Here is a 279025-nt window from a genome sequence, read left to right on the forward strand (position 1 = left end):
TTAAAAGTCTGCTTAATAAGAGGGATTTATGGAGCCCTTTCTCTTGGAAAAAAGCTTTTAAGTTGAGTTTCCAGAGTACTTTTCAGGAAGACTGAGGGAGAATCATCAGTCGTTTACATAAAAAAAAAAAAAAAACCTCAACAGAATGACTGGTGAAAATTGGGGCGCTCTAGGGGCCTCAGTGGCTGCACCCCCCAAGTCGTGCTCGGGTCTCCAGAGGGGTTTGATGGCAGTCCAGCACCACATATTATAAACTGAGGACACAACCAGCTCTCACATGGGTTCCAGTACTCACTGATAAAACTTGACATAAGAAAGCACAGGGGTAGCAGGCAGTTATGAGGTTCCAGAAAGAGAAGCGGTTGGCAACAATTTGTCCTGTAAGCTTGGCACCCAAGACCACCCCGGGCCTGTGGCCAGCTGGGACACAAAATCTCCATGTGGGGTTTGGAAAACGAATTATTCTTAAAAGAGCTTCGCAAACCGCAGAACCATCAATACTCAGGTTTCCCAGACCCACGAGAATATAATGATTACACAGGGGGCCATCTCAAAGTTGTTGTGAAGAAGTATGAATATTCGGACTGCGAGAGCCGAGGAACAAGGGTGTGAGGGAGCTGTTCTCACTGCGGGTGATCTCCCAAGGATGGGGTGCACGCAGCCCTGGGGAGCAGGGGGCCGAGCAGGACCCGGCGGGGTGCGCTCGGAGCTAAAACCAAAAGCCAAGGGGAGTGAGACCGAGCATCCCCGGGCCCGCGACGCCCCGCCCGGCCCCGCCAGCAGGGGCGCGCTCGAGCCCCGCGGTTCCGGGCGGGGCGGCGCGGGCCAGGCGGCCCCGCTCTCGCCGCCCCGGGGTGTGGTTCCCGCGGCCGGGTTTAAAACGCTGGCCCGCGGGGCCGGCTCACTCGCGCTCCCGCCGCCGCCACCGCGCCCCGCCATGGAGCGGCCGCCGCTGCCCGCCCTGCTCCTCGGCGCCGCCGGGCTGCTGCTCCTGCTCCTGCCCCTCTCCTCTTCCTCCTCTTCGGACGCCTGCGGCCCCTGCGAGCCGGCCGCCTGCCCGCCCCTGCCCCCGCGGGGCTGCCAGCTGGGCGAGACCCGCGATGCGTGCGGCTGCTGCCCGGTGTGCGCCCGCGGCGAGGGCGAGCCGTGCGGGGGCGGCGGCGCCGGCAGGGGGCACTGCGCGCCGGGCATGGAGTGCGTGAAGAGCCGCAAGAGGCGGAAGGGTAAAGCCGGGGCAGCAGCAGGCGGCCCGGGTGTGAGCGGCGTGTGTGTGTGCAAGAGCCGCTACCCAGTGTGCGGCAGCGACGGCGTCACCTACTCCAGCGGCTGCCAGCTGCGCGCCGCCAGCCTGAGGGCCGAGAGCCGCGGGGAGAAGGCCATCACCCAGGTCAGCAAGGGCACCTGCGAGCAAGGTGGGCACCAGTGCTTTCCCCTTGGATCACGCCCCGCCCCGCCGAGAGAGCCGGGCGCCCCCTCGCGGCGCAGAGCCGGCAGGGCGTCTGCGGCCGGCGCGCCCGGCTGATTCCCGCGGCTCCTCCCTTGGGCGTCCCAGGAGACATGAGCTGGGGGAGTTGGCTGTCGTGGGATGCCGGGACGGAGGGATGGGCGACTCCTCCCCTTCTCTCTCTTTTTTTTTTTGGTGATTTTATTTTGAGAGTTCCGTGCATGCGCCAAGAAAGTGAGGACTCGTGGAGCGAGCGTATATATAGAAGAGATTTCCCCATACCATAGACTCTCCCGTCCCCAAAGCCCACCCAGCTCATACTAACAACTGGCAAATTGATTCACAAAAGCTGCCCCCACGCTTTGGGGAACCCAGAAATACATTTTCGCGTCATTCCTTCTTGGCTTGAGTGTCTAGATAGCGATGAAGGCAAGAGATAGGGGAAAGGAGTTTGACGATGAGGTACAGAATATGGACTTCCAGAGAGAAATTGTCTCATGTTTGATGAACTAGATTGTAAGAATTTTAAAAATTAGATTTCATGGTTTCTTAACGTTAAGGGAAATAATTCACTTACTGGACGTTACAGATTCTCAAACAGTAATTTAAACTAGCTAGTTTTTTGTGGGGGGAAAAGAACCTCTTTAAAGATGTCCTATATATTGTGACGGAGAAACTTATGACCATTTTGTTTTTCTTTCTTCTTCCTTCTTTTCTTTCTTTCTTTTCTTTTTTTTTTTTTTGACTAATCTGTCCCCAGGATGCACTTTTCAGCAGGAATGCCTTTGAGATTATGTTTGGTCGTTTATTTTATTCCAGACAAGTCCAAGCTTGCCATAAATGAACAGAGAAAATAAAGAGAGTCTGGACTTGCAAAATAAAAGGAGGGGGCTTTTAATTCTGATGTCTGAAATAACATTTTCCATAGAAAGCAGTTTCAGGGGAAAGTTAGAAATCCAACCTTGGCAGCCCCATTCCTGGTCCCAGCCAAGGCAGAGAAAGGGAGAGAGGAGGCAGTTCTCCTGAAATGACAGAAGCAGTTGCTCCTTTAATACACCTCAGACTTTCTCCAACTTCCTCAAGCAGTTATTTTGTTAGAGTTTTTCCCAGAAGTCCAAATGGCAAATAGGTCATCTGTCACTGATTAAAAGCTTTAAATAGTGTAACCAACTTACTGTTAACTATTTATATTCAGTTCAGTGCTCAGTCGTGTCCGACTCTTTGCGACCCCATGAACCACAGCACGCCAGGCCTCCTTGTCCATCACCAACTCCCTGAGTACACCCAAACCCATGTCCATTGAGTCGATGATGCCATCCAGCCATCTCATCCTTTGTCGTCCCCTTCTCCTCCTGCCCTCAATCTTTCCCAGCATCAGGGTCTTTTCCAATGAGTCAGCACTTCACATCAGGTGGCCAAAGTATTGGAGTTTCAGCTTCAACATCAGTCCTTCCAATGAACACCCAGGATTGATCTCCTTTAGGATGGACTGGTTGGATCTCCTTGCAGTCCAAGGGACTCTCAAGAGTCTCCTCCAACACCACAGCTCAAAAGCATCAATTCTTTGGTGCTCAACTTTCTTTATAGTCCAACTCTCACATCCATACATGACCACTGGAAAAACCATAGCCTTGACTAGACAGACCTTTGTTGGCAAAGTAATGTCTCTGCTTTTTAATATGCTATCTAGGTTGGTCATAACTTTCCTTCCAAGGCGTAAGCGTCTTTTAATTTCATGGCTGCAGTCACCATCTGCATTGATTTTGGAGCCCAGAGAAAAAAGTCAGCCACTGTTTCCACTGTTTCCCCATCTATCTGCCATGAAGTGATGGGACCGGATGCCATGATCTTAGTTTTCTGAATGTTGAGCTTTAAGCCAACTTTTTCACTCTCCTCTTTCACTTTCATCAAGAGGCTCTTTAGTTCTTCTTCGCTTTCTGCCATAAGGGTGGTGTCATCTGCATATCTGAGGTATCATCACCTTAAACTTAGAAAGACCACAATGCAAGGTAATCCACATGCTCTTCCAACAGAAACAGTCTTTGGATCTAACTTATCAGTCATACCATGAAAAGAGAAATGTGCATAGTTGAAGAATTCATTCCAAATATTGACATTTTTCTTACACATTCCAAGGAGAACTTTTCCCCACAGTCTCCAAGTCAGTGGAATTTGCCTTATCAGAGCAGAAGGTTAGCTTGGAGATTATTTAAATATTATGGTCACTTCTAGCCTGTAGCTAGTTTTATTCATCTTCTCTCATTGCTATTTACATCTCTAAACACTCACACAAGGCAGTTATAAAATATTGAGACTGATAGTCATGTAGAAGTAGTCATGTAACCTCATTATCATGTAAACCCAGATCCTCAGCATCTCTCCAGACTGCAAACGTCATGAGGATACAGACCTAGTTTTCCTGTATGTTTGGGAAAATGTTAAGAGAAATAGCTTCTGAAACTGGAAACCTTGTCATAAATTAGTTTTTCCCCCCAATCTAAATTTAGAGATAAGGAGTCTAGTGCCTGAGACCATTTTATAGAAAAAAAGCTGGGGAGAGCAGAAAAGAATGTGAGGTCCACCAGAGTACATATCCACAGCAGAGATAAATGGGACTAAAGCCAGATCTAATCTATTTCTCCTGACTCCTGAATGTGTTTTGACACATTATAGAGGCAAACCCATCAGAGTGCCTTTAACCTCTCTGCCATTTAGTACTGGGACTTTGCAAAGAATAGAAATGCATTTTCTAGGTTCTTTCAGCCGGGTTCTTCTTCTACCCTCAGAAGAAACTCGAGTTATGCATCCTCAGGTATTGAGATGGAGAGGGCATCACTGTTTGTCTCACTTAACCTGCATTTACTGAGAGCATGTGGTAGGTGTCGGCACTCTTGCTAGATACTGTACAGTTGAGGATGCACAAAAGAAATCTGGTCTTGCTGATTAACAAAGTATCCATATGAGTTACAAAACTGTCACCCAGAGCACTTTCCCTGGAGCCCTGGAGAACCCTGATCTAAAAGGTAGTGACCTAGTAATCTCACCTAAGACTGTCATCATGAATTTAGTGCCATTAGATCTTATTGAGGTCCCTGAAGTCATGAGTAACTAGAAGAAATTTGAAAATTCAGTTTAATAAAAAGTTAATAGAGGGACTTCCCTAGTGGTCCAGTGGCTAAGACTGTGCTCCCAATGCAGAGGGCCTGGGTTCGATCCCTGGTCAGAGAACTAGATCCCACATGCCGCAAATAAGAGTCCACATGCCACAACCAACACTTGGCACAGCCAAATAAATAAATAAAAATAAATTTTTTAAAAAGTTAATAGAGATGCCAAGATGTGTAATAAAATCTCACAGGGAAGAACATCAAGCCTCTTTATTCTGGGTCTTGGTTACTCCTTTTGTGCATAATCCTTTATATCTGAATTACTTGGCAATCTCTTGGTCCTTGTGTCTCATTCTCTCTTCTCCCTCAGAATTAATTTTTTACTTGTAGAATCAGAATTCATTCTTAAGAGTCTTTCCTGCTAGTACCTTTGTTGTATGCTATTATTCCGTCATTAAGTCATGTCCGACTCTTTGTGACCCCATGGACTTCAGCACGCTAGACTGCACTGTCCTTCACCATCTCCTGGAGTTTGCTCAAATTCATGTGCCTTGAGTCAGTGATGCCATCCAATCATCTCATCCTCTGCTGCCTCCTTCTCCTTTTGCCTTCAGTCTTTTCCATCATCGGGGTCTTTTTCCCATGAGTCAGCTCTTTGCCTCAGATGACCAAAGTACTGGAACTTCAGCTTCAGCATCAGTCCTTCCAATGAATATTCAGGGTTGATTTCCTTTAGGATTGACTGATTTGATCTCTTTGCCATCTAAGAGACTCTCAAGAGTCTTCTCCAGCACTACAGTTTGAAAGCATCAATTCTTTGCTGCTCAGCTTTCTTTATGGTCCAACTCTCAGATCTGTACATGACTACTGGAAAAACCACAGTTTTGACTGTATGGACCTATGTTGACAAAGTGATGTCTCTGCTTTTATATACATGCTCTACATTTGTCATAGCTTTCCTTCCAAGGAGTAAGTGTCTTTTAGTTTCATGGCTGCAGTCACCATCTGCAGTGATTTTGGAGCCCTAGAAAATAAAATCTGTCACTGCTTCCACATTTTCCCCATCTATTTGCATGAAGTTATGGGATCAAATGCCATGATCTTAAGCCATGAATTTTATGAATGTTGAGTTTTAAGCCACCTTTTTACTCTCTTCTTTCAACCTCATCAAGAGGCTCTTTAGTTCCTCTTCACTTTATGCCATTAGGGTAGTATCATCTACATAACTCATTTAATGTGTATGATAATCTCTAGTTGCATCCATGTTGCTGCAAATGGCATTATTTTATTCTTTTTTATGGCTAAGTAGTATTCAATTGTATACACGTACCACATCTTCTTTTGAGGCTTCCTAGGTAGCTCGGTGGTAAAGAATCCACCAACCAATGCAGGACAAACTGGTTCAATTCGTGGATCTTCCCCTGGAGGAGGAAATGGCAACCCACTCTAGTATTCTTGCCTGGGAAATCCCATGAACTGAGGAGCCCAGCAGGCTGCAGTCCACGGGGTCACAAAGAGGCAGACATGACTGAGTGACTGCGTATGGACCATATCTCCTTTATCCTTCCATATGTCAATGGACTTTTAGGTTTCTTCATGTCTTGGCTATTGTAAATAGTGCAGCAATGAATATTGAGGTGCATATATCTTTTGAATTATGATTTTCTCTAGATGTTTGCCCAAGAGTGGGATTCCTAGATCAAACGGTAGCTCTATTTTTCATTTTTTGAAGAAATTTCCATACTGTTCTCCATGGTGGCTCTAACAGTTTATATTCCACTAACAGTGTAAGAGGGTTCCCTTTTCTCCACATACTCTCCATCATTTATTTGTCTGTAGACTTTTTGATGATGGTCATTCTGACTGGTGTGAGGTAGTACCTCACTGTCATTTTGATTTACATTTCTCTATTAGCATTGTTGAGCATCATGTGCCTATCGGCCATGTGTATGTATTCTTTGGAGAAATGTCTGTTTAGGTCTTCTGTTCATTTTTCGATTGAGTCATTTTTGTTGTTGTTAAGTTGTATGAGCTGTGTATATGTTTTGGAAATTGAACTCTTGTTAGTTGCACCACTTACAAATATTTTCTCCCATTCCATATGTTGCTTTCAGATTCTTTTAGAGGAAAGTAATCCAAAGAACAAGTTAATGTTTCTTCATGGTTTAGGAATTAGCTATTAAATGGAAGGTGCCTGACCTACTCTTCTACAATTCTTCAGGAAACAAATTAACAGGTTTAGGAATTAAATAGCCATGAGGTACTTTTAGATTACACACAAGTAAGAACTTGCAGTAAAAGCTGTTGAATACTGTAACGTGCTCTTTTGGGAGTCAGGAGAATTCTGTTTCAAAGATTCTTTTTTTATGAAACTGAGAGATAACCTAAGGGAGGAGGGGAAGTGTCTGGGAGATGATGTTATAAGGTTATAAAAGGTCTTTTAAGACGTTTTACATTCTAGACGTATGAGATGGAGTGATTGAGCTGAGAAGGCATTTATTTAATGCTCTTAAATATGCTGTCCCATCTTTCTCTAGAGCTTGCCCTCTGGATTTGTCATAGACTTGCCTTCTAGAAGAAACTGCCTTATAAGGCTCTCTTTTCTGTAGTTTAGTGACAGAACTCCCTTGAATAGAGTCCAAGGCCAGCCAGCCTTCTCTCATTCTAAATTCCTCCCCCAGTGGATAAGATTATGGTGCTTCCTTTACTTTAAGCTACCCCACAAATGATCTCACCTCATCTGTGTTTTTAACTGTAACACAAATAACATCTTGTTTTTAGCCAACTGTTTGGGGGGGGGAAGAGAACCTTGAAATATTGTCAAAATAACTTTTACGCCAGGGAGCATATGAATGTAACCTTTTTTTGTAATTTAGATCCAGGAGTGGCACTGTTAAAAAGCTTTGAGATAGAAGAAGACTTTGGAAGAAGATTTAGGAATATGTAAATGAATGAGCCTGGTTATGTTAGGAAATTTTAAAGTTTTCCCAGTGCGTCCTTTACTCTTTATGAAAGGCAAAGGAGAGTGGGAAAGACTATAGAAATACCCGAGGGAAACTTTGCCAACCCTGATCTGTGTGGCTCTTTCAGGCTGATTTAAGACCACCACCCCACTAGTATCCCATCACCTCCGTGAAGCTTCTGAGAGAAAGTGAGGAGGCCAGGAAAAAGAAAAAAGGTTGATATTAGGTGGGGAGTGTTTATTTATGACTTAAAATTACTGTGTAAAATAGTTGAATTTTGTTTTGTCCCAAGTTGGATTAATGGCAAATGATCTGATGCCTTTGAAAACACTAACTTGGGCTCCCCGGGTGGTCTAGTGGTTGGGAATCCACCTGCCAACGCAGGGGACACAGTTTCAATCCCTGGTCCAGATGCCAAGATCCCACATGCCATGGACAGCTAAGCCTGTGTGCCACAACTACTGAAACCCGCATACCTAGAGCCTGTGCTCTGCAACAGGAGAAGTCACTGCAGTGAGAAGTCCTTGCACTGCAACAAAGAGTAGCCCCTGCTCTCTGCAACTCGAGAAAGCATGCATTACAGCAACAAAGACCCAGTGCAGCCAAAAATAACTTATTAAATAAAGGAACTCAGAATAAATGGACATGGATTTCCAAGGCTTGAGAAATTTCTTCTTTTTCTAAATAGTGCTTTTCAAATATTTAACTTGCTGGGTTTGACTTAACCATCCTGCAGAGGAAAGCAGGGTGAGGTTAATCAGAAATAGCTGAAGCCTAGCAAGAACCCTGCCCTCTCAGTGCCTCCACCAAGCCATGGGTTACAGAGAGAGGAGTCGTGCATGAAATTGCCTGGGTCCAAAAGCAGGTCCAGGTTGCAAAGTTTGTCTGAAAAGTAAGAAAGGTTCAGACCAGGTAAAACAGACCTAGTAACCCGGGGTTGACAAAGCCCCATTCAGATGCTATGAAGTTACTTACAGAAGAGTGTTGGCAAGGCAAGGAGAGCTGACATGTTCAGAGTAGAATTTACCACTATGAAAAAGCAAGCCCCTCAAAAACCTCAGAATAACATTTTATATATATATATATGTGTGTGTGTGTATATATATAAATTAAGATATATATTAATTATATATACTTAAGTTAGTATATATAAATTAAGATATTATTTTATATAAATTGCATAAATGAAGGCACAGTGTATTCTCCCTACTTCACAGAATTATCACAAAGGTCAGATTATAGAATGGACATGAAATCATTCTGTACTACTGTGCAGCACCAAAAAATGTAAAGAACCATTATTGACTAATCTGTAAACTCCTTTGGGCCAGAACTCTACAGAGTGCCTTGTAGGGTGTGATAATGATAACTGGTGTTTGTGTAATGCTTTACTGAGGGTTTCCGTGGATGTTTCCTCGGAAACCACACAATAGCCTTGGAAGGTAAGGGGAGCTATTATCCCAGCTTCCAAATAAGGGAACTGAAGGTCAGCTGTCACACAGCCAGTAACTAGCAGTTCTAGGACATAAATCTAGGTATTCTTCTGCAGCCTTGCCGTTCGCAGTGTGGTATGTAGACCAGTGGCATCGGCTCTCTGCATGTATTGTCCTTCTCTTCTGTAAACCTGAAATTATTTCAAAATTAACATCTTAAAACCAAAGTGATTCACAAAAGTCAAATTCCTGGGTGTGAGAAAGTGTTAGGAATACCTTAATGAATTTATCTTACTTCTCTTTTCCTTTTGATGAGTTAACAAAAGGAATATAAGATACATTCCTGTCTAAACTGCTCTGAAAGAGCTTTTTCAATAGCATAAAAGAGAAATTCTGTATGATAACAGAGTTGATGTCATGGTTTAACTGGCTTTTTGTGGTAGTGTGGTGCAACTTGTAATAAATGTTATATTCAGCGAAAGATGGTATGCCTCCCATGAATGGATGTCTCCGAGGAGACTTTGTACAGGACCCTGAGTGCCCAGACTAGAGATGGCCCTTCCAGGGTCAGATTGGAAATCTAAGAGCAAGTCTCTTCAATGGCAACCAGGAGGCTCTTTCTTAACCACTGGCCTACCAGGGAGGTTCCTCAACCAAGAGGCTCTTAAAGGTCCAGTATGCTAGGGGCAGCTGGCATGAAGATTCTCCCAAGCAGGACCTCTTGGGAAATACCATTTGTGTGTGGTGTTTGGTCATTGGCCAGGCCTTTCTGGTAACTCTGAGTAGGGTATAGGAGAAGATCCCTAAGAAAACTACCAACACGCTCAAGCGTAGACTTTCATCTGAGGTTTCAGCCCCGAGTGCTGACTGAGACCTGCCCCTCCAGCTCAGAATCATCAATATTCCTGGCTGGGATAATAATATGTGCTCCACATCTGAGCAGTAGTTCATCATACATAGGTCTGTATACTCTCTTTAGGGAATTTGCGTTTTTAGGGACTGGAGCATATTTTTTGTCAGTCAAGTGACAACTTGCCGAAGAAGAAAAATCCATGTAGGAGTTTGAGGACTCAATTAAGTATAATCCATTGTGACTTCCTGAGGGGAAAAAAAAGCACTTTAATAGTCTTAACAGGAAGAAATGCAGCTGACTCCAATCACCCTGTTCTTTCATGTTGTTTTTCTTGAGGAGGGGATGACTCTAGCTTTTTTGGAATCTTGTCTTTTTCCCTGAGTGAGAGAAGCTCAAAGACATCTCATTTACATCCGGGCAGATTAGCAGGCCGGCAGTCAAGTGGCTGAATTGAGAAAGCTTCAGATCTAACATCTGTTCAGCAATTTTCTAGCCTGACCCCAAGCATGGGAGAAAAATTTTTATCAAGAAGTAGATCTCCTGGCACCTTCAGAAGGTTTTGAAAGAGACCACACAGAAATGAGGCTTTAGGAATCTGTCAGAACAGCCCAAGCCTGAAGGATGCAAAGCCCACTTCTTCTCCATGGGAGCTTTCAGAACTTTCTGCTCAGGGAACAGAAATCCAAGAGTGAATTTCAATAGCAGCTGCAGCAATTACGCTGCAGCCCTAGCTTCCAAAGGACCCCCCTCAGGAAGCCGTGGAGCCTGTGATCCTGAATGAAGGGCTTGGGTGGCAGCACAGCCCTGAGTGAGAGGAGTCGGAGCGAGGGATGCTTGCAGTGAGGCCGCTTATTAGAGATGCTCAGCCCAGCTGGAGAAGCCGGGCCAGGGCAGAGATCAAGGTGCTGCCTGAGTTTTGACAGGTCAGGACTGGGGAGCCGGAGGCCGCTCTCTGCTCAAGTGTGTCTCAGATCAGAGCTGCAGAGCAGGAGGCAGAAGCTGATCCAGCTTGGCTCTTGCTGCACCACTGAGCCTGTGGTTCATGAGACGATAACTGTCAGGGCCGGGGAGGGCCTGTTCAGGACCCAGTCGTGACGTGGGCAAGTTAGCAGCCCCCTCCTGCAGCCCTGCCTCATCTGAGGCTTCTTTCTTTTCACCTGCTCTGCCTTGCCTGTCATTACAGGCTGCCCTTTTTTCCTGTCTGATGGAGTGCAAAGAAAGGGGGTTTTCTTTCTCCACCTCTTAACCCTTTCTAAGCTACAGAGCCTGGCCAGCAACTTTATAAATGGTGAGCTCTGCTCAGTCTTCACCCTGAACTCCATCCCCAGACCCACGAGCCAGCTGCTGGCTTCTCTCAGAAGACCATGAATAAGCAAACACTTGACATCCACCCCTAGAGGCAGCCAGCTCAGCCCACATCATGTGGGAGATGGCTGTCCCTTCTTGTCTTGACACTCCTTCGGGAGGAAGCTTTCTCAATGTTTTAGGAGCCTAATCCATTCCGTGCATCAGCCCCAAACCTTGTGACCCATCTCAGGTCCAGTCCAGGGTGTGGGAGAGACAAGCAAACCCCCTGATGACCATGGGTTTAACAGATCCCCAAGGTTGACTCAGGTCTGACCCTTGTCTTCAACTCTTGTGACTGTGCTGGTCGCACAGAAGCGAAAACGTGGCTGGTTATTTGTAAGGAAATACAGCAGAGTGGTCAAGAGTGTTGACTTTGGACTCAGACCACCTGAGTCAAAGTCCTCTCTGCCACTTAACTGTGTGACTCTAACCTCCTCAATTCAGAGTTTTCTTACTTTCAAAACAAATATATTAATAACATCTGCCGCTTGGGGTTATTGGGAGCTTAAGTGAGATTCATGAAAAGCCCTGGTACCTGGCATATAGTGCAGTCTCATTAAATGCAGTTTCATTTTAATTTTTATTGGTATTAGCATCATAAACCCTGGTATGAGTTAGTTTATAAGTGCCTTGACTGTAACATGTGATGTCTCACTTTAACCAATCCAGACTATCTTCAAGTGAGATCTGAAACCAGTGTTTAGATCTCTGCAAACAAAAAGACAGGATAATGTTCTCATAAACAAATCCCTGGAAATTTCCATTGAGCTTTTGTTCTTGTTCTTAAAGAATTCCAGGGTAGGGAGTCCAAGTGCAGACAGTCACGTGGGAACCCCCGAGGATGCTGGCCAGAGGGTTCACTTTGTTTTCACAGCATGGAATATTTCCATGTTCCAGCTCAGGTCACACACAGTATTTTCTAATGATATCTTTTATGCATAGAGGGCATTTTGGATTCAGGAGACACTCAAATTCAGTAATTACTGGCCTGTTTCTTCCCTGCACATATAGGAAATGTTGCGTGGTTTTCTTGGTTGATTCATTTTTTAGAAATGGAGGTACTGTCTCCAAAGAGGAGGGTGAACCAGAATCACAGAGATTGGCAGAGGAAAAGTATGATCGGTATCCATTATGTACATATTGGGTGTTATCCTTGACGTTTAGAGACTCATTGCTAGAAATAATAAAATCTTTTGCTTGTGATTCATGTATCTCTGCTTTGGCTTTCACATGTAGCCTTGGCAGGAGCTTATTTTAAAAAATGAAATGTTTAACTATCAATGGGCGTATTTAGCCTTAGGAAGGTACCCACTTAGGTTGGTTCTTTGTATCCATCTGAAAAGTGATAACATCCACCTCCCAGTATAGAGAGGAGAGCACAAGAAGTGAGGGTGTGGAGAAAAGATTTAAGAAGCTGGATAACTTTTCAGATTCCCCAAGCATTAGTAGTTTTGAATAACAAGCTGACAGAACACTGGGACTAATGGCTCTCCATGCACTAGGTATACTGTCACCTTCTACAGTGGTAGTTCTGGACCTTGGCTGGACACCAGATCACCTAGGGAATTTTATAAAATGCTGATGCCTGAGTTCCAATGCCAAGATTCTGGTTTCACTGGTTTTCTTGTTATCTGGGCAGTGAGCCTTTTAAAAGCTTCCCAGGTGATTTTAAGGTCCAGGCTAGGTTCAGAACCAATGTCCTAAAAAGACTTACTGTGTCTTTGAGGGAGCATCGTTTCCTTGGGATAATTATAATAACAAGAGGCCAATTATGCTCAATTTATCCAGCTTCTAGTGTTTTACAGCAGGGATGACTTTTCAGGCTATCTGATACATGGTAGGAAGCGAAAGCCCTAGAAAAAGTGGTCACTGGATACAGCACAAGCAGGCTGATGCTTTGGCAGCTTTTTATCTCCTCGACTATTTCAGTGCCGTAGTCTGAATCTACAGAATGAAAATATTTCTACATCCATCAGTATTGTCGGTAGTAATGAAAGTTTGAGTACCACGGTGCTTTAGGTATTCACCTAAATCTACACAATCCAGTCTTTCAGTTGTGTCACTAGAACCTAAGTTCCATGAGCTCAGTGCTTTTTTAAATCTGTTTTGTTGAATTCTCAGTGGTATTAGACTGCAAAGTCACAGTGGGAGACCAGGAACAAGAAGGTGGAATGTTGTCTTGTTTGACCTCAGCTGGGGCCTCACAGTTTTTGGCATTCTGTGCAGGTCCAAGGATGATCTTATTTGGGCGGTTATAAAGACATTTTAGCAAGTAGGTGGATTTGCACATATGGAACTCACGAATAATGATGATCAACGCTGTTGGGAAGGGTCAGACCAGTGATAAGTGCTAGGGAACTGCCAGGGTTTTTGAAAGCCGAGCACACGTAGGGATTATGCCTCCTTTGCTTAGTTCTGGTGCCTAGAGGTGCTTGTTAAACAGGCGCATAGAAGATTATTCTTGGACTCTTGACCCAGGATAACAAACACATGTGCTCTCCCTGTGTTGACTGTCCCCGTGGCCAGTCTCTAGTTTTGCCCTGCACCCCCTGCAAGCAGGACTCCCATTCCACAGGCACCAATGCGAAGTGCAGATTTTGCTAAATCTTCACAGGGTGGCAGGAAGGCCCTCCCTCTTCTCCCTCCAGCCTTCCCACCAGCTGACCTCCCTCATGCCCTTCCTTCCCTCACGTAGAGCCAGGCTCAGGGTATCATCCCTCACCTCGCCTGCAGCCAGGCCTCTGCTCCCTTGCCAGGTCTATGCTTAGCAGTTAAACTCTGCCCTGGCCAGCTGAGCTCACCCATCACTTAGCTCAGGAAACAAAGGTTGCCTGATCTTCACTGTTATCAGAAGTGGAAAATTACAATGATTTCCCTGTCAGTCATGTCAAGTGCCTGCTTTTTGTAAATGCTGTGCAAAGAGCCATCACAAGGAAATTTGCAGTGAGGAAAAAGATAATGCCCTTTCTCTAAGGAGCCCACAAACCTGTGGTCCAGCTAGTGGTTTGTGAAGTGTGGGAAGGCAGAAGTGGCAGTTTGGCTAAAGCAAAAGAGCTCCTTGTAAATCTGGTCAGTAAGAATGCATAGGAGCAAAGGATACACACACATATATGGACTCATCTCAACTCTTTATCATTGGAAGCATATATTTTCTGTGCAATTCATACTGGAAGGGAAAAGATGTGCAAAGTTACATTTATATTTGTGGCCTAAGAATACATCATAACTACAGACTTTAGAGCTTGTAAATAATATACTAGGCCTAAAGATATAATGTAAAGTTAGTTATTACTTTGCCCAAAGTGACATTCTGGAGAGATGAGTGAATTTTGTTTTCATCTGCTCAGAATTGAAGAATAGAATATTGATCCAACAGAATCTTTAAGATGATGTTTAAATACTTCAATAACACTAAGAAAACATATGCAGTAAATTCACCTTGCCCTGGCAATGTGTAAAAGCAAAGTTTTAAACAAGTGCAATGACCTATTGAAACCAGGAGGATATGTTTTGCAGTTGTTTAGCTTTTTGGACAAACCACAGTGGGTTATAAATTCTAGACTTACATATCCTTGTTAATTAAATTAATTTCAGCTGTGTGTTCTGGGAATGTTAATTCCCAGAATTAAATTTCATTTTCAATAAAGATCTTTTTTGTTATTTAAGAAAAACATTAAATAAAATTGTAGAATTCATTGAAATCATTAATGTTTTTATGCTACCAAGTTCATATTTTATTATATTTTATTCTAGTGTTTTTCTAGGCATATGTTATACCACCATTTTGATAGTATTTTTTACATCTTGTTTTTATTTATAATTATTTTCCATATGTTTAAAATGTTTTATAAATATTTATGATGTTGCATAAGCATTTGAATGAGCCATAATATATTCCAGTTTTCCTCTATCAAAAATAAACTTTAAATTCACATCTTTGAATTTATAGATCTTATTTCTTCTGAACTGTTTCTTTGGAATAGATCCCAAATTAGACTTACTTATTCAAAGGTGTGAAGATTCTTTTAAAATGTTGATATATATTGATGGATTTCAGTTTAAAAATTAGTCTCTCCAAAATAATTTAAACACATTTTCTGAAAACAAAAAGCCAAAAGCAAAACATTTCAGTATGCCGTTGAAATTACTTTTTAATTATCTTCAGATTTGGATTATACTTGTGACCGTCCCTCTCTGATGGCCTAGAGACCATTGAGAGTTGTTCCTTAAGCCCAGTTCCTATTTATGAGATTTGTAATGACTGGCCAAAAACCCAAGGGCCCTAGTTTGCATCCAAGACTTGCAGGCATTGAGAGTAGATCAGATCAGTTAGAACTCTGCTTCCATCACTGAACGGGGGTTTATAAAAAGTCCGTGCAGCCCTGCCAGGGTAGCTTGAAAATGTTGCAGTGGCAGCCATCTATGTGAGACATAAACAGTAAAAAACTGTGAAATTTGGAAGGTTTGTCTTTAGTATTTTTTCACAGAAGAAAAAAAATAGCCTTCACAACTCTGACTACATTCAGTCAAATACACATATAGTTGATTCTTAGCATCTCTTTAAATACAAGTTCTTTGCATACTGAGACCATAGTTTGACCCCTGTTTCGTCTCAGAGTGAGATGCACTGTTACTCTCCACCTCTCCGGGAGGGCCTATGGCCTGCTCCACTTCATAAAACTGGAAAAGGACCTACTTACAACATTTTACTACACGTGTCCTTGGAGCTCTCCTTGGGTTCTTAGAGACTGGCAAAGCCTCGTTTCTTTTTTCCTTAAATCCTTTAATCTCCAGCACATTCAGCAACAATAGTCCTCTGTAAGGCAGTTATTCCAGCTGAGAGAGTAACTAAACAGTATAGAAAATATATTTATAAAATGGAGAGGCTGTGTGTGATTGTTCTGGTGGAATTTTTCCCATATTTGACTGGGAGAGAGGAATACTAACAAGACCTTAACTCAACATAGCACAGTACAGTTTATAAGAATTTTCACATACGTGTACACACATAACACCTTTTTAATCCCCACCAGAACCCTGTGGTCGGTTGTCCTCACATTATATATTAGGCAGCCATGATTCAGTTTGAGTGCCCAAGCAGAGCCTAATTAAGTGGGAATCCAGTGAAGCAAGGGTTTCAGGTGAGCTGTTGTGTTGATGGACACACACGTGTGCCCACATTTAAAGCCACAGGAAGCTAAAATTGAGTTTCAGAGACAGCTAAACGTAAGTAATATTTCATTCCAGTTCTTAATCTGTGAATTTCAGTTTCCGTTCCTAACTCGTGTCTCCTTTAAACTACCTGTATTGCCTGGAGAAGGAAATGGCAACCCGCTCCAGTATTCTTGCCTGGAAAATCTCATGGACAGATGAGCCTGGTGGGCTAGTCTATGGCATGGCAGAGTCATACACAACTTAGCAACTGAACAACAACAACACACAATCAGGCAGATTGTGATTTGGGGAAATAGTTCTTGATGGAAATGTGACATAAAATGGAGAGTGAAGTGACCTAGCAATATGGAATACAGAGTTTTGTAAGAAATTAACATTTGTGTATAGAATAATAATTGCAAATATTCAAACAATAAAGTCCATGGCTAAAGAAAAATAAATAAATAAATAAACTACCTGTATTGCTAATATGCTACGGTTCCACAATTTTCAGTTACTCTGATTATTACTAAAGTATGGAAATGCATATACTTGTGCTCGTTTTGTTAAACCATATATGTGTTTTTGAAGAACACTCTCCAGAGATCCTAAAGCTGTTGCTTTAGTAAATAACTGAAAGTCAAGGTTTGGCAGTAGCATCTGTCTAATATAGCATGATATAATTATTCCCCAAGTGCTTGTGATTAACTTGGTTAATTACAGGTGATCCAGTTCGCAAAGCAAGTACATTGCCTGGATCCATAAGCTTTGCTCAGTGAAATAACCAACCAGTGTGCCATTCAATGTTCTGAAGAAAATGCAAAATAAGTTAGAAAAGGTAACCAGGTAAATCTCTGCTTTCGCATGTTTTCTAAAAAAATAAAACCAATATCACTGAAGAGCATAAGAACAAATTAAATTTCCAATGAGTTGAATAAAATTGAGTCTCAGATTTCATATTTTTTTCTTGTGTCACATGCATTCATGTGCATCTGCTTCATATCTCTGTGGAATGTGACCCACTGAGAGATCCCTAAAACCAACAGAGTGCATCATAAGAACTAGAAGATCTTGACCTCTGACACTGCCCAAAAAAATGGGAAATGGTAGGTGCCTCATGGAAGCGTGACATTTATCTCTCAGACTGAAGAAATTCTTAGGCAGAGGTGAACACTTGTCAGCGATTTTCTGAATCAGTCGTGTAATTGAGTGTGCATTATATTTCAGTTTGTAAATACTTTTAAGTTGTGTGTACCTGATGTGAAAGTGCCATTCTATGCCAATTCCTACAATGCTTAAGGAGATGCTTGGAGTTGGGGGAGGGGGAAAGAAGAATGAAAACTCAAAAGGGCAACAGTTGGTCTATCAATAAGGAATGTGTTCAGCTGCAAGTAACAGAGAACCTGGCTACAGTGGCTGCCTTAGAAGGGGTCTAGTTGCCTGCAGAACAGAGAGTCCAGGTGTAGACAGCTGTTGAGTGGGTTTAACAACTCAACAATAACAGCATGGAGGACCCAGGTTCATTCTTTGTGCTCTGCTGTCCTTCGTGTGTTGGTTTTTGACTTCATGCTTGATGGTCACAAGGAGGCTACAGCACCTCCGATCACTGAGTTCTCATCCAAGGCAGTGGCTGTCATATGTCCCATTTTACCAAATGAGCAAAGGATTCCCATACACTCTTCTCTCAGCAAACGTCTATTTCATTGGCTGAAAATGGGTCACTTGACTACATCTAGCAACAAGAAAGACTGAGAAGGAGGGTGGTGATTAGGGCCTACCTGAAGTGTCTGCCATAGCTGGGCAGCGGTTTTTAGTCTTACACTTCAGAAACAGTTGCTGGAGGCACACTTAAGGGATCACTTCAGTGTTTGAGAGTCCACAGACCCCATCAGATTTCATTGAACAGTAATCAATCACCAATCACTTTTGAGAAGCAGGTGATAAAATAGATCATGACTGGGAAAAAAAAAAAAGAGCTTTCTAGAAAAATGTCATTCCCAAAATTCAGTGGGAAGAGGAAAGAAGTCGTATATGAAAGGTGCCAAAGATCTTCGTAGAGACTGTTTTGAAAGAAATGATATTTCAGTCCTTAAGTCTCTTTAACAGAAATGATGGCTAACAGATTTGTGAGTTTGTGCCTTATTTGCTTTAATATGTGGAACTAACATAATGTTAGTAGGTCAATTAAACTTTAATTATAAATAATAACAAAATTTAAAAAAAGAGGATATGAATATATGGTATTAAGAATGAAAAGAACAGGGTAAAACTTATGAATTTTTATAAAATTATTTAAAAATTTTTAAATAAGAAATTAATCTGAGAAGAAAACAGTGCTGATTATACATTGACTAAATGTGTGATTATATTACTTAACCTCCCAGGCCTGTCCATTTCCTCACCGTGAAGTGGTGCTATCAAGGCCTGTATTCAAGGGTTGGAATCAAGGGAAAGAAATGAAGTAATGGATTTGAAGGCTTTTTGTAAAGCCCTATATGAATGCAAGATAGTATTCCCTTTGATCTCACCAATTACTATAACAACAGCTCTCAAATATGCCCAATTAACTACCTTGTGTACATCTGTGTCAAATGTCTACTTTTTAATAGGCCACCTGGTGTATACCTTCCCTTCAAATCACTACCAGAAAATAGTGCCTGGGAACTGCTTATTTTATAGTGTTAGCCTGAACCAAAGGTAATTAGTAAGGAAATCTGCCACGACAAACTCATACACAGCAAAATATAAGGTACTTCAAAATCACCTTCCATTTGAGCTAGCCTCTCCTTTCCCCACCCTCCATTAGTTGGGTAACCAAGAGTTGGCAGCACTCTCCCATCTAGGAGCTTGTGTTGCATATTGACCTGGAAAGGCATCAGTCCAGATAAAGATGGCAACTTTTATGTTAACCATCAATCACTTTAATGAGTACAAGAAAGCATCCTATCACCCTGCCAAAAGGAACAGGAATTAAGAATGACTCCTTCATCGGTTAAGTATGGGAGTGTTTTCTTTGTGTCAGGTGCTACCCTGGCACTGTGGGCATGGAACATAGGCTCCAGTCTCCAAGAGTTATGATTTAATAGCAGGGTGGTGGCAGCAGCAGAGTTTGTTGATCTCTCTGAATTCAATCCCCTCAGAAAAACAGCCAGGAGAAGGAAGGTTGCCAGGAGCTAGGGGAATGGAAGAATAGGGAGTTGTTGAGTGGCTATAGATACAGTTTCAGTTTTGCAAGATGAAAAGAGTTCTGAGGATCTATTGTACAACAATATGAATATGCCTAACCCTATGAACTATATGCACAAACATTGCTAAGATGGTAAGTTTTATGATGTGTGTTTTACTACTGTTTTTTAAAAGTAAAAATAAAGCCACTAGATAACCAAAATCAAAACCCCCTGGATGACACTTAACCACACAAAAGGTAGCAAGCTAGCCCTGTGAAGTAAGTGGGTTAAAACAAGCCAGCTCTGCTGGAAGACCTGCATGATGTCAGCAGCTTTGTAGAAGGAAGCAGAGGGAAATAATGAGGTGATGACAAGAAAATTCCAGCATAGCCAACAGGTACTCGCTCCTGGAAAGTGTGATGCACCCAGTCCATTAGTTGGTGAGTGCAAGGGAACCGTGGAAGGCCCTGTGGAGCTGGAGCGGTCTGAGCCCCATGAATTCTCACAACCGACCGGCTAGGGCTCCCTTCCAGGACAGGGTCCCTCACCCAGGAGAAATTTCTGGAAATAGAATCAAAACTGAGCAGGAAAGAGACAGTAGAGATGAAGGAAAGACAGAGCCAGTTGGGGAGTGATTTAGGTCCTTGTGCTTGCAAGACAACTCAACAACAATCGGAGAAAAGGAAGAGGTTTAAATACGTTTTCTTGACCAATATATCAAAATGATCTTTGAATTATGGCAGGATATAGAAGGAATAAGGTATGATTTCTATCTTTAAGGTTCCTGGACTATAATAAAGTATAGTCAACCACATTCAAACCTGTGACATAATTTTATTGTCTAAGTAGAATTATTCTCAAGAAGCACCTGGGTCACTTGTCAAGTTATTCTCCTAGGGCTCCCCTCAGCACCAATTACATAAAAATTTTCCAGTGGAGAGGTAAAAGAGAGCTGGAGAGAGAAATATAACAGGAAATCACAAAAAGCAAATTATCTTTATTTTTTGGTTAATTAATTGTTAATTCATTTGGTTATGTCTGTGTGCTATTAAAGATAGAATTAACCACATTAATTAACAATTAATTGCATGCATGCTCAGTCACTCAGTTGTGTCTGATTCTTTGCAACCCCATGGACTCTAGCCAACCAGGCTCCTCTGTCCATGGAATTCTCCAGGCAAGAATACTGGAATGGGTTGCTATGCCCTTCTCCAGGGAAAATTTCCAACCAAGGGATTGAACCCGCGTCTCCTGCGTCTCCTGTACTGGCAGGTAGATTCTTAACCACTGAACCACCTGGGAAGCCCTCCTTTAGGTTACTTGCTTTCAATGCTGCTACCTGAAAAACATGCATCTCCTTGCTTCTGACACTGTTGCTTGTGGTTGAATACTTTTAAAAACAACATCTACTAATTGAGAAGGGTTCGTTTCAAATAATCTAATTTCCATAATTTTGTAATCTCTGGGGTGCTTTGCCTGATGAAGGTCTTATTTATCATCCTTACATTCTCACGGGTCTCAGGGTCTCTATCTGTATAGCATGTATAAGCTTAATGAAGCCTTTCTAGAAACTCTGATGGATCCTCAGTTGGTTTCTGTTTTATCTTCTGAATTTTGTTTAAGCTCTTTTGTCTGGATAACCTGTTGGGTTTTCTCTCAGACTTCTATACCATAGGGTGGTAGTCCTCTGACTCCTTTTTCTCCTGATGCGATAGTGTAAATGCTTCTACATATAGTATCTCATCTCTTTTCCCTACTCTTTTGCCAAACATTTCTAACTGTGAGATCACATAATAGTTGAGTGAGCCATTCACGGGCCACTGATCTTAACCAAAGATATTTTAATAGCACATAAAGTGATAGGGTATATTCCTATATTACTGTAGAATTTGTATGTGATAGGAAGTAGGGTAAAGTGTTTGACCCTGAACTCCAAATAGGAAAAAAAATTTTTTTTGAACAAAAATTTCAAGCTGAATTGAAGGATTAATTGCAAAAAAAGTAAAAGTAATAAAACTATTCTGATAACCCAGAAATCGTAAAGGAAAAGATTGACAGATTTGGCTACGTAAAAGTTTTAAGCTTATGTATTCTTCATTCGGTCATTTTTATTCAGAACCGAATATGTGCTGGGCACTGTTTTAGATGCTGAAGGTACAGCAGTGTGCTAAAAAACCAGCTCACTGCTCTCAATGAGTTTACAGGCTACGTGGCAACCAGTACCACAAATAAATGGGGCTTTTCTGCCGGCTCAGCAGTAAAGAATTTGTCTTCAATCCCTGAGAGGTGGGTTTGATCCCTGGGTCAGAAAGATGGCTTGAAGAAGGAAATGGCAACACACTCCAGTATTCTTGCTTGGGGAATCCCATGGACAGAGGAGGCTGGCAGGCTGCTGTCCTTGGAGTCACAAGAGTTGAACACAGCTTAGCCACTAAACCACCACCACCACCACCACCACAAATAAATGGTGGTGAAAAACAAAAACAAACCTGAAAGACATTTGTAGCATGGAGGAATTATTTGCAAAATATGTAACAAAGAGTAAATATCTGTAATAAACAAGAGTTCATATACAATGATTTAAAAAAAAAACCCAAAGGTGAATAGGCAAAAGTTATAGTGAATTAAAATGAAAACAACTACCAATGGCCAATAGACATGTAAAGAGTTGCCCTGATAAGTTGCTCTATTTCACAAGTAGTCCTGAAAATGCAATTAGAACAACAGTGACATATAGCGTTTCCACCTTCAACTGGGCCTAATTTTTAAAAATTCCTACCTCCCACTGCTGGGAAATGTGTGAAGAAATGAGCACTCTGGTATATTATCACCAAAGACAAGAATCCCTAACAACTTTTTTGAATGTAATCTAGTCTGTGAAAACTAAGCATTCTCACACCCTTTGACCCAGAAAGCCCTTTTCTTGGAACCTATCCCACTGAAACAAAAGCACTAATACATAAGGACATATGTGTAAGAATATTTATTGTATCATAGTTTGTATACAGAAAAAAAATGGAAACATCCTGAATGCTCTTAAAAAACTATACCCATGTTATAGAACATTTTGTAGTTATTGAAAAGAATGAAGTTGTTTTATGTATGTCGACCTAATAAATGGTCATATGATACACTGATTGTTCACTGACAATAGGCAATGTGTCGGCTAAGTATGAAAATTTTAATTAAAAAAATAAACTGAAAAAGTATAGGGATGTATGAACTGTTAACATAGGTTACTGTGTTAGTTGCTCTGTCATGTCCGACTCTTTGTGCCACCATGGACTGTAGCCCACCAGGCTCCTCTGTCCATGGGATTTCCCAGGCAAGGATACTGGAGTGGATTGCCATTTCCTCCTCCAACAGGTTACTGGGGTGTTAGGATTATCATGAGATTAAAGTAGATAATTTACTGCCTCTTTATGTACTGTGTATTGTTTTAATTGTTACAATGAGCATGGACTTCTTTTTTTATCATCTTGAAAAACAATTTAATTTATTCCGTGATGTTTTGGAGAATGGAACTATAATCAGTGGTGGAGATTGCAGGAAGGCTGATTTTAGTTCACCTAAGGGCAAACTTTCTAACAACAATGGTGATGCAGCAATGGATTTGGGAACCTTGGGGGAGGGTCTCTGGAAGTGTTCCTGCAGAGAACCATAAACTGGTAGAGAGCAGACTTTTGTATCCAGTTTGAGGGTTGGATTAAATGACTCAAGATTGCTTCCAACCCCAACAGTTGTTTTGTTTTGTTTTTTTTAATTTTTTTGGTCCATGTTGCACAACATATGGGATATTAGTTCCTCAACAAGGGATTGAACCCATACCCCCAGGAGTGGAAGCTCAGAGACCCCACCATTGGACCACCAGAGAAGTTCCCCCAACCTCAAAAGTTTTATAATAGCTTAGTATTATATAGTGAGATTTATAACCATTTTTGTTAAAGGTCTTTTTATTGAGATATAATTGACATACAACATTATATTAGTTTCTGGTGTACAACATAATGCTTCAGTATTTGTGTATATTGCAAAGTGGCTACCATAATAAATCTAGTTAACATCCATCATCACACATAGTCATAATTTTTTCTTGTGATGAGAACTTTTAAGATCTACTCTTTCAGCAACTTTTAAATATAGTATTATAAATGTAGTCACCAAGCTGTACATTATTACATCCTTGTGACTTATTTATTTTGTAACTAGAAATTTTTGTACCTTTTGTCCGCTTCACCCCACCCCTACCTCTAGTAACCACACTCTGTTCTCTGTATCTATGAGTTCCATTTTTGTTTGTCTTAAATTCTACATGCAAGTGAGATCATGATGGTATTTGTCTTTCTGTCTGACTTATTTCACCTAGAATAATGCCTTCAAGATCCATCCCTGTTGTCACAATGCAAAACTTCCTTTTTACAGCTGAGTATTATTCCTTTGTGGGCTTCTCAGGTGGCACAATCCACCTGCCAATGCAGGAGACACAAGAAACAAGGGTTCGATCCCTGGGTCAGGAAGATCCCCTGGGTCAGGAATAGGAAATGAAAACCCACTCCAGTATTCTTGCCTGGAAAATTCCATGGACAGAGGACCCTGGCAGCTACAATCCATGGGTTCACAAAGAGTTGAAATGACTGAGTGAGCACACGTACAGGATTATTCCATTGTATATATACACCACATCTTCTTTATCCATTCATCCATCAGGGGACTTCAGGTTACTTCCATGTCTTGGCTAGTGTAAATAATGCTGCAGTGAACATAGGAGTGCATATATTTTCAAGTTAGTGTTTTTGCTTCCTTCAGACAAATTCCCAGATGTGGAATTGCTGAATCATATGGTAGTTCTATTTTTAATTTTTTGAGGGACCTTCACACCTTTTTCCATAGTGACTGCACCAATTTACATTGCCACCAGCAGTGCACAAGGGTTCCCTTTTCTCCATGTCCTCACCAACACTTGTTATTTCTTCTTTTTTGATAGTAGCCGTTCTAACAGGTGTGAGGTGTTATTTCATTGTGGTTTTGGTTTGCATGTCCCTGATGATTGGTGATACTGAGCACCTTTTCATGTATCTGTTGGCCATCTGTATGTCTTCTTTGGAAAAAAATGTCTGTTCATATCATCTGCCTATTTTTCAATCAGATTTTGTGGGGTTTTTTTTTTTTTTTTTGCTGTTGAATATGAATTCTTTATATATTTTGGATATTAACCCCTTATGAGATAATATGATTTGCAAATATTTTCTCTCATTTGGTAGGTTACCTTTTCATTTTGTTGATCATTTCCTTTGCTGTGCAAAAGCTTTTTAATTTGAGGTGGTCTCACTTGTTTTTGTTGTCAGATTTGAAAAATCACTGCCAAAATCAATGTCAAGGAGCTTACTCACTATATTTTTTCCAGGAGCTTTATGGTACCAGGTCTTACTTTCAAGTCTTTTATTCATTTTGAGATAATTTGTGTGTGTGGTATAATACGGTGGTCCAGATTCATTCATTTGATGTGGCTCTCCAGTTTTCCCAACACAGCTGTTAAAGAGACTGTTCTGTTCCCATTGTAAATTCTTGGCTCCTTTGTCATAAGTTTAATTAACCATAAGTGTTTGGGCTATTTCTGGGCTCTCTATTCTGTTCCATTGATTTTTGTGTCTGTTTTTATGCCAATACCATACTCTCTTGATTACTACAGCTTTGTAATATAGTTTGAAATCAGGACGCATGATGCCTCCAGCTTTTTTCTTCTTTCTCAAGATTGCTTTGGCTATTCGGGGTCTTTTGTGCTTCTATACAAGTTTTAGGATTTTTTTCTGTTTCTACAAAAAAATACCATTTTGATAAAGATTACATTGAATCTGTAGATTGTTTTGGATAGTATAGACATTTTAACAATATTAATGCTTCCAACTCATAAGCAATAGATACCTTTCTTTTATTTGTATTTTCTTCAGTTCCTTTCATCAGTGTCTTATAGTTTTCAACGTATGGATCTTTCCCCTCCTTGGCTAAATATATTCCTAAGAATTTTATTATTTTCAGTGCTGTTGTAAATGGGACTGCTTTTCTTAATTTCTCTTTCTGATAGTTTATTGTTGGAATATAGAAATGCAACTTATTTTTTTATATTTACTTTGCATTCTATAATTTTACTGAATATGTTTATTAGTTCAAACAGTTTTTGGTAGGGTTTTTAGGTTTTCTCTATGTAACATTATGTCATCTGAAAAAATGGCAGTGTTACTGCTTCCTTTTTAATTTGGATGCTTTTTTTTTTCTTGCCTAATTGCTCTGGCTAAGACTACCAATGCTATGTTGAATACTAATGGCAAGAGAGGGTATCTTTGTCTGGTTCATAATCTTTGAGGAAAAGCTTTTAGCTTTTCACCATTGAGTATGTTAGCTATGGGCTGATCATATGTGGCCTTCATTATGTTAAGGCATGTTCCATGTATAGCCACTTTGTTGAGAGTCTTTATCATAAATGATGCTGAGGAGCATGTACTTTGTGTTCTTTTAAATACCAACAAAATTTTTAAAAAATACTATACCATTATAGCATTGGTGTTCCCTTTGTAACATGATAAAAGCTGCTAAAGTTGTGAAGATATTTTCTTTCCTTTCTATTAATTACTGAAAAACCTAATTAAACTGTAGATTCATAGATCTAGAATGGTTCTCAAGCTATATTTTAGTTCACCATTAACTATCCACTACCCACTTCTCCGTATCATCCCAGTCTATGAGATTTCAAACATGACAGCTCCAAACCATCTGTCCTGGAAGAGTCCTCTTGGACAACAGTTTAAGATCCGTACTGGTCTAGAGGGTGAAATTCCAGAGTGTCCTTTGCAAACCCATATTGTTCTCAGGAAAGTCTTTCTTATTGTGACTGATGTCCTTTGGACTGAAGCTTATGTTTATTTTCTCAACTTTAGATATTAGAGGGAAAAATCAGAAATTATTCTTGGCCCCCAAAGGACCTCCAAGATAATTGCTTCAAACCTCTCATTTGAAAGATGAAAAAACTGAGGACAAGTGGAATATGTACCTGCCTCTGGTGAGAACTGGTACCAAAACTCACTTACCCTACCTGCCAGACCAGTGCACTTTCTATTGGCCTCGTCATAACTTTCTCTCACACACACACCAGCATCACCTAGTTTATTCTACATACAATGCCTTTCAGCTATGGATGCAGGGTCTGATAGATACATACTACTTACAAAACTTCTGAAGCAGAAACTAATTTGTCAATATTGAAGAACCAAAAATGCAAAGCAATTTGCCTTCCTACTCCAGAGTAGGAGTGTTTTGGAGCAAGGATAAAACTCTGAGTTTTTCGGTTTGTGCTGAGGACCTAGAACCTCTACTGCTTCCAGGCTCCATGCTAGAGCTTTGTTTTAAAATCAAGGTCCTCCAGGATTTTTTTTCATACCTATTCAAAGCCCTGACACCATCAGGAAGCTCAGGTTCTTTGCTCAGATTCTGCTTGTGTTTGGGCTAAATGAAAAGCCCTGGTTGGGAATGGATGCTTCCAACACCAAATGGTTTCTGCAGAAAGTCCAAGTATTTCTCCTGGCCTGATAGGAGATTTACACCACACACCAAGAAGGATGTGACTAATACTGAATGTGACTTCAGAGACTCCGCAAGTCGAGACAACTTCTGATAAACATTTAAACAGAGGTCAAGAATGTTTTCCTTTCTGAGGGGAAACTATGCGATCTATGGTGTGAGTGGGAGGGAGTAGAGGGGAATAAATCCAAACATGAGCTTCCTCCTTCCATAATTCTTAAGCATTTTAACAGCAGCCATTTTTAATAGCCTACCAGGCTTTTATACTTAGAACCCATAGCTGGGTGCTTGCCAAAAAAGGAGAGGAATGGGATCTGTGAAGATCAGACAACTCCAAAGTGATTTCCAGGAAAGTTTAGAGCTAAGCGAGGCAATTAGGTCAGTTTTCCCTGGTCCCCACCCAGAGGCCAGGAGTGCTCCAAAAGACATCCTCTTAAGGCACAATGTAAGTACCCTAGTTGGGATGCTCACTTCCTATGCTGACAAAAGGGGGAAGCTCTGTAGAGGAAATTGGCCTTGCCTCTCATAGGAGGAAAGGTGAGGTGGACCAGATGGTACCTCTCAGCGTCCTCAGCCCACCCAGGGAATTCTGGGAATGCTGACCCAGGACAGGGAGGAGAGATTGAAGAGCATGGAGCTAGCATAGATGTCTCCTTCATGGGGGAAAAGAAAGCAGCACGGTTTCTGTGACCCAGAGCACTTTCATTGGTAGTGCTGATCTAATGGCTTGAGCACTTTCATGTCCATGGGTCATTTGGGTGTGTGTTGGCAGGAGGAGATGTGGGTAAAGATTGATATTTTCTCTCCCTAATACTAAATAAAAAGAAGAGTAAACGTCACTCAGCAAGCTCCCTCTAAAGTGGGAGGAAGGGAGTTCAATATTGGGAGAAAAGACATTGATGTTAACTTTGGTGAAAACCTTCCTGTCTCTGAAATCAAGATTCTTTTGAATATGTCAGCTTCGATTATTTCAGCCATTACGCCTGTGGCCAGGAGCACCGAGAACCAACAGAGGTAGAATGCAGTTGTGTCAGTTCCTCTCTGCTGAATTTTAAAGATGTGGAGGACAGATCTCATTTTGAAGTCATGAGAATTCCCGTACTCAATTTTAGACATTTCTTGGTGTTCTGGCAGAGAGAGAACTTTACTTTAAAAAATCTTCAGAAAGCACATTCACTTGTTTATTGGTTTGTTCCTTCATGTAGTCATTTATTCATTCAGGTGCCCCCCAAGCCCTGTGGTGGAAGGGTCATGTCAAAGGGCCATTACTCAGAAAACTGGGAATCATGATCAGGATGAAAGTTCTGGAGTTAAACCTACCATAGACTCCTGGCCCTGCTACTGGTTGATAGGCTCTGTGCAAGTTATTTACCTCTCAGAGCCTCTGATTTCTCACCTGAAAATGGAGCTAATGAACATTGGATTCTTGTGAGAGTTTCCTGAAATAATATGGGAAAGCCTGCTCCATGCCTGGCATATATTAAGCTCAGTAAATGGTGGTAGAGGCAGTATTAGTGGCGATGGTAAGAATAATAGTAGTTTTTATTATTAGTGATTATCAGCATTATTAATGAGACCACTAGCACAAGGAGTGAGAGAGCAAAGCAGAAGTGATAACTTTCAGCAGGGGTCAGATTGTCAGACCGGAGACCTTGGGAAAATTTCATAGAAAATTTGACTTGTGGGCTTTCTTTCCCTTGAGCTCTATTATATTTTTCAATCACATCTTAGTGGAGAAACTGGGAAATTCCTTTCCGTTTGCATTCCATTTTCTATTACATTCCTGAAGACTGACGCTTTGGTGCAGAATTCAACTGAAGACTGCATCCCAGCATTTGCGTTGACCTTAGAGTGCTAAGGTAATTATTCTGTCAATTATTTGACTTTTAAAGTGTGCTTACCTTGAAGAACCTCTGCAAAGGAGAACCATGTTAATGTGTAACATGGAGATAAGCAGGGTGCTGCTCCTTTTTTTCTACCTTTTTCCCCTGGCTGTTCAACTGGAAAACTGAAATGGTTCTATTTGCATCTCATAAAGCCATGTTGAAAGGTGAGGGAGAAAGAGCTTTTACTAATGAAGTACAGCAGAATGTGAATTTTAGCAACACAAAATGCAAGGGATCACCTGCAATTTGTTTTCATTTTAAGAGAAAAAACGGAAATCACGAGACAATGTAATACCTTGATTGAAAAAGTGACAGGAAGACCGCAGAGAGGGTACTCTTGTGCTGAATCAAGTAGCTGTGTACTTCTGTTGTAGATGGAATGAGTGGCCCCTACTTGCATGGAGAGCAAGGTCATTTTTCTAAAAGAGAGGGCATTAGCCATCAGTGCTGGAGGAAGCACGTGAAACAAGAGGAAACGAACAGCTGCAGCCAGAGGCATGGAGTTAGTTGATCCAGGAGGATTGGGTTCCCTGTGGGTGGGGAGCCAGCAATGCCCCAGTGGCAGCTCCCAGGCCAGCAGGGGTGCGATGGTGGAGCTGGTCCTCTCAAGTCCTGACAGTTTTATTGGGAACTTTTCATTGTTAGAGTAACCCCTTCGTCATCATCTAAGTGCATTTCTGAGATGCCTGACTGTGCTCAGGGCTCTGTTAAGCCCAGGATTAGCCAGCCCTCCAGGGACCTGGTCTGTATCACTAGCAGAGGAACTTGGTAGAGTCAAGTTTTTTTAACCCTAAACCCAGAAGTGAATGGGAATGCATATTTATATCACAGGTCCATCAAGGGTTAGAGTGTTCTGTGGGAAGGGAGGGAGAGAAATTGATGAATGAAGGAATGAAGGAATGAAGCTCTGGGGTGGAAAGGTAGGAGATCTATGATGGAGACTGAAAGCATGCACTGGATCTTGTACCACTGTTTCATCAGCTGCAGCACACAGTTGAATGTATTTGGTTGGTCCATATGTTGAGGCAGAGTTTTAGGTTACTAGGTAATCTAGGATGCTGGCTAGGAGCCTGCGTTCTAGAACCAAATTGCCTGGTTTTGAATCCCGGCTCTTCCATGTATAAGCCTCGTGACTTTAGGCAAATCACTCAACTTTCCTGGGCCTCAGTTGTTTCCTCTGTAAGATGAAAGACAGCCCCAACCTCACGGAGTGGTTGAGAAGATTAAATTAGTTGCACATCTGAATGCCCATGGTGAGCAGTCAATGAATAAGCCTAGCTATTGTTGTTAATGCCGCTGATGGGGAGGTGAGGGACATGACTGAGTTGAGAGGGGAAACAGTTAACATGAAATGGGACAACATTAGAGTACGGTGGTTAGACACTATGAAAGTCATTTGGTCCAGCTTGCTCCTTAACCAGGAAAACAAATCCTATCCCACTTTAAAATAACTGTTTTGAAATCATAAATAACAGTGACCATTTATTGAGTGCTCATTGTGTGCCAGAAAGCAGGGAAGCCCTGTGCACGTAACACAGCAATCCCATGAGACCTGGGTACTTATTATTACCCCATTTTGTAGGTGAGAAAACTGAGGCTCAAAATGCTAGATAACTTACCCAACATCACCTAGATCTGTCTGAATCCAGAGATTATGTTCATAACACAGCAGCTCTGTTCCCTTTGCTTTCCATTTTCGATCACATTCCCAAGACTAACGCTTTGGGACAGAATTCAACTGATGGGATTCATCTCAGCATTTGCATTGAACTTGGAGGGTCAGAGTCATTGTTCTGTCAATTATTTGACTTTTTAAAGTAGTCTTTCCTTGGAGAATCTCGGCAAAGGCAAGACTGATTTATTGTGTTCTAAGTTCTCTTTGAAGCAGATATTTAATATCCATAAATACATCCCTCCTTAGGTTTTGCTCTGTATAAATCAGGGCACCATATTTTGAAAAATACTTTCATTCTATCAAACTTGAGTAAATTATTTCCCAGTGCTCTGTTAACTGTTTCAAAGAAATGATAATATCAGATAATAAAAAACTTTCCTTTGGAATCAGTTCATCGTTTGACTGAATTTGATTGCAATTGTGAATAAAATAAAGAATTCATCCCTGGCAACTCAGCCATTGTTCATCCACTCATGAAGGCACTTTAAGCAGGTCTGTTTATTCTTAGAGATCTTTAACTGCTGATGAATGCTTTGTTACCTTGACCTTAAATATGTGATGTGTTTTTGATCTTAGTTCTTCCTTCAGGAGTAACTAAAATCAAGATTTCTCATGGCATCCCTTCAGATGTTAGAAGATATTTGACAGGTAGTTCTCCACCCCAGGCATCTGTTCTTTAAGCTAAACACCCACATCATCTTCTGTGTTGGTTTTCAGACACCACACCAGTCTTTGATGGGTGGCTTCCACTCAACCTCTTGAACAAGACCCAGGGCTGCAGGACTGGCCAGAACAGAACAGAATAGTGCAGAACACACTGTAGTACAGAACACAATGGAGCCATAGGGTCACACAACTGCAGACCCAGACACTGACCTCCAGCCTCCCAGACTCACTGATATCATTCTGGGCCCCATAGTTAAATTATAAAGGCAGGGTGATATGGGGGCTTCCCAGATAGCTCAGTGGCAAAGAATCCACCTGCCAATGCAGGAGACACTGTTCTATTCCTGAGTCAGGAAGATCCCCTAGAGAAGGAAATGGCAACCCACTCCAGTATTCTTGCCTGGAGAATCCCATAGACAGAGGAGCCTGGTGGGTTATGGTCCATAAGGTTGCAAAGAGTCAGATATGACTGAGCATGCATGCAAGTGATAAGCAGGAGCGAACAGAAGGATTTCCCCACACACTTTCTGAGTGGTCCATGGTGGAGGCTGAGTGTCATTGCTATTGTTTGTATTTCAAGTGAGAGTTCCTACTATGTTGGTGTAACAAAGAGATCCTTGGTATTCAAGATTTGTTCCTAAATTCTCTAAATTTGACTGTTCCTAAATTCTCAGGCACAAGTTCTAAAAATGAAGAGCTAGTCCTTCTTTTCATACAAGGGGACATTTGTTGACATGTTTATCACAGGTCCATGTTACAAATAGACAGGGATGCGTGGAAAGGAGATGTTGAAAGGCGGGTACAGAGATCACCAGGCAGCTCCTTTTGATCTCACCCCTACACTGCTCTGCTTTCTGTCCACCCTTTTTCTCAGATGTGAAACTGTTGGGCTTTATTTTCTCCACTTGTCAGAGTCTCTTCAGCTTTTTAACTGCTGTGTTGAATTCTTCTTTTCCTTAAAGGCATTTGATTATTTTTTTAATGTTTTTGCTTCACTGAAGCTTAGTGTGCTTTTTATGGTTTTATAGTTACCTTGCAGAAATCTCATTAGAAAAACACTTTAATATATTACTTGGAAACGAGACTTCTGCCAGTGTTCTAGTTCATTAGTTAGGAAACCTCCCCAAGCTTGGAGGGACGGACATTCCTCTGTGAACTGGGAGGCTCTGATCTCTCCTGCAGGGGCCAGGATTTATTTTAATGCCTTTGAGGGCGAAAGGGAAGAGGTTCGCTAAATCTGGCAAAATAAAAATAACACTGATTAAGAAAACAATGAAACATCCTTGAAAACGAATTGCACTTCAGTTAATATTATTCTGTGGTACCTCCTGAGTCCTTTGAAGACAGTGCTTGTTTTTTTAGAGAATGGGTCTCTTTCTGTGGCAAGAGCCTAGTTAAACAGACTCACACCAGATCACAGATTACATCGAAATGATCCTGATGAGGATAGACTTTTCAAAGCGATATTCATTTTACCATGAATAAATGGATTCAAGTCTTATTTGTGGGTTTTTAATTTTCAACTTTGAATTTGCAAACTATCAAATTCCTTCAAAGCTATGGTGTGCAGAGAAGGCTCTGAGTAATAGGATTGCTTTATTGTTTAAAGAAAGATGCCCTTTAGCAAAGCACTAGGCTTTGAAATGTGATCAGTCAAGGGTTCAACGGGCAGGGATTTCCCCCACATAACACTGTTTCTTGTTGAGTTCCAACCAGATTTAATACCTCTCATACAAAACCGCTCCCCCGAGGGCTTCTAGTGCATTCAAAGTAGATAATGCTATATTGTTTTAACATAGATTATACTAAATAAAGTACAAGTTCCTAAAGCATGGCAATACTTAGGTGCTGGCAACTTTTTTTTTAGGAGCTGTATCTTTTTTCTTTTAATAAGCAGTCTGAAAAAGTGTTTAAAAAAAAAAAAAGAGGGCTCAGTTATTAGAATGAGGGCAGAAAGCAAGTGGTCGTATGAAAGGAGGGCCTCCTTCAATTTCAAGAGATAAAGGGAAAGGAATGGAGCATTTTGGCAAGAGTGATGTTAAGCCCCTGAAGTCAGGCTGGAGAGGAAACTGGAGCATCCTGAACACCGACAGACATAAATGAGAGAAGCCAGTGGTGCTTTTAGACGTGCCTGATTGACAGGCAGAACCCAGACGCTAGTCATGGCTCACTTTCACCTTTTGATACCTTCCCAGGCAGGTAGAAGAGAGGAAGGGAAGGGCAGAGACAATAAAAATGGTTTAGTTTTGGGCTCGAGTTACATTTTCCGAAGAGGAAAGCAGAGCAGGCCATTTGGGCATCTGCATGCTCAGACCAGGACACGATGTGTGAGCCGCTGGCCTGGGCAGGTTACTTGGTCCCCATCACCCCACACTCCCATCCCCTGGCCCCATCCCCGCTCCCCTGTGTTTCCGCACCTCCATGCATTAGGGTCACAGAGGCTCCCAACCAACTTCAAAGCACTGTGCTACGGGGCCAGTAAGATAACACACTTTAGAAAGTTCTCCACAAGTGGGCAGTGACATGGGGGACATTGGAGGCAACGGTTATGACTGTGGTGGTGTATCCAGCCTGACACAAAGCCTTGCCAGTTCCCTTGCAGCTGTGCAAGCTTATAGGGCTGCCCAGGAGGCCCATCCCACTGCCCCTGCAGATCCAGAGACCTGCTAATCCCAGACAGTCTGAGGCTTTCTTCCTGAAGGAAGGGTTCACAATCCTCAGAGAAAAACTCTTCAAGACAAGTTCTCCTCAGTTGAGTCCAGCTCTTTGTGACCCCATGTACTGTAGCCCACCTCTGTCCATGGGATTTCCCAGGCAAGAATTCTAGAGTGGGTTGCCATTTCCTTCTCCAGGGGATCATCCCATAACAGGGATCGATCCTGCATCTCTTGAGTCTCCTCCTGCATTACAGGCAGATTCTTTACCACTGAGCCAACAGGGAAGCACCACATGTTGTATAATTCCATTTTTTTAACTAAAGTGTAGTTGATTTACAATGTTGTGTTAGTTTTAGGTGCGCATCACAGTGATTCCCTTATAGGTTATTATAAAATGTGTAGTTCCCTGTGCTATTCAGTAGGTTCCTATCGGTTATTTATTTTATATATGGCAATGTATAAACGCATGATTCCATTTGTATGGAATATCCAGAATAGGTAAGTCTACAGAGACTGAAAGTAGATTTGTGCTTGCCAAGAAATTGTGGGGATAAGGAATAAACTTGGTGTGGGGTTTCTTTTGGGGATGATGAAAATATTCTAAAATTCTATTGTGACGATGGCTGCATAACCCTGTAAATACACTGAAAATCACTGAATTATACACTTGAAACAGGTGAATTGAATGGTGTGTAAATTACATCTCAATAAAGCTATTTACAAAAAATATGTAGGCACACCTCAGAGATACTGCAAGTTTGTTTCCAGACCACCACAATACAGCAAATATTGCAATTAAAAAAAAAAAAGACAAGTCCTCCTAAGCAGACTCAAGTTTTTGAAACCCATTGTGGACCTGCCTTCCTGAGTACAAGATATCCTCCATGCCAACACAGTCAGGCCTCCATATCCACAGATTTTTGAATTCTCAGATTCCGAGAGCTGCCTGTATTCATTGTATTGTATCATTCCATGTAAGGGACTTGAGCATCTGTGGATTTTGATATCCATAGGACTCCTGGTACCAACCCCCAAACGGATACCGAGGGAGGACCATGTGCACTACAGCAGCGTGGCTCCCTCAGACCTGCCATTTGCCTGAGGCCAGCCCTTTCTGCTGTACTGGGCACCAGGACTATGGGCTGGGAGGATGCCCCAGTGCCTGGTACTGGGGACCCTGCCCACTGAGTGACCACCCAGGAAAAACCAAGGGAGGCTGTCTTACTTTGTGTGTGTTGGAACCCACCAGTGTTGGAATCTGGGGATGCTTAATCTAAGCCTAAATGATCAAGAACCAGGGACAGTGCCAGACAGAAAGCGAACATTCACTGGTCAACACAGATGGAGGAGGGAAATAGACCTGCTGATGTGAGAGCCCCAGCAGGCCTCCTGTAGAACTCGCCTGATTTAATGAGACCTGTATGTACTCAATGGCAGCTTGGGATATAATGTTTGACTAGAAGAGGCTTTCCAAAGGCTGTAGCAGGAGGAACATTCTTTGTAAATTCCAAGCTAGCGTTTCAGACCCCAGATGTATAGATGGGACCGTCAGTAGGACCTAGAGTTGTGTACTGATCGGCATCACTTTTGACTCAAATATACTTGTGCTGCATCTTGTACCCATTCACACACTTCTTCCAGCCAGGTTTCACTGCTGCCATATGCAAATAGACTGAAGGGCCTCATTAACCAGGTGAGCCTTATGTGTTCAGAGCAGAAGAAATAGAACATAGTGTAAAATGAACACATGTAAGGAGAGCCCATATGCAGAAAAATTGGCCTTTTCAGTTAGCAGTTTTATTTCAATAAATTTTTTTTTTCTGGCCACGCAGCCTGGTTTGAGGGATTATACCCCAACTAGGGTTTGAATCCACGCCCTTGGCAGTGAAAGCCCAGAGTCCTAACCAATGGACTGCCAAGGAAGTTCCCTCAATAAATTCTTTAATACATTGTATTGTACCATTTAACATTGATCTTCAAGATCAATCACATTTGTTTTTCAGGAGGAAGTAATCTTAATCTAATAGAAAAATGCACTGAGCCCCTCTCCCCATCCCATCTTCATTGCTTGTTACTCCTGCCCGCAGTTTGTGAGCTGGCTCAAGTGTTCTTAGGCATTCAGAAGAGAAGCATTCTTACGTAAGCTTATGGTGGTTCATTCTGCATAGTGTTGAGAATGATTGTGGTCTCATAGAGGTTCAGTACTGCAGTCAGAGATTGAGAAGCTTCCATCATTATAAATGTGGCCTGGGGCACCCACCTCATTTTAACTAGAGTTTAATGCAGAGGAGTGACTGGGGGCTGACTTTTTCCTCCCATAAACTAATCATTTTAAATGGTGTGCACGTCTTTCTGTCCCCAAAGGGATCCGTTAAATGTGATTTTCAGTGGGAAATGCACTTTTTTCAATTTGTTAGCCATAATGGAAATGCATAGATAAACAGAATCTGTGTGAATATAATAAGCTCATCAGACTTGGGAGGAGGGGACAGAATAGAGGAAACAAAGATAGAAAAAACTCTGTCAAACATGAAATGAGTGTCTCCTTGCTTTTCATTTTTATTTAAGCCAGCCTCCTCTTTATAAAATTAATTTCTTAATAAGACATTATACAGTGTTCTGAGCATTTTGAAGAGACAATGTCTTGCTCTGGGAGGACTTTTAGAAGAAAGAAAACTCACCTAAGATTCCTGCAGGAGATCTAAAGAGAACTCCTGGTGCTGAAGGCTTCTGATGGCCGGCCTCCCGTCTGGGTTTTGTTGTGAGGAACCATAAACAACCTGAAGAGAGAGAGCCCAGTAACTGGAGGTTCCCCTGTGGCCCAACCTCTGGTTCCTCCCTAGCTTCTGCTCACTTACCATCTTTTTCTTCTCTTCCCATGAATATTCATGAAAGAACTGAATATTCATTGGAAGGACTGATGCTGAAGCTGAAGCTCCAATACTTTGGATATCTGATGCAAAGAGCTGACTCATTGGAAAAGACCCTGATGTTGGGAAAGATTGAAGGCAAAAGGATAAGGGGCCGACAGAGGATGAGATGGTTAGCTGGTATCACCCAATGTACATGAACTTGAGAAAACTCCAGGAGACAGTAGAGGACAGGGAAGCCTGGTGTGCTGCAGTCCATGGGGTCACAAAGAGTCAGACACAGCTGGGCAACTGAACAGCAACAATTCTTCTCTTCTGCTCCATCCAGCCTCGCAGATGGCCCAAGAGACCCATAGAAGCCTTAATGCTTGTACACTAATGTGAGTTTTCCTCCTGGACAAGTCAGTGTGTCTCATGGTAACTTTCTGTCCTGAAATAATACAGTAAGTCATCTACATATGAACAAGTTTCACAGTTCCAGAGCGCGCTTATAAATCCAATTTGTTCATAAGTCCAACAAAGTTAGCCTAGGTACCCAACTAACACAATGCGCTATATAGTGCTGTACTGTAATAGGTTTATAATACTTTTCACACAAATAATACATTAAAAAACACAAAAAATAAAACATTTTTAATCTTAACGTACAATACATTGAATAGTACAGTATGACAGCCAGCATACAGGGACTTGTTGGCATCTTTGAAAGTTCACAACTTGAAGATTCTTATGTAGGGGACTTACTGTACAAGGAGAGGATATAACAGTCTCCTTCACCCTGAATCCTGGGAGCACCCCTCGCAGAAGCCACCCACCTTTGACCCTCCAATATGTCTGAGCAAGAGGCTCAGAACACGTCTCTAGTCTTGGCCAGAAAGCCCTCCTTAGAGCTTTGGCTTTTCTCTCATGTCCTTCAGAAGGATCTTGCACCCCAGAGTGGCAATTGAACAGCTTCACAGAATCAGCTTTTAATGTTTAAAAAAAAAAAGTAAAAGCTAAGGAATGACTAAAGAGAAAGCAGCCTCCGGTCATCAGGCAACCTTGAGAGCATTCGTATGTTCTCGAATGAATGTGTCCCTTTCTCCTTGTTTATTTAACACCCAAAGTTTCCTTTCACTTCCTCCCTACCTTCCACTCACTCCATTCCTGGCTTACCTGGCAACGATAATCAACCCTTTGTGTACTATTTCCTCTCTTTTGATATTTTCATTCCTTTTTATGGAAAATGATATAACCGAATCTCGCTATCTGTATGTTCCTCATTTTTGACCCTTCAATCATGTCTTAATGAATAGAAAGTATTTCAGTTTTCTTATTTTTCTCTTCCATCACTGATGTATTAATAGACTCCTCTCATCTGGGCATTAGCTCATTGCTTATCTGAGTCTTCACTGGCTTCTGTTTTGCCTTGATCTTTTGGGCATTGTGTCTACAGGTCTTGGCTCTTGTGGAGAATTAGATAGTGAACTGGTGACAGCAATCCTTTAGAATTTAGCATTTCGAACACTCAGATGTTTTTAAAGACCACTTCTTCTAAAACCTCAACATATCCTCAGATCCATGATTTCCAAACTGGAAATTGCAGGATCTTTTCCTTATGTCTGGTTTGTATGAGATACCCCTCCTTATCCACCCTGAGAATCCTGCAGGAAGAAAAGAGAAACATTTCTGTTTTTAATATAAAAACAAGTAAAACTTTTTTAGGCTTAAGGAGTTTTGGGGAGCATATGACACTCAATGGTGTGTTGAAAGAGACATGGAGTGTTGCAGAAAAGGAATCACTACTGTGAATCTTGAAATAAATAGGTCATTTTAATCTGTTTCATTTTTTTAAAAATTAAGGTTGAAAACATATAAAATCTACCATCTTAACAAATTAAGTGTACATACAGTATTGTTACATATACGCACACTGGTGTACAGATTGCTACAACCCTTTCATCTTGCAGGAATATTGAACAGCAACTCCCCACTTCCCCTCCCCCTAACCCATGGCAACCGCCTTTCTACTTTCTGCTTCTGTGAACATGACTACTTTAGATCCCTCATGTCAGTGAAATCATGCAGCATTTGTCCTTCTGTGACTGGCTTATTTCACTTTAGCGTAGTGTCCTCAAGTTTCTTCCATGTTGTAGTATATGGCAGTTTAATCTATTTCCTAAAATGGAAATACAAGACTCTTAAGGAAAAGAGGTCCCTTATATTTCCTATGGGCTGTTTAAGTTTACAAAGGCTCACAGTTAAAGCTTATGTTTGAAGGATCCTAGGGAGATGTAAGGTGCAGTATTTTTGATATAATGATAAAGTAACATAAAAGATTCTAGGATACCATGGTCAAAGAACAGTTCTTGAAAATACATACTATCATTATTGTAGTCATCTCCTTAGGATTGAGCCATAATGACCAAAGCAGTATAATTCGCTCCATGAGGACTGTATAAATATGAGTGGTTTTGCCCTAACTCTTGAGGAAAGGACTTTATGACAAAAACAAAACAAACAAACAAAAAATCTCCTTCTCTAAAAAGAGATGATGAACAAAGGACAATTCTAGTTGATGGTTCAACTAAAAAGTTCAAAGATGTTGCATTCTAGTTGTTTACTGCTACTCAATAAATTAGTCCAAAACTTGCAGCCTAAATAAAGCAACTATGAATATCAGTTATCTCATACAGTTTCTGTGGGTCAGAAATTTGGAACTGGCTTATCTTGGTGGCCTTTGGCTTGGGGGTCTCTCATGAGGTTGAAGTCAAGATGTCAGTGGGCACTAGTCATCTGAAGGTTTGAGGTTGGAGGATCTATTTCCAGCTTGGCTCACTCGCATGACTGTTGTCATGAGGATTTAGTTCCTCATCACATGGACATCTCCATTGCACTGCTTGAGCATCCTAACAACGTGGCGGCTGACTACCCCCAGAGCAAGTGATCTAAGAAGAAGCAAGAAGGAAGCTGCAGTGCCTTTACTTTAATGACGTAGTCTCAGAATTCACACATTGTCTCTTCCACCACATTCTGTTTGTTAGAAGGGAGTCACTAAGTCTAGCTCACATTCAAGGAGAGCAGGATTCGGCTCCACCTAAAAAGGAAGAATTTGATAAGGGAATGGGAAACTCATGTTGCAGAAGGGATGAACAGGACCCAGACCAGATACTCTAGTGATGCCTGAGAGACAAAGAGGAAGAACATGTGGACATAACTCTCATCTATGGCTGGCATGGGGGCCGAGAGGGAGGGAGGGGAGAACAGGGAACAATTGGCCAGGCAACCAGAAAAGTGATAGAGGTAAAAGCACAAGAGTGGATGTTCCAGGCCAGCCTAGGAGCTTGGCACTCCTGGAAGGGGAGTACTTTTCACCAGTCTCGCTTTGCTGTTGCTGAACTTGAGCAGTGCTATCAGGCCTTCTTCACTAGAGATGCTTCTTCAGCCCAGCAAGGCGCTGGCTCAGAACCCAGACTCAACATGGGAGGAGGGCTGACATCTTGATGCTGTTTACCTCTGGAGTTGCCCCTTTGAACATGTCCATCTGTTGGCATTTTCAGAATTCCCTGCCTTAGGAGTAAGCCCTTTTCTGTTTTCACTATGGAGTTGGATTCCAGAGATAGCCTCTTTGTTTTCTCCAAAGCTTCTTTCTGAAACCCAACTTTTGTTTACTTCCTAAATTGCCTTCCTAACCTCCTAAGACTGAATCGATTTGTCTTGATGGATGAATCAGAGTCTTGAACTCCTCTCTTTGGCTCCAGCTCTCTTGGCAGAGAACACAGGAAGATAGTTTTTGCTTATGTGCATGTGAGAAAAAAGACTTTTTTTCTTTGTTTTTCTGTCTCAGCCACAAGCTGTGGGTGAGCCGGCACCTGGGACCTTGACAAGCCTCCGTGCATGCGTGGGCTGAGGTCATCTGGGGAGGTCTACCCAGGACCGTTTGTCATGTTCCCGAATCCCTGAGCAGACTGCAGTTTGCCAAATCCAAGGCTCATGAGAATTGGGGGAATTACTTTTCTGGAGCCAGCTTTATCTTGTCCATGTTCCATTCATGCAAATTGGACATCCTCCCACAACTAAACTGTGTGCTGCCCTTCTGCTTGGGAAATGCAGCTGTTCATGCTTAATGCTTTTGCTCAGCGCCTTTCTAATCTCTCAGCTTCACACTGTTTAAACAGCGACCAGCTGATTGAGAGCAGATAATGTTTTTTCTGATTATTAATAAAGTACAAGGAGATGAATTCAAACAGTTCTAGTTCCATTTTCTGCCAGCATCCTGGCAGTGATGAGTGAGTAGGCAAATGTTTAACCATCCCCTCCCCATCCCCAAGCCTCATCTATAAAATGAGAATTTGGACAAGATGGATCTTAGGGTCCTCCTACATTTAAGGTCACTGGCTATATGATAATTTAAGAATGAGGAAGTATTCCTCAGGTAGGAGTTATTTACCACAAGAGGAGAATCTCAGTACTGTCTCCTGTGACTATTCTCCTGGAAGGGGCCTGTCTGTCAGCTGGAGCTTTTCCTCTGCATGTGGAATCAGCAATTCTTCTTTCACACTTGGAAACAAACTTTTAAGTTGACCTTTTGTACTTAAAACCTCATATAAATGTTTTTAACATCTTTAGGGGAATGGGGTTTATGCTTTGCTGGATGTTTCTTTTAAATCCATCTTTTCCAATATAATATTATTGCTTGTCAACACAGACTTGCACTTTTGCACTTTTAAATAGTTGCCCCCAACTTCACTCTGGTTTCTCCTACTAAAAGTCTGACCAATGACCCGCAATTTTTAAATCTTATAAATTGACTAATAAGGCAGCATTTTCCTAAAGGGTCAGCCTTTATCTTTGGTCTCCTGGGTTTTATCTAAATTTTAAATGAGATTACTACTTTTGTAGATATTTTTAACATATGATCCACGTTAATGTAATTGTAAAAATATGGCATCAGCAACTCTGGCCATCTTATTGCTCTAGTTGAGTAGCTGGGTCAGGAACATAAGCAGGGCTTCCCTAAACATTGGCCTGTTTGTTCCTTTGAACAGCTGAGGACCAATGTTTGAATAGCCATAGTAATCAAAATCTTTGCCCAATGACATGCCTTTGTACAAATTCTGGCATAAGAGTAGTTAAAGCTAGATAGCCCCACAAAATCCACAACAAAGGAAGCCAATCTCTTGGAGTGCTTCCTAAAATCTTGAATTGGAAGTACAAAATCTGGTGTATATTTAGGTATTGGTTTCAGTTCACTCAGCTACTCGGGCTGTTAATCATCTACTTGGTGCCAGGCACTGGGATACAAAAAAGAACTAGAGAGAAGTTGGCCTGTCCTCACCAGCATTGATCCCACAGTCTAGTGGGGTTCATAGACACAGCCCTGAGAAGATGCTGTGATGAAGGTAAATAGAACCAGAAGATGCTGCATGACTGGCACATAACGCTCAGTCATGTCTGACTTTGCAACCCTACGGACTGTAGCCCACCAGGCTTCTGTGTCCATGGAATTCTCCAGGCAAGAATACTGGAGTGGATTGACATTCCCTTCTCCACAGGGAATCTTCCTGACTCAGGAATTGAACCCGTGTCTCCTGCATTGCAGGCAGATTCTTTACCATTTGAGCTACAGGGAAGTCCTTTACAGAAGATGCTAGGATGAGGGTAGATAGGAGAACCAGGAAGGAGGCCCCCGTTCTAAGTGGGTCTGGGGAGGAGGATAGGAAGAGAAGGGTTAAGGGAGGTTTATCATGCAAAAAGATAACTATACTGAGATCTAAAGGCAAAGATGGGAAAGAATGGGAAATGGGGAGAATTTTCCAGGAAAAGGAATGAAATGCACAAAGGCTTGGGGCCAGGGAGAGCAGGACACATTTGAGGAAGACAGAAGTTCATTAGGGCTAGAGCTCAGAGTTCAGGAGGAATGAGGCAAGAAATGAAGCTGAGAATGTACTCAGGGCCAGATCTTATTTATTCTGGATTTTATACTTTAGATAAATGTATCCCCTTTCTGGCTATTAAATTTTTTCTCAAGGATGTAAATCTGAAACACATCCAATCCCAAAGAGGAAATATTTTCACTAATATGGGAATTGCTTGGTTCTGCCCAGGAATGTTTACTAACTGTTAACATTGACTTTTAAATTTTTCGTAGGATTGCTGTGTATGTAAGGTGCTTTCTAAGAAGATGGCACCTTCTTAATGATTTGAGAAACAAAACATGAGGTGTATTTTCAAATACTGATTTTCACAATAAACATTCATTGAAACCATTAAAATCTAATGAAAAGTCTGGAGTTCCCAGATTGCTTTGTTCTAATAAGGCATGGGTGGGACTCTAAACATGTGATCACAGTAGGGTTAACATCTACCCAGGATTCAGTATGTGTGGTGCTAAGTTGCTTCAGCCATGTCTGATTCTTTGAACTGTAGTCCACCAGGCTCTTCTGTCTGTGGGATTCTCCAGGCAAGAAGACTGAAGTGGGTTGCCATGCTCTGCTCCAGGGGATCATCTCTGACCCAGGGATGGAACCTGTCTCCTGCATCTCTTGCATTGACTGGCAGGTTCTTTACCACTAGCACCACCTGGGAAGCCCCAGCATTCAGTTTAAGGAGGATAATTCTCACCTATCTGGGGTTGCCAGTCCAAACCGCTTACCCAGAACGACTCGGAAAATACCTGTGAAATAGTTTAGGCCAGAATGTGAATGGTGAGCCATGACCTCTGTTTGTGATTCTCATAATTGTGTAATCTTTTCTCCAAAATACATGAATGTTTTTATTCTCTTATTTTTCTTCATGATTTCCTTGGCTTGATACTGAAAACCTCTGCAATCATGTCTTGTCTCCAGTTCTCAAAATTTCTTTTCCTTCTCTTGAAACCCCTCATGCTGCATGCTCAGTCGTGTCCAACTCTTTGTGACCCCCTGGACTCCTCTGTCCATGACATTTCCCAGGCAAGAATTCTGGAGTGGGTTGTCATTTCCTTCTCCAGGGGATCTTCCTATCCCAGGGATCAAACCTGTGACTACTGAGTCTTCTGCATGGGCAGGCAGATTCTTTACCACTGCACCACCTGGAAAGCCTCAGATCCCTCGTCTCTAACAGAACAAAGCAAGATAGACCATTTCACTCATCCTGGGTTATGTAGAGAAGCACCGCAGGAGCCTAGGAAAGCTCTGGGTTTGGACTTGGAAAACACAGATTCGTGTTCCAGACATACCACTTCCAGGCTCTGGACTTAGCACAAAACAGTTAACCTTACTGAACCTCAGTGTCTTTATCTGTAAAATGACTAGCTTAGCTCACAAGACTGTGGGGAAAATCAAAATGAAGTAATGGATATAAAAACTCTGTGGGTTGTAAACCCTAATACCAATATAAAGCTACATTCCACCTCTTTGAGTAGGCTGATCCTTTCCTTGGAATTTCCTCACCAACTCCACCCACTAGCTTTAACTTTGAAAGCCCTTTTCCTCTTCCATGAATTCAGTTCTGACCTACTTGATCAGAATGCTTGTTAAAAAAAAAAAAGTTTATTTATTTGGCTGTGTCGGGTCGTAGGTGCATCATGCGAGATCTTTCGTTGCAGCACAGAGATTCTCTAGTTGTAGCATGCAGGCTCAGTAGTTGCAGCTCATGGGCTTAGTTGCTCCGAGGCACATAGGATCTTGGTTCCCCAACTAGCGTTCGAACCTGCATCCCCTTCTTTGCAAGGTGAATTCTTAACCCCTGGACTACCAGGGAAGTCCCCAAATGCTTTTTATATTTATATCATAGGACTAGTCATACTCCCATATTATAATTGCTTCTGTACTTGTATACTTGTCTATACTTCGTGTTTTATAAATCCGCATCAGATAGGAGCACAACCCCATCATCTTTTTTTTTTTTGACAACCCCATCATCTTTCCATCCCTCGTGTCACCCAGCGCAGCACTAGTTCATGGATCCACTCCATGCTTTCACCTGCTTAGTGCCATGCAATGCCGAAATTTGATTTAGTTAGTATCACTGTGAATCCTTCTCAACTTTTATACCTTTTTCCACAGAGATTTTCCTTCAATGAGTAAATTCATCTAGGCAATAGTAGAAATTAGTGTTCTCATTACAGAAAATGAATATTAATGATGAATAGATGACATTTCTCTTCCTTATTAGGGATTAAACTTCTGGGCAGTCCAGTTTTATAGCTGATGACTGATATGTTACAGAAAGATCCATTCTTTAATCATCTGAGCATGTTATGACATTGAGAAAGCTGTCCAGTGCTGACACTGTGGAGTATTTGTGGATTTGTTATTCCTCATTATTGTTGTGGAGGTTAAAATGCTGCTTACTTATTTTTCGAAAAATTATTCAGAACTGTCTGTGAGTGGGATTAGAGATCATGACCCTCAGTTTCCACAGAGGCCAAGCTCCCATGGGTGTGTGAGTGGAGGCAGGTTACATGACGTCATACTTGTCAACTTATCAAGCTGTCATACTTATCAACATCGTATTCATCCCAGCGGTCTTGTCATATGTTATCTATTTGAGTCTACTTTGACTGTTCTTCTCTTCAAGTGTCAGTTTAACTGATTTCCAAGCTCAGAGACCAGCATCATTTCCCATGGACTGGACAAGTCTGGACTGCTTTCCTGCTCTTCCCCTTGTTCACAAGCAGAGCAGGCATCAGCTCCCTTATGAACCAGCCTCATCTTTCAAGCCCCCACCTTCCTAAAGGGGCCACATGTTTGCTAAAGATGTCCTGAGAATATACCCAAAGGCAAGGACTAAGGAGGCAAAAAGCACAGCTTCTACATCAGTTTCAGGAACCTCAAGAACATTTTCCTCCCCCAAGTTTGTCAAGAATGAGTTTCCTACTTTTATGCATGGCTGCTCTCAAGAGGTGCCAAGTCTGAAATCCCAGCTGCTGTTCTGTGGGGAAATTATTTTTATTGACTTAAAAGAATAAAATTTCCAAGGCTGGAGCTGATGGCTGCTCTAGAAGGAACACCTGTGGAGGGAAAGGATGTTTCAACTGCAGGCCCCTTGGGTTTCCTCACATGCAGTTGCTCCCAGTCCTCATAAAGAAGCAATGTCTTCTCCTTTCAAACCCAATTTACTACTGAATCCATGAAAGCTCCTTTTTTCCCCCCTGCATTATAAAAGGAATTTATAACTCAAGGAAAACAAAACTCAAAAAAAAGAGAGAGAGAGAAAGTACGACTAATTATAGAAAAATAATCACTGTCTGAAAATAAATCAAAATGCCAAAGTAAAGCTGTCTGGTCCTATAAATACCAGTAAGAGGGCTTACAGGTGGTGCTAGTGGTAAAGAACCCAACTGCCAGTGCAGAAGACATAGAATCACAAGTTCAATCCCTGGGTCAGGAAGATCCCTTGATCTTGATCTTGCATGGCAACCCACTCCAGTATTCTTGCCTGGAGAATCCCATGGGCAGAGGAGCCTGGCAGGCTACAGTCCATGGGGTCACACGGAGTCGGATACCACTGAAGCATAACAGCAGCAAAGAGCCTTCTCATGCCCCCAGGGACCCTCCTTCTAGGGTAACTATTTACCCATGCAGTGACACAGCTTTCCTTTACTTGTTTTCCATTTTTCATAGCTCACACCCAGCAGGGTGGTCTCCAGGTCAGCCTCCACCAGATAAGAGCAAGCAAGACTTGCCTCACCAATGAAAATACAAAACCTTTATTCAAATCCCCCAGTTCCTATGGGAGAGGTCCTCGTCCCCCATGATCAGAGGGACATGCCCATTTCGCTGGTTTCCAGAGCTGTGTTTCCGGACACTTCTGAGACTCCTTGAGCAATCCAGCCCTTCCCAGCTCAGATAGTCTACGGCACCCACATCTAGCGCTTTCTGTAATATGAATTTCCCCTCAGCACTCAGAAAGAAGGTCTTGTTATACTTGTTATACACAGCATGTCCACAAAGCGAGTGCACTGTAGCAAATGTCGTCCAAGTACTCGAGACACACCTGAGAAGAACTAGCCCACAATGTGAGAGAAGTGTTCTGCTCCAGTCTGAGCCTGGAGGGCAGTGCTAGAAAAATGCAGAACGTGGGAGGAATAATGGTGAAGCCTACAAAGAAGCTGGGAGGAAATCTGAGAACACTCAGCAAAGCAGAGATAAACAAAGAGTGAGACTTGGGGTAAATAACTTCGAGCTTTCAAGTCTGTGGAGCTCACAGAGGAGTACAGACAATAACCAGAGAGCAGCAGAGAAGGAGGGAAAAAACCCTGAGAAAGAGAAGGGAGGAGCTGTTAGGCACGGCTGATGAGTGTCTGGGGTTGTCGGCCAAGGAGGCAACTGTAACCACAAGCGCTCTAGAGACTGGGGCCTGACGGGCACAGACATCACCAAGTAAAACCAGCCAGGCTCAGTTGGCACTGCACACCCCACACTGTGTCCTGTGGCTGGGGGTGGGTGCGGGGCGGGGGTTGGGGGGTGCCTCCCCTGTGTTTTTTCCAGCTCTGGGCTCTGGCAAAGGCGAGCTGAACATGTCTTAGCAGAGAGGTGACCTGACTCTAAATGGGCAAAGGGTCCAGATTCAGTGAGCTCTTTAGTGAGACTCACAAATGCACGCAGAGCCCCATCTCTGGTCTTGCCATTAAGGGCAGGAGAGGGGCGGGGGCAGGGCTGGGGCTATGAGCCAAAGGCTTTATTTTTAGGGAAATGGAAAAACAGCACAGAAGGAGAACTGCTAAGACTCTGAGAGCAGGCAACTCCAACCTCCTGACAAAGGAGGGGAAGTCAGACATGGCCCACCATCCCCCCAGAGAGCTAATGCGGTAATAGTAACACTAAGGAGCGTTGTTATGGGGTCTCTACATGCTTCACCCCTCACCCCAGTTCCGGGGACTGTCCTCTCTTCTCCTTGAATCTTGGCATCTTCCACTGTCCTAGGCCTCTCCCTAAGAAGACTTGGGAGCACTGTGTCTCCAAATCTCTGCTTCTCTCCTCCTCTCTTACTCTCCACCTTTGTGTCTTCAGCATCTGAGTATCTCCTGTGCTACAGCCATGTTTTAGTTGAGTGGTTTTACCTGGGGAGTGGAAAAAAAATAATTCCAGTGCCAGGCCCCACGCCCAGACTGAGAAACTCTGGGAGTACAGCCCAGGCCTGGGCTTGTCCAGTTAAACATTCCCGGAGGAGCCCAGTGAGCAGCCAGACTTGGCAGCCATGGTGGGATAGGATCCTTCTTACAGGCCAGTTCCTAGGTGGCCGGGGCTTGCCCCTTTGGCTATGTGTCTGGCACCTGTTATTCCTGCAGACGCCCCTCTGTGAGATCTCTTCCAACCTGCGTGACCTCCCAGAGGCTGAACACATCTCCTCTTTTTGATAACTCCTAATCTAAAGGGAGACCCTGTACTGCACTGTCAGTTCCCACAGGCTTCTTCCAGAGCCATCAACCTGGACTGAGGGATTTCCCACCACATAAGTCTCTTCCTTGAACAAAGTGGAGTTGAGGGCTTACCTAGTTATCCGGGAGCTGATGACTTTAGTCTTCTATGGAAGCCAGGCTATCCAGTGGACAAGAAACAGCAGGAGTGGCCCCGTGGTGGTGTCTTCCCAGGGCCTTCTGGGAGCTCAGGCCTTAGCCTTCTTCAGCTTTCTAAATTGTTCTAGGCAGTAGGCTTAGCCAGTCCAACCCTCTTTGAAGTCGAAGGCCACCTGACAGTCCCTCATATCCTTTCCTCCAGGGGCAGAGTTTCAGGAACATCTCTTTCTTTGGATCTGCCCAGACTGCAGCGCTTGTCAGTCAGCTTAGGGCCTGTGGACAGAGACTAAGTTTTGGGAGCAGGTAGCCTCCAGTTTCTGGAAGACTTCCTCTTGCAGCTCGCAGCTCGGTTCAGGAAACACTTCTGATGCTTGACAAGGCCAGGCACTGGGAGGCAGGGAGGCAAAGATGAAGTATCCTGGGGGAGCTCGCTCTCTGGGTTTCTAGAAAGCCCAGATTCAGGTGGCAATAAGTGCCCTCTCTTGGAAGGCACCCACCCAGTTCTGTGCTGACAGAATAGGAAAAACTGACCCAAAATTGTAATATGTTGGATTTAAGGTGAGTCATAGTCCAAATAGGACAGGCCCATGAAATGCAGGGGAAAAAAGTATTTCCAAGGCTCCATTAGCATGAACAAGGTACACTTACATAACTTGGGAGTTTCCGTTCATAAAGGTACTCTGTATGAAGTCAGTTCTTCCTTGTGCTCAAACCAAATAAAAGTGTAGCCCGCTCATTTAACTTGTGCAGACGTCAGTCAGTCCAGTGTCATACAGGCAGTCTAGCTATTTCAGCTTCTGTGGGAGCTCTGCCGAATACGTGAGCTCACCCATGGGCAATGTCGCTGGCACAGCCCCAGGTCAGCTCAGCCACCACATGGTTGCCCGAGTGATCTCTTCACCTTACACATCTGAACTTGGCTTTGAATCCTTCATGGATTTATTTTACCTAATGCAGGACTCGTCCAAGGATAATCTCAGATTGCATGTACCAGAATCATCCGTGCATGGGAATCTTAGCCTGGAGTCAGACCGTTGGTCATTATTCTGTTTGTTTTGTGTTGAGCTCTTCCATGTTAGGGGAAAAGAATAAGAAGATATCATCAAATAAGAGATTGGTTTGCAAGCAACAGATTATAAGAAGCAACTTTCTGTTTATGTTCCATGGTCAGTTCAAACCTGTGATAATTTTGAGACCTTGCAAGATTCAGTCATGGAGAGACATCTGAATACTATGATGTCTACTACAGAAAACATAGACTAGGAAGATTTTCAGCATCAAAGATTGTAGCCACAATGGGGTGTCTCATTAACCCAGAGGTAACTAGCTGTCAGACAGGAAATGCAATTCTCAGGATCTGTGTTTGCCATCACTAGGGTTGTATCATACCGGACAGTCTGCACTCAGATGAACTGCTCCTGCAGGTAAGTGGCAGGTTGCTAAGCAGTGTCCTAGCTGTCTACTCCCCTGCTTTACCTGGGATGGTGTGCGGTGAGAATGGGCCAGGTGTCAGCAGTGAGCAGATGGAATGCCCTCCAGAGAAGCTGTCCAGGGAAGAGCCAGGAAAGCAGTTTTCCTTCTATACCAGGGAACCCACCCAGCCTTCCAGGGCTAAAGTGTCAAGTAGACCATGTTTACCTTGGTACCACTGGTCCCTGTCTGTTTCCTTTCTCTCTGAGGGATTCGTACGTCCTCATTGCCCAGGGTGACGACTCAGATTCAGCTTCTATTCATGGTTTCACAGCCCCTTCTTACAACTTTTAACTCATTCCCTCTTCCACATATCCAGTCAGTTCCTGGCTAGTGTTGGTTCTTCCTGAATAATCTCTCAAGTCTGCCCCTTTCCTCTCTGTTCCCATTAGTTCAGTTCAGTCACTCAGTCGTGTCCAACTCTTTGTGACCCTGTGGACTGCAGCACGCCAGGCCTCCCTGTCCATCACCAACTCCCAGAGTTTACTCAAACCCATGTCCATTGAGTCGGTGATGCCATCCAACCATTTCATCCTCTGTCAACCCCTTCTCCTCCTGCCTTCAATCTTTCCCAGCATCAGGGTCTTTTCAAATCAGTCAGCTCTTCAAATCAGATGGCCAAACTGTTGGAGTTTCAGCTTCAACATCAGTCCTGCCAATGACCACTCAGGACTGATTTCCTTTAGGATGGACTGATTGGATCTCCTTGCAGTCCAAGGGACTCGCAAGAGTCTCCAACACCACGGTGCAAAAGCATCAATTCTTTGGCACTCAGCTTTCTTTATAGTCCAACTCTCACATCCATACTTGACTACTGGAAAAACCATAGCCTTGACTAGATGGACCTTTGTTGGCAAAGTAATGTCTCTGCTTTTTAATATGCTGTCTAGGTTGGTCATAACTTTCCTTCCAAGGAGTAAGCGTCTTTTAATTTCATGGCTGCAGTCACCATCTGCAGTGATTTTGGAGCCCCAAAAAATAAAGTCTGCCACTGTTTCCACTGTTTCTCCATCTATTTTCCATGGGGAAGTGATGGGACCAGATGCCATGATCTTAGTTTTCTGAATGTTGAGCTTTAAGCCAACTTTTTCACTCTCCTCTTTCACTTTCATCAAGAGTCTCTTTAGTTCTTCACTTTCTGCCATAAGGGTGGTATCATCTGCATATCTGAGGTTATTGATATTTCTCCCAACAATCTTGATTCCAGTTTGCACTTAATCCAGCTCAGCGTTTCTCCTGATGTACTCTGCATATAAGTTAAATAAGCAGGATGACAATATACAGCCTTGACAGACTCCTTTTCGTATTGGGAACCAGTCTGTTGTTCCATGTCCAATTCTAACTGTTGCTTCCTGACCTGCATACAGATTTCTCAAGAGGCAGGTCAGGTGTTCTGGTATTCCCATCTCTTGAAGAATTTTCCACAGTTTATTGTGATCCACACTGTCAAAGGCTTTGGCATAGTCAATAAAGCAGAAATAGATGTTTTGCTGGAACTCTCTTGCTTTTTCGATGATCCAGCAGATGTTGGCAATTTGATCTCTGGTTCCTCTGCCTTTTCTAAAACAAGCTTGAACATCTGGAAGTTCACGGTTCACGTACCATCGAAGCGTGGCTTGGAGAATTTTGAGTATTCCTTTGCTAGCATGTGAGATGAGTGCAATTGTGTGGTAGTTTGAGCATTCTTTGGCATTACCTTTCTTAGTGATTGGAATGAAAACTGACCTTTTCCAGTCCTGTGGCCACTGGTGAGTTTTCCAAATTTGCTGGCATATTGAGTGCAGCACGTTCACAGCATCATCTTTTAGGATTTGAAATAGCTCAACTGGAATTCCATCACCTCCACTAGCTTTGTTCATAGTGATGCTTCCTAAGGCCCACTTGACTTCACATTCCAGGATGTCTGGCTCTAGGTGAGTGATCACACCATCGTGATTATCTGGGTCATGAAGATCTTTTTTGTACAGTTCTTCTGTGTATTCTTGCCACCTCTTCTTAATATCTTCTGCTTCTGTTAGGTCCCTAGCATTTCTGTCCTCTATTGAGCCCATCTTTGCATGAAATGTTCCCTTGGTATCTCTAATTTTCTTGAAGAGATCTCTAGTCTTTCCCATTCTATTGTTTTCCTCTATTTCTTTGCACTGATCACTAGGGAAGGCTTTTTTATCTCTCTTTGCTGTTCTTTGGAACTCTGCATTCAGATGCTTATATCTTTCCTTTTCTCCTTTGCTTTTGGCTTCTCTTCTTTTCACAGCTGTTTGTAAAGACTCCTCATACAGTCATTTTGCTTTTTTGCATTTCTTTTTCTTGGGGATGATCTTACTCCCAGTCTGCTGTACAGTGTCACAAACCTCCATCCATAGTTCATCAGGCACTCTGTCTATCAGATATAGTTCCTTAAATCTATTTCTCACTTCCACTGTATAATCATTAGGGATTTGGTTTAGGTCATACCTAAATGGTTTTCCCGGAGAAGGCAATGGCACCCCACTCCAGTACTCTTGCCTGGAAAATCCCATGGATGGAGGAGCCCGGTAGGCTGCCGTCCATGGGGTCGCTAAGAGTCGGACACGACTGAGCGACTTCACTTTCACTTTTCCCTTTCATGCACTGGAGAAGGAAATGGCAACCCACTCCAGTATTCTTGCCTGGAGCATCCCAGGGACGGCGGAGCCTGGTGGGCTGCCGTCTATGGGGTCGCACAGAGTCGGACACGACTGAAGCGACTTAGCAGCAGCAGCAAATGGTTTTCCCTGCTTTCCTCAATTTAAATCTGAATTTGGCAATAAGGAGTTCATGACCTGAGCCATAGTCAGCTCCCAGTCTTGTTTTTGCTGACTGTATAGAGCTTCTCCAACTTTGGCTGCAAAGAATATAATCAATCTGATTTTGGTGTTGACCATCTGGCAATGTCCATGTTTAGAGTCTTCTCTTGTGTTGTTGGAAGAGGGTGTTTGCTATGACCAGTGCGTTCTCTTGGCAGAACTCTATTAGCCTGTTCACATTACTACCACCTTGATTTAAGCTCCTAATCCCTAACCAGTCCCAGTCCTGCTGTCAAGGCCTCTAAAGTCAGCTTCCAAAATGCCACTTGAATCTCATCTCTCTGACATTCAAAGACACACTGGACCCCCAAACCCCGCCCCCTCTGCCTTCCACTGTGCCCAGCACCCAATTCTCAGCTCTTGTACCTCACTCTTCCCCAGCCAGACTGGGATGCTCACTATTCCATCAGCCAGTTTGTGTTTTCCTGCCTGCGCACCTCTGCTCAGGCAGGTCTCTGAAACTGAAAACCTTTCCTTGAGAGGAGGCTGACTTCTGTGCCTGCTCAAATGCCAGCTTCTTTCCCAGCCACTCACCCCCTGCCCAAGTCATGTGTCCCCTCCATTCTCTGAAGAAGTGATTTATATCAGCTTCAGTCATAAGAATTTGTTTTGAAATTAAAGCAGTAACTAATACTGGGGCTTCCCTGGTGGCTCAGCTGGTAAAGAATCCGCCTGCAATGCAGGAGACCTGGGTTCAATCCCTGGGTTAGGAAGATCCCCTGGAGGAGGGCATGGTAACCCACTTTAGTATTCTTGCCTGGAGAATCCCCAGGGACAGAGGAGCCTGACAGGCTACCATCCATGAGGTCACAAAGAGTCGGATGCTACTGAGCAACTAAACACAGCACAGCAATACTTACTGACCTAGCACATGCCAGGTCCTGTGCTAATTGCTGTATCTTGTTTGATCTTTCAGATAATCTAATGACTTAGGTATTATCCCATTTTACAGATGAATAAACTGAGAAATGTCAAATAACTTCTTCAGTGTCACGTTACTCAGAAGTGGTAGAACAGAATTCCTGATTCCGAAGTCCATGCTGCAAGCTCATCACAGTCTATTGCCTCCCTAACATTTTGATCTGTCTGTATGTGTTAAACATCCCCCATCTCACCTCAATACATTGTTGTCTGAAGAAGAGGAATCATTTCTTATATACTCTTACCCCAGCAGTGTTTGAGAGAGCCCATCATGATAAGGGCTTCCCCAGTGGCTCAGCAGTAAAGAATCCACCTGCAGTGCAGGAGACAGAGGAGACATGGGTTCCATCCCTGGGTCGGGTAGACCCCTGGAGAAGGAAATGGCTACTTACTCCAGTATCCTTGCTGGGAAATCCCATGGACAGAGGAACCTGGCGGGCTGCAGTCCATGGGGCTGCAAAGAGTTGGACACGACTGAGCAATTGAACACGAGCATGAGCGTCTTCACTCACACTAAGATGTGAACAACCAACTGGAGCATCTATAACCAGACGGCTTTGCCTTAAACCCAAACCCTGAAATTACATCTGGGCTGTGCTGCTTACCATATAGTACTTTATTCTCCTGCCCTTGCTGCCCTTGCACCCATGAGACTGTGTGCCTGATTCCCCTACCTAGGGTCAGCTGCTGCCTCACCCCACCTTCAAAAGTTCCCGAAATGACTTGCCTTGGCAGATGGCTCTGCCCTTTAATTAGCCATTCAGTTCCTGCTTCCCCTTATTTAATATCAGGAAGTGTCCCTGTGTTTCATCCCTTTCCCCCTCTTGGACATAGTGCCTTCCTACTATTCTTTTCCCATTTTGTACTTTTGTTTGGTGCTTTTCCCTTCAGTGTGTTATCAGAATCCAATCTGGGGATTTTTGCCAAGTTGTCTGAACATTTTATCTCCATATGTGGTATCTCACTTCATTTTTAAACCCTCCTTTTTTGGTATGCAGGCACATACTCTTTCTGAGCTATTTTAGGACCCAGCATCATTAAGAGACAAGATTAGTGTGGTCTGCAAATCTACTATAACTTGGAGAAGTCTTTATACTTGACTCTCTTAGCCACATTAATCAATACTCAGTGAGAGTTATAATGTCAATGATATAACCCTGCATATTGTAGAAGTCCTGTTTTTGATGTAAGGATGACTGATGATCTTTCCCCACAGCAGATCTACCCTTCTCATTGGGACTTGCTTGGCTAACATAGATTTAAATTATTTTGCATCCCTCATCATATGCAAATTCATTGATGAATGGACCACAGCCAAGAAGAAAGAGGAAGTCAAGTGGAAGATTAAAGAAAATCACAATGAATAATCTTCTGCCTGATAAATAGGGAGTGACTACAGCACCACTTTGGTTAGGTAGCTTGGCAATGTGTACACTGGTGTATTTTCAAGATAGTGGCTATCTTCTTAGTTCCATATAACTAGTCATGTTATGTTCTGAGTTTTCTGCTGCCCTTTTTCCACTATATACAATCTTATCTGTCCCTCCTACCGATGAACAGGAAGTATATCTGATTCCAGAGTTTCTGGCTCAGTTATGATTCTGTCCGGAGATTGGCATTTCTCAGCCCTGCTGGGGAAAGCATTAGAGAACAATGATGCACTAAGCTGCATGGCACTAATTCCGAGTCCAACAAGATTTCAGAGAATTAAAAGGGATCTGGAGCTAAGAGAAAAATTTCAAAAGGGAGATGAAATTTCAGCCTTAGAGCTCCAAATAAAGAATAAGATATAGATAATAGATGAGAGGAAGGAGGACATCCCAAATAGGCAAGTGCATCAGCATAAGCAAAGTTTCCAGAAGTAGTAATAAGCATGTAATGAGATAGTGGGCATGAATGCTAGGAGCAGAGAATGAGTTTTGGTGAGAATAGGAAAGAAGGGTGAATTTGTAGGATAAACATGGGAGAGATGATGGAAGAAATGAAGAAGGCAGTGAAGAGGAAAATGTGGTTGAATAGTATATCAACAAAATGGACAAAAATTGACTATTAGAAAGAATTTGACTTTTGACCATTTCCCAGGTTCAATGGAGTACATATGTTTAGCTCCAAAACATGACCTCTCCTAACATCTTCTGCGCAGCTTTTTCAGATTAATAAATTAGTTATCTTGGTAACCACGGATACCTTTATAATTAAAGCTCTATTTTTCTTGATCACTGGGAGAATGAACTTTGTTATGAGTCATGTACATTGCATTTAGGTAGATGAGGTGGTGCACTAGACTGATTTGTGAGGTATGAGAGCTCCCAGAACCAGGCTGTGGGACCTCAAAACTTCATGGATGTTAAAGAGGCCATATGAATGTGCTCTAGGGCACGTTCGTGATGGGTACATTCACTTCCAACCCAAAAGAAAATTCTCATACCTGCCCCAGTTTCTTCTGTACAAATGGGTTAAGTGGCATGTCTAAGGTCTCCTAGCTATAAGCAGTAGACAAGCATCCAGAGCCAAGTGTTCTTTCCCCAAAAGAGCTCTGGGGGGTTTGTTTGTTATTTTAATGATAACGTGGTGAGGGCATCTCAGGTCATGTCTAGGGAGTGTTTTGTGTTCTGTAAGAGACTAGGAAATTGTTCACATATTTCTTTTATAGTATTCCCATGCTTTTTATAGGACAACAAATTTTAACTCTCTCCTCTCTACTACAGCTTTGCATAAGATTGGCTTAAATGAATTACTTGTCAAGTTCAAAGTTAATCTGATTTGAGGATCTTTGCCTCATGACATTTGTGTGTTTTGTGGGAACTGCCCTTCTTTAACTCTTCAGAATCAAATTGAAATATTCCAAATTTAAATCTGTCAACAATTCTTCCTTTTCTGTATCTTTAGTGATTTCTCAGAACATTGCTATTTATAGCAGCAAGTAATCTGTAGTCTGTAGGTCATTTGTCTAGAACTTAATTAAAAGTCTCTAAGTGGATATTTCCCTGGCAGTCCAGTGGTTAAGACTCCAACCTTCCAATGCACAGGGTGTGGGTTCAATCCCTAGTCGGGGAACGAAGATCACACATGTCACATGGCACAGCCAAAAAAAAAAAAGGTGTCTGAGGGAGAGAACGTAGACTTAGGTGGACATTCCCTAGGAGGATCTGACTCTTTCCAGGTACTTTTAAGGTGACACTGACTCATTAAATTGTATTTTACTTTTCTTCCAAACTTAGAACTTTCTTCTTCCTTACCACATTAAGATCTGGCTCTTTCTGTATTTCATTTTCTCTTTCTTCTCCTTCTCCTCTGCCTCCTCCCTTCCTCCCTTCTTTTTCTTCCTCTTTCCCTTCAAGGAATGATTAAAAGGAAGAGACCACCTAAGCTTACCAGGCAAGAATTATAAAAAATAAGGGAGCAATATAATAAATTAAGAGAGCTGAGAAAGATCAAATGAAATGGAGTAAGAACTAATTGAGTTGAGAAAGGTAAGAAAGAAGCATGCAGTACCCTGGTTGGAGGCACTCATCCGAAACAGAAAAGTAGGGAGAGTTGGAAGTGAGGAAAGTCTTGGGATGGATTTTTCCCCACTCCAACCACCAGGCATCACTGCTACAGCTTGGTTGCTGCCTGGAGTTGTCCATGGTGGGGAAGGGGAGGAGAGAGGCAGTGGGCAGTTATTCTGTACAGGATGTCTGCTAGACATATGTTTGAGTGGCTTGAAGTCTTTACTGGAACAAAGACAAGGATAAATAAATAATTGAACCTGAACCTATCCGGGTGTTTGTCCCTATATATTTAAATAGTCTGTGACTCATTTTAAATGGAATCCAAACACAGAGCATGATTTAGATGGCAATTTTATTACCTTTGGCTTGGCCTTGAGGACTGATTTTGAACTTTCTGCCTGAAAATAAGCTCAGCATGAATTAGAAGTTCCTTTATCCTTAAAAACAAATAATTCTGGATCTGCTTTGGCCTTCTTGGGAAAAAAAAGACAACATGGAAAGAAGTTATTTGGTAAAACAGAAGTTATTTGGTAAAGAGTCATTTTGTCAGCTGCTCTCATGAGGTAGGACAGAGCCTTCAGGAAATGAATTGCGTGGTACACATGCAATTCGAGGTAATTCAGGCAGTGAAACTGCTTATCAGTGAAGTATGTGGGATGGTGGTTCTTTAGAGTGGCGGAGGGGTGCAGTGTTGGATCTGCCACCACATCAGCCCCAAATGTTTTCACCATCCTTCACTCCATACAAATCATGTCCACTTGGTGTCTCTGTGGGTCAACATTTGTTCAGGGACGTTTGAAATAACAAGGGTTTTCATAAATGTTGTGCAGGGAACTGGTCCTAATGGTTCCTCCTTTGCCTCTCCACCCCATCAACTCAACAGGAGTCAGTGAGTAACACAGATTTTCATGGTATAGAATTCTTGTAGAATTCTAGGCATAGCCTGATAGCAGAATTGACAAATTCTGGTCTGAATATTGACTCAGCCCATTCACCTGAGGTTGGATATATATTCAAAGAGTTGGGAGAGAGAGGGGGTGGGAACTCACAGCATGATTTGTCCTCATCTGAACACTCTGGGGATGGCTCTTATTCAAAGTATTTCTGGGTAGGGCTTCCCTTGTGGCTCAACTGGTAAAGAATCCTCCAGCAATGCAGGAGACCTAGGTTCGATCCCTGGGTTGGGAAGATACCCTGGAGAAGGAAAGGCTACCCTCTCCAGTATTCTGGCCTAGAGAATTCCATGGACTATATAGTCCATGGGGTCACAAAGAGTTGGACATGACTGAGCGACTTTCACTTTAAGATGTTTTTAAAGAATTTTTGCTCCTCCTGAAATGTTCTGCCTCTTGGAATAAGGAGAGAATTGAAGGGAGATGGATATAATGGATCTAGCGTCCATTCAGTGCTTTAGTTTTAATACAGTTATTTCTAAATCATACCATGGTTGTTGGAACAAGGATAAATGCAATGGAACTGAGTAGAGAGTCCAGAAATAGACTCACATATATATAAGCAATGGATTTACCTCAAAGACACCACTTACAGTAGGAAAAGGATTGTCTTTTCAACTAATGATGCCAAAGCAGTTGGTTGTCTTTTGGGGAGGGGTGATGAACTTTGACCTCTACTTCCTAGCATACACAACAATTAATTCAAGATGGACCAAAACCTAAATGTGAAAGGTAAATCTATGGAGCGTGTAGAAGAAAACAGGAGATGTTTATGGGCTTGCTCTGGGCCAAAAAAAAAAAATCAGAACACAAAAAGCATCAATCATAAAAGAAAAATTTGATACATTGGACTATATTAAAACTAAGGACATCTTAGTTCTAAAATTAGGCTGTCAGAGAATCCATAGCATGTCTTCAACACATGTGACAGAAAATCAGGCTAGAGTCTTCCATGTTGGCTCCAGAAACTGCCTTGGCTAAAATGACCCTGCTCCTTGCTCCATCTATAGAGAAATGGCTGCAAGTTAAAATATGTGGCTTGTTGCAAGGCTAAGGCACTTAAATCTCACAGGAATCTTGCATTCCTCATGTAGTTTTGCTACGTGAGAGGCAGCTTTGTTCCCGGGCCCCTCCAATCTCTGAACACTGGTGCATTCTTCTCAGAACACTCCCTTGAGATCCCCTGAGCGCTGAGGTTGTCCCGCCAAGTCTGCGTGGGAAGGAGGACAGAGCCTCACGGGGCCCTCATGCTTGAGCCAGATCCGCTGTGTGGTGTCCAAGTTCTTTGGGTCCCAGGGCCTAGAGGGAGCCCAAGATGCAGTGAGGCCCAGCCCTGCCCTTTGCGGGGGCCTTGTGTTGGTGAGGACAGACGAGGAAGCGTCAGAAACAAGGCCAGCAGTCCACACAAACGCAGCCCCACTGTGCTCACCATGCCCACGTTTGTCACAGAAAAGCCTAAGACCCTGGCCAAGAGACATGCTTCCTTTCAGATCTAGGCTTTAGAGGGAAGGAAGCAAGAAATATATTTAGAGCTTTCAAAACTATGTTTTGCCTATTCTTACAAAGGGAAAAAATAAAACTACCCTGAGGGATTTTTAAAAAATCAGCTTTCAGTACTTGAGATGAGTGGGAAAACTCTTCCATGCTGTTGTCATTTCCTTTCTGTTTCAAGAAATTAATTGTGGGCTGGAAATAGCCTGTTGCAAGAGGGGAGACTTCATGCCCTTTGAATGCTGATTATGCCAGAAAACTTTCCAGGCCCCAAGGGAAGGTTGTCCCTTTCCCAGGACTCTGATGCAAGATGTCCCTGCAGTTAGATACTTTATTCAGCTCCAAGACCCAACGCAGTGGCGAGCTGAAATTCAGAGGGAATAATTAACTCATTCTTTGAAGAAATGGCCTCGAGCTTTGACTTTGGGCCAGGTTTGGTTCTGGAAGTACTGTACCGTCACCCGGGGATTCCAGGCTCCTTCCCTCTAACATGGACTCTTTCAGGTGCCTGGGGCTGTGCCCTGTGAATGAACAGTGGAGCGCATTTGCAAAAATCTTCTGAGACTTTTTTTTTCTTCCATTACCCAAAGAGTAAAGATTGGTTGTTGCCCCCCTCTCCAAACAGAAATACTAGTATATATAAAAGAAACACATTAAATATTTCAGGAGTTCACTATATTAATTGGAAAGTTGCAGATAAACAAAACAGCTGGTAAATTAAAACTCATTTAAGCATGAATCACAGGAGAAGAAAATTTTATAAGCAATAAATTTTTCTTCCTAATTGTTTTCTGACTGTCAAGATGTATGCATCACCGAAGTATAGCTTAAAATCCTGCTGGTGGCTGGGGAAAGCTAGTCTGATCTTTGAAAGTAACTTCAGATAACCAACAGAGGGGACAGTCTCCCAAACATAATCAAGTAATGCTTACAGATTTCTAGCGGGCTGACGGATATTAAAGACTGTTTAAAAAGACGGTTTGACTTTGTGCCCCCTCCTATAGGTCCTTCCATCGTGACGCCCCCCAAGGACATCTGGAATGTCACTGGTGCCCAGGTGTATTTGAGCTGCGAGGTCATCGGAATCCCCACCCCTGTCCTCATCTGGAACAAGGTCAGTGGCGGAGACTTCAGGAAGACACCCTAGACTGACCAATGAGTAGTTACACTGCACAGCAGAGTAATGGCCTAAAATCCTCAGCCAGTCAAGGCTTTCCCACAGTCTTCCAGACACCGGTCCTGTGTCTTATCAAACGACTTCACTGACCTCCAAAATAGTCCCTGTTGTGCTCTTGTTAGCAGTCCCCAAGCACTGAGCCTTAGGGGCTGAAGGAACTGTGGTGCTGGGCACACATCCCACCCTCTGAGTGCATGTGTATGTGTCTCAGTATAACACAGTGGTTAAGATTGTGAGTTCCTTAGGCGGGCTGGCTGAGTTCTCTCTTAAGTCAGGGTTTCTCGGCATCAGCACTATTGGCATTTTGAGCCAGATAGTTCTTTGTTGTGGGGGCTGCCCTGTGCACTGTAAGTAGTTTTGCAGCGTCCCTGGCTTCTGCCCACTAGATGCCAGGAGCATGTGTGCATTTTCGCATGTGCACACACACACACACACACACACACACTCCACTGTGACAGTTAAAAATGCCTCCTGCTGCTGCTGCTAAGTTGCTTCAGTCATGTCTGACTCTGTGTGACCCCATACATGGCAGCCCACCAGGCTCCCTATCCCTGGGATTTTCCAGGCAAGAACACTGGAGTGGGTTGCCATTTCCTTCTCCAATGCATGAAAGTGAAAAGTAAAAGGGAAGTCGCTCAGTCATGTCCAACTCCTAGTGACCCCATGGACTGCAGCCTACCAGGCTCCTCCATCCATGGGATTTTCCAGGCAAGAGTGCTGGAGTGGGTTGCCATTGCCTTCTCCAGACGTTATCAAATGTTCCCTGAGGAGAAGGTCACCCTAGACCTCAATTTTTCCACTGTGTGATGAACGTGGCTTGGAATTTTTGTAGATTACATAGGAAGTGGCCCAGCTAAATCACTGGCACTCAGGCAAAGTTAGCTACTCTTCCTGAAAATGTTTCCCTTTGAAGAGCGTTATCTTGTAGATGAGTGTTATCTTCACATATGAAGGACAACAAATTCCTTGCAGGCCTGTAGAAGGGAAGAGGAAAGATTGGCCAAATCAGGTGATACTGTGACACTTTGCAGTCATAATGTACATTACTTTGCTTTAGTGCCCTTATACTTTTTGACTTGTTTAAACCTCACAGCAGTCTGTGGAGTATATCACCAAGCGCACGCTGACAAAAGGGAGACCTTGTTTCAGTTGAGAGGCATAGCCAGAAGCCCCTTTTCAGCTGGTTTGCTTCTCCAGCCAGCTCTGAGATGGATGACGTCTGTCCTGATTATTTGATTTGCTTGGTGTCTGAGCAGAGGAGCAACTTCTGGAACTCCAGGAGTGACTGTGGCTCCCATAGTCAGAACTCTTTCTGTTGCAAGTTGTAGAAACGCACTTCACACTAGTTTAGGGAACAACAACAACAAAAACGGGGGTGGGGGAGAGGGATGATTCTAGCCTCAAGGGCATCTGAGTCCAGGTGCCCAGTGGGGTCAGAACTCCAACTCTTGGCTCTTTGTTCTCAGTGTAGGGGATCTGATTTTCTCCTTGTGCTTCAGAAAGACTCCTCCATGCTGTAGGCGATATTGTTGCGGGCAACTCCAAAGACCTCGGAGGAAAGAGGGTGTCCCCTTGCTACTTTGTAAAATGCCCACTGAAGGACTCTGACCCAGGTTGGGTCACCTGCTAACCTCTGGCTCCCCCGTGTGGCCAGAGGGGTGTGGTGCCCTCATGGAGCCTTGTCGGAGCAGAACAAGGGTGACTCCAGAACCTGCCTGGGGTAGGGGTAGGCAGAGATGACAGAAGCTGTACTAGAACTGCCCTTTACAGCTGAAATTTCTTTACACGGAGGGATGAAACTTTACCTCAGTAAACTACTTTTTTAAAGGGAAGGCAGGAGCAGTGAAGAGCATAAACTCAGCTGATGGATGTATTCCTTTTGGCCTTCAGTGAAAGCTGCTGATGCTCCTCATTGCTTATTTGGAGGTTTCTGGTTTGTTCCAGGGGGTGAAGAGGTAAGGAACAACTTTTTCAAAGAATTCTCATAAAGAGCTCTGTGCAGCTCTCTAAGGATCACACAGTGAGAAGCCAGGGCGACCCAGGTGTCATGAAAGATCTTGACAAGACCCAACATCATGACAGATCTTGGTGGAGAGTAATTCAGTCCTTTCTCTACCCATCCTTGCAGCTAACATACCCACATACCCACACAGGGAGTAAATTAGCCTCAGGGATCTTTTCCTTTAAACTTTGAGGTCCTCTGGGATTGATCCCTTGTATCCCTTGAGGGCTTGTCAACTGGAGGAGTTCTGGGGGAGAGTCGGAATGGATGCAGTGGGAGCGAGGAGAAAGAAACAGAAAAAAAAAATTTTCTATAGACCTTCCAAAACAAACAAAAACCCTACTTCCAGGTTCTGCTGATTTTCTTCTGTCTTCATAATGTAATTTGCCACATGCATGACCTAAAGCAATGTTGTTCAAACTATAGACCATGACCCATCAGTGAGTCTTGAATTTAATGTAGAGATCACAACCAGTATTTTCTTTAAGACTAAAAAACAGAACAGAAAATACCTTAGGTAAAGGCACATTTAGTAAAGGTATTTCTTATTTATTTACATTTGGTTACAGTCTTTGTTGCTGCACGCAGGCTTTCTCTAGCTGCAGTGAGTCGGGGGTTACTCTTCGTTGAGATGCACAGGCTTCTTGGGGTAGCTTCTGTTGTCGGGGAGCACAGGTTCTAGGCACACAGGCTTCAGTAGTTGCAGCATGCAGGCTCAGTACTTGTGGCACACGGATTGTAGTTGCTCTGAGGCATATAGGATCTTCCTGGACCGGGGATCCAACCCATGTCCCCTACATTGGCAGGTGGATTCTTATCCACTGTACCACCAGGGAAGTCCTTTAGTAAAGGTATTTCATAAAACTTTTCTTCTGTATATTCCAGATAGCAATGCAAGATGTATTTCTTACTATGGGCCATGTCAGAGCACTTTGAAAGTCACTGACCTAAAGAATTAAACAGGCTGTTTGCTTTCTCCTCCACTCCCCTTGTAACCAAACTGTTAAGAAATACAGATTTATATTTAAGACCACCTGTCAAATCCAATTTAAGCATGGAACTGCTTTTTCGACATAAATGAATCTTAGAATCCTCCCTTGTTAAACTGAGGTTCCAAGAAGGTAGCGTGTCTTTCTTGCTCAAAGATTCTTAGCAGCAGCAGAACTGACAGGATGACTCCTCTCTCTGAGACCCTTCCGGCTACAATGACAGTTCTATGGCAGGCCCAGCCTGGTGAGTGGCCTGTGCTATTCTGACCAGTACTTATTGTGTGACCTTAACAAGTCCCATACGTATATATGTATTTAAAAAAAAAAAAAAAAACTCTTGGGATTGGCATATATACTACTATGTATAAAATGGGCTTCCCTGGTGGCTCAGACAGTGAAGAATCCGCCTGTAGTGCAGACCTGGATTCAATCCCTAGGTTGGGAAGATCCCCTGGAGGAGGGCATGGCAACCCACTCCAGTCTTCTTGCCTGGAGAATCCCCATGGACAGAGGAGCCTGGCGGGCTATAGTCCGTGGGGTTGCAAAGAGTTGGACACGGCTGAGCGACCAAGCACAACACAGCACAGTATGTATGAAATACATAACTAATGAGACCCCACTGTATAGCACGGGGAATTCTACTCAGTGCTCTGCGGTGACCTAAATGGGAAGGAGATATTAAAAGAGGGAACATATGTATACATATAGCTAATTCACTTTGCTGTACAATGAAAAATAACACGACATTGTAAAGCAACTATTGTTGTTCAGTCGCTAAGTTGTGTTTGACTCTTTGTGACCCCATGGACTACAGCACACCAGGCTTCCCTGTCCTCCACTATCTCCTGGAGTTTGCTCAGATGGTACAGCGTCTGACTACAATGCGGGAGACCCAGGTTCGATCCCTGGGTTGGGAAGATCCTCTGGAGAAGGAAATGGTACCCCACTCCAGTACTCTTGCCTGGAAAATCCCATGGACGGAGGAGCCCGGTAGGCTACAGTCCACGAGGTCACAAAGAGTCGGATATGGCTGAGAGACTTCACTTCAACTTCAAATACCCCAATAAAAACTTTTTTATTTAAAAAAAAAAAAAAGAAGAAGCCCCAACCTACAAAGATTATAAGAGCCATATTTTGAAATGGGGAAATGAACTGAAAAAGCTGTATTTACCTTAACCCTGGAAAGTCAGAGGGATGCTTACAGGGAAGGTGAGAGACCATATTCCTTCCAAACATTTAGCTATTTCCAAGATTAAGAGGCTTTCTATTCCATTCTTTTCCTGCCTGAACATTTTTTCAGATTAGGGCTTATGACCTCTAAGAATATTCTTTTGTCAGTTAAAAAAAAAAGTGATTGTTAAAGGAGAAACTATCCAAAGATATTCATAATTTCCTCCCACCTCCTTCCACTCCTTGAAATAACCAATATGAACTTTGTATCTTTCTATACCCCTATTCATGCCCATATGTATACAAACACATATTCCCAGAGTATGAGTTAAAATGGAAATCAAGTTTGCAATTACTCTGAAATTGTTTTTTTCAAGAAATATTTCATGGGCATCCCTCCAGGCCTGCTTCTCAAGGACTACATAATATTCCAACTGTGGGTGTTCCACAATTATTAAACACAATTTCTGTGTTTCCAACTTTTCATCACCTTAAATATTTGAGTATACATATCCTACATGCAACTTTTTTCCCTATAGGATAGATTCCCCCAAAGATACATGACTAGGTCAAAAGATTTATTTTATTCTTAATAGACATTGTCAGAATATTTTCTTTTAAAAAAAATTTTTACCTGATTTTAATAATTATGAAAATGTTAAACATGTTGGAGGCACTGTACCTTTTGAGAGAACTCCTTAGTACCCTCAATACAATAAACATTATTTCTTATCTGCAATGTCTTGTGCATTCTGCTAGTCTCATTGGTTCCTGTCTTCAAGGAATTCTGTATGGTTTCTTTTCTCTGTAATTGAAGTATAGTTGATTTACAATGTTGTGTTAGTTTCTGCTATACAGCAAAGTGATGCAGTTATAGATATATACATTCTTTTTTTTTTTACATTCTTTTCCATTATGGTTTATCATAGGTTACTAAATATTATTATATGTGCTATACAGTAGGACCTTGTTGTTTATCCATTCTGTATGCATTAATAGCTTACATCTGCTAATCCCAATTTCCCACTCCATACCTCCACAAACCCCCTCCCCTCTTTACAACCACAAGTCTGTTCTCTATGTCTGTGAGTCTATTTCTGTTTTGTATTAATAGATAGGTTCATTTGTGCCATATTGGATTCTGCATATAAATGATACCATATGGTATTTGTCTTTCTCTTTCTGATTTACTTCACTTGGTATGATAATCTCTAGATCCATTCATGTTACTGCCGATGGCATTATTTTGTTCTTTTTATGGCTGAGTAGTATTCCACTGTATATAAGTCCACATCTTCTTTATCCATTCATCTGTCAATGGATATTTGTTGTTTCCATGTCTTGGATATTGTGAATAATGCTATGAACATAGGGGTGCCTGTGTCTTATTGGATTATAGTTTTGTTTGGCTATATACCCAGGAGTGGGATTGCTGAATCATAAGTTAAAATTCTAGTTTTCTGAGGAAACTGCATACTGTTTTCCACAATGGCTGCACCAACTAACATTCTCACCAACAATGTAGGAGGGTTCTTTTTTCTCCACATTCTCTCCAGCATTTGTTATTTGTAGAGTTTTTTATGATGGCCACTCTGACTGGTGTGAGGTGATACCTACCATTGTAGTTTTGATTTGCATTTCTCTAATAATTAGTAATTTGAGTATATTTTCATGTGCCTATTACCATTTGTATTTCTTTAGAGAAATGTCTATTTAGGTCTTACCACTTTTCAGTTGAATTGGGTTTTTGTTGTTACGTTGTGTGATCTGTTTGTATGTATTTTAGTGTATGGTGAGAGGGTATATTCTAAATTCATTGATTTACGTGTGGCTATCCAACTTTCCCAATACCCCTTGTTGAGGAGACTGTTTTTCACATTGTGTATTTTTGCCTCCTTTGTCAAATATTAACTAACCGCAAGTGTGTGGGCTTATTTCTGTGCTCTCTATCTATTCCATTGATCCATGTCTGTTTTTGCATCAATATCATGCTGTTTTGATTACTGTAGCTTTGTAGTGTTGTCTGAAGCCTTGGAGGGTTATGCCTCCTGCTTTTTCTTCAAAACTGCTTTGACAATTCTGGGTCTTTTATGGTTCCATATAAATTTGAGGATTACTTGTTCTAGTTCTGTGAAAAATAGGTAATTTTTCTGTGTCATGGGTAATTTGATAGGGATTGCATTCAATCTGTAGATTGCTTTGGGTAGTATGGCCATTTTAACAATATTAATTCCTCCAGTCCAAGAACATGAGTGAGTGAGTGAGTGAGTGAAAATTGTTCAGTCGTGTCCAACTCTTTTCCACTTCATGGACTATATAGCCCATCAGGCTCCTCTGTCCATGGAGTTCTCCAGGCAAGAATCCTGGAGTGGGTAACCATTCCCTTCTCCAGGGGATCTTTCCATGTCCTTGAATCATCTTCAGTTTTCTTTATTAATGTTTTACAGTTCTCAAAATATGTCTTTCACATCCTTGCCCAGGTTAATTTCTAAGTGTTTCATTTTGGGGGATGCAATTTTGAAAGGTTATTTATTTATTTTTTGTTGCATTCCCTCTCAGTATTTCATTGTTAATGTCAAGAAATGTAACTGATTTCTGTATGTTATTCTTTTATCCTGCTGAATTATCAGTGCTAGTAGTTTTATGGAATTGTTAGGGTTTTCTATATACAGAATCATGCTATCTGAATATAATGACAATTTTACCTCTTCCCTTCCACTTGGATTATCTTTTCTTTTTCTTGTCTGATTGTTGTGCTGTCAAATTACTTTCTAAATTCATTGTAGCAGTTCACCCTTCCCCCCAGCAGTGTATGGGTATCATTTCCCTGCATACTCACCAGCACTGAATATTACCCCTTTTTAGTTTTTGTTAATGATGAGTAGAAGTATCATTTCATTATTGCTTTTATTTCCTTGACTACATTGAAAATATTTTCATATTTAGATTTTCTTTTTATATGAATTACCTGTTTGTAGCCTTTACTCATTTTTCCACGGGGTCGATTCTTATTATCATTTTGTGGTTTTTTGCACATTCGGGATAATGACCCTTTGTCATGTATTACAGATTTTTTTCCTGGACAAACATTTTGTCTTTTGTTTACAGTAGCTGTGGAGCTGAAAATAGTAATAGTTATAGATTCTATTTCATCATAAAGTTATGAAACTTCACCAGAAAGTCACAGCAAATATGTCCTAAGCTGCATAAAAGATCCCTGAAATTCAGTGAATGCTTGAAGTTTATCAACCTGTAGGAATCAGACTAATGCATCATTCTGCAGTCACTGGCACTTTTTTTTTAGTTATTGCTTGTTGCAGCTAACATACAACTGGAGAGGGCTGAGATGACTTCCTGGGTCTCCCCCTCCTCTGGTTCTCCCCCTAGTTGAGTCTGTGGTGAGCAGTGACTTCTAGGCATTTTTTTCTGCTGTACAAACCTCCAGTCCATGGCACATATGTAGAACTTTAGTCAGCCCAGCCTGCATCTTTTTCTCAAACTGAAAATGCATTTATCAACAAGTTCCCCTTACACAAGTAATGCAGTAAAGGAGTCTGCTGTATAAAAATTTTCTATGTAAAAATTCTTTGTACTTCTTTCTGTATGTTTTCTACATGGTATAAAACTTTTACAATATGTTAATTAAAATGAGTTTTGTTGAATATAGGTATTCATTTTCCAATCAAGTACTTAAAAGTTTCTTGGTACAGAGTGAGTCATTAATTGGCAGAGAATGCTGTTTACTGAGAGCTACATGAGCTGAGGAGAAACAGCTCAGTTGCCAAGATTCACTATTTGATGCAGTAGTGTTTTTCTGCTTTGGTCACATACAAAACCCTTAAAGAATTCTGATTATCAAGACCAGAGACATATTACTTTAACCACTGAATCATATTAATACTTAAAACCATTATTTCAAACCACTTTTAAGTAACTGCTTCAAAATCTGCACTAGTATAAACCATTTCTGCTTGCTACCTGAGGAAGGGAAGGGAAAAAGAGGCGTACTGAATTTATCTGCCTTGATAAAATTCATTGGGGAAAAATACTAAGATACCTAGTTTTCTCTAATAGTGCCAAAATGGGGACTCTCAGGGGGAAAAAAACAAACAGGTGAAAACCAGCCACTCCAGATCAGTAACGCCTAGGGTTTTGTTTTGTTTTTTTAATAGAGTAGGAGTTAGCCTAGATTCCACATGGTTTGCAGAGTGCCAATCCCACTGTCATGAAGCAGAAAAAATAAAAGGGTGGTTTTGATGCTGAGACAACAGCATAGTAACTGTGTGGTGGCAGTGGGCTCACAAATAAGAGAAGCAACTCTGATGTAAAGTGTCAAAAAAAATTAGATACTATGGTCTAACTAAAGATTTGCTTAATTATAAGAGGAAAGGAAAACTACCTATTTGAGAATGTAAATCCATCTTTCTAATTACAAAGGTTAATAGCAATAAACATCAACCTAACTCTTAAAGATGGCCTTGGATGGAAATAAACATTGCCTTGTGTATTCTTTGATATATATTTTTAAACCTATCATTATCACAAGCCTTAAAATATTTATACTGTGTCTCAACAATTCTGCTTCTAGAAATTTATGCTAAATGTATATATATGGAGAGGTTATGGGCAAGTTTTGTTTTGTGAATCTTTATATAATATTTTCCAAAGTTTATATAATGAACACATATTAATAGTTTGCCTTTTTAAATGAGGGGAGGAAAATAGAAGTATTCACTAGTGGCCTCAAGCCAAGGAAACTGAGTTTTTTCTTCATCTTTCTGAATCTCATCATAACATGCACAGGGATATGCACCAAATTTTGTTGTAAGAGAACAATGACAGCTTGTACTTGACAGGCATTTTTGCTCTCAGGCCTTTTAGTAAATCATTTGATGAACAAACCCTTAGCCCTCCAAACAAAGTAATGGTATTGGCTTTGGACTCGTTATTTTCTATTGATGAGGCTGTTAGAGGAAGAGCTCCAGGAGTTGGGCCGTTACACAAGGTCCCAAAGTATCAAACCTAAGACGGTGACAAGTTTGTCAAAATGGCATATGGCAGACAAGGCCCAACACTGACAAGCAGAATTTACAAGGGTATGAGTGAATGATGGTAGCCAGTGGCAGGAAAGTATGAGTTTATATTCCCCAAGCATGCAAAAAAAAAAAAAAAACACATTAATTTTAAATATACAAGCTTAGAGGAAGGAATAAAAGAGAATGTATATTCCACGTAAGTATTTAGGAGAGAGTAATATGGAAACTGCTAGGTTTAATCCAGTTAGAAATTCTGATGTATACCCTGTGCAATTCTAGAAATACTGGCCACTTCCAAGTTGATGATTCAGTGCAGAGAACTCAGATTGTTCCCCCGCCTCCCCGTTTTTTTTGCAGGTAAAAAGGGGTCACTATGGAGTTCAAAGAACCGAACTCTTGCCTGGCGACCGAGACAACCTGGCCATTCAGACCCGGGGTGGTCCAGAAAAGCATGAAGTTACTGGCTGGGTGCTGGTGAGTACCAAGAGCTGACAAATATTTCACTCTTAGAATTAAGATACAGCAAACCTGGTGAAGGTGCCTAATGTACTGCCAGGCTCAGAGTATTTGCCTGCTCTTCCACATCTCTTTAGAACAGTCTTACCACAGAGCAGCTGTTTCTCTTTCAGAGAAAACTTGAAAAAAAAAAAAAACACCTGGAGTTTTATTAGGATGTTTTGGAAACAACCAAATAAACGAGAACCAATTTTTGCCCCCTAGGAGTTCAAAGCAAAAGGGAACTGAATGACCCAAGCATTATTTTGATCAGTTATTACTTTATTTTACTTGACCTTTGATAGCCATGGACATGCAAGGTTAGTGTCCCTAGTTCTTAGATCACATACCCTACACCAAGGTCTCCCTCAAACAAGGATATGTGCACCTATCCTGTTTTTAACTTATGCACTGTGATCTAAAGTTGTCCATGGCTTTTTCTCATAGTAGGAATCCTCTTGGCAGAGCATTTGATAGCTACATAATTACTTCTAGCACAGGACTAGTACTATTTCTAGCAGTATCTTTGCCATGAACCCCCTGGTCATGTTAGGAAACTTATGAAATGACTTAATTGAGGCCACTGGAAAAAGATAACCACCACAGAGAAACTGAAGATCTTTTCTTTCACAGGTATCTCCTCTTAGTAAGGAAGACGCCGGAGAATATGAGTGCCATGCATCCAATTCCCAAGGACAGGCTTCAGCATCAGCAAAAATTACAGTGGTTGATGCCTTACATGAAATACCAGTGAAAAAAGGTAGGTAATAAATCTCATAAGCATTTAAAAATGACTAGCCACTCCAGTATTCTTGCCTGGAGAATCCCAGGGATGGCGGAGCCTGGTGGGCTGCCGTCTATGGGGTCGCACAGAGTCGGACACGACTGAAGTGACTTAGCAGCAGCAGCAGCAGCAGTGCTTTTGTTTGGGCTTCCCTATGGCTCAGGCAGTAAAAAAATCTGCCTGCAATGTGGGAGACCTGGGTTTGATCCCTGGGTTGCGAAGATCCCCTGGAGAAGGGAATGGCAACCCATTCCAGTATTCTTGCCTGGAGAATCTCATGGACAGAGGAGCCTAGTGGGCTACAGTCCATGGGGTCGCAGAAGAGTCAGATACAACTGAGCAACTAACATTTGTTTCCTTAGTGCTTCTGTCTAGTAAAGCACGGAACCAAGTATAAAAGTGTCAGACAGCTCTTAATGAAATTCTATGATGTTAGGAATCCACAAGGGAATGGCATTAAGTATGCAATCAAAATTTAGAGTGCATGGCTCCAAAAGAACATTCAGTGGTTGATGGAATGCTATTATTATGACTTAGATGCTTTCACTTTATCTTACATGTAAGAGTCAAAACTCAAACCTGATTAGAATGGTTTATATTTCCCATAACTTTCTATCTATCTTCACCACATTTTCCTTGATGTTGTGACTATTAAATTCCCACTTAAAAGGAAATGATTTGTAGACAATTCTGGTCCTTCACTTTGAGCTTTTATAAGAAAAAACCTGAAAGAGTATATTGGCGGGTATTCAATTCTGTTCTGCCTCTATCCACTTCACTGTCAAAACTCTTCCTCTTAAGCACTCATCCTGGCGGGATGAGAGTCATGCTACTTTCCATTTATATAGTTCTGTTAGACTGATGTCTGAACTGGGTTTTTCTTAAGCCAAAAATAACAAAATTTATTGTGAGCATTTGTAAAAACCATTCCACTGTGTGGACCACTCAGCTGTGGTATGAAAGGAAGAAATATGAAGTAAAGCTGTGTTTGGTCAGATTCTTTTCAGCCAAGATGTGTCAAGCCAAGTGATGGAACAAACAGCAGTAGCTCAGAGGCATGTATTTGAGCCTCAGCTCTGCCACTGATTATTCCACTTTCAATTCTGAATAAGAACTGGAAGACAAAGGAAAGTTCCTTAGCCTCTCTCTAGCTTATCTTGCTCATCTATGAAATGTGCTTCTCCCAGTTCTATAATAAGGTCCATCTCTTACAGATGGACCAGTACAACAAAATCACCTTCCACATCTAAAAATCATATACAAGTAGTTCAAATTCAAAGAGCTCTCCCACCATCCACCGTATCAATTTATCCTCACACATTCTTTATTCCCACATTTTAACATCTTCATTTATTTGGAAACACTACACTACCTCAAAATTAGAAAATCAAACCATATCTATACGTGTAACTAATTTTTATCTTTTTTTTTTTTGTTAACAGGTGAAGGTGCTGAGCTGTAAACCTGCAGAATGTATTAGTCTACATAGCTAAAAGTAGTCATGGGTAACTACAGCCCCGTTCTTGCCTAGTAACCAGTTTCTTTTCATCCAGTCCACTAACACTTTAGCTATATTCACTGATTTTACACAGTGAAATACGAAATTAAGATAACACACCAAGACTATCTACAAAAATTTATTGTCTATTTACAGAAGAAAAGCATGCATATCATTAAACAAAACAAATAAAATGTGTTTTCTCACAGCGCAGTACATTTTTGTTTAAAAAAAAATTTTTTTAAGCTGTATCATAGAAACAAGACACAAAAATTTTTAAAAGAGCTAAACACTCATCATTCGAGGTGCAATACTCATGGACATGAGTTCCTGAAACAACAGCTTGCATGCATAAGGCATTCGAACCAAAGAGATCTGGGGGAGGAGAAAAAAGAGGTAATTAGCAAAGCTGTATTGAAGCAACCCCACTTCCCTACCCCAGGAAAAGCCACAGACTTGGTACTAGAGGCGATGAACAAATGAGTGGGTTGCTAACACTCATCCTATCCACCTTGGCCTATGGTGTCTCTTTCTCGTAACAGGCTTTGGTATTTTACCCTTTCTGTCAGACTTAATTTATAGTCACCCTTCTCAATGAAAAGGTTTTAAAAAAAAAAAAAAAAAACTCATTGTTTAAAATTCCTTGTACAAGATCTTATTATTTCCAAAAGATGAACAGCTTAGAGAAATTACCACGCTAAAACTTAACTTAAACTAGTTTTAGAAAACCAGAATTGATATCTTTTTCTTCATTTAAAACCAGGAATCTTATAGAAAAATGCTACCAAAATTGTGAAAACACCAATCTGTTCACCACACTAGATCTGCCTGGATGATTAGGCAAACACGGTTATATCCTAAATAGATAGTAACTGCTAGGAATGTCTGTACATACCTGGGTTTTATTTCGGCAGCCCCTGCATTCATATGTATGGGTCCTGGTGTTAGCAATTGCCATTATTCCACAAAGATTGCAAACATGAACCTGATATGGATCTGATGCCTCAAACAATCTTTCCCTTAAAAACTGGGCTGCTCCATGGGCAATCTGACAGTCTCGTTCCATTTCTCCAAAACGCAAGCCACCATCACTATTATAGGAAAAAACAACAGGCTATTTTGTACTGATTTTCTATTATCAATACCACTTCGACTAATGGCAAGTATAAAAAGTAACATTAGTAAAGAATGAGAACTAGACTCCAATTTTTCTACTCTTGTATTCTGTCAACATGGTTAGGAGGCTGAGAAGTCTACCAACTATTTGATGTGCACTAGAAGGCCCCCAAACAGAGTAAACACATTAGTTTAAGTATAGCTTATACTTCTTCAAATAAAATACAATGACGTACAGAATAAAATTTTGTAAGATTATCATTTAACTTATTAGAATTCATCTGTATGCTAAAAATTTAATAATAAAAGTTAATCTAAATAAAGTAGCTTCTCCATGAATGAGACTCCCAAGCAATCAAACCTGAAACAATAAATGCACATTGGCAAAAGTAATGGAAAGAACAGGTGAATCAGTCACAGGTTTCCCCAGCTTAGTAAGTGAAATGAAATGCATTGTTCTGATGACCAGGCAAGTAGATGGTGATGGCGTCCTTAATATTCTTCTATATAAAAGATAAAGAATGGTTTCATGGAAATATATATATACACACACACACATATATATTAATAAAATACAAATGATCAAAGAGCTTCTAATGATATTACTAAAAAGAAAACACTTGGTCAGCTTTAGAGGATTCTAAGTAACCGACTCATCATTTTGAAAACTGGTAAATGAAAGAATCAAGCATTTATTATGTCTTTTACTACGTGAACTATGTCACCAGGTAACCAGATGATGAAACAAAATTTCTCTCTATGAAAGTATTCCAGCTAATAAATGAAGAAGGAATGATAAAATTAGAATCTCGTCAGTCTGCAATCCCTATTTAATTAAAGGTTTTAGGTAATGAACATTAATGATCATTAATAGCTACTAAAGTCACAAAAGAAAAACAACCAGATATGGAAAGTATACAATTTTGAATACTGCCTTTTAAGTATTACTATTAAAGAAGACAAACCCTTCACCTCATCAAGGCGCTAGATCCAATTAGCTATTTATAAGAAATAGGCACACACAGCCCAGGAATGCAATCAACAAAAATCCAGACTGTGAGAGGGAATTCCCTGGCAGTCCGGTGGTTAGGACTCTGCGCTTTCATTGCTGGTGCCCAGGTTCAACCTCTGGTTGGAGAACTAAGATCCTACAATTCAAAAAATCCAGTCTGTGAGAAACCCTCCCTGACAAACAATTCAACAAATAAAGCGCAAGGAAAAAAAGTTGAAGGGTAACCCATAGATTAAGAAAAAAAACTTGAGACATATCAATCAACTGCAAAGCATGGGCCTTATTTGTATCCTAATTGAAACCAACAAACATTTTTTAAAAGCTATGCAACTGTCAAGGAAATCTGAACACTAGATATTTAATAATATTAAGGAGGTATTGTGATTGCTTTTATAATCTTTTAAAGCAGGAGTTCTGAGAGTGTGGTCTGTGGACTCTTGAGGGTGAAAACTGTATTTATAATACTAATGACACATTTGCTTCTTTCACTGTGTTGACATTTGCACTGACCACTGCAAAAGTAACTGAATAAACTGTTGGCACCTGAACACATCAGGTGGGTAGAACCATACTTTACTAGCAATCATATTCTCCAGTGTATCTGAAGGGTGAGAAAACCAGTTTTATATAAAGAATGTCATTAATGAAGCAGTAAAAAAATTAGTTTTATTCAATTTTGGCCCCTGAGTACACAGTTTTAACAGTCTGATAAAATGAGTTCTCATAAGGCACTTCTGTTATATACTAAAGATGGTGGTCTTGAAGTAAAGTGCTTGCACAATTCTGAAGTAGTCACTTTTATCATGGAATATCTTTTATACTTGAAAAAACAGCTGACACCAATTATGTTAATCTGCCAACATTAGCACCATGTTAATTCATACTTAAGATATTTGGCAGACATTTTTTTCACTCAAGGAAAACAATTTTAAATATCTGTTGTAAATGATTAAAAATCAGAGTTTTCAATCAAAAAGGAGAATTTTAGAAAACCTCTATCCAACACGCTGAGCTTGATAATTTCCAAATACTTAAAAACTTTCTGATGACACGGTGGTGATATTCACAAATGTGAAAAATTTTTTTTGGTATAATGAAACGTGTCAGCATGTAAAAATCTACACAACTCAATGAAAATATTTTCCAAATAGCCAATTATGAGACTATGAAACTACGTAAGTATAAAAGATACACTCAAAGTATAAGACAGGCCAATGGATTTCAATATAAAAGATTCACTTAAGTGGTTGCAGAGTCTACATCACAATTAACCTTTCAGAAAGGATAACTTGTCAGTCTAGTGCAGCATCAAAAAAAAAAAAAAAAACCATAGTCACCTGAAAATTACTAAAATATTCTTCCCTTTCAATCATAAATCTGTGTGAGGTCAGATTTTCCTCACATAGCTGATTATAAAAAATAAAATCCTGCAATGGATTACATGCAGAAGCAAACACAAGAATCAAGAATCTAGCTATCTTCTCACAAACCAGTTTATTAAGAAGATGTGCAAAAAGATAAACCAATGTCACTTATCACTAAATTTATTTCAAAAATATTTTTCACTTAAAATGTTATCTATGTTAATGTATAATGGATTTGTTACTATTATTTTTTAAACCAAGTAATTAATATTTTAAACCTTTCTCAGTTTTAATTTCTAATATGATAAATATCAAAAGATACCAACTCCCACACAAAAGCCTTTTGGGATCCTGGAACCAAGAAATATGAGAACTATTCTTTTATATAAGATCGATATTGCAGCTCTCTTACCGAGATCTACCCTCCATGGGCTGTCTATTAAGAATCTGAATAGGTCCGCGAGCACGAGAATGAATCTTATCATCCACCATATGCTTCAAACGCTGGTAATAAGTGGGGCCAATAAAAATCTGTGATGTGATTTTTCGACCAGTGAATCCATTGTATAAGACCTGAAACAAGCATATTTTGAAGTACAGACTTAATATTATTAAACAAGTTCAAAGAATATATGTACATATACTATACAATTCCATTTCTATACAAATCAAAATAGACTGAAATAATCTATGCTGTAAAAGGAGTAATTACCTTGGGGTGAGGGTGTAAAGGTAGTGACTGGAAGGGGACACAAGAGAGCATCAGGCATAAAAGGATTCTGATAATTTCCTTTTCAAGATCTGGGTGCCAGTCACACCTGTGTTCACTTTGTGAAAATTTATCAACCTGAACATTTATGGTTTATGTATATATTTGAAGTATGTGGTATACTTCAATGAAAGATTTATTTAAGAATGAAATAACACGTGCAAAAAAAGAATATACTTAACAAATTACCAATGTAAAAGCAAACATACCTCATTTCCTCTGAGATGGTAGCCATAATCAGATAAAAGATTAGAAATCTTCTGCACATTAACAGCGTCATTGAACGGAGTAGCATCACCAATTTCACCCTTGTTAGCTGATACCTTTAAAAAGAAAAATAATGTTTAAAAGGTTGCTTCCTTCTGTCTCTCTTTAGAAGTCTATGTTAATACAAATATAGTCAGTTAAAAAAAAAAAAAACCTTTCTAAGAAAGAGAAGATTGGGGTCATGGAATTGGGGTCACCATGGTAAGGAGCATTCCAGCTCACTTCTACTCCTGGCTTCTGGATATCTTTGAATATGTCCTGTTAACACTGTCACTGACTCACCTACTTGGGTGTTGCAAGAACTGAATTGAAACTGTGCAAGAATGCAAAAAAAAGGGAAGATTTTGAACTTAAGATTACAAATTAACTTAATTATCTATGTTATGGAAAGCTGTAACATCATAAGGTTCATTTTATTAGCATCTTACATAAAATGGAACAAACTACCTATTAAGCCTTCAAATAGGAAGCTCTCTGGTGAGACCACATACAAAAAGACTGAGACTCTCAAATATTTCCTATGACTCAAGGAAGATGACATTTTAATCCTTAAAACCAAGCCATCCATGTGTTAAGCTTTAGCTACTCTACCTTAATAAGATCCTTAAAAATAGAAAACCTCCACTGAAAGATGCATGCATAGCTAATATTACAGCTATAAAACCATTAGGTTCACAATAAACTAACCACCACTTACAGAAAAGAACCAATCAAAAGAATAACCATATATACAAAGACTGGATATAGGAAATTTTGCAAGAATTTTTAGTCATAACTTTGCAAATTTTTCCAAAAAGACAGACATAATCAAGCCAATTTAAAAGCAGGAAAGTAAGTATCACACTGGCTTTTTCCACAGTACCCTGGCTCAGAATTAGAGAAACCACCTAACACTTTGGAAGAAACATCAATTTGAGACCTATATCTCTAAAGAAAATCTCTTACCTTCCCTTGAAGACATTCAATCAAGTGACCAATGGTCATACGAGAGGGGATGGCGTGGGGATTTATGATGATATCGGGGGTGATACCTTCACAGGTGAAAGGCATATCCTATAAAGGAATTTTTTAAAAGACACTTTAAAAACTTAAATCTCTTAGCTACAGAACTAGAACTGACTCGCCTTCATCTGAACTTTTCTATGTCCTAAACTCTGTTCAACATAGTATGCATGCAACTAAGTTGCTTCAGTCATGTCTGACTCTTTACGACTCTATGGACTGTAGCCTGCCAGGCTCCTCTGTCCATGGGACTCTCAAGCAAGAATACTAAAGTGGGTTGCCATGTCCTCCTCCGGGGGATCTTCCCAACCCAGGGATCGAACCTGTAGCTCTTATGTCTCCTGTACTGGCAGGCGAGTTCTTTACCACTGGCGCCTGGGAAGCCCTCAACACAGATGTTCACCTACTTGTTCAGCACTACAATTAAAAGTCAAGCCTTTACTGCCTCTGGGCTCTTAAGTTAAAGCACATTTTAATGAAATGATCAATAAAACTGTGATTCAGAGGTGATGAAAGATACCTACCTCCTGTCTATACTGAATACCACAAGTACCCTTTTGACCATGTCGACTAGCAAATTTGTCTCCAATCTGTGGAATTCTAACAGAGCGTACCTGAATTCACATAAAAATAAGTTAGTTAGGTCATTCTGGTTTACTTTCTATAAAAAACAATATGACAAAGCTATACTTACCCTTATTTTACAAAATTTATATCCTTCTTGGTTGAGAGTTACCATAACCTGATCCACAATGCCCGTCTCACTAGTCCTGAGAAAAGTGCTACAGTCTCTCTTTGTATAGCGTCTATTAGTGCCCTCCAATTCATCTTCATTTTCAGGCAAGGTGACTGTTTTGCCTATAATAACATCATCTCCTGATACACGAACTCCAGGAGCTATCAAACCATCATCATCCAGCTTGTCATAAATAGCATGTCTCATACCTGAGAAGAAAGAGACAGAATTCTCTGAAATGGTAATACCATAAAGAAAAGTATTTAAAATGTCACATAATCCCTCTCTCAAAAAGATTAAAAAGCAAATATATATATCAGTTTTAACTAAAGAGAAGTTCATAGGAATATCTAACACATGTTACAGTAACATGCCCTTATTCCAAACATTACAAACGATTCTGAACTTTAAAAAAAAACACTGGACTGAGTATTGGAAAATCAAGATTCTCCATTTGCTAAGTGACTTTGGATAAATGTGTTGCCATCTTTTGCTCCCTGTATTACATGAGAAAGAGTTATCTATGTCCTCTATACAAAATCTCCCACAGAAAACTTCAATCTAAACTGTAACCTTAACTCCACTGAAAATCAGTTCACTACTACACAGAAGCACCCACAGGAAATGGGAATACAAAAACATTTTACTTCATACAATACTATTAGAAGCCAAAACTGTAGCAGATATTCCCCCGGGACATCCCATCCATCCCAAAAGCTGTATACAGCTTCTAAATGTCTGTAAAAATAGTAACTAGAAAATAAATCTGAGTTTTTCAGAAGAAAACAAAGTTGTAGACATTCTCTCATTATTTATCTGCTAAATATATACATATACTGTGGCCAGACAAACACTAGGGTCATATCAGAATGTGAAGAGAGGAGGAAGTTCCCATGCAAATACATAAACTAAGGGACAGGACACGGTACAAGTGAGAATGAGGCTGGGCGTGTCCCATGCAATTACATGGCCTCTCTACTTTTCTAAATGCCTTCCTCAATGCAGGACCTAGCAGAATAGAAGGACTATAGCAAGCCCACTCCAGGTATAAAGACTTCTGGCCAATATATCTATTTCCTTAAATATAAGCTCTAACAATGACAGGTAAACATACTGCCATACTGCAAAAAGGAGGGTGGGAAGACAAAACCCAGAAAAACTAATCAGGATTTAACTTTGAATTCCATAATTTCACTGTCAGTATCACTTACCCTGGCAAGTTTCACGTGTAGGCTTCTCAAAAACTTCTTCCTGATCAAACCCTTTTTTAGATTCCTGTTCTTTGTATGATCGATAGAAAACAGACCTAAAAATACATGGTTCTAAAGTGAACTTTATTTTCCTTTAATAATACAACTTAGAACATACCAATAATTTTTACTTAGTTGATATCTGGTAATTTTAATCATAGCAATTAAACTATGAATCTAGGACAGGAGTTAACTGTATGAAGGGTCAAACTTAAGTCCTAAGAGCTGCTACACAGGTCACCCATGTAACATTTGATCCTTTAACACAGCTTGAACTGTGAGAACAGGAAGACTAAGTCCAACCTTCGACCTAAAATAAGAATCCCTCCCACCTCAGAGATGGTCACCCAGGATCTGCCCCAGTATTTCTAGTGAGAAATTTATGATATTAAGCTATAATGTCCACCTCTGATCTGATATCTTCTGACAACTATACAGAAAAAAATCTATCCTCTCTTCTAAATTCTCAGTTTTTTAACCGATTTTCACATGCCATGGATTTGTGATTAATGTTTGACGATAATCAAACTGAATAACTGAAAATAAGACTGAAAAAGAAAACATACTATAATTTTAACAGTAGTTATTTAAGGGTCTTAAAACTCTTGTTTATCTTTACTTCTTCTTTAGATATTTCTATATCATCTAAATGCAAATATTTATTTGCTTGCAAAAAAAGGTGGGGGGGGGCACTAAAATATTAGTACCTGAAAATACTCAGATACAAGAAGCAATGTCTTTAGTTGTTCAGAACCATCAGTCAGGCTTTCCACTTTCTGAGCAGGACACTGATTTCACCATTTTAACCCCTATACAGGCAACCATACAACAACCTATGTCTGACAGGTATCCACAAAGTTTTATGAATGGAGACAGATTACCTATCTTAACAGAAAAATTTCTCTGGTGTCAGATCAAAATTTCTTCTCACCTGACATTCAAAACCACCAAAAAGTTTGGACACACACAAGTCACACCTTTTTTTTTTTTTTTGGCTGTACCATGTGATACATGGGATCTTAGTTCCCCAACCAGGGGAAACATGCCCCCTGCATTGGAGGCACAGAGTCTTAACCACTGGACTGCCAGGGAAGTTTCCATACCTATTTTTAAAAAACTTTTTTAAAAAATTAAAATATTAGTATTTCCACTATATCTGTATTTTGGAAACTGTTATAAATAGCTGACCTGAAAAAGCCTCGGTCTACAGCTGAACGATTCATGATAACAGAGTCTTCTTGATTATATCCAGTGTATGATGCAATGGCTACAATTGAGTTGATACCTGTAGTATATTCAATAGCAAACATTAAAGCATCACATGAGAAACAAAGAAAAATCACCTCTTTCCTTTAAATCTATCTGATTTAACACAAATGTTTTCACCATGGTAACTGTCAAAGTCTACTCCTCCTGGAAGAGCAATCTGTGAGAAAACTACTCTGATGGTTAAATGTTTAATATAAGCAAATCCTAATAGTAGTCACTCCCAATGTATCTACTTTCTAGTCAGTGATTATATACATGTAACTGCATATTTATAAAATCCCTCCCCCAACCAAGTTTCATGATTCTCACCACAACCCTGAGCCATAAACAAGGCAAGTATTATTATTTGCATTATTAGAAAGATCTAACAAAATAAAACTTATCCATGATCTCAAAGTTAATAAACAACAGAATCAAGTCCCAGCTCTTGTCTCCTGACTTTAAGTTTCACCTGGTACTACCCTGCTCCTCTCTTCGCAGCCCTGCTCTGCTCCTAGATCCTCTCCCTATTATCTTTTCTACCTCAATTTTATTTAGTTGCTACTGCCAAAACTACTTTTGATGAGACCTTAAGACTTAAAATATTAAGTACTGACAAACAAAATTGATAAACCTTTAGCCACACTCATCAAGAAAAAAAGGGTGAGGGCGCATATCAAAAATTAGATACGAAAACAGACAAGCTACAACCAACACCACACAAATACAAGGAGTCAGAAGAGATTACTACAAGCGACTACATGCCAATAAAATGAACAACCTAGAAGAAATGGACAAATTCTTAGAAAAAGACTGAACCGGGGAGAACTAGAAAATATGAACAGACGAATCACAAGTAATAAAATTGAAACTGTGATTTAAAAACTTCCAACAGACAAAAGAGTAGGACCAGATGGCTACAGAGGTGAATTCTATCAAACATTTAGAGAAGAATTAAGACCTATCCTCCTGAAACTATTCCAAAAAGCTGCAGAGGTCAGAACACCCCTAAACTCATTCTACAAGACCACCATGACCCTGATATCAAAACCAGAGAAAGATACCACAAAAAGAGAAAATTACAGGCCATTATGCCTGATGAACACAGACACAAAAACCCTCAACAAAATATTAGCAAACTAAAGAAAAAACAAGAGTTACCACATAATCCAGCAATTCCACTCCTCAGCACATATCCAGAAAAGATGAAAACGCAAATTCAAAAAGATACATACACCCCAAAGTTCATAACTGCACTATTTATAATAGCTAAGGTATGGAAGCAACATAAGTGTCCATCAACATGGTCAAGCTGTATAAAGCAGAGAAAGAACATAAAGAGGCAGGATCCTCAAGGTAGGGGGGAATCTGAAGAGAGATGACAATTTGCAGAAATCCCAGGGTCTTGGGAGATGTGATGTGCTCCTACTGCTATGGAAGCCAGCAGCAGGACTTACGTGACGTTTGTGATACACGGAATGGGCAAGATTTCCCTTGCACATCCTCACGACGTACAGTGCTACCTACGGCCCTCCCTCTCGTCCAGGTGACACAGCCTGTAGGTGCTAAATGGTCTTGGCCCTTGTAGGGCTTTCCTCCTCTGCTGTGACAACCCCTGAGAGCCCACACACGCTATATCTACTACATCCCAGGAAGCAACCCCCTCCATCCTACAACCTTTATCCAAGGTACGCAGGCAAGTCTGAAAGATCAGCTAAATTTAGCTAAAAACAGTAAACTTCTGAATTTTATTTCTAATACTTTCTTCTTAGCTTAAAAGCCCCAAATCAAAAAACAGTGTAGTGAAGAGGAAAGAGAACAAAAAAGGAAAATGGGGGAAAGACCTATTTCTGGTCTTTAAAAAAAAAAGCCAGTTTGCATTCTGGGTTTACAAAATAAGTTGTACAATTTCTGGCAAATAACCTTTCTGATCCTGTCTCCACGTTTGGAAAACAGAGAGGATACAACCACCATTACTAATCAGCCAACATTTGTTTCTCCCTTATTAACTGCTAGGCACAAAGCCATGAGTTTTAAGTGGATGTAACCATTTAATCATCACAAAAGCTTTGAGGCAGTTTGTAGATGAAAAAACATCACAAAGCTTTTATTATGCTTAGAAATAATATGTGTAAAGTACCTTGGACGGTATTTCACAAACTGCTCAAAAAATACCAGTAATTTTTAAAACATTATCTGTTATCTCAAAGACTATCAACATGTGAAATCTAGGATTACAATTCATCTGTCAGTCAGGCTCAAACCCTTTCAGTCACTCTGTCCCCACCCACTTCAAACCTCAGCTCAGCACTAAGGAAGCTCTAAGTACCCTGACCCACTTTAAATCAAGGTGAACTGTCAACAAGGATCTTTGCTCCCAGAAGATACCATCCAAGGTAACAGTACCCTACAGAAATAAGAATCATACTAATCAAAAGATCACTTAAGGTAACCCAATCTGCCCCTTCCCCTTAGAGATCAGAATTTGGTCAATGCAGCTGGCATACTAGGCAGGGACAGAGCTAATTATTTAGCCAGGAGGGTCAGGAGATTGGTTACATCAATAGACGTAGCAAATAACTCAACATACTGTGGACAATGGGAGCCAGGTTTCTCACTGTCAGAGAATGGAGTTCTAAAATAAACACTACAGTGTTGTACTGGGAGATATGGTATAAACTCACGGTTCTTTAGTATACATAGATATAAAAATAGTTAAAAGTGAGAGGCATATATGTATACATATATTTTCCTAGTTCCGTCAGCTGAAAGGACCTAGAAATGATGACATTCTAATACCAAGGAGCAAGCCCAGCACCCAGATTTTGGTTTCCACACACTATTCTTCACTAAAAGAAGAAATGCCCAAGCCCAAGTTTAGGGGAAGAAAAGCACAAGATGAGACACAAGGTAAGGAAGTGCTTAAAGAATGATGAGGACCTAACAAAGTCATCTTGAAGATGCTCTCACTGGAAAATCTGGGACAACTTCAGCATCAAAAAGGAAAGAATGATAAAACTAGAAGATCACCATTTGGCAACACTAACACAGTAAACTAATGACTGAAAGTGAGATAAGAAATGGGATATTTACATCCTCTCAAAGTATCTTCTCACAGAGACTTATTACTTACTTAATAAGATTGCTGCTGGAAGAAATATCAATAACTTCAGATATGCAGATAACACCACCCTTATGGCAGAAAGCGAAAAGGAACTAAAGAGCCTCTTGATGAAAGTGAAAGAGAAGAGTGAAAAAGCTGGCTTAAAACTCAACATTCAGAAAACTAAGATCATGGCATCCAGTCCCATCACTTCATGGCAAATAGATGGGGAAACAATGGAAACACGACAGACTTTTCTTTTTTGGATTCCAAAATCACTGCAGATGGTGACTGCAGCCATGAAATTAAGACACTTGATCCTTGGAAGAAAAGCTATGACCAACCTAGACAGCATATTAAAAAGCAGAGACATTACTTTGCCAACAAGGGCCCGTCTAGTCAAAGTTATGGTTTTTCCAATAGTCATGTATGGATGTGAGAGTTGGACCATAAAGAAAGTTGAGCGCTGAAGAATTGATGCTTTTGAACTGTGGGGTTGGAGAAGACTCTTGAGAGTCCCTTGGGCTGGGAGGAGATCCAATCAGTCCATCCTAAAGGAAATCAGTCCTACACATTCATTAGAAGGACTGATGCTGAAGCTGAAACTCCAATACTTGGGCCACCTGATGCGAAGAACTGACTGCCTGGAAAAGACCCTGATGCTGGAAAAAACTGAAGGCAGGAGAAGGGGACAACAGAGGATGAGATGGTTGGAGAGCGTCACCAACTCAATGGACATGAGTTTGAGCAAGCTCCAGGAGTTTGTGATAGACAGGGAAGCCTGGCATGCTGCAGTCCATGGGGTCGCAGAGTTGGACGTGACTGAGTGACTGAATCAAACTGAGCAAGTACACAATACTTATAATTAATAAAATGTGGAGAAGCCTGACATTCACTACCTTAATTACATGATAAAAGTTAGAATCACTAACAATGGGACATAGAGACAGCATATGCCTCCTGACACGATGCCGTGGGAATGAAGTACTACTTCTGTTAGCCCTGCCAAGAATTCATAACCTGAATATAAATGATGGGAAACAACAGTCAAGTTGAAATTGAGAGACAATGTATAAAGTAACTTGACTGGACTCTTCAAAAATGTGAAGGTCGTAAGAGACAAGGAAAGACCAAAGAACTGTTTCAGACTAAAGAGACAGGCAGAATCCTGGATTAGACCCTAGACCCATAAAGGACATTATGAGGACAACTGGCCAAATCTGAATTGGGGGACTACTGACTAGATGGGGATCAGTGTTGACCCCCTGATGGTGACAGATGTACTGTGAAGAATGTCTTTGATTTTAGAAAATATACACTGAAAAATTAAAGAGTGATGGGGCTTCCATGTCTGCAACTTACTTTCAAATGGTTTAGGAAGAAAAAGAAAAGGAAAGAACACTGTAAGTGTGGTAAAATGTGAACCCGGAGACCTGGATGGAGAGTGTACAGGAGTTCTTGTTAACAGTCTTGCAACTTTTCTGCAAGCTTTAAATTATCTCAAAATAAAGTTTTTAAATAGCTAACAAGATTAAGGCATGAAGCAGTAACAAAACTGAAAGGCATGTGGTCCTAAAAGCCATGCCCTTACCACTTCATAGCAGTGCCAAAGGAACATTCTATTTCAAATTCAATCCTTCACCAATATTTCTTCTCTAGTCATAAAGAAACCATCATCTAAATGTCGAAGAAAACACTGGCACTGCAAACACAGACCAAAGATATAGGCACACTGCAGACAAAGTAACAGATTTTGTTTTTCTAGTTTCTTTTTCTAGACAAGAGTAACCCCTTGTGGAGAACTCTGAAAATAAATCATTCTAAGCAGTGAGAATCTGCTATCAAAATGCTAGATCTCATATTACAGTAAGTGATTTTAAGCCACTATTTACAAGATACACTTTACTAAATAATGTTATCCACAGTCAAAGCCAAAATTCTGCTAATAATATGGTAAGACAACAACTGTGCGGAAGAACCATGCTGTCTCCTTTATAGTCAACGCTCTTATACCCTTCAGACCTCTCTGCACTATTTCAAGAGACTGTCGTCCTGAAATCTCTTCCTGGAAATCTCCGAGTTTTCTCCTTATCAGATCCATCTCAAATCTCTCCTCCTGATTTCTTTTCGCCAAATTCTGGCTGTCTCTGACTTGATTCTCACTCCGAATTCTCCCTGAGCAATTTCACAGTCATCTATAATTATCATTAACATATCAAAAACTTCACAGCTCTTGATTTGACATTTCTTCCAACTATATTTGCAACTCACTGTTGGAAGATCATTCCTGAGATGTTGTGGCAGCAACTCAAAATCAACATGTCAAAAACTGAACTTGTTATCTTACCTCTATAACCTCTTCTTTCAATCTAAGAGAGTGGATGTACGTATAACTGACTCATTGTGCTGTACAGCAGAATTTAACACAATACTGTACATCAACTATACTCCAATAAAAATTAATTTTAAAAATAAAACCTCTTCTTTCTTCTAACATGTTCCCAATATTATTAATAGTCTCTCTCTCTCTCTGCTAGATCACGCAAGCCAAGAACACCAACAATATTTCCAATTCCTTTCTCCCCTCTCTTCATAATTTCACATCCAACCATTAATCAAGTCCGATTAAATGTATTCCAATAGGTGTTTCAACCCCTTACACTTTTTCACTTCTTGGTAAGAACTGTACCAATTCTCACTTAGACCACTGCAAGAACCTCTAAGTTATCTCCCTACTTAATACCATATCTTACTCTAATCTATATTTTAGGTGATAGCCAGAATGACATTCAAAATAAACTTCAAAATTACTTCCTTGTTCAAAAAGGCTAGACATTTTCATTCTCAAAATAAAATTCAACCCGCTGTCTCCGTGTCATGAGATCAAGTATCATTCCCATGCATTTACACTCCAGCCATACTAAACTGACATAAGTACTGACAGTTGTCTTCACGCATCCAGGCCCTAGTTCAAACCATCTCTCAAATTCAATTACCCTCTCATCAACTTTACTCTAGGTCAAAGTGCTACCTCCCCCATGAAATTGGCACTAGACTCCAACAGGAATCAATCATTTCTTTCACTCTGTGCTTCCAAAAGAATCTATATCTCCATCATAACACTTTCCACACATTTACCTTTTTATTTAATTGTGCTCATATTTTCCTGCCACGCTGTAAATTCTATGAGAACAGAGACCGTGTCATATGCATTTTATTAATCCTTCAAAGCACCCACAAAAACGCCTTAACCATGGCAGGATCTTACAAAATGTAGAACAAAACTGAACATACCTGCTGGCAGCTCTCTAAATCGCAGATATTCCATAGACCGTGTAGTCACAAGTGGTTTTTGAGGATAATACAGAACATGGGCCAACGTATCCATACGAACATGAAAGTTGGTGATATAAACCCCCATAGCCTGCTTACCCATAGCAGACTGGTATGTGTTTCTAGGGGACTAAAAGTAGAAATGAAAAGCAGAATCAATGAAAATTTATTTACTTCTAAATAAATAAACAGACTCTACAGGGTACTTCATAAATCAGAAATATGGTTGGTAAAGTTTCTACTTTTTCTGGAATAAGCAATTATGGCTCTTAAGAGTCAACACAAGAATAAGTATATTAAATGCTGTAATCAATAGCCTTTATACCACAAGGCTTTTCTTTCAGAAGAAACTATAGACTAATTTCTAATTTTTATTCTACTTCCCCCAAATTCCTCACAAAGCATAGTTAAAAACTGGTACCAACCTGGTTATGATCAGGAAAAGGAATAATAGAGGCACAGACACCAAGAATCATTGATGGATGAATTTCACAGTGTGTATATGTGGAACAATAAGCTACTTCTTTCTCCTGTAAATCATCTGGGGTCATTGCAAGCATCACTGTTTCTTCTTCAAGAGTATCAATATATTCTACCACCCCACTGGCCACAAGATCCTGCCAACTGAAAAAGAAGAATTCATTTAATTTCCTTACTTCCTGAACTATCTTAGTTAACTAGGCTTCCTACTTAATTAAGAGTATTCCTGTATCTGTATGTACTCATATAGGAAGAGTCCTAAAATACGTATATTATTGTTAACAGTGGGAAAAAAAAAAGTTACTCCACAATACACATAAAGTATGGCTCTGTAACTATTAGTTTGTTTTTATCTGCTCTGATCTAAGAACCTACTTGTGAGGCTAGTGGGTGAGTATATAAAAACAAAGAATAAGGTCTGGAAGAATATATACTCCAATCGGTAACAGTACTTACTTTCGAAAAGGAAGGCGTGAACTGGAGGCTTTTATATATTTTATTACATCTATTTTTTGAATTTTTTTTACAATAAAACTATATACATTCATATATCACTAATAATAAATTGTAAAAGATTCTTTTTATTAAATTTATTATATATTATTCATATTATGTTATATATTACTTCATCACATAGGTTATTTCTTTTTCTTTGGCCACACCACATGGCATGTGGGATTCTAGTTCCCTGACTAGGGATCAAACCTGAGTCCCCTCCGAGCAGTGAAAGCTCTGAGTCCTACGTAGGTCATTTTTTATTAGTAGAGATAGTCTTTACCATGTCACAAAGACTTTTATTCTTAAATAAGACCCTACAAGTCTCTTGAAAGAAAGTGTTAAGGCACTCAGTTGTATCCAACTGTTAACGACCCCTTGGACTGTAGCCTGCCAGGCTCCTCTGTCCATGGAATTCTCCAAGAAAGAATACTGGAGTAGGTAGCCATTCCCTTCTCCAGGGTATCTTCCCAACCCAGGACTGAACCTGGTCTCCTGAATTGCAGGCAGATTCTTTACCATCTGAGCCACCAGGGAAGCCCCAAGTCTCTTACTTAAGAAAAATTAAGAACAACAAATGTAATTGGTTATGAGTACAGAGTTTCTTTTTTTTGGGGGGGGGGGTGGTCAAAGAAAATATTCTGGAATTAGATAGTGCCAATGGTTGTACAATCTTGTGACTATACTAAAAACCACTGAATGACACACTTTAAAATGTTTTATGTCATGTTAACTATATCTCATTTTTTTTCTAACTGCATGTTCTTACCTGTAATTGTTATATTCTCTCTCTTTCAATTGATCAATGTGTCTCTTCTTCAAAAGCAGCTTTTGTTTTTCCACAATTAGAAGTGGTCTACAAATACGGCCTGCGTCTGTATAGATCCGAATCTCCCTCTCTCGAATATCTCTGATCATAGAAACCTACACATAAGAAGACAAAATAGTCTCATGAACTTATATTTTCTCTGTATCATTAAGGCTGAGATAAAATAACATTAATAAATTATCAGATAAAACTAATAGATATTAGTTTATCATTGTTCAATATGCTAAAAACCTAGGTATAATTTAAAATTTTATAGAGGATAAATATTTAGCCTTGATAATTATAGAGCTGAACAACATCTGGTAATGTCATGCAAAATAAAATATGAAGAAAATGTATTTTTGATATCAAAACACTAGTATGCGACAATTTCTTATTTTTGTCTCTAATTACATATACTTCACTGTGTAACCTTTCAATATCCAGCCCTGTGTCACTGCTCCAATCAAGCCTTCCCAGTTGTAAGCCTGACTTCTCATGATAGTCTATCAGCAAATGGTTTACAATCTAGATGTCTAATACAGCAGTCACTAGCCACAGGTCACTACTAAGCACTTGAAATGTGGCCATTCTAAAAGGAGATATGCTGTAAGTATAAACTACTTACTGAATTTGAATGATAAAATTTATCACTAATAATTTTCCATAGATTATATGTTGAAATTGTATTATTTTTGATGTATTAAGCTAAATAAAACACACTTATTTTCATCTATTTCTTTTTTTCTTTTTTTCTGCCACACAACGTGGCTCGTGGGATCTCAGTTCCCCGACCAGGGGCTGAACTCATACCCTCAGCAGTGAAAGCATGTAGTCCTACCACTGGACCGCCAGGAAATACCCTTTTTTTTTTCTTTAATTTTTTTAACATGACTACTAGAAAAATTTAATTGTCTATGTAACTCACATTGCATTTCTACTGGATAGTGCTAGAAAATATATTCCTGGAAAATATCAAAAATATTTTGGAAAAATTTACAATAAAGAGCATAATATTAAAAGTACTACCGAGTTTGACATGCCAATATCAAGAAGTAAACAAACAAAAATTTCCAGTGAATTTTCTAGATCTAATATATAATCTTAAAAGTCAACTAAGAAATGAATTGCTAATGAGTTAGGAAATGGAAAAATAGACTGGTATTTCTACATAAAAGTACTTTCAAAAAGTGAAATCACAACTGGATACTTTCATTAAAGAAAAGATTGCGTAGGGAATTTCCGGTTGGTCTAGGCTTTCACTGCTGGGGTCCAGGTTCAATACCTGGTGGGGGAACTAAGACCCCACAAGCCATGTGACGTAGCCATAGAAAAAAAAAGATTGCGTTTATTTAAAGGAAAAGTTCGGATTATTCAGTTTTAAAACAACAGTAAATCATTAAAGCTTAATCAAAAAACACTAAATTCTCCCAAAATGTAAAGAGTAAAAAGCCAAGAAAAAGAAAATGTCCCACATTCTTAGCCCACTTCCTATCCTTAGAAAAAAATCTGAGATGAAACTATGTGTGTGAGCAAAAACACCATGAACAGTATTCTCAAATGCTTTCCTTGAATCCTTAGAGAATTCCTAATAGAATATAAAGTATTATATTACAATAACAGAATATAGCTCTTTTGTTTTAATGTAAAGACATAAACTGAGCTGTGTCTCCTCAAAGGCCAAACAGAATCTTGTATTCCAAAGGAAACAGGTGTTCTCGAGAAGACTACTGACGGGAAAGCCTAACAGGTCCAACACAAAGCTAAAGTTAGAGATGGCTAAGATGAGAACCTCTGGTTATCAGAAAACATAAAGGGTAAGAAAAAGAAAAAGTACTAGACTCCTAAAAAATACATACAATTCTCCTACTAAGAGGCTCCCAACAACATTCTCCAATAGGAGATTAAACAGTCCAGTTCAAGGACACAGGGCCCATTTATAGTTTCAACAAACACTCACTGTCAGACACTACATATCAGGCATCACACTCAGAGCTGAAAATACAAAGTCATTTAAGACATATTCATTGCCTCTGAGAAGTTAACAGTATAGTGAGAGAAGCAGGCACATAAATCAATAGTTACTATCTGGTATATGCATTCTGTCAGAACTTATTCAAGGAAAATATGCTATATATAGTCACACAGATAGGTCTAAATCAGGGGCTCAGTGAAGAGCCCTATAGACCAAATCTGCCCTCACCTGCCATTTATTTTCAAAAGAAAAAAATACAGTTATACTGATTTGTGTACTGTCTATGGCTACTTTTCACTACAACAGCAGAGCTGAATACACAACAGACACTGTATGGTGAACAAAGACTAAAATATTTACTATCTGGTCCTTTAAAGAAAATGTCTGCCAACCTCTGATCTAAATCAAACTGGGGGGTCAGGTAAAGTATCCTGAAGAAGACAAGAGTTAATACTAGAGTTTTACAGAATTAGTGAGATTTATCTAAAAAAAAAGTAAAAAACACCTTCTCCCTACTATGTTTTTGAGGAGGCATGGGTGACAGGGAGCACAAACATTCCAGTTTGAGGGAAAGGGCTCATGGAAAGGTAAAGAGGCCTGAACAGCATGAAGAACTTAATTTTACCCTAGAGAACACAGCAAACCTCAGCAGAAACAAAAGGCATTAACAAAATTCTCAATCATAAAAAACACAATGCTGGTTCTTGGGCTTTCTCTTATCTCTGCCTGCTGCCCTCAAGTGAAGCAAGCTGCTCCTGACTTCCAGCTCTGAATACCCCTGGCTCAAAACCCAGAGTCTGCCTGCTAGAGGAAGACTTGGAGCAGCCAAACCTTGATTCTCTGCTTTGCTAGGTAGACAGGTGGCCAGCTTAAGTGTGTTAGTTTCTCTCCAAATCCACTTTCCCCTGGAAAGACCGAAAGGTGCAGATGTGGGGAAATCAAAAAGAGCCTGAGCCCAGCCCTCAACGTATTACACTGAAAGCAAAAGCCCTATTTTGGGGAGGAATAAAGTTCATTTGGTATTTTGATGATTAAAAAAAAAAAATCCTATACCCAGAGCACGTCAACATCCACCTAAACATAAAAGAATCTAATAGAGGTGTATCACATTTTAAGAATTAATCTCTGGATTCCAACAAAGGAGGTTATCAGAGATGATCATTCCCTTTTTAAAAGCATTGTCAGCTTCACAAAAAGATTCTCAAAAGAATATACTTTAAAATGTAATCTGAATTCTAAAATATAATTTAATAATAAATTACATGTCAAAACTTTGGATGCATATATCTAAGGCATTAAAGTAAGTAATACCTTATTATTAAATCTAGCTCAAAACATCTAGACTTTTGACAACATACTTTAAAATTCAAAGGACACCAGTTCAAGAAAGATATCAGTGCAAAGAAAACTTTCACTTAGCCTTATGCCTCATTCAGAAATCCCAGAGATCACGTCCTGTTAAATAAATAAAGATTCTTACTTCAGACACAATGATGTCCATCTGACGCCGCAACTTCCGTAGTGTGTTCATAAGTTGTTCAGGATCTTTATGTATTCCAACCCAACAGCCATTAACAAAAATCTTGGTTGCACTAAAATAGAAAACCAAAAGCATTTTGTACTTAGTAACTCTGTAATAAGCTATAACCAAAAATTAACAAGTTTTTTTTTTTTTAATTGCATCTATACACACTCAGCAATAGCTGCAGGAGAAATCTCTTCTAAATTTTCCATACTCCATTCTTCTAAAAATTCCAGAATTGGAGAAGGTTGAGATCCAACTGAAATATAAGCCATCAGGGCTAAATTCTTCACAAGTCCTACAGCATGGCCCTTGGAATAAATAAAGTACACATTACTCATACTGATTTAACATGCCTTTCAAAATTATTTTCCACACTTCCCCTCCAATTTGATTTCAGAATGTATTCTTACTTCCTAAGAACAAAATTATAATATCTTAGTTCCATACTACACTTAGATAATTAAATAAAATTAAAAATTACTTATAAAAGTAATTATGTTCTACATGATAATTCTTGTACTTTTTGTCTTGAACATAAATTCTAATGTATTACCTCTGGGGTCTCAGCAGGACACACCATTCCCCATAATGTATTATGCAATTGTCTGGGTTTTGCTAGTTTGCCATCTCTACCAATGGGAGAATTTAAACGACGCAGGTGAGAAAGAGTAGATGCAAAAGTCAGGCGATTTAATACCTAGAAAACAATAACACATCTTTATAGAGCTTGGGCATTTCTGTTACTCACACTATCATATTTTTGGCAAACATTACAATGAGGCAAAGTCATATTGTCACATATAATCCACTCAGTGTCCAACTGTTTCCATCCTTCCTTTCTCCAATCTGCCCTGGATAATTCTGTTCACTCTTGTAACTTAACTGACCCTTACAGCAAGGATGGCAAATATATGACATACAGTTCTAACATGCCACATAAATGTTTTATGGCCTATCTCCAAACATTTGGATGTTAGTGAGGTTTTTTTTAACTTGTTTTGTTCTCTGCTGTATCCCAGTACCTAGAACAGTACTTGGCAAACATCAGGCACTAAGTGTTATATGCTACCAACTCTCATTCCTTTGACCACAGCAAACATCACTAACCCATCCCAGAACTTTTTCCAGGTTGAGGCGTCTGAACCCAACACAGAGATTCAATATTTAAAGAACACTAAGCAAGGTAATACTGGTGTAAGTACGGAGTTTAGAGAGATATAAAGCAATCAACACAATCTCAATGTACCTAATAACACATCACCTCTTTCCCCACACCTAGAACAATCCATCCTCCTTCCTCTTCCTAAATCTCCTATCATGGTTAATGGTGTCACCCTTCCCTGTATCTCCCAACCTAGAAATCTCATGATATCTTTGTCTCTGACTTCCTTTCATACATCAATAAACATATCCTGTTGACTCCATTTCCCAACTTCCCCAAAAACCTAAACTGTCCATTCCCAATGTCACAGCAAAAAACCAGCTCACCTCTTACCTGTACTACTATCATTAGCTCGTAAGTCCCTGCAATGTCCTCTCCAATCTACTCTGCTCAGTTACCACAATTATTAAAACACAGATACAGGTAAGTTCACATCACTCACCAAATTAAAAAATATTAGACAGTTCCCCACCAGCTAAAGTAGCATGACACTGAAGCTCTTTTCAATGAAGTCCCAAACAACCTTCCCCTACCATAGTCTTCAGAACTTCTGTACTCCATCCACATTGCCAAACACTTCTCACCTCCACAACTCTGACATGCAACTGCCACAGGATGGAATGCACTCCCCATTCTGCTCTGCTTGGTGAAATTCCACCACTTCTATAGAAGACACCTGACCACCTCCAGGAAGAACTGTTCTCTTCTCTCTGTTCTATGGAGTTTTCCATCATTCAACTAATCACAAAGCTTTCCAAACTTCCCAATATTTCTCAAATCTGACTCCACTCTCTACCTCCATAGAACTGTTCTACTGCAGGCTCTAACCATTTCTCACTGAGCCTGTTGGAACAATCTTTCTGCCACCAACTATGCCCTTCTCAAATCTTTTCTTCACAATGACATTTACTGTGAAGCTACCTAAAAAGCAAAAGCGAATGCCCCTCTACGAAGTGTTTCCAAGCTCCCCTCTCCAACCCCACCTTTCTAACTCTCCCATTTTGATTTGAAAACACTAGAATGATCTAGCTCTTCCCACATACACGTGCCCTTTTCTCCCTCTGTCCCTTTGTTCAGGATATTAAGAACTTTTTTCCAGTTTTCCTATGAGCTATTGGTTCTACCCTCCTCCAAGGCTTGGGCTATTTCTCAACTACCCTTCAAGATCCAGCTCACGTGCCACCTCCTAAAGAAAACATTTCTGTTCACACTCTCAGGCAGTGCTATATGCCTTTCTCTAGCACCTCCACAGAGCAAGCATGCATAGCTCTCATTTAATACTCCCTGTACCATGCTGTAATATCTGTTTACATCTGTGAGTACAGACTGTAAGCTATTGAAGATCAGGGATCATGTTTTATTCATTTTTTGCAGCTCCAACGTGTGACAGAGCTCTTGGCACATCTTAAGACCCAGGAGCTGAACTCAATTGGCAGGATGGCATTTATCACAATTCAGCTCAAGGCATAGTGAGATATACAAGGGCAAATGTTTCCTCTAATAGATGGTGAGCTCCTTGAGGGCTGGAATCAACCTGTGAACCCAGCATCACAAACACCAACTAGAGTCAACAAATCCTTACTAAACTAAAAGAAACTAGAAATTTAACTGGGCTATGAGCATCCTTCCATAATTCTTAAGATATTTAGGCTCCCAGGAATCAGGAGGTTAAAGTTGGTGTCTGAATGCCAAATTTATTAGGCGATAGTGGTGTAGGCTTGTTTTTTAAAAAAAAAAAAAAAAGGCAAATGAGGGAGAGATCCCTTCCATAAAGCTAAACACGTACATGGTAAGTTTTAAATCTCATATGAAAAGTAATTACGAAAAATAAATAAAAACACCTGGTGAGACATTTTTGTAAAATGTTTCCCCCATTAATCATTCTGAGAGTACCTACTGCAATCACTGTACATAAAAACAAGGCAACATACAGAAATCAGCGTTAGAAGTATTACATTACACAAAATAATTTATTCCCTGGGTATCAGTTTCTAATATGGAACTTTTAAGACAAAAATTTCATGAACATAGACTGTTCCACCTCCTAAGAACCTATGTGAATTTATTAAATATCTTGATGAGAGTCAAAACTTTAAAATCTCTTACTAGTGCTAACAGCTAACTTAAGAAAATTTTCACTTATGTAATTCAAAAGCCTCCAAGTGCTTTTATATCTGACTAAGAAAAAAAAAGGGAAAACAATTTACATTCAATAAATGAAGATTCTATTAGTTTCGTAATGTTTTCTTATCAAACCTGTAGTCACAGTTGACATCCTTACCTGAGATACTCCAGCTCTGGCTTGATGAGCTTTCTTTTGGTCACCCCAGTTTCCAGTAGCTAAAGAATATTTTAGGCCATCAGATATAATCCTTGTTTTAATTGCCAATTCCAAGTTAAAATCCTTTCCACGATCAATGAACTTCTGGGCATAGATCCGTACTTCTTTAAGCAAATTCTTAAACATTCTGCCCAATAAAATGTTTTAAACATGTCAAGGTCTGTAACATGAATTCTTTAACAAGGACACTGTTGCCCACAAGGAGGGGAAAAGTGGTTAAGATGGGGGGGGTTATTCTTTTTTAGATAAAAAGCACAGATGTACATACAGTACCAAAACATACACAAGCAAAGCAGTAAGGGAAAAATAGTCGAAAGAGGCTCCTTAGTGAGGTGGTAACAAAACAAGGTTGAAAAACACTAATATACAACACAACAAATAACAAAACATGCACAAAACACTGCTAATATTTTTGTGCTAAACTGTCTACTTAATTTTTACAAATAAGTTTTTCCAATTATAGAAGTAGTATATGTTCATTATAGAAAATATAAAAACATATTAAGAACAAAATAAAAATCATGTATAACCTTAATTCTGACACAACCATTGCTTCCTCTCTAGCTTTTGTGTTTTTATAAACTGCAAAGCAGAGCTAATAAAAATTCCAATATCAGCACTCAGGAAATCAATCAATAACTGAGCTTTCTCAACTGCTTTGCAACGGCAGAGACAAATAAAGAAAATGTAAACAAGTGATAAACGTCCTCACAATCTTGAAATTCTCAGATATGAAGCAGAACTAAACTGCACAACTGGCAAAGAATGTGACTAACTTCACATGTACCCATTATGCATGCCAAGATAGTTTTCTAGCACCTCCATGTGCCATAACCAATCTAAAGTGAAATTTATCTACTTTTAACAGTATCATTCCATAATTTCTTACCCTCTAAATAAGAATGCAAGTAGTGGTCCAGCAAGGTCCAATCTTTTGTTTCCATAGTGATCTCTGTCATCTAACTCTCTTCTACCCAAAGCTGCTAGCAGCAACCTATGAACCATGTACCTTTAAAAAAAGAAAAAGAGAAAGCACGTGGTTTTGGCTTTCTTTTTTTTTTTAACATATACTAAAAACATCAATTTTGACATTTTCAGCTTTAAGAAAAACTTCATCTCAACCACATCTTGGCAAAGAACTTAAAACAATGAAATATGACATACCCCAAGAAATAAGCTTTCTTGGTCTCACAAAAATCACTGACGCCAACATGAGGGAGCATTTCTTTCTGTAATACTTCCTTGGCATATTTAATTCTTTTCTCTTTGGTAACACCAGGCTTTGCCCCTCTTGAACCAATGAAATTTAGTGCAACATTCTGTTCTTGGATGACAAAAGCTTCATCGAGTGATGGTTTAACCTATTTGTTAATTAAAATAAAATTATTTTTGAATTCATTATCTTTAACATAAGGCAACTGTCAATTTATAATATGTTAAATATCCCTATGGACACCTAATTAAATATGCAAATATTTTTAGAAATTCAAGGAACCACAAAATCCTAGAACTTAAAAACACCTTACTGATCTAGGGAACTCTGAAAAAAATGATCAGCATGGACAATCATACTTTCCAGAAAAATACAAATAATTCCATTATAACAGAGCACAGTGGGTTTGGGTTTTTTTAAATATTTTAATAAACAATAGCTTAAAAAAAGTTCCTTTCAAATATCTAAAATCAATTTAGAGAAGTTTAACACCCAAACTGGACTTCCCTGGTGGCTCAGATGGTAAAGCGTCTGCCTACAACGTGGGAGACCCGGGTTCAATCCCTGGGTTGGGAAGATCTCCTGGAGAAGGAAACAGCAACCCACTCCAGTATTCTTGCCTGGAAAATCCCATGGACGGAGGAGCCTGTTAGGCTACAGTTCATGGGGTCGCAAAGAGTCAGACATGACTGAGAGCCTTCACTTCACTTTAACACCCAAACTAAGCTCAAATGAATAAATGTGTCATAATGTTGTCAGCTTTGGTTTAAGAGGTTATCCTTTCTTTTAACTATCTAAATTCTTATCTTTAAGTATTAAGGGGAAAAAAAGCGTAACTACTGGCAAAAGCTTAAAGTAAAATCTAAACGGAATCCATTTTGTCATGTAATCATAACAATAAATACTCTAATAACTAAAATATACTTCACTTTCTAACTGTGTGACCAATGTTTAGCCTATATTTTACTTTATTTCTCTGTAGTCTTAAAGACTTTGGATAATTCAGGACAACTTTAAGAATATCAAGTACTCCTTAGACAAGGATGACTGATGAGGAAATGCGTATTTATCTAGATTCAACAAACCTTCCCATAAAAGCAGTAACTTTACAGTGGAGGAAACTAACAGCTGCCGCTGTGAAATTAACATTACCAATGATGGGACAAAATGACATCATGTGACTTCTGATGTGATGCCCTGGGAAGCACATATTATGATCTCTAGATTTGTCCTGCCAAGAAATGGTGTAAATTGAATGTAATCATGAGGAAATATCAGAAAAATTCAAGTTGAAGGATATTCTATAAAATAAATGGCCTACCCGCTCCAAAAACTTCAGTGTTATGAAACAACAGAAAGAGACAGGGGAAGATTAAAAGAGACTAAGCAAACATTAAAAACAATATGTAATAGATGACTGACTGGATTTTGAACCAGGAAAAAAAAATGCTATTAAGGATATTATCAATATCTCTGGCAAAAACTTGAATAAGTTCTCCAGATTAACAGTATGTACTACACCAAAATACCAATTTTAAAAACTGCACTATGATTATGTGAGTAAATATCCTGATTCTTATGAAATATACACTGAAGTATTTAGGAATAAAGGGGCATGATGCCTAAAACTCACTTTCAAATGATCCAGAAAAAAACAATGTATATATATAGATAAAAAGAATCCTAAAACAAATGTGGTAAAGGTAACAGCTGCTAAATACAGGCACAGACTATATAGGAGTTATTTGTAACTTTTCTGTAAGTTTGAAATGTTTTAAAAATAAAAATGTTTTGGTTTTTTTTTAAGATATCAACTCTTCTTTTCCCCTTACTAAACTGCATCAGACTAGTGTGCCTTTATGATTTTCCTTATTACTACTTCTTCCTTACTGCTGTCAGTGAACTCTGACTGCCTCTAGTTTTCAGGTCAATTTCACATAGAACTGTCAGGAAAAGAAGTCAAGGCAGGGCTGAAGGCTTTTGCTATACAGTAAATAGAATGGGGTTTACAACAGCTAAATTGATCTTCAGAGCAGCTTTCTTTTGTGTTTTAGGATTAGCAACAGTGAGTAACTTTAAATCTCTAGAAGAACACTATGAATACATTTTGCTTGCACATTACCATTTCCATCATCTCTGGATCTTCAAAATCATAAATAATATGCTCTAAAATATCTCTGTCAGACACAAAACCTAGTGCTCTAAACACAATAATGATGGGAACTTCTTGCTTGATATACGGTAGGGTTGCCACAATACGTTGACCAATAGCACTCTTTTTTGCACCCTAAGAAAAAAAAAAATCATTAGAATATGAGAATAGAGATTACAGTCATATATAAACATCATAAGAACCTTTTCATATAAATGGCCATTGTAAGTATTTCAAAAAAAGCATGCCTCTCATACTCTAAGGAATGTCCTATGGCTGCTTTTCAAAAACCACTGCAACAGGTTTACTTATTTGACAGACAGGCTGGTCATTCAGACCTGAGAGAATTTCCATTCTCTACTCTATGTTTGCCAAGATTCTCTAGAATACCTCAAGACTGTATCTGGAAACTCTGCCTGCAAAAGAATATAAACACAGGCTACCACTCGTCCTTTCCCCCAACCAAAAAAATTAGGAAGTTTGGAAGAAATAGATGGAAGGGAAGATAAGAGAGACAATAGATAGGCAAATGTGGGAAAAAAGCCAAGAACAGAATGAAAAATAAACTGAGAGTTGGTCAGTGAGGTATCTCTAAATATGAATGATGTTTCAATATTAAAAAACAGTCTCTTTCATATAGGTTTCTCTTTTACAATTTCTCTCTTCAATTGCACACAGAAATGAAATAAGTTACCAGCCTTCACTGGCATACACAAACACCTGGTTTCTCAATTTTAATCAAACTTCTTTCCTTTAGTATCAAACTCTATCTTCTCTTTGCCTCATAATCCTACATTATCATGGTTCATTTAATAACTGTTTCTGTTGTCTTCCTCCTCCTACTTCAGGCCTCCTTCCTTAGAAACCTTATTTCATCTCATGAGTGTTCAGTAACAACTTTTCACAGATGATACCTAAATCTTCATCTTGGTCTTTTTCCTGTACCCACAATCCTCACAACTCCAACTGTCATTCGGTTGTTTCAACAATTATTCCACCTGTTTCATCATAGACCTTTTTCAGAATATGCAAACATTTAAAAAGAATGCCTATACCATGTACTGCTCGCATCACAACATTCTCTCTAAAAATCAATTCTTGGAAGTTCTCTATTTTATCTTGAGCCTCAGGATAGAATAACAGAATCTTTTTTTTTTCATGGCTGCCTATAGGCTATTGATACTCATAACCATAGTGTTTGCACTTCAGGCAGACTGACTAGTCATCTTTTGGGGCACACACACTTAAGGAGCTTAATAAGGTACAGGAAATTCAATGGCTGAGACTACTAATTTCAGTCTGTCTGTCAGCAAGCCTCAAGGCCCAAGGCAAGTAATTACACTCCATTTCCTAATTTGTAAAGTTAAAGAGGTGAGGGAAGGTTTCAGATTGTTATAAAATAGCTACTGTGGGCACTAATAGGCAAAACAGTGAAGCCCTGGGCAATGATTACACAAAGCTTGGTTGATGCAAAGAGTTGTGAGATACCAAGTGTCCCACACTTGGCCAGATTTGACTACAGAGCACGGCAAAAGCATACAAAGTATGGGAATGGGCAGGTGGCTACACCTTTTAGCCACAACTTCCAAGTTGATAGAATCACTGTGAACAATTAAAAAAAGTTAAAAACACTACATAGAGGGAGTTGCCTGCTGGTCCAGTGGTTAGGACTTAGCCCTGTCACTGCGGGGGCCTGGGTTCAATCCCTGGTTAGAGAACTAAGTTCTTGCAAGCCACATCGCACAGTCAGAAAAAGCAAGAGCAAAATACCCTAAAAATAACTACACAGAAATATACATGTATATTGAAATGCCAACAAAATAAAGACCATACACCTCAACTGTTCATTTCATTCCCTTTAAAATGTTATCCTTTTATTTCAAGATTATAAGACAAAGACCTTATATTTTTACTCAGTGATTTTCAACTCTGGCTTTGCATGAGAATATTCCAGGGAATTAAATGGGTCCCCAAGCCCCATTCATCAAATGAAAATTCTGGAAAGAACCATAGGATCTCGAGTCATCCTCCTATTATATCAAACTTTACCACTAAATCTAGATGATTTTCCTTTCTCTGCCTCTGATTAATTCACTTTGCCCATAGCTTCCATGATAATCTCCCTAACATACTGTGTTCCTTATACTTCTGCCCTCCATAATCCAGGCCAACGCTTATCAATTAAGAATCCACATCACAATCACCTGGGGATCTTTCCCAAACACTTGTAGCTGAGCTCCATTCTACCCCAGTCACAAGAAAAAAATATTTTAATTCTTTAAAACACTTACTCTACATGGGATTTTTAACTCGAGGCCCTTAAACCTCTATGTTTAAGTTCTTCTTTTATAAAACATCAAAGAGACATTACACTCTGCAGAAGTGTTTATAAGAGCACAAGACTGGAAACCTAAACAGCCATCAGTAGGGAATGGCTCAATAAATTATACTACATCCATACATGGAGGATCACATCTCAGAAATAATGAAAAACTGCTGATCTAAGTTTGTTTTTAAAAGTTACCAGCAAGGTGCAAACATTGTTTTTGAATTAAGACTATTTCTGAATGGACTCATGAGAAATTATCAAAAGTAGCTGCTTCTGAGGGGAGAGATTTGCAGGTCAAAGGGAGACTACTTTTTATAGAATACTTTTTTTTGTACTTTTCTGAACCACTTTAATGTGCATATATGACTTATATTAAAAATTTTAACAAATAAAAATATACATGAAATTAGTTACAACAAATTTCCAGGGGAATTGCAAAAATTAAATCAAGTGACCTAAGCAACATAGTTGGCACACAGCAAGAGTCAAGAAATGTTATTGTTAGAGTGCATTATCGTAAGTAACATGCCTATGCTGGGTGGCTTCTAAGATGGTGCTCAATGATCCCTGCCTCTGTTACTGCCTTGTGTGGTCCCCCTGGAGAACAGACTGGATGTGCTGAATTGCGCCTAACAAAAAGAACATGGCAAAAACGACAGGATGTTGCTTTTAAGATGAAGGCATGCTACAAAGTCACTTCAGTCGTGTCCGACTCTGTGCGACCCCAGAGACGGCAGCCCACCAGGCTCTCCCGTCCCTGGGATTCTCCAGGCAAGAACACTGGAGTGGGTTGCCATTTCCTTCTCCAATGCATGAAAGTGAAAAGTGAAAGTGAAGACGCTCAGTCGTGTCCAACTCTTAGCGACCCCATGGACCACAGCCTACCAGGCTCCTCCATCCATGGGATTTTCCAGGCAAGAGTACTGGAGTGGGGTGCCATTGCCTTCTCCAGATGAAGGCATAAAAGATGGCAATTTCCATCTTGTTCATATGCTCCATGGCTCTGCTCAATTACTCTGACAAGCAAGCTGCCATGTTGTCAGGGGCTATACAGAGGGGCACCACGTGGCAAGGAACTGAATCTTGCCAACAACCACAAAAACGAGCCTTACAATGACTGTGGCCCAAAAACCTTGATTGCAGCTTTGTGACCAGTGGACCCAGCTAATCCACATCCAGAAACTGCGACATGATAAATGTTGCTACCGGAGTAATTTGTTACACAGCAATAAGTATTAATAAATAAAATGCCTTTCATACAACACTGATAATATGTTTCAGAAAAACTTTTTGACAAAGCATGCAGCCTGGTAACTTACAGAACTAGATGAGAAGGAATAAACCCAAATAATATCATGTAATATTCCATACCTGTCCTCCTCTCGCCAGCATGCTAACCCAGATAGTGCTGGTGGGCCGAGAAGAATTCTCCAGACATGATCTACACTCTCCTGTGTAGGCATATTTGGAATCCTTTTTGGCAAACACATAGACTGTGTTTGTTGCCATTTTCTCTTGAGCAATCAGAACCTACATGGACAATAAAAGTTATAGCCATAAAACACACAAAGTCTTTGAATTAGAAAGAATAGTGAAAGCTGCATCTTAATTTAATCGGACTGTACAAGCTCACTGAAATAACAATTCTTAAACTTTACATACTGCATTTTGCATAAACATTTCAGTTCAGTTCAGTCGCTCAGTCGTGTCTGACTCTTTGCGACCCCATGAACCACAGCACGCCAGGCCTCCCTGTCCAACACCAACTCCCTGAGTCCACCCAAATCCATGACCATTGAGTCTGTGATGCCATCCAACCATCTCATCCTCTGTTGTCCCCTTCTCCTCCTGCCCTCACTCTTTCCCAGCATCAGTGTCTTTTCAAATGAGTCAGCTCTTCGCATCAGGTGGCCAAAGTACTGGGAGTTTCAGCTTCAACATCAGTCCTTCACTGAAACATATTAAGCTCAAACTGACAAAATTTCTAGTGTATATTATATATAGCTAAACCAAGTTTTGGTTTAATATAAATTCAGCTGTCACCTCCCTAATAATTCAACTGCTACTTCCAGATTATTACACAAAAGTTTACTTTTTAATTTCAACTTTCATGAGCTTAATGATCATTTGGTATTTTTTATAAACAATGCTATTATACCTTTTCTGACCCATTAATAATGAAGTAGCCACCAGGATCCAAGGGACATTCATTTAACTCACAAAGATCACGATCAGTTAAGCCATTCAATAGGCAGTAAGTTGAACGCAACATAATTGGAATTTTTCCTATAAAAGTTTTCTGATGCTGCGTCTGAAGTTGTTCTTCACCTTCTTTAATGACTGTTTTTGTTATGTCAACATAAAGTGGAGCAGAGTACCTTTGAAAATAAAAGTAGATCACAAGTTAATAGTAAGGTATTTGCTAAAACTCTCAACTGACCAAAATTTTATTTTATGAATTTTATTTCAAAATCAGCTGCTGGAAAAGAAATAAGGTTTCTTACGTGAGATTTCTTAATCTGGCTTCATTTGGCATCATTGGTGATGGCGCACCATCTCTTTCCCAATGAGTGGGCTTGGACAGGTAAATCTGTTCAAACTTCAGCAAGTATCTTGGCTAAAATGAAACCAAAAACCATGGAAAAAAGTAAATAATTTTTTCCATAAAAGATTTAATGATTCTGTTTTAATCAACAGATCATTTTGAGTAGAAACAGCTCTAGAAAATGCCAAAGTTAATCTACTTTTCTAAAATGGTGACTCTCCAGTCACTATCCATATTCCACAGGCATCAAGTTTTATACTTCATCACTCTCTTAAGGTGGAAGACAAAAAGAGACTGTAAAGACTAAGCACATATCATATGCTCTGGATTCATGTCAAACAACTAAAATGGATTTGCATTAATGATCTGTATAGCTGTTTCATGTGCCCTCTCCTTAGCTGAGGTTAGGTTAACAAAGTTACTGGAAAACAAAGAAAAGATAAATTCATACAATTAGAAACGTGTCCTAAACTAATCAACAGAACATGGGCAAAAGTAAACCTAACTCTTCAATTAAACATACAGAAGGTGTCAGCATCAGTCGCAGGGCAAAATGGAGGCGCTGATTTTGGAACCCTTCCTGTATACTGGTCAAAGCCATCCTTATTCTGGACAATGATGGAGATCAACTTTTTGCAACCTATACCAGCATCAAGAAGCAAAAGGCCTTTGAGAAGAATAGTTTCAACAGGACCCATAGGATTGACAGTGAAGCTGCCCTTTTAGAAAGCCTGAAAGTAGTATACAAAAGCAGTATCAATCTCTATTTCTGTATGATTGGCAGCTCCTATGAAAATGAGCTGAAGTTCATGGCTGTTTTGAACTACCTCTTCAACTAATCAAGCCAGATGCTGAGGGAAAATGTAGAAAAGCGAGCTCTGCTGGTGAACATTCTTCTCGGTTGTAGAAGAAATCATAGATGCAGGGGTGATCCAAGACAGGAATTCCCATATAGTGGTACACCCTGTGGCATTAAGGAGCGGATCAAATATCAAGTGGTGTAGTCAGCCAAAGAAAAGATCCAGCAGTCACTCCGGTGAAGACCACCATTCCTGGCTCTTCACTCCCTCAAAAAATCCAAGAAGAGCTCCTGGGTGACTTCTCATCCAGTCCCCCAGGTGATGCTTGCAGGATCATCTTGGGGTCACAGGGATTAAGACTCCATCTTGTCTGTAGGTGCCTCACCCTCACCCCAACCTGTACACATTTCCCCTTCCTTCTCACTCCTTTTTGTCAGTACTAGAAGGAAAGCTCTGAGCACATCTGACACAGGGCAGGGGAAGCACCCTCTTTCTTCTTTGACTGGATTATGCTCCCACGCTCTCCTAGAGCCTGTATTTTCTCCTCCACTTCTGTGCCCTGTGATGCAACTACACTTCAAAGCAGAAGGAACGTGCTGAGGGTTTTTCTCCTTTTGCCTTTACCCAGCCTTCATCCCAACAGCAAGGGGAGGGAGAGAAGATTCTTTTGTACAGAATAAGTGGGGGTGGGGAGTGGCATTTCAAGTCTCGGTATTTTCTCCTATTTCTTCTTACTGCCCAGACCTCTAGTCTTGGAAAAAATACTGGGAATATAGCAAGGGACAGCATAGAAGCAGTGATTTAAATTTTATTGAAGAGGGCCTACAAAATTCTGTATGTCAAACACAGCTGAATTTTTTTTTTTACCCTGATCCTGGCTTATAGCTTCAAAACTGCTGTGGTCTGTGTTTGTTGTGGGAGTGTCCATCTGTGTCTGATACCTTAGCTCTCCACCTTCACTACCATCAGATCTCCGCCTGACTTGTCCTCTCTGTGCCCTAGAGAAAAGCCAGTCCTGAATTAAAACTCCACTTGAGTCTTGGGAAGAAGAGTTTCTGCTCAGAACTGGAGACAGGGTGGAATTTATGACTTGGACCTCTGGGCTCTCTTAGTCCCCTTCTCTCCTCCACAGGCATTTCACTTCTCTGCCTCGGGTCTGTGAACTCTACTGCTTAATGCTGCCCGCTTCACCTCAACCTAATCCAGGGAGTAGGTCTGGGCACCACCCATCGCTAGGTTGCTAAGAGAGGTGCCTTTCTTCAGAAAACCTTTGGAATTGGAATTTCCCCAGGAAGATGAAGGATGGAACGCTCATTGCTGGGTTTCATTTCTCCCTTTGACCCAAAACTTCCCACAAAAATGTCTCAAGAAACCTTTCTGAGACTTAGCATTCTGCCCCATTCACTAACTGCCAATTCCCATGGGCAGATAACTGGGAATCCTTGAGGGGGCATTTCTGTGTAATAGATGTAAGGAATCAGTATGATAGCCACCTTCTTGTAATACTGTGTGCAAAGACAAATAAAAAAAAAAACAAAACAGAAATGCTAATTACTATTCTACATAGAGGAATGAGAATTTCCAATCATGGCTGACTGTAGCTTATTTCACAGTTAAAAAAAGAAAAGAAAAAAAAGAGAAAGAAAATTTTTCGATTAAATATATATCTGTTACCCAATAAAACAAGATCCAAAAGAACTTTCCAGAGTTGAATGGATACGGAATTTCTCTTAGTCTAAATCAAACCTCAGAAAAGGAAAAGATGGAACTAAACAGATCACTAAAGGAAAATTCTTAATACCCAAGTTTCCCAAGCTGGAGTAGGTAAAGAGCAAGAAGAACTACTGGTGATAATGAAACAAAAGGAATTCAGCCATCCAACTACTCATTTCCACTATCACCTTAGTTTAGGACATTATTATCTGAAACTTAAGCTGTTTCAAAATTTGTATCTGACTCTAGTCTCTTCCCATTCCCAGTAAACACCATTTCCAAAGCAACCTTTTTAAAATAACGCTTTATATACATTTTTTGACAGTCTTTCCACAATTTCCCATGACAGCCAATGACATCCAAGCATGTGACAACCTAGTTCCATCTTATCTTCCACTGTCAAAAAGAGATCAAGTCAAAAACAATATAATGATTATGGTGGTCCCTCCATTCCAACCACAAGCCAAATACATAAAGTATCTTTTGCTGAAATGATTAAATATTTTTTCTCTACTAAGACAAATGCCCTTCATGGTCAGCTTAAGTCCCTTCCATCTTTTGTACTAAGCTCTGATACCAAAGCTTGAGAGATCTCTTCCTTCCATAGTACTTGTTTTAGAACTCTGAATATGCTACATTGCTCTCATTTTGAAAAGACCATATAGAAAAAAAATGCCATAAAAAAAAAAAAAAAAGATTCTACACCCATTTTTCCAACACAGTGCCAGAAGAGTCAATTATTTTTGTTCTCAAGAGCAAAGTCTATGCAGTATCTCCACCCAAAATGAGAATAATACACCAGCCCCTATGAGATAAGCTACGGAAAAGAGGGACTGATCTGGCAGGAAATAATAATCTCTCCCTCTGTCTAATTCTACTTCTTTTCTACCTCATTTTGGTTTTTAGTTTTCCCTGTCCCTCAAGACCGATCAAGCTGCCTCTCTACTCAAAAACTAGGAACATGGAATTCCCTGGTGGCTTAGTGGCTAGGATTCCAGGCTTTCACTGCCATGGCCTGGGTTTGATCCCTGGTTGGGGAAATTGAGATCCCCCGACCCACGCAGCCAATAAATAAATAGTGCTTAAAAAAAAAAAAAAAAACAAACCAGGGTGGGAAGAAGGTTCATGAGAGAGGGGAAATATGTATACCTATGGCTGATTCATGTTGATGTATGGCAGAAACCAACAACATTGTAAAGCAATTATCCTCCAATTAAAAATAAATAAATTAAGAAAAAAAAAACTAGGGACAGTCATTATTTTCGACTACATACACACTTCTTTACAATCATTCACTTAAAACTAGATTCTAAAATGATAGCCCTGCTATGATTTTAACAATGCTGAAAACATGCATGTGTTAAAAAAAATAAGACTACAAACAAATTTAGAAAAATTAAAAGAGCTGATATATTTGTGATTTTCCCTTATCTCTTATATTGATATAATAATGTACTTCATGCAACAAATAAACAAGGGAGAAGTCCTTCACCTACTTTTTCTTTCAATTCCTTACACTTGGAAAGAAAAAAGGAAGATTTTCTGAAGTAATATGACTATTTCTGGCTTGCTTCTCTTAGTAGCTCATCATATCTCTGAGTTTCCTCTTCCTGACTATTAAATACCTACTATCTGAATAAGAATTAACAGTTCTGCATTACTTGCAAAAACGCATCTCTCCATTAGTAAGAATAAATCAGGAGCTGATAGAAACTGTTGTAAGTACACTACAAAAAACACCTCCTTTCTTTTCTAACCTTTAAGCCAGGTGAGAAAAGGATTGAAATTTCAAATCAATACCCTTATTTATGTTACTTTATTAAAATAACCATCTTACCGGTTCCTCAACTTCTCCACTAGCATGCTGAGCTTCAGCTTGTAGGTCTATAGGTGGAGCATCTTCCACAATTCTTTGAACAGACATCTGAATAAACTCATCAAAAGAATCCAGCTGTTGTCTCACCAAACCTTTCTCATCAAAATAGGAACTGGGAAAATATGAGTTTACAATCAGTTACAACTCACTGATGTTTTCTAGCATATTTCCCCATTTTCATTATCATTAAATTCAACAAATATTAATCATAAAATAGAAATCACTCTGTACCCAACACTATATAAAATACTATCATGTATCTAAAAAGGGCATGAGACTAGGAACACTTTCTTTGTAGAACTTGTTAAGTCTGGAGAAATGAGACTTATACTTGTGGGTAAAATTACTAGAACACAATGTAAGAACGATAAGAAAGCCTTAACTTATAAATATCCCTTATAAACTTTATCCAATCTCTTTGAAACATTTCTTGAAACTAAAGAAAATGTATAGTCAAAGAGAAAAACGTCAACATGGATGAGCCATGAGAATATTACGCTAAGAGAAATAAATAAGAGAAAAACAGATAGCACATGATTTCACTCATATGTGGAACCTTAAAAAAAAAAAAAAAACCCAAACCCAAAACAACAGACAAACAAAAGAAAAAAAAACTTATAGAGAACAGATAAGAGGTTACCAGAGAGAGAAGGTGGTTACTGCCTATAAGGTGAAATGAGTGAAGGAGGTCAAATGTATGGTGATGGATGATAACTAGACTGTGGCGGTGATCCCTCTGTCGTATATTCAGATGTTGAACTATAACACTGTACATCTGGAACTTATATAACAAAAAAAAAGCATGGAAAAAAAGATAAAAATAAGAACTTTAATTTTAATAAGAAAGATGATGATGTAAATGACTAAACTATAGCATGTTAAGAATTTCAATTTTAGGTTAAAGATTATCCTATTCTGCATATGTTAAAGGTAAGATGAGGCAAAGTCATTTAAGTGAAAATACTCAGCAAATGACTGATCATTAAAAATGGAGCAAGGCTGAGAGATCAGAGCTAGTGGTATAGACACAGAAATCAAACAGTGAAAGCCCTAATGAAGGACAGAGGCTCAAAAAGAAACAACTTATTATTTGCAAGAAGATTCTTTCCCCTCACCATCACACAGGAAGAGCTGCATAGCTGGACCTAGCTTCTAGCCCCTTTTGCTTATTAACTAGCTCCCTCATCTCACACCAATTTTCTGAGCAACATGCATAGCCCAACAAACCATCAGCTTCCCGTTTCCACATCAGGAGATCATCTCACAGGTTGCTGGCCAGCCTACAAATTGGCTGGCATTGGGTCCCACCCTGATTCAGTCACCCATGGCTACCAATATCTGAAGTTCTCTAAGGCAGAGAACACAGTAACAATCACCCGTATATAAGGTACAGCTTCAAGAATGATGGAGGCAAAGACTTCCTTGGTGGTCCAGGGGCTAACACTCCATGCTCCCAATGCAGGGGGCTAGTTTTGATCCACCGTCAGGGAACTAGGTCCCACATGCCACGACTAAGAGTTCGTGGGCCAAAATTAAAAATTCCCACATGCCACAACTAAGACCTGGTACAGCCAAATAAATAAATAAAAGTAAGTAAATATTTATAGAATGGTGAAAGTAATTTCCTTCAGTAGAGACTGTGAGTTATCAGGAAAGAAATTTCTCACAACCATTTGGGTCAGCCGTTGGTATGTAAGAGACACATGGAAGGCACTAGCTGCAAAGTAAACAACAATGGTTTTTATGAACAATTTACAATGAAAAATCTTTTAAAAAACTAAGGGCAAGTTTCATCCTCCCAGGAAGCTGAACCACAGCTACTTTTCCCCAAATCATCAGAACAGTACCTCATTAGAATGCCACCCTTTAAACACCTAAACTACAGTTCTTATTTATGAACAGTTATTATTTTGAATAGTTGTTATTTATGGTATCTACTACTATGATGGGCTTCCCTGAATTCCCAGATTCAGTCGTAAAGAATCCACCTGCCAATGGAGGAGACATCGGTTCATTCCCTGGGTCAAGAAGATCCTCTGGAGAAGAAATGGCAACCCACTCCAGTATTCTTGCCTGGGAAATCTCACGTACAGAAGGAACCTGGCAGGCTATAGTCCATGGGGCCACAAAAGAGTCGGACACAGTGACTACATAACAACTACCATGACTGATGTACAAGAAGTCATCTTACTAAAGTCACTATGATATTAAGTATTATCACATTCACAATGCCTGGGAAAGATCACTTGACATCAAATAGTGGAAAAACAAAACATCATCTCACAATAGTTAAAGTTCCTATAATCAATTAAAATGTAAAAATCAAACAACATTTTATTCTCTAAGAAACGTTAAATGCAAGGACTTGTCAAATAGTGTATTTAATCCTTCAACAATTTGCCACATAAGTTGAAAACAATTATTTTTTTGGCTAAGATCAAAACATTCTGTCTCCCTGGCGATCACCAAATATAGGCATCCTCCAAACATCTAGCTGGTTCTTGTTTCCTAGTAAAATGTCTCTTGATGTTTAATACTAAAAATCATAGAAGATGTAAATGTCTCAGTGTGAAGTTTATAGTCCACGTTTAATAGGAAAAACAAATACCTACTCACATCCCATAAATTCAATAATTTTTAACAAAACAATCTTCAGCAAAGCTTGTTTTACTTCAAACACAACTAGCAGAATCCATAAGCATGTATTCTTCAAAAGGGAAGAGGCTGAGGCATCGTCATATTACTATATACAAAGCAACTGTCACTTTGGTAAGAGAGCAGAAATGTAGCATTTTACATCCTAACATAGCAAGCTGCTGCTGCTGCTGCTGCTAAGTCGCTTCAGTCGTGTCCGACTCTGTGCGACCCCATAGACAGCAGCCCACCAGGCTCCGCCGTCCCTGGGATTCTCCAGGCAAGAATACTGGAGTGGGTTGCCATTTCCTTCTCCAATGTATGAAAGGGAAAAGTGAAAGTGAAGTCGCTCAGTCATGTCCGACTCTTAGCAAACCCATGGGCTGCAGCCTACCAGGCTCCTCTGTCCATGGGATTTTCCAGGCAAGAGTACTGGAGTGGGGTGCCATTGCCTTCTCCAACATAGCAAGAGGTGACTTTATTACTTAAAAGTTATTTTTCTTACCTGTATGTAAAGCTTCTTGCTTAGTTTTATTAACAGTTTAATTACACTTAGACTTGAATGGGAATGTGGGTTGAAATACAACCTGTTATGACTTTATCCATTTAAAACAGCGAGAAAACCAAGGAATCAAATTAACAGCACCAGTAACGTAACAAACAGGCATCATATGCTTCCTGATATAATGCACTGAGAGCAGAACATCATTGTTATCAAAAGTAATCATCTAACTATGAGCATCAGACAAACCCAAACTGAGGGGCAGTCTAAAAAGTAATTAGCCTGTATTCTTCAAAAATGTCAAGGTCAAAAAAAAAAGTGAGGCCATAGGACGCTTTGGAGAGATAGTGGGTTTTGGAACCAAAAAACAAAAAAAAAAAAGAGGAAGACTAAGGAACTGTCCTAGATTATAGGAGACAAAAGAATAAGTCATGAAAACTAAATGTAATATATGATCTTATGTTGGATCCAGGATCAGAAAATTTTTGTTTTGTTCCAAACAACTTTAGTGGGACACCAGCAAAATCTGGGTAAGGTCTCTAGGTTAAATAAGATTACTGTATTAATTTTCTTGTTTTAATAACTTAGATTATGATTACGTGAAAGAATATTCCTAGGTAAGTCACTAAGTCTCAAATATTTCAGAAAAAAAAGCAGATAGATGAAGAATAAAGCAAAGAAAACATAGCATAAGGTTAACCTTTAGGGAATCTAGGTGAAGTGTATACATGAATTCTTGCATAATTTTTCTATAAATCAAAATACCTTGCAAGTTAAAGTTAGATACTTAAATAATAACAAGCCAGCACTCATGAAGCCTATTCACATAAAATATCTAATTTTCAAGCAAAGAATAAGCAGGAAATCACTGTATGGTTTACAGTGCCTTTTAAAACTTATTCAGTTTGGTCTAAAACATTACCTAATTACAATCCAGCAAGCCTCTTGCCATAAATCTGGGGTGATTTCATCATCATCTTCATCATATTGCATATCTGCAAAAAAAAAAAATCATTCTCACTTGCAATACTACTAGTTCACATCTCATGTCTATCATGTGAGGTAGCAGAAACACATTTATCTATACTAAATTAGAAACAATTGCTTTACCCCATTCCACAAAATCTCAATCATTACTTGAATTGTACTGAAATAATGTATGTATGTATGTACATATACATGAGTCTATGTCACATAGGTATTCTCCCAATTCACAAAGAGGTCTCATTAGAAAGGTTCAGTACAAGTCATAAGAATTTATAACTGTTTCATCCTCTCCAGATAGCTCATGTAACTCTTATTAACAGCTAAATATATTATAATAACTAACAGCAAGCTCACAGTCCTCAGATCCAAAGTCAGAGATTAGGCTAAGAGGGAGGAGTCAGCAAAGGATTACAATAGCTGGGCAATACATTAAGGTGCAGTGTCTATTACAGCAACATTTCATACATGGACAGGGATGACAGCCTATATTTTCCAAAGATGGCCATACTGTATCTTCCATTTTACATGTTCTTTCATAAAGTGATTTTAACACTCCTACCGTCAAGATATAAGGGCGGGAGAGGTTGGTCTATGCTTCTTCCCCTTGAGGGGTTTTCAAAATCTCCCATAACTAAGAGAATACAGTTGAACCAATGTTACACAATTTTAGAAGCTTTAGATCAGGAAAAGAAATGCAATTCCACCTTGTTTGCTGAAATACTTACTTTTGGAGCTGTGATTAAGAAGCCCTACTACTCTAAAGCTGATATACTTAGGTGAGAAAGCCTAAACAGAGAAGCCACTTAGAGATGTTCCAGTTGGCAATCCTAGTCCTTGAATTTCCCTAGGCTAGAGGCCAGATGCACTGAGAGCAGATTGTGAGTAAACACTCCAGATCACAATCCCCAGGTGTCAATCTCCAGCCTTCGTGTCTGCCAACCACTGGCATCAGGCAACAGTCAAGCCATTTCTACTATGCTCTGCCCAATTCCTAGCCCATTTAATTCATGAACGTATTAAATAATTTCTAAGCAGCCAAATTTTGGGGTAGTCATGCAGCAATAATCATGTGTACAATGGGGCATTTGAAAAATCAGTGTGCACTGGTCCTAATAATAGTCTCATCTTTTTTTTTTTCCAAGTGTGGGTTTATTTTTAAATTATGAAGATTTCTACATTATTTCTTATTACATACAATAGAGCAATGCTTAAAGTAAAAACTTTCACATTTAAAGTTATTTTAAAAAGACATTTTAAAAATGTAAACACATAAAAGCCACCAAAAAAGTTGAATATATCTTGCAGTGTAGGTTTATCCTTAAATGTTTACATCTCAAATGCTGTTTAGAAAAAATTTAAAAACTGGATAAAAATCATTTACAATTGACAATGATTAAAATATTCTTGTCTCTGAAAGAGCGTATTAATGGCACATAATGAATTTACTGTCACAGGCACTTAACAGTTTAATGGGTATGTAGTTTTATCAGTATACAAAATGGTCTTAGATGGTCAGTGCAGTTGTTCTGGAGTGATCACTGTATCAGGAAAAGGCCACTTCACCAAAAACAGAACATCGACTTTCAAAAGGTCTTTTCAGTCTCTTTCTTTTCAAACAGTTTTCAGCTCAGGAGAGAAGAACAGCATTTAATTACTGCATCCCTTGCACATGTGATGTATGACAGACTATACTAGGTCATCGACAGGAACTGCAATCTGCAGAATAATACAGCCAGTCCCTTCTCATGCCACCAAAGAGCAGCGCACAGGCTGAGCACGAAACACAAAAGCGTAATTGTTGCAAGCAATCTCACTGTTTCAAACATTTTCTTCAGTTGTTTCACGGGTCCCATTAAAAAGCATGTACTGGCTAATGCAGCAGTATTTCCAAAGGTATAAAACACTGCAAAAAGCTTTATGCCTCCAGGGAGACACAGCAATCCAGTTCCAAGGATGCAGAAGAAGATGCCACTGACAAAGCATATGGCAAACCACTTCAGTCTGTTGTTAAAACTAAGGGACGAGGCATCAAGGACCTGCAGGGTCAGGCCCTGTTCCTCCTTGTCCTGGCCGCTCAGGACCTGCCGAAGCTTCTCCATGAGAAATAGTCTCATCATCTTATGTAAAAGAATATGTGTGCTGTATTTTTTTGTTTTTCTATTCTGACCTATATACACAGTCTGTAAAACTTACGAACTCTGATTCAAAATTTGATGTATAATCCAAAATAAATTATATTAATAAATGCTTCTTGAATCGTCTGGAATTGCTGACTCCTCCATGTGGGAAAAGGGGTAAAAAAAACTAAGGTATCTAAAATGGCTTAGAGATTTCTAGCTTTGATGACACACTAGATGTTATTATCACAGGCACACAGGAGACGCTAATAAAGCTGGAAAAGGAACAATAATAATGAAGTTAATTTTATATTTATTGATCATTTATCCCTTTTAACATTTTCTGTGTCTTCTAGCTTGTGAAAAATGAGAATATATCATCTACTAAAAAATTAAGCTAAGATTTTTTTTTGAATTTTTTCCACAAACAGAAGTTAAGAAAAAGAATACAATGATACTAATAAATTTCTAGATGCAAGATAAAAATGAGACACAAATTTAAACAGTAGACCTTAAGTTTCTGCTTCTATTTTCTCCATGAAGTAAGTGAAGGAACAGAAGAGTGAGGGGCAACCAGGAGGTTGGGAGCTAGAAGAAAATGAACTCTGAAAAAGGAGTTTAGAGAATGGAAGAGGAAGAATTAAAAATAAGCAATGAAAATACACTACTCATGACTAAGATTTCTACACGTAAAAAGAAAAAGAGACATAGTGTCCCTGTTCAGTAAAATACATACCATCAAGAACTGCGTCATCTCGTGGTAAGAGGAAATGTAAATATCACCTTTTAAGATAATTTACTTAGGCATATAACAACATGAAGGAATGCCAAACTAGACCAAACCCTGCCTCCCATCCACACACACATATACAGAAAATATATTCCTTGTCCCCGGTGTATTTCCAGAACCTAGCACAATGTTTGGCACAGCCCGACGCTCAAAAACTATTGAACAAATCCACTAGCTCTGGCCTTAACGTAAATTTGAAAAGGAGCTCTGCTTCAGACGAAATCAAAACAACTGTACCTGCCGTATGGTTCTGCAGGCTACTTTCAATACGGGAAGGGAGTGTCAGGTTCAACCAAGAGAACAAAAGTCCCCCTGACCGAGATCATAAAGGCTATGTTCCCCGCACCCTCCACCTCTCAACACCTCGGATCCGGCCTGAGGATGTGGGGAAAGGACTGGGGACGCGGTGGGGGAGGCTGGGCAGGGGCAGCAAATCCTTCATTCGTCCAACTCCCTACGTTTCCCCCCCCCCGTAAATGTGTCGCCGAGGAGTGCCCTGACTGGTCACTCACCCTCGTCCGCGTCATACATCTTGGCAAACGGTTCCCGAACCCCTCAATCTAGAAATCACACGCAGAAACGCACGTAGCTCCCACCGACCACAGCAAAGCGAGGCGAAGTAATTTCCGTCTCCGGCGTTCCCAGAATACTCCGCGTCCCACACGAAGCCCCGCCCACAAAGGCTCCAATTAAGGTCTGCGCCTGCGCGAAGGGCAAGAGAAAAAAAAAAAAAACGTGGTTTAAGGGTTAGTATTGCACATGCGCGGTTTGTGGGTTGAGATTTCCTGTTCTTGAGCCGGAGGACCGCTGCTTAGTCTCTGAGTTGACTCCTGCCAATGAATCTTTGTTTTCTAGTGTTGTTGCACAAATAATGGCACCGAAAAAAAAAGAAAGAAAGAAGATTTAATAATAAAAGGTTTAATGGTCGCCGTGCTCTATTTTTTTCAGTTCCAAAGATTTAAAAACACGAAGCTTTTAAGAAGGATTTGTGTACATCAACTATGCGTCATATTTTTTACATTGTTTAAGAAATGTGATTTTAATGCTGCTGCACGAATAATGATACCCGAAAAAAGCCAAGAAGATGTATTAATAAAAGGTTTTAATTGTGGCTGTAAGTCTGCGACATTCGATTTTTAATTTTCCAGTTCAAAAGACAAATTCGTAGCTTCTAACAATGTGATTTCTTAACAGCGCCAGGGTGGTGGTGGTGGCCAGGGACAGCGCGTTAAACAAGCCTGAAAGTAGATAAACCCTGACTAACCAGCCTATTCGACCGACCTACGCTAATCTAAGTCCCCGGTACCGCTTTAAGTAGGTTTCTGGGCCACAGAGCCTTCATCGCGAGAACTCACTAGATTAGACGTAGGAGGAGGAGCTTCAGTGCGACGCTGACGAATGACAGCGCTCAGGTACTCCCGGCCTGTCTCGGCTGTTTTACGCTCATCTGGGGCCACAGGGCACGTGCAAAAAGGTGGCTCCGCCCCTTTGCCCACTCCTGCGTTTCTCATGCTGCCCGCGCGCCTAGCTCGCAGGCTTCTCTGCGGCTTCTTGCGGGGACCCACTCCCGCTGTAGCGCGCTACGGCGTCCGGGAGACGCTCCTCGAGAGGAGATGCGCTACCGATTTCTCCTCCCGACACCCAGCGGGCCTGGGACGTGGCCTTCCTCGTGGCGCGACGGCGACTGGGGGTAACCCAGGAGGGGCTGACCTGGAGGAGAGTTTTCTGTTCCCTGAGTACGTCCCGGATTCGGAGTCGGAAGCGCCCCTCCAGGACCAGCTGAGGGAGCTGCAGCAGCGGCAGGAGGAGGAGGAGAGACGGATAGAGCAGCGGCGGGAGGAGAGGCGGCAGCAGAAGTTAGGCGCCGGCCGGCGGGTGCACCGAGTGGTGGGGCACCCGGACCCGACGGTGCCGCCCAGCGGCCGGAACTGTTCTGGCTGCGGTGCGGAGCTGCACTGCCAGGACCCCGGCGTTCCCGGCTACCTGCCCAGCGAGAAGTTTAACAGCGCGGTGGCGGAGGAAGGAGGGCTGGAGCGGACCGTATGCCAGCGCTGCTGGCTGCTGGTGCATCACCGGCGTGCCCTGCGCCTTCAGGTGAGCCAGGAACAGTTCCTGGAGGTGGTGAGCGCCGCGCTGCGGCGGCCCGAGCCAGCTCTTGTACTGTACATGGTGGACCTACTGGATCTGCCCGATGCCCTGCTGCCTCACCTGCCCGCCCTGGTGGGCCCCAAGCAACTGATCGTGCTGGGAAACAAGGTGGACCTGCTGCCCCAGGACACTCCCAACTACCGGCAGCGGCTCCGGGAGCGACTGTGGGACGAATGTATCGGCGCCGGGCTCCTGCCGCCCCGTGGCAACCGAAGACCTCAACATCCCAGTGGGGACCGGCCACAGGACGGGGAGGACAATGCGAATCTTCCATCGAAGTCTAGCACGGTGCTCAGAGACGTGCGGCTCATCAGCGCCAAGACTGGCTATGGAGTTGAGGAGTTGATCTCCGCGCTCCAGCGCTCCTGGCGCTACCGCGGCGACGTCTACTTGGTTGGCGCAACCAACGCTGGCAAGTCCACTCTTTTCAATACGCTTCTGGAGTCCGATTATTGCATCGCCAAGGGCGCTGAAGCTATCGACAGGGCCACCATCTCTGCTTGGCCTGGTGAGCGTCCCCTTCGTTTTCTGAGAAGCGCGACGCGTCCGATCGTGATTCACTCTCCTAGTCATGTATTCTTCCTTAATGTCCATCAGGGGCTGGTGGGACGCTTCCCTTTAAAATTTCTCTACCTATTTTGTCCACATTTCTCTAACGTGGCAGCTTAGTGCTTGCAAATTCAGTATATGTTGTAGTAACTTTTCAATAGAAATAGAAATACTCAATAGAGTATTCCTATGTTCAAGCCACTTTTCTAAGCACTGTAGGTGAACCAGAGGACAAAGCAGTGTTTGCTCTGTTGAAGGTTTCCCTTGTAGCTTTAGTCCTGTGTAAGTTTCTCCAGAAAGTCCTTTTACTTTGTAGAGAAAACCTCCTTCCATCCCTCGGTCTTACTCTTCATATCTTGAGTTTACTCATGAGAATTCTATAGAGATTTAACATGAATAATTCACTGATGCAATATGATGTATGGCTTTGTTGAAAATAAAAGTCAACTTTGTGGCTTTAAGAAACATCTGTAGTAATTGCAGAATGAATCCTTCTGTGACCTGTTTTTATGTAACAGTTGGCAAAATGAACTACTTCATTTGTTCCTTTGAAACCAGTGTTTAACTTTGCTTGGTAAACTGTATTCTCTGTCCTGGACTTTGGGAGACTTATACACAGAAGTGCTTTTTATACCAGTTAGTAGTATGCAGAAGATGGAAAGAGATCAGGCCTAAGATTTGGCATTCAAATCCTAGTTGAGCCTGAGAGCCAGTCTTTGAGCCTATTCCCTTATCTGTAAAGTAAGAATAATTTTGTAGAGGGTTGTCATGAAAGTTAAGAGAAATAATCATAGTACTCAAGACAGTATAGATCCTCTTAAATGTTCATTCCATTTTCCTGTACAATGTTTATAACAGTGTATGTATTTGATATTTCAGGTACTACATTAAACCTTCTGAAGTTTCCTATTTGTAACCCAACTCCTTACAGGATGTTTCAAAGGCAAAAAAGGCTTAAGAGAGATGCAACTGAAGCAGAAGAAGATCTTAGTCAACAAGAACAAAATAAACTGAATCTCTTAAAAAAGCATGGTTATTTAGTAGGTAAGTGTCTTCTATAGGAAAACTAGTGTAACTCTATGCTAAAATTTTTTGTTGAGCATCTTGAAATACAGCTCTCTAGGGCTAGCCAGTTTTTTATGGGAAGAGACACTCCCTCTTTTTAGAACATAGAGACCTTTTAGAGGCAAGGCTGCTGTTTGGAAGTCCAGAATTCATTGCACTGGGAAAATTGAGATGGTAGATACTTGAAGAAATCCAGGAAAGGAAATGTGAATAACCGCCTATCTGGCTATTGTTAGAAGTAGAAGTAGAAGCATTTGCACTAAGATACCAGCCCCCTCCTTGCAGACCATACAAGTTGTTGAACTGTAACAGCTTTAAATTGGATTTCCTTAGTATCTCTTTCCAATCTTTATTTATGTAAAACTGATTTCCAGCACTCTTCCCCTCCACCTAATGTGCACAGCCAGCCACACGCGCGTTTCATCATTACAACAGTCTGACTCCGGCTGCATTTAGAAACAGAGCAAAAATATCATTGTAGTCTCACTTCCTTCCAAACACCATAGTTAGTCTTAGTAACTTGTTTGAAGCAAACATAAAAATTATGAGTCAAAAGCTTTAAAGGAGTGACTACTAACTTCAATATAACTTGTTCTAGGAAGGGTTGGAAGAACATTCTCATATTCAGAACCACAGAAGGATAAAGCTGCCTTTGAATTTGATGCTGATTCATTTGCCTTTGACATGGAAAATGAACCTGTTATGGCTGCAGATAAATCCACCAAACGAGTAGAACTGACCCCAGAAGATGTGAAAGATGCCCACTGGTTTTATGACACCCCTGGAATTACAAAAGAAAATTGTGTATGTACTTCATGTCTTTTAGAAACATTAACTTTCAAGTGCAGGAGTACTGTTTTAATCAGCAGGGGAAAAAAAGGCATCCTTTCATTTTAGACTCAGTTCTGATTCATTCATCGAACTGTTTCCTTGGTGAATCTATATGCCATTTGGTAGGCGTCACTGCTGACAACCTACTTCTATCTTTGTGGTTTTTACCTTAGTTAGAGAAATATTTACAGAATCCTAGATTTTAAGGTTGGAAGAAATCATAAATGTCACTGCAGTCCAGCCATCTGTTCCATACTTGAATTCCCTCTATAACATATTCACCAAGAGGTGCACCCGCCTTGAACTGAAGTAAGGAGGGACTCACACTCAGCTAAAGCAATGTCACCTTATGTCCCAAGGTCACCCATTTGATCTTTGACCTGCTCTTTATATTGAGCTGGGCAGTCTCCCTGTACATACTTTGTACTTATTGTTCCCCAAAGGTGTATGGAATAAATGTAATACCTTGGTCCCTTTGCCAGACATTGAAATGTTTTAAAGTATAATGTCCTCTCTTTCTTACTCTACGCTTTTGTTCTCTGTCATTAATTCATCCTACAAACATGGGGACTGTGCTGACATAATCCAGATGATTTGTCTTCATTTCCTGCAGCTATTCTGAGAATAAGCTATGAACATAGGACACTTTCCAGCATGAGTTCTAATTTGTTTTTTTCTTGAAAAAGTGACACAAAGTACTAAATTTCTTAAGTAGGTGCCCCCTCAGATGAACCTAATTTAGAATAGGATCAACTCATTGTTTGTGTCCAATCTTGACTCCCTTAGCAATTCAGAACTTCACAGAATAAAGAAAAAGCCAAGGAGTACAAGAATTTGGTAACATTTAAATCAAAATCTGACTTTAAAAATTTGAGAAAGTAAAAAAAGTGGCTAAAAATCTTTTGCAAACTTGTTTCTTAAAGAAAAAGGAAATTTAAAAAAATATAGTATCTAGGGAGATTTGAAAGAAAATAATGTAAGGGGGTGACAGGTAGTTTTCTTCAGTATTTGTGTTTGAAAAAGCACATGCAGAAAAGAACTATTTTAACCCTTTTAGCAGAGACCCTAATACTTCCATTTCACAATAGAGTTCCTTGCTTCAGCTTAGGAAACTGGTTCCCACTACTACTGAACATTACTACTGCTTCCTAGTAATGTTCTATCACTTTAACTTTACCCACTCATCTTTAACTTTTAGGCTCAGTTAGGGCAATGACATGACTGAAGCGACTTAGCAGCAGCAGCAGCAGGTCAAGGATAGCAGTTCCTTTAGTCAGGTACACCCTCTTGTCAATTGGTCAAAAAGGCAAGCATTTGCTAACGACTATAGCCAGCAGTGAGACCCTCAAGTTTTTAGATACAAAAGTTCTCTCAGGCAGTTTGATTCTCTGTCAGTTTATTGATATATTTATTTAATGCCTTGAACCAGTGTTTCCCAAACTAAAGCAAGGAACTCTGTTGTAAAATGGAAGTATGAGTGTCTTTGCTAAAAGGGTTAAAGTATTTCTCTCCTGCCAGGGCCTTTAAATGTGCTTTTCAAACACACATATTGAAGAAAACTACTTGCCACCCCCTTATGTATTTTCTTTCAAGTCTCCCTAGATATTACATTTTTTTAAATTTTCTTGTTACTTTTCTTTAAGAAACAAGTTCAAAAAAGCCATTTTTTTTACTTTCTCGAATTTTTTTAGTCAGATTTTGATTTTAGTCTCACCAGAATCTTGTACTTCCTGGCTTTTCTTTTCCATTTTCTCTAGTCTATTTAGGTATCTTCATCCTCAGAAGTCACAGGATCCATACCTTTTTTGTTGTTGTTGAGTATTTGTAGGAAATAAGGAAAGTGAATACTGGAATTTAGAAAAGGTTCTTCAAGCTTTTTACTTGAGCCTAGAATGGGGTTGCTGCTAAGTCGCTTCAGTCGTGTCCGACTCTGTGTGACCCCATAGACGGCAGCAGCCCACCAGGCTCCGCCGTCCCTGGGATTATCCAGGCAAGAAGAATGGGGTGATCACTCTCATTTAATGATTTAATGCATGCATAGCTGCCACGAGGACAAAACATACCACATTACCTTACCGTTACCTGAGAATTGCTGCTCCCTAGAACCCTTGACAAGAGAACATATTTTTCTATTCTGGGATTGAATCATCAATGTGTTCAGATCACACCAAATTTGACAGAATTCAGAGGATGCTGTTGTTTCATATACCTGTATATTGCCATTACTTAAGATTAAGTTGTGAAACAAGAGTAGAGCCAACTATAAATTGATTCCAACTATAAATTGAGCCAACTATAATTGATTGACAGAAAGAAGCTATGAATTTTATGTGCAGCAAATTCTGGAATACATACTTTGATGTATTGTGAAGCCTGGAATATATAATCATAACTTTTTATCTTACAGGTAAAACATGATACGGCATATGTTAATTGAAAGTAATTCTCAAAAAAAATCTGTGCTTTACTTTACAGATTTTAAGTCTTCTAACAGAAAAAGAAGTAAATATTGTATTGCCAACACATTCCATTATTCCAAGAACTTTTATGCTAAAACCAGGAATGGTTCTATTTTTGGGTGCCTTAGGCCGCATAGATTTTCTGAAGGTAAGGAAAGTCTGTACCATTGAAAAATGACTTTATTTTTGGGATTTACTTTAAGCAAGCAGATATTATCAAGACTAGCAAAATGTTGATAACTAGGTCATGACTGTGTGGGGGTTGAAATTGTTTTATGTGTGTGTTTTAAAATGTCTGTAATAGAAATCTGGGATAATGAAATGGTGGGAAAAGGTAATAGGTCTTAAAAAACATTCTCTTCAAAAAACATTTGAATGTCCCATACAGCTTGACATTAAAAAAGATAGTTTTCCTCTCCTGTGGTATTCTTTTCTGTGGAAATCAGAGGTCATACATTTAGGGGCAGAGTTAATATGCATTAAATTAATTCCACACTCTATATCCAATGACATGTATACTTTCATACACGTATTTTTTTGGTTTGGTATTCATTTACATAGCATCATTCAGAGATTTTAGAGCATCTATAGATCTGCTCCCCATTTTTGCCAAAGTGAGCAGAAAAGTGGAAAATGAAAGATGGATATGTCCAACAACACTCAGTGTAACCTGTGGGCCATTGCCTTAGCACACATCTTGGGTTTCTGTTTGTTCATAATTTGTTGAAAATTTGGCCTTACACACTTCAAACCTTACATACATTTTTATAGACCATACAATGTTAACATTTTAAACCAAACTTTATTGTTTAAACCAAACAGGGACAATTAAAGCAGATGGTATTTTCATTTGTTTTTCATAAAAATAGACATTTGTTTAAGTATCCACAAAGTGTATATAAGGTATCATAGGTTTATTTACATGGGTGTTAAGTGCACTGCTTCTGCCATGTTTTTCCTACCTTCCTCTTTTTTTTTTTTGGCCACACCACATAGTATGCAAGACCTTGGTTCCCCGAACAGGGATTGAACCCAGGCCACTGCAATGGAAGCACAGAGCACTAAGGACTGGACTGCCAGGGAATTCCCCACATTTTTTTAAGTGTACCTTGTAATGTGCTGGTTTTCCAAGTTTTCATTTTACAGATAAGTTCTTTCTTCCTTTCTTAAGGGAAATCAGTCAGCTTTGTTTACAGTTGTGGCTTCCAACTTCCTTCCTGTTCACATTACTTCACTGGACAAAGCAGATACTATATATCAGAAGCACGCAGGTCATATGCTACTGAAGGTGAGTCAACATGATTTCATGGTTGAATAGTTAGGTTAATACACACTGGTAGTCCCACAGCCCTGATAAAAAGCTTTCGTTGGACAAAACCATCTTTGTTACACCATCAGCTAGCTCTCCCTGACCTTGTTCACCTTGAGGATTTTGGCTCTAAAGTAAGACAGGCTCTGATAAGAAAAGGGATGTTGGATTGGACTGATCCCAGGATACTTAACGAGCTGGGTTTTCTCTGGGTGACACTGTCCAATATGGTAGCCACATGTGGCTATTTCAATAAGTTAATTAAGATTAAATAAACTTTAAAATTTAGTTCTTTACTTGCACTAGCCACTTTTCAACTGTCCAGTGGTCACATCATTTCAAAAAGTTGCGCTGGATAATGTGAGTGAGAAGATGTTGGATTTTCTCACAACTGGGTGATGCTACTGGCATGTAATAGGTAGAGGCCAGAGATGATGCTAAACATAATGCATGCACAGGACAGCCCCTCACAACAGGGAATTATCTGGTCCACATGTGAATAGTGCTGAGCTTAGAAGCCCTTGTCTGAGTAGAAAAGCTCTCCTCCCAGGTTCTTAATCACAAACACTTAGAGACTATCGTACGTCCTCTCTCCTGCTTACTTGATCCTTCCTTTGACCCGTTAAGCAGTGTGTGAAAATTTCTCTGATCTTTCAAATACAAAACAAAACTTAGTGTCCCACTCCTTCCTCTTCTTTACAATCACGCTGACTCCTGCTCCTCACCTCCCATCCTCTGCAGTCCCTGCTGTGCCCTTTCTGTGCCACTGAAATTGTTCCAAGTTCGCCAGAAACTGAATGGGGCCTGTTTATAGTTCTTTAACCAGACCTGCATACACACTGTTGGCTAGCCTGTAGTGTATGATGGTTAAGGTCACTGCACCAAGGCTGGGTTCAAATCCTACTCTGCTCCACCACTTAGTGAAGCTGTGTGACTTCAGGCAAGTTTCCTTTACCTCTGTCTGTTGTGACCACACCATCAGGTTGTGGAGAGGATCCAGTACCAGGGCACCATTGTCACTGCTGTGTAAGTGTTTGTGGTGATGAGGAGGGGGTTGGGACATAGCTCCTGCAAAAATACCAGGTGCAGCCAATGCAGATGTGATTTACATTAATGAATGCTCATACAACTAAAAATAAGTCAAAACGCACACCTGCCCTTCAACCAGAATAAAACCAACCTGACTTCAGAAGCAAATGCTTCTTTCTCTCTGGACTTCCTAAAAACGCCCGAGTGAAATTAAGACTCCATTGAAATAACTGGCCTAAAGTTTATGCTCCAGACACATGTAGGATTTGAGGGCAGGGCTCCGCCTTCATGCATCTGTGTATTCTTCAGGGTGGACTCACTGATACTTCTCAAAGTGACACTCAGGTTTCTCTCCCCTCATCATATAGTTTCTTGGGCCGCTCTGTGCCTCCTCCTTGCCTTCTGGTTTTCATTCATCTCCCAAGTCAAACAAAGTCAATCCTGCCTCCTAATCATCACTGAGACCAGCCTCACAGTCCAAACTGTAGCCTGCTTTCTGAGATTATGAGGTACTTCCTGGACTCCAGTTTTATTGTCTTCCTCCCACCCCCACCCCACTACAGCTGTAGTTCTCAACCAGGTTGACTCGTACCGCAAGGCAACATTTGGCAAAGCCTGGAGGCAGTTTTGGTTTTCACAACTTAATGGACGCTGAGTAGAGGCTGCTAAAAATTGTGCAATGCACAAGACAGCCTCCCCCAACAAAAAATTATTTGGCTGAAAAGGTCAGTAGTGCTGAGGTTGACAAATCCTGCACTGTACAGGTTTTTCCAAAATATAAAGCAGGTCACAGTATTCTTTTTCATTCTTTTTTCTTTCCTCCTTATAATTCCTTGTTAGTTCCACATTACTGAGAGGTCGAAACTGAAAGCCTCATCACTAATACACACACACACATACAACACACTCTGCACAGTTAAACTATAATTCTCTGAACTCATCATCCTTTTTCCAATTTTTGTGTCTGTATGTTACTCAGAATACCTTTCAACACTGAGTAATTTTAACCTATTTTTCAAAATTCTGCTCTTCATTAATGTTTTACTTGACCAAGCCACATTCATTATTCCCTTCACAACCATAGTACTTAATAGATTGCCTCTCATCACATTTCTTACCTTTAATTTACTTGCTATTTCCACCTTCTGATCTCCTTGGGAGCAGGGACCATAAAGTCTATGTTTGTGTTCTTAGTGATAAACACAGAGAAATCCATTAATAAATAGGTAAACTATTATCCACTTATTTCCAATACATGGAAACACCTGTAAACATAGAGCTGATGTTAACCATTATCCAGGTACCCTTGATTTCTAATGAAGCAGGAATTAACCTATGTGTCCAGACAGGCCTGTAAGACCTAAGGTAGTTGAAGGGATGGTGCCTTAATTGCCCAAAGTTACTGTGTTTAAACCATTATGAAGGGCTCTCAAAACAGTGTAAGCTAGTAAGATTCTGCTGTCTGGAGGTGACCACCAGATGGATGCCATGGGGCCCTTGTCACTGGGATCCATAGGCTTCATCCTGTCACAGAGCTCCTGGGCTTTTCATTTGATCTAGAAGTGACTGAGGGTTTTTTTCAATAGTTTAATGGTTAAAAGGGTTTTATTTTTGATACCTGTACAGTATTATCTTATCAGTGCCTTACTTAATATTAGAGTTATCAGGGGTTTCATTTGAATTTCCAAATAACTTTGTCTCCTCCCAATGGAAGGTACCAATGGGTGGAGAAGAAAGAATGGCAGGATTTCCTCCTCTTGTTGCTGAAGACATCACATTAGATGAAGGACTTGGGGAATCTGAAGCAGTGGCTGACATCAAGTTCTCCTCTGCAGGTAATTTTACATCAAGCACAAGAGTTTAGCATATTTTTATACAGATTTGCCTTAACTGACATAAGCCAAATATTTTAAGAAATACATGCTAGATTATTCATAAGATGCAACCTGCTCTGAAAATGAATCTGTACATTTTCACAAATACATTGTATGCTTTTAAAAAAAATGGAGTGAGACAGCAGTAGCTTCCCTTGGGTCTCCATCTGGAGCTGTGTTTGGTGTTTTTAATAGGATGGTTGCTAACACCGTCTGTGTTTTTTCATGTGCCTACATAGGTTGGGTAGCAGTAACACCGCAGTTTAAGGACACACTGCAACTCCGAGGCTATACACCTCAAGGGACAGTTCTGACAGTCCGGCGCCCTCTCTTGCCACATATAGTTAACATCAAAGGAAAGCGCATCAAGGGAAGTGTGGCGTATAAAACCAAAAGGCCTCCTGCCCTTGTGTACAATCTGCAGAAGAAAAGATAGATACGTGAAGCTGACCTGTTCACATTGAAGATGAACTGTATAGAACGTTCTGTGTGCATCGCACTGCATTTTAATAAATACTGCTATAATAAAACCCCCTCACCCTTTTTAAACTACCAAGGACCATACCTCTTTTTAGTGAATTGTTTGTAAACACGTTATTTTTTTTAGTAGGGTACATACATGTGTGTATCTGTGATTCAAACATACCTAAAAAAGAGTTCTGCTACATTGTTTTCTCCCACTAGTACTTGTTATTGAGACCAGATGGCACTTCTCATTTAAAATCTAGTCGAAAGAGTAGCTTAGCAGTTGGCTTAAGAGAAAATGGCAGAAAGTTAATTTCTACAAAATATGCTGGCTTAAATGAGAGAAGCGAGTAACCGGTGCACTTCATGTAGTCAGCCAAGCACCCAACTGGGGAACACACTATGGCTTCCATCTCTGGGTCTAAGGTGGTTGCTCAGGTTGTCATCCTTTCACAGCAATGGGAAGAAGAGAAGAGAGTGAAGAGCATGCAGCTACTTTACTGAAAAGAAGGGAAGAGCTAGAAATTGCCCACATCACAGTTTCCAGTGGTCAATATTTCCATGGCCACACCCTGCCATGAGGAAGCTGGAGGATGTAAACGGAAATGCGGAGTCTTATTTTTATTACTTAGGGGAAGCAGCAGTGAAAGAAATCTGGAAAACAAGTAGAAATTTCCCTTACATAATCTAAAAGTGCCTGAAAATCTTAGAAAAGGATATATGTTATATCTTTTTGGAATCTGAGGTCTATTCTGCAAGGATCAGAGTACTTCAACTATTTTATCAACATTTGTCTGTAAACACTGTACATAAAACATTATACCAGTCAGAAGTCTTTACCTTCAAGTATTCCTAGTTGAGTAAGTGGCCCCATAGCTGTGGACAATGAACTGGCGAGTCAAGTCCCAGGTCCCATGATGAGATGAATGCTGTGAAGTTAATTGGCCTGAAACAGATCCCTGAACTTCTGTAGGCTTAGGGTTCAGTTCAGTTCAGTCCAGTCACACAGTCATGTCCGATTCTTTGCGACCCCATGAACCACAGCACACCAGGCCTCCCTGTTAGGCTTAGGGTTAGCATTAACTTTTTAATACTCCTGTATTCTCTGACAACATATACATTCGAGCCGCCCTCCCTCACTAAGTAGGTCATTATAGGATAAATGGTCAGTATTTTAAAATGCAACTTGTAGGGCTTTTGGGTAGCTCAGTGGTAAAGAATCTGCCTGCCAATGCAGGAGACATGGGTTCGACCCCTGGTCTGGGAAGATCCCACGTGCTGTGGAGCAACTAAGTCTGTGTGCCACAACTATTGAGCCTGTGCTCTAGAGCCCCTGTGTGACAACTACTGAAGCCACGCACCCTAGAGCCCGTGTTCCATGACAAGAGATGCCACCACAGTGAGACACCCATGCACTGCAACAAGAGAGTAGGCCCTGCTACCCACAACTAGAGAAAAGCCAGCTGCACCAACAAAGACCCAGCACAGCCAAAAATAAATAAAAATGAAAAAAAAAAAAACTACTACTTGCAAAAACCGTAGGTCTCACTTTCATTATGTTTCAAAGTGAACACTATTGGCATCTTGGGGAAAGTGGTTCTATATGTGCATCCTTCATCCCCAAGTACCAAATGCCACTAGCAGCACCCCTGCCCCATTCCTCACTGTGACAATGGCGAACCCTGATGTTTCCAGACCCACCCTCCAGAGGGCAGTAGCTTCCCAAGTTAAGAAAATGGTGGCTGATTTCTAGTTTCTTTTAGAGAAAATGAAATACTGTAAATTTTGTAACTTAAAACTGTGACCATCGTATTTGTGTACTGTTTGCAGTTTGGAGCTTAGGCCTGAATCTTTAGATTAAAAAGAAGAAAATATGGTAAACGTGCATTTATGGAAAAATATAGAACCCAAAAACTGATGCTGTATTTATCCTGAAAATTTATGTATTTCAGAAAGGCGAACATTTCTCCCTCCTTATCTTTTCTTTAGGCTTAGACGTCTCAACTAGCAGAGATTGCATTTTTAATTGTTCAGAGTTTATATTCTCAGGTTTCTCTTACCTCTAAAATTCAATGGTTTTCACTGAGGCATATCTAAAAATGTTCCAAGGTACTTTGCTAGCAGTTTTAAACAGTGCAATTTACTAAGTTTCAGTTTCCCTGGTTTTAATCTCTTTGGGTCTTCATTTTCTCATCTATAAAATGAAGGGATTACACTATATATTTCTCAGTCCTAACTTTATAGGATTCTCAGCAAAAACAGGCAAGGAAGCCAAGAAAGGGTGGTTACAAGACCTCAGATGAAAAAAACCCTCTGAGAATAGACAGTAGAGACTGGTGCTAGGTTTTGCTATTAATTTACTCCACATTCTGCCAACCTAGTGCAGCCCAGATCACTGCTGTCTATCCAACTGATCCACAGTGGATTTGCTTTAAGAAAGTTCTCTTACTGTATTGGTTTCTAAGTCAGCTTACTGATACTTCTTAATCCACTGGTCTCAGTATGAAGAGTACCCTTCCAGCATTAATCATTTATACCATGGCAGCATGCAGGAATCAGGAAAGAGTAGAAGTTAACAGCAAGTTGTCAGGACAGCCCCTCATGTCCACAGAATAGGGGTTGAAGTTCCATCTTCTCTTTTTCTCCCCTTTTAAAATAACAGCATTTTCTTCAAAGTTTCAGTGAAGCTTAAACAGCAAGTTCTACTAATCACTGGGGCTTTACTGTGTAGTTCCCCAGTGTCTAATTTGTCTCTGTTACCTGCAACACTTCCCATGACAATCGAGAAGTAGAGAACAGACATAATCCTGTGTGCTTGTGCTTCTTGATCACTCTCTCTCTGCTAAATGGAAATCAGGGCTGGTTTCCTGCAGATGACTAACTTGGAGCTCCAGTGGTGCCAGACACGGCAGACCTCTTATTGCTTCACAGAATAGGCACCCCGTGCTCCAGCTAAGGTGAGCTGTTTTGTAGACGGCCTTTGATCATTTACCCTGGCTTCCCTCCCACCTGGCTGTCTTGTGGAGCAACAGAATCATTTCCATTCTTTCTCAGTCTGCTCCATTTTCTCTTGGCTGCTCTCCTCCCCAAGGGATTGTTTTCTCTCAAATGTCAGAGTAATGCTTAAACAATAAAAACAAGACTTCAGACTCATGTGAATCCAACAGATAGCACCTCTGCCTGCTCTTAATATCTTTGTCCTGTTGTCTGTCTCACTGATGCCCTGTAGTAGGTGGCAACGGCTTAAGATTAATAATTTAACGTCATGTATGAATGATGCATCACTTTTCCCCATAATGTCAAAGACCATACATATTCTCTCGTTTAGTACAAGAGTTTCATGATCTGAAAATTCCTAAGTCTAGAGTTTTAGAGCAAATACCTGTGGCTTGGAGCTTCAGGTTCCTGTTTTTCAGAAGCTTCCTTTTGTTTCTCATAATTCTCAGAATTTGCCTTCTGAGTAGTAAACCTAGTGGAAAGATTTCTTTGGTCTTAATATTCTCACTGGTAGGTACAATAGGTATGATGCTTAATCACAGACACTGTGAGTACCTCTGGCCAGGAGCACTGGTAGATCTGAGAAAACTGAGGCCACATACACACAGAAAGACACATTATCTGTTTCTTAATGTGGGATAGAGACCACATTATCAGGTGATTTTGGACATGTGAGACAGCCAAAGTTCCTTTCTAACTTTTCACTAAGTCCCCAGAAAATAGCTGTATGGATTCAGTGTATGAATGAATTAGGAGAACGAAGGGACTTTTCTATCTGAGGGGTTGATTTTTGCCTTCTCTGAAAAATGGAAAGCTGACTTAGCATTGACACTTTTCTAGGGTTTCTTCCCATCCTGCCTAAAGGCAGCACCTCAGGACAGTTGTATTTGAAAGTATTCATTGCTGCTATGATCATATGATGACTTCCCAGGTGGTGCTAGTGGTAAAGAACCCACCTGCCAAAGGAGGAGACATATGAGCCTCAGGTTCAATCCCTCTGTTAGGAAGATCCCCTGCAGGAGGAAATGGAGAAGGACCTACTCCGGTATTCTTGCCTGGAGAATCCCATGGACAGAGGAGCCTGGAGGGCTATGGTCCATTGGGTCGCAGAGTCGGACACTACTGTACCAACTGAGCACACACGCAGCCCTTATTTAGGACAGTGAGCCAGACACTGTTTTAAGCATTTTATATATATATTAACTGAGTCCTTAGAACAACCCCATGCAGGAGGTATATACTACTACTATCTGTATTTAGAGATGGAACTGAGGCAAAAGTAACTAGCCAGGGTCACATAACGAATAAATGACAGATGGGATTCAAAATTCAAACAAACACAAGCTTCTAGCACCTTTATACAGTGCAACTTTTTCCCTTTCAACGTACAGTTCTATGGATTTTAATATATACATGCACGTGTGCTAAGTCACTTCAGTCGTGTCTGAATCTTTGTGACCCTATGGACTGTAGCCCACCAGGCTCCTCTGTCCATGGGATTCTCCAGGCAAGAATACTGGAGTGGTTTGCCATGCCCTTCACCAGGGGATCTTCCGAACCAGGGATCAAATCAGTCTCTTACATCTCCAGCATTGGCAGGCAGGTTGTTTACCACTAGCACCATCTAAGAAAATCAACCCACTTGAAGACGTCAAAGGTAATGACACAATTTCCTTGGAAACCCTGTGTTACAGACACTTCCTAGCTTCATTTTAATCCTCCCATATAAAATTCCAGTCTGGGAAGAATATTCCTCCAAAATACACACACTCACAATTTAAAAAATAAAAAAGAATATTCTTCATAGGTAGGGTGTGTGTGTGTGATGGGCTGTACCCTTACTACCTTACTTCAGCAATGCTGCCCAAATCTATACAAGTGGTGTTCTGTGATTTCCATGCTGTCTTACTATATCAGGTAGTTTTAAATGAAAGGTGCTTTCAGGGAACTAAGATAAACCATATTGGGGAAGAATATGAAAAGTGTGTGTATGTATGTATAACATACACATTATGTGTATTTGGAAATAGCCCAAGCCTGGAAGGAGGGTAGAATCAAGTTTTCAAGAAAACTGGAGAAAACCTCTTAATAACCTGAACAAAGGGAGAAAAGGGCACAAGTATGTAGGAGGAGCTAGAGCATTCTAGGGTTTTCAAATCAAAGTGGAAGAGTTAGGAAGGAGGGGGTTGGAAAGGGGAACAGGGAACACCTCATACAAGGGTGTGTGTGTGTGTATAGATATAGATATAGATATAACTGAATCACTTGTTCAGAAGTTAACATACTGTAAATCAACTATACTTCAATAAAATAAATTTTTAGAAAACAAAAAAATTGAAAGTGCTTTCATGGCTGGCTAAAAATCTTTACACATTGCTAGTGATCTTTGGCAACTACCACAGGCAGATCACAGCATAAAAGGAGATCCTAACCCACAATTCTGATTAATAGGAAATAACATACACAGGTAATTTGGAATGCAAACATCCAAAGAATTATACCATAGGAAAGAAACTATCCTAAAAGAAAAACCGATCTAAAACCCTGATCCTTTAGTGACATAGGAGAACTGGTGGTCCCTATGTATTCACAAATCAAATAGCTCCAAAAATGAGACTTGGCCCTAAGCTTGTTCAAATGGCCTTGTCTTTTCTACTTGTGTAGCATTCATCCTGTTTTCTGTTCCTTTTCACATTTACTTTAACTAAAAGGGGATCCTGGTTGCCCAGTTTTCCTCAGCATTTAACATTGGGCCTAAAAAGATTTTTCCTGTCTTTGACTTTAAATTATGGTTAAATATTCAACAAGAAGGAAAACTAGAAAAATGGGGACTACTGTCCCTAAAATATGAGATAAAGGATGTATTTTATTGAAGTGTTAGCTTAAGAAAATGTGTTTTTCACAGGACAACTAAGGCTATTATGTAAAGTTAGTCCTGAAGAATGTGTTGAAGATTTGCAACAAGGGAACTTGGGAATAAGGGAACTTCCCCACTCACTTCACATGCCCGTCCACTCTCAAAGTACTTCCAGACTATCAACCAATTTTGGCAATAATTAATTTGATAAAACTAGATATATCCATACAATAAACACTGTACAACAGAATGAAAATAGTCCTAAATACTTCTACTCTCCAAATTCTACTCACTGCAGAATAATCCCAGTTATGTAAACAGAACAGAAATCAAATATTTCAATATGCATACACATATGGAGGTAAGGAGTTAATATTAACCATTAACAGTAATTAATTCTGCAGAAGAAACAAATGAGACTAAGAGGATTAGTAGGAAGACAGCTAGTCAAGATAGATTTTAACTTGTTATGAGTTTACTGTTGTACCTGCATTATGTGATCTTTAAAGAGTAATCAGAGCACACAGAAAAAGAAATCAAAGGTGCAGTATTTCAAAATCAACATAAGAATTAGGATACTGGTCTCTAAAATTGCCCCTTCTGGTGATAGAATCCTGACCACTGGTAAGTTTCCACAATTTAATCCTTAAGACACTCTTTCAAGCTTTCATAAATTTTATAGTACTGTTATAAGCAAGGAGAAATGTGATATGAGTTTTAATTGTTCAGTGTAATAGTCTCACTCTTAATCTCATTTAGAGAGCCTGAAAGGGTATCCCCCTCCCCCTCCCACTGTATGAATGGGTAAAGTGCCAGTTACCATAGGAAACAAGACCCTGGGTCTATGGGTAAAAGGGAAAGGAAGCTCTTCTTGATAAATATCAGTTACCATAAAACATATAATTGACTCAAGCAAGAACCAATAGATGAAAAATCACTGGGTTTGTTGAAGGATTAAGATAGTTTCACTATATCATCCCATGGAATATTAATTACAAAGGGAAATAAGTAATAACGTCAGTGGAGAAATCTGGTAGACAACCCATTAACCAAACAATAAAAGTTAACACAACCAATAACAGGATCATGTGCCTTCTGATGTAATGTACTGATGTAATGTACCAGTACTGACTATTCCTGCCAAGACACATAACCTGAAGCATGAGAAAATAATTATGATACTATAATTCAAATTAAGAAACATTCTTTAAACAGTTTCAAACTCTTCATGTTGTGAAGCACAAATGCTAAGGAGTTGTTCCAAACTAAAAGAAATGAAGACATGTGACAACCAAATACAACGAGGAATTAGGAGCAGGGAGATATGTAAAGTTATTAAGATATTTGGCACAATCTGAACTTGACTATATAGACTACACTAATCTTTAAAGTCCTAAATTTAATTATTACAGGATGGTTGTATAAGAAAGTGCTCTTATCCTTAGGAAATACAAACAAATATTCAGAGATGGAAGAGGTATGCTTTCAGCTTCATTTCTGGGCTTCCACCACATAATATACATAATATGCAGAAAACAAACATTTGAGTGGTAGATCCCAAATAAGGGGTACACAAGATTTCAGGGTACCATTCCCACAACTTCTCTGTAAGCTTAAGCATTTCTCAGTTTCTTAACAAAGTCACTTTCTCAAGACTTGCTATTTCCTGCTACCTGAGTGAATTCTCTCCTTGCCTTGTTAATGCATTCAGACAATACTCAGTCTATGAAACAATATTTATGTATCACCAGAATTTTTAAATTATAGTAAAATGACCACTGTACATGAATTGGTTGAAATCAAGGAGAAACACACCCACAGAAAAATATCACACACACACACCCACCTGTAGCCCTGGGTAATCAACTATTTGCCCTTCCAAGGGCCAGATATTGTTTTAGGTACCTGGGTTAATAAGCAGTGAGAACAATATCATTCTGACTCTAGTAGCAATTATATCATTTGACACAAAAACCCACATACTATTTTAACATTAAAAGCAACTATAAAAGACATGCAAGAGAGGCAGGTGGATTATACACCTTAATTATGCCAAGAAGAAGCACTTTTATATATTTAAGGATACTTATTTGCTTTGTTATTAGTGGAAAAGGTCTTAATACTAAAATTACATGTCAAGCACTAGACTAAGTGCTCAATAAACATTTGTTGTTGTTATCCAGTCGCTCAGTAGTGTCCGACTCTGCAACCCCATTGCAGCATGCCAGGCTTCCCTGTCCATCACCAACTCCCGGAGCTTACTCATGTCCATTGAGTCGGTGTCCATTGAGTCAGTGATGCTATCCAACCAGCTCATCTTCTGTCATCCCCTTCTCCTCCTGCCTTCAATCTTTCAAAGCATCAGGGTCTTTTCCAATGAGTCAGGTCTTCACATCAGGTAGCCAAAGTATCGGAGTTTCAGCTTCAGCATCAGTCCTTCCAATGAATATTCAGGATTGATTTCCTTTAGAATGGACTGGTTTGATCTCCTTGAAGTCGAAGGGACTCTCAAGAGTCTTCTCCAACACCACAGTTCAAAAGCATCAATTCTTCAGCGCTCAGCCTTCTTTATGGTCCAACTCACATCATACATGACTACTGGAAAAATCAGAGCTTTGAATATATGGACCTTTGTCAGCAAAGTAATGTCTCTGCTTTTTTAATATGCTGTCTAGGTTTGTCATAGCTTTTCTTCCCAGGAGCAAGCATCATTTAATTTCATGGCTGTAGTCACCGTCTGCAGTGATTTTGGAGCCCAAGAAAATAAAGTCTGTCATGTTTCCATTGTTTCCCCATCTATTTGCCATGAAGTGATGGGACCAGATGCCATGATCTTAAGTTTTTTGAATGCTGAGTTTTAAGCCAGCTTTTTCACTCCCCTCTTTCACCTTCATCAAGAGGCTCTTTAGTTCCTCTTCACTTGCAGCCATTAGGGTGGTGTCATCTGCATATCTGAGGTTGTTGATATTTCTCACGGCAATCTTGATTCCAGCTTGTGCTTCATTCAGCCCAGCATTTTGCATATTAAGTTAAATAAGCAGGGTGACAGTATACAGCCTTGAAGTACTCCTTTCCCAATTTGGAATCCATCTATTGTTCCATGTCCAGTTCTAACTGTTGCTTCTTGACCTGCATACAGGTTTCACAGGACGCAGGTAAGGTGATCTGGTATTTCCATCTCTTGAAGAATTTTCCACTGTTTGTTGTGATCCACAGAGTCAAAGGCTTTAGCATAATCAAAGAAGCAGATGTTTTTCTATGATCCAACAGATGTTGGCAATTTCATCTCTGGTTCCTCTGACTTTTCTAAACCCAGCTTGAACATCTGGGAGTTCTCAGTTCACATACTGTTGAAGCCTAGCTTGGAGAATTCTGAGCATTACTTTGCTAGCCTGTGAAATGAGTCCAAGTTTGAACGTTCTTTGGCATTGCCTTCTTTGGGATTGGAATGAAAACTGACCTTTTCCAGTTCTGTGGCCACTGCTGAGTTTTCCAAATTTGCTGGCATATAAAGTGCAGCGCTTTAACAGCATCATCTTTTAGGATTTGAAATAGCTCAGCTGGAATTATTTAACACTCAGGAATTCCCTGGCAGTCCAGTGATTAGACTCAGCCCTTCCAATGCTGTGGCCCAGGTTCAGTCCCTGATCGGGGAACTAAGATTCCCCCAAGTTTGGTGTAGCACAGTCAAAAAAATATTTTAAAAAACCCAACAAAAGCATTTAACATTCAAGAATCACCCTATGGATACAAGTACCATATGATCTCATTTTCAGGATGAAGAAACCGATTTAACAAAGTTAAAAATAATCTGCAAAATTATAGTTGTAAGGAAGAGAGGCCCACAGCGAACCCAACTCTAACTGCAAGGGCCACAGAGCACTTGATATAGCAAACATCAATAATAATCCTTTAAATAAGCAATTTTGTTTACATTGAAACTTACCCTTATTACCAAAGATCAGTACATTGTTCTTAGCCTCTTCACCAACCTACCTTTATGGAGCTGAGGATGAGGACCCTTGGACGGGGGCCCACTACTGTACCGTTAACTCCCCTTGGGCAGAATACAAGGATGGCCAAAGATTAAGTGAAAAACGGTAATTGTAAAAATCATAACAGGGTGAGCCTCTGAGAAGGGAATAGCAAGGGACTGGAAAAACACACTTGTGGTAACACATTTAAAGGTAACAAACAAGTCACACATCAATAACACTTAAATATCCTTTCCTGACTCATGAACTTTTAGGTCACTTACTCCATCAGGAAAGAACGCAATCCAGTTGTTCTGATGTTTCTTCAACTTGTTCTCCCTTTTCTCTCAAGTCCACAGAAATACCTAAGTCTTCAACACTGTTTTTCAACATACAGCACAATCATTTCCAGTAACAAAGGAAGCAGAACCTTATAATATGGCTCATCACTTTGCTTGGACTTCATTTCCTTCTCAGACTTCCGTTAGAGTAAAATTAGAGACAAAACAGTGCCCTAGCACTCAGTGAACATTCAATGTAACTCATCTTATTTTCCGTTCAATGCATCTTTTTCCAATGAGTGAATATTTACTGATAGCAGGCTTGCTACTGCGAACAGACATGTAGATTACGACTGTTAAGGGACCTGTGATTGGGAAGTATATAATTTCCTATAAATTGTCTTCAGGTTGTTTCTCCCCTACCTACTACACATCCACTTCCCAGAAAGCAGATTATAGGAAGAGAGGCTTTGGACTTCTACCCACAGACTGGTTATCCCCAAACAAAGATTTTCACCACCTTTCTATTTACCCTGGGTTATCAGAGTGAAAATGTTTTGAGAATTATGAATATACTTCTAGTTCCAGCCAAATAAATTTGGGTTCCTTGACATTTGATGTACCACAAATGAACAAAGGCATAAAATGCTTTTTACAACTTTATTTCAACATTACTATGCTTACAGAAATACACTCATATGGGTTAATAGAATGCAATTTAACTTATCCTACACAATTGAGACCAAAAACCTGGTACATGGTTTGCTTCAAAAAACAAAAACAATAAAAAGGATTTGCAATCTGGTTTTTCATCTATTCAAAATGTATATAAAAGATTCTCCATCAATGCTGCTAAAGCAAACAGCAGGAACCTTGAGAAATAAACCTTTGGTTTGTCTCTGAAAAATACCATGTATTGCACTGTAATAGTTTATATAACTGGTACAACAAAACATTGTCATAATGTTTCAATGCCAGTTCACAAAGTTCAATAACTAATGATGTTGACAAGGGTAGGGAGTGCCTATGTATACATGTGAAAATATAAAAAAGCTATCTGATCTAGTTAATATTACATGCAGATCCCAAATCTATTCAAACCAAGATTCAGATAATTTCTTAAACCTGAATTAACACCATCAGTCCAGTTCATCAGCTGAAGTCAAAAAGGAAACTCTGCACAGTAGCTGTTTTTCTGATTTGTGCACAAAAGAAAATGAAGTTGCTTCCCCAGCTTTTTAGTCCAGAACTACAGCAAAGTATTTCTTCCATTGTCAACATTTTTGGGGTGAGAGGCAATGAGGTTACTTAGGCTTAAATCTGAATTAGCACTCAGATACAAGAGTCCCCAAAGTTAAAGACCACGTGACTTTAGAAGTGACTCTAAAAAATAAAATGGCCTTTCTTGGAAGACTAGAGCAAAACATCCAGCAATATTTAAAAGAAGCCTAATTTAAAAAAAAAAGAGTAGCTCTTTATGAATTACACTTCAATTTTTTTTTAAAAAAAGCCTCAATGAAGCAGCTCTGAAAAGAGGAAAAAAACATAACTTAAAATATCCTGAAAAGCAATGTGAACATAGGTTCAGAAGACAGTTAAGAGATATATTTTACAAAGCTACCTAGGATTAGGCTTATAAAGGTATTCTAAGTGTTTCAACCTATAATACTAAACATCAGTTTACAAACAACATGTTTACTTTTATTCCTTTATCAAAAGGGAAAAGTCTAGCTTCAATCCTATCCAGTGGAAGGGAAACTGAGAAAAAAAAGAGATTCAAACAGTCCCATGCAAATAGCACATTTTTCAAACGGAAGAACTAGATCAGAAGTTCATATTACTAATATACTTTTCAATGAAACAATTTTTTTAATCAAACGATTTTTAATAAGAACAAATACATGGCACTAAGGTTCAGAACCTAATATAGGCCTGACAAACAAGTCCTTGTTTTCTGGAGGAAAGGCCTCAAGTCCATTCAATTTCCAGTAACAATGTTTTCACAAATCACTTTAATGAGGGGTTTTAATTTCTTTCATATTTTTGGTTTTGGCATTCTAGTCTTAAAATCTAGATAAGAAAATAAGTCCAATTCCCCAGAAGTCATTTTTTTTTCCTTTTGAGGTATCAAAGAATCCAAACTGATTCCCAATCTCCAATTTGTACTTAATATGAATATTTTTGTATGTACTGGAAAAGGTAACGTTTTAATACAAAATGTACTCATGAACATTAAATCTAGTTGTTAGGAAGGCTTAACTAGCTTTATAATTTAAGTTTTAAAACATAAATATCTGCAGCTTGATCTGTTTGACAATGATTGTCGGAGCTGAGAATTCACCTAGAATTCAACATCATTTACAAATCCCTATTATGTACAGAAAACACACACCAGTAATACACAACTTACTCGTGCTTTGAGAAAATTTTCTGCTTCTTTAAATCTTTGGCCTCCCAGTCAATTCCAAGTTCAAATGTCCTTTACCTTAAACACCCACTCTCAGAATAACTATTTTCTCACACACAGTTTAATATTTTTTCCTAATTTTTCATGTTACATTGCCAAACCCTGAAACCTGCCTCAGAGATCAACCACACAGAAGAAAACAAACAATATATAAAGTGATTACTTCAGAATAGAACCTGGGAGGATAAGAATCAAGGTTCCTTACTGGAATCATGCTTCATTTTACAAGGAAAAACAAAAAACCTATGTTAGATTCTTTCATATTCTTTGGTGACTGGCCAAAGAACCTACCAACAAGTTTGGGGCACATACTCTTTTCCATACAAAGTGGTCCTGTAAGGAACACCAAAATAGCTATTCATTTGAGGCCTCACCTGTAGCAAAAGGCTGTCCTGGTAACAGCCAGGACACCCACTAGTTGGAGGAGATCCCTGAGAAAGTGTGATTTTTTAATCTGGACTGAACTTCACTTTTCACCAGCCTTTTTCACTATATTCACAAGAAGGAGCAGCTGGTCTACCAGCATTCATACTACCTTTCTCATCCTAGGTTTTCTGTGTAATTGCTATGGCTTTGGAATCTCACAAACTGATAACTCTGTGTAACTTGAAGGAGTAACTATGCCTCCTAGTTCCAGATTTGCAGTTTCCAAATAAAACTTATAGTTCTTTATTCAGCGGAGCAGACATATAAATAAACAGCAACCATCTAGGAAAAGAGGTTTCCTGTAAGATACAACTTAACACCACACATTGAGAATTAGATGTACTAAAACGGGCCAAAAAGTTTACTTATGGTTGGTATTTGAGATAAAAATCCATTCAACATAGACCTAGTAGTTTATTTACTGCAAAGTTAAACTGAAAGGTGTGAACTTACTACATCAATTTAAAATAAATAACTTATATGAAATACAGATTCTGGCATAGATGTTAAAATCAAAATCAATGGACTAAACCTGCATCTTTCATTTGCTGACAAATTTGCACAGACTACTATTCTGCAAAAAAGACAACTGTGGCAGGGAAAAAGAAAACTGCCCCTTTTGCAAACAAGACTAAAAAGCATCCCTCCAGAGAGATCAAAATAAACATGCATATATAAAGTATTACAAGGTAAATGCTATTTCTAGAAAAAATTTAACTGCATAGGTTAAAAAAACACAATGTGCAACATCTTAAGGCATTAAAGCACCAAACAAAACAAAAACAAAAAACCCACCAAAATCATTGTTTTTATGACAATTAACACATACACAAATAAACATACATACTGATCAAAATTCAGGAAGGTAAATACCTGGATTGATAGAACATCCACTGTTGGGAGAATTTCTCTTCAAATTCAGTGTCTCTCTTCTTATCGCTACAACAATTTTAAAGTGCTAACTTTATATAAAGCAGGCAAATTCTTCAAGTAATTTGCTATTTAAGCCAATTTTTATAGGGCTAAACAAGGAACGGAGAATAAACTAAAGTGAAATAGGAAGATAGACATGAGGAAAAAACTGGTAAGTTATATAGCTGAACAAATTGACAGAATGCTCTAATACCACCTTGGCCTCCTTAGTTCAATTAAATGCAAAAACAGATAAAAAAAAAAAAGCTTACAGATTTAGACGTCTGCTACAGTAACTCCCTTGGATTTACTAAGATGTGTACATCAGTAGGTACACGGAGTCCTAAGAAAGAGTGCCACTTAAAAATCAAGATTGGACAGTAATTAATTTTAAAAACAAAAGGCTGTCTACTACTACAAATGAATATAAAATGTCAGAGACCTTATATACTAAGAACTGGAGCCTTAACCAGAGTTTCATTACTCCTGCCCTTGAGCTGCCTTCTCAAGGAAGTATACATTAACCAGATGGCGATTGAGGTGTTTGCTGTAATCTTTTTCCTTTCGAAAAGAACGATCACAGAAGATACAAACAAAATCTCCCTTGGCCACTTTGACAGCCAAGGCCTCCTTTCCGTTTTTCCCACTGGTCTCTTGTGGAAGTGGCCGAGCCCCGTTCAATCCAGAATCATCACTATCCTCTGACGTGTTGTCACTTAGGTCACTTCCATCATGACTGTGGATGCCTTCGTCTTCATCCATTTCCTGAGACTCATTTACTGCCACGGTGACAGGAGGTGATGCCACAGCAGTTGTGGACACGGCTTCATGTTTTTCCAGCGGTAGAGCAAGTGGTGGTGAAACTGGTTCTTCAACTGCCGAGTCTCTGCTGGGGAAATTCTCTGCTTTCTTCTCATCGGTGCCCATCTCCATATCACAGAGCATAGCTTCGGCTTGATGTTTACCCACTGAAGTTTCACCCTCTGGCATATTCAAGTTTTGTTCAGAGGATGAAGTGTTGGCAGATTCCTTGATAACAGCAGCAAGACCAGCCAGACTCTTATCTGCCTCTTCTGCTCCCACTTTTTGAAGAGGGGCTTCTTTATTTCCTTCGCCTGCAGGGAACAAATTTTGGTCTTTTGATTCTTCCCCTTTTAAGTTTTCCTTTGGCAGGGGTGGTGATGGTGGGAAGAGATCCTGTGCACTGGCACTTTCTTGTAGAAGCTGCTTGTCTTTAACAGGCACTAAGCCAACCTCAATAAGGACTTGCTCCTTCCGTGCCATTTCACTCAGCACGCTGGACTTTTCCTTTCTATTATCTTTTCGAGGAGACCTTCTGGGAATCAGCTCCACGGGAGGAGGAGGCTCTGTCTGAACAGGCCCCTTCTGAACAAGCTCCATCTCAGCATCCCCCACAGGGGGAGGGGGAGGAGGAGGCTCTGTCTGAACAGACCCCACCTGAGCAGGCTCTGGGGCAGGAGGAGGAAGAGGAGAAGGCTCCATCTGAACAGGGGTCACCTGAACAGGCTCCATGGGAGGAGATAGCTCCATATGAACAGGCCCCTTCTGGACAACCTCGACCTCAGCACACCCCACAGGAGGGGGAGGGGGAGAAGGGGAAGGCGGCTCCGTCTGTACACACCCCACCTGAGCAGATTCCATCTGAGTGGGCCCCCTCTGAGCAGGCTGGCTGCTTTTCTTACATGATTTACTTCTCACAGTTTTCTTCTTTGTACTGTTTTTCATGCAAATGTTTTGCTTTTTAGTCTCCTCTCCTTTGCTGTCATCCTTTGGCACTTCCTGACTATTTTTGGATCTGCTTTCTGCCTTCTTTTTCTTTTTTGTCACAGGTTCCTCATTATTAACAGGCTCCTGTAAGGAATGAGCTTCAGCTTCCACCTTCCTTTTGCTTTTCTTGCTTTTGCAGCTTTTTTCTGAATTGTTTCCTGGGGGCACATCCACTTCTTTAGCTTCCATGGCCGATTTGCGAGTTCTGGTGGTCACTTGGCTTGAGGTATTACTACAAGGCTTTTTCTCTTTTGAAACATTATCTTTCTTCTCCACTTTTACAGACCTCTCGTTTTTCTTCCCAGTTACATCCCCCTTTACTTTTGTCTGCTCTGTTTCTGTTTTCTCACTGGTGCCTTTGTTATCAGGCAAGTCAGCCTCTCGCTTCTTGGTTTTCTTTAGTTTCACCTTTGAGACATCCATGGTTTTATTAGGACAAGTAGGATGCTTAGATTTGAAATGATACTGCAGATTACACTTCTTGGAAGCTGCATAGTCACATACAGGGCAGTTGAACTGCCGTGGATTAACATGTAGCTCCACGTGTTTTTTGAAGTTACTTCTGTCTGCTGTTTTGTAGTCACAGTGTGGGCAGTTAAGCGGTTTAGGCCCATTGTGAACTTGTCTTGCGTGGCGGGTTACTTCATGTTGATTAGAGGCCACATAACTGCACTGGTCACACTTAAATGGCTTCTCACCTGAAGGTAGACAAGAGATGTTACAGAAGGCACACATTAAGAAATGAATTCAAGATTTATTCAAATATACTCATAAAGAAGTGTATATATATATATATATATATAAAACAAAAACCACCAGCACTATTTCATGAAGACTTTATCATGCAATTTATATTTACCATATTTATTTGTATATCTTTCGTATTTACTTGTATATCTTTCCTCTATCCCTTGACTTTTGATTGTCATTCTAAACAAAGGAATAATTATCTTAATCATCTCAAAAGTTCATCAAGTTAGGGCTCTCAAGCAATCTTAAAGAACACAGATTCATCAAGAAATATACAATTACTGAAAAAGTGACTTAGTCTCTTGATGCTAACTCTTGGGCAAAGGCACTCAAAAAGGTAGCATAATTTTAACGTTTTTATGTAGTTAAAACAAATGTACGAAGGAGCAGAACATAAAATTCCCGTACATTTAAGATAAACCTTGAGACTTCAAAAGAAATACTTAATACTCTAGGCCATACTCCCAGACCTTTATGTGAAAGCTTTAAAACAATGCTTTGACCCTTTGTCCATCGTGGCAGAGTTGAATCAGATTTCACTCAGCAAATTTTTCCACTGCCACAGCTGCTATTCTACAGCAAAGTATAACAAGTCAGAAATCCTTTCGAGATTTTCTCCTACTTTCTTCTAACGAATGAGCAAAGAAACCAGGGGCATACAAATAGATATGGCATATAAATAAGCACAAGTTATAATCACAGGCACATACAAGACCAGAAGCCCTCCCACCCCCAAATTAAAGGCATAAGATTTAACTCATTCTACCTCAATACATACCCATCTAGATCACACTCTAGCAAATATTACCAAACGGTATCCATACCCCACTGGTCCAATGGAATGCATAGCAGAAAAATGGAAATTGACATTTATGAAAATTCATCTCTCAACATTCTCAAATTCACATAAAATCTTATTAAATTTTTTCATAAAGCGAAACTACTCAGACATTAAGTAAAACCATAGATAGTAAGCTTTACAGGATTAGAAGATTATCTGATTACAGAATACTTGACCACAAAAACAAAAACTTATCCAAGTATGTCAAACTATACTCTTTTTCATATTAGTCCACTAACAGATTCATAAAGAGAGGTTTCTAACAACATGCTACATTACTCTCCACTTGGCCCTATCTTATCCTTTCCATTGAATGACTTCAATCGCCATTGAAGTCTACAAACATCTACTTAATATATATAGAAACAGAATGGGGGAAACAAGATATGTGACATAACAGTTAAGCACTTGTTCTACAGTAAGAATACCTACAGGGATCAAGCAGGGGCTCTGCAACGTACTGTAAGGTCCTCAGCAAGGTACTGAAAACTCTCTAAGGCTCAATTTCCTCATCTGTAAACTATTCTTATGTGTCGTAAGCTATAAATAATTTAATCCATATAAAGCACTTAGTGTAGAACAGATAGCCAAACAGTCAATACATATTATCTGTTATTTATGACTTTTGGAATGAACTGGTATATTACAGAACGGGTAAACACAAAGGAAGATTTCAGGTGCTTATCCTGCTTTACTATATAAACCTTACCTTTGAGTAAACAAAGAGCTGATGAATGGAGTCGATCTCGTTAGGAAAATATTTGTGCTCTTAAAAGAATTATAAAGAAAATGTCACCACTTTATATGCCCTAATGAATGAGAGCATTTTCATAGCCAGCATCAAGCAAGATGCAAGCATCCACCTATGAAATGATCAAGGAATGGAACTCCTAGTACTCTGTTTAAAACTCCAATGGCATCGTTCACTTGCTTCATTCACCCCACTCCTATTTTTGCTTTATTGCCATTAAATCTTGTTACATTGGAAGATCAATTTATCGAGTTGATTAGTTTATTAATACCTAGGTGAATGAAAATTCTTTTGCCCTGTACCAACAGTTTTAATTTCCTTTTCCAGTTCTAGTAAAAATTTTTACCTGTTTTTCATCTTTATAAATGTGCCATGTGTCTGTTTTATTCTTCCCAAATTAATTTATAAATGTAAGGCAAATTCAAAAAGGGAGTTTTACAAGTTTATACACATTCTTATCAAGTAGAGCCCAGATAGAATAACAAGGAAACTTTAAATTCAAGAGTAATAGGGGGAAAAAAAAAAAAAGAGTAATAGGGGTGTACTGCTGCTGCTGCTGCTGCTAAGTCGCTTCAGTCGTGTCCGACTCTGTGCGACCCCATAGACGGCAGCCCACCAGGCTCCGCCATCCCTGGGGTTCTCCAGGCAAGAATACTGGAGTGGGTTGCCGTTTCCTTCTCCAGTGCATGAATGGGAAAAGTGAAAGTAAAGTCGCTCAGTCGTGTCCGACTCTTAGCGACCCCATGATTATAGCCTACCAGGCTCCTCCGTCCATGGGATTTTCCAGGCAAGGGTACTGGAGTGGGGTGCCATTAGCAATAAACACAACATTTTGATAACGCAGCATGGAATGACTCTTGAAAACATTTTACAGAAGGATGTTAAATCTTTAATAGAAATCAGAGTATCATTTGACAGAAGAATATGGGAGTACCAACTAGAAAGGGTAAGGAGGGAACTTTGCTAAGGGTAGTAGAAACATTTCACGTCTACACCAAAATGGCAGTCAAACAAGAGAAAGCATACATAAAATCACTGACCTATACGCCTAACACATGTGCATTTTCGTGTGGGTAAATTAAACCTTAATAAAATATGTTTAAAAAGTTATTCTAGGGCTTCCCTGGTGGTCCAGTGGTTAAGAATCTGTCTTGCAACACACAAGGGACAGAAGTTTGATCCCTGGTCTGGGAGGATCCCATATGCCACAGAGCTACTCAGCTCATGTGCCACAACTACTGAAGTCCATGAGCCACAACAAAGAGTAGCCCCTGCTCGCTGCAACTAGAGAAAGCACAAGTGCAGCAACAAAGACCTACCGTAGCCAAAAAACATAAATAAATAAAATGAATCAATAAATCTTTAAAAAAAATTATTCTAAAATTCACAAAAAGATTCTCAAACCATTATATGTTACAAATGACCCAGCTATTAAACAGGAATTCACTGGTGGCCGTGGTTAGGACTACATGCTTCCACTGCAGTGGGCACGGGTTTGATCCCTGGTTGGAGAACTAAGATCCTGACAGCCACTTGGCCAAGAGAAAAAAAAGAAAAACAGTGCCTCCATAATAATCACCAAGTACTCAGTGGAAGGAAAATAGTTTTTGCTGAAAAAATTATTTTTCCATCCTAAAAATAAGTAGTCCATGACAGAATTCAGTAAGATGTTAATTCCCTTTAACAAACATTTAGTGTGCTCATAATTGGAAAATATTCAAAATGAATTCCTATGCTAGCAGGATGGAAGAACTATCCAGTATGATACCTACAAAAATATTACAAACGGACATGCAAATCGGATGCATTCCCTCCAGTTCTAAATATTTCATCCAAGATGAAATGGTAACATATCCACTGAGAATTAGAAAAGGAAGAGTTGTGGATCACATCAGGACCTCCCAAGGGTCAGTGTGGCAAAAATGAAATAATTATCCATTCAAGACCACCTACACAAATACTGATTTTTTAACTTTGCCATCTTCATACCTTCATAATGGGGGTCAATTCTGGATGGTGATCATGATCATTTTAGCTCTAGAGTGGACAATTCTTCCAGGTGTTATAGTCCTATATTTTATTTTTTATAAGTGAATAAATTGGGATCATGGATTATCAGTCACTCTTTAAAGTTTAGCTTTTTGTTTATAATAGCCAGGATATGGAAGCAGCCTAGATGCCCATCAGCAGACGAATGGATAAGGAAGCTGTGGGACATATACACAACGGAATATTACTTAGCCATTAAAAAGAATACGTTCAAATCAGTTCTAATGAGGTGGATGAAACTGGAGCCTATTATACAGAGTGAAGTAAGCCAGAAAGAAAAACACCAATACAGTACACTAACACATATATATGGTATTTAGTTAATTGGTAAAGATAACCCTGTATGCAAGACATCAAAAGAGACACAGATAAATAGAACAGTATTATGGACTCTATGGGAGAGGGTGAGGGTGGGATGATATGGGAAAATGGCACTGAAGCATGTAAATTATCATATGTGAAACGAATCACCAGTCCAGGTTCGATGCATGATACAGGGTGCTCGGGGCTGGTGCACTGGGATGACCCGGAGGGATGGGATGGGGAGGAAGGTGGGAGGGGGGTTCTGGAAGGGGAAAACATGTACACTCATGGTGGATTCATGTCAATGTATGGCAAAACAAATACAATATTGTAAAGTTAAAAATAAAATAAAATAAAGTTTGGCTTTTGTAAATCAATCTTGGGAAGCCTTAACAATTCTCAAGAGAATAAAACCAAATGTCAGGAACTAAGCAACTAACAAGGAATCCCTGGAACCCAGCAACCACACAATGAAATTATATTAAAAATATAATATAAATATCCAAATTACATTAAAAATAAATAATAAGTAATGACCCAGTTCCAGGTATAGAACAACTTCTTTATAATGGCAGTTTACTAAAATTGATAGAAAAGTTCCCATTTCTTACCAACCTGAATGAGTACGCATATGCCTGGTTAAATGAGTCTTCTGAGAACTTGAGTAAGGACAAAGTTCACATTTATATGGACGTTCACCTACAAAAATACAGTGATTAATGTTCAAATGATATAAATAAGGCAATTACAATTCTCACTAACAATACATACATTCTTTAATACTGAGTTTTGGGGGTTGTTTTTGGCTGCTCAGCTCAGCATGTGAGACCTTAGTTCCCAGACCAAGGATTGAACCCATGCCCTTTGCCCTAGGAGCATGGAGTTAACCACTGGACCACCAGAGAAGTCCCAGTTATACTCTAAAGCCACAGGGACTGGCAGCAACTGAAGACAACAGTGATTTACTACTCAAGAATTTAAGACTCAAAGGCAGAAAATTTGTGGGTTTTGGACATGGGTTGTCAACCACAAAATATACTAAAAAAACACCTGGACATTTGCCTATTTTTTGGCCACAAGATAATAATTAGGACCTCAGGCAAGCTTCCTTATCTATAAAAGTTAACAGTACCTCCACTTTCTAGAATTGTGAGAATTTAAATTAATATAATACATGGATAGCCTTCAGCCCTGTACCTGACACATAGAGCCCTCAATAAATATGTTATTATTCTGTCTGTATTATGCATTACAGCAACAGGTGTATCTAATAACAAGGGACAAGGAGGGACTTTCCTGGCAGTCAATTGGTTAAGACTCCATACTTCCACTGCAGGGAGTACAGGTTCAATCCCTGGTAGCGGAACTAAAGATCCCACATGTCATGCAGCTTGGCCAAAAACAAAAAACAAACAAAAAACCCATGAAATGAGGAAACGAAAAGACAAAGTGAAAAAAAGAAAGAAAGAATGTGGTGCTAAGTGTGAAATGTGTTCCCAGTAACTATCCAGCTATTAGTAGCTGGTACCTATAGATTAGACATAAATAGCTCATGGCAACAGGATGCCTACTTTAGCCTGGAAGAATTCTGAGATAACTTAAAAAATGTTGAAATGTATTTCTGTAAAAAGATACATAATTGCCAACAAGCACATGAAAAGATGCACAATACCATTAGTCACAACAGAATTGTAAATCAAAACCACAGTGAGATGATTTCACACCCACCAGGATGGCTATAATCAAAATAACAAATGTTAACATTTATTTGTTAGGTTGTGGAGAATTTAGAACCCTAATACAGTGCTGGTGGGACTGTAAAATAGTGCAGCCACTTTGGAAAACAGCTTGTCAGTCCCTCAAATGATTAAACAGAATTACCATATGGCTAAGCAATTCCACTCCTAGGTGTATATTTACCTAAGAAAAATAAAAAACATATGTCTACACAAAACCTTACATAAGAATGGCAATAGCGGCATTACTCACAATAGCCAAAAAGCAGAAATAATCCAAAAATCCATTAACTAATAGAAAAACAAAATGTTGCTTACCCATTTTAGAGTAGTATTTCACAATAAAAGGAAAACAAGTACTGTACATTTGATGTGGGTGAACCTTGAAAAATAAGTGAAAGAAGGTAGGCACTGAGGGTCACATATTATCTGATTCCATTGATATGAAGTGTTCAGAACAGTTCAATCCACAGTGAATTGTATGGTGTATCAATTGTGTATCAGTCAAGTTGTCACCAAAAAAATTTAATACCCTAAAGATTAACATGAGGGATCAACTACTGATACTTTACTTTTAAATTCTTCATAACTAAATAGATTGCATCTATCTATGCAACTCACCAAAATAGGCATAAATACTCTAGAAACTAATTTTTCACTCACACATGTAGGCAAAAATGTCATCTTACAAAATAGAATTTGTGAACTGGTTAGACAGCAAAACCACAAAATTTAAAATCTTTCTAATGAAGATTCAAATGAAAATCCTCAGCCCCCTACCATGATAATTACCTATAAAAAAGATACAGAACTTTGAATCTTAGCTGTATGTGACCCTGGGTACAATACTTTAGGCTTTCAATAAACACTTACCTGTTTTCCTTAGCATATTTTTCTGACGATTAGCAGAGGGTAGAAGAAAGCGCCTAACCCTGAGCACTCAATAAAGAAACATACCAGACTTGGTAAGTGAAACTGTAAAGTTGGCTACCTAAGTGAGAGATAAGAAATAATGGATTCCTGCTGATGATCATTTATCTCTGCTCTTCAGCACTAGATGAATTAATTTTTCCATAAATACAATTTTTAGAACCATGCATTTAGTACCACTAATACTCTCAGATTTTAAATAATCAAAATAATAACCTTCTATTTATGCACAACAAATTGCTTAGAAAAAATTTTTTAAAAAACCACAAATAAGGTAATACAAGTGGTGAGGGAGCTTTTAAAAAGTATTAAGATCAAATAAGTTTAATACTAAATGTGAAATGAGATACGTACAACCAGAGTTAGCTGTGTAAGTCATAACCTTAATTGTGGTAATACCAACTTTAAATTAATGTAGAAAAAATATTAAGTAATGATGAAATATATAAAAACAGCCATTAAAATTAGTTGCCTAGATTGTAATTAAATGAAAATAAACCACCATAAGAAAAAAGAAGAAATGGCAAAAAGTAGAGAGCTTTTTTTATTTTTTTAAAGTATGGTTTTTCCAGTGGTCATGTATGGATGTGAGAGCTGGACTATAAAGAAAGCTGAGTGCAGAAGAATTGATGCTTTTGAACTGTGGTGTTGGACAAGACTCTTGAGAGTCCCTTGGACTCCAAGGAGAGTCAACCAGCCCATCCTAAAGGAGATCAGTCCTGAGTGTTCATTGGAAGGACTGATGTTGAGGCTGAAACTCCAATACTTAGGCCACCTGATGCGAAGAGCTGACTCATTTGAAAGGACCCTGATGCTGGGAAAGATTGCGGGCAGGAGGAGACGGGAACGACAGAGGATGAGATGGCTGGATGGCATCACCGACTCGATGGACATGGGTTTGGGTGGACTCCAGCAGCGGTGATGGACACGGAGGCCTGGCGTGCTGCGGTTCATGGGGTCGCAAAGAGTCGGACACGACTGAGCAGCTGAACTGGACTGAACTGATACATAAGAAATTTGAAATATATACCAAATTGAAATTTTTCCAGTTCTCTCCATTTTCCTTAACTCTGAAAATCTCTTAATTCAACTAATTTAAATTTATTGTTCAAACATTTTTAGATTTGGGGGGAAAATCTTTAAATTGTTCAGTGACTCAACAATTTTGAAAGTATCAAAAATATAACTGACATCCCCCAAAAATTTAATAAGATAAAGACACTGGTATTATTTTTTACGGTGACTTGCATGGTGGTTATAAGTATATGTATCTGTAAAAATTCATCATTGTCAATAATACCTCAATTTTTAAAAATTCATAAATGTGTACATGTAAAAGTCATGCACTTCACTGTATATCACACTTATTACTTAAAAGCTCTACAGATTATGGCCAATTCTACGATAAATTAGGCCCCAAAGTTTTCACAAGACTGTTAAAGGAACATGAAGTACTTATGGCTAAAATGTATATGGTATCTGGGATTTGTTTTATGATACTGCAGGTGAGGTTAGTTTAGTCTAACCTTAGTCTAACAGTTTGTCTTTAATTAAAACTCCTAAGTGATAAATGGTGTAGGATTCTCCAGTAACTCTCATTTCCTATGCCATGTAATTCTGAAACTATATTACTTTTGAGATAAAATGGTTGCAAAGCCTAAAGACAATCACAGATTATAACAAATTCCAAAGAGATTTCAAATTCTTTTATATAAATAGATTTTAAGCTGTGGGTACCCATCTTTACTCTTTACTTTTGAGATGTAATTTACTTCTGAGATGAGATTTACCCATCTTTAATTCTCTTTACTTCTGAGATGTTTGAAATTTTTCACATTTTTAAGACTGTTCCATTTTGGGGGGTAGAGTACACTTAATGAGAAAGGTCCTCTTACCTGTATGAGTTCGAACATGCTGAACATAATTGTTTTTTCTGTCTGAAAAATAGTTGCATTTTCCACACGTGTAAACTTTCCTTGGAAAATGGTTTCTCAGGTGTTTCCTCCAGTGGTATTCACTCACTGTGGTGTATGTGCATATGATACACTTGTAGACTCGCTCATTGTCCCCGGCTCGGGTGTGATGTTTCAGGTGAGCGGTATAGTGATCATAGCGATTGGTATTGTAGCCACAGCGGTCACAGCGGATGGGGCCCTTGGAGAAATCGCCCTCTTCCCCAGTGGAAGAGCCGGATTCCCTGGCTTTTGCTTGCTTCTCTGCACTTTCTTCCACAAAAAATTTCTTGGCGCTATGAACTCGGATGTGATGCACAAACTGCTCTTCAGATTCTGCTTCATACTGGCATGGTTTACAGCGGAAGGGTTTGGTCTTCAAGTTCTTGCACTTGTCCTCTGCTACTGGTGTTTCCTGAGGAAGGTCTTTATTTGAGCTGTACGTTTCTGAGGCAGCTGACACCTCAAACACAGGCCGTGGCTGGACAACACTGAGTTCCAAACTGCCCAGTTCCATGTTCTCCAGCCCACTGGGTTCGCCTTTCACCTCAGGAGACTCCTCAAGTCCTTCTCCGTCGCTATCTGAGAAGTTGCTATCCCCAACAGGCATCAGTTCTGCCATCTGTCTTTCTTCGCCAACCAGGTAATCACAGCAGCCGCCATTTACTTCCCCAGTTAAGGCCACGTTTGCCAACATGATGAGCTGAGGCGCAGCCAGTTCAGCTCGAGAGAGATCAGGCAAGTCATACATGTCATTTGGCAAGGCCATGCCCATGGTGCCGCTGCCGGTGAACAGCCCTCCTCCTCCAGAAGACTGCCCCATTACCTGGGTGGCCATATCTGTGCTCTGCATTTGAAACAAAACAAAAACACAAAAGCACCGTTTTAAGCACAACTTTTACCGGTCTAAAACAAAACATCACCGTAGTTCTTTGTAACTTAATACATTTTCTCACATAATCTTTAAACTCAATCAGCTTCATTAACTACTGAAAGTTAGCCTTTAAAATGATTTTGTAAGTCCAAACTCTCTTTATCGCAGTCACCAAAAAATTTTCTGTAACCCGTATAAGAAATTCTATCAAGTGTTTGACACAACTCATCCTTCAACTAGGTCTACCAACAGCATGCCTTCCCTCAAGCACTTTTACTTTTTCTGGTGGAAAAATGTAAGTAACCTTCATTTTTAGTGCTAATTAAAATTAAATTGACCTTTGTACAAAGGGGTTAGAGGCACCAATCCCCAGTGCGGTTAAAAATCGCATCTTTTTGGCTTCACAAAAACTAACAGTACCAATAGTCTACTGTTGACCAGAAGCCTTAAGGATAAGTCAGTAAACATGTATTTTGCATGTTACATGCATTTATATAATAGATAACATGAAAAAGTTGTTAAGAAAAATCATAAGGACTACATTTCCAGTCTGTATTTATAAATACAGTAAGTTTACATCCCCTGTGTACCAGATGAATTACACGTCATACCTTTACCAATACTGTATGATACAAAATACTGCAGATATTATACATATTACTAACATTAGTCATCAAGAGAAAAGATATTGTAAAAAAGAAATTCATACTCATTTACAGTTATAACAATGCACTGATAATGCTGAAGCAACGATATAACTGCTTTACTGAAATCTATTGCAATCAATAGGACTGCTTCCCAGTAGCCAAGCCTATATGAAAATAAATGAGTCATAAAATTTTTATGGCATATAATGTAAGGCATTTTCATAATATAGTATTAGAAATAGGTTTTTTTTAAACTGCATATATGTATGATGGGCTGATATGCTGTTTATCAAACAGCATATGGTAATGTAATTATTATATATTTTTTAAAATTTATTTTTCTATGAAGACCTACAAGACCTTCTAGAACTAACACCCAAAAAAGATGTCCTTTTCATTATAGGGGACTGGAATACAAAAGTTAGAAGTCAAGAGATACCTGGAGTAACAGGCAAATTTGGCCTTGGAGTACAAAACAAAGCAGGTCAAAGGCTAACAGAGTTTTGCCAAGAGAACGCACTGGTCATAGCAAACACCCTCTTCCAACAACACAAGAGAAGACTCTACACATGGACATCACCAGATGGCCAACACTGAAATCAGACTGATTATATTCTTTGCAACCAAAGATGGAGAAGCTCTATACAGTCAGCAAAAACAAGACCGGGAGCTGACTGTGGCTTAGATCATGAACTCCTTATTGCCAAATTCAGACTTAAATTGAAGAAAGTAGGAAAAACCACTAGACCATTCAGGTATGACCTAATAAATTCCTTATGATTATACAGTGGAAGTGACAAATCGATTCAAGGGATTAGATCTGATACACAGAGTGCCTGAAGAACTATGGACAGAGGTTTGTAACACTGTACAGGAAGCAGTGATCAAGACCATCCCCCAGAAAAGGAAGTGCAAAAAAGGCAAAATGGTTGTCTGAAGAGGCCTTACAAATAGCTGAGGAAAGAAAAGATGCCAAAGGCAAAGGAGAAAAGGAAAGATATATCCATCTGAATGCAGAGTTCCAAAGAATAGCAAGGAGAGATAAGTTAAACAATAGAATGGGAAAGTCTAGAGATCTCTTCAAGAAAATTAGAGACACCAAGGGAACATTTCTTGCAAAGATGGGCACAATAAAGGACAGAAATGGTATGGACCTAACAGAAGCAGAAGATATTAAGAAGAGGTGGCAAGAATACACAGAAGAACTATAGGAAAAGATCTTAATGACCCAGATAACAACAGTGGTGTGATCACTCACCGAGCCAGACATCCTGGAGTGCGAAGTCAGGTGGGCCTTAGGAAGAATCACTACAAATGAAGCTAGTGGAGGTTATGGAATTCCAGTTGAGCTATCTCAAATCCTAAAAGATGATGCTGTGAAATTGCTGCACTCAATATGCCAGCAAATTTGGATAACTCAGCAGTGGCCACAGGACTGGAAAAGGTCAGTTTTGATTCCAATCCCAAAGAAAAGCAATGCCAAAGAATGCTCAAACCACTGCACAATTGTACTCATCTCACACACTAGCAAAGTAATGCTCAAAATTCTCCAAGCCAGGCTTCAACAGTACATGAACCGTCAACTTCCAGATGTTCAAGCTGGATTTCGAAAAGGCAGAGAAACCAGAGATCAAATTGCCAACATCTGCTGGATCATCGAAAAAGCAAGAGTTTCAGAAAAACATCTACTTCTGCTTTATTGACTATGCCAAAGCCTTTGACTGTGTGGATCACAACAAATTGTGGAAAATTCTGAAAGAGATGGAAATAACAGACCACCTCACCTGCCTCCTGACAATCTGTATGCAGGTCAAGAAGCAACAGTTAGAATTGGACATGGAACAACAGACTGGTTCCAAATCAGGAAAGGAGTACATCAAGACTGTATAATGTCACCCTGCTTATTTAACTTATATGCAGAGTACATCATGAGAAATGCCGGGCTGGATGAAGCACAAGCTGGAATCAAGATTGCCGGGAGAAATATCAATAACCTCAGATATGCAGATGACACCACCCTTATGGCAGAAAGTGAAGAAGAACTAAAGAGCCTCTTGATGAAAGTGAAAGAGGAGAGGGCAAAAGTTGGCCTAAAGCTCAACATTCACAAAACTAAGATCATGACATCTGGTCCCATCACTTCATAGCAAATAGATGGGGAAATAGTAGAAACAGTGGCACACTTTATTTTGGGGGGCTCCAAAATCACTGCAGATAGTGACTGCAGCCATGAAATTAAAAGACGCTTATTGCTTGGAAGAAAAGCTATGACCAACCTAGATAGCATATTAAAAAGCAGAGACATTACTTTGCCAACAAAGGTCCCTCTAGTCAAGGTTATGGTTTTTCCAGTCATCATGTATGGATGTGAGAGTTGGACTATAAAGAAAGCTGAGTGCCAAAGAATTGATGCTTTTGAACTGTGGTTTTGGAGAAGCCTCTTGAGAGTCCCTTGGACTGCAAGGAGATCTAACCAGTCAATCCTAAAGGAGACCAGTCCTGAATATTCATCGGAAAGACTGATGTTGAAGCTTAAACTCCAATCCTTTGGCCACCTGATGCAAAGAGCTGACTCATTGGAAAAGACCCTGATGCTGGGAAAGATTGAAAGCAATAGGAGAAAGGGACGACAGAGGATGAGATGGTTGGATGACATCACCGATTCTATGGACATGCTTTTGAGTAAGCTCCGGGAGTTGGTGATGGACAGGGAAGCCTGGCATGCCGCAGTCCACGGGGTCACAGGAGTTGGACACGGCTGAGCAACTGAACTGGACTGAAAATTTATTTTTGGCTGTCCTGAGTCTTCGTTGCAGCGTGTAGGCTTTCTCTAGTTTCGACAAGCAGAGGTTGCTCTCTAGTTGCAGTGGCTTCTCTTGTTGCAGTGCTGGGGCTCTAGAGCCCAGGCTTTAGTAGTTGCAGCCCATAGGCTTCATTGCTGCTCGGCATGTGGGTAGGATCCTCCCAGACCAGGGACTGAACTTACATCCTCTGTTATGGCACATGGATTCTTAACAACTGGACCACCAAGGAAGTTCCAGGTAATGTAATTATTTAAAAGCAAAATTATACAACAGTAGAAAACTAATACATTATAAATTTCATATTAAATATCCCTTTAAACTTTTCTCAAGTCTTGCACACAATGAATACTCAGGTAATGATGGTGATGACACAATGTCTTCCAGCTCTTGGTGTACAATTACTAGATTTTCACAAGACACTCATACACATACATGAAAGATAAGTTTATTAACTGAACAGCGTGACTGTTTAACATTCATTAAGCAGAGAAGTGGATCATCATCAAGGTCTTCATCCTCCTGTCTTCTGTTGAGTGGCGGGGCAGGGGGAGGAAGGGTTGCTCTTGCTGAGTCAGAGTGGCAGTCAGAAGAGGCGGAGGAAGTGGAAGGGAAGGCAGAAGGAGGTGCAGAGAGAGAAGAGGTGGAGGAAGTGGAAAGAGGCGTAACTTGAGAGAAATATATCTTAATCTCTGCCCAAATTTTGCTTTTCTACTTCTCTAAAAATGTTTCTGTTTGGTACTAATCCTTCTACCAGGGGTTTTAGTTTTAGTATCTGTATCATACAAGGGGCCAAGTTGTAAAAGAAGTCAAAAGTAGTCTTCAATAAAAGGAACCTTGTTGGCAGACTGTCTAATGTCAATTTGTTTTCTGGCACTGCTTCTTCCATGTCTTTTTCCTTATAGTCTTGCACTGGTTCAAAAGGACTTATCTCCAAATTAACTTCCATTAATTTCTCTGGTATGCTATCTATTGGCTCTTGAATATTCCCAAAATATGTATCTTGAAGGCTTTCATCCACCCCACCCCCAACCTTTTTCCAATATCCACTATCTCTTTCATGACTTCCTTGATTGGCTGTCATAAATCCTGTGAATTCATGCACAACACGTGGACACAGTCTCTTCTAGCAGAAATTTGTATTAGGCTTGATGGCCTTCATAGTTTTTTCTATCACATTGATAACATCTTCAACAGTATGATCCTTCTAGACTTTCATTATGTTCTATCGGGGTTGTCTTACACAGCACCAACAATTCTTTCTACAGAGTACCATGTGTAATGAGACTTCAAGGTCCTTATGATACCTTAATATAGGGTTTATTCAAAAACAATGTGTTTGGGAACCACTTTGACAGGCTTCCCAGGTGGTGCTAGTGGTGAAGAACCTGCCTGCCAATGTAGATGTAAGAGACCTGGGCTCGATCCCTGGGTTGGAAAGATCCCCTGGAGGAGGAAATGGCAACCCAGTACAGTTTTCTTGCCTGGAGAATCCCATGGACAAAGAGCCTGACAGACTGCAGTCCACAGGGTTGCAAAGGGTGGGACAACTGAAGCAACTTAGCACACACGCATGAATACCAGTTTGACACCTTTAATGTTGAACTCATGGGGTTAAGGTGGCCAGGGTCATTGTCCAATACCAAAGAACCTTGAAATGCAGTCCCCTTACTGCAAAGCACTTCATAATCAGGAATAAAGCATCAATGGAACCAATTTAGATAAGAATTCTCATTGCCCGGGCCTTCTTGTTATACAACCAAAAGAATAGTAACTGGTGTTTATCTTTAAGGATAGTGGGCTTATGAAGTTCCCTGGTGGCCTAATGATTAGGGTTCTGGGCTTTCACTGCAGTGGCCCAGGTGCAGTCCCTGGTGGGGGAACTGAGATCCTGCAAGCCAAAAAAAGAAAGGAAGACAAAGAATGAAAGAAAAACAATTCCATCAAAAAAAAAAAAAAAAGTGGGCTTGGCAGCTTTATAGATAAGAACGGTCCTGATCAAAAATTCACTTTGCACAAAACAAGTTAGTCTCCAGTCAGCCTCAAATCTGAATTAATGCTCACGTCTCTTCTTTAGTAATGAATGACCTTTCTGGCAACTTTTTCCAGACTAGGGCACATTACTCTGTATTAAAAACCTGTTTAGGCAGACAGCCTTTCTCTTCAATAATTTTGTTAATAGCATCTGGGAACTCAAAGCTGGTTCTGCTATCTTGATATTTTTTCAGCCAAAACTCCTTCTAAAATTACCAAACCATTCTCTGCCAGCATTAAATTCTCCAGATTTAGAAACTTCATTTTCCTTTTGCTTTAAATTGTCATACAGTAACTTCGCTTTTTCTTGAATCAATTTACTCCATAGGTATGCCTTTCATAACTTATACCCACATAAAAAATTCATTTTCTCTTTTTTTTTTTAAGGTTACATCATGCGGCTTGGTGGCTTGTAGTATCTTAGTTCCCCAACCAGGGATTAAACCTGAACCCTCAAGCAGTGAAAGCATGGTGTCCCAACCACTGGACAACCAGGGAATTTCCAAAAAGGCATTTTTAATATGAGACAGAAGGCATTTTACAAAAAGTTTAAGGCTTTCATGTCTGCTGGCAAAAATGCAGATAGTCTCCAAATTTCCTTTTCTTTTTTTTTTTTTTGCAATAACCGTTACATTCGATTCACTGATCTTGAAGTGATGGGTAATGGAAACTGCAGAACTTGATGTGGTCAATGTCAAGCAATTTAACCTTTTCTTCTAATGTCATGACTTTACTTCTTGGGAGCATTTCCAGCATCACCAGTGGCACTTTATATGGGTCCCATGGAGTCATTTCGAAGTTTCTGGCATCCCACTAAACACAATGAAAAACACTCAGGAAATGGGAGAGGTGGCTTTTTTTCTGCAAGCACAATTTACTGGAGAGAACTGCTCACCCGGAAATGATTAGACTTACAAGACGTTTTAAGTGGATACCTCCAACACTTGAGGCTCACCAAAATAGCTACAAGAGGTAGCTATGAAATGATTACAGACCTACAGTATGGACCACAGTTAATATGCAGTTAGGAGTGAATGATGGATCTTTACATCTGTTTATATCTCTCTGGACAGGAATGGTACCACGGTGGTCTGTAATTTTTGATAACTTTTATTAGATTTGTATACATTTTATGGTAGTAAATGATAAAATACACTATTATCTATGTATACTTTATGCATTTATTATGTATCTTTTTCTAAATTTTCGATATTTCTAGGCTATGTGTATCATATGTAGACTTCTGCAAAATGTTGCAGATCTATGAGAAATTTTCCAATATATTTCTCGAAAAACATCCACATGTAAGTGAACCCATGCAGTCCAAATTCCTGTTGTTCAAGGGTCCAATGTACTTCGAAAAAGTACATAATACCACTAAAGTATTACTTAAGTTTCTTTTCTTGATGATCTGTTTAAAAGTAAACAAAAATTATATATCTTTTTTCCTGTGAAAAGGGAAGTTTAGCGTATTCAAATATTCACAAATGAAAACACAAGAGCTTTCAAACACCCATAACTGAATAACTCATCTTCAAATCAGCAACTTTCTTGCCTTGTGTTTGATCTGACTCAACTGCCTAGAGGAGCCACAACAAAATCACTTTGAAAAAACGTTGGGCTTTTTAATAAAGTGTCTTAACCTCTTTACTTTCCAACCTAAAAGATGTTAATTCTCAAATTAGATGTTCTCTTGCGAATTAGAAAAAGCAAAGTGGCAAGGGCTAAAAAAATTTTACACCCAAAATACCAAAGTAATCCGTTTCATCCAAGTGCATAAACACGAACTCGTTGAGTCATAGGTACCAGCGAAAGTTGGAATCAAATGCCATCACACAAAGCAAAGGCTGTCCAAGGCCTTAACGAAACAGCCCAGGCGACTCCTAATTCCTATTTCTCCCCAAACCCTAACTACCATCCCGACAGGCATTTCCACGTTGCTCAGGAAGGCCGTCCGCGCACAGCCCGAAAGCCCAACGTGCCGCTCGGTTCCTACGTGCTGCCTTCACCAGCGCCGGCCTCGGCCGCGGCATTCCTGACTGAAATAGGCATTCGGCCATTTTCTCAAAATACGCACCAAACACAAAGCAGCTCTTCGCAAACTCCGGCGCCCTCGCTTCCCCTCGCTTCGGCCCGCTCACTGCACCACCGACACATCAAGTCGTCCTGAAGCGTTTCCTGGGCTCCCCACCACTGAAGACGGCGAGACGGGCAAACTCGGGGCGCCGTTGGGCCAGACCGAGTCTTCCCAGTCCAGGCTGCCCCCTCCCGGCCCGCGCGCCCCAGTCCGGGAAGAGTGAGCAAAGTTGCCGCGTCGTCGTCGTCCCGGCTCCTCGCCCGCCCAGGGCTCGCCCTCCGCAGGGGGCCGGGAGCCTCCGCGGGCGCCCTCCCGAGGCGCCGGGCCCCGAGCGCCAGAGGGGGCCCCCTGCGCCCCGGAAGTCTGAGGCTCACTCCCCCACGGCGCCCCGCAGGACGCGCGTCCCGGCCCCGCCGACTCCGGCGGCCAGACGACCCCGCACGCAGGGCCTCGGCGGCCTGACCGCCCGAGCGCAGAAATCGCTGTCCAGCCCCATTGGCGGAACCGCCCGGGTCCCCGGCTGACTCAACCCGCCCGGCCGCACTCAACGGCGCCTTCCGGCGAAAGGGAGAGGCCGGGGAGGGAGGAGGACGCGAGGGCCGCCGGCAGGCGAGGGGCTGCGGCGGGACCCGGAGCAGGAGGAGCACGAGAGGAAGTTTCAGGACTAGGGCCCCAAGCAGCTCCGCTCCTGGCCTCAGGACAAGACATCCCCGGCGCCTGCACCCGCGCGGACGCGGCGGCCCGGCCTCGACTGGGGAAGGGGTCCTGGCGCCGCGCCGCTCCCCACCGACGCCCCCGGCCCAGCCCCCCGGCGGCGACGATGTAACCCGATCCCGCCCGGCCGCCCGCCCCCGCCCGACGCGGCGCTCGCCGCCGCCCGAGCCACAGTATCTGCAAATCAGCCCTGGACAGCGCCTCGCTCCGCGTCCTTCCGCGCCCTCCCCTTCCCGCGGCCACGGCCGCCCGCCGCCCCCACCCGACCGTGTCTCAGACCGCGCCGCGCTTACCGGCCTTCCTGGGCGAGGAGGGGCGACGACCCGCGTCGCCGCTCCTTCACGGACTACTTTTCTTTGTTGCAGGAGTTTCGGGGGAGGGGAGGGAGACGGTGGAAAAGTTGGTCGCTGGGCCCGTCGAGGCCCGCGAAGACCCAGTGGGGCTGCAGAGAGTGGTCAGGCCGCTGGCTCTCGCCCTGCGGTCCGGGCCGCCGCCGCCACGCACAGCGGGCTCTGGGGCCCCAGGCCTCGGCGGCGTTTACTCTGCTCCTGCGCCCTGAGCCCTGAGCCCGCGGGAGCCGCACATTCCAGCACAGGAGGCTGCGCCGCGCACCCGACCCGCGCCGCCGCCGCCACTCCCGGGACACGCCCCCTCACCGCCCGCGCGCGCCCGCCGGACACGCCCCCTCCGCTGGCCTAGCGCGTAGCCGCCTGGCCCGCCCCGCCCCTGGGCGAAGCAGTCTGTTGGGGGCCCGGGCTTTGGATGGGGGAACGCCCAGACGTAGCAGCACCTAATTCCCCGAGTGTCTCGAACTCGGGCTCTTAGGTCAGAAAAGAAGCCAGCCCCGCTTCCTTTGTTTATTTCCTTCATAAACTAACAACAGAAAAGTTATCCCCCAGCCCTGGAATGCATGCAAGAGACTAGCGCTCTTAAAATGAGCGCTCTTATAGGCTTTGTCACCTCCCTTTCAAATCTAAAACGCTTGAAAAATACCTTTCAGAATCTCTTCTAATCTCCACCCAGAGCCACCCTTAACTAATTAAGCTTCGTTTTGAGTCTACATTAAAGAAGAAATGCTTTCCAAATTTTAAGCTATAAGCCAGAAAAAAAAAATAGTAAGTTGTGAAAACAAAGTATTTCAGGAAGGAAGTGGATTCAAAATTGTGAGAATGAAGACAGAGGGACAAGTCCCTAGACGTGAAAGGTATCAAGTCATTGAGGAGACTTCAAAGCACCGTTTCAGTGTAGCAGTTACCCTCAGATTACAGAGGGTAAAGAGGGTGGTGAGGACTTCGAGGCTGCTTCCTGAGCAAGTTTTGGAGAGTAACCTGCGTCCATGTTTATAAAGTGGAGTAACCAAGCCTGCTACTTGGCACACAGTAATAGGCTAGAAAGAGGGAGAGAGAAAAAAAAAAAGTTTCTTTTTGCCCCAGAAATGCCTAAGTATTGTAATTCACAGCTATCCTCAGAAATTTAATGACTCTCTTAAAACTCCTTCGTGTGCATTCAAGGCCCTGACTACCCAGATCAAGATAAGTTGGACTATCACTAATATTATAAAAGAGGTAGCAGCAAGTGCTTTGGGGATTTAGAGGAGGAAGCTAGTTTCTAATAGGATCTAGAAACAGTCACAGTAGATGATTATCCCATCTGGTCTTGAGAACTGGGAAGATTTCAACAGGCGGAAAATAGGGGAAGGAACATTATATACAGTAAAAACAGCAAGCTCAAAAAACACCTGAGACTTCCCTACCCCTTACTCAGTTTACCCAGTTCCTTCTCTGTCAAGATCCTTTACTTTTTTCTTTTATGAGAGAGCTGCCACTCTATGTTCCTGGTCTACTACTTAGGAGCCCTGTCTCTCTGATTGTTGACAGTACATTATTAAATAACGTACAGGGTCAAATGGAAAATGGAATAAAGGCCCTCCATGCTTAACTACCAAAGGTTTTGATTTGTTGTTGTTCGGTCGCTCGGTGGTGTCCAACTCTTTGTGACCCCGTTGACTGCAGAATGCCAGGCTTCCCTCCCTGTTCTCCACTGTCTCCCAGAATTTGCTCAAACTCAAGTCCATTGAGTTGATGATGCGTCCAACCATCTCATTCTCTGTTCATCCCCTTCTCTTGCCTTCAATCTTTCCCAGCATGAGGGTCTTTTCTAATGAGTCGACTCTTCGAATCAGATGGACACAGTATTGGCACTTCAGCTACAGCATCAGTCCTTCCAATGAGTATTCAGGGTTGATTTCCTTTAGGATTGTCTGGTTTGATCTCCTTGCAGTTCAAATGCAAAATCCTCCCTTGAATCAAACTTATGAAGCATTCATTTTCACTGATCCCAAAAGAGAAAGAAAGAAATGCAGGAGGGAATGGTGAAAAAGAAAAAAGAGAGTTGGGGTAGGGAGAAAAAAATTAAAGGAAAGAAAGGAAGAAAATAAATCTTTGTAGGCCTGGTGCACACTTTTTCTTTCTTTCCATTTTTTTTTTTGGCCACTCTATGCAGCTTCCTGGGTAGCTCTAACGGTAAAGAATCTGCGATTCCGGAGACCTGGATTTGATCCCTGGGTCAGGAAGATCCCGTAGAGGAGGGCATGGCAACCTACTCCAGTATTCTTGCTTGGAGAAATCCATGGACAGAGGAGCCTGGCGAACAGCAGTCCATGGGGTCGAAAAGAGTCAGACCCAAATGAACGGACCCACTTTCACTTTTACGTGGCTTGTAGACCCAGGGATCCAACCCGGCCCCTGGCAGTGAAAGTGCCAGGTTTGAACCACTGGACGGTCAGGGAATTCCCTAAACTTTTCTACCTTTATTCACTTTAAAAAAAAAATTTTTTTTTTCACTAAAATCTAATTTGAGGTTATATGGATTTTTTAGATGCTGTAGCCCTGGGAACAAATCTGGCCTCTGTCACAGCCTGCAAAAATATAAACTTTTTCCCCTTTTTCATGTCCAAAAAAGACAAAAATGAAACATTTCTTTTTAAACTTACATGTCCTCAGTCTGACTGCTTACTGGAAATGTTTTATTAATTGGGAATTTATTCCAACATATTGTGATGCAAATAAATGAATGACAAATAGGCAGTTGCATTCATTTAAAATTAGCAGAGGTCCTTGTTTCAGAGATGTCATAATCAGAGTGACCCAAATCATCATGACGTGAAGGCCACAGGTCAAATTTAAGGCCAAATTAATAAATCAGTAGGAACTCTCCTTGGGGGAATCTGGTTCTATAAACTAATTATTAATTGCTTTTCAAGAGGCTGTATTTACTTTGCTGTATCCAAAATTTAAGATCTTTGAAACAAAAAAAAAAGGACTTTGAAGTGTGACTGGGTTCTGTTGTTTTGTTTTTAATTTTTTTGGCTGCAACTCACAGTATGTAGGATCTTAACTCCCTGATCAGGAATTGAACCAGCACAGAGTTCTAAGCACTGGACCAGCAGGCAAATCCCTAAAATGCTTTTTATTCTGTTAAATTTTGAATCTAATGCAAGTATTTCCTACAACAATCATATACATATTTTTTTCAGTTCAATATACCTGGCAGCCCTTGTTTCTTCTCTGCAGCTTCTTTTGCACTCTGTGGGGAAACCCACCAGTGTAGGCCTTGAGCCACACTGGCTTTAGGACTGTTGGTGTCTGGGGACTTCCCTGGCAGTCCAGTGGTTAAGACTCCACAGGCAATGCAGGTTCGACACCTGGTCAGGGAACTAAGATGTCACTTGCCATGTGGCACACCCAGAATGGAAAAAAAAAAAGACTAATGATGTCTGAAGACAGATTTAAGGCCAGGCAGGTCTAGCACTGTTGGCAGCAACTTCATCTACCCTTGCTGGCAGTTGAGCCCCAAACTTTTGTTCTGGCTCTGGTAATCAGAATACAGTCTTATCCATGACAGTCTCTAAAAATGCTGAGAGAAGGAAAGGAGGTGAGCCAGGGAGCTCTGGAAGGAGCTGGGCTCCTCCTGCTTCTCAGGGAGCCCAGATCACATTTTGCACTACTCTCCCCTTGTTCCTCTTCCCCTCAACTCCCTGGCCTCCTTGAACCCTGGCTACTAGAACTTGCTGTTCTTTATCTAAAAGACTATCCAGTATCTCTCTGTCCATGAAAGCTCATTCCTTCCCCTCGTGGGTCAGATGGCAGCTTTTTCTCAGCAGCCACATTCTTTAGAATTACAGCTCCTCCCCTTTGCACCCAATCCTACTGTCCTTCCCTGCTATTAGCATTTATTGCTAACAAACATGCCATGTATTTTATTTATTTACCATTTATTGTATATCTTTCCTTTCTAAAACTGTTGCAGCAAAAACAAAAAAGAGTAGACAGCCTTTGGCACATACCAGCCAAACATGTCTACAAGAGTTAAATAATCTTGGTTATTCTTTAGGTGTTACTACTGACAAACACTTGTAGCTGGATTTGTCCTTCACAAAGCTAATTACTATCTGATTCCACATAAATTATACTCTGCACCTGGCATTTTTCTCCCCCTACACTCTCTAGTAGGATTCTGAATCTCAAAAGGAAGAAGTTCTTGGCCTATAACTTCAGGGATACCAGATAAGGTTGCTGAGCTGCCTGACTCCAGCTTTTGGCTGTAAATTTGCAGAAAAAAAAAAATTATATATATATGTGTGTGTGTGTGTGTGTGTGTGTGTGTGTGTGTGTATAATATATACATACACACAAGACCTTCATGAGGATCTAAAACCTCTCCCTATTCCCCAGGGGAGAGGGGCTCAGTTCTTGAGGTGCTAGCCTGGTATGTATTCTTCTGTGCCAGGCAAAGATAGAGTCATTTTCCTATTTCCTCTGAGTTCTGTCTCCATATTCTTTATTCAACACTGGTGGACAGGGGGCCAAGATTTTAGGAACAGAACTTAACGTCCAAAAGGACAAAGTGGTAGTTGCTCAACATGTGTTTGTTAAATTTACAGGATCCCAGCTTGGTGTCACAATCTCTCACAGTGGGGCCCCTCGTACCCCCAGTTCAGCACCCATCACAGACTTCCCTCATGCTGAATGCTGGCCTAGCTCTTTGTCCCCTAAAATATTTCCTTTCAATAGCTATTTGTTGAATGAGTCAAAAAATGCTCTTAGGTCACTGGTTCCTCTGCACTGCCTTCCTGTTGAAAATCTACATTGCTGCTCTTCTACATATGGTACTCCTAGCACACTCCTAGTTCCACACACCAGTCTTTACTTGAATTTTCCTAGGTGGAATTTAAGAGTCTGTTTGGGCCTCAAGGGTCCCTCTATTTGCCCCTGTTTTTGTTGTTGTTTGTTTGTTTTGTTAGCTTTGTCACCATGCAGCTTGCAGGATCACAGTTCCCAGACCAGGGACTGAACCCAGGGTCTCAGCAGTGAAAGCATGGAGTCCTAACCACTGGACAGCCAGGGAATTCCCTGCCCCTTTTTACATATAAGCCACACCTCTCTCCCTGCACAGCCCTGCCCCTCCCCTGCATTCTTTCTCTTTGCTCTGGCCTTCGCTATCGCTATTGTCCTTCTTCCCAGAATTCTCCATGTCATATGCAGGCCACAAAATGTCACAACTGAAAGAAATCGTAGGGATCCAAGCTCTGTCTTATAGAAGAAAAGACAAGCCTGCAAGCATTTGACTTGTCCAGGTTTGCTCGCCTAGTTAGGTCACAGCCAGAACTTGGACTCAGGGACACAGATTTCCAACTGGCCCAGTGCTCTTCCAGTGTGCCTTAAACTCTAATCGCTGGCAGCAGCTCACCCTTACCTAAAACATCTTTTACTGTTTTTGGACCTGATGAGCTACTATTGTTCAATGGATATACAGACAGTGTATATCTGAGGTTAAAATACTCTTCAGATCCACATTTCCTTAACTCTTGACCCTATTTTAAGGTTAAGATTAGTTATCTCCTGGCAAGGGAAGCCCTTATTTTCCTCCATTGCTTTTAAAATACCCCAGCCGCACTATTGACATTTTAACCTATAGAGCTAATTGTCAGTTTAGGGGAAATGGGACTTGATTCAAAATACAACTTGTGGCAGTCTTCTCCTTCCTTCCAGAAAGAGGCAAAAGCATTCAGAGTACCGTGAAAGGTATACTGTTGTACATACTTTCATTCCTGTTTCTAACCTGACTATGAGGACCTTAAGAGATAAGAAATTGTGTTCTTATTTCTGACACAGTCAATAAAATTAAACTTGCCACAAAGTATATCAACCCAGTCAAAGCTAAAACACAGTGCTGGTTTTATAAATAAATGTTTATTCAATGGACATTTCCTTATTTGTCTTCAAATAATCACTTTATCCACCAGAATGACTGAAAGTAAAACAGCTAACCATATAAGGTGCTAATGAGGACATTGAGCAACTAGAACTCTCATCTATTGATAATGAAAATGAAAACTGGTACAACTGATAGGATTGGGGGTCCTCAAAGAAAGAGAACTAGGCATAGTTTTCTTGACATAAGAGAAACCAATTTGGCCTAAGCTTTTTGTACAAAAAAAAAAGCTTTTTGTAAGCTTTTTGGCCTAAGCTGGCCCCACGCTTGCCTCAATAATCAGTGATCTTAAGGGAAGTTAGGGGAAGCAGGAACAAAGGAAAAGCAGTCAAGAAACAATAGTTCAGAGATAAAACAGAGTTTTAGCTCCTGCCCCTTGGGATTCCTTGTTGGCTGAGCGATAAAGAATCCACCTGTCAATGCAGGAGCTGTGGGTTCAATCCCTGGGTCAGGAAGATCCCCTGGACAACGAAATGGCAACCCACTTCAGTATTCTTGCCTGGAAAATCCCATGGACAGAGGAGCCTGGTGGGCTACCGTCCATGGGGTCACAAAGAGTCAGACATGACTTAGAAACTAAACGACGAGGAATATACATAACACTCTGTTCCATAGCTTTGAGTTCTGCAGGAATCAATCCCCCTACCCAGGTGGAGGATGAAATGATGATTTTGACCTTTCCTGAATTCTATCAGCTAAAGCTTGGACTCTGACTACCTTTGCCCCAATTCTATGTGGAATTTTCTGCTCTAACCCCTTCAAGAATATGCATGTACCCTTAGCTTAAAAGTTTCCCATTTTGCTGTTTGTGGAGACACTGCTTTGGAAAAGACCCCAGGTGTTCTCCTTACTTACTGCAAGTAATAAATCCTTACTTCTCCCAAGCTTTGGTTTGTGTCTTTTGGCGCAACACCTCCCAAAACAACCGTTTTGGAAAACAGTCTTGAAGTTTCTTATAGAGACACATAATATATAATATAGTTATCCAATTCTAGGTACTAACTGAGGAGAATTGAAAACTTATGCCATGCAAAAAAACCCTAGAGATTAGTGTCCAAAAAATGAAACAACCCTAAAATCCAACTGATGGAGGGATAAACAAATTTTAATACACTGATACAATAAAGTGTCCAGGAGTTAAAACTTTTCCTGTATAACCGCCCTACAGTGTTGGTGGGAATGTTAGTTGGTGCAGCCACTATGGAAAACAGTATGGAAACTGCTCAGAAAACTAAGAATAAAATTACCATATGATCCAGCAATCCCATTCTTGGACATATATCCAGACAAAACTCCAGTTCAAAAAGATGCATGTACCCCTATGTTCATAGCAGCACTATTCACAATAGCCAAGACATGGAAGCAACCTAAATGGTCCATAGACAGATGAGTGGTACACATATAAAATGGAATACTACTCAGCCCTAAAAAAAGAATAAAATAATGCCATTTACAGCAACATGAGTGGATCTAGAGATTATCTTACTAAATGAAGTCAGAAGGAGAAAGTAAAAAATGCCATATGCTATCCTTCATATATGACATGAATGAACCTATCTGCAAAACAGAAACAGACTCACAGACATAGAGAACAGACTTGCAGCTGCTAAGAGGGAGGAGGTTGGAGAAGGGACGGAATGGGAGATTGGGTTTAGCAGATGTAAGCTATTATACATGCTGCTGCTGCTGCTGCTAAGTCGCTTTAGTCGTGTCCGACTTTGTGCGACCCCATAGACAGCAGCCCACCAGGCTCTGCCGTCCCTGGGATTTTCCAGGCAAAAACACTGGAGTGGGTTGCCATTTCCTTCTCCAATGCATGAAAGTGAAAAGGGAAAGTGAAGTCGCTCAGTCGTGTTCGACTCTTCGGGACCCCACGGACTGCAGCCTATCAGGTTCCTCCGTCCATGGGATTTTCCAGGCAAGAGTACTGGAGTGGGGTGCCATTGCCTTCTCCGAAGCTACTATATATAGAATTGATAAATAGCAAGGTCCTTCCTGCTCTATAGCACAGGGGACTTTATTTAATATCCTATGATAAACCATAATGGGAAAAATATTTAAATATATATATATTTATATGCATAACTGAATCACTTTGCTGTACAGCAAAAATTAACACAACATTGTAAATCAACTATACTTCAATTTAAAAAACCACCATAACAAAAACTTTTCCTGTACTTTCTTGATTGAGGTCTTTTGAATTCAACTGACAAAAGACAGATTAACAAAAGATAACATTTAATCATATTTTCATTAAGGTATATAGAGAGTGCACAGAAAAAATGTGACACAAGGGGCAGTTAGAATTTATATATGGAGAGCTTATATAACATCTTGATAGGGGAAGAAGAGGAAGAGAAAGACACTAATGAGAAAATAAATGAGTTCTCAATTAGGGAAGGGGAGGAGCTCATTCAAAAACACATGACATTTTGGAAAGATAAATGTGCCTCAGGAGAATAGATGGGAGATAAGATAAATCTGTGACAATGTCTGTTTACATGTGGTGTGAAGACTTGTCTTTGCTCATGATAAGAGTTAGTCATCCCTGGTAGATTCCAGGGATGGCCTCTAGTGGAAGGGATTTATGACAATTGGTTCTTAGTTCTGCTTTTAGGACTATAAGAGATTTTACAAACTCAAATGTCTTTTGATAAAAATAATTTTTTATGTCACAATGAGTGGGTGTTACTGACCCTTTCAATAATGAAACCAGGCAGGACCTACTGGTACTCCTGGTACTGGAAGCCTTTCTGTGTCCCCTGTTTCTTGTTTATAGGGAATAGGCTTCAGTTTCCTGAACTTCCCTGAATTCCAAAGGGCAGTTTCAAACAGTTGCTAATCAGGAAAGGGAGTGGATGCAGAGACAAAGGAGGAGCGGTCAAGAAACAGTAGTGCAGCCTTGGGGCAGGGTCCTGGTTCCACTGCAAGGAATACACATAACAATATCTTTAAACTCTTTATAGAATCAGTTCAGTTCAGTTCAGCTCAGTTCCTCAGTCATGTCCGACTCTCTGCGACCCCATGAATTGCAGCACGCCAGGCCTCTCTGTCCATCACCAACTTCCGGAGTCCACCCAAACCCATGTCCATCGAGTCGGTTATGCCATCCAACCATCTCATCCTCTGTCGTCCCCTTCTCCTTCCACCCCCAATCCTACCCAGCATTAGGGTCTTTTCCAGTGAGTCAACCCTTCGCATAAGGTGGCCAAAGTATTGGAGATTCAGCTTCAACATCAGACCTTCCAATGAACACCCAGGATTGATCTCTTTTAGGATGAATTGATTGGATCTCCTTGCAGTCCAAGGGACTCTCAAGAGTCTTCTCCAACACCACAGTTCAAAAGCATCAATTCTTCGGCGCTCAGCTTTCTTCACCGTTCAACTCTCACATCCATACATGACCACTGGAAAAACCATAGCCTTGACTAGACGTACTTTTGTTGGTAAAGTAATGTCTCTGCTTTTAAATATGCTATCAAGGTTGGCCATAACCTTCCTTCCAAGGAGTAAGCGTCTTTTAATTTCATGGCTGCAGTCACCATCAGCAGTGATTCTGGAGCCCAAAAAAATAAAGTCTGACACCGTTTCCACTGTTTCCCCATCTATTTCCCATGAAGTGATGGGACCAGATGCCATGATCTTAGTTTTCTGAACGTTGAGCTTTAAGCCAACTTTTTCACTCTCCTCTTTCACCTTCATCAAGAGGCTCTTTAGTTCTTCTTCACTTTCTGCCATAAGGGTGGTGTCATCTGCATATCTGAGGTTATTGATATTTCTCCTGGCAATGTTGATTCCAGCTTGTGTTTCTTCCAGCCCAGCGTTTCTCATGATGTACTCTGCATATAAGTTAAATAAGTAGGGTGACAATATACAGCCTTGACGTACTCCTTTTCCTAGTTGGAACCAGTCTGTTGTTCCATGTCCAGTTCTAACTGTTGCTGAAGCCTGGCTTGGAGAATTTTGAGCATTACTTTACTAGCATGTGAGATGAGTGCAATTGTGCGGTAGTTTGAGCATTCTTTGGCATTGCCTTTCTTTGGGATTGGAACAAGACTGACTTCTTATTCTTTATAGAATAAAACCCAACAAATGGATTATGTCAGAGAAGATCACCTGAGGCCAGATTAAAGAAACCAGAAAGGCTCATCATGAAGATTACCTGAGACCAGATTAGAGGAGTGCAGGACCTGCACACACCTTGATCTTGTCAGCAACTCCACCCTTGAACTACTACTATAAAACTCCTGATTAAATTCTCTCAAGTTGGAACACAGAGTTTTCAGCAGCAGAAGCCTGCTATCTTCCCCTTTGCCGGGCAATTCAAGAAAACTATTCTTTTCTACTTCATCCAAAACTCTGCCTCTGAGATTCAATTCAGCACTGGGTGCATAGAGACCAAGTTTTCAGCATCAACCCCATGAAACCTTAACTGAATCAAGTGTATTGATCTGGACAAAAACGAAATCTAAATTCCCATGTATTGTGCTCAGAAGACAGAATGTTTCCAGAAGAAGCTAGTTTGCAAGTAATCGAGACAAGAGAAAAATGAAGGGGGAAAAATTGGCTCTGTTTACCTAACACTGTCCACAGAGTGTTGAGACACAATCTGACAGAGGTGCATAATCTAGGCTTAGGACAAGCATAGTTCACTTGGATTTTTTTGACTCAGAATAGGTGCGAAGATTATCCACACATACGCTGCTTGGCATGTGGGATCTTGTTCCCCAACCAGGGATTGCACCTGTGCCCTCTGTGTTAGAAGCATGGAGTCTTAACCACTGGGTCATCAGGGAAGTCCCTAGATATAAAAATTATTTCTTCTGACATTAACTCCAAGCTCACAAAGTGACTTAGTAGCTAATAACATACCACACTTCTTATACCATACTTTCTGTTTTTTGTTTTTTTTTTTGGCTGTGTCAGGTCTTAGTTTGGAATGCAGGATCTTTAGTTGCAGCATGGGAATTCCTACTTGCAGCATGTGGGATCTAGTTGCCTGATCAGGGATCAGATCTGGTCCCCTTGCATTGAGAGTGCAGATTCCTAGCCACTGGACCACCAGGGAAGTCCCAAATATTATGTTTTTTTAAAAACTTATAGACTACATTTTCTCACTTCCCAAGAAATCCTGCTGAGTATGCAGACTGATTATTGGGAAATCATGGCTGATAGGTTAAATAGGTTACTTAAAATCCAAATATTTTTAAGAGAAAAAGATTAAATTATTACCATTTTGTATGTGTGTGTGTGTATATATATATATATCGGAGCAGGCAATGGCAACCCACTCCAGTACTCTTGCCTGGAAAATCCCATGGACGGAGGAGTCTGGTAGCCTGCAGGCCATGGGGTCTCAAAGAGTCTGACACGACTGAGCATCTTCACTTTCCCTTTTCACTTTCATGCATTGGAGAAGGAAATGGCAACCCACTCCAGTGTTCTTGCCTGGAGAATCCCAGGGATGGCGGAACCTAGTGGGCTGCCGTCTATGGGGTCGCACAGAGTGGGACATGACTGAAGCGACTTAGCAGCAGCAACAGCATTTGAAGTTGATTGGTAGGATATAAGGAAGAGCCTTGAAAAACAAAAGTACCTGAGGCCCCAGAAGCCTAGGCAGTTCTCTCCCAGAATTTCTTAGCAGTGACACAGGTTGTTTACATATGCTAGGGGAAAAAGAAGAAACAAATAAACTAAAATTGATTTTGAAAGGTTTCTATATTGAAACCATATTATCATCTCATTCTAAAATAGCCCTAAAAAGTGGATGGAGGGTGGAAAATACCAGAATTTTTTACTTTGTATGCTCCCAAGTTGTTCTCATTTGTCTCAAAAGGATGTGTTCTTTTATAATATGGACAACAATAATTTTTTTAACAGATAGATAATTTCATTGGCCTCTCTCTCTTTTTTGTTTTTTGGCTGCTCTGGGTCTCCACTGCTATGTGCAGGCTTTCTCTCGTTGCAGCGAGCAGGGGCTACTCTTCATTGTGGTGCCCGGGCTTCTCATTGTGGTGGCTCCTCTTGTGGAGCACAGGCTCTAGGCATACAAGCTTCACTAGTTGCAGCATGCTGGCTCAGTAGTTGTGGCTCGTGGGCTCTAGACTAGTTGTGGTACATAGGCTTAGTTGCTCCACAGCATGTGGAATATTCCTGCACCAGGGATCAAATCCACGTCCTCTGCACTGGCAGACAGCTTCATATCCACTACACCACCAGGGAAGTTGGGAAAATACGAATTTTAAAAGTAAAATAAAACAATCTTGGAATTTCTTACAACAGAATGTTTGAAGGAGTGAAAATTTCTACAGCTTTTTTGGAGAATAAGTTGGCACTGCTAAAATAAACACACACATACACATAAACTCACAAGGCTTCTGACCCAAAAAACCTCCTACAGTGTACATTGATATACAAGAATATTCAATCTCTTTTTTTTAGTAAAACTAGTGATCAAAATATTAACCAAGATTTTGTGGAATAGGCTTATGGCAGGGTACTTTCACTTTCTACAATATACATTTCTTTATTATGCAGCTTATAATGTTATATTTAAATTAGAGGACTCAAATTTGCTTATGAATTATTTCATTCATTTGACAATTATTCATTACTTATGATGTGTCTTTTGAATCTTCCCTCACCAATGCAAATAAGGAGATGACTAACTGAATGCTTTCTTGTACCAGGGAATCTACATGATGCAGAAAGTCTAGGTAGAAGATTAAATGTTGTTGTTTAGTTGCTATATCATGTCTGACTCTCTTCTGACCCCACAGACTGCAGCCCACCAGGCTCCTCTGTCCATGAGATTTCCCAGGCAAGAATACTGTCATTTCCTTCTCCAGGGGATCTTCCTGACCCAGGGATGAAACCTGCATCTCCTGAACTGGCAGGTTGATTCTTTACCACTGAGCCACCAGGGAAGCCCAGAAGATAAAATAGAGGATGCTATTTGAAGAGTTCCTTGATTACAATCACAAGAAATGCCTGCCACAGCAGTTGCTTCAGAAAAAAAACCAATAGCTAGAGCTAACGCCTTTACTGTCAACCATCACCTTCCAACATCTAGAGACCTCAGACTGAAAATCAATAGAATTACCTCACCACTCACCCACCTTCCACAATGCAGAGTACTAATCAGTATATGATCACAGCCTACCTTCCATATAATTGTTTTAGTGAATATAAACTGTCATCTTTGCTATCTATGTTTGAAAAGTGAAAGTGAAAGTGAAGCCGCTCAGTCGTGTCCGACTCTTTGCGACCCCATGGACTGTAGCCTGCCACGCTCCTCCATCCATGGGATTTTCCAGGCAAGAGTACAGGAGTGGGTTGCCATTTCCTTCTCCAGAGGATCTTCCCGACCCAGGGATCGAACCCAGGTCTCCCACATTGTAGACAGACGCTTTACCGTCTGAGCCACCAGGGAAGTCAAGTTTCTATGTTTAGAAGCTATTAAATGAGTAACAGTCCCCAACTTAAATAAATCAGCCCAGGACTTCTTCAAGCTTATTTTCACATGTAATATAAATCATAAATAGGTCACTATATGGCCACTTGGTCATTTATGTAGACAGCTGTGGTGACATTGATGACTCATCAGCTTTAGCTAGCTCACCTCACCCTGGAAAATAGGACCTGCTAAGCTTATAAGCTGAAGCTCCAATACTGTGGCCACCTGATGCCAAGAGGCAACTCATTGGAAAAGACCCTGATGCTGGGAAAGACTGAGGGCAGGAGGAGTAGGGGAGGGCGGAGGATGTGATGGTTGGATGGCATCACTGACTCAATGGACATGAGTTTGAGCAAACTCTGGGAGATGGTGAAGGACCGGGAAACCTGGCATGCTGCGGTCCACAGGGTCACAAAAGAGTCGGACACGACTTAACAACTGAACAACAAAAACAAGCTTATAAGGAAATGGCTGACCTCCTAGGTCATCTTGCCCTCTTTTCTGTTTCCTCTTTGAAACTCTATAAACTTGCTCTTGCCCAGACTCCCTCAGGAAGAGTGCTCTATTGTCCATGAAACAGTGTACTCCTTGATCCGTAGATGGTTTTCCCATGGATAAGGGACATCAAGCTCATGACTAAATTTTATTATTTTTGTCATTTGACAGTATGGACTCCCAATTTACAAAAGATTCAAAGGGAGGTTCCGTGTCTTGCCCCTGGTAAGTGCCATGGAGTCCAGAAATCTGACATTATCTATGACTATGGCAAGCAGTCCAGATACCACCCTGCTGAGTCTACCAGGCTGGGGCCCAGAGGGTGTCGTGTGAGTATGAGAGCCCCAGGAAGCCCTGGACAGGTTTCCATAGCTAAACTGATTTCAAAGGCCTTGAATTCGTACCCGTATGCCAACAGTTTTATTTTTTTTATTTTTTTATTTTTTTACCAACAGTTTTAAAGCACTGTTTATATAGAACTGTTTATTATAACATTCTCAAAGACCTCAAAGTAGAGAGACTATATCCACAATTTAGTATGGCACAGCTTTTTTAAAATTTGAAAACTCGCTGAGTCATATGAGGAGGTCCATGACAAAAAGTAGCAAGAAAAAAATACACGATTGGTTTGTAATCCTAGCTCAGCTTTAAATAAGCTCAGTTCAGTTCGGCCACTCAGTCATGTCCAACTCTTTGTGACCCCATGGACTGCAGCACACCAGGCCTCCCTGTCCATCACCAACTCCCGGAGCTTACTGAAACTCATGTCCATTGAGTCGGTGATGCCATCCAACCATCTCATCCTCTGTCGTCACCATCTCCTCCCATGTTCAATCTTTCCCAGCAACTGGGTCTTCTCCAATGAGTCAGTTCTTCACATCAGGGGGCCAAAGGATTGGAGCTTCAGCTTCAGCGTCAGTCCTTCCAATGAATATTTAGGACTGATTTGCTTTAGGATGGATTGGTTGGATCTCCTTGCAGTCCAAGGGACTCTCAAGAGTCTTCTCCAACACCACATTTAAAAACCAACAATTCTTCGGCGATCAACTTTCTTTATAGTCCAACTCTCACATCCATACGTGACTAATGGAAAAACTACAGCTTTGACTAGACAGACCTTTGTTGGCAAAGTAATGTCTCTGCTTTTTAATATGCTGTCTAGGTTGGTCATAGCTTTTCTTCCAAGGATCAGCATCTTTTAATTTCATGGCTGCAGTCACCATTTGCAGTGATTTTGGAGCCCCCCAAAATAAAGTCTCTCACTGTTTCCATTGTTTCCCCTTCTATTTGCCATGAAGTGATGGGACTGGATGCCATGATCTTAGTTTTCTGAACGTTGAGTATTAAGCCAACTTTTTCACTCTTCTCTTTCACTTTCATCAAGAGGCTCCTTAGTTCTTCTTCACTTTCTGCCATAAGGGTGGTGTCATCTGCATATCTGAGGTTATTGATATTTCTCCCGGCAATCTTGATTCTAGCTTGTGCTTCATCCAGCCAGGCACTTCTCATGATGTACTCTGCATATCAGTTAAATAAGTAGGGTGACAATATACAGCCTTGTCACACTCCTTTCCCGATTTGGAACCATTCTGTTGTTCCATGTCCAGTTCTAACTGTTGCTTCCTGACCTGCATACAGATTTCTCAGGAGGCAGGTAATGTGGTCTGGTATTCCCATCTCTTTAAAAATTTTCCACAGTTTATTGTGATTCACACAGTCAAAGGCTTTGGCATAGTCAATAAAGCAGAAGTAGATGTTTTTCTGAAACTCTCTTGGTTTTTCAATGATCCAACAGATGTTGGCAATTTGAACTCTGGTTCCTCTGCCTTTTCTAAATCCAGCTTGAACATCTGGAAGTTCACGGTTCACATACTGTTGAAGTCTGACTTGGAGGATTTTGAGCAAGCTAGTATTGAATGAGCAAACTAGGATGAATAAGCTCGTATTGAAAAAATCATGGTGACTTGTTCACTGAGACATAAAACCTGGAACCTGAAAGTTATGTGTGGGGACTTTCCAGACCTTGTATCCTACACATTGATTAGAAAGTTCTGTCATTCACTCTACATAGAAGCACTGGTGTGGTGTTAGTTGCTCAGTTGTGTCCGACTCTGCAACTCCATGGACTCTAGCCCAGCAGGCTCCTCCATCCATGGAATTCTCCAGGCACGAATACTGGAGTGGGTTGCCTTTTTCTTCTCTAGGGGATCTCCCCAACCCAGGAGTTGAACCCAGGTCTTCTGCATTGCAGGCAGATTCTTTTTCCATCTGAGCCACCAGAAGGGAAGGGAAGGGAAGGGAAGTCGCTCAGTCGTGTCCGACTCTTTGCGACCCCGTGGACTGTAGCCTACCAGGCTCCTCCGTCCATGGGATTCTCTAGGCAAGAATACTGGAGTGGTTTGCCATTTCCTTCTCCAGGGGATCTTCCCTGACCCAGGGATCGAACCCAGGTCTCCCGCATTGGAGGCAGACGCTTTAACCTCTGAGCCACCAGGAAAGTCCCTGAGCCACCAGGGAAGCCCATATATAAGAACTGCTGCTACTGCTAAGTCACTTCAGTCGTGTCCGACTCTGTGCAACCCCATAGATGGCAGCCCACCAGGCTCCCCCATCCCTGGGCTTCTCCAGGCAAGAACACTGGAGTGGGTTGCCATTTCCTTCTCCAATGCATGAAAGGGAAAAGTGAAACTGAAGTCGCTCAGTCGTGTCTGACTCTTAGCAACCCCATGGACTGCAGCCTACCAGGCTCCTCTGTCCATGGGATTTTCCAGGCAAGAGTACTGGAATGGGGTGCCATTGCCTTCTCCAATATACAAGAATTAAGTCACCATTATTTCTTGCCTTAATTAACGTCCCTTGCCCATTCCTGCTCCTCTACATTCCATTTTTCACCTAGAAGCCTTATAAGGTCAACTTTAAAAAATGCAAATCAGTTCATCTGATCACATCATTCCCATGCTAAAATCCCCTCCGAGCCTTCTCATTTCTTTTAGGGCAGTGTTTGAGCTGCTTAACAAGTTTAGTAAGGAGCTGCCTGGCCTAGGCTGCTACTTCTCCTGCCACCAGCTCCTCCACACTGGCCATTTCCAGTCTCAAACCATCTCCACATGCTGTTCCAACTACCTGGACGGTACTTCTGGGCACCTATCCCCACTCCAACATGGACCCACTTGACTTGGGTGACTTGTTCTCATTTCAGGAATTTGCTTAGATGTCATGTCTTCCAGGAAAACTTCACCTGAACTACGTCAAGTCCTACTATGCCTCTATGAGCTCTGTTAGCACCTGGTACTTGGATGTCGTGGTAGTAAGCACCATTTATTTAATTATGTATGGCAGCCAATGACATCCATTAATGATATACCTAACTTAGTCTGGACCAGGACAGGCTAACTGAAGGAGACAGTGACTCTGTAAACAGATAAGGGAGGGGATCCCCAAAGAGAACCAGGCATGGTTTTCTTGACATAAGAGAAGTCATTTTTGGTATAAGCCATTTTGTGATCTAAGCCTGGCCACGATAACTGCCCTTGAATGGGTCTCAGTAATTAATGATCTTAAGGGAAGTGAGTGAATGTAGGAACAAAGGAAAAGCAGTCAGGAAACAACAGTTCTGCAATAAAACAGAATTCTAGTCCCTCCTCAGGGAGTATACATAGCAATCTGATATATACCTTTGAGTTTTGCAGGAACTAAGGCCCCCACCCAGGTGGAGGATCAAATGATGATGTCAATCTTTTCTGACTTGGTTCCACTAAAGTTTGGACTCTGTCGATTTTGCACCAATTCTAGGCTGAAATCTCTCTTACTCAATTCTCCCTTCATGAATATACACATACCGCCCAAGCTCTTTCATGAGCATGCATGTACCCTTCGCTTAAAACTTCCACATTTTGCTGTTTGGGGAGACACTGCTTTGGGAAAGCTCTCTGGTGTTCTCCTTACTTGCTACAAATAATAAATCTGTTGATGGAAAATTAATCAGTTGATCTAAGAAAGAAATGGAAAATGTTATCTGAGCCAAATTGGAGGATTACAACCTGGGAAGAGCATCTCAGCTCCAAGAACTATTACATCCTTTAGAAGTAAAGGTACAGTTATGTAAGCTTTTTTGAGACAGAGGGCTGGACGTCGAATGAGTCACTGTGGTAGGTCATATGACCCCTTACATCATCAAGAAAGAATGTTATCTTTTAAGGAGTCCTCTTTATGATGCTAGAAGAAGTTGCTCTTTAAAGTTGAGCAGGTACTCCTCCACTTCTACAGGGGCAGGGAGGAGAGGAGGTTTGGTAATGCATAATGTAGATACACAACGCACAGTGTGGGGAGAGAGGAATCCAAAGGGCTGAGAAGATTTCTTGTTTAACTTCTGCTGTTTTACCACAAAAATACAACTTTTATTTCACAAATCCTTACTTCTTCCAATCTTTGGCTTGGTTGAATCTTTTGGCTCCACATCCACCAAAAGGTAAACCCAGTTTTTGGGTAACAACTTTGTGGAGGAAATCCATCCAACAAGCCTCACACAGTTTTATATGTGGGAAGGGGTTCACTGAGGGAGGGGAACTGTCTCAATGACCTTTCAGGAATATTCAGATACTGACATTCCCACTTAATAGCCTGCCAGACTAACTTACCCTGTGGTCAGGTACCATCCATTTTTCTCACTCATAGCATGAGTGGTAAGCAGAGCAACTATTGGTCAGTACCAAGTTAGGCTGAGTTAGCAAATGAGTAGGAACTGGGTAAGTCTTTTTTTTTGTTTTGACCGAATCATGCAGCATGTGGAATCTTAGTTCCTTGACCAGGAATCAAACCTGTACCTCCTGCATTGGAATCATGGAGTCTTAGCCACTGGACCAACAGGGAAATGCTAGTATGACCACAGAAAGATCCCTGGGCAAAGACTGCCCCAAATTGGCCTTGGATACCAGGTTAAGAATTTCTAAATTTATCCTGAAACCAAAGAACCACGTACACAATAACCAGTATGATCAGTATGCCTATGTGAAGCTCTGCTAAACACTTAGTTTTGAATGCAAGTTTAAATGCCCATAAAACAAACCAGTGGAGAAGTCAAAGTAAAAGTTCTATATTTAGAGTTCAGAGAAGAGGCCTGGGCTGACAATGTAAATTTGGGAGTCATTTGCATCATTAAGAAGATATTTAAAGTCATGAAGATAAACAGGGAGGGATGAAGGAAGGAAAAGATGAGAGAAGAAATAAAGACCAACAGAGATTAACTGACCTGTTGTTGTTCATTCCCTAAGTCATGTCTGACTCTTTGTGACCCTATTGGGGTCACAAAGCCTGCAGCATGACAGGCTTCCCTGTCCTTCACTGTATCCCGGAGTTTGCTCAAACTCATGTCCATTGAATCAGTAATGCCATCCAACCACCTCATCTTCTGTCGTCCCCTTCTCCTCCCACATTCAATCTTTCCCAGCATCAGGGTCTTTTCCAATGAGCTGGCTCTTCGCATCAGGTGGCCAAAGTATTGGAGATTCAGCATCAGTCCTTCCAATGAATATTCAGGGTTGATTTCCTTTAGGATTGACTGGTTTGATCTTGCAGTCCAAGGGACTCTCAAGAGTCTTCTCCAGTACCTCAGTGTGAAAATATCAATTCTTCAGCCCTCAGCCTTCTTTATGGTCCAACTCTCACATCTGGACATGACTACAGGCAAAACCATCACTTTGACTTTGGACCTTTGTCCGCAAAGCAATATCTCTGCTTTTTTATTACTCTGTCTGGGTTTGTCATATCTTTTCTTTCAAGGAGCAAGCATCTTTTAATTTCATGACTGCAGTCCCTGTCCATGGTGATTTTGGAGCCCAAGAAAATAAAGTCTGTTGCTATTTACGCTTTTTCCCCATCTACATCTATTTGCCATGAAGTGATGGGATTGGGTGCCATGATCTTAGTTTTTTGAATGTTGAGTTTTAAGCCAGTTTTTTCATTCTTCTCTTTCATCCTCATCAAGAGGCTCTTTGGTTCCTCTTCACTTTCTGCTATTAGAGTGGTATCATTTGCATATCTGAGGTTATTGGTATTTCTCCCAGCAATCTTGATTCCAGCTTGTGATTCATTCAGCCTGGCATTTCACATGATGTACTCTGCACAGAAGTTAAATAAACAGGGTGACAATATACAGCCTTGATGTACTCTTTTCCCAATTTTGAACCAGTTCATTGTTTCACGTCCGGTTCTGTTGTTTCTTGACATGCATACAGGTTTCTTGGGAGACAGGTAAGGTAATCTAGTATTCCTAGCTCTTTAAGAATTTTCCACAGTTTGTTGTGATACAATATCAAGCTGGAATGGAGGATGAAGAGGTAGCAAAAGGAGACTGGAGAGGGAACAGAAATATCAGAGAACAAAATGGTACAGTGTCAGAGAAACCAGAGGGTTGGGTCAAATGCTGTTGAGAGGCTGTGTCAGATTAGGAGTAGAATGCATATATTAGATTTGGCAACATGAGAGACAGCCAGGGCTTTAAAAAGGTCACTTAGGGGACTTCCTTGGTGATCCAATGGTTAGGAATAGGTGCTTCCACTGCAGGAAACAAGGTTGGATCCCTGGTCCAGGAACTAAGATTCTGCATTCCGCATGTTGCAGCCAAAAAAAGAGTCACTTCGTGTGAGTGATGAGGTCAGATGCCTGGTTGAATCTGAATGGGTTGAAGGATAAATGAAAGCTAAAGATATGGAGATAGTAAAAGTAGAAAACTTATAACGCAGATGTACCTGAGACTTCTGGAAGAGATTTAGACTCTACAAACATTAGTTACATTCCTAGAGGAATCCTGATGATTTCACCTACAAGTTTGGATGCCTATTACACACCCTACCATGTTACGATATTGAAATATTGAGAGCAATAATTGAGCAAGTTTTGAATGTGGATTCTAGACCCTGACCACCTGGGCTCCAATTCTAGCTATTTCACTAACTAGCTCAATGACCTTCCTCAATTACCACAACTCTAAGTCTTGGTTTCCTCATCTGTAAAAAATGGTAGTTAGTAGACTCTGGTTCATGACTCCATTGTAGAGACAATATCTTGAATAAAGACCATGTCTGTCATCCTATGCTTGAAATCTCTCAACTTGCACATAACTGCCACGAGAGACAGAGGGAGGTCGAGACAAGATAAAGACTTGGCTAGGGCTTTGTTGCAATTATCTAGCTATTTTCCCCAGTAGTGGCTTGTATGTTGTCTATCTCTTGCTAATAGATCCCTACTTAGGAAGAAAGGAGTGATATTTAATAGCAAGTCAATCTGATCAAGTTCCTTCTTGTTTTACATCTACCAGTAGCTCTCCATAGTAAAGCATGTCTGGTTTAAGATAGTTTCTATTCATATTCTTTTTTCAAATTTAATTTTATTTTCTTTTTGGCTATGCTGGGTCTTCACTGCTGCTTGTGGGCTTTCTCCAGTTGCAGTAAATGCAAGGCTACTCTCATTGTGATGGCTTCTCTTGTTGCAGAGTACAGGCTCAAGGCATGCAGGCTTAGTAGTTGCAGCACATGGGCTTAGTTGCCCTGTGGCATGTGGAATCTTCCTGGACCAGGGATTGAACCCGTGTCCCCTACACTGGCAGGTGAATTCTTAACCACTGGGCCATCAGGGAAGTCCTGTTCATATTCTTTTCACTCTTAAATGTCCCCTTAGAAAAAGTCTTCCTCTGTTAATCCATTTGGGCTTCCCTGGTGGCTCTGTGGTAAAGAACCCACTGGCCAATGCAGGAGACTTGGGTTTGATCCCTGGGTCCAGAAGAACCAAAGCAGCAACCCACTCCAGTATTCTTGCCTGAGAAGTCCCACGGACAGAGGAGCCTCGTGGGCTATAGTCCATGCGGTCACAAAAGAATCAGACATGACTTAGTGACTAAACAACAACAATTAATCCATTTAGTTCCTGCTTTTGAGATCTCATTCCACTGAGTTTTAAGAATTCCCTGACCTAAAGTCTTGGTTCACAGAGTGTAGCCCATCGATCAGAAACACTGTCATCACCTGAGAGCTTAGTAAAAATGCAGAATCTGAAGCCCAACCCAGACCTACTTAATCAGAATTGCATTTTGACAAGCTGTCTGTGCACATTAAAGTTTAAGAGGCATTGTTACAAAGGAGATAAAAGGAACTTAGGAAGACTTCCAGGATGCAAGAATTTTTGCACTGAAGTAGGACAAATTAAAACTAAGCCTACCATGTAAATGTTTTCCAAAATCAGGTGTACAAGTTCAGAATAAAACTTGCGACATTTTGTCTACTCATTCCAGTGACTTGCCTCAGCTGAATGTTTAAACTCCTTTTTAAGTTAAGTATTCAACTTTTTTTGAGAGTTGGCCTTTCTTATTGATAAGTAGGACTTAAATAATGACAACGGAAAGGAAACATTATTTTAGACTTGGCCCTGGCACAAAGTCATCTCCAAGAACATAAGTCAAATAGAAGAGGTCAATGGCTTTCTTTGCCATAGCTTCATTTTTATTTTCCCCTTCCAAAATCAATGGTAGCCACTTAAAAAAAATCTTCTTTTCATATTTCTAAAGGACTCAACTTTTACTGCTTGTAGACAACCCAGCGTTCTCTATGACAATCTGTTTCTTGTATTAGTCCACATAAGAATTTGATAATTTTAAAATTTCCTTTCTGTGAACTTCTTAGTTTCAAAGAATTTTTGTAAACACATCTACTTGCAACTCTAGTCACCATGTTTGCAAGCATAGATTGTCAATTTTAAATAATGTTAGGAGTGAGCTCAAAAAGACATTAAGAATTTTATGATGAGTGTAGCTTATATTACTTGGGCATATTTGAAATGTAATGAATTATGGAAGGCAGTGGGAACCCAAAGAACAACTTTATCCAGTATGACAGGCATCTAGCGTTTATCTTACTGGGAAATGACCAACAGCAGAAACCTGGAGAGTTAGGATCTGAAAAAGGAGCCTCTGGTCCTTGATTAGTTGTTGCGATACGATGGGCTGGAGATCAGGACTTATTAAACTTTAAAAAATTTATAATCAGGTACTTTAAATCGTCTTACATTTTCAGTTATTTCCCCCAAATCAGGATGAGTTAAAGGTGAGCATTTTGTTCCAATATAACTAAAGTAATATATTGGATGAGACTATTTTATGCCCATTCCTGGTGTATTTACTGAGATACTGTCCCAAACAAACAAACCAGTAATCTTGACTTCCACTCTCATTCCCCTCTCTCCCTGTATGAGAAAGAACATGATTTTAGAGTCTAGGGATCTGAGTTTAGATTCCCAAAGGAGCTTCATTTTTCCTCATCTGTAAATTGGGTCTGATAATGTTCTAGGACTAAGTATAAACTTTGACCTATAATCATGAACCAATAAATGTTAGTTCCTTTCTCTGGCACTGCCTAAAATGTCTTAATCTTTCAAGAAAGATTGCTGGGCATGGAAGGCAGAAATAGTTTATGGAAGCCCTTAGGGTACTAAGGCACTGTTATTGGCCTAGGAAGCATCTCTTTTCTCTACCTGCCCTTGGAATTCCCCAGCTACAGTCTTGCAATGTTAAGAATCACTTTGCCCACAGCACAGGCAGTAAATCCAGTGAGGATCTGAGATGAAATTGCTGCTTCAAATGGCATGTTTCGCCCACGTGGTGATGGGCATACATTTTAGAAAGGAAAATAATATATATAGTAAAAACAAACCCTTAGAAGATCCCTTTGCTTTCAGTATAGCTTTCAGCAGAGCCTGTAACCTCTGACACTATGGACACTACCTTTACTGAGGCAATAGTCTCCATTGCTGTGGGCAGCCTCCCAGAGTAATTGACAGTGGCAGGGGTTAGGAGAGGAAGGAAGACTACAAAACAGACATCAAAGGCAATTATCGCAAAACCCAGCTTGTAGTGAATGGAAGCAGTCACTCAGAATGTCATTTTGGAAATAAATTCCCTGGGCAGATTAAATGTTTTGATAGTCACCAGAGTAAAAATATGACCCTGGAGTTTTGACCACATCTGCTTCCTGGGGTTGAGTATTTCCTGATTTGCAAATGTATGCCTCCTCATACCTCAAAAGCTGCTTGATTAGATTTCCAAGGTAGTGACATCTATTTTCCATTCCACAGTGAGTTCTTATACTCCTCTCTTGCTTGCAGCAAATAGTTATGTAGTACCTACTACATGCAAGGCATTGCTTCAGGTAAATGACAATTTGACCATAGAGGTGGGCAGATGGGCACATTAATTCAAAGCAGAGATCTTACACAAATTATCACCCTGTCAATTATTTTTGCCAATAACGGCTCCAGGCCACCAGGAAAACTTCCTCTCCAAGTGGCTATAAAATCTGATAGATCTAATGTTTTGAAGATCCCAGAAAATTCAGCTCCCCTTATTTTCCTTATCTTAATATTGGGGAATAGATCCCAAATTCAAACAGTCTCTTTTTTTTTTAGTATTTTATATGCTTATATTTTCATGTATATACTTCTCAACTTCCTTTTTTGGGTAGTACTCCTACATATGCCTAAAATTGAGATCCCTATACCTTATTATAGGGCTTCCCTGGTGGCTCAGTGGTAAAGAATCTGCCTGCCAATGCAGGAGATGTGGGTTCTTTAAAAGCTAGACAAAATTGATAAAGCTTTTAGTAATGTTCATTAAGCAAAAAAGAGTGGGCCCAAATAAATAAAATCACAAATGAAAGAAGTTATAATCAACATTACAGAAACATAAATGGTTACTATAAACAATTAGAATCAATCAAATGGATAACCTAGAAGAAAACAATAAATTCCTAGAAACGTACAATTGTCTAAGATTCAGTCAGGAATTCAAAATGTGAACAGACTCATTACCTGCAATGAAACTGAATCAGTAATTTAAACTCCCAACAAGCAAAAGTCCAGTGCCAGACAGCTTCATAGGTGTACACTACCAAACATCTAAGGAACAGTTAACATCTATCCTTCTCAAACTGTTCCAAAAAATGAAGGGGGAAAAAGAAACCCAAAAAACCTCTTGAAATCATCCTACAAGGCCAGCATGACCCTGATACCAAAACCAGACAAAGACAACATAAAAAAAGAAAATAACAGGCTAATATCACCAATGAATGTAAGTGCAAAAATCCTCAACAAAATATTAGCTAACCAAATTCAACAACACATGAAAAGAATTGTACATCTTTAAAAACATTAAAGTTATAGTTGATTTACAATGTTGTGTAGTTTCTCGTGTACAGCAAAGTGATTCAGTTTTATATGTATATATATATATATATATTCTTTTTCATATTTTTTCCATCACTGATTATTACAGGACATCGAATATAGTTCCCTGTGCTATACAGTAGGACCCTGTTGCTTATCTATTTTATATATAGCAGTTTGTATCTGCTAATCCCAAATTCTCATTTATCCCTCCCCCATCCCCTTTCCCTTTTGGTAACCAAAGTTTGTTTTCTATGTCTCTGAGTCTGTTTCTGTTTTTATGAAAAATAAATAAGTTCATTTGTGTCATATTTTAGATTTCACACATAAGTGATATCATATGGTACTTGTATCTCTCTTTCTGACTTACTTCACTTAGTATTGATAATCTCTAAATCTATCCATGCTGCTGCAAAGGCATTATTTCATTCTTTTTAGGGCTGAGTAGTATTCCATTATATACATGTACCAAACCTTTTTTTTTTTTTTAGCTGCACCAGCAAGTTCTGGGGAACAGCATGGTGACTATAATGCTGTATTATGTATTTGAAAATTTCTGAAAGAGTAGATTTTAAATGTTTTCATCATATACATACACAATTTATGAATACGTGAGGTGATGAATATGTTAACTAGCCTTATTGTGGTAATCATTTTACATACCTTTTATGTATCAAATCATCATATAGTATACTTAAACTTTAACAATGTTATATGTCAGCAATATCTCAATAAATCTGGCGAACAAAATAAGAAATGAGAAAAAAATTCACTTCATAGACTTCAAAGACACAAATTTTATTTAAATTTTTAAAAATATTAGAACAAAACCCCAAATTCTCCAAGTCCCAATTCTGGCTATGCTTTCCCTAGTTAATGACCTTGGATAACTTGCTTAACTGCTCTGGGCCTTGATTTCTTCATCTATGAAACAGGAATAATAATTGTATTTAACTCACAGGAGTTGTGAGAATTAAATTATATAATACCTGTGAAAGGCTTAGGAAAATGCCTGGCACATAATCATAATGGTTTGTGATAATGAAGATGATGGTGAGGGAGAAGGAAGGGGAGAGTGAGAAGAAGGAGGAGAAGGTTTGTGTCAATGACGACTGCCTCTCCCGGGTTTGAATTCTTCTCTTTTTTAAAGAAATATTTATTCATTTGGCTGTGCTGGGTCTTTAGCTATGGCATGTGGGATCTAGTTTCCTCACCTGGGATCAAACCCAGGCCCTGGGGCTTCATTTGCCAGACCCACCATTAGAAAGTGAGGATGAAGATGAGGAGGGAGCTACAGCACTGAACAAGCACAGCTCTATTCCCATGGACCCAGAACACGTAGAGCTGGTGAAAAGGACGATGGCTGGCATAAGCCTGCCTGCACCAGGGGTTCTGGCCTGGGCTCGCGAGATATCAGATGCCCAGTGGGAAGATGTGGTACAGAAGGCCCTCCAAGCCCGGCAGGCCACCCCTGCCTGGAAGTGACCACCCTGAGAGCTGCCTTACCTCCCTGCATTCCAGGCAGAACCAGCACAGGACTGAACACATCCTGGTGGTCACAATCTTCATCCTCCCTGGCTCCCCTCCACATCAAGGCAAATCAGACTTCTCAGAGACTCACTTTATTCAGTTCTGTACACATGGGAACATCGCCCCAAACCCAACCCACCTTAGCGTGTATCACTCTGAGGAGAATGAAGCACCTTATGTACACAGCCAAAAAAACAAAAATGTCTGGCTTTCCTGGTGGCTCAGTCAGTAAAGAATCCACCTGCAATGTAGGAGACGTGGATTCAATCCCTGGGTTGGGAAGATCCCCTAGAGAAGGGAACAGCTATCCACTCCAGTATTCTTGCCTGGAGAATCCCCGTGGACAGAGGAGCCTGGTGGGCTGCAATCGATGGGGTGGCAAAGAGTGGGACATGACTGAGCACAGCACAGCATAGTTAAAATGTCAATTCATTTCCACTAGATGGCAGTTGCTTATTGAAAGTCACTCAGTCATGTCTGACTCTGCGACCCAGAGGCCAGAATACTGGAGTGGGTATCCCTTCCCTTCTCCAGGGGATCTTCCCAAACCAGGAATTGAACCAGGGTTTCCTGCATTGCAGGCAGATTCCTTACCAGCTGAGCTACCAGGGAATCCCTAGATGGCAGTAGACATCATCAAATATAGCTGAGCTCAACTAAACAAAAGGGCTTCCCTTGTGGCTCAGATGGTGAAGAATCTGCCTACAATGCAGGAGACCGGAGTTCGATCCCTAGGTCAGGAAGATCCTCTGGAGAAGGAAATGGCAACCTACTCCAGTACTCTTGCCTGGAAAATCCCATGGATGGAAGAGCCCGGTAGGCTACAGTCCACGGGGTCGCAAAGAGTCAGACAACTGAGCGACTTCACTTCACTTCAACTAAACAAAGAGCTAAGGGAGAAAACAAAAACAAGACAGTTGTGAATTCCTTGCGGTGCAGTAGTTGGGCTTCCCTTGTGGCTCAGCTGGTAAAGAATCCACCTGCAATGCAGGAGACCAGGGTTCGATCCTAGTCCACGGGGTCGCAAAGAGTCGGACACGACTGAGCCACTGAGTGATTTTCACTTTACTTCACTGCCGCAGGCTGGGCTCAACTCTTGATCAGGAGTAAGATAAGAGCCCACAAGCTGAGTGTCCAAAACAAAAAGCAAAAAACAAAAAAAACAGAACAGTTTTCGTGCAGTTACTCACTAGGCCTAGTCCCACTTCTGTAATTATACTGAAATGGGGCTGGAGCACATAAAATATTTCAAATGAGTGAACCTCCTACTTGGCCTTAGGAATCTTTTGTTTGATGTAGATTGTAACAACAACAACAAAAAGATTATTTTTTATTAGAGCACCTATTCTAGATCCACATTCATCTTCAGTTTCCATCTTCAGCTCTGGAGATTCTTACATACTCCTATGCTCTGGCCTAGTCCCTTGTTACTAAAAGTGTGGTTAGTGTATCAGCAGCAAGAGCTTCAGCTGGAAGCCTGTAGAAATGCAGACTCTTAGGCCTTAGCTTGGACTTATTGTATCTAAATGATTTGCATGCATATCAAAGTCTGAGAAGCACAGTTCTAGCCACATTGAACTTCTTAAAATTCTCTAAAGGAGTCATGAAGCCTTTGCACATGCTGGTCTTCCCAAATGGGAAAGACCCTCTTCCCCATATGCTAGGAAAATTGGCTTCTTACTTAGTCTTCTTATTTAATTAGTTAGTGATGGAACCAGCAAGATGGTAAGTCCATTTCAAGAGGATAGAGGAGACTGGTAAACACATAGTCTGTGGAAAAAAGATTGCTGGAATAAGACTGAAAATTAAACACAACATTGCTTTTTATTGACACATTGTGCTTAGTCACTCAGTTGTGTCCAGCTCTTTGTGACCCCATGGACTATAGCCCACCAGGCTCCTCTGTCCATGGGGATTCTCCAGGCAAGAATACTGGAATGGGTTGTCATGCCCTCCTCCAGGGGATTTTCCCAATCCAGGGATCAAACACAGGTCGTCTGCATTGCAGACAGATTCTTTACCAACTGAGCCACCAGGGAAGCCCAAGAATACTGGAGTGGGTAGCCTATAAGGGAGAAGGCTCCAGGGGATCTTCCTGACCCAGGAGTCGAACCTGCATTGCAGACAGATTCTTTACCAGCTGAGCTACCAGGGAAGCCCTGTTGACACTACTATTACTACTACTATTGACACATTAGGAAAACAGTAACATTTAGCATAATCTTTTCTACCTGACAAAGTCATTTATAACTGATCTTCTACAAGTTAAGATCTAATTTTACAGACTCTAGGCTCTACTGGGTAAATAATAAGCCATATAAGATGACAACCCCTAGAATTTGATGATCCCCTTCAGGCTTCTTAGAGAATACTCTAGTATGACTTCACAAAAGAAGATAGAAATATTTTGCTTTATTTCCAAATTTGGGATAATTTTTCTTAAAAGTTTAAATTTGATGGTGCCGGAGAAAACTCTTAAGTTTCTTGGATGCAAGGAGATCAAACTAGTCAATCCTAAAGGAAATCAACACTGACTATTCATTGGAAGGACTGATGCTGAAGCTGAAGCTCCAATACTTTGGCCACTTGATGTGAAGAGCCAACTTATTAAAAAAGACCCTGATGCTGGGAAAGCTTGAGGGCAAGAGAAGGGGGCGACCGAGGATGAAATGGTTGGATGGCATCACCAACTCAATGGACATGAGTTTGAGCAAACTCTAGGAGATAGTGAAGGACAGGGAAGCCTGGCGTGCTGCAGTCCAAGGGGTCCCAAAGAGTCAGACACGACTTAGTGACTGAACAACAACAGAGGCAATAGGAATACACATGCTAGGTTGCCAAAGTTCACTTAATACAGTAGAACTCTACTTATGTTAGTTTCAGAGTATGAAATGAATATCTATTACATTCTAGAGCTGAATAGAAAGGAAAACAAGATCAAATTAGCCTTGTCCTTTACATCTTCCTGACCATTTTGGCCCTACTTACACTAAATATAAATTGGGAATAGCATTTATTTCATTTGGCAATTGATCCTCAAAATTTGGTCTTGGAGTCCAAATACAATTTTAACATTTTAAAAAATTATTGAAGATCCTAAAGAGTGTTTCCTGTTATGTCTATCAATATTTAAACTAGGTTTAATATTAACTAACTAAACTAAGTTTAGTTATTAGAATTAAACTAAGAAATTTAGAAAATATTTATTAACTCATTTAAAATAATAATATTCATTACTTAATATAAACAACAAAATTTTTGTGAAAAGGAACTACATATTCCAAAACCCCACAAAGGTTTGGATTTGATTCAGGGGGAGCCAGTTAAAGTTTTCCACAGTGCCTTTGGTGCTTCTGCAACTTCTATTTAGATGAGATTTGATAACATGGTGGTCCAAGATGGGCCTAGGAGTGATCATATACATTTTGTTATTTATATAGCCTGATTTACTACACTGATTAATTTTTTATTTTTACTTTATTTTTTAAAACATATTTGTTTATTTATTTGGCTGTGCCAGCTCTTATTGGTAGCCTGCATGATCTTGAGTTGCAGCAAGTGGGATCTAGTTACCTGACAAGCGCTTTAACCTGGGCCCCCTGAATTGGTAGTGCAGAATCTTAGGCATTAGACCACCAGAGAAGTCCCTCATTAAATTAAAAAAAATTTTTTTTTAATTCTCTAGGGGCCTTCCCCTGTAGTCCCGTGATTAAGGCTCCACCTTTCAATTCAGAGGGTGCAGGTTCAATCCCTGGTCAGAGAACTAGGATCCCACATGCCACAGGAAATGTCCAAAAAGTTAAAAAAAAAAGAGTTCGCTGATCCATAGTTCTTGTGTAATCAATTAAGAGTAGGTATACATTGATTATGAACATTATTTGAACAGTTTGTTGCTGTTTTAGCTGTTTTAACCGGGCTTTTTATCACAGTAAAATCATTATAATGTAAGCTCCTTGAGGGTAGGGGTTTTGATTCTGAATATGTTTTATTCACTGCTAAATCTGGTTCCTAGGACAGTACACATGTAAATATTTTGTAAATATTTGTGGAATGAATGAATGAACAAGCTGAATGTGATAGTTCTAGGACTGTACTTCCTTCTGGATAGTAGGGATGATTTCATTCAAAATTAATTATTTATCTTAAATTTTTCTTTTTTGTAATTTCCAAATGTGATTATGCAGAGTATCTACGTTTAAAAAGGTGGGGAGAGGGACTCTAAAAACACCTTTGTGGGAAGAGTCATAAGTGCTTGAGAATTCTTTTCAAAGATGTACAATTTACATATACTGATAGTTTTTAAAACTTCTGAGAACCATGCATGTAATAAGCTAGCAAAAATGTTTTCAATAAATTCTCAGTTTTGACCCCTATATCTCTCTGTTTTCCAGCTAACTAGAAGCATCTGTGATTTTTGAGATCTCCTTACACATTCTAGATACAAGTCCTTTGTTGGATATGTGATTTGCAAATATTTTTGGCCAATCTGTAGTTTGTCTTTTCATTCTCTTTACAAGGTTTTTTGCAGAGCAAAATTTTTTACCTTTGATGAAGTCCAATTTATGTTTGTCTTTTCATGAACTATACCTTTGTGTCAAGTCTATGAACTCCTTGCTTAGGTTCTGAAGATTTTCTACGTATCTCTAAAATTTTAAAGTTTCACTTTTACATTTAAATTCACATTCCATTTTGAGTTAATTTTAGTGTAACAAGACTTCCTTTTTCTAAGCTTACGGATGCCTTTTACAAGCCTCGTATCAATAATTAAATATGGACTGGATAATTTCCTATGATAGGGTTTGTATATAAGATCTCTTGTTTGGTTGTAGCATGAGAAACGGTAAGAGTACCTTCATATTGCATAATTTCAGAAGATTCACCAGTACCTGTAATCAAGGCAGACCAGCAGTAAGTAACAGAACACTACAGTTAAAAGTCAGACTTCCTAGAGGCATAATCAGCCAGGTGATTCAGGATAAAAGAAAAATGTATTTAAATGAAGTGATCATAAACTAGGACTAGAAAAAGTTTTTATTTTGCCAAAATTGCCTAGACACTTTATCAAATGTTCATTCATTTGGAGCTGTGGAGATCTAAACAGTAGTGAGTAACTAAAGGAGGACTAAAAACAAAGCCACAAGGATTAACCTCAGAACACATCTCCTAGCTTGCTCTTGGTGTTACTAACACACCAATGGCTGCATTGACCATTTTTATTTGGCATGTTTGGCCAGGGGTCAGTAAACGACAGCCCACAGTCTAAACATGGCTTGCTGCCTGTTTTTACAAAGTTTTGCTGGAACACAGCCATGTCCATTGCTGATTCACTCATAATCTGCCTGCTTTTGCACTACAATGGTAGAGGTGATCAGTTGTGACAGACTGCATGACCCACAGAGTCTAAAGTACTTATTCTCAGGCCCTTTACAGAAAAATTTTTGTTATTCTTATTCTTGGCTGACAAGAATAACTGCTGATACAGTTATGTGAAAAGCACCCTGGTATGAAATATTTCTAAGGTGTGATATCAACTGTTTGGAACAAAATAACACAAAGGCAGCAGCATCAGTTTATAAGAAATCTACCTTGAGGGGTAAACAGCTTTCTTTTTGAAGCTGAAATTCCTCCTAACACAATTGTAAGCATTGTCCCTGAGTCTGTGCTCAGATATCAGTTTGTGTTCCTGAACATCAAAGATGAAGATGTTTATAAGCAAGTGTCTACATTATTAATATTTGGTATTATAAATCCTGCAAAGTTGAGAAAATATTTTGGTATGAAAGCAAAAAAAAACATATTTATGACCAAAGTAAGTCATTTTAAGACCCTTGTCCAAAGAATTTACATTATATATCTCAGAAAAGTATAAACACATTTCAAATGTACGCTCTGGCCTCAACAGGACACTAGCCAGAACTTTAGCCGAGCATGGTGCCTGGCGCACACTGTCTTCTTGTCCCTGTACCTGAGGTTGCTGACATCAAGGGTTGGGCATGTGATGGCACTAATCATTAGGTTGTGGTATGTCCTCTCTAGAAGGACTGATGCTGAAGCTGAAGCTCCAGTACTTTGGCCACCTGATTCAAAGAACTGACTCATTAAAAAGACCCTGATGCTGGGAAAGATTGAAGGAGGAGAAGGGGATGACAGAGGATGGTATCACTGACTCAATGGACATGAGTTTGAGCAAGCTCCAAGAGATGGTGAAGGACAGAAAAGCCTGGCATGCTGCAGTCCATGGGGTCACAAAGAGTCAGACACGACTGAGCGACTGAACAACGACCACAAGCTCTATACCCAGCCTTTCAGACTCTGTGATGACAGAATTCTGCAGACCTCCCATCTGCTTTGCTAGCTGGCTTCTTGTGCCAATAGGATGTGTATGGGGGACACTGCAAGTCAGGGTGACAGAGGAGGGACTCACTGTTTCTTTTAGTGGTGTCCCAGCTTTGGCCCTCCACTGGCAGTGGCAACTGGTTCCAGTCTCCAGCTTAATTTTAGAAATTACTGTATTCACTTGTGGAGTTCCCCGTGTAACCCCATCCCCAACACCTACACTAGAAAGCTAGAGAGCCCTGACCTCCTTTGTTAAGTTCAGCCCCCAAACAGTTTCTGGGATATAGAAGATGCTGAAGAACCTGGGGTTGACTGACACTCACAAGGTTATCCAGGGCTCTTACAACGTTCTTGTTTGCTGCAGGGACGGGGTCGCCTTAGTCGCTTTCTCCTACAGAAGGGTAGGGGTGGGGGGATAGGGAAGTGGGAAGCTAGTAACCACCCTCCTCTACCTTACTTTCCCCACTTCCTCCATACCCCTTCCCCGCATCCATCCTTTCCTGGTCCTCCTCCCTCCTCCAACCTGCTCTGCTCCTCCTCTTCTCTAGTCCGCCCTCCCTCCTCCTACCTGCCCTTCCTTCACAGCCCTCTGTCACGTGTCCAACCCCAGGGCGCAGTCAGCGTCGCGCGCCGGTGCTGGAGCGCACCGGGACCCGACCGCCGGCCAGGCGGGAGGATGGCGCTCGTGGGGCTGCGCTTGGTGCTGTTGTTCTTAGTTGGGAATTCGGCAGGTAATGGTCACTAGTGGGCTTGGCAGCCAAGGAAAGCGGAAGAGTTACCTGGGGGTGGGGAGAGGGGGGGTCTCATCGCTTCTCGGCCTTTTGTCTGAGATCAAGTGTAGAGGGGGTCTTGCTAACGACTGCCCCTCCCCGGAGGGGCGGCCCTGGCGCCCCTCCACACACCCGTTACTGGCGGTTCCAGGCCCGCCCCGCGGTTGTCTTAAGGACATGAACTTGGGGGTGTGCGCGGGTGACATTTTGGAGCCACAGTGTTGTTGCTTGGTCTTTTCTAGTGACCCTGCTGCCTGCGCTTTCTCCCTTAAAGCAGGTTTTCTGGAGTCCAGGATCAGGAGGCGGGTTTTTATGTACCCCAGGCCCTACAGAACCTTGGCAGGAGATGTACAGGAATCAGGAGATGTGAATGCCAAGTGTGCCAGGCACCCTGGGGCTCGTGAGAAAAGGGCCTCAGGCCAGCCAGACTTGACACCCACTTTAAAATGAAGTTAAAATGGTAACATCTAGTGGTAAGCTTTGTATTTATTATCCTGAGCAACAAAGGAAAAGAATATCGTGAATTTTTGAGTTATTTCTCTGACTTTTAGGTTCTTTTAGCCAGGAAAATTGTTTTTTATTTCTTAAATACTGTGAAGGAAGAGAGGGGAAATGGTCCCCTGGTGATGGAGGGCCGTGGAGCAAAGAGCTAGGGATCCTGAGGCATTAGGGAAGCCCTGGGGGCCGTAGTCAGGGTCTTCCTGCAGTCACTTTTGTAAATTAGTTGGTGCTCACATCTCTTGGCTGGCATACCACTAAGGTAGGTGTCAGTCAGTACGGGCTGTGGGTTCATCTTCTGCTGGCTCTGAACATCCTGCTGGATACATGGACCCATTCTGTGGGGACAAAACTGCACTAAGTTCTGTCGCAGCTGAAGCTCCATCCTGTTCCTCTTGGAAGCCCTGCTCAAGGAACAGTAGGTGGACCATGGGACATGGCCTCTTCTGCTGTTTTTCCAAGGGTTGGGTAAGCATTCTCCCACTGAGGCTCAGGGGAGGTTCTCTCTGATCTCTAAACTTCCACTGGCTCCTCAGGAAGCGGCTGGTGGGGGTGGGGGGAGAGGATCACCAATCCTGTGCATATATATATCTGAGGAAGGCATGAGGGCCTCTTCTCTTGACTTTTGTTATGTAGCTCCAAAGTCCTCTCTCAAGCAGACCTATTAGAGTGGTCAGTTATAGAACTGGTACCAAACGTTTTCTGTGTGCCTGCTAAGAGAGGTACCAGAATACAACTGAATATACTTTCTAGAAGTTCTTCAAAAGTTGGACATGGGAGAGAAAGGGAGAAGGTGCAGCTTGTATAAATTACAAGCTGGATTTTAAAAACCTCTTATGAAGAATTGACCTTAGTCACATCCTTTTAAATGTCTGTTTTCTTCTTGCAGCCTCTTTGAATGCTCAATTTAGTCAACATTCAGAACAAGGAACAGTAAGTAAGAAACCACTTTTACTGTTTCTACTAATACAATGAAGCCCACAAAGGTTGGGGTTGGAGACTGGTTTTCAGATCTGACCTGCCACTTTGGAAACAGTTGACTGAATCTTTAGAAACCAGATTATCAGGCAGGCTTTTTGATACAATGTAAATTTTGGTTAAAAAAGGCTCAGTCCTTGGGACTTTCCTGGTGGTCCAATAGCTAAGACTTAGAGCTCCCAATGCAGGGGGCCAGGGTTTGATTCCTGGTCAGGGAAACGCATGCCATAACTAAGAGTTTGCATGCCACAGACTAAAGATCCCACATGCCGCAACCTGACACAACCAAATAAATAAATAATTTTTAAAAAGAAAGAACAGCTCAGACCTTGGGAGCCTCAGGGCTTTGTTTCCTTTGATGATTCAGAAGGTCCTGAGCCTAATAATTATATGTTGTACTAGACATTTTATGTATATTAACAAATTAGATTGTGTGAAAGTAAAGGAAGACCAGCCAAATGAGAACAAGAAAAAGGAGTTATTCATCATGCACTCCAGTGTTCACTGCAGCACTATTTACAATAGCTAAGACATGGAAGCAATCTGAATGTCCATTGACAGATGAATGAAAAAATAAGATTACACACACACACACAGAGGAATATTGCTCAGCCATAAAAAAGAATAAAATAATGCCATTTGCAGCAATATGGATAGACATAGAGATTATCATATTAAGTGAAGTAAGTCAGAGAAAGACAAATATCATGTGATATCATTTAAATGTGAATCTAAACTATGACACAAATTAACCTATCTATGAAACAGAAACAGATTCAGATATGGAGAGAACAGACTTGTGGTTGCCAAGTGGGAGGGGGAGGGAAGGATAAATTAGGAGTTTAGGATTAATATATACACACTACTATATACATAACAGATAAACAAGAAGGACCTGCTGTATAGCATGGGGAACTATATTCAATGTCTACTAGTGATCTATAATGGAAAAGAATCTAGAAAAGTCACTTTGCTGTACACTGAAACTAACCTAACATTGTAAATAACTATACATCAATTATCTTAAAAAGTTAATTAAAAAAAGAGCTAGTTATTCAGAGCTTGATGTAGCAAGTGAGTCAGTCATGTCACTTGTGTTTTAGCTGAGACTCAAAGGCAGAGGAGTGGGAAAGCTTTATAATGGGAAAAAGGGAAGGCATCAGGTGTGCCCTGATTGAGGCTGTTGGCATGGGGAGGCTGGAGGTGGGAAACTAAAGGCAGGCATAGTATGTGAATGGTTCAGAGGGCATATTTGGCTTTCTCTAGTTGGGCCTCAGTTGGAAGCAGGGGTAAAATTTAGGGAAAATATCAGTTGTTAATCAAGTCTTAGCCATTTGGGCCAACTGTTACATAGCTTACTGTTTGACTACCTGGATGTCACTAGAGATAGATGTCTGATTTCTTACAAGTCTGATTCACAGCAGGTTGGCTTCCTGGACTGGTTATTCTAAATAATGGGTTGGTTTCCTGGCTAGCTTGCTAAGGTTTTGGGTCATAGTTCTGTTTTAATATCTGGTCTGACACTGTCCATTTTTACATGCAATCTCTGTTCTCACAATGACCTTGTAAAATAAGTAGAGATGATTATTTTACATTCATGGATATTGACCTCAGTGGGTAAGGTAACTTTGAGTATTCATGTCAGTGCAGACCTTTTCCAGGAAACCTTCCCACCCTGTTTTCTTCCTCCAAAGTAGACATAAATGCACTTTCTCTTTGTTTCCACTCAAACTATACTGCATCATCATCATTACCATACTAGGGTAGGGGAGGAAAAAAATCTTCCCTCTACCCTTCTAAGTTCTCAGCTGGGGCCTATACAACAAAGGAGAGACTAACCAGAGAAAAATAAACAAATGTTTATTAACAAGTGTATTGTGCATACACATGGGAGTACTCAGAAATGAGTAACTCAAAGAGGTGGCTTAGAAATATGCCTTATCTTGCATATTTAACAGAAAGCAATAAATTTGTGAAAGATACACCCAACTGAATGCAGAGTTCCAGAGAATAGCAAGGAGAGATAAGAAGGCCTTCTTAAAATGAGCAATTCAAAGAAATAAAGGGAAACAAAAGAATAGGTAAGACTAGAAATTTCTTCAAGAAAATTGGAGCTATCAAGGAAATATTTCATGCAAAGAAAGTGAAAATGAAGTCACTCAGTCGTGTCGGGCTCTTTTCGACCACATGGACTATAGCCTACTAGCTATAGGCTAGTAGGCTATAGTCCTCTGTCCATGGGATTTCCCAGGCAAGAAGACTAGAGTGGGTTGCTATTTCCTTCTCCAAGGGATCTTTCTGACTGAAGGATTGAACCTGCATCTCTTATGTCTCCTGCATTTGGAAGGCAGGTTCTTTACCACTAGCGCCACCTGGGCAGTCCTTAATTATAATAAATATGCCTTTTAAAAATTTGCTGTTTTAAAAGAAGGATGATTACAATTTAAAAAGCCATAAGATGATAGGAAATCTTAATTGAAGCACAACTTAAGAGCCAGAAATAGCCCACCAATAATCTTTTACAGACTTTTGCCAAGTGTTCTCCCTGTCATGGAACAATTCCTGGCCAGCACTGAGACACAAGGGGGCAGTGGCTCCCTGGGAACCGCCACTTCCAGCAAATCCTGCCGCTCAGCCTGAAACCAGCTGAGTGATGTCTCTCTAGAGCATTCCCACTGGCCTGGGAGAGTCACACTTGACTTGCAAACTGCTCTTAAAGACTCAAGCATTGATTTTTTTTTTTTAATTTATTTTTAATTGGAGGATAATTGCTTTACAATAATGCTTTGATTCTTTGAAGACACTATTTCTGTGACTAACACTGAATGAATGGTCCAATTGGAGCTAATTGGGGTCAAGGATCTAGATGAATTAAAAACAATGACAAATAAAAACAATTTTACCATCTGGAGTAGGAGTTAAGCACATGCTTTCAGATCATGGCTGGAAAAGCTGGAATTTGCAAAGCTGCCAGAGGAGGAGGCTACAAGCTTGTCTAACTTGAGCAGAAAGCTCTGACCTGACAGGCCTAAGAGGAGACTGCTTTTCTGTGGTGGCCAGGGTTATAAAAAAGCCACCAACTTTTTTTTTCTAGGTTTTCTGCCTCCCTGTCCCCCTCTGGTTCAATGGTTTTCATCATAACTAAAATTCTGCCCGGGTGAACATATTCATTAATTCAGAAAATCCATAATATCAAATATTAGCCTGGCCATTTACAGTTTCCAAACTTTCATACTTTATGCTTTCTTAAAATATTTTTTTTATCTTTTGGTTGCAAGGCATGTAGGATCTCAGTTTTCCGAACAGGGATTGAACCTGTGTTCCCTTCACTGGAAGGCACAGTCTTAACTACCGGACCACCAGGGAAATCTCTTTATAGCACTTTCATGTATGTTTTTCACTCACCATTTGAAACACTTTGACTTTTGACTCTTTTTTTTTTTTTTTTTTAACTGGAAATAGATTCCATCATATTGACCAAAGCTAATATAAAAAATCAGTGAAGGACTTTTCTGGTAGTCCAGTGGCTAAGACTGTGCTCTCAATTCAGGGGGCCCAGGCTGGTCAGGGAACTGGAATCCACATGCTGCAACCAAGATTGACGATTCCTTGGCTGCAACTAAGATCCATCACAGTCAAATAAATAAATTAATAATAATAATAAAAGCTAACGAGAGGTTGGAGACCCAGTGCCAAGGACATTGCATTGGTTTGGCAACACAGACCAAGCTGCAGGGTAAAGGGTAGGTAGATGTGGGCAAAATGGAAGTGTCAGAATCTGGATTATGGCGTTCAGGGACAAATTTCTTTCTGAAGAGAAAGGGAAGGGTAGGGCAGCTCTGTAGAAGCATTTGCCACTCAAAGACTTTCAGGGGCATCCATGCATATGAAATTGGCAATGAATATTTGTGAGACAGATGACCCTAACTTGCAATGTGGTATGTTAGTCTTTGGGGGAGTGAAGAAATCCTTTGTTTGCCATAGGGTTGATTTATTAGGAAAACTTGTCTCCTAAACTATGTATTTTGATAAACAGCAACAAGTCTAAGCCTAAGTGAGTAGACATAGGGTCCGCTTCTCCCAACACTCAAGGCCAGCCCAGCCATCCGTCATCTCTTCTCTCCTTTCAATCACTGATGGGCCAGAGTCTGTTCTCCTTCCTGCTTCCTTTTTATAGATACACACAGTGCTTACTACCCCAGCAGCAATCCAGCTTAGCACTAGGCAGTGAAAACAAATACCTTCTATCTTGCTCCCCGCAGGCTTCTTCCTGGACACATTCTGTCTTGCTGGATGTGTCAGATTGGCTTTTGGTCTGATGTTTCTTAGTCCTACCCAGACAGTCCAAAAAGGGCTGATCCGTGTGTTTCAGTTGAGATCACTCCAGTTCTTCTCATTGAGTGTCCGGCTCTCCTGGGAGTAAAACATCAATGTACCTTACAGACCCTACTCGCTAAATGGGGAGGGACTTGCTTAGATGTGGCTAAATGGTCAAGAGCAGCTGGTCTGTAGCTGAGGGGACTGAGGAACATAGAAGTGGACTTGAACTTGAGAGGATGCTTGGCCCAGTGCAAGGGCACAGTAGGGGCTCAATACATGTGGACTGAGGTGAAGATGGAGGTTGGAAAGACAAAAGAAATGCACAGTGAATACTGTTTCTCATGTAAGAACATGTCATCAAATACCACACCATGAGACACAGTCACATTTAATAGGAGATTGTACTAGTTAGGATAAAGACTGCCACTGCAACAAGGACTTCCAAAAATCTGGCTGAAAGAGGATAGAAGTTTATTTCTCTCTGATATAACAACCGTTTAGTCTACATTACCAAGATAGCACTAGTCTGAGAGGTCATTCAGAATGAATCCTTCTTCCACCACTGCTTAGGACTATGGTTCCCAAGTTGTCCCAAAGAGCCTCAGTGAGCTCAGAGGATGCATCAACATTCTGAGGAAAACATGGTGACCCTCAGCATCTAATATACACCATATAAACTACTAGCTCAAGGCTCACAATTTGAACATCAGAGAGCACTGCCTCCTCTTGATAACTTGAGATATCTCTGAATCTAGGTTTTCGGTGGGTGCCACGATAAAAAGCTGGAACTCTGAGAAAATCATTATGCAACAGGGAATGGGGTAGTGCTGTCCAATCTGATTTGAAGGTGTGAGGAGTTGTGCAGTGCCCTGTAGGTATACATATTCTATCACCAAGTGATTGCAGTTGTTAAAGTAAAATGTTATCTTTCAATGTATGCATATTACTTATTACAAATAACAACTGAATGTTGGGAAGCAATTCTTCATGAATCTCATGGTTTTGCATATATTGTAAGCAAAGGCAGTGACTGGCTTTGATACAGACTATCTTTTCAAAGATGCTTGTATAGGCAGCCCTTGAAAACACAGGGGTTAGGGATGCCAACACCAACGGAGTCAAAAATTCACATGTAATTTTTGACTCCTCCAAAATTTAACAACCAATAGGTTACTGCAGACCAGAAGCCATACAGATAATATATACAGTCAACTAAGACATATTTTATGTTATATGTATTATATACTACATATATACTATTAATATTATACAATAGTATAATACTATTATGATAATAGCATTATTACACAAAATACATGTAAACTATATATACACTATATTATTGTACTCTTGAAATTAGATAGATATATTCTTTGCAGCCAAAGATGGAGAAGCTCTATACCATCAATAAAAACAAGACCAGAAGCTGACTGTGGCTCAGACCATGAATTCTTTTTTAAAAAAATTTATTTATTTAAGTGAAGGTTAATTACTTTACAATATTGTAGTGGTTTTTGCTGAACATTGACATGAATCAGCCACGGGTGCACATGTGTTCCCCATCCAGAACCCCCCTCCCACCTCCCTCCCCATTCCATCCCCCAGGGTCATCCCAGTGCATGAGCCCTGAGCACCCTGTCTCATGCATCAAAACTGGACCAGCGATCCGCTTCACATATGATAATATACATGTTTTAACGCTACCCTCTCAAATCATCCCACCCTCACCTTCTCCCACAGAATCCAAAAGACTGTTCTTTACATCTGTGTCTCTTTTGCTGTCTCACTTATAGGGTCATCTTTACCATCTTTCTAAATTTCATATATATGCGTTAGTATATTGTACTGATGTTTTTCTTTCTGACTTACTTCACTTTGTATAATAGGCTCCAGTTTCATCCACTTCATTAGAACTGATTCAAATGGATTCTTTTTAATGGCTGAGTAATATTCCATTGTGTATATGTACCACAGCTTTCTTATCCATTCATCTGCTGATGGACATCTACGTTGCTTCCATGTCCTGGCTATTGTAAACAGTGCTGCAATGAACACTGGGGTACACAAGTCTCTTTCAATTCTGGTTTCCTGGGTGTGTATGCCCAGCAGTGGGATTGGCAGTTCTATTTCCAGTTTTTTAAGGAATCTCCACACTGTTCTCCATAGTGGCTGTACTAGTTTGCATTCCCACCAACAGTGTAAGAGGGTTCCTTTTTCCCCGCACCCTCTCCAGCATTTATTGTTTGTAGACTTTTTGATAGCAGCCATTCTGATTGGCATGAAATGGTACCTCATTGTGGTTTTGACTTGCATCTCTCTGATAATGAGTGATGTTGAGCATTTTTTCATGTGTTTGTTAGCCATCTGTATGTCTTCTGTTTGGTTCTTTGGCCCATTTTTTGACTGGGTCGTTTATTTTTCTGGAACTGAGCTGCAGGAGCTGCTTGTATATTTTTGAGATTAATTCTTTATCAGTTGCTTCGTTTGCTATTATTTTCTCCCATTCTGAAGGCTGTCTGTTCACCTTGCTTATAGTTTCCTTCATTGTGCAAAAGCTTTTAAGTTTAATTAGGTCCCATTTGTTTATTTTTGCTTTTATTTCCATTACTCTGGGAGGTGGGTGATAGAGGATCCTGCTGTGATTTATGTCAGAGAGTGTTTTGCCTATGTTTTCCTCTAGGAGTTTTATAGTTTCTGGTCAGACCATGAATTCCTTATTGCAAAATTCAGACTTAAATTGAAAAAAGTAGGGAAAATCACTAGACCATTCAGGTATGATCTGAATCAAATCCCTTATGATTATACAGTGGAAGTGACAAATAGATTCAAGGGATTAGATCTGATAGAGTGCCTTAGAGCTATGGATGGTGGTTTGTAACACTGTATAGGAGGCAGTGATCAAAACCATCCCCAAGAAGAAGAAATGCAAAAAGGCAAAATGGTTGTCTGAGGAGGCCTTACAAATATTTGAGAAAACAAGAGAAGTGAAAGGCAAAGGAAAAATGGAAAGATATATCCATCTGAACACAGAGTTCCAAAGAAAAGCAAGGAGAGACAAGAAAGCTTTCCTAAGTGATCAATGCAAAGAAACAGAGGAAAACAATAGAATGGGAAAGACTAGAGATCTCTTCAAGAAAATTAGAGATAGCAAGGGAACATTTCATGCAAAGATGGGCACAATAAAGGACAGAAATGATACGAACCTAACAGAAGCAGAAGATATTAAGAAGAAGTGGCAAGAATACACAGAACTATACGAAAATATCTTAATGACCCAGGTAACCACAGTGGTGTGATCACTCACCGAGCCAGACATCCTGGAGTGTGAAGTCAGGTGGGCTTTAGGAAGAATCACTACAAACGAAGCTAGTGGAGGTTATGGAATTCCAGTTGAGCTATTTCAAATCCTAAAAGACGATGCTGTGAAAGTGTTGCACTCAATATGCCAGCAAATTTGGAAAATTCAGCAGAGGCTAAAAGATTGGAAAAGGTCACTTTTCATTCCAATCCCTAAGAAAGGCAATGCCAAAGAATGTTCAAATTACTACACAATTGAACTCATCTAACACGCTAGCAAAGTAATGCTCAAAATTCTCCAAGCTAGGCTTCAATAGTACGTGAACCGAGAACTTCCAGATGTTCAAGCTGGATTTAGAAATGGCAGAGGAATCAGCAATCTAATTGCCAATAATGCGCTGGATCCTAGAAAACTCAAGAGAATTCCAGAAAAACATCTACTTCTGTTTCATTGACTACACTAAAGCCTTTGACTGTGTGGCTCACAACAAACTGTGGAAAATTCTTCAAGAGATGGGAATACTAGACCATCTTTTCTGCCTCCTGAGAAATCTGTATGCAGGTCAAGAAGCAACAGTTTGAACCAGACATGGAATAACTGAGTGGTTTCAAATTGGGAAAGAAGTATGTCAAGGCTGTATATTGTCACCCTGCTTATTTAACTTATATGCAGAGTACATCATGCAAAATATTGGACTGGATGAAGAATAGCTGGAATCAAGATTGCTGGGAGAAATATCAATAACCTCAGATATACAGATGACACCACCCTTATGGCAGAAAGCAAACAGGAACTAAAGAGCCTCTAGATGAAAGTGAAAGAGGAGTGAAAACACTGGCTTAAAACTCAACATGCAAAAAACTGAGATTATGGTATCCAATCCCATCACTTCATGGCAAATAGATGGGGAAACAATGGAAACAGTGACGGACTTTATTTTCTTGGACTCCAAAATCACTGCAGATGATGACTGCAGTCATGAAATTAAAAGATGCTTGCCTCTTGGAAGAAAAGCTATGGCCAACCTAGACAGCATATTAAAAAGCAGAGACATTACTTTACAAAAAGGTTCATATAGTCAAAGCTATGGTTTTTCCAGTAGTCATGTATGAATGTGAGAGTTGGACCATAAAGAAAGCTGAGCGCCGAAGAATTGATGCTTTTGAACCGTGGTGCTGGAGAAAACTCTTGAGAGTCCCGTGGACTGCAAGGAGATCTAACTAGTTAATCCTAAAGGAAATCAGTACTGAATATTCACTGGAAGTACTAATGCTGAAGCTGAAGCTCCAATACTTTGGCTATCTGATGCAAAGAACTGACTCATTAGAAAAGACTCTGATGCTGGGAAAGATTTAAGACAGGAGGAGAAGGGGACAAGAGCAGATGAGATGTTTGTATGGCATCATCAACTCAATGGACATGAGTTTGGGCAAGCTCTGGAAGTTGGTGATGGACAGGGAAGCCTGGCATGCTGCAATCCATGGGGTTGCAGAGTCGGACGTGACTGAGCAACTGAACTGACTGATTGTACTCTTTTAATAAACTAGAGACTATCGATACTGATACCACAAGTTAATGTCATCTGTTTACAAGATTATCTATCAGCATCTATATCCATACTATGTATATGAGATAAAACACTGTAGATACAATATGAATTACTAATTCTAGATATTACAAATGAAAAGACAACATGAAAAACAAATTCACATTTATATATTATATATTCACGGATATAAAGTCTCATGCACCAATAGTAAAGAAGCAGCAATATGATTACTTTATGGTAAGCTTAGTGTAATTGATATAATTGTTTCACAGTGGCCTAGCTTAGACACAGTGAATGAATCCTTGTAAAACTTTTACGGTATACAGTATTATTATGGTATACAGTCATATTCATAATACCATGTTGGAAACACTGTTACATTAAAAAAAACTCCACCTACCTATGACGACAGGCTGAAACACAGGTTCTCCAATTGGAAGGGAGAGAAATGCATACTGTAGGTAGGCTATCCACTTCAACACAAGTCTTGTACATGATGTTCTATGTGGTGAATCCTTAGCTGATGATGATGATGACACAACATCTCATACAGTTCTTGTAGTAGTTATTAGACTTTCATACAAGAACTCACACACATACATAACAGATAGGTTGATTAACTGTAGGACATGATGATTATCTACTATTCATTAAGTGGAAGTGGATCATCACAAAGGTCTTTATCCCAGGTGTCTTTTATTCATATTGACTAAGCTGAGGAAGAGGAAGAGGAGGGATTGGTTTTGCTGTCCCAGGTATGGGAGGGGAGGCAGGAGAGGTAGGCCCACTGGGTGTAACTTGATGGAAATACACCCTAACTTCTGACTTTTTTGCTTTTTTATTTTTCTATAAATGTTTCTATAAAGTACAAATCCTTCTTCCACTGTGTGCTTTAGTTCCAGCACCAGTAGCATAGAAAGGTCCATGCTGTAAAAGAAGTCAAAAGCAGTTTTTAATTATCAGAACTCTCGTCCTAGGTAGTCTAATATCAGTTTGTTTCCTGGCACTGCTTCTTCTTTCTTTCATGTCTTTTTCCTCATCGTGTGGCACTAGTTCGGAAGCACTCTGTCCAAGTCATCTCTTGCTAATTCCTCTTGTATCGTGCCTATTAGCTCTTGAATTTCTCTAAGATCCCTATCTTGAAACCCTTCACCTCCACCTTTTTTGCCGTCATCCAAAATGTCCTTCATGATTTCCTTGATTGGTTCTGTTGTATACCCTGTGAAGTCACACACAACATCAGGACACAGTTTTTTCCAGCAAGAATTTATTGCTTTGGGCTTGTCGGTCTTCACAGCTTTTCCTATGATGATGGCATCTTCAATCACGTAGTCCTTCCAGACGTCCATGATCTTTCCATGGAGTTCTCTCCCATAGCACTGATAATCCTTTACATAGAGTACTACATGTAATGAGCCATAATGGTCCCTATGACTCCCTGATCTAGAGGATGAATTAGAGATGTTGTATTTGGGGGCAGCAAGACCACTTCAACACCTTCAGTGTTGAACTCATGGGGTTCTGGGTGGCCAGGGGTACTGTCCAATAAAAAGAAACCTTTAAAAGGCAGTTCTTTACTTGCAATGTAATTACTGACTTCAAGGACAAAGCATCAGTGGAACCAATCTAAGAAAAGGGTTCTCATTATCCAGGCTTCCTTGTTGCAGTACAACCAAAACACTGGCAGCTGGTGTTTTGTCTTTTCCCTTCAAGGCTTGTAGGTCAGCAGCTTTATAGATAAGGTGAAGTTGCTCAGTTGTGTCCGACTCTTTGTGACCCCACAGACTGTAGCCTACCACGCTCCTCCGTCCATGGGATTTTACAGGCAAGAGTACTGGAGTGGGTTGCCATTTCCTTCTCCAGAGGATCTTCCCGACCCAGGGATCTTATAGATAAGGGCAGTCCTTATCCTAAACCCCACTGCATTTGTGCATAACAGGAGAGTTAGCCTATCCCTTCCTGAATCAAAACTAGTATTCGCTTCCCTTCCTTACTAGTAAATGTCCTTTGTGGCACTCCTCCCCTATCCCGTCCCCCTCCACCGAGAATAGGGCTCTTTTTGCCTACATTAAAAACCTGTGTAGCCTGTTATTGTTCCTTCTCAATGATTTTCTTAACGGTGCCTGGGAACTGATCTGCTGCCTCTTGGTCAGCAGAAGCTGCTGCTCCTGTTATCTTGACATGTTTTAAGTCAAACCCCTTTCTAAAATGATCAAATAAACCCTTGGTGGCATTAAGATCATTCACTTTCCATTTAAGTCATCATATAATGACTGCTTTTTCTCAAATCATATTAGTAGGTATGCCTTTCTTATAGTAATTCTACACCCACATAAAAGCTGCATTTTTGATATAAGATAAAAAGTTATTTCACAAAAGGTACATTTTTATGCATGCTGGCATGGGTGTAATAATGTTTTCACATATTTCATTTTTTTTTTTACCATGGTCTTTATGCTAGATTCATTTATCTTGAAATGGCTGGCAACTGCAGCTGCAGACCTCAATCTACAGTATACATCAAGCAATTCAGCTCTTCCTTGAAATGTCATGACTTTTCTCTGCTTCATGGGAGCATGTCTAGAATCACTAGTGGCACCTCATATTGGTCACATGGTGTTATTCAAGGTTTCCAGTATTGCATTAAACACAAAGAAAAATATACAAGAACTGCAAGAGATCACTTTTTACTGTGATATGCAATTTACTGGAAAGATGAAGTGCTCACGTGGAAATGAGTAGTGTCTCATGGCATTTTAAGCGGATATCCCCAGAAGAAGAAATGGCAACCCGTTCCACTATTCTTGCCTGAAGAATCCCATGGACAGAGGAGCCTCCTGGGGTGCAGTCCATGGGCTGCAAAAGAGTTGAACATGACTTAGCAACTAAACAGCAACAAACAACAAAACACACTTGAGCTTACCACAATATTAAAAGATTAATTATAATAGTACATGACATTTAATTTTATTCAGTTATGATTCAACATTGCCTCTTTACATGTTTACATTTTGCTTGATGCCAAATGGATCATGTACTGTCTATAAGTCTTTGCACCCATTTTGGTAAATTTTAACTTCTTACAATAGATTACTATATGTTTTATGGTAGAAAATAATCAAATAAACTAGTATCTAAATATATTTTATATATACATGACATATCTTTCTTATTTTTTTCAATATTTCTAGGTTACATGGCTAGTCTGTGATGTTTTTCAAATTGTTCCAAATCTCCAAATAATTTTCTAATGTGTTTATTGAAAATGATCCACATATGGGACTTCCCTGACAGTCCAGTGATTAAGACTCCAAGCTGCCACTGCAGGGGGCACAGGTTCAATCCCTGGTCAGATCTCGTATGCCATGTGGTGTGGCAAAAATCCACATATAAGTGAAACCATGTAATTTAAACCTGTGTCGCTTAAAGGTCAACTGTATATAACAATTTCTTATTTTGCCTCTGTGATAATTATACATGCTTCACTCTATAATCTTTCAATATCCAGCCCTATATCACTCTGCCTTGATCAGGCTTTCCCAGTTATAAGCCTGACTTCTCACAATCGCCTATCAGACAAATGGTCTATAGTCAAGCTGGCTAAGAGAGCAGTCACTAGCCACAGGTCATCACTGGGCACCTGAAATATGGCCATTCTGAAATGAACTATGTTGTTGGTATAAACTACACACTGGACTTCAAAGACATATCACATACGCACAAATATAAAATCTCATTAATAATTTTTACATTGATTATATGTTGAAATTAAAATATTTTAGATTATCATGTCAAATAAAAATATTAAAATTATTTTCATCTATCTCTTTTTTAGTTTAATATGGTTAACTAGAAAAATTTTAATTGCTTATGTAACTTACATTTTATTTCTACTGAGAAGCACTAGAAAATATATTCCATGAAAATATGCAATAGAGGACATAATAACTATTAAGAGCATTTCAGATTTTGAAATATCTGTATATAAAGATGGCCTTCCCAGGCGGCACTAGTGGTAAAGAAGCTGCTTGCCAATGCAGGAGACTTAAGAGATACCGGTTCGATCCCTGGATCGGGAAGATCCCCTGGAAGAGAGCATGGCAATCCATGCCAGTATTCTTGCCAGAAGAATTCCATGGATAGAGGACCCTGGAGGGTTAAAAGTCCGTAGGGTCACAAAGAGTCGGGCACGACTGAAGCAACTTAGCATGAATGCACGCATATATAAAGATATAAGTCAAAAAGTAAACAAATAAGAATTCCCAGTGAATTATTTATATCTAATATATAATCTTGGAAGTCAACTAAGAAATGGAACTACCGGTTAGTTGGAAAATGGAAAAATAGTATTTTTCTACAATAGTACTTTAAAAAAGTAAAATCACATCTGGATACTTTTATTTAAAAAAAAGATCAGGTTTATTAGGAAAAGACTTGGATCAGTGAGTTTAAAAACAATAGTAAATCATAAAAGCTTGATCAAAAACATCGAGTTCTCCCAAAGAGTCCAAAGTCAAGAAACAGAAAATGTGCTACATTCTTAGCGCACTTCCTGTCCATAGAAAACAACCTAAGATGAAACATTGGGAGCCAAAATAGCATGAGTGGCATTCTCAAATGCCTGCTTTGAATCCTTAGAGAACTCAGAATAGAACATAGAATATTATATTACAATAGAGCTAATAGAATATAACTGTTGTCTTAACAGGAAGAAATAAAGTGAGCTGTGTTCTGCTTGAAGACTAAACAGTATCATGTGCTCCAAAGGAAATATATGAGTTTCAGTAGGTCAGAAAGGACTATTGACAGGAAAGTCTATTAGAATCCAGCAAAATGAGGACCTCTGGTTATCAGAAAATATGAAGGAAGAGAAAAGTCTAGACTCATGAAAAATAAACACAAGATTCCTACTTAGAGGCTCCTAACACTCTTCAGCAGGAGATTAAAGAGCCCAGTCCAAGGACACAGGGTCCATTTATAGGTTCAACAAACACTCACTGTCAGACATTATGTGTCAGGCACCATGCTCAGAGCTGAAAATACAAAGTTCTATTAAGACACATTCCCTGCCTCTGAGAAGTGAATAGTATAGTGAGTGAAGTAGGCATATATACCAATAATTACCATCTGGTGTACACATTCTGTCAGAGTTTATTTAAGGAAAATATGCCATATACAGTCACAGAGATAGGTCTAAATCAGGGGCTCAGAGAATAGCCTGCAGGCCAAATCTGCCTTCATCTGCCATCTACTTTTGTAAATAAAATTTAATTGGTTTATGTATTGTCTATGGCTGCTTTTCACTACAACAGCAGGGTCGAATACACAACAGACACTGTAAGGTAAACAAAGACTAAAATATTTAATATCTAACCCTTCACAGTAAATGTCTGCCAATCTCTGATCTAAATCAAACTGGGGGGTCAGGTAAAATATACTGAAGAAGACAAGAGCCAATACTAAAGTTTTGTAGAATAACTGAGATTTACCTGAAAAAAGTAATAAGCACTCTTCTTCCTATTACCCATTTTTGAGGAGGCATGGGAAATAGGTTGCACAAGCATTCCAGGTTGAGGGAATTTGCCCATGGAAAGGTAAAGAGGCCTAAAACAACATGAAGAACTTAATTTTACTCTAGAGAACACAGAAAAGCTGAAGGCAGTTCTCTTCAGAAATACACGCGTTAACAGTAAGTTCTCAGTCATAAAACACAGCCAATGTTGGTTATCAGGCTTTCTCTTATCCCTGCAAGTGAAGCATGCTGCTCCTGAACTTCAAGCTATGAAAACACTCAGATCAAAACTCCGAGTCTATCATCCACTGGAGCAAGACCTGGAGCAGCCAAATCTCAATTCTCTGCTTTGCTACATAGACAGAAGACCAGCTCTGGCTAAAGTGTGTTACAGTTTCTCTCTAAACCCATTTTCACCAAAACAGATGCCAAGATTCGTATTTGAGAGAATCAAAAGCCTGAGCCGTATCCCTCAATACAGTAAGCTAAAAGCAAAAGCCCTATTTGGGGAGGAATTGAACTCATACTCTATTTTAATGATTAAAAAAAATTCACCCTAATCCCAGGGTACTTTAACAGCTATCCAAACATGAGAAAATCTAGAGGTGTATCACATTTTATGAATGAATCTCTGGAATAAGACAAAGGGGAAATCATAGAATGTTCATCCATTTTTCTCTGTTTCTCTTTCTTTTTTAAAAAAGTTTTTGGCTAAGCTGTGCTGCATGCAGGATCTTGGCTCCTCAACCAGGGATCGAACCTGCACCCTCTGCAGATTCTTAACCACTGGATCACCAGGGAAGTTCCTCATTCCTTTTCTAAAAATATTGTTGTCAGCTTTACAAAAAGATTCTCGAAAGAATTTTTTACTTTAAAATATAATTTAAGTTCTAAAATATAATAACTTAAATTACATGTCAAAAATTTCAGTTCAGTTCAGTTCAGTCGCTCAGTCGTGTCCGACTCTTTGTGACCCCATGAACCGCAGCATGCCAGACCTGTCTATCACCAACTCCCTAAGTCCACCCAAACCCATGTCCATTGAGTCAGTGATGCCATCCAACCATCTCATCCTATGTCATCCCCTTCTCCTCCTGCCCTCAATCTTTCCCAGCATCAGGGTCTTTTCCAATGAGTCAGCTCTTCGCATCAGGTGGCCAAAGTATTGGAGCTTCAGCTTCAACATCAGTCCTTCCAATGAACACCCAGGACTGATCTACTTTAGGATGGACTGGTGGATCTCCTTGCAGTCCAAGGGACTCTCAAGAGTCTTCTCCAACACCACTGTTCAAAAGCACCAATTCTTCGGCGCTCAGCTTTCTTTATAGTCCAACTCTCACATCCATACATGACCACTGGAAAAACCATAGCCTTGACTAGATGGACCTTTGTTGGCAAAGTAATGTCTCTGCTTTTTAATATGCTGTCTAGGTTGGTCATAACTTCCCTTCCAAGGAGTAAGCATCTTTTAATTTCATGGCTGCAGTCACCATCTGCAGTGATTTTGGAGCCCAGAAAAATAAAGCCTGCCATTGTTTCCACTGTTTCCCCATCTATCTGCCATGAAGTGATGGGACTGGATGCCATGATCTTAGTTTTCTGAATGTTGAGCTTTAAGCCAACTTTTTCACTCTCCACTTTCACTTTCATCAAGAGGCCCTTTAGTTCTTCTTCACTTTCTGCCATAAGGGTGGTGTCATCTGCATATCTGAGGTTATTGATATTTCTCCCGGCAATCTTGATTCCAGCTTGTGCTTCCTCCAGCCCAGCTTTGAGTCTAGATAAATATGCATTTTCTCATCAATCTTTTCCATTGATGAATCTCAATTACGCCTTAGACAAAGATCATCAATGGAAAAGACTGATAAGGAAATGCATATTTATCTAGACTCAATAAAACTTTCCACAAAAATAGTAACTTTACAGTGGAGGAACCTAACAACTGCCACTGTGAAATTAACATTACCAATGATGAGACATAATGACATCATGTGACTCCTGATATGCTGTCCTGGGAAGCACACAATATGACCTCTAGATTTGTCCTGCCAAGAAATGGCATAAATTGAATATAATCATGAGGAAATTTTAGAAAAATCCAAATTGAAGGATAGTCTACAAAAAAAAAGTCTATCCTTTCCAAAAATTTCAGTGTTTCGAAACATTCAAGATAAAAACAAAAGAAGATTTTTTTTTTGCATTTATGTGTGTCAGTTAGTCATGTCTCAGGACTATTTGGAACCCCATGTAGCCCACCAGGCTCCCTGTCCATGGGATTTCCAAAGCAAGAATACTGCTGCTGCTGCTGCTGCTGCTAAGTCGCTTCAGTCGTGTCCGACTCTGTGCGACCCCATAGACGGCAGCCCACCAGGCTCCGCCGTCCCTGGGATTCTCCAGGCAAGAATACTGGAGTGGGTTGCCGTTTCCTTCTCCAGTGCATGAAAGGGAAAAGTGAAAGTGAAGTCGCTCAGTCGTCCGACTCTCAGCGACCCCATGGACTGTAGCCCACCAGGCTCCTCCGTCCATGGGAATTTTCCAGGCAAGAGTACTGGAGTGGGGTGCCATTGCCTTCTCCAAAGCAGTGGGTTGCAATTTTCTACTCCAGAGGATCTTCCTGACCCAGAGATCCAATCCCATCTCCTGCAACGGCAGGCAGATTCTACCGTGCCACCTGGGAAGTCCTTTTGCATTTATAATATTCTCTTAAGAGTTTATTATAAACTAGTATCACAGGCCACAAGGAAGTAAAAGGACTATGCCTTACAGAAAAAAGGCAAGGAGTTTAGGAGGACCAAGATGAGTGTAGGGCCTTGGTGGGTAGGGGGGCCTCTAAGGGAAATCAGACAAGCCAGTAAGACTCCTCGAACAAACAGGTGTGGTAATGTGGACCTAGGGAATCAGGCCCACTCCTCTGCAGAGATACTTCCACATCTCCAGACATGATCTACACTCTCCTGTGCAGATATATATTTAGAATCCTTTTTGGCAAACACATAGACTGTGTTGCCATTTTCTCTTGAGCAATCATAACCTACATGGACAATAAAAGTTACAGCCATAAAATCCACAAGGTCTTTGAAGTAGAAAGGAAGTGAAAGCTGCATCTTAATTTAATGTCATCACATAGGCTCACTGAAACATCAACTCTAGAACTTTATAAACTCCATTTTGCAAAACTGCTCCATAGAAACATACAAGTAACCAAATTTCTAGCGCATAGTATATGCAGCTGAATAAAACCTTGGTATGTAAATTCAGCTGTCACCCTCCTAAATAATTCAAATGCCACTTTCAGATTATTCTATATAAAGGCTTACATTTTAATTTAAATTACATTTAATGCTAATTGTGTAATTTTTTTTTTTTTTTACATAAGGCTACTATACTTTTCTGATCCATTAAGAATGAAATAACCATCAGGATCCAAGGGGCATCCATTTAATTCACAAAGATCATGATCTGTTAAGCCATTGAATAGGCAGTATATTGAATGCAAATAACTGGAGCTTTACCATGAAAGTTTTCTGATGCTGCACCTGAAGTTGTTCTTTACCTTCCTTAATGACTATTTCTAAATATCAACATAAAGAGGACCAGAAAATAAAAGTAGATCACAAACTAATAGTAAGGTAATTGCTAAAACTCTCAACTGATTAAAATTACATTTTCTATTTTATTTCAGTATCAGCTGCTGAAACAACTCTTTCTTACACGAGATTTCTTAATCTGGCTTCATGAGGCATCACTGGTGAAGTAGCACCATCTCCTTTCCAATTTATTCAAACTTCAGCAAATATCTTGGCTAAAATGAAACCAAATAACATTAAAAAGGCAAATAATAATATTTTTCCATAAAAGTTTTGATGATTCCATTTAAACCAAAATTGACATTTTAAGTAGAAGATGGTATATAAATATTAATCCACTTTACTAATATGGATACTCTTCAGAGTCAACAGCCATATTCCATAGACATTAAGTTTTATACTTCATCACTTTCTTAAAACAGAGGCAAAAATGGAATTAATATATCACAAGTAAATAAAAACTATGCATATGAAACTGAAATAATATCAAGCATCTTCTCTGACCACAATGCTATGAGATTAAAAATCATCTGTAAGAAAAAAGAACTGTAAAAAACACAAACTTATGGAGACCAAACCACATGTTACGAAACAATCAATTTATCACTGAACAAATCAAAGAAGAAATAAAATAAAAATGAATGAAAATGAAAACACAAAGATCCAAAACCCATGGGATACAGCAAAAACAGTTCTAAAAGGGAAGTTTATAGTAACACAATCTTGTTGTTGTCATTCAGTCACTCAGTCGTGTCCGACTCTTTGCAACCCCATGGGCTGCAGCATGCCAGGCTTCGCTGTCCATCATCTCCCAGAGCTTGCTCAAACCCGTATTCATTGAGTCAGTGATGCCACCCAACTATCTCATCCTCTGTCATCCCCTTCCTTTCCTACCTTCAATCTTTCCCAGCACCAGGGTCTTTTCCAATGAGTCAGTTCTTCGCATCAGGTGGCCAAAGTATTGGAGCTTCAGCTCCGGCATCAGTCCTTCCAATGAATATTCAGGGTTGATTTCCTTTAGGATTGACTGGTTTGATCTCCTTCAGTCCAAGGGACTCTCAAGAGTCTTCTCCAACACCACAGCTCAAAACCATCAATTCTTCGGTGTTCAGCCTTCTTTATGGTCCAACTCTCACATCCCATTAATGACTACTGGAACAAACCATCAGTTCAGTTCAGTTCAGTCACTCAGTCGTGTCTGACTCTTTGCAACCCCATGAACCACAGCACGCCAGGCCTCCCTGTCCGTCACCAACTCCCGGAGTCCACCTAAACCTATGTCCATCGAATCACTGATGCCATCCAACCATTTCATCCTCTGTCATTCCCTTCTCCTCCTGCCCTCAATCTTTCCCAGCATCAGGGTCTTTTCCAATGAGTCAGCTCTTCACATCAGGTGGCCAAAGTATTGGAGTTTCAGCTTCAACATCAGTCCTTCCAATGAACACCCAGGACTAATCTCCTTTAAGATGGACTGGTTGGATCTCCTTGCAGTCCAAGGGACTCTCAAGAGTCTTCTCATACACCATAGTTCAAAAGCATCAATTCTTCGGCGCTCAGCTTTCTTTATAGTCCAACTCTCACATCCATACATGACCACTGGAAAAACCATAGCCTTGACTAGACGGACCTTTGTTGGTAAAGTAATGTCTCTGCTTTTTAACATGCTATCTAGGTTGGTCATAACTTTCCTGCCAAGGAGTAAGCGTCTTTTAATTTCATGGCTGCAATCACCATCTGCAGTGATTTTGGAGCCCAGAAAAATAAAGTCAGCCACTGTTTCCACTGTTTCCCCATCTATCTGCCATGAAGTGATGGGACTGGATGCCATGATCTTAGTTTTCTGAATGTTGAGCTTTAAGCCAACTTTTTCACTCTCTTCTTTCTCTTTCATCAAGAGGCTCCTTAGTTCTTCCTCACTTTTTGCCATAAGGGTGGTGTCATTTGCATATCTGAGGTGATTATACGGGCCTTTGTCAGCAAAGTAATGTCTCTTCTTTTAATACAATCTTAACTTCAGGATATAAGGAAAATTTCAAATAAGGAACCTAACCTTACACCTAAAGTCTAGAGAAAGAAGAACAAACAAAACCCAAACTTAGTAGAAGGAAAGAAATCACAAAGATCAGAGCAGAAACTCAACCTTATGTCGCAGCCTGGATGGGAATGGAGTTTGGGGGAAAATGGATACATGTATATGTATGGCTGAATCCCTTCACTGTTCACCTGAATCTATCACAACATTGTTAATATGTTATACTCTAATACAAAATAAAAAGTTTCTTTTTAAGAGATCAGAGCAGAAATAAATGAAATAGAGACAAAAAAATAGCAAAAATCAACTAAACTAAAATCCAGTTTTTTGAAAAGATAAGGGAAACTGATAAACTTATTGCCAGATTCATCAAGAAAAAAGGAAGAGGACTCAAATCAATAAAATTAGAAATGAAAAAGGAGAAGTTACAAGGGACACCAGAGAAATATAAAGGATCATAAGAGATTACTACAAGCAACTATAAGCCAATAAAATGGGCAACTTTGAATACATGAGCAATTTCTTAGAAAGGTACAATCTTCTGAGACTGAACCAGGAAGAAATAAAAAACATGAATACACCAATCACAAGTACTGAAATTGAAACTGTAATTTAAAAACTTCCAACAAACAAAAGTCCAGGAACATATGGCTTCACAGGTGAATTCAATCCAACATTTAGAGAAGAGTTAACACCTATCCTTCCAAAACTATTCCAAAATATTTCAGAGGAAGGAACACTTCAAACTCATTCTATGAGGCCACCATCTACTTGATACCAAAATCAGAGAAAGATACCACAAAACAAAAGAAAGAAAATTACAAGCCAATATAACTGATGAACATAGAAAATCCTAAACAAAATACTACTAAACCAAATCCAACAATATATTAAAAGGATCATACACCACGATTAAGTGGGATTTATCTCAGGGATGTAAGGATTTTTCAATATCCACAAATCAATCAGTGTGATTCACCACATTATAAGTTGAAGAAGATTAACAACCAAATGATCATCTCAATAGATGCAGGAAAAGCTTTTGACAAAATTCAACACCCATTTATGGTAATAAACCCCCAGAAGGGGGTTTAGAGGGAACCTACCTCAACGTAACAAAGGCTATAAATGACAAACCTATAACTAACATGATACTGAACAGTGAAAAACTGAAAGCATTTCTTCTATGATCAGAAACAAAACAAGGATGTCCACTCTTACCACTTTTATTGAACACAGTTTTAGAAGTCCTAGCCACAGCAATCAGAGTAGAGAAAGAAATAAAAGGAATCTAAATTGGAAAAGAAAAACTGTCACTGTTTGCAGATGATTCTATACATAGAAAATCCTACAGATGCTACCAGAAAACTACTAGAGCTCATCAATGCATCTGGTAATGTTGTAGGATACAAAATTCATACACAGAAATCTCTTGCTTTTCTATACACTAACAACAAAAGATCAGAAAGAGAAATTCAAGAAACAATCCTATTTACCATCACATCAAAAAGAGTAAAACACAAAGGAATAAACGTATCTAGGAAGGCAAAAGATTTATATCCCCAAAACTATAAAACGTGACAAAAGAAATGGAAGATGACACAAACATTTCCAACCCAAGAAAATCCTTGTTCTTGGATTGGAAGAATCAATTTGTCAAAACGACTATACTTCCCAAGGATATTTACAGGTTCAATGAAATCTCTATCACATTACCAATGGCATTTTTCAAAAAATTAGAAAAAGTTTTTAAATTTGTATGGAAACACACACACACACACACACAAAACCAGATGAGTCAAAGCAATCATGAGAAAGAAAAAATGGAACGACAAAATGGAGCTGGAGGAGTCCGGCTCCCTGACTGCAGACTATACTACAAAGCTACAGCAATCAAAACAGTATGGTACTGGCACAAAAATAGAAACACAGAACAGGAGAGAAAGCCTGCTTGGCATATAAAAGCTATGTTTACACTACACCATAGTCTACTAAGCATTATGTCTAAAAAAAATGTAGGGGCTTCCCTGGTGGCTCAGTGGTAAAAAATCTGCCTGCCAATATAGGAGATATGGGTTCAATTTCTGATATGGGAAGATCCCACATGACACGAAGCAACTAAACCTGTGCACCACAACTACAGAGCCTGTGTTCTAGAACCCCGGAGCTGCAACTACTGAGCCCACATGCTGCAACTCACACACCCTAGAGCCCACGCTCTGTAACAACAGAAGCCACTACAATGAGAAGCCCACATACCACTAGAGAGTAGTCCCTGCTCTGTGCAACTAGAGAAAAGCCTGTACAGCAATGAAGACCCAGCACAGCCAAAAATAAATAAAATAAATAAAAATTTAAAAATAAAAAACAATGTACTCACCTTAATTCAAAAATACATTTTTTGTGAAGAAATGCTAACCATCATCTGAGCCTTCAGCCACTCATAGTAGTAAAATCAAAGATCACTGATCAGAGATCACCATAAAAAACATAATAATGGAAAAGTCTGAAACATTGCAAGAAATGCCAAAATGTGACACAGAGACATGAAGTGAACAAATGCAGTTTAAAAAATGGCATCAATAGACTTGCTCAATGCAGGGTTGTCATAAAGCTAAATCTATAAAGAATGTAATATTGTGAAGCACATAAAGAGGAGCAAAATTTTAAAAAGCATGCCTATAAAAAGTTGTCAGCCCAAGGTAAATTCAAATTTTCCTTCCTGGAACTTTCCTTTCTGGAACTTTCTTCCCAAATATTCTCCACCCGAAGCTAGTTAAATCCCCAGATGGTGAACCCACCCATATGGAGGGGCCAACTGTACTTAGAAGTCATCCACTAATACACAGTCACTGAAGCTACGGAGAATGAATGAAATCATCCAGGAATAATGTGAACAGTGGAAGAGAATGAGGAAAAAAGTCACACAGGTGAGAATTAAGTGAGAGGGATGTAGCAGAAGGAAGGAAGGAGTTTTCATGGAAAAGTCATCAACAGTGTTGACTACCAAAGGGTTTACATAAGGTTTTAAAAATGTCCATTTGATTTATCAATTGAGATTGTCACTCATTTTCTTAAAATACTGAAAGAAAAAGGAAACATTCAACATGTTTTCCCAAGGACAAGAGAGAGCTAATATTTCACATAAAAAGAAGCCAGCTGAAAAACAAGTGTCTAAAACTTGATGAGAGCATATCTAATAATGATATCAAAGGACACAAGCAGGAATGTAATGAAGACTCATTGCTAGAACAAATGTGATCACCGATCTAACGTTAACTCTTTTTCCACAGGATTATTATACATTGCTAATGAGAATACTAATTAACCCAATCAACTACAGTGGTTGCTTGGAATCATTTAGCAAAATGTTAATAATTTGTGTTAACAGGTGTCCATTATCTAATCTGAAATTCTATACCTAAAAATTTATCCTGAAGAATATACTTGTATTGAACAAAATGATATGTACAAGATTACTCATTACAGCACTGACTGAAGTGGAAAAAGACTGGAAATAACCCAACTATACATCAAGACACAACTTTAGTTATAGTATATCCATACAAACTATGTATCTGTGAAAAAAAGTTAGGATGTTCTCTATGTACTGATATGAAAATCTTTTGGATATAGATATATAAAGCAAAAACTAAAAGTACAGAAAAGTGTGAAGTTACTTTTGGTCTATAAAAGCAGAAAAAATAGAATACTATTTGTATTTCCTTGAATATAAATGAAGCATCTGGAGAGCTAAGAATCTAGAACAGTGGTTACCTACAGAGGAGCAGATGGTGGACAGGACAGGATGGCAGAAAAGAATAAGACTTCACAAGTTAACATTTTCATGGTTTATGAACCACGAGAATATATGACCTACTTGAAAATTGAACTAAAAAACGGTTTCAATTTTGAATGTAATGATTTCTAGACTCAAGATTAAAAGGTGACAGAAATAAACGGTCGAGTTTAAGCTTCATCTATTTTCTCCATGAAGCAACTGAGGGAATAAGGAGAAATGAAAGGATTGAAAACGATATGGCTAGAAGAAAACGACGTTTGAAACAGAAGCTGTAGAGAATGGAATTGGGAGTTTTGAAAATACATTGGACATGACTAAGAATTGTACATATTAAAAAAAAAAGATACGTTGACCGTGTTCAGTAAAATATGTGCCACCTATAACTGTGTCATCTTGTGGAAAGAGGATATGTAAAAGTCATCTTTCAGGATAATTTACATAGGCATATGACAGCATGAAGAAATGCCAAACCAGATCAATCCCTGCTCCCCACCGCCCGCCCCATTCTTTGTCCCCGGTGTATTTCCAGAGCCTAGCACAATGCCTGGAACAGGCTGACGCTCAAAAATTCAACAATTCAATAAATCCATTAATTTTGGCCTTAAGGGAAATCAAGAAAGCAGCCCTTTGTATCAAAGTCAGAACAATGGAATTTGTCCTGTTTCTGTACGCTATTTTCAATACGCGAAGGGAGTGTCAAATTTAGCGAGAGGCAGACAACGGAAAGAAGAGTCTCTCCGATCGAGATCATAAAGGTTACGTTTCCCGAACCCTCCACCTCTCAAAATCCCGGACTCTTTCCCAGCCTGGAGAATGTGGGTAAACGATTGCGGACGTGGTCCGACCGGCCCGGTAAAGTGAAAGAATGTTGGTCGTTCAGTCGCCTCTGACCGCAAGGACTGTAGCCTGCCAGGCTCCTCTGTCCAAGCAATTCTCCGGGCAACTCTCCGGAATACTGGAGTGGGTAGCCATGCCCTCCTCCAGAGGATCTTCCTCACCCAGGAATCCAACCCGAGTCTCCTGCATTCAAGGCAGATTCTTTATCGCCTGAGCCACCAGGGAAGCCCAAAAGGTACCCTGAATCGGGAAGGAGGCCACAAATCCTTCATTCGTTCAGCTCACCATGTTTCCCCCCTTAGATGGCTCGCCGCGGAGTGTTCTGAATGTTCACGTACCCTTGAGTGTGTCACACATACTGATTAACGGTTCACGACACTCTTAAAATCACAGACAGAATGGCCGAGCAACCACACACACGCAGCATCATACGAAAACACCTCTGCCTCCTGCATTCCCAGAATACTCTGCGTCTTACGCTGGGAGCGGAAGGTGGGGGGAGGGAATATAAATTCTGCGCCTGCGCAAAGAGTAGGTTAAGGTTTCCTAACGGCTAGAAATTCTGCACATGCGCAAATTGTAGGCGGACGCTTCAAGTGGTTTATATACGGGGAGGGTAGCTCCTACCCGCTCGGCCTCGGATACAGCCAATGAAAAGTTTTGCTTTTTAGTGCTGTTACATAATGACACAAGGGTTCCTTGGTGGCTCAGCCATACAGAATCCGCCTGCCATGCAGGAGACGCTGGTTTGATCCCTGGGTCGGGAAGATCCCGTGGAGAAGGAAATGACTACCCACTCCAGTATTCTTGCCTGGAGAATCCCATGGACAGTGAAGCCTGGGTTCGCCAAGAGTCGGACACGACTGAAGCGACTGAGCACGCACGCATAATGACACATGTGGGGAAAAGCCAAGAAGATGTATTAATAAAAGATTTCTACTGTGGCTATAAGTCTGCGGCATTCGATTTTCAACTTTTTTTTTTCTTCTCCCAGTTCCAAAGACAAAAAACACGAAGATTTTAAAAATAAGATTTTTTTACTAGCGGGTAGTGCCAGCGGCGGCTCGCTGAAGAAGCCTGAAAATGAACAAAACCTCACTCGCAAGCCTATTCCACCAACCCACGCTAGTCTTAAGTCCCCAATGTCTTTATCTCCGCTTCAAATGGGTTCTTGGGCCATAGAGCCTTCATCGAGAGAACTCATGCGATTAGGCGCGGGAGAAGTAGCTTCAGTGCGACGCTGACGAATAATTCTCAGGTACTCCCGGCTTATCCCTGTTGTTTCCCCAGCCACCGTGCTCCTGCCCCAGGTGGCTCCGCCCCTTTGCCCACTCCAGCATTAACTGTGCTGCCCGCGCACCTGGCTTGCGGACTGCTCTGCGGCTTCCTGCGGGGACCTACTCCCACTGTAGCGCGCCACGACGGTCCGGGAGACGCTCCTCGAGAGGAGATGCGCGGCCGACTCCCCCTCCCGGCACCCAGCGGGCCTAGGACGTGGCCTTCTCCGTGGCGCGACGGCGACTGGGGGTCACCCACGAGGGGCTGACCTGGAGGAGAGTTTTCTGTTAACCTAGGGCGTCCTGGATTCGGAGCCGGAACTGACCCTCCAAGACTAGCTGTGGGAGCTGCAGCAGCGGCGGGAGGAGGAGGAGCGACGGCGGCAGCGGCGACGGGAGGAGAGGCGGCAGCAGAAGTTACGGGCCAGCCAGCAGGTGCTCCCGGGCCGTATGCCAATACTGCTCAGTGCTGGTGCATCACCGGCGCGCCCTGCGCCTTCAGGTGAGCCAGGAACCGTTCCTGGAGGTGGTGAGCGCCGCGCTGCGGCGGCCCGAGCCCGCCCTGGTGCTGAACAAGGTGGACCTGCTGGATCTGCCCGGCGTCCTGCTGCTCCACCTGCCCCCCCATGGTGGGCCCCAAGCTGCTGATCGTGCTGGGAAACAAGGTGGACCTTATGCCCCAGGACACTCCCGACTACCAACAGCGACTCCAGGAGCGACTGTGGGACGACTATCGGCGCCGGGCTGCTGCCGCCCCGTGGCTACCGAAGGCCACAACATCTCAGCGGGGACCGGCCCCCGGACGGGGAGGAGAATGCGAATCTTCCGTCCGAGATCTGCACGGTACTCGGAGACGCGCGGCTCATTAGCGCCAAGACTGGCTATGGAGTTGAGGAGTTGATCTCCGCGCTCCAGCGCTCTTGGCGCTACTGCGGAGACGTCTACCTGGTTGGCGCAACCAACGCTGGCAAGTCCACTCTTTTTAATACGCTTCTGGAGTCCGATTATTGCATCGCCAAAGGCGCTGAAGCTATCGACAGGGCCACCATCTCCCCTTGGCCTGGTTAGACTTGGGGCGCCCATCTCCTTCGTTTTCAGAAAAGTTGTAATTCTGATCGTGTTTCAGGCACCTCATTCTGTATCCTTCAGTGTCCAGCAGGGGCTGGTGGGATGCTTCCCTTTAAACAAATTGTCTCCCTACTTTGGTCACATTTCTCTTCCATATCAGCTTAGTGCTTGTAAATTCAGTATATGTTGTAGTAACTTGTCAGTAGAAATAATTAGAGTACTCTGATGTTCAAGCCACTGTTCTAAACACTGAACCAGGGGACAAAGCAGTGTCTGCTCTCTTGGAGGTTTCCCTTGTAGCTTTAGTCCTTTGTTTCTCCAGAAAATCCTCCTTTTACTTTCTACACTTCCTCCACTCCTGTCTTCCTCTTTATATCTTGAATTTACTCATGAGAATATTATACAGATTTTTTTTTATTATTATTTACTTATTTGGGGTTGTGCTGGGTCTTTGTTGCTGTGTGTGGGCTTTCTCTAGTTGCAGCCAATGGGGACTACTCTTCACTGCAGTGCAGGGGGCTTCTCTTGTTGATCACAAGCTCTAGGGTACATGGGCTTCAGTAGTTACCCCTTCCAGGCTCTAGAGCACTGGCTCAGTAGTTGTGGCGCACAGGCTTAGTTGCTCCACAGCATGTGAAATCTTCCCTGGACAGGGGATGGAACCCATGTCCCCTGAATTGGCAGGTGGATTTTATCCATTGTACCACCAGGGAAGTCCCTACTATACAGATTTAACATTTGAATTCTTATGCAATATGATTTGTGGCTTTGTTGAGAAGAAATGTCAAATACGTGGCTTTAAGAAACATCTGTAATAATTGCAAAATAGGTGCTTCTGTGACCCTGTTTGTATTTACCAGGTTTATATTGGTTGGTAGATTTTCATTGTATAAAATAAGTTCCTTCTTTTTTTCTTAAGGAAAATCAGTCAGCTTGGTTTACAGTTGTGGCTTCCAACTTCCTTCCTGTTTCATTGGACAAGGCGGATACTATATATCAGAAGAAGCACACAGGTCATATGCTACTGAAGGTGAGGCAGCCTGCTTTGATGGTTGCATAACACCATCAAAGTGTTATGGATGATAACACCCTGGTAGTTCCACAGCCCTGATAAAAAGCCTTTGTTGGACAGAACCATCTTTGTTACACCATCAGTTAGCTCTCCCTGACCTTGTTCACCTTGAGGATTTTGGCTATAAAGTGAGATGGGCTCTGATGAGAAAAGGGATGTTGGACTGGACTGACCTCAGGATACTGACAGAGCTGGGTTTTCTCTAGGTGACACTGTCCAATATGGTAGCCACATGTGGATATTTCAATAAGTTAATTAAGATTAAATAAACTTTAAAATTTAGTTCTTTACTTGCACTAGCCACTTTTCAACTGCCCAGTGGTCACATCATTTCAAAAAGTTGCACTGGATAATGTGAGTGAGGAGACGTTGGATTTTCTCACAACTGGGTGATGCTACTGGCATGTAGTGGGTGAAGGCCAGAGATGATGATAAACATAATGCATGCACAGGACAGCCCCTCACAACACTGAATTATCTGGTCCACATGTGAGTAGTGCTGAGTTGAGAAGTCCTTGTCTGGGTGGAAAAGCTCTCCTCCCAGATTCTTAATCACAGACACTTAGAGACTATCGTACATCCTCTCTCCTGCTTACTTGATCCTTCCTTTGACCTGTTAAGCAGTGTGTGAAAATTTCTCTGATCTTTCAGAAACAAAACTCAAGTGTCCCGCTCCTTCTTCTTCTTTACAATCAAGCTGACTCTTGCTCCTCACCTCCCATCCTCTGCAGTCCCTTCTGTGCCCTTTCTGTGCCACTGAAATTGTTCCAAGTTCACCAGAGACTGGGGCCTGTTTATAGTTCTTTAACCAGACCTGCATACACACTGTTGGCTAGCCTGTAGTGTATGATGGTTAAGGTCACTGGACCAAGGCTGGGTTCAAATCCTACTCTGCTCCACCACTTAGTGAAGCTGTGTGACTTCAGGCAAGTTTCCTTTACCTCTGTCTGTTGTGACCACACCATGAGGTTGTGGAGAAGATCCAGTACCAGGGCACCATTGTCACTGCTGTGTAAGTGTTTGTGGTGATGAGGAGGGGGTTGGGACATAGCTCCTGCAAAAATACCAGGTGCAGCCAATGCAGATGTGATTTACATTAATGAATGCTCATACAACTAAAAATAAGTCAAAATGCACACTTGCCTTTCAACCAGGATAAAACCAACCTGACTTCAGAAGCAAATGCTTCTTTCTCTCTGGACTTCCTAAAAACGCCAGAGTGAAATTAAGACTCCATTGAAATAACTGGCCTAAAGTTTATGCTCCAGACATATGTAGGATTTGAGGGCAGGGCTCCGCCTTCATGCATCTGTGTAGTCTTCAGGGTGGACTCACTGATACTTCTCAAAGTGACACTCAGGTTTCTCTCCCCTCATCATACAGTTTCTTGGACCGCTCTGTGCCTCCTCCTTGCCTTCTGATTTTCATTCATCTCCCAAGTCAAAGTCAATCCTGCCTCCTAATCATCACTGAGACCAGCCTCACAGTCCAAACTGTAGCCTGCTTTCTGAGATTATGAGGTATAATCTAGACTCCAGTTTTATTGTCTTCCTTCCACCCCCACCCCACTACAGCTGTAGTTCTCAACCAGGTTGACTCGTACCACAAGGCAACATTTGGCAAAGCTTGGAGACAGTTTTGCTTTTCACAGCCTGATGGACACTGAGTAGAGGCTGCTAAAAGTCATGCAGTACACAGGACAGTTTCCTCCGACAAAAAATTATTCAGCCTAAAAGGTCAATGGTGCTGAGGTTGACAAACCCTGCACTACACAAATTTTTCCAAAATACAAAGCAGGTCACAGTATTATTTTTTATTCTTTTCTCTTTCCTGCATATAATTCCTTGTTAGTTCCACATTACTGAGAGAAATCTCAACTGATAGCCTCATCACTATTACACACACACACGTACACCTAACATACTCTATACAGTTAAACTACAGTTCTCTGAACTCATCATCCTTTTTCCAGTTTTTGTGTCTATATATGATTCTAACCCACAATACCTTTGCACTGAGTCATCTATTTTTCAAAATTCTGCTCTTCACATTTTCCTTGACCAAATCACATTCATTACTCTCTTTACAACCATAGTACTTAATAGACGACTCTCATCACTTTTCTTACCCTATAAATTATTTACTTGCTACTTCCACCTTCTGATTTCCTGGGGGATCAGGGACCATATTGTAACATCTTTGTGTCCTGAGTGCTAAACACAGAGAGATCTATTAATATTTCCAATACATGGAAACACTTCTAAACACAGAGCTGAATCTTACCCATTTGCCATGTACCCTTCAATTCTAATGAGGCAGGGAGTAACTTCTGTCCAGCTAGGCCTGTAAGAACTAAGGTGTTTGGAAGGTCGTTGCCTTAATTGTCCAGTTACTATGTCTAAAGCTTTATGGAGGGTTGTCAAAACAGTGTAAGCTAATAAAACAAGATTCTGCTGTCTGGGGTGACCACCAGATGGATGCCACGGGGCCCTTGTCACTGGGATCCATAGGCTTCATCCCGTCACAGAGCTCCTGGGCTTTTCATTTGATCTAGAAGTGATTGTTTTTTTTTCAATAGTTTAATGGTTAAAAGGGTTTTATTCTTGATACCTGTACAATATTATCTTATCAGTGCCTTACTTAATATTAGAGTTATCAGGGGTTTCATTTGAATCTCCAAATAACTTCATCTCCTCCCAGTGGAAGGTTCCAGTGGGTAGAGAAGAAAGAATGGCAGGATTTCCTCCTCTTGTTGCTGAAGACATCACATTAGATGAAGGACTTGAGGAATCTGAAGCAGTGGCTGACATCAAGTTCTCTTCTGCAGGTAATTTTACACCAAGCACTTTTCAAAAGGGGAATAATGTAGCCTTCCTGATGTTTTGGGCTTCCCTGGTGGCTCAGATGGTAAAGAAACTGCCTGCAGTGTGGGAGACCTGGGTCCATCCCTGGGTCAGGAAGATCCCCTGGAGAAGGAACTGGCAACCCACTCCAGTGTTCTTGCCTGGAGAATCCCATGGACAGAGGAGCCTGGTGGGTTACAGTCTATGTGGTCCCAAAGAGTTGGACACGACTGAGCAACTAACACATACACACTGATGTTTTAGCATATTTTTATAGTCGTGTATAAAAATATGCATGTATTTTATGCATAAAAATATGCATGTATATGTTGCCTTAACCAACATTAACTGAAAATTTTAAGAAATACATGCTAGATTATTCATAAGATGCAACCTACTCTGAAAATGAATCTGTACATTTTCACAAATGCATTGTATGCTTTAAAAAAAAAATGACAGCAGTAGCTTCCCTTGGGTCTCCATCTGGAGCTGTGTTTGGTGTTTTTAATAGGATGGTTGCTAACACCATCTGTATTCTGTCGTGTGCCTACATAGGTTGGGTAGCAGTAAGACCAAAGTTTAAATTAAGGACTGCACCTCCGAGGCTATACACCTCAAGGGACAGTGCTGACATTGTACAATCTGCAGAAAAAGAAAAAAAGATAGCTGTATGAAGCTGACCTGTTCACATTGAAGATGAACTATATAGAATATACTGTGTACATCACATTGCGTTTTATTAAATATCGCTATAATAAAGCCCCCTCACTCTTTTTAAACTACCAAGGACCATGCCTCTTTTTAATGAATTGAGTTTGTAAACACATTTTTTTGGTAGGGTACGTACATGTGTGTATCTGTGATTCAAACACACCTAAAAAGAAGTTCTGTTACATTCAGGTTTCTCCCACTAGTATTTGTTATTGAGACCAGATGGCATTTCTTATTTAGAATCTAAAGAGCAGCTTAGCAGTTGGCGTAAGAGAAAATGGCAGGAAGTCAATGTCTCCAAAATACACTGGCTTAAATGAAAAAGAAATGAGTAAGTGGCTGTGCTTCAAGTAGTCAGCCAAGCACCCAACTGGGGAACACACCATGGCTTCCATCTCTGGGTCTAAGGTGGCTGCTCAGGTTGTCATCCTTTACATAGCAATGAGAAGAAGAGAGTGAAGAGCATGCAGCTACCTTACTGAAAAAAAGAGAAAAGCTGGAAGTTGCCCACATCATAGTGTCCAGTGGTCAACAGTTCCATGGCCACACACCCCCATGGGGGAGCTGGAGGATGTAGACAGAAATGTGGAGTCAGATTTTTATTACTTAAGGGAAGAAACAGTGAAATAAATCTGGAAAACAAGTAGAAGTTTCCCTTACATAATCTAAAAGTACCCAAAGATCTTAGAAAATGATTTATATCTTTTTGGTATCTGAGATCTATTCTGCAAGGATAAGAGCACTTCAACTATTTTCTCAGCATTTGCCTGTAAACACTGTACATAAAACATTACACCAGTCAGAAGTCTGTACCTTTATGTATTCTTAGTTGAGTAAGTGGCACTATAGCTGTGGACAATGAATTGGTGAGTCAAGTCCCAGGTCCCAGTGTTGAGATAAATACTCGTGGAGTAGGCTGGCCTGAAATGCAGATCCATGAACTTCCTATAGACTCAGGTTTACCATGAACTTAATAGTCCAGGTTCTCTGTCAACAGGTACACTCTAGCCCCCTTCTCACTAAGTAAGTCATTGTTGGATAAACGGTATTTTAAAATGAAACTGGTAAAAAAAAAAACAAAAAAAAACTTCATAGATCTCACTTTCATCATGTTTCAAAGTGAATACTATTGGCATATTGGGGAAGGTGGTACTATATGTGCATCCCTCATCCCTAGATACTAAATGCCACTACAGTTCAGTCGCTCAGTCATGTCCGACTCTTTGCGACCCAATGAATCACTGCACGCCAGGCCTCCCTGTCCATCACCAACTCCCAGAGTTTACCCAAACCCATGTCCATCAAGTCGGTGATGCCATCCAACCATCTCATCCTCTGTCGTCCCCTTCTCCTCCTGCCCCCAATCCTTCCCAGCATTAGGGTCTTTTCCAATGAGTCAACTCTTTGCATCAGGTGGCCAAAGTATTGGAGTTTCAGCTTCAACATCAGTCCTTCCAATGAACACCCAGGGCTGATCTCCTTTAGGATGGACTGGTTGGATCTCCTTGCAGTCCAAGGGACTCTCAAGAGTCTTCTCCAACACCACAGTTCAAAAGCATCAATTCTTCGGCGCTCAGCTTTCTTCACCGTCCAACTCTCGCATCCATACATGACCACTGGAAAAACCATAGCCTTGACTAGACAGACCTTTGCTGGCAAAGTAATGTCTCTGCTTTTAAATATGCTATCTAAAATAAAATAAAATAAAATAAAAAATAAAAAAATATGCTATCTAGGTTGGTCATAACCTTCCTTCCAAGGAGTAAGCGTCTTTTAATTTCATGGCTGCAATCACCATCAGCAGTGATTTTGGAGCCCCAAAAAATAAAGTCTGACACTGTTTCCCCATCTATTTCCCATGAAGTGATGGGACTGGATGCCATGATCTTAGTTTTCTGAACGTTGAGCTTTAAGCCAACTTTTTCACTCTCCTCTTTCACTTTCATCAACAGGCTCTTTAGTTCTTCTTCGCTTTCTGCCATAAGGGTGGTATCGTCTGCATATCTGAGGTTATTGATATTTCTCCCGGCAGTCTTGATTCCAGCTTGTGTTTCTTCCAGCCCAGCGTTTCTTATGATGTACTCTGCATATAAGTTAAATAAGCAGGGTGACAATATACAGCCTTGACATACTCCTTCACTAGCATAAATGCCCTGCCCATTCCTCACTGTGACATTGGAGAACCCCCCTGGCATTTCCAGACCTACCCTCTAGAAGGTGGTAGCTTCCCAACTTGAGAAAATGATTGGTAGTTGACTTCTAGTTTATTTTGGACAGAATGAAATACTGTTATCTTTACAAGTTAAAATTGTGACCATTATATTTCTATGTACTGTTCATAGTTTGTAGCTTAGTCCTGAATCTAGACAAGAAGATAATATGGTAAATGTGCATTTTAGAAAAATACAGAACCCAAAAACTGATGCTGTTATTTACCTGAAAACTTATGGGCTTTTAGACATCTTGACAAAGATTCCATTTTTAAATGTTCAGAGTTTATATCCTCAAGTTTCTCTTACTTCTAATATTCAATGGTATTGTTAGACTGAGGCATATCTAAAAATGTTCCAAGGATCTTGCTAAGTTTAAACGGTGAAATTTACTAGGTAAATTTCAGTTTCACTGGTTGTATTAGTTAATCTCTCTGGGTCTTCATTTTCTCATCTATAAAATGAAAGAATGACACTAAATATTTCTCAATCCTTTTTATGATTCTCAGCAAAGACAGGAAAGCCAAGAAAGGTTGGTTACAAGACCTCAGATGAAAAAGGCCCTCTAAGCATAGACAGTGGAGACTGGTGCTAGGATGTGCTATTAATTTATAACACATTCAGTCAACCTAGTGCAGCCCAGGATGATAGCCCAGTTGGTCTATCCAATTGATCCAGTGTGGATTTGCTTTAAAAAAGTTCTCTTACTGTGTTGGCTTCTGAGCACCAGCTTACTGATACTTCCTAATCCACTGATCTCAGGATGAAGACTGACTTCCTATCTCTAATCATTTATACTGTGGCAGCACATAGCAATCAGGAGAGTAGATATTAATGGCAAGGTGTCAGGACAGCCGTTCATGTCCACAGAACAGGGATTGTTTTGAGGGACTAGAAAATGATTAAGCAAGTTTTATACTAGTTCGTTTACTTGGTTCTGCAGACTTGTGTTCAGCATGTCACCTCTTTTGTATTCATGATACCTTAGAAGTAAAAAATGTGCCATCAAAGAGCTTTTTGACTTCTGTGATATTAAATGCAGTTTTATCTTTTTCAAGTTCCATATCTTTCCTCCCTCCTGTAAAACATCAGCATTTTCTTCAAAGTTTCAGTGAAGCTTAAACAGCAAGTTCTACTAATCACTGGGGCTTTACTGTGTAGTTCCACAGTGTCTAATTTGTCTCTGTTACTTGCAACACTTCCCATGACAACCAAGAAGTGTAGCACAGATGCAATCCTGTGTGCTTGTGCTTCTTGATCACTCAGACACTCTCTGCTAAATGGAAATCAAGGCTGGTTTCCTGCAGATGACTAACTTGGAGCCAGTGGTGCCAGACATGGCAGACCTCTTATTGCTTCACAGAGTACCTCGTGCTCCAGCTGAGCAAGCTGATCATTTACCCTGGCTTCCCTCCCACCTGGCTGTGTCTTGTGGAGCAACAATCATTTCCATTCTTTCTCAGACTGCTCCATTTTCTCTTGGCTGCTCTTCTCCCTGAGGAGGAGACATTTTCTCTCAAATGTCAAAGAGTGATGCTTAAACAATAAAAACAAGACTTCGGGCTAGTGTGAACCCAACAGATAGCACCTCTGCCTACTCTTAATGTCTCTGTCATGTTGTCTGTCCCATTGATGCCTAGTAGTGGGTGGGAATGGCTCGAGATTAGTATTTTAACATCATATAGGAACGATGCTTCACTTTGTCCCTTCATGTCAAAGACCATCAATATTTTCTCATTTAGAAGTTTCATGATCTGAATATTTTTAGGTCTAGACCATCCTTTAAAAACCCATGTCTTGGAGCCACAGGTTCCTGTTTTTCAGAAGCTTCCTTTTGCTTCTCAGACAATTCTCAGAATTTACCTTCTGGCTGTTTAACCTAGTGGAAGCATTTGACTGTAGTATTCTCGCTGGTAGGTATAAGATGATGCTTAATCACAGATACTGTCAGTACCTCTGGCCAGGAACATTGGTAGATCTGAGAAAACTGAGGCGCACACACACACACACACACACACACACACACACACACACAAACACACGTGCTAAAGACCACATTATCAGGTGACTTTGAACACAAGAGATTGCCAAAATCCTTCCTAAGCTTTCGGTAAGTCCCTGGAAAACAGCGAACATGAATGAATGAATTAGGAAAAAGAGAACTTTTTTGTTTTGCCAGTTGGTTTTGCCTTCCCTAAAAAATAGCAAGATAGCAGAATTAAATTTGCTTAGTAGCACTGACACTTTTCTAGTGTTTCTTCCTATCCTGCCTAAAGACAGTATCTCAGGACAGATGTATTTGAGGCTATTCACAGTTACTATGATCATATGATAACCCATACAGCACCTATTTCCTTATAGTCTTTTAATAGTACTAATAGATCTTATTTAAACATGTACAATGAGCCTGGCACTTTTAAGCACTTTACATTATTAACTGAATCTTTACAACAACGCCATGCTGGAGGTATTGGTATTACCTGCATTTAGAGATTGCAAGCTAAGGTTCATGTAATAAGCCCAGAATTAAGGAGTGATGGATCTGTGATTCCGAACAAACCCAAGCAGTTGTGCTCCAGCACCTTGTGGGTTTAATTATACAGTAAAACTTCACTTTTCTCCCTTTTGATGTACAGTTCTCTGGGTTTTAATATATGTATAAGCTCATTAACCACCATAATCAAAATACATAACAGTTCTAACAGCACCCAGGTTTATAACCACCACACAACAGTCCCTGTATATACTAGAATCCATCTCAACTCTAAAGGTGAGAACTTTTCAACCTTAGGAGGGACACATCTCAGAAAAGCAACCCATTTTGAAGATCTCAAAGGTAGTGACACAATTTCCTTGGAAATTCTGTTACTGCCACTTAGTTCTCTTTCTAGCTTCTTTTGAATCCTCCCGTATACAATTCCAGCCTAAGAATATTCCTCAGAGCTAGCAAGTGTGAGATGGGCTGCACCCTTGCTAACTTCAGCAGTGTTGTCCAGACTGTGTCCCACTGTGAATTCTGTGCTGTCTTACCATCTCAGATAGTTTTAAATCGAAAGTGCTTTCATGACTGGCTGGGAATCTTTACACATTGCTAGTGAGCTTTGCCAAGTACCACGGACAGATCACAGCATGAGTGGAGATCCTGACCCACAACTCTGATTAACAGGAAATTACACACAAAGGAAATCTGGAATGCAAATACACAAAGAAATACACCAGTAAACTATCCTAAAAAAGAAACTGATTTTAAAAAACTAGAGGTCTCTATTTATTCACATATCAAATAGCTTCAAAAACAATTATTTAAGGAATTAATTTGGCCTTAAAATTGTTTAAAAATGGCCTTGCCTTTCTCCTTGAGCACTCATCCTGTTTCCTATTCCTTTTCATATCTTACTTTCACTTAAAGGGGATCTTAGTTGCACAACTAGAAGCCTTTTATTATCTCCAGTTTTCTCAACACTTAACATCTAGCTGGAAGAGATTTATCACTTTCTATTGTTCACTTTAAGGTTAAATATTCAACAGGAAGAAAAATTAGAGAAATGGTGACTACTTTCCTTTAAATACCAGATAGTATATTTTATTGAAATACTTAAGGAAAATGTCTTTTTCACTGCATGAAAAAACTATTATGTAAATTAATTCCAAGAAATAAGCACAAAATTTATAGCATGGGAACTTGGATGAGATTGCTCAACAAAGGAAAATAATGCTTAATAGCCCCATTTACTCACTAACTCACTAATTTAGCATGGGTTCAGAAAGTTCTAGGTACAGAACTTCGCTCATTTGTCAATTGGAAATGCTTCTTTTTAAACTACATTGAGGGCATAATTAGGTTTGTATCCACATTTGTTGCTGAGTAACTAACCACCCCAAAACAGTGACTTTAAACAAGCTGTGCTCTGATTCTTTGTTGTTGTTCAATCACTAAGTTGTGTCTCTTTGCAACTCCATGAACTGCAGCCTGTGAGACTTCCCTATTCTTGACTATCTCCTGGAGTTTGCTCAAATGACTGTCCATTGAGTCGGTGATGCCATCCAATCATCTCATCCACATCGGCTGCTGAGTGACTAACCACTCCAAAATTTAGTGACTTGAAACAAGCTTTGTTCCAATTCTTTGGTCTGGCAGTTTAATCTGGGCTCAGATCAGTGGTTCTTACGCTCGACGGGTCATGCATTTGCAGGCCTTACTCCATGTCAGGAACTTCAGCTGGGATGGCTGTTAGCAGCTGCGAAACCTGGGTCTTTTCCCATGGCTCACTCTACCTAGGATCTCATCCTAGAGTAGGCCAGTTCAGGCTCGTTCACAAGTGATGGTGAGCGTGAGTAGACGTTACAAGGCCTCTGCAGGCTGAAGCTCACAATCGCACAATGTCACGCTGCTGTATTCTATTGGTCAAAGCAAGTTGCTGTGGCAGCAGAGACTCAAGTTGACTGGAAGGGCTGCCAAGAATCTGTAGCCATTTTCATCCACCACAAGATTTCAGCATGTTCATCACCTTGAGGAAAATGCAGTATAACATGCTGAGAGTCAATTACTAGGTAGGTTGATAAGCAAGTCCAGGGCCCCTGAGGAGGAGAAAGGGGTCTGGGGCTCTGAAGGAAAGGACAAATGTGTTTCTTTCCACATTGCTTTGTCTTAGTGAATATAACAATGTGTCTTGCATCTTTTAATTTCATGGCTGCAGTCACCACCTGCAGTGATTTTGGACCCCTAAAATAAAGTCTGCCACTGTCTCCATTGTTTCCCCATCTATTTGCCATGAAGTGATGGGACTGGATGCCATGATCTTTGTTTTCTGAATGTTGAGTTTTAAGTCAACTTTTTCACTCCCCTCTTTCATCAAGAGGCTCTTCTGAATATCTGAAGTTACTGATATTTCTCCCAGCAATCTTGATTCCAGCTTGTGCTTCATCCAGTCCAGCATTTCTCATGATGTACTCTGCATGTAAGTTAAATAAGCATGTAAGTTAAATAATTGTCAAATAGACAGCCTTGTCGTACTCCTTTCCTGATTTGGAACCAATCTGTTGTTCCATGTCCAGTTTTAACTGTTGCTTCTTGACCTGCATAGATTTCTCAGGAGGCAGGTGAGGTGGTCTGGTATTCCCATCTCTTTAAGATGTCTATGTCAAAAGCTTTCTCTGTCCCTTTTTCACTTTAATAAAACTCTGCTACACAAAAGCTCTTGAGTGATCAAGCCTGGTCCCTGGTCCCAAAGCTAAATCATCTTCTTCAGAGATCACAAATCTGACATCATTCACCATAAATCTATCAACACTGTATGTTCTGGCCTGTATGAAGAGAATTCACTATAAATTTATCCAACAAGAAATTTGAAAAAAAGAAAAAGAAATTAGATACTGACTTAAATTTACCTCAAGAGTCCGGACATAAAATAGCTCGTGACTGAGGAAAGGAAGGAACAAGAGGTTGTTGGACTTTGATTACATCATTAATCTTTTAGGAATAGTTTTTTTAACTGTGCGTGTATTACTTTCATAAATTTAAGATGAAAAAACAAGTCCATTCAGGTGCAGACCTCAGCAATCTCTACTCCCCACCCTCACGGAGCACTTACACTAGCAGAAAGCTAAATCAGGAAGTCAGCTATCTGCATAGTGTCTATTTTAGGGGAGGTAATGAGAACACAGAAATGAAGGACCTTAGCATATCAAAATAGAGATGATCCTATGACTCTACAAGGAGAAAGGAGGTTTTAGGCAGAATTCAAGGTAAGGATCCTGAGGCTCTAGAAATTTCCTGAATCTACAAGCAGGGAGAGGAGTGTAGTCACCTGGAGTTGAAAGTGACTGAAGAACCTTCTCTTAGCATTGGTCACTGACCAACATTTCTCCACCTCTGTTGCCAAAAAAGCAGACTGAAACCCATGTGGAGACATTTGTTGCTCTCACTACTTCTTGCTGTCTGGCATGAAGAGCCTGTTGCCATATGTCTCCACAACTCCCTATAGATTCTGGGAGACCAGGAGACAGACACCTGATGCCAAGTGTCTGCAACTCAAGTGATATTCTAATAAAGGATCAGATGGGACAAATAACTGGGCCTAAAATACAGCAGGCTCACAGGGCCTGAGAATCAAGAACATTTCAAAATAAACCCAATTCTTAACTTTAAATGCTGGAGAATGGGTGGAGAAAACGGAACCCTCCTATACTGTTGGTGGGAATGTAAACTGGTACAACCATTATGAACCGTATGGTCGTTCCTTAAAAAACTAGAACTACAATATGATCTAGCAATCCCACTCCTGGGCACACATCCTGAGAAAACTAATTTGAAAAGATACACGCACCCTAATGTTCATAGCAGTACTATTCACAATAGCCAAGACATGGAAGCAATCTAAATGTCCAGACAGATGAATGGATAAAGAACATGTGATACATTTATACAATGGAATATTACTCAGCAGTAAAAAATAATAATGCCATTTGTAGCAACACGGATGGACCTAGAGATCATCATACTAAGTGAAGTCAAAGACAAGTATGTGATATTGCTTATATGTAGAATCTAAAAAAATGATACAAATGAACTTATTTACAAAACACAAACCAAACCTATGGTTACCAGGGAGGAAAGGGGAAGAGGGATAAACTGGGACTGGAATTGACATATACACACTACTATACATGAAAGAGATTAACTAATAAGGACCTACTGTATGGCACAGGGAACTGTACTCAATACTCTGTAATGACCTATACAGGAAAAGAATCTAAAAAAGTGGATATATAACTGATTCACTTTACTGTACAGTAGAAATTAACACAACATTGTAAATCTGCTCCAATAACAAATTTTAAATACTGATTAATAATTTTAAAAAATAGCTACCCACATAATGAATTTAGTGGCTTATCTAAAAATGCCAGCTTATGCTATCTAGAACCCGGCATAAGAAGTAAAATCAGGAAGTAACTGTTTTACCTGGGCTCACTTTCATCTCAAAATGGTTAATCTGACTGTTAGTTAATCTGACTGCTGCCAGTAAACTTCAGTAGATATGAACTGGTTAGTTGATCGAGGGAAGGCTGCTTAAAGAGTGCCCTCTTTATCATGTTAATATAAATAACAATTATAAATTGAGAACCTTCAGATTAGGCTGAAATCCTTTTCACCACCACTCCTAGTTGCTCCATTTACCACAGCATCCATCTCCCCACGTAATATTCTTCGCTTAATCAGAAAAGCAGTGTGGCACAGACCTGCCACACTGTGAGACACGAGGCAATTTGCTTGTCTGCAGGAAGCAAAGTGGGAACACCAACCTACTTCTTGGGGATGTTGAGAGGATTAAGAGTTAGTGCTCAGAAGAGTGCTTGATACTTAGAAAAGGATTACTCCTGCATGCTAATGTGAGATCTCCAGTTCCATGCAAAATGTTTCCCAATTATTTCTGGGTATCCCTGGGGTGGCTCACATGGATCATGAATAAGGCTAGCCAACTCATATGTGAAGTCAGCCAGTCCCTCTCCAACAGCAGCTCCCTTTAGTGTAACTTCATACTCCTGCACACAGGCCACAGAGCAGAAACATGCAAGTCTCACCACTCCACTGCTACCACGACTAACTTGCAGAAAAATCATGTTCATTACTGCCTCTACCAAAAAGGCTATCTCAGTACTAACACAGCAGTGCAGATTCCTGCCCTTGGCTCCCTCCAGTCCCTGGGTAATGCAATCACTATAGCTGCCCCTGCTCCCGTTAACTGCATGCTTAACTGCTAGGTAAACTTGTCTGTCTTACTCTCCATATATGTAAGATGTGCTGTATCACATCAGGAAAACCTTTGTTCTTCCCTGCAGATAAAACTCCTGCTGGCATCCCCACACTAGTTCACTAGAAACAACAAAATTCCAACTACTGTTGTAGCTCATGATCAAGCAGGGACCTCTGTCGTCATTTGCAGCTGATAGCTCAGTTGGTCAAGAATCTGCCTGCAATGCAGCAAACCCCGGTTTGATTCCTGGGTTGGGAAGATCAGCTGGAGAAGGGACAGGCTAACCACTCCAGTATTCTTAGGCTTCCCTTGTGGCTCAGCTGGTAAAGAATCTGCCTGCAATGTGGGAGACCTGGGTTCCATCCCTGGGTTGGGAAGATCCCCTGGAGAAGGGAAAGGCTACCCAGTCCAGTATTCTGGCCTGGAGAATTCACTTAGCTTAGAAGGGTATCCCCCACTACTGAATAGGGTAAAGTGAGTAACTCAGCACATGAAACAAGAACCTAGGTCTATGGGGGAAAAAAAGCAGTTCTTGATAGAGAATACCAGTTACCATGCAAGTTATGTAACTGATTTAAGCAAAAATCAGTAGATGCTAAAACCAATGGGTGTGTTGAAGAATAAGGTAGTTTCACTGTATCATCCCACAGAATTATAAAGGGAAAAAATAACTTTGCAGTGGAGAAACATGATGGACAACACCTTAATCAAATAATAGAAGTTAAAACACCAATAACACCACCATGTGTCTTCTGATGTAATGTACCAGTACTTACTATTCCTGCCAAGATGCATGACCTGATCTGAAGCATGAGGAAACAATTACAATACTCCAAATAAGGAACATTCTTTAAACAGCTGGCATGCACTCCTCAAACTCAACATTGTAAAGGACAAAAGCTATGGAGTTGTTTCCAGTTAAAGAAAACTGACAACCAAAGGTGATGAGGGATTAGGAGCAGGGAGACTGTATTAGAAATACTAGTATTATTAGTATTAGAAGTACTAATAAAGGTTAGTATTTCATGTGGCACACTTTCAACATAGACTGTGGATTAAAGACTACACTAATCTTTAAAGATGGGATTACCTGGTAGCTCAAATGGCAGTCTGTTTGCAATGTGGGAGACCTGGGTTTGAGCCCTGGAGAAGGCAATGACAACCCACTCCAGTATTCTTGCATGGAAATTCCCATGGACGGAAGAACCTGGCAGGTTACAGTCCATGGGTCACAAAGTCGGACATGACTGACTTCACAATGTTTCAAGTCCTGAATTTCATCATTATACTGTAATTGTATAAGAGAATGCCCTAATCTTTAAGAGATACAAACTGAAGTATTCAGAGATGAAGAGGTATGCTTGCAACTTAATTTCTGGGGTTCCACTACATAATGAGTACATACTAGAAAGGAAGTGTGAGTGGTGGATCCCAAAGGGGTACACAAGATTTCAGGGTATACCATTCCTGCAATTTCTTTGTAAGTCTGAACCTTTCTCAAGATACTTTCTTAACGAAATCTCTTTCTCAAGACTTGCTATTTCTTGCTACATTGACTTTTTAATGCATTCAGAAAAATATCCTACTCTATGAACACAGATTTCTGCAATATCAAAACCTTAAAATTACAAATACTACTGAATATTAATTAGATGAAATCAAGGAAACGTACACAAACACACCACAAAACACCACACACACAATTATTCTTGGCCTGGGCAATTAACAACTATTTGCCCTTCTAAGGGCCAGATACTATTTTAGGTGCTTGAGCAAAGCAATGAACACAAAAGCATTCTTATGGACACTACAATATAGTTGAGTAAAGTTGTGGCTATGGTTGTTCAGTCACTAAGTCACTGAGTAGTGGACACAAAAGCCCACATACCACTTTAACATTAAAACTCTACTATTTACAAGACACATAAGACAAGCAGGTGGATTATACAACTTACTCATGTCAAATAGAGGAAGGACTTTATATATGTAAGGATACTTACTCTCTTATCTAGTGGAAAAAGTTTTAACAGTAAAACTGTTAAAGCACTAGACTAAGTGCTCAGTTAAGTATTCAACACTCAAACCCATTCTATGGATAGAAGGACCATATTACCCCATTTTCAGGATGAAGAAACAGGTTTAATAAAGTTAAAAATTATTTGCCCAATTACAATCATAAGGAAGAGAGGCCTATTGTGAACACAACTCTAACAAGGGCCACAGAGCACTTAATACAGTGAACGTCAAAATCCTTTTAAAAGGCAATTTTCTAGCAGCAGCAGCAGAAGTGGGAAGGTGCTGTAGAGCATAGGGAGCTCAGCTCTATGATTACCTAGAGGGGTGGGATGGGGGGCACGGGAGGGAGGCTCAAGGAGGGGAGGTATGTATACATATAGCTGATTCACATGGTTGTACAGCAGAAACTAACATTAAAAAGCGTTCTCTGATTTAAAAAAAAAAGGGCAATTTCATAACACTGAAACTTCCCCTGATTACTAGAGATCAGTACATTGTTCTTACTATTATTATTAATAGCATCTTTGCCCACCTGCCTTTATGGAGCTGAAGATAAGAGCTGTGAGGTAACACTGGAGGGGAGCTCATAATACTGTACCATTAACTCTACCTACAAACTAGGGTCAAGCCCTTAGTGAAGACCATGGGCAGGATCCAAGAATGGCAAGAAGTTAAGGATAAACAGATGATACAAGTATAAAATTATAACAGGGTGAACCTCTGAGAAAGGAGTAGCAAAGGACAGGAGAAACACACTTGTAACCAAATACACTGATAACTTAAAGGTAACAAACTAAGTCACACATCAATAACATTTATATATTCATGATAAATTCCCCATATATCCTTGTATCACGCAGAAAACTTTTGTACTTCCTGTTATTGATTTAACCATGCCAACAAAATAAATGCTTGAAAATTCATTTTTCTTTTTGCTGATAAAGAGTCTTACAGGACGGGAAAGGTGAATTGCTCATCAATTCACAAGAAAACTCTGTTCTTTTCTGATTCACGATCTTATAGGTCACTTGATGCATCAAGACAAAATGCAATCCAGTTGTTCTGATGTTTCTCCAACTAGTTCTCCCTTTTCTCTAAAGGCCACAGAAATATCTAAGCCTTCAACATACAGCACAATTGTATATTTCCACTAACAAAGGAAACAGAATCTTACTAGAATATGGCTTATCAGTTTTTCATGGGTTTCATATTCTTCTCAGATTTCCATTGAATACAGTAAAATCCTTAAACTAGTGAACATTAAATGTAACTTCTAATTTTCTCTTCAGTACATCTTTTCCCTATTATGAGTCAAAATTAATATCAGGCTTGCAACTGTGATAGGGCATGTACATTAAAATTATAAAAGGGATCTGTAGTTGGAAAGAAATTACTATGTAAAACCTCATATAAATCGTCTGCAGGTTTTTTTCTCCCTGATCTTCATCTCTACCTCCCAGAAAACAAATTATAAAAAGAAAGGCTTGAAACTACTACCCACTGGGACTGTTAGCCCAAAGGACAATGTCTGTCACAATCTTTCTACTTACCATGAGTTATTGTTACCTTGGGTAAAAGATTTTGAAAATTATTAATACACTTGTAATTTCAGCCAAATAAATTTGACTTACTTGATATACCAATAATAAACAAAGCCATAAAATGTTTTAAAACTTTATTTCAACATAACTATACTTACAGAAATAGGCATATTGGTTAATAGAATGCAATTTAACTTACCCTACACAATTTGAACCAAAAAACTTGGTACATGGTTTGCTTTAAAAAAGAAAGAAAAAGGATTTGCAGTCTGGTTTATTTTTTATCTATTACAAATGTATATAAAAGATCTTCCATTAAATGCTGCTGAAGTAAACAGCATGAACCTTGAGAAATTAAACTTTGGTTTGTCTCTGAAAAATAACATGTATTGCACTGTAAAAATTAATAAAGTTGGTGCAACAAAACACTGTTGTAATGTCTCAATGCCAGTTCATAAAGTTCAATAACTAATGGATGCTGATGAAAATGGGTACAGTCTATGTATACATGTGAAAATATAAAAGCCATCCAATCTAGTCTGAATTAAAACTAGCAGTCCAGTTCACCTGCTGAGGTCAACAAGGAAACTCTGCACAGTAGCTATTTTTCTGATTTGTGCAAAAAAGAAAATGAAGTTTCTTCCCAAGCTTTTCAGTCTAGAACTGAACTACAGGAAAGGTATTCTGTCCATTGTCAATATTCATGGGATGATATGCGATGACTCAAGCTTAAATCTGAATTAGCACTTACATGCAAAATAGTCCCTAAAGTTAAAGACCACTTGACTTCAGAAGTCACTTCGAAAGTCACAATAAAGATATAATGGCCAGTCTTGGAAGACTAGGGTAAAACACCAGCCATAGTTGTTAAGAAATCTTTCAAAAAATGCAGCCCTTTGTGAACGACACCTCATTAAAAAAGGGGGGGGGGGCAGCCCCGTAGAAGCAGCTCTGAAAAAAGAAAAAATATATAACTTAATATATCTTAAAAACCAATGTGAATATAGGTTCAGAAGATAGTAAAAGAGATATTTTTATAAGGCTACCTAGGATTAGGCTTATAACATATTCTAGTCTTTCAACTTTTGCTCTAGGACTAAATATCAATTTACAAATAACATGTTCACCTTTCATTCCTTTATCATAAGGGAAAATTCTAGCTTCAATCCTATCCAGTGGAGGGGAAACTGAGAAAACAAAAAAACTCAAACAATTCCATGTAAATATCACATTTTTTAAATGGAAGAACTTCCAACTAGACCAGAAGTTCTTATTACTAATACACTTTTCATTGAAACAATTTTTAATAAGTACAAATACATGGCATTAAGTTTCAGAACCTAATATAGGCCTGACAATCAAGTCCTTATTTTCTGGAAGAAATGCCTCAAATCCACTCAATTTCCAGTAACAATGTTTTCACAGATCACTTTAATAAAGGGTTTTAATTTCCTTCATGTTTTTGCTTTTGGCATTCTAGCCTTAAAATCTAGATAGGAAAATTAACCCAATTTCCCAGAAGTCAAAATTTTTTTTTTTGAAGTATCAAAGAATCCACAAAACCTCTTTCCCAAACCGATTCCCAGTTGGCAATTTGTACTTAACATGAATTTTTTCACATATATTGTTAAAAGGTAACATACAAAATGTACCCATGAACATTAAAAATAGTTGTTTGAAAGATTTAACTAGCCTTATAATTTAAGTTTTAAAACATAAATATTTGCAGCTTGATCTTCCGTTGGCAATGATTGTCGCAGCTTAGAATTCAACATCATTTACAAATCCCCACCATGCACACAAAACACACACCAGTAACACACAACTTACTCATGTCTTGAGAGAGTCTTCTGCTTCTTTATATCTTTGGCCTCCCAGTCAATTCCAAGTTCAAATGTCTTTTAACAAACTTCAATCTCAGATTTTTTATCAAGTTTCCCACTAATACTTCAATACTTTTCCTAATCTTTCACGTTGCATTGCCAAACTCTGAAACCTTTCTTAGACATCATCAGACAAAAGAAAGTAAATGAAATATAAAGTGGTTATTTCAGAATAGAATATGGGAGGGTTGAAATTATTCAAGGCTCCCTATCAGGATCATACTTTATTGGACTACAATGAGTAACTGCTATCAATAAGAAAAATCCTTTGCTGGATTCTTTCATACTCTTTGGTGACTGGCCAAAGAATCTACCAACAAAGTTTGGAAGTATATACTCTTTCATACAAAGTACCCTCCTAGGAACACCAGAATAGCTGCAACTCATTTGAGGCCTCACCTATAGAAAAAGGCAGTCACGGGAACAGCCAGGACACCCACTAGTTGGTGGAGATCCCTGAGAAAGTGTGATTTTTTTTAATCTGGACTGAACTTCAGTTTCATCAGCCTTTTCCACTGTATTCACAGGAAGTAGCAGCTGGTCTACCAACACTCACACTACCTTTCTCATCCTAGGTTTTCTGTGTAATTGCTATGGCTTTGGAATCTCACAAACTGATATTGTGTGTAACTTGAAGGAGTAATTATCCCTCCTAGTTCCAGATTTGCAGTTTCCAAATAAAAATTACAGTTCTTTATTCAGCGGAGTAGACATAAACAACAACCATCTACGAAAGAGGTTTTCCTCTAAGATGATTTAACACTGCACTTTTAGGAAGTAGATGTACTAAGACACGTCAAAAGTTTACTTATGGTTGATATTTGAGATAAATATCCATTCAATATACACCTAGTGGTTTATTTATTGTAAAGTTCAAACTGAGAGCTATGATTTCACTACATCCATTTAAAATAAATAACATATGAAACGCAGGCTCTCGCATATATACGAATTGAACCTGCATATTTCATTTGCTCAGAAATTTGCACACAATAATATTCTGCAAGACAATTGCAGGGGAAAAAAAAAGGGAAAGGGGAAAAAAAAAAACCTGCCCTTTTGCAAACAAGATTAAAAGCATCCCTCCGAAGAGGAAAAAATAAAATGCAAATATATGTATAAAGTGTTACTGATCAACACAAATGCTAGTTCTAGAAAAAAAAAAAATGTAACTGCATAGATTAAAAAAGTGCAATATCTTAAGCCATTAAAGCACCGAAACAAAAAAACACACCAAAATCAGTGGGTTTTTTTTATGACAATTAACATACACACAAATAAGAAATACCTATTGATAAAAACTCAGGAAGTAAATACCTGAACTGATAGAACATCTACTGTTGGCAGAATTTCTCTTCAAATTCAATGTATTTTCTCATCTTTAAAATAATTTTAAAGTGCTAACTTTATATAAAGCAGGCAAATTCTTCAAGTAATTTGCTATTTAAGTAAGCCAATTTTTATAGGGCTAAACAAGGAATGAAGAATAAACTAAAGTGAAGTAGGAAGACAGACATGAGGAAAAAACTGACAAGTTATAGCTGAACAAATTGATAGAATGCTCTAATACCACGTTGGCATCCTTGGTTCACTTAAAGGCAAAAGATAAAAATATTTTTAAAAAGCTAACAGGTTTAGATGACTGCTGGTTTAGTATACTAACTCGCTTGGATTTACTAAAATGTGTACATCAATAGGTACACAGAGTACTAAGAAAAAGAGTGCCACTTAAAAATCAAGATTGGACAGTAATTAATTTTAAAAACAAAAGGCTGTCTACTACTACAAATGGATATAAAATGTCAGAGATCTTATACACTAAGAACTGGAGCCTTGATCCGACTTTCATTACTCCTGCCCTTGAGCTGCCTTTTCAAGAAAGTATACATTAACCAAATGGCGATTGAGGTGTTTGCTGTAATCTTTTTCCTTTCGAAAAGAACGATCACAGAAGATACAAACGAAATCTCCCTCGGCCACTTTGACAGCCAAGGCCTCCTTTCCGTTTTTCCCACTGGTCTCTTGTGGAAGTGGCCGAGCCCCGTTCAATCCAGAATCATCACTATCCTCTGACGTGTTGTCACTTAGGTCACTTCCATCATGACTGTGGATGCCTTCATCTTCATCCATTTCCTGAGACTCATTTACTGCCACGGTGACAGGAGGTGATGCCACAGCAGTTGTGGACACGGCTTCATGTTTTTCCAGTGGTAGAGCAAGTGGTGGTGAAACTGGTTCTTCAACTGCCGAGTCTCTGCTGGGGAAATTCTCTGCTTTCTTCTCATCGGTGCCCATCTCCGTATCACAGAGCATAGCTTCGGCTTGATGTTTATCCTCTGAAGTGTCACCCTCTGGCATATTCACGTTTTGTTCAGAGGATGGAGTGTTGGCAGATTCCTTGATAACAGCAGCAAGACCAGCCAGACTCTTATCTGCCTCTTCTGCTCCCACTTTTTGAAGAGGGGTTTCTTTATTTCCTTTGCCTGCAGGGAACAAATTTTGGTCTTTTGATTCTTCCCCTTTTAAGTTTTCCTTTGGCAGGGGTGGTGATGGTGGGAAGAGATCCTGTGCACTGGCACTTTCTTGTAGAAGCTGCTTGTCTTTAACAGGCACTAAGCCAACCTCAATAAGGACTTGCTCCTTCCGTGCCATTTCACTCAGCACGCTGGACTTTTCCTTTCTATTATCTTTTCGAGGAGACCTTCTGGGAATCAGCTCCACGGGAGGAGGAGGCTCTGTCTGAACAGGCCCCTTCTGAACAACCTCCATCTCAGCATCCCCCACAGGGGGAGGGGGAGGAGGAGGCTCTGTCTGAACAGACCCCACCTGAGCAGGCTCTGGGGGAGGAGGAGGAAGAGGAGAAGGCTCCATCTGAACAGGGGTCACCTGAACAGGCTCCATGGGAGGAGATAGCTCCATATGAACAGGCCCCTTCTGGACAACCTCGACCTCAGCACACCCCACAGGAGGGGGAGGGGGAGGAGAAGGGGGAGGGGGTGGCTCTGTCTGTACACACCCCACCTGAGCAGATTCCATCTGAGTGGGCCCCTTCTGGGCAGGCTGGCTGCTTTTCTTACATGATTTACTTCTCACAGTTTTCTTCTTTGTACTGTTTTTCATGCAAATGTTTTGCTTTTTAGTCTCCTCTCCTTTGCTGTCATCCTTTGGCACTTCCTGACTATTTTTGGATCTGCTTTCTGCCTTCTTTTTCTTTTTTGTCACAGGTTCCTCATTATTAACAGGCTCCTGTAAGGAATGAGCTTCAGCTTCCACCTTCCTTTTGCTTTTCTTGCTTTTGCAGCTTTTTTCTGAATTGTTTCCTGGGGGCACATCCACTTCTTTAGCTTCCATGGCTGATTTGCGAGTTCTGGTGGTCACTTGGCTTGAGGTATTATTACAAGGCTTTTTCTCTTTTGAAATATTATCTTTCTTCTCCACTTTTACAGACCTCTCGTTTTTCTTCCCAGTTACATCCCCCTTTACTTTTGTCTGCTCTGTTTCTGTTTTCTCACTGGTGCCTTTGTTATCAGGCAAGTCAGCCTCTCGCTTCTTGGTTTTCTTTAGTTTCACCTTTGAGACATCCATGGTTTTATTAGGACAAGTAGGATGCTTAGATTTGAAATGATACTGCAGATTACACTTCTTGGAAGCTGCATAGTCACATACAGGGCAGTTGAACTGCCGTGGATTAACATGTAGCTCCACGTGTTTTTTGAAGTTACTTCTGTCTGCTGTTTTGTAGTCACAGTGTGGGCAGTTAAGAGGTTTAGGCCCATTGTGAACTTGTCTTGCGTGGCGGGTTACTTCATGTTGATTAGAGGCCACATAACTGCACTGGTCACACTTAAACGGCTTCTCACCTGAAGGTAGACAAGAGATGTTACAGAAGGCACACATTAAGAAATGAATTCAAGATTTATTCAAATATGCTCATCAAGAAGTGGAGACAGATATAGATATATATATATATAAATAAAACAAAACCACCGAAACTATTTCATGAAGACTTTATCATGCAACTTATATTTACCATATTTATTTGTATATCTTTTCTCTATCCTTTGACAGTGATTCTCATACCAAATGGAAGAATAATTATCTCAATTAATCATCTTTTAAAAATTCATTAAGCTAATGCCCTCAGTCACTAGTAAAGAACACAGATTCATCAAGAAGTACACAACAATTACTGGCAAACTGATCTGGGCTTTTTTTTTTTTGGCTACCCCTTGGGACTTGGGTTCTTAATGTTAATTCTAGGACAAGGGAACTCAAAGAGATAAGGTAATTTTAAAGTTTTTATCTTTAGTTAGGGAATAATGAATAGTATAATGAAATAGAACACAAAATTCCCATACATTCATTTAATATAAACCTTGGAATTTCAAAAGAAGTATTTTACACTCTCTGCCACACTCCCAGACCTTTCATGTGAAAGTTTTAAAACAATGCCTTGGCCTCAGGGAGCAAAAGGTGCTTTCTTTCGATTTAACCCTTTGTCCTTTATGGCAAGAGCTGAGTCAAACTTTTCCAGTGCCAGAGCTGCTATTCTACAGAAAAAATGTAACAAGCTAAACATCTTTTCTTGATTTTCTCCCACCTTCTTCTAGACTGGACAAAGGAACTAGGTAAATGAAAAGGGGCATACAAATAGATATGGCATATAAAATAAGAACAAAGTCATAACCACAGGCACATACAAGACCAGAAGCCTCCCACCCACCCCTAAATTAAAGGCATAATATTTAACTCATTCTATCTGAATACATACCCATCTAGATCACAGTCTAGCAAATATTACCAAACGGTATCCAAACCCCACTGGTCCAATGGAATGCATAGCAGAAAAATGGAAATTGACATTTATGAAAATTCATCTCTTGAACATTCTCAAATTCACACCAAATCTTTTTTCATAAAGCAAAACTATTCAGACATTAATAAAACCACAGAGATGGTAAGCTTTACCTGATTAAAAAGATGTCTGACGACAGATCACAAAAACTTTTCAGGTATGGCAGACTGAAAACGCAGTTTACGATTATGTTCCCATTGTTAGTGATCACACATTAGTCTACCAACAGATTTCTAACAACATGATGCATTACTCTCTACTCGGTCCTATCTTGTCCTTTCCATTAAATGACTTCAATGGAGACAAACATCTATTTAACATATACAGACACAGAAACACAGAATGGGGAAAAGAAACGTGACCTAACTGTTAGGAACTTGTTCTACAATAAGAATACCTGGGGGAATCAAATATGGGGCTCTGCAACTTACTGTGAGGTCTTCAGCAAGGTACTGAAAACTCTCTTAAGGCTCAATTTCCTCATTTGTAAAGTACTCTTGAGCGTTGTAAGCTATAAATAATCCAATCCATTTCGAGCACTTAATATAGGACAGATGGCCAAACAGTCAATACACATTACCTGTAATTCATGATTTTTGCAATGAACTGGTCCAAGTTATAGAATGGCTAAACAAAAGGGAAGATTTCATGTGCTTATCTTGCCTTACTATATAAACCCTGCCTTTGAGTATACAAAGAGTTGATGAATGGAGTTGATCCCTTTAGGAAAATATTTGAGCTCACAAAAGAATTATAACGAAAATGTCATTTTATGGATTTCCATGGTGGCTCAGTGGTAAAGAATCTGCCTGTCAATGCAGGAGACACAGGTTTGATCCTTGATCCAGGAAGATTCCACATGTTGAGAAGCAACTAAGTCCGTGTGCCACAACTACTGAGCTCTAGGGCCTGAGAGGCTCAACTACTGAGCCTATGGCACTATGTGCCACAACTACTGAAGCTTGTGCACCCGAGAACCTGTGCTCCCCAACAAGAGACACCATGACAGTGAGCAGCCCAAGAGTAGCCCCAGCTCACCGCAACCTGAGAAAAGCCTGCACAGCAATGAAGACCCAGCACAGCCATAAATAAATAAATGTCATTTTATAAGCCCTAATGAATGAGGTTATTTACACAGCCTGCATCAAGCAAGATGTAAGCCTCCATGTGTGAAACAGTTACGGAATGGGAGTTCCTAGGATTCTGTTTAAAACTGTGATGACATCATTTAATTGCTTCCTTCACTCCACCCCCATTTTTGCTTTATTGTCACTAAATCTTTATTGTATTGAAAAATCAATTCATCAAGTTCAGTTTATTAATACCTAGCTGAATGAAAATTCTTTTGCCCTGTACCAACAGTTTTAACTTAATTCTCTTTTCCAGTTCTAGAAATACTTCCTCATTTTTAATTTTACTTTTATGAATGTGTCATATGTCTCTTTTATTCTTCCTAAATAAATTACAGATGTAAGGCACATTCTTATTAAAAAGAGCCCAGGAAGAGCATAAAGGGAATTTCTAACTAAACAATAATAGGGGCATACTACTCAGCAATAAACAAGAAGTTCTGATAATGCAGCATGGAATGAATCTCAAAAACATTTTACAGAAGTAAAAAAAAATTAACAGAAATCAGAGTTATCAGTTGAAGGGAAATAAGGGAGTACTGACTGGAAAGAGTACAGAGGGAACTTTTCTAATGGTAGTAGAAACATTTGGTGTCTTCACCTAGATGGCAGTCAAATAAGAGAAAACATATACAAAATCACTGACTTGTAAACCTAAGATGTGTGTATTTTCATGTGTGTAACTTAGACCTTAATAAAATAGTTTAAAAATTTTCAAAATGAACTCCTATGCTAGGAGAATGGGGGAACTCTCCAGGGTGGTACATACAAAAATATAATGGCAAACATAAATTGAATGTATCAGGATCTCTAAACTATTTGAGTGAGGATGCTTCAAAACCATTACTTACAAACACAAATAAAACACAGAATAACAGCTGATTAGGTTAGTGTGTCTATGTATTTCACCACACCATTACTCTGATCCCTTCTTACTTTGGCCTCAGAAGACCTACCTGAATGGAAGTGCTCCAAGGAAATAACCAAAGTAGTTTTGTTTCATTAACTAATTTGTCATTTTAGCTAAAATGTACCAACTCAACAGAGCCTAATTTCTTCCAGAAATGAATCTAACCACACACTTCTCTTCCCTAAAAGATGAACAGGGAAGTGAATGCCCAAGCTGACCTGTAAAGATCACACTCCAGACCACAGAGAAAGCACCCAAGATGTTCAGTCCATGCAACCCAGTTAGGAAAGCTACCTACTCAATTTGACCACATTTGGCACCCCACTCCAGTACTCTTGCCTGGAAAATCCCACGGACGGAGGAGCCTGGTGGGCTGCAGTCCATAGGGTCGCTAAGAGTCGGACACGACTGAGCGAATTCACTTTCACTTTTCACTTTCATGCACTGGAGAAGGAAATGGCAACCCACTCCAGTGTTCTTGCCTGGAGAATCCCAGGGACAGCGGAGCATGCTGGGCTGCCATCTATGGAGTCACAAAGAGTCGGACACGACTGAGGTGACTTAGCAGCAGCCGCCTCAATGATTCGCAATATAGGATCTACTGGAAATAATTCAGCACACTCATACACAAAACAAACTAGCCATGTTTGTTTCCTGTTAGTGACTCACAAATTATTGGCATTCACTAGAAGATGGTGGCTTTGCTCTCTCCATATTTTGTGGTTCCAATTTCATTATTCTGTAGCTTCTTGAGCCATTTTCTGAGCCATAATATTCTGTAAACACAGCTGATGACTAAAAATGAGGGTGGGAAAATCTGAAGCCAAATCCTAGCTCTTCTAAATTGGAGGAATGACAAATTAACCTTAGATAAAACATTTATCGTCTCAAAACCAGTGTCCTCATCTATAAACTGGGATTTAAGTATTCTAGAGGTACTAAGATTTGAGATAACAAGTTTTGATTTTTCAGTACAATAAATAGTAACTGCTACTCATTATTAACACTTTAAAAATATTTGCTATATTACAATGGCAATTACTAAAAATCAACTTTAAAATATAGCAAAAGATGACAGTAGTCAATGCAAAATCATTCAGGCAATCATTATTGTTTGGTGTAAAACAGAGATTAACATTTATACAGTGACAACAGTATTACTGAGTCAATGAAAAACATACAAGTGTGTTGTCATTCTGATCCAGTGACACTAATATAAGGTCAACCAGATATTTCAAGTGAGACACTTACAATTCAAACATTTAGACTTAATTACCAGTGTACGTGTTGTACAGGGCACAGGGAAAGAGGAAAAACTAAAGATACCATGAGAAAGCTAAGCTAAGACAAATCCAGAAGAGAGGACATTCCACAGAAAAAATGGTTGTATTTCTTCAAGGCTTTAATTTCCCCATTTGTAAAATGGGGACAATAACAGAACTTATTATCACAAGTGGAGAAGGAAATGGCAACCCACTCCAGTACTCTTGCCTGGAGAATTCCATGGATGGAGAAGCCTGGTGGGCTATACAGTCCATGGGGTCGCAAAGAGCTGGACACGACTGAGCGACTTCCCTTTCTTTCTTTCCATAGTTCCTTTTGGAGAAGCAAATGGCAACCCACTCCAGTGTTCTTGCCTGGAGAATCCCATGGACAGAGGGGCCTGGTGGGCTGCAGTCTATGGGGTTGCAAACAGTCAGACCCGACTGAGCAACTAACACACACACACACATTATCACAAGACAGTTATGAAAATGGAAATGATCTAAATCATGAAAAACTCTTTTATTTAAAGGCTACAGCACAAGTATTAGTAGGATATGATGGCCTATCCTCAACAAAGCACCCAGGTTACCCACAGAAAGTGAAACCACGAAGCACCCAAAAGTAATACTAAAAACAGGTTTCTGGTTAAGTGACTCAACTTAATAGTTAAGAAGATTGAGAAGGAGCATTCAAAGTATAAAACTTGACAAGCATGTAAGGTCAAGAAGGGCCAGTAAGCATGCTGTGATCCTTCACAGCTGCTCAAATTAGAATTCATACTGTAATTGAGTCTTAATCATTGACTTAAAACAGCAATACCCAACAGAAATAAAATGCAAGCAACAGAGGTAACTTTAAGTTGTCTAGCAGTCATATTACAAAGGCTAAAAAAAAAAAAAACAGGTAACAATAATTTTACTTACTTAACCCACTATATTCAGCATCATGCCAACATGTAATCAATATTGTTAAAAGATTATTTTATATAATTTTCTTCATACTGTTTAAATTCAGGTATGCATCTCAATTCAAACCAGCCACATTTCACAACCTCAGTAACCACATATGGATAGTGGCTATCCAATTAGCACAAACTATTATCCTAAGGTAAGGGAGTTGGGTCTATATACACTTTGGTACACAGCAAAATTTTAGCAGAATTCCCCCATGGGGCTATATATTCTAAATTTAGGAGAATACGCTCGTCAGATGTGCTTGTTCACCAAGGGTCAGTGTGACTAAAATGATTTATGCACTCTAGACCACCATTGTAATATTGACCTAACTGCCATTTATCTACGTATTTTAATAATGGGGACCAATTCTGGTTGGTGCTCTTGATAATTTCAGTCACTGGAGAGGATATAAACCTTCTACTTGCTATAGTCCTATATTTTATCTATTATAAGTTAATAAATTGGGATCCTGGTTATCTACCATTCTTTAAAGTTTGGCTTTTTAAAAATCAGCCTCAGAAGCCCTGACAACTCCCAAGAGAACAAATCCAAATTTCAGAAACTGAGCAGCTAAGAAGGAATCCCTGGAACCTGGTAACCACACACTATGAAACTTGGTGTTATGCTTTGTTGGAGGGTAAGGGAGGCAAGGGCAGCTGGGTGGGAGTATGAGAAAGCAGAGGCAGTTCAAAAAGGATTAACCAGCCTTGGTCTATGTTCAACTTTTATTACATCATGGAACTTTTGGAAGTTTTGATAACAACTAAGGACCCTCGCCTGGACAAAGTACACACATTCATCTACATTCAGTTTTAGACATTCCACCTATGGACTCCCTGGTTAGGAATCTCCTTTAATACAGCTCTACCCTAGTAGACCACTAATTTTTAATTCTAATTTCAGAATTATGCTATAAATAAACTTAAATAAGGATCCAGTTCCAAGCCTAGAAGAACTTTCTTATAAGCGCAGTTTACTAAAAATGATAGATGGGAGATTGGAACTGACATATATATATGAATTACTATGTATAAAACAGATAACTAATGAGAACCTACTGTTTATAGCACAGGGAACTCTACTCAATGATCTGTGGTGACCTAGATGGGAAAAAAGTCTAAATTAGAGTGGATATGTATACTGTATAACTGATTCACTTTGCTGTACAGTGGAAACGAACACAACATTGCAAAGCAGCTACCATAAAAAAAATTTTTTTTAAGTTCCTATTTCTTACCAACCTGAATGAGTACGCATATGTCTGGTTAAATGAGTCTTCTGAGAACTTGAGTAAGGACAAAGTTCACATTTATATGGACGTTCACCTACAAAAAATAAAATCATTAGTGTTCAAATGTGAAAAAATAATGCAAATACCATTCTTATCAACCATATACACATCATGTAGTACTGAGCATTTTTTAACAAGGATTTTTTTCCCCTGTTCCTGGCAAAATGATCAATTTTTATCATGTATTAGAAAGATCATTTAAAATATACATTAACTACATTATTTCAGCTTTGCTAATAAAAAGTATCACTGGTTTTCTGAATTCTCATAGCCCTTTTAATTTTCACAGTAATGCTACATGTTATTACATTAAATATTAAGAACTGAAAAACTATCTTGGATCAGGTTATCAGCAACATTTTAAAAATAGAATTATCCTTAAAAAAATTCACAACATTGTAAATCAACTATACTTCAATGATATTTTTTAAAAAATCTACCCAAATTTTCTGATTACTTGAGTAATTTTTTTGGTCTTTATAAATGATAAAACTACTATTTGAAATTGTTAGCTTTAAGCAGTAACATTTTTGAATGAAGAAGCTACTGTTTCAAGCTAAAATTTTCAAGTGGTAGCCAGAACTTTTATAAAATAGATCAGTGTTAAAGCAAATTATAATCATTAAGTGACAGGGATTGAGAGTAACTGAAGATGACAGGCTAGTGATTTACTCAAGAATTAAAAAAATCAAAGGCAGGAAATAAGTATTTTTTGGACACACCTGTCAACCACAAAACATATTTTTTTAAAAAAGCTTGATAGGGACTTTCCTGGCAGTCCAATGGTTAGGACTCTGCACCTCCAATGCAGAGGGCACGGTTTGGATGCCTGGATGGGGAACAAAGATCCTACATGCCACGGGGTGCAGCCAGAAAAATTAAAAAATAAATAAAAATAAATGCAGCTGTCTCTCAGGATGCAATGGAACATTACATTAAAAAAAAAAGGCTTGATAATTTGTTTTCATTTGTTCTTTGGCCACAAGATAATAATTATGACTCTGGACAAGCTTCTTTTTCTGTAAAAGTATCTTTACTCCCTAGAATTGTGAGAATTTAAATCAAGAAAATGTATGCAGAGCATTTAATGCAGTGCCTGACACACAAAGCCCTCAATAAACATCAGTTATTATTTTGTCTGTAAGTTACAGTAGTAGATGTGTCTAAAAAACTGGGATAAGAAAAAGGCGAGTACAAAAAAAATAGAAAGCATTGATGAGTGTGAAATGTATCTTTAATAACCATTCAGTTGTTATTAGCCAATTACTATAAGTTAGTTGTAAATACATCATAGCAATAAAATGCATACTTTGACATAGAAGAATTTTAAGACAGCTTAAAAAATGTTGGATACAATTCTGTAAAGAAAACATATAAATGGCCAATAAAAACATGAAAAGATGTACAGTATGATTAGCTATAAGAAAAATTCAGATCAAAACCATAGACATGAAGACATCACACCCAAAGGATGGCTACAATCAAAATGACAGATGTTAAAATGTATTTGTTAGGAGAATTATTTGTGGAGAATTCAGAACCTCGGTACAGTATGGGTGGGACTGTAAAAAACAGTGCAGCCACTTTGGAAAACAATTTGTCAGCTACTCAAATGATTAAACATAGTTACCATATGGTCTAGCAATTTCATTCCTAGGTATATACTTACCCAAGAGAAATAAAAATATTACATCTACACAAAAACACATACATATTCATAACAGCATTACTCCTAACAGCCAAAACCTAGAAATAATCCAAATATTCAGTAACTGATGAATGGATGAATAAAATATTACTTATCCATACAACAGAGTATTAATTTGGCAATAAAAGGAAACAGTATTATTTGGCAATAAAAGGAAAACAAGTACTGTACATATGACATGGATAAACCTTGAAAATACACTAAGTGAAAGAAGGTAGCCACCAAAGATCACACATGATTCCATTTATATGAAACACTCAGAACAGTTCAATCCACAGTGAATTGTATGGTTTATCAATTGTATATTAGTGAAGCTGTTACCAAAAAAAGTGAATGGAAGAAAAATTTAATACCCTTTCAGATTAACATGAAGGATCAACTAAGGATAATTTACTTTTAAAAGTCTTCATAACAAATAGATTGCTTCCATCTGTGTAACTCACCAAACCAGGCATAAATACTCTAGAAATGCTAGTAAGTTTTCAGTCATATATAAGGCAAAAATGTAATCTTTTAAAGTAGAATTTGTGTACTTCAATAAAAATTAATTTTTTAAAAAGCAGAAATTGTGAACTAGCTAAATATCAACCCACAAAATGAAAAATCTTGAGTGAAGATTCAAATAAAAATCCTCAGTCCCTTACCATGATAATTACCTATAAAAAGAGACTCAGAACTTTGAATCTTAGCTGCATGTGACCCTGAGAACATCACTTCAGGTCTTTGGTAAATAAACACCCTGCTTCCTCAGCAAATTTTTCTGAAGATTAGCAGAATAAAAGCACCTAACCCTTAGCACTCAGTAAAGGAATTTAAAAAACCCACTAAGTGAACCTGAAAAGGTTCCCTAAGTGAGAAGTAAGAAACAAGTGATTCCTGCGGATCGTTTCTATATTTCTGCTCATTAGCACTAGATAAATTAATTTTTCCATAAATACAATTTTCATGCATGCATTTAAAACCAGAAGTACTCTCAGAATTTACATAATCAAAACAGTATCCTTCTATTTATACACCAACAAATTAGTTTGAAACTTTTTTTTAAACACCACAAATAAACATAATGGGGGGTGGTGGGGAAGGAAGCTTTTTTAAAGTATTAAGACACACTAAGTTTAACACTAAAAGTGCAAAATGAGATATGTGTACCTATGGAAGTCATAATATTATTGTGGAAATATCAGCCTTACATTGAGGTGAGGAAATGTTATTCAATAGATGATGAAGTATATAAAATACAGCCATTAAAATTAGTCACCTAATCATTTCATGACATACACAATGTTAAATCATTATGTTGTATACCTCAAGCTAATACTGTATGCTAATTACAACTCAATAAAAATAAAATTTCAAAATATTAAAAAAAAATTAGACACCTAGACTATAATGACAAAAAACCACTGTAACAAAAAAGGTTTGAACTCCTCTGGTGGTCCAGTGGTTAAGAAGCCACCTGTCAACGCAGGGGACACGGGTATGATCCCTGGTCTGGAAGATTCCACGTATCAGGAGGCAATTAAGCCCCCGCACCACAACCACTGAAGCCCATGAGCCAAGAGCCTGTGCTCTGCCAACAGAGAAGCCACTACAATGAGAAATCTCCAACTAGAGAGTAGCCCCTACTCTCTGCAACTAGAGAAAGCTCCTGCATAGCAAGGAGGACCCAATGCAGCCAAAAATAAATTAAATAAACAATTTTTTTTAAGTTTCAAAAAATTCACATAAAAAATTGGAAATTTATACTAAAAGTGAAAATTTTCCCGTTTTTTAAATGTTAATTAAGAACATTTAAAAATGTTCTTAAATCAACTTAGATTTATCGTTGAAAACATTTTTAGATTTGGGGGAAATTTTTTAAATTGTTCAGTGACTCAACAATTTTGAAAGTATTAAAATACAACTGACACTAATAAAATCAAAATTTAGTATGACAAAGACACTGGTAATATTCTTTATGATAACTTGTATGGTGGTTACGTAAGTGCTAAATCACTTCAGTGGAGTCTGACTCTAGCCTGCCGGGCTCCTCTATCCATAGGATTCTCCAGGTAAGAATATTCGAGTGGGTTACCATGCCCTCCTCCAGGGGATCTTCTCGACTCAGGGATCGAACCTGGGTCTCTCATGTCTCCTGTGCTGGCAGATGGTTTCTTTACCACTAGCACCACCTGGGAAGCCCGGTTATGAGTACAGATTTTTAAATATTCACCACTGTCAGTAATACCTTTTTCAAAAAATCCATAAATGTGTACATGTAAAAGTCAAGCATTTTACCATATGTCAGTTACTACCTGAAAGCTCTACAGATAAAGGCCAATCCTAAATTAGGCCCCAAAGGTTTCACAAAACTATTAAAGGAACATGAAGTATTTATGGGGGAAGTATATTTGGTATCTGGAACTTGTTTTATGATACTTTGGTGAGGTTAGTTTAGTCTAATAGTTTGTCTAATTAAAACTGTTTAGTGAACCACTTCAACATCAATTCCTCTCCTCACTAAGACTCACTTTTAGCACGGGGTTCAGTCCTACAGAGTGACAACTACTGCAAATGGGATCTGATGCAAAGAGCATTCCACAGCCCTTTTCTCTGCTGATGGGAGGAGCAGAGTACTAGGTTACCTTATCTATGTTGTTCAGACCAGTAATCAGTCCTCAAAGGTACCAATTCACACCAAGAAAATGTAACGCAATTATCAATACTTAGAAATATTGCTTTTAAAAAATAAGACCCCTTAATTACACAGACTTGAAAGTCAATTTAAAACTGAATAATTAAGGGGTGTTGGGGAGAAATGGCAAGCAACCACTAAGAAGGGCTTCCTTTTGGGGTGAAGATGTGTTAAAATTGATTGTGGTATTGGCTGCACAATTCTGTGAACATACTAAAGCCAATGCATTTTAACAGTAAATGGAGGAATTGCGTCAAAGTGGAGAACATCTCAATAAAGCTGTTATTTGAGGTACAAGTTGATATATGAGATATGATTGCCAAATGTGATACAATAATAATCTGTAACTGTTGTGTACAGGTGATGGGTACCTGTGGGTGCAGTGAGGCATTCTCTTTACTTCTGAGATATTTGAAATTTTTCACATTTTCCATTTTGGGGGGGGGTAGAGTACACTTAATAAATGAGAAAGGTCCTCTTACCTGTATGAGTTCGAACATGCTGAACATAATTGTTTTTTCTGTCTGAAAAATAGTTGCATTTTCCACACGTGTAAACTTTCCTTGGAAAATGGTTTCTCAGGTGTTTCCTCCAGTGGTATTCACTCACTGTGGTGTATGTGCATATGATACACTTGTAGACTCGCTCATTGTCCCCGGCTCGGGTGTGATGTTTCAGGTGAGCGGTATAGTGATCATAGCGATTGGTATTGTAGCCACAGCGGTCACAGCGGATGGGGCCCTTGGAGAAATCGCCCTCTTCCCCAGTGGAAGAGCCGGATTCCCTGGCTTTTGCTTGCTTCTCTGCACTTTCTTCCACAAAAAATTTCTTGGCGCTATGAACTCGGATGTGATGCACAAACTGCTCTTCAGATTCTGCTTCATACTGGCATGGTTTACAGCGGAAGGGTTTGGTCTTCAAGTTCTTGCACTTGTCCTCTGCTACTGGTGTTTCCTGAGGAAGGTCTTTATTTGAGCTGTACGTTTCTGAGGCAGCTGACACCTCAAACACAGGCCGTGGCTGGACAACACTGAGTTCCAAACTGCCCAGTTCCATGTTCTCCAGCCCACTGGGTTCGCCTTTCACCTCAGGAGACTCCTCAAGTCCTTCTCCGTCGCTATCTGAGAAGTTGCTATCCCCAACAGGCATCAGTTCTGCCATCTGTCTTTCTTCGCCAACCAGGTAATCACAGCAGCCGCCATTTACTTCCCCAGTTAAGGCCACGTTTGCCAACATGATGAGCTGAGGCGCAGCCAGTTCAGCTCGAGAGAGATCAGGCAAGTCATACATGTCATTTGGCAAGGCCATGCCCATGGTGCCGCTGCCGGTGAACAGCCCTCCTCCTCCGGAAGACTGCCCCATTACCTGGGTGGCCATATCTGTGCTCTGCATTTGAAACAAAACAAAAAACACAAAAGTACCATTTTAAGCATAACTTTTACTGGTCTAAAACAAAACATCACTGTAATTTTTCTAACTTAAAAAAATACATTTTCCCATATAATCTTTAAACTCAATCAGCTTCATTAACTATTGAAAATAAGCCTTTAAAATAGCTTTGTAATTCCAAATTCTCTTTACTGCAGTCATCAAAAAAATTTCTATGACCCCTATAGGAAATTCTATCAAGTGTTTGACACATGGCATGTCTTCCCTCAAGCACTTTTCCTCTCTGGTGGAAAAATTAAGTAACCTTCATTTTTAGAGCTACTTAAAATTATATTTTAAATTCTTTACATGAATAGTAAACGGCTGTCCTCTTAACTCCCCCTTCAACAGTTCTGGTCTAAATCAGTAAGGGGAAAAAATCCAAAAGCCAATTGTGCATAGATTAAAGTATGGTCTGCAAAGTAGAAGCCTGTAATAACTGGTCCGAGAATTAAATCTCATATGAACTCAACTTTCTTCAAAAGAATAAACTACCACTGGCCCTTAAACAACAAGGGGCTAGGAGCACTAACTCCCTGGTGTAATCTAAAATCTGAGTGAAACTTCTGACTTCACAAAAACTTAACTACCAATGTCCTAATGTTGACCAGAAGCCTACTGATGACAGTTGATTAACACATACTTGGTATGTTATATATATTACATACTGTATTATTACAATATAGTAAGCTAGAGAAAAGAAAACGTTAATAAAACCATAAGGAAGGCCAGGCCAGGTGGGGCTGGACAACAACAGGAGACCCAACCCCGACACCCATGATCATGATCTTCCAGGTGATGCCTGAGACTCTCTGCATCTTCATTTATGGAGCACTTTCCAAGGCCAGGCCTTGGAATGCAGCCCTGCAATGATCAGCTCAGTCTCTGCCTTTGAAGGCTGACAGTCTAGTGGCTATACATCATCCTGGTAAGCCCCAACTCACCAAAATTGTGACAAAGGAGCTGGCAGAACAGGGAGCTAGTCCTGAGGTTCTCGGAGTACTGAATCCTGCTTATCTATGAAATGCAGTTAACACCTCAGCAGGACCTATTTCCCCAAATACAGGATGACCCTTCTGTTATTCACGTTATGTAAAAAATCCTAGAGACTTGAGAAAAAAAGGCCATTGAAGGTGCTATTGATGGCTAGTTAATAAACCCTACAGTGACTGTCAATCCATTTCAGATACTTGTGGCAGCAAACAAAGCCGTTCACCTCTACAAAACGGGAAAAATGAAGACAAGAACTTTACCTACTGAGATTATTTTCAATCTTTCCCCAAGTAACAGTATTTCACAGGCCATGAAAAATTTGGTATCACAGCAAATGACACTTTAATTCTAACTGCTTTTATCGAAGAGGGAGAAAAACATATAAACCAGGAAGATGTAATATCTCAGACAGAAAGTCATCAAGTTTCTCTAAAAAATCTCCTTGAAATAACAAATATTACAGAAACCAAAAAGATACTTTCTTGGGATATTATTGAATGTTATCACTTGTAGAATGCCAACAAAAGACGTTTTGTGAGATGACAGAAATAGTAAAAATTTTCCAGCATCAAAACAGGGAAATTGTAAGAAAAAATATATTTACAGTAATGTATTTACTGATACCATAAGTTTAGGTACACGTATGTAATATACCCATATTGCCTTATGCAATTTAAAATGTTGTTAAACATTACGAATGCTAGACATCAAAAATGAAAAGATAGTATGAAAAAGAAATTCATACTTATTTATGGGTATAACATTTATGCACTGATAACAAAGAAGCAACAATGACTACTTTATGATAACTTAATGTGATCAATATAATTGCATCCTGATAGTCTAGCCCATGTGCAAATGAATGAATCTTTATAAAAATGTTATGGCATACAGTACTACAGTGATATTCGTCACACAGTATTAGAAATGTCACGTTTAAAAAAAAAAAACTACTTACCTGTGACAACAGGCTGATACACAGTTTTACCAATTAGGAGAAAGGCATACTATATGGTGGTGTAATTTTTTGAAAGCATAGTTCAAAAAACAGCAGGGTAACAGACAGTTAATTTTATATTAAATATCAATCACCTTATATTAATGTAAGGGTAGGCTATCCACTTCAATACAAGTCTTGCACACTATGTTCTACAGAATGAACACTTAGGTGATAAAGATGATGACACAGTAACATCTCAGGACTCTTGCCATGAAGTTACTAGATTTTTCACAAGATACACACAACTGATAAGTTTATTAACTGTACATACAACATGATGATTATTTACTGTTCATTAAGTGGAAGTGGAGCATCACAAAGGTTTTCAACCTACTAGTCTTCACTCACATTGAGCAGTCTGAGAGGAGGAAGGGTTGGTCTCGCTAAGGAGTGAAAGAGGTGGAGGAGGAGGTGGAGAAGGCAGGAGAGTCAGACTCATGAAGCTTGATGGAAATGCATCCCAAATTTTGTTTGACTTTTTTCCTTTTTCATTTCTCCCAAAATGTTCCTATATGGTATCAATCCTTACACGGTTTGCTTTAGTTTCACTGTCTGTATCATAGAATGCTCCATGTTGTAAAAAAGCACTCATCTTCATCAAATTATCTTAATTCTTCTGATTTGAATTTCTCCAAGACCCCTGTCTTAAAACTCATCTTACTTTTTTTTTTGCTGTGAGATCCATAATCTCACTCATAATTTCCCTGATTCACTCGGTTGTAAATCCTGTGAAGTCATGCACAACATCTGGACAAAGTTTTCTCCAACAGGAATTTACTGTCTGGTGCTTGATGGTCTTCACAGCTTTTCCTATAAAAACAGCATCTTCAATGGTGTAATCCTTTCAGACTTTCATGATGTTCTATCAGGGTTCTCCTTCCATAGGACTGACAACCTTTCCCATCTTTTTCATATAGTATCATGTCTAATGAGCTTAAAGACTCCCTGATCTAGAGGCAGAATTAGAGACAATTCTTTCTCAGGGAAAGTAGACCACTTCAGCATAATTAATGTTGAATTTGTGGGGTTCTGGGTGGCCAGGAGCACTGTCCAAAGCAACACTACTTTAAAGAGCACTCCAGTATTCCTCCCTGGGAAATCTCATGTAGCTGGCAGGCTACAGTCCACAGGGTCACAAAGGAATAGGACACAACTTAGTGACAACAACAGCCCCTGCTCTCTACAACTAGAGAAAAGCCCGCATAGCAACAAAGATCCAGCACAACCAAAAATAAACAAGTAAACAATTTTTAAGTGAATTTTCAATCTGACATAAAAAGGTAGTTCCCAAAACATGCAAGGTTTTCAGGCCTGCTGGTGTAGCTGCAGTAATGATTTCACGAATTTCCTTTTTCTTTAATTAAAAAAAATTAGCATGGATTCATTTATTTTGAGATGGTGGGCAACCTCAAGTGCAGACATCAATTTACACAAGTACACATCAACCAATTCAACTTTTTCTTGTAACAACTCTGCTTCTGGGGAGCACTTCCAGTATTACAAGTGGTACTATGGGTCCATGACGTTATTCAAGGTTTCTGGTATTGCACTAAACAGGATGAAAAATATGCTAGAACTGCAAGTGGTGACTTTTTACTGAAACACAATTTACTGGGGAGAGTGCTGATTAGCCTCTCCGAGCATTTTCAGCAGACACTTGCAACACTCAAGCTCAACAAAATTAACAAGACGTGGCCACAAAATTATTACATTAGTACTGTATGTACTGGAGTTACTTTTACACAATTATGATTTAATAATGAATCTCAGTTTACATTTCTATGAATGGCACTAGTGCGGTTGCTTATGCGGTTGAGTGCAAAAGTCTTGATAAATTTCAACCTATTAGATTTGTCAGTAGTAAATAATAGCAGACTAGTATTTACATATATTTTACATATTCATAACATCTTTTCCCTAATTTTTTGATATTACTAGGCTGCATGGTTGATTTGTTAATTTTTTCAAAATACTGCAAAGCTCAAAATCTTTACAATTTATTCCTTGAAAAAAAAAATCCATGTATAAGTGGACCCCCACAATTCAAACATGTATTGTTCAAGATCAACTATAATGTGAAAAAGTACTACTTACTGATTATTTAACATGTTAAAAAGTAAAAGCAAACAAAAAAAAAGTAATCACCTTTTCTCCTGTGAGAAGAGATGTTTGGTGTATTTAAGACTTCACAAATCAAAGTAAAGGAACTTTCAAATCCCCATATAAAATAAGTCAACTCATCTTCACAATCAGCAAATTTCTTCCACTGTACTTGACTTGGCCCATTTGCAAAGCGGAGCCATTACAAGATCACCTTGAAACCTCGTTGGGATTTTATACACCGTTTTCACACTTTACTTTCCAATCTAAAAGGTGTTATTCACGAATCAGGTGTTCTCTTACAAATCAGAAAAAGCAAAACAGGTGGCAAAGACGAAAAAAAAAAAAGAATGCTAAACCCAAAATACAAACAGTAATCCGTTTCACCCAAGTGCATAAACACGAACTCGTTGAGTCATAGGTACCAGCGAAAGTTGGAATCAAATGCCATCACACAAAGCAAAGGCTGTCCAAGGCCTTAACGAAACAGCCCAGGCGACTCCTAATTCCTATTTCTCCCCAAACCCTAACTACCATCCCGACAGGCATTTCCACGTTGCTCAGGAAGGCCGTCCGCGCACAGCCCGAAAGCCCAACGTGCCGCTCGGTTCCTACGTGCTGCCTTCACCAGAGCCGGCCTCGGCCGCGGCATTCCTGACTGAAATAGGCATTCGGCCATTTTCTCAAAATACGCACCAAACACAAAGCAGCTCTTCGCAAACTCCGGCGCCCTCGCTTCCCCTCGCTTCGGCCCGCTCACTGCACCACCGACACATCAAGTCGTCCTGAAGCGTTTCCTGGGCTCCCCACCACTGAAGACGGCGAGACGGGCAAACTCGGGGCGCCGTTGGGCCAGACCGAGTCTTCCCAGTCCAGGCTGCCCCCTCCCGGCCCGCGCGCCCCAGTCCGGGAAGAGTGAGCAAAGTTGCCGCGTCGTCGTCGTCCCGGCTCCTCGCCCGCCCAGGGCTCGCCCTCCGCAGGGGGCCGGGAGCCTCCGCGGGCGCCCTCCCGAGGCGCCGGGCCCCGAGCGCCAGAGGGGGCCCCCTGCGCCCCGGAAGTCTGAGGCTCACTCCCCCACGGCGCCCCGCAGGACGCGCGTCCCGGCCCCGCCGACTCCGGCGGCCAGACGACCCCGCACGCAGGGCCTCGGCGGCCTGACCGCCCGAGCGCAGAAATCGCTGTCCAGCCCCATTGGCGGAACCGCCCGGGTCCCCGGCTGACTCAACCCGCCCGGCCGCACTCAACGGCGCCTTCCGGCGAAAGGGAGAGGCCGGGGAGGGAAGAGGACGCGAGGGCCGCCGGCAGGCGAGGGGCTGCGGCGGGACCCGGAGCAGGAGGAGCACGAGAGGAAGTTTCAGGACTAGGGCCCCAAGCAGCTCCGCTCCTGGCCTCAGGACAAGACATCCCCGGCGCCTGCGGACGCGGCGGCCCGGCCTCGACTGGGGAGGGGGTCCTGGCGCCGCGCCGCTCCCCACCGACGCCCCCGGCCCAGCCCCCCGGCGGCGACGATGTAACCCGATCCCGCCCGGCCGCCCGCCCCCGCCCGACGCGGCGCTCGCCGCCGCCCGAGCCACAGTATCTGCAAATCAGCCCTGGACAGCGCCTCGCTCCGCGTCCTTCCGCGCCCTCCCCTTCCCGCGGCCACGGCCGCCCGCCGCCCCCACCCGACCGTGTCTCAGACCGCGCCGCGCTTACCGGCCTTCCTGGGCGAGGAGGGGCGACGACCCGCGTCGCCGCTCCTTCACGGACTACTTTTCTTTGTTGCAGGAGTTTCGGGGGAGGGGAGGGAGACGGTGGAAAAGTTGGTCGCTGGGCCCGTCGAGGCCCGCGAAGACCCAGTGGGGCTGCAGAGAGTGGTCAGGCCGCTGGCTCTCGCCCTGCGGTCCGGGCCGCCGCCGCCACGCACAGCGGGCTCTGGGACCCCAGGCCTCGGCGGCGTTTACTCTGCTCCTGCGCCCTGAGCTCGCGGGAGCCGCACATTCCAGCACAGGAGGCTGCGCCGCGCACCCGACCCGCGCCGCCGCCGCCACTCCCGGGACACGCCCCCTCACCGCCCGCGCGCGCCCGCCGGACACGCCCCCTCCGCTGCCCTAACGCGTAGCCGCCTGGCGCGCCCCGCCCCTGGGCGAAGGAGGTTGTGAGCCCCGGCTGCGCTGAGGGCGCGCCCAGGGTTAACCGCGCCTAGTTCTCCCAGAGCCTAGTTCTCACTTGGGCTCTTAGGTAAAAAAAAGACGCAAGCCCCTCTTCATTTGTTGATTTCCTTCGTAAACTAACAACAGAAAGTTATCTCCCAGCCCTGGAGCGCTGTTAAGTCTACAGACTTTGACCCTTCACTTTAGAAGCATTGTAACCCGCTCTTTCAAGTCTAAAACGCTCAAAATTACCGTTGAGAATTTCTTGAAGACTCCACCCATAGCCACCCTTAACCAATTAAACTTCGTATTAAGCTTCTTTGGGGGGAAAACTTACACACACACACATATAAAAACAGAGAGAGGAAAAAAAAAAAAACCTCGATCTGTTAGTGAGTTGTAAGAAGAAAATGTTTCTGAAAAATTATGGACTTAAATTGTGAGAATGAGGACAGCGGGGACAAATCCCTAGACATGGAAAGTAGCAGGTCATTGCTGAACCTTCGAAGCACTATTTCGGTATAGCATTACAGAGGATAAAGAAGGTGGTGAGGCTGTGGAGGCTGCTTAGTGAGCAAGTTTTGGAGAGTAACCAGCTTCCACTTTTTTAAACTAGGGTAGCCATGCATGATACCTGACAGATAGCAATATGCTAGAGAGAGAGAATAGTTTCTGCACCCCTTTCTTTTTTGTTTTCACCAGAAATGTCTTATTAGTTTGCCTTGAAACCTAGTGGCCCTCTTTAACCCCCTTAGTATGGAATTCAAGGCCCTGGTTAACCAGATCTAGATAAGTTGGATTGTCATTAGTATAATAAAGAGAGCAGCAAGTGCTACGAAGCTTCAGAGTTGTTGTTCAGTTGCTAAGTCCTGTATGAACCTTTGCAACCCCATGGACTGTAGCACACCAGGGCTCTCCTGTCCTCCACTATCTCCCGGAGTTTGCTCAAATTCCTGTTCACTGAGTAAGTAATGCTATCTAACCATCTTATCCTCTGCCGCCCCCTTCTCTTTTTGCCTTCAATCTTTCCCAGCATTGGGGTATTTTCCAATGAGTTGGCTCTTCACATCAGGTGGCCAAAGTATTGGAGCTTCAGCTTCAGCAACAGTCCATTCTGAATTTTCAGGGTTGATCTCCTTTAGGCTTGACTGGTTTGATCCCCTTGCAGTCTAAGGGACTCTCAAGAATATTCTCCAGCACCACAATTCGAAAGCATCAGTTCTTCAGTGCTCAGCCTTCTTTGTGGTCCAACTCTCACATCCATACATGATTACTGGAAAAATCATAGTCTGGATTATACGGACCTTTGTTGGCAAAGTGATGTCTCTGCTTTTTAATACACTGTCTATGTGTGTGCTTAGTCATTCAGTCGTGTCCAGTTCTTTGCAAACCCATGAACTGTAGCCCACCAGGCTCCTCTGTCCATAGGATTCTCCAGGCAAGAATACTGGAGTTGGGTTGCCATTCCCTTCTCCAGAGAATCTTCCTGACCAGGGACTGAACCTTGGTCTCTGAATTGCAGGCAGATTCTTTACAGTATGAGCTACTGGGAAGTTCATGTCTAGGTTTGTCGTAGCTTTCCTTCTAAGAATGCAAGCATCTTTTAATTTCATGACTGCAGTCACCATCCACAGTGATTTTGGAGCCCAAGAAAATAAAGTCTGTGATTACTTCCACTTTTCCCCCCCTCTATTTACCGTGAAGTGTGGGACTAGATGCCATGATCTTAGTTTTTTGAATGTTGAGTTTCAAGTCAGCTTTTTGACTCTCCTCTTTCATCCTCATGAAGAGATTCTTTAGTTCCTGTCCACTTTCTGCCATCAGAGTGGCATCATCTGCATATCTGAAGTTATTGATATTTTTCCTGACAATCTTAATTCCAGCCTGTGAGTCATTCAGGCCAGCATTTTGCATGATGTACTCTGCATATAAGTTAAATAAGCAAGGTGACAGTATACAGCCTTGTACTCCTTTCCCAATTTGGAACCAGTCAGTTGTTATAGTCCAATTCTAACTGTTGCTTCTTGACTCACATTCAGGTTTCTCAGGAGATAGGTAAGGTGTTCTGGTACTCCTATATCTTTAAGAATTTTCCACAGTTTGTTGTTATCCACACAGTCAAGAATATCTAGAACTTCTCACGGTAGGTGATTATACAGCTGGGTTTTGGAGAATTAGAATTTCAACAAGTGGAAGATAATGGAAGGAACATTATACACGGTGAAAACAGCAAGCCTCAAAATCTATGTAATTGAGGCCTCCCTAAGTCTTTCTAGAGCTCCCTCAATTCCTTTTCTTTCAAGTCCCTTCACTTGTCTAGCTTATGAGAAAGCCTCCAGACTCCTTTCTCTCCTGATCTACTCCTCATAGACCTGTTTCCCTAAATCTGGACAACATGTTATTATTTTTGCAGTGTCAGATGTAAGATGGCATGAAAGCTCTAATGTGCTTATCAAAGGTTTTGATTTTTAATATTAAATGCAAGCCCTCTCTATAAATCAAACTTAAGAAGTATTCATTTTCATCGACTCAAAGAGAAAAAAGAAAGAAATGTGGAAAGAATAAAAAAAGAGAAAGAAAAATGAGGGAGAGAGGAAGAAAGGAAGCAAGGAAGCAAAGAAGGAGGAAAAAGGGAAAAAAAAACTTTTGTAGGCGTGGTATGAAATTTTCAACATTTATTCTTTTTTTTATTTAAACTAAAATCTAACTTGGCTTGCATGGCTTTTTTTGATGCTGTAGCCCAGGGAATAAATCTGGCCTCAATCAACACTTCAAAGACATAAGCTTTCTTTCCTTTTTTCATGTCCAAAAAGGCAAAAATGAAACATCTCTTTTTAAACTTACTAGACGAATGTCCTTCGTTTCCTCAATCTGACTGCTTACTGGAAATGTTTTTTAACTGCAAATTTATTCCCATATATTGTGATGCAAATAAATGAATGGCAATCGACAGCTGCATTCATTTAAAATTAGCAGAGGCCCTTGTTCCAGAGATGTCATAACCAGAGTGACCCAAATCATCATGACATGAAGGCCACAGGTCAAATTCAAGGCCAAGTTACAAATCAATAGAAACTCTCCTTAGGAGAAACTGTGCTGTGAACTGGAATTCTTTTCCAAGAGGCTGTATTTTACTTTGCTGTATCCAAAATTTAAGATCTTTTGCAAAATAAAGACCTTGAAAGGTGAATAAGTTCTAGTTTTCTCATTTTGAGACTATGGATTCTTTACCATATATTTAATTCATCATTTAAAAATTTTAATTATCATTGTCTTTTAAAAATTAATTTCTATTAGAGTATAGTTGCTTTACAATGATTCTATGTTCTGAGTAGTATTTTTCTCTAGAGATTTATTTCACAAGCTTGATTTAATATTGTTTTTGAGTTTCCATGTGCTTTTTATTCCTAACCATGTTTCATTTTTTTCTTTAGAAAAGAGCTTAATTTGACTGAACTTACATTTAATGTTACACTGAATTACAATAATCTGTTTTAAATGTCTCATTTTACTTAAAGTTGTCATTGTTTAAAAATTTGGGCGTAACATCTCCATCCTGATATTACTGGGTTTCAAGTCTATTCTTGATGTCACCAGCCAAAGAGACAGCCAAAGAGATGGCTTTGGTCCACCAGGGACTTATGTTTGGGGGTCTTTCTCCCATTTTCCCTACATTTCCAATAGTACCTGTACTGCTTGCACCTCCAGGAATCTCCTCCTGATATAACTGATCCTTTAGGGATCAAACTCTGACACTGAAATTTTTGCTCTCTGAGTCAGCATAATTTCTATTTCTCATTTAGTTCACAGTGAACTTACAACATAACTTAAAATATTGCTCTAGGGCTTCCCTGGTGGTTCAGTAGTAAATAACATGCCTACCAATGCAGGAGACACAGGTTAGATCCCTGGTTCAGGAAGATTCCATGTGCTGGTTGTATGTGGAAGATTCCACAAATAATCCCATGAACCACAATTACTGAAGCTTGTGCGCCTAGAGCCTATGCTCCGCAACAAGAGTAGCCCCTGCTCACCGCAACTGGAGAACAGCCCGCGCAGCAACAAAGACCCAGCACAGCCAAAAATAAATAAATAAAATTATTTTTAAAATATTGTTTTTTTCTCTCTACAACCTTACTCTGAAACTTTGGTGAAGGTTGAAAAAAACGTTGTGATAAATTAAACACTGCACTGGCCAGATAGACTAGAGAACTGTTTCTCCTTGCCTCTGTTACTTTGAGAAATCACTTCTCTTAGGATGGATAATCAGTCAAGTCCTACTGTATAGCACAGGCAGCTATATTCAATATCTGAGATAAATAATATAATGTAAAAGAACATGAAAAAGAATACATATATATGCATAAATGAGTCATTGTTATTCAGTAGAAATTGTAAATCAACTATACTTCAATAACATTTTTAAAAAAAGAAATCATTGCTCTTGAGTTTTGTCTATAAAATGAAGAAGTTGCACTGGTGATATCTAAAATTCTCGCAGTTTAGAAATCTAAGGTGCTATTTATTCTGTTAAATTTTGAGTGTCCTGCAGGTATTTTCTAGAAAAATTATATGCTTTTTTTAAATTAAATATACCCTAGTTTCTTCTCTGTAGCTTCATTTGTCCTCTGTGAGGATACCCACCATTAGGCCTTCAAAACTGAAGACAGAGATTTAAGTCCTGTTCAAGTATTGTTGACAGTACTTTCATCTACCCTTGCTGCCAGTTGGGCCCTAATGTCTTATTCTGGTTCTGGTAACTAGAACACAGGGTCTCATCCATGATGGTATCTGCAGCTTGAGTGACAGAGGTGTTCCCTAAATGTGGAGAGAGGGAAGGAGGTGAGCCAGGGAGCTCCAGAAGGAGCCAGAAGGAGCCAAGCTCCTCCTGCTCCTCAGATAGCCCAGACCACATTTTGCACTACTCTCCCCTGTTCTGTTCCACACAAATCCCTGGCTTGCTTGAATCCTGGCTACTTGAAATTGCTGTTCTTTTTCTGAAAGACTATCCAGTACCTCTCTGTCCATGCAAGCTCATTCCTTCCACTCCTGAGTCAGATGACATCTTCTCAGTGGCCGCACTCTTTAGAATTGCAGCCCCTCCCCTTTGCACCCAATCCTATTGTCCTTCTCTGCTATCAGCATTTATCACTAACAAACACATCTTGTATGTTATTTTTTCATTTTATTTACCATTTTATTGTTTATCTTTCCTTACTAAAACCAAAGTCCAGAAGAGCAGAGAAATTTTTCTTTTTTTTTAAACTCCCTCCCATCTCCCTCCCCATTCCACCCCTCTAGGTTGATACAGAGTCCCTGTTTGAGTTTCCTGAGCCATACAGCAAATTCCCATTGATCTATTTTACATACGGTAATGTAAGTTTCTGTGTTGCTCTTTCCATACATCTCACCCTCTCCCCCCCGCCATGTCCATAAGTCTATTATCTATGTCTGTTTCTCCATTGTTGCTCTGTAAATAAATTCTTCAGTACCATTTTTCTAGATTCCATATATATGCATTAGAATACAGTATTTATCTTTCTCTTTCTGACTGACTTCACTCTGTATAATAGATTCTAGGTTCATCCCCCTCATTAGAACTGACTCAAATGCTTTCCTTTTTATGGCTAAGTAATATTCCATTTTGTATATGTACCACAACTTCTTTATCCATTCATCTCTCGATGGGCATCTAGGTTGCTTCTATGTTCTGGATATTGTAAATAGTGCTAGTGCAATGAACAATGGGATACATGTGTCTCTTTCAGTTTTGGTTTCCTCAAGGTATATGCCTCGGAGTGGCATTGCTGGGTCTTATGGTGGTTTTATTCCTAGTTTTTTAAGGAATCTCCAAACCATCTTCCATAGTGGCTGTATCAGTTTACATCCCCACCAACAGTGAAAGAGCATTCTCTTTTCTCCACACCCTCTCCAGCATTTATTGTTTGTAGACTTTTTGATGAGGGCCATTCTGACCGGTGTGAGGGGATATCTCATTGTAGTTTTGATTTGCATTTCTCGACCTGCCTCTTGAGAAACCTGTATGCAAGTCAGAAAGCAACAGTTAGAACTGGACATGGAACAACAGACTGGTTCCAAATAGGAAAAGGAGTATGTCAAGGCTGTATATTGTCACCCTGCTTATTTAACTTACATGCAGAGTACATCATGAGAAACACTGGGCTGGAGGAAGCATAAGCTGGAATCAAGATTGCCGGGAGAAATATCAATAACCTCAGATATGCAGATGACACCACCCTTATGGCAGAAAGTGAAGAAGAACTGAAGAGCCTCTTGAAGAAAGGGAAAGAGGAGAGTGAAAAAGTTGGCTTAAAGCTCAACATTCAGAAAACTAAGATCATGGCATCCGGTCCCATCACTTCATGGCAGATAGATGGGGAAACAGTGGAAACAGTGGCTGACTTTACTTTTCTGGGCTCCAAAATCACGGAAGATGGTGATTGCAGCCATGAAATTAAGAGACGCTTACTCCTTGGAAGGAAAGTTATGACCAACCTAGACAGCATATTAAAAAGCAGAGACACTACTTTGCCAACAAAGGTCCGTCTAGTCAAGGCTATGGTTTTTCCAGTGGTCATGTATGGATGTAAGAGTTGGACTATAAATAAAGCTGAGTGCCAAATAATTGATGCTTTTGAACTGTGATGATGGAGAAGACTCTTGAGAGTCCCTTGGACTGCAAGGAGATCCAACCAGTCCATCCTAAAGGAGATCAGTCCTGGGTGTTCATTGGAAGGAATGATGTTGAAGCTGAAACTCCAACACTTTGGCCATCTGATGTGAAGAGCTGACTCATTGGAAAAGACCCTGATGCTGGGAAAGATTGAGGGCAGGAGAAGGGGACGAAAGAGGATGAGATGGTTGGATGGCATCACTGACTCAATGGACATGGGTTTGGGTAGACTCAGGGAGTTGGTGATGGACAGGGAGGCATGGCATGCTGTGTTTCATAGGGTTGCAAAGAGTCAGACACAACTGAGTGACTGAACTGAACTGAACTGAATAATGAGCAATGTTGAGCATCTTTTCACGTGTTTGTTAGCCATCTGTATGTCTTCTTTGGAGAAATGTCTGTTTAGGTCTTTTTCCCACTTTTTGACTGGGTTGTTTGTTTTTCTGGCATTGAGTTGTATGAGCTGCTTATATATTTTGGAAATTAATCCTTTGTCAGTTGTTTCATTTGCTATTATTTTCTCCCATTCTGAAGGTTGTCTTTTCACCTTGCTTAATGTTTCCTTTGCTGTGCAAAAGCTTTTAAGTTTGATCAGGTCCCACTTGTTTACTTTTGTTTTTTATTTCCATTACTCTAGGAGGTGGGTCATAGAGGGTCTTGCTTTGATTTATGTCATCGAGTGTTCTGCCTATGTTTTCCTCTAAGAGTTTTATTATTTCTGGTCTTATGTTTAGGTTTTTCATCCATTTTGAGTTTATCTTTGTGTATGGTGTTAGGAAGTGTTCTCATTCTTTTACATGTACCTGTCCAGTTTTCCCAGCACCATTTATTGAAAAGGCTATCTTTGCCCCATTGTATATTCTTGCCTCCTTTGTCAAGAATAAGGTACCCATAGGTGCATGGGTTTATTTCTGGGCTTTCTATCTTGTTCCATTAGTCTATTTTTTTGTTTTTGTGCCAGTACCATACTGTTTTGATGACTGTAGCTTTGTAGTATAATCTGAAGTCAGGAAGGTTGATTCCTCCACCTTCATTCTTCTTTCTCAAAACTGCTTTGGCTATTTGGGGTTTTTTTTCTTTTTTTTTTATTCGGGGTCTTTTGTGTTTCCATATGAACTGTGAGAATTTTTGTTCCAGTTCTGTGAAAAATGCCATTGGTAATTTGATAGGGATTACATTAAATCTGTAGATTGCATTTGGTAGTATAGTCATTTTCCCAATATTGATTCTTCCTACCCAGGAACATGGGATATCTCTCCATCTATTTATGTCATCTTTGATTTCTTTCATTACTGTCTTATAATTTTCTGTGTACAGGTCTTTTGTCTCCTTAAGTAGGTTTATTGCTAGATATTTAATTGTTTTTGTTGCAATGGTGAATGGTGAATGGGATTGATTCCTTAATTTCTCTTTCTGATTTTTCATTGTTAGTATATAGAAATGCAAGTGATTTCTGTGTATTGATTTTGTATCCTGAAACTTTGCTAAATTCACTGATTAGCTCTAGTAATTTTCTGGTACTGTCTTTAGGGTTTTCTATGTACAGTATCATGTCATCTACAAACAATGAGAGCTTTACTTCTTCTTTTCTGATCTGGATTCCTTTTATTTCTTTTTCTTCTCTGATTGCTGTAGCTAGGACTTCCAGAACTATGTTGAATAATAGTGGTGAAAATGGACACACTTGTCTTGTTCCTGATCTTAGGGGGAATGCTTTCAGTTTTTCACGATTGAGAGTAATGTTTGCTGTAGGCTTATTGTATATGGCCTTTACTATGTTGATGTAGGTTCCTTCTATGCCCATTTTTTGAAGAGTTTTAATCATAAATGGGTGCTGAATTTTGTCAAAGGCTTTTTCTGCATCTATTGAAATTATCATATGGTTTTTATGTTTCAATTTGTTAATATGGTGTATCACATTGATTGATTTGTGTATATTGAAGAGTCCTTGCATCCCTGGAATAAACCCAACTTGATCATGGTGTATGAGCTTTTTGATGTGTTGCTGAATTCTGTTAGATATAATTTTTTTTTTATGCCGGGTTTGAGAGAGGCTTCACGAAGGGGAAAGGATTGAGACTGGGCCGCTTTAAAAGAGCCTTGCTGGCTGGCACTGAGGGGCCTGAGGATGTCCTTTGACCTCCACGAGGAGTCACATGAAAAATTAATGCAAAACTTCATGATGGAGTATGTCAGTGTTGTAAAGAAGCTCTTGAATGGCAAGTAAAATACATCAAGTACAAACCATTATCGAAGCCTAAAAAATGAGATCAAGCCCTGAGCTTTTGGAGTAGGAGCATTGACTCCAAGACCCTAGACTCCCAGAGAACTAGTCCTAAGGAATATCAAATAATGAAAACTCACACAAAGAAAATCACTTGAATACAAGACCCTGCATCACCCAACCATCAGTAGCACCCTTTGCAGGACACCTCATCTAAACAACAAAGCAAAAATACAAATCCAATCATCAGCAGACAGGATTACCACCTCACTCAGCCCTGCCCATCAGAGGAAAAACAAACAAGCAAAAACTCAGCACAAATCTCACCCTATAGGAAGCTCACACAAACCACTGGGCCAATCTTAGGAGGGCAGAAACCAAAAGGAAGAAAGAATTCAACCTTCTTCAAGGAAAAAATTCAACTTTCCTCGAAGCCTGGGAAAGGAGACCTCAAACACAATAACTTAAAAAAATAATAATGAAAAGGCAGAGAAATACGGCACAAATGAAGGAACAAACTAGAAACACAGAAGTCCAAATAAATGAAGAGGCGATAGGCAAACTACCTGAAAAAGAACTCAGAATAATGATAGTGAAGATGATCAAAAACCTTGAAAAAAACAAAATGGAGAAAATGCAAGAATCAATTAACAAAGACCTAGAAGAATTAAAGAATAAGCATACAGAGACAACACAATTACTGAAATTAGAAATACTCTAGAAAGAATCAATTGCAGAATATCTGAAGAGAAGAACGAATCAGTGAGATGGAAGACAAAATGGTGGAAATAACTTCAGAAGAGCAGGATAAAGTAAAAACAATGAAAAGAGCTGAGGACAGTCTCAGAGATCTCTGGGACCATATCAAATGCACTAACATTCAAATTATAGGGGTCCCAGAAGTAGAAGAGAAAAAGAAAAGGTATGAGAAAATTTTTGAGGTGATTATAGTTGAAAATTTCCCCAACATGGAAATGGAAATAGTCAACAAAGAGTCCCGTACAGGATAAACCCAAGGAGAAACACACCAAGACACTTACTAATCAAGCTAACAAAGACTAAACACAAAGAGAGAATATTAAAACTGCAAGGGAGAAGCAACAAGTAACATACAAGGGAAACCCCATACGCTTAACAGCTGATCTTTCAGCAGAAACCCTGCAGACCAGAAGGGAATGGCAGGATATATTTAAAGTACTGAAAGAGAACAATCTACAGCCAAGATTACTGTACCTGGTAAGGATCTCATTCACAGCTGATGGAGAAATAAAAACCTTTTCAGACAAGCAAAAGTTAAGAGAATTCAGTACCACCAAAACAGCTTTACAACGAATCTTAAAGGGACTTATATACTCAAGAAATACAACAACAAAAAAAGAGATCTACAAAATCAACCCCAAACAATTAAGAAAATGGCAATAGTAACATATATATCAATAATTACTTTAAATGTAAGCGGATTAAATGCTCAAACCAAAAGACACAAACTGGCTGAATGGATACAAAAACAAGACCCAAATATATGCTGTCTACAAGAAACCCACTTCAGACCTCAAGACACATATAGACTGAAAGTGAGAAGATGGAAAAATACATTCCATGCAAATGGGAAGCAAAAGAGAGCTGGAGTAGCAATCCTCATATCAGACAAAATAGACCTTAAAATAAAGAAGATTACAAGAGATAAGGAAGGACACTACATAACGATCAAGGGATCAATCCAAGAGGAAGACATAACAATTGTAAATATCTATGCACCCAACATAGAAAGTGAAGTTGCTCAGCCATGTCTGGCTGTTTGCGACCCCATGGACTGTAGCCCACCAGGCTCCTCTGTCCATGGAATTTTCCAGACAAGAGTACTGGAGTGGATTGCCATTTCCTTCTCCAGAGGATCTTCCTGACCCAGGGATCGAACCCCGGTTTCCCATAGACGCTTTACTGTCTGAGCCAGCAGGGAAGCACGCACCCAACATAGAAGCACCTCAATACATAAGACAAGCACTAACAGACATAAAAGGAGAAATTGACAGGAACACAATAATAGTAGGAGACTTTAACACCCCACTCACATCAATGGACAGATCATCATAACAGAAAATTATTAAGCAAACACAAGTCTTAAATGATACATTAGATGAAATGGATCTCATTGATATCTTCAAGACATTCCATCCAAATGAAGAAGAATACACCTTCTTCCCAAGTGTACATGGAACATTCTCCAGGATAGACCACATCTTGGGCCACAAATCAAACCTCAGTAAATTTAAGAAAATCGAAATTATATCAAGCATCTTCTCCAACCACAATGCTATGAGACCAGATATCAATTACAAGAAAAGAAGTGTAAGAAACACAAACACATGGAGATTAAACAACACATTTCTAAATAACCAACAGGTTACTGAAGAAATCAAAAGGGAAATAAAAAAATTTCTAGAAACAAATGACAATGAAAACACAAATCAAAACCCATGGGATGCAGCAAAAGCAGTTCCTGCTCTTTTGCATATTGTATTCCCACCATACTCCTAGTTCTACACATTGCCTTTGTGGAATTTAAGAGTTTATTTGAGCCTTAGGGATGCCTCCATTTGCCTCTGTTTACACACAAGCCACACCTCTCTCCCTGAACAGCCCTGCCCCTCCCCTCATTTCATTTCTTTGCCCTGGCCCTCCCCATT

At 40.3% G+C, this 279025-nt stretch overlaps 6 protein-coding genes, 1 long non-coding RNA gene and 2 pseudogenes across 17 annotated transcripts; 4 read left to right on the forward strand and 5 right to left on the reverse strand.

Annotated features, from left to right (window-relative positions):
- Positions 1-903: 903 nt before the first annotated feature.
- On the forward strand, positions 904-72789 carry IGFBP7 (insulin like growth factor binding protein 7). 2 transcript variants are annotated; one of them, XR_014081688.1, is made up of 5 exons: positions 904-1412; positions 60435-60548; positions 70162-70278; positions 70933-71059; positions 72526-72789. XR_014081688.1 is itself a non-coding variant. In XM_081588271.1 (5 exons), exons 1-5 carry the CDS (start codon positions 938-940, stop codon positions 72543-72545), a joined length of 849 nt encoding a protein of 282 aa, XP_081444397.1. In that variant the 5' UTR covers positions 904-937; the 3' UTR covers positions 72546-72789. The 2 variants fall into 2 exon arrangements, 1 of the variants encoding a protein (XP_081444397.1); XM_081588271.1 differs by having other exon boundaries at positions 60435-60544.
- On the reverse strand, positions 72705-116859 carry POLR2B (RNA polymerase II subunit B). 6 transcript variants are annotated; one of them, XM_081588247.1, is made up of 26 exons: positions 116738-116859; positions 113254-113326; positions 109836-109976; positions 109157-109307; positions 104766-104878; positions 104420-104639; positions 103633-103791; positions 99903-100067; positions 97732-97928; positions 97457-97576; positions 96508-96694; positions 93618-93761; positions 93233-93372; positions 93020-93131; positions 89526-89680; positions 88207-88405; positions 87743-87911; positions 81286-81382; positions 80059-80153; positions 78806-79056; positions 78636-78725; positions 78055-78162; positions 77052-77165; positions 76486-76646; positions 73477-73672; positions 72705-72956 (listed from the first exon to the last, which is right to left on the reverse strand). In XM_081588247.1, the coding sequence occupies exons 4-26, from the start codon at positions 109241-109243 to the stop codon at positions 72867-72869; spliced, it is 3369 nt and encodes a 1122-aa protein (XP_081444373.1). In that variant the 5' UTR covers positions 109244-109307; positions 109836-109976; positions 113254-113326; positions 116738-116859; the 3' UTR covers positions 72705-72866. The 6 variants fall into 6 exon arrangements, 5 of the variants coding, with proteins under 5 accessions (XP_081444373.1, XP_081444344.1, XP_081444363.1 ...); XR_014081677.1 differs by lacking the exon at positions 109836-109976 and having other exon boundaries at positions 77052-77222; positions 78004-78162; XM_081588218.1 differs by lacking the exon at positions 109836-109976.
- On the reverse strand, positions 114445-115417 carry LOC145544895 (vesicle transport protein SFT2A pseudogene; annotated as a pseudogene). Its single transcript, XR_014081692.1, has one exon. The product of XR_014081692.1 is annotated as a vesicle transport protein SFT2A pseudogene (transcript).
- An 856-nt stretch (positions 116860-117715) lies between the features above and the next one.
- On the forward strand, positions 117716-128041 carry LOC145544869 (nitric oxide-associated protein 1). The gene is made up of 7 exons (XM_081588264.1): positions 117716-118881; positions 119802-119966; positions 120586-120791; positions 123294-123425; positions 124449-124565; positions 127330-127450; positions 127729-128041. Exons 1-7 carry the CDS (start codon positions 117735-117737, stop codon positions 127923-127925), a joined length of 2085 nt encoding a protein of 694 aa, XP_081444390.1. The 5' UTR covers positions 117716-117734; the 3' UTR covers positions 127926-128041.
- Positions 128042-138709: 10668 nt separating this feature from the next.
- Positions 138710-162754, reverse strand: LOC145544930 (RE1-silencing transcription factor-like). Of its 2 annotated transcripts, XM_081588317.1 has the most exons (4): positions 162409-162754; positions 152912-153815; positions 148966-149049; positions 138710-144354 (listed from the first exon to the last, which is right to left on the reverse strand). In XM_081588317.1, exons 2-4 carry the CDS (start codon positions 153804-153806, stop codon positions 142349-142351), a joined length of 2985 nt encoding a protein of 994 aa, XP_081444443.1. In that variant the 5' UTR covers positions 153807-153815; positions 162409-162754; the 3' UTR covers positions 138710-142348. The 2 variants fall into 2 exon arrangements, with proteins under 2 accessions (XP_081444443.1, XP_081444452.1); XM_081588326.1 differs by lacking the exon at positions 148966-149049.
- A 33263-nt stretch (positions 162755-196017) lies between these two features.
- LOC145544936 (nitric oxide-associated protein 1-like) lies at positions 196018-229639 on the forward strand. Its single transcript, XM_081588337.1, has 5 exons — positions 196018-196144; positions 197571-197614; positions 225864-225974; positions 228717-228843; positions 229415-229639. The coding sequence occupies exons 1-5, from the start codon at positions 196090-196092 to the stop codon at positions 229531-229533; spliced, it is 456 nt and encodes a 151-aa protein (XP_081444463.1). The 5' UTR covers positions 196018-196089; the 3' UTR covers positions 229534-229639.
- On the reverse strand, positions 216513-223068 carry LOC145544945 (uncharacterized). Its single transcript, XR_014081747.1, has 3 exons — positions 222938-223068; positions 220341-220466; positions 216513-217992 (listed from the first exon to the last, which is right to left on the reverse strand). It is a non-coding gene; the product is annotated as an uncharacterized LOC145544945 (long non-coding RNA).
- Positions 223168-224944, forward strand: LOC145538700 (nitric oxide-associated protein 1 pseudogene; annotated as a pseudogene).
- A 13572-nt stretch (positions 229640-243211) lies between the features above and the next one.
- LOC145544946 (RE1-silencing transcription factor-like) lies at positions 243212-267322 on the reverse strand. 3 transcript variants are annotated; one of them, XR_014081748.1, is made up of 5 exons: positions 266984-267322; positions 260250-261153; positions 255336-255419; positions 244925-248837; positions 243212-244045 (listed from the first exon to the last, which is right to left on the reverse strand). XR_014081748.1 is itself a non-coding variant. In XM_081588357.1 (4 exons), the coding sequence occupies exons 2-4, from the start codon at positions 261142-261144 to the stop codon at positions 246826-246828; spliced, it is 2991 nt and encodes a 996-aa protein (XP_081444483.1). In that variant the 5' UTR covers positions 261145-261153; positions 266984-267322; the 3' UTR covers positions 243212-246825. The 3 variants fall into 3 exon arrangements, 2 of the variants coding, with proteins under 2 accessions (XP_081444483.1, XP_081444498.1); XM_081588357.1 differs by having other exon boundaries at positions 243212-248837; XM_081588372.1 differs by having other exon boundaries at positions 243212-248837; positions 265334-267322.
- Positions 267323-279025: the final 11703 nt, after the last annotated feature.

This window comes from Giraffa tippelskirchi, chromosome 1 (genome assembly GCF_054371585.1).
Source record: "Giraffa tippelskirchi isolate mGirTip1 chromosome 1, T2T-mGirTip1v1.2.pri, whole genome shotgun sequence".
NCBI classification, from domain to species: domain Eukaryota; kingdom Metazoa; phylum Chordata; class Mammalia; order Artiodactyla; family Giraffidae; genus Giraffa; species Giraffa tippelskirchi.

Bases quoted from the DNA above. Each gene is read 5' to 3' on its own strand.
- IGFBP7 (XM_081588271.1), top strand. From the start codon at position 938: ATGGAGCGGCCGCCGCTGCCCGCCCTGCTCCTCGGCGCCGCCGGGCTG. The intron at 1,413-60,434 runs GTGGGCACCAGT...CCCCTCCTATAG, and splicing joins CAAGGGCACCTGCGAGCAAG to GTCCTTCCATCGTGACGCCC. The intron at 71,060-72,525 runs GTAGGTAATAAA...TTTTGTTAACAG, and splicing joins TGAAATACCAGTGAAAAAAG to GTGAAGGTGCTGAGCTGTAA.
- POLR2B (XM_081588218.1), bottom strand. The intron at 104,879-109,156 runs GTAAGATGGTTA...GTTTCATTTTAG, and splicing joins GTGGAGAAGTTGAGGAACCG to CCAAGATACTTGCTGAAGTT. The intron at 104,640-104,765 runs GTAAGAAACCTT...TTATTTTCAAAG, and splicing joins GCCAGATTAAGAAATCTCAC to GTACTCTGCTCCACTTTATG.
- LOC145544869 (XM_081588264.1), top strand. From the start codon at position 117,735: ATGCTGCCCGCGCGCCTAGCTCGCAGGCTTCTCTGCGGCTTCTTGCGG. The intron at 118,882-119,801 runs GTGAGCGTCCCC...TTGATATTTCAG, and splicing joins CACCATCTCTGCTTGGCCTG to GTACTACATTAAACCTTCTG. The intron at 123,426-124,448 runs GTAAGGAAAGTC...TCCTTTCTTAAG, and splicing joins GCCGCATAGATTTTCTGAAG to GGAAATCAGTCAGCTTTGTT.
- LOC145544930 (XM_081588317.1), bottom strand. From the start codon at position 153,806: ATGGCCACCCAGGTAATGGGGCAGTCTTCTGGAGGAGGAGGGCTGTTC. The intron at 149,050-152,911 runs GTAAGAGGACCT...GTATTTTTGTAG, and splicing joins GCATGTTCGAACTCATACAG to GTGAACGTCCATATAAATGT. The intron at 144,355-148,965 runs GTTGGTAAGAAA...GTCTACCTTCAG, and splicing joins GCATATGCGTACTCATTCAG to GTGAGAAGCCATTTAAGTGT.
- LOC145544936 (XM_081588337.1), top strand. From the start codon at position 196,090: ATGGCGCTCGTGGGGCTGCGCTTGGTGCTGTTGTTCTTAGTTGGGAAT. The intron at 196,145-197,570 runs GTAATGGTCACT...TTCTTCTTGCAG, and splicing joins CTTAGTTGGGAATTCGGCAG to CCTCTTTGAATGCTCAATTT. The intron at 228,844-229,414 runs GTAATTTTACAC...GTGCCTACATAG, and splicing joins CATCAAGTTCTCTTCTGCAG to GTTGGGTAGCAGTAAGACCA.
- LOC145544946 (XM_081588357.1), bottom strand. From the start codon at position 261,144: ATGGCCACCCAGGTAATGGGGCAGTCTTCCGGAGGAGGAGGGCTGTTC. The intron at 255,420-260,249 runs GTAAGAGGACCT...TATTTTTTGTAG, and splicing joins GCATGTTCGAACTCATACAG to GTGAACGTCCATATAAATGT. The intron at 248,838-255,335 runs GTTGGTAAGAAA...GTCTACCTTCAG, and splicing joins ACATATGCGTACTCATTCAG to GTGAGAAGCCGTTTAAGTGT.